This window comes from Salvia splendens, chromosome 1, assembly GCF_004379255.2.
Source record: "Salvia splendens isolate huo1 chromosome 1, SspV2, whole genome shotgun sequence".
Classification (NCBI taxonomy): domain Eukaryota; kingdom Viridiplantae; phylum Streptophyta; class Magnoliopsida; order Lamiales; family Lamiaceae; genus Salvia; species Salvia splendens.
The window spans coordinates 27,413,128-27,701,485 of NC_056032.1; the positions used below are offsets into that span (position 1 = coordinate 27,413,128).

The 288,358-nt window shown below is 37.6% G+C and overlaps 4 protein-coding genes, 4 long non-coding RNA genes and 4 pseudogenes across 39 annotated transcripts; 5 read left to right on the forward strand and 7 right to left on the reverse strand.

Moving 5' to 3' along the window:
* Positions 1-9,517: 9,517 nt before the first annotated feature.
* LOC121746189 lies at positions 9,518-11,467 on the reverse strand. Its single transcript, XR_006038922.1, has 2 exons — positions 9,916-11,467; positions 9,518-9,814 (listed from the first exon to the last, which is right to left on the reverse strand). It is a non-coding gene; the product is annotated as an uncharacterized LOC121746189 (long non-coding RNA).
* Positions 11,468-52,980: 41,513 nt separating this feature from the next.
* LOC121746129 lies at positions 52,981-61,198 on the forward strand. 14 transcript variants are annotated; one of them, XR_006038908.1, is made up of 9 exons: positions 52,981-53,517; positions 54,087-54,245; positions 55,066-55,223; positions 55,368-55,864; positions 55,945-56,069; positions 58,074-59,220; positions 59,289-59,921; positions 59,998-60,134; positions 60,288-61,198. XR_006038908.1 is itself a non-coding variant. In XM_042140053.1 (5 exons), exons 2-5 carry the CDS (start codon positions 54,141-54,143, stop codon positions 55,756-55,758), a joined length of 459 nt encoding a protein of 152 aa, XP_041995987.1. In that variant the 5' UTR covers positions 52,981-53,517; positions 54,087-54,140; the 3' UTR covers positions 55,759-55,938. The 14 variants fall into 14 exon arrangements, 3 of the variants coding, with proteins under 3 accessions (XP_041995987.1, XP_041995993.1, XP_041995980.1); XR_006038906.1 differs by having other exon boundaries at positions 58,074-58,221; positions 58,377-59,220; positions 59,289-60,134; XR_006038911.1 differs by having other exon boundaries at positions 55,368-55,494; positions 55,738-55,801; positions 59,289-60,134.
* Positions 61,199-61,333: 135 nt separating this feature from the next.
* Positions 61,334-164,923, forward strand: LOC121746110 (kinesin-like protein KIN-14A). The gene is made up of 14 exons (XM_042140031.1): positions 61,334-61,500; positions 62,307-62,498; positions 62,624-62,789; positions 62,969-63,230; positions 63,390-63,488; positions 63,578-63,718; positions 162,016-162,105; positions 162,270-162,365; positions 162,788-162,830; positions 163,502-163,693; positions 163,819-163,983; positions 164,264-164,424; positions 164,584-164,682; positions 164,772-164,923. The coding sequence occupies exons 4-10, from the start codon at positions 63,114-63,116 to the stop codon at positions 163,534-163,536; spliced, it is 621 nt and encodes a 206-aa protein (XP_041995965.1). The 5' UTR covers positions 61,334-61,500; positions 62,307-62,498; positions 62,624-62,789; positions 62,969-63,113; the 3' UTR covers positions 163,537-163,693; positions 163,819-163,983; positions 164,264-164,424; positions 164,584-164,682; positions 164,772-164,923.
* LOC121746097 (PHD finger protein ING1-like) lies at positions 108,237-116,213 on the forward strand. 2 transcript variants are annotated; one of them, XM_042140019.1, is made up of 8 exons: positions 108,237-108,378; positions 111,212-111,283; positions 113,424-113,611; positions 114,835-114,898; positions 115,031-115,124; positions 115,568-115,739; positions 115,817-115,959; positions 116,047-116,213. In XM_042140019.1, the coding sequence occupies exons 1-7, from the start codon at positions 108,351-108,353 to the stop codon at positions 115,925-115,927; spliced, it is 729 nt and encodes a 242-aa protein (XP_041995953.1). In that variant the 5' UTR covers positions 108,237-108,350; the 3' UTR covers positions 115,928-115,959; positions 116,047-116,213. The 2 variants fall into 2 exon arrangements, with proteins under 2 accessions (XP_041995953.1, XP_041995959.1); XM_042140025.1 differs by having other exon boundaries at positions 115,817-115,949.
* Positions 122,155-124,364, reverse strand: LOC121746061 (annotated as a pseudogene).
* On the forward strand, positions 153,588-161,420 carry LOC121746194. 9 transcript variants are annotated; one of them, XR_006038929.1, is made up of 9 exons: positions 153,588-154,118; positions 154,646-154,804; positions 155,561-155,718; positions 155,863-156,062; positions 156,232-156,563; positions 158,573-159,720; positions 159,789-160,351; positions 160,505-160,668; positions 161,264-161,420. It is a non-coding gene; the product is annotated as an uncharacterized LOC121746194 (long non-coding RNA). The 9 variants fall into 9 exon arrangements; XR_006038932.1 differs by having other exon boundaries at positions 159,789-160,138; positions 160,215-160,351; positions 160,505-161,420; XR_006038931.1 differs by having other exon boundaries at positions 158,573-158,720; positions 158,876-159,720; positions 160,505-161,420.
* Positions 164,924-192,681: 27,758 nt separating the features above from the next.
* Positions 192,682-198,153, forward strand: LOC121746079 (annotated as a pseudogene).
* Positions 198,154-203,821: 5,668 nt separating this feature from the next.
* LOC121762863 lies at positions 203,822-206,418 on the reverse strand (annotated as a pseudogene).
* Positions 206,419-216,630: 10,212 nt separating this feature from the next.
* Positions 216,631-222,010, reverse strand: LOC121762951 (annotated as a pseudogene).
* A 26,612-nt stretch (positions 222,011-248,622) lies between these two features.
* On the reverse strand, positions 248,623-258,194 carry LOC121746227. 2 transcript variants are annotated; one of them, XR_006038942.1, is made up of 3 exons: positions 258,109-258,194; positions 257,879-258,019; positions 248,623-248,663 (listed from the first exon to the last, which is right to left on the reverse strand). It is a non-coding gene; the product is annotated as an uncharacterized LOC121746227 (long non-coding RNA). The 2 variants fall into 2 exon arrangements; XR_006038941.1 differs by lacking the exon at positions 248,623-248,663 and having other exon boundaries at positions 257,868-258,019.
* Positions 258,195-259,192: 998 nt separating this feature from the next.
* LOC121803801 lies at positions 259,193-260,472 on the reverse strand. Its single transcript, XR_006051102.1, has 3 exons — positions 260,430-260,472; positions 259,963-260,005; positions 259,193-259,291 (listed from the first exon to the last, which is right to left on the reverse strand). It is a non-coding gene; the product is annotated as an uncharacterized LOC121803801 (long non-coding RNA).
* A 3,673-nt stretch (positions 260,473-264,145) lies between these two features.
* On the reverse strand, positions 264,146-269,497 carry LOC121746253 (nodulin homeobox-like). 9 transcript variants are annotated; one of them, XR_006039020.1, is made up of 7 exons: positions 268,954-269,497; positions 268,262-268,420; positions 267,349-267,506; positions 267,004-267,204; positions 266,708-266,834; positions 266,503-266,627; positions 264,146-264,189 (listed from the first exon to the last, which is right to left on the reverse strand). XR_006039020.1 is itself a non-coding variant. In XM_042140183.1 (5 exons), the coding sequence occupies exons 2-5, from the start codon at positions 268,364-268,366 to the stop codon at positions 266,511-266,513; spliced, it is 555 nt and encodes a 184-aa protein (XP_041996117.1). In that variant the 5' UTR covers positions 268,367-268,420; positions 268,954-269,497; the 3' UTR covers positions 266,309-266,510. The 9 variants fall into 9 exon arrangements, 7 of the variants coding, with proteins under 7 accessions (XP_041996115.1, XP_041996117.1, XP_041996120.1 ...); XM_042140183.1 differs by lacking the exons at positions 264,146-264,189; positions 266,708-266,834 and having other exon boundaries at positions 266,309-266,627; positions 267,349-267,480; XM_042140186.1 differs by lacking the exons at positions 264,146-264,189; positions 266,708-266,834 and having other exon boundaries at positions 266,309-266,627.
* Positions 269,498-288,358: the final 18,861 nt, after the last annotated feature.

Consider the following 288,358-nt stretch of genomic DNA (forward strand, 5'->3'; position numbering starts at 1 on the left):
GGTGAAAGAGAAATTGTTTACATTGTTTGAAGATTATTGCAAGTTTTACAGTGACAAATTTGATATTGATAAAAATGGGAATTCTACTACAAGCAGACAGAATTGTGACTTCACAAATGCGGATCCAGTGGCAGTGGTGGAGGTAAGTTACTCTCTAGTGTTATATGTTGTCAATATTATTTGATTTTAATGATTTTTCTTTTTTATTTGCATCTTAATTGCAGGAGTTCAATTCATTGGATGTTGAGTTTGGATTGAACCAACAAAAATCCCAATTGGAGTTGTATATGGAAGAAAAAAGATTGGATGTCAAATCCAATCTTGATATACTTAACTATTGGAAATGATCACAATTCAAGTACTCATATGATTTTGAGCATTCCCATAACTAGTGTTGCTTCTAATCCGTGTTTAGTGTTGGTGGAAGAGTTCTTGACCAATATCGTAGTTCACTCAAACCAAGCAATCCGGAAGCAATAATTTGCACTAGAGATTGGTTGTTTGGAAAAAAAAGGTATTAACTTTTTATTTAGTTAATGTTAACTTTTATGATTATTATAGTTATTTTATTAATTTTTATTTTCTTTCAAAGGAATCAAAAGAGAAATACCAACAAATGACTTAGTTGAGGTCTTTTTAAATGTTGATGACAAACCTCAAACTGGAAGCTCCACAACTTAAACAGCGTCGACTTTTGCTACTTCTTGAAAGCATCAAAGGTTAGCTTACTACTTCACTTGATTTGTACAAATTCATTTCCTCCATTTGATTCTAACTAAATACTCATCATGCAGAAGTTGGACAACAACTTAGGGGACTTGAGGTTTTCAAAACATGTTGCAACTAGCCAAGGAGTTCTTGTGTTACTATATGACTATGTTAGCTTTATTGAGGAGTTGGAACAAAAGTTATGTATTTTGTTGGATTGTGTTGGAATTTTGTTGTTATTATGTTGAATCTAATTTTATTATTATGTTTCTAAGTGACTGTGTTTTAAATGGAACACCATCATGTTATATGGCCTTTTGAAATCTTGATCAATTTTGAAGCAATCTGTATTCGTGTATGATATGGCAGGTTCGTGTCATTACTACTGGGTCAACCCAAAGTGGTTTGTGTCATTATCGTGTTTAGGTTGTTGTAGTGTTGTTATCGGTCGGGTCAACCCAAAGTGGGTTTGTGTCATTATCGTGTTCAGGTTGATATCGTGTTGTTATCGTATCGGGTCAACCCAAAGTGGTTTGTGTCGTTATCGTGTTCTGGTCGTGTTTGGGTTTGAAGGTGGCAGGTCGGATTCATGTTCGGGTTTGGGGTTTCCTTAACAGGTTGGGTTTGGGTTGGCCTTATCAACCCGATAGCGACCTAATCCGCATGATATGCCGGCCCTAGTACAATAGAAACCAAGCCAAACAATTTAGTCGCCAAAAATATCGCAAGAGTTGTCTAATTAATCAGATACTTTATAGGAGTTTAAAGTTCTTTATGTAGTTATACTTATAAGAATTTGTGCATTCATTATTGCTGTCGGATTGCATTTTCAGATTATACCAGCTATAAAAGCTAAATGGCCAGCCAACTCATGCAAGGATATTTTTATCCAATAAGATAATACGAAGCCACATATATGAATAGATTCATGGATGCAGCAAACACATGGTTTCAATATCAAGCTTGTTAGTCAACCTCCTAACTCTCTAGGCACAAATGTCAATGACTTAGGTTTCTTTAAGGCCATCCAATCACTGCAAGATGACAAACCAACCATGGATGAAAATAAAAATAAAAAGATAATCATGACACAACAAAGAGAAAAAAAAAAAAGAAGCTTCCTGAAAAATTGAAGTGAATCTATTGACACTAATTAGAACTGAAAAAAGTCCAAGACATTAAAACTCAATTTCAGAATTCATCAAAATTAAATATTTTTAATTTTTGAAGTAATTTAATTAGTGTACATAAAAAAAATTGAAGTTGGTCTGCTTAATTTACTATTATAACAATTTGAACAATAATTTTGGTGGTCAAGTATCAGCGCTCTCTTGTTACCTTTTAAGTCGTCACAAATCATAATTGAGATTTCTTGTCTCCTAACCATTATTTTGATACACAGATTTGCTAATTAAAAAGGTAGAATAACAGAAACAAATGATTGAGAAAAGGATTGGAATTGAAAACATAAAAGTTTGACATAGCTTAAGCATGTATATGCTCAATCTACTTCACTAAAATGACAAATCATTACACTATAATGCATGCAAAATATACTACACGCATAATATACTGCACTATATACTCAGGGTCCGTTTGGTAGTTATGTCATGTTTCGACTAGGCATGATATAATTCATGATACTTATTATAGTTTCAATTAGTTAAGAAATATATATTGGGAGTTTGGTAGACTAAGATAATTGTGAGTTATCCTATTTAAGTGTGTGGTTCAACAAAGATTAAAATTGTAATTGTCAAAATTATCCTCATTAATTTTATTTAATTACTTAATTATCCTTACTGTGAATACCTGTACCAAAACTATTATCATGTTGTTGCACTTCTCTCCTGCCGCCGCCAACCATAATCAATTCCTCGGTGGCGCCTCCACAATTCTTGGAAATTCCTTCAATCACAGCCGATGTCGACTGTAAATGTCGGTCAAGAATCATACCCGCTTCAAGAAATTGCACCAATTTCCCCTCCGATTCCCCTCTTCAACCCGATCGCCAGTACTCCTTCGCGCCCACCTGCCAAGCGGGACCTTTTCAGGTCTCCTGTCTCCGGCGAGGATCCCACTGCAAAGGTTCGGTTTTTCCTTTTTAAATGTGTCGGCGTCTTCCCTTTTTTAATTAATTTGTGAAATTTCATTCAGTTACTGCATAGGTTGAAGAGGATGAAGGAGAAGTGGAGTGAGGGTCCGGCGAATGGCGAGAATATGTTGCCGAAAAATCTGGAAGAATAATTGCAAACATCCTAACCTTGATTCAAAAATGGAGTCGCCGGGAGATATGGTGTCGCCCGAAGAAATGTAGTTGCCGGATTTTTGAGTTACCAGAAGAAATGGAGGAGGCAGAAGCAATTTCTGTGAAGAAGAATAGAAGGGAGACGTATGTTTTTAGGATTATAAATTTGATGGGTAAAAATGTATTTTGCAAAATTAACTAGGTATCCTTGATATGTAACATGCCAAAATGGGTGGTTACATATATGACTGAAACATAGATTTTTTAATGGGCTTTGTCCGGGCCGGATACAGAACACGGACTATTAAGTTTATTAATATAGCTACCAAATGCACAAATAAACCCGGATTAATCCTCTTATCTAATCGTAACATAGCTACCAAACGGGGCCTCAATATACTTAACTGAAATGAAAAAAATAGTGCACTATAAACAATATACTTCATTGAAATATCAAACATCATCTTTACTTCACTATAAACAACATTTACTTCACTATAAACATCATATGCTCAATATACTTTACTGAAATGAAAAAACAGTAGACTATAAAACATGCAAAATATACTTCACTATATGTTTAATATACTTCACTTAGGGATGTCAATCGGGCCGGCCCGTCGGGTTTCGGGCCAACCCTACTCGGGTTGCGGGTCAATTGGGTGCGGGTTAATCGGGTTGTGATTTCTTTCGGGTCATAAAAGCTCAGCCCTAACCCTAAAAGCTCGGGTTTCGGGCTAGCCCAGCGGGTTAATCGGGTTGCTACCGATAATATTAATATGCGATCAATCAAATAAATAATAATTAAAATTACTAATATTCATACAATGTAAAACATTTAATTATGATATATTTGAGATATATGCTTAAACTCAATCATAAACATGATCAAATACTAATATTTGAGATATTTCGTAGAATTTTAATGCGTGTTTTAGAAATTTAAATATTTTTTTTGTGAATTTGAAGTTTTTAATTTATTTATCAATTATTAAATTAATAAAAATTTAATATATAATTTGTATATTTAATATAAAATTGAAAGTTATTTTTTTAGGTAAAATTAATCAATGAAATGTCGAATTAGGAGTAAAAAAATAGAATAATAGAAATTTTTTCGGGTTTTCGGGCCAGCCCGTCGGGTTTTCGGGTCTGGCCCTAATGGGTTGCGGGTTAATCGGGTGCGGGCTAATCGGGTTTTGATTTTATCGGGCTAGAAATTTCCAACCCTAACCCTATAAATTTGGCGGGCTATTCGGGCCAGCCCACGGGTTACCGGTTACATTGACATCCCTAGTCTTCCCTATATGCTCAACATAAATATCCTTCACTATAAGCGTTTAATCGATCACTGTTTATTTACTTCACTATATGCACAATATATTACTATTTCACCATAAACAAAATATACTACTAGATCAGCTCACATACTTCACTATAAAACAATATACACATCACTATAATCATGTAAGCACAAAATACTTGACTGTAAAGGTAAAACACTTCATTGTAATCATGTAAGGCACAAAATACTTGACTGTAAGCACAATATACTTCATTGAATTGAAAAAAATTGAATGCTACAAGGCATGCATAGTATACTTCACTATAACCATAATTTGATTCATTGTAAAGGTAAAATACTTCATTGTAATGTTTAATAGATTACTGTAAACAAAATTTATTTCACGCGCAATATATTACTAGTTCACCATAAACAAATATACTAATAGATCAGCTCACATATTTCACAATAAACAAAATATATTCACCATGTCCCATTAAAAATGAAACGTTTTTCTTTTTGGATTGTCCCATTAAAAATGAAACGTTTCCTAAAATGGAAACAACTCTATCTCCACTTTTTCATCTCTCTTACTTTACTCTCTCTTCATTAACTCATAAAACAATACTACATAAAATCTCGTGTCGATTCCAAAATGTTTTATATTTAATGGGACAGAGAATATATCACTATAAACAAAAAATCCAATTTTTCAATTAAACAATATAAATCACATTTTACACACAGAATTATTGTAGATTAAAATTAAAAAAAAAGTAGGAATGACTCACGGTCAAAGCCTTGGAGTATACTGCCGGGAGCCCCCGGTTGCATTTTTCTTCTGACGTTCAAAACATATGAAAAAATAAAATCTAAATAAATTGAAGAAATGTTAATCGGAAACGAATTCTATATCCGTAGGACAACTTACATTTTAAAAATCTTTCTAATTTGAATCCATTTGTTCGACGAAGGAATGAGACAGTTGAAATGAGAGAACTGGGCGTCGACGACAATGGAATGAGGCGACAACGACGACGGAGATGAATCGGCGTTGAGTGAGAACTTGAGGTTTAGAGAAGAGGAGAAGAATCGAGCGATGGCGGACAGGAGGAGAATTTTAAAATGAGAGAGGAATTCAAGTTTAACACTAATTTTATTTGTTAAATGACTATTTTTCGCCGCCTTCTTATAGTGAACCAATTCATTCTTATAGTAAAGTAAAATTTGGATCAATTTCAAAAATTATATAGCTTAATATCCGGCCCTTGATTTTCTTAATCATGTGGCTGTGATTTGTTCTCTAGTCACACACTACACTTAATGGGCACTTGCCCCATATCATTATCCCATGAAAATTATATAAGAAAAAAAACTTTTAGTTATATAGAGAAGTTTATTTCCTTTGGAGTAAAAAGATTACTCAAATTTCAATACGTGTTGGGAAAGACTAGTTTTATGCGAAGAAATCTCTATCACTAAACGGCAAAGAGTTCAGAGGTATTTAATCCAAAATTCAAATGTGAATTATATTCTAAAATGGAACTAATACTTCACTAATTTTAGTTTTGAGAACAATTATGCAAAATAAAATTAAGAAATTAATATAAATGAGAAGAATTGTGCTATAATCAATTAATTTAAAAGTTTGGAAAAATAATCTAAGAATTGGAATTGGATTGTGCAGAAAAGAATTTAAGTGGACTAAATAAATGAATATTAGGGGAGACAAAGCATCATCAATGACATGAAAGACAAATAGGCTATGAGTAGTAGCCTTGCTGTTGGCCACAACTACCACCAGTATTATTCAAATAAAAAAAGCGAAAAGGCTGCGATTGACTTTTTAAATATGCAAATATATTAAAATAGCAATCTTTTTTCTATAAATAGCTTATCCCACGACTCCGATTTACAACATGCATATTCACACTTATTCAAATATGCAAATATATTAAAATAGCAATCTTTTTTCTATAAATAGCTTATCCCACAACTCCGATTTACAACATGCATATTCACACTCATACACACACAGGAGAGTTTTTTTTTCCAGCTTCAAGAAAAGCTGCCGGAGACGGGGAGGGAGATGGAGGCAGGGCCAGTGCCGGTGTGGCTGTCGGGGACGCTCTTGTAGAAGTAGAGGTGGCTGCGGAGTTCCCAGCTCCAGTCGGAGTGGCGCTCCACCATCATCTTAGGTTGTCCACTATAAGGAGGACACGCCCAATAGCCCCGCCCCAGTTTTTGTCCATAGCTCCAATTTTGTTGTCCACAGCCCCAAAATTCTATTTCCGCCACTATAGTGGACACCTCCAATAGCCCCCAAATTTTATAATCAATTTTTATTTTAAAATATTTTTAGTTTCAATCAAATGTAATTTAAATAATCGCAATGTAAATAACTAGAAAACGAGGTAATTAGGGCCGAATATTCGTTGTATTGCAAACCAGTAAAATTATACAACGAATAATTAAAATAAAATACAACTACTAAACTCCGCCACCGTCTACTCGGTGTCGAAGTCGGCTTCCTCATCTTCCTCTTCTTCTTCTCTTCCTCTTCCTCTCTCGCTGCTGCCGGCCGCGGTATCCCCAGGCGCATTATCAACCAACCCCAGTCGACTCTCAATCCGAGTGATGAGCCTCTTGTAGACGTTCCTGACGTACGGGTCAGTTTCCCCTGCGTATGACCTGCATACGTCTTGCAGTTGTTGCATCAACTGCACGTCTATGGTATTGGCCAATACCTCGTGGGGTTGCACCGTGGGCTGTGGGATTGGGGCGGGCTGGTGGATGGGCGATCCGGACGCGCCGGCTGATAGGCGGGAGGCACTTCTACCCCCTCTGGCGCTGCGGATAGAGGCCTGTTGTCCCATGGGCCGTCGTCGCCTAGCGTGAGTATCGGCTGGCTCTTCGACTTGTTCGTCGGACTGCTCGAACTCTTGCGAGCCGCTTCCACTGCTGTAGTCGCCGGCAAGGTTGTGCCTTGTGCGCTTTGGCCCAGGAGTTGTTCCCACCTCGTGTGCCACGATCGACCTGAATTTTGGATAATCCGCGAGGACAAGATACTCTTCCCACAAGGTGAACTTCGGTCAGCCCTCCGTGTGGTATTGGCCCTCAGACAGGTTCTTAACATCTGCTGCGCTGTAGCCACTCTCAGCATGGCGAAGGTTGTTCTCGTATATGGACTCGAACCGCTTGGTCGCACGGAGAATCCTACCCCACTTTTTCCGGAGCTGTTCTGGGTTGCACCTCTCGGCGCTGTCGGGTTTGAACTCCTCGTATGCAAACATGACGCGCCTCCAAAAACTCCCCTCTGCCTGATCTGTGCCCACCACGGGGTCCGAAGTGATAGCATCCCAAGCCTTCGCCACGGCAATGCTCTCGTCTTTGGTGTATGGCTTGCCCCGGTTGGACCCAGAACCAGAGCCACCGCTACCGCCAGTGCCACTGCCCTCGCCACTCGGAATCCCGGCCCCGCTGCCCGTGCGCCCACCGACGTGGCCGGTGCCCCGACTGCCGCCTCCGCCCCGACTGCCGCTACCTTCTCGGGTCGGAATGGGCATTTCCACCCGTGCTGCCGGCGTATCTGGGATGCCAGAACTGAGCAGACCCATCATAGTATCAAATGCGTCTTGATCTGCTTCGGTGAACGGAGATTGGCTGGCTTGGAAAGGGGAACTCGGACGCGGCTGGTGAAGCGCGTCTAGGTTGGGTCTGTAATCTCCAAATGCGGAACTACTCAGATTCCGCTGTAAAGGTGGCGGAGTTGGAGAAGACCTCCACGACTGAGATGGAGGAAGGGGTGGACTCGATTCCCACGGTGGGGGAGATTGATTCCAACCCCAATGCTGGGACGGAGTCGCGCCAAAGCCCGACGGCTGAGAAACATATTGGGCAAAACCCGACGGGTGTGATGGATTGCTGCCATATCCCGATTCCTGAGAGTCGGGTGATTCGTCGTCTCCTCGGTGCATTTTTTAGAGAGTGATTGTGTGGATAGTGAGTGGATGGATTTTGTGAAAATGGTGAAAAATAAGTAGGGGGGAGTGGTATTTATAGAGGGAAAAAAATTGAAAATTCGCAGCAACCGCCGCGGCTGGTGTCCGCCACTATAGGCGCGGCTATAGCCCCCCCGCCGCGTCCTCTCCCCTCACCCGGCTATCGAGCGTCCGCCGCCTCTCGCCCCCCTCTCCGCGTCCGCCCCGGGGGCGGACAACTTTGCCTCTATAGCCCGCTCGCCCCCCGCCCACCTCACGGCTATAGCCGCGTCCACTCCATAGTGGACACTCTTAGGCCACCGGTTGATCCTCACGTAGTGCTCTTGCACGTGGTGGGGACAGATAGCTGGACCATGTGGCAAGGCGTTGCTGCATATGGATTCTCAGCCATCTTCTCCGATTTTTCAATGTTCTCACTTGAGCAAGGTACGTTCACCGCACCATTTGATACGAACTGATAGGCTGGTGTACCATAAAAATTTGCTAATATCTCAACATGCCAAGCATGTCGCACAATTTTCATCATAACAACGAAGATAACTGCTGGACAGAAAGAATAGAAGAGAACAAAGATAACAAATAAACGAAGTTAAGAGATAAATACTCCTCTTATGGCTAATAAGCCATCCTACAAAAAGCCCATAGCAACTAGCTAAAACTAAATTTTACTCCCTCCGTCCCATGTTACTTGCCCTCTTCCATTTCGGCTCGTCACAAACTACTTACACTATTTATAGTTTAAATTAGAATTAATGTATTTAATTAATATGTTAGATTAAGTTAAGAACTCCTTTATTAAGTGATGTCTCATTACATTTAAAATTTTAATTTAATTACACTAAAAAATTCATCTCAAACGTACGGCCTAAAGTGAAAAGTGCGTGTAACATGGCACACGGAGGGAGTATTTTTGAGCCAATAAAACTAAGATATATAGCCCTAATTATAATAACCTAGTGAAGACTCCTAACTCTATCTAGATTCTTACATTAAAAGATAAAAGCACTCTAATCAATTACTCATAAATCATAATAAACAATTTAAGCTAAGTCCAATAGCGGTAGTTAATCTGTAGGGAATAACGATGTGTATCATTACATTCCATCTCCTTTCTGTTTCAGCTCATAAAGATATACCACCGCCACCCCAAGTACGAAAATCAGTAGAAATATGAACCCCAATGAGCAAGACGAGAGATATATTTATTTGAATTAAGATATCTATAATAGCTACTGCGATCTAATTTCTCAGAATTTATGAAATAAATAGTAGAAATTTGATAAAGAATAAAAATGTATTTTTATTTCTTGAATAAAAATCAATAAATACAATATAAAGAATTACAAGCTAATGAGTTACACATGCTAGAAAGAAATACACACCAACTATTAACGAGTTTTGCGTACATGTTGGAAAGAAAGTTAAGTCGAACTACGCTATTACAACTCAAGACCCCTAGCGACTATGTCGACCTTCATCACTAGGCCGTCTCGGCCCAGATTCCAGAAAGCCCGAGAGGGCGAGATCACGAGGGGAGCAACCTCGGCAGCTAGAGTTGGGCGCTGCCAATGCCTAGCCAAAATCAGACCGAAACACACATTAGGTGGGGTTTTAGATGCATGAATAAAAGATGAACAAACACCCTATATTAGAAAAGGGAAGAGGGACTTTACCTTTCAGAAAAGTGAGAAAGAGCTTGGCCGAAAGGAGCAAGTCCAGCCAACCGATCCCTCTCCAACAGTTGCACCATGCAAGGCTGCAGATAGCAGCTCGTACACCCCCATTTAGACCTGCCATGGTCAAGGAATTAGCCACACAATGCCACCTCCTGTGTGCACCTGCCACAAGGGACGAAAGCCCATAAATAAGCCAAGTACTAAACCTCAAATAAAGCCAAATGCAGTTAAATGTGCAGCAAGGGAATGCAGGAATTAAAGCACAAAAGATCAGTTATGATATCAGAGCACAACCAGGAGCCATTGGCTCAACCATCACGAGTACATCCCTGCAAATTTTTGCATAGGAAACAGTCACTACACAGTCCAACAAGGACTACTTTTCAGCCCAGTACACCAGCCTTTCACAGGCTTTCAGTTAGAAAACGAGTATAAATAGGCCTCAGCTTCTTCCTCCCTCATCATCACAAAAACAATCGCAATACAGTCAGTCAAGAGAGAGGGAAACCGAAGCAGCAAGAGGAAGTGAGGGATAAACAAGGACAGAGATAAGAAATAGCAGCACAAGTTTAGTGAAGGTAACCTTAATCCCCTTCAAACTCAGTTAATCAAGTTATAGCATCATGTAGACTTCTCAAGCATAAGAACCCGTAGTTTCAGAAGAAACATAAGCATGAACATTATATAGGAGAACGAGTAAAATAGTTAGCAGCACCATATGCCAGTAGTCTCGCAAGCCACTGGCTAACCGTGACAAGATATCACGCATAGGCGAGCATAGAATCTGCCCTTTACCAACAAGACCGCGAGATTTAACATCAAATCCACATAATAATCAGTCCAAGTCTAGCAATACATTATTCCAGAACCACCGGGTACGAATGAACCCTCTAAACACTAAACATCCCTTAATCAAACGAATTGAGAAAGGAGTGTAGAGACTTAGCTTGGTACGACGGCCGACCCGACGACGGCTGGGACACAGCAGCGGCGTCAGCTATGCCGACCGCACCATGACAGGAACGTCTTTGCTTAAAGGAGTGGTGGAGCGGCGGTGGAGCGACTGAGTATGCGCCGGCCGTGCCGAGAGCACCGGGGGGTTGGAGATGAGCCGAAGGCGCGTTGACGGCAGCTCGACGACGATACCCTCCGCCCTACTCCGAGGACAGCTGCGCGAAGCGACGGAGGCCGAGGCGGAGAGCCGCGAAATTTGTCAAGCAAGGGCGAGGGGGATTCGCCGGAAGGCAAGTTTCGGATGGCGCCCGGTCTGGTGGCGGCGGCTAGGAATCGCGCCGATAACCCTGGCGCGAAGGATCGCCACCCCGTCCCGGAGAGAAAAATCGAAGGTCGCCTTAGTAGGTAGCCACCGCCTGCGTCGGCGATATGGTAGTGGTGACTGTGACGAAGGAGGAGCCGAATTGAAAGAGTTTCGAGTCGACCTTTCCGTTTGAGGAGTCGGCTTTGCCGAGAAAGGGAGTAGAGAGAGTTAGGGTTTGGAAATTAGAATTGGGGATTTTGGTGAAGATGAAATGAGAGAGAGGCAACGGTATTAGGGAATACTTTGGGCCAGATCACTAAAAAATTAGGCCTCCCTTAAAAGAAATAGAATTTGGGCCTTTGGGCCAAAGTAATAAAAAAAAGGAAAGAGAAGAAAGGGGAAAGAAAGAAGGGTTTTAGATTGGGCCACGCTTAATTATTTGGGCCACCGCCCATAACAGAATTTAATCCATGGAATTTATTCCTTAAACCACGGAAGAAAAGAAATAATTAAGCTGTGTTGAAATAGTACGCAGTAAATGATTAGATGAGAATTTCATTAGTCACAGAAAGTATTTCAAATAATTAAGGAAAATAATCCGGGTATTTATTATACCCGAACAGATTGGCCATATTCAGAATAAATTAAATCGCCGATTTAATTAAAGTTTTAAGACTTCTAAAATTAGAAGGCAAGAAGTAAAATAATAAGCACACGCTTAGGCATGCATACATGCAAGATAAATAATTACTTAAAGCCTAATTTAAGTACATTATTTTTATAAAGGAACGTCGTCGCACGACGAGTAATCTCAAGTCTGGAAGCACCTGTTTGAAAGAGTTTAAGCAACGAGGTGGGCTTTTCTTTCAGAACGTGATTTTATGTGAAAACGTGAATATTTTGAGATGAGTTGTCATGCCATGTTTTTATTTATGATTGTCTATCTGTTGGCTATGCCAAACCATTTAAATCGAATTCGGGTCCTAGTAGGGCCGCAAACCCTACTCGGACTAGTGTACACATAGGGACCGTGTGCTAGCGCTAGCGTTGGTCGGTCCAGTGACCGTCGTGGAATGTGGCCACATTCCCGGTTCACACAGATCAGATATGGTATTTCATGAGAAGTTCTATGACTGCAGTCTATTTTCAGAAAGAAATAACAGTTTTAGTGACCGGGAATTGTTTTCAGAAAAACCCCGTGTTCACTCAAGTTTGGCTGACAACTAAAAGAGAAATGTTTTCGGCATGAGCCCAATGAGTATATCAAGTACTCAGCCCTGCATATTGTTTTCCTTAATGTGCAGGTTGATCGGTCGATGCAGAGGAGGTGTTGGGACAGAAATTTAAATAAGTAGGAAGATAGCTGATGTAGTATGTCTTCATACATATTGCACCGTCTTGGTACTCTTCCGCTGCGAGAATCTACACTTTGTTTTTAGAAAAAGACAATGCCCAAAAATTACTCTGATTCAGTATGGTTGTACTCTTTTTCGCATTTAGACAATGTTTCTCTTGATTTGATTATCCTTTTATGATAAGTTGAGACCATTTAGTAAGTTTAGTCGCGAAATAGCTACACTTTCTTTGACTAGGGAGTTGTGGTCGTGACAATATCACAGTGAAAAAGATGACACGCAAACAAAATCATCAATATACAAATCCCACAGTGAAAAGGCAAATACATATGACAAAATAACTACAGTAAAATTCCTAGTCGATGAGAAATTTATTTCAATTTCAGTCAGACATCGCTGTGGAAAAACTGATAACCTATAACAAAGTAGCGGCGTTGAACTAGAAGAACCATTAGCGCAGTCAACATAATAAACTGAAAAACAAAAAACAGAGCAAAAGTTGGACCTGCAGTATACTAAACAAAAACAAGAAATATTACATGGCCTATATCATTCTTATGAAGAATTTTAAGGCTATATCATTTTACGTTTTTCATCCTTCTTTCTGCTTTATTTATGATAATTCAATACAACATTTTTCTTTTCAAGCTATTCCATTTATTCTAAACTCTATTTAGGGTGTTCCTGTTCCAGAAATGTTAACAGACCTTGTAATAAGAAAAAATATGAATAGTAACATAGTGATCTGAATTCCATCTATGAGGATGGCACTAACAAAATAGATAGGTTTAAAGGCAGAAAAATATAATAATGGAAGTTAAACAATGAGTTGGATTCTACAGCCTTTTTTAACATACTTGAGGTGTCCCCTAGAATATTTGGCACTATTTCTGTGCAGGTGGCACCTCCTTAATACTGCGGTAAGCGCGATGTATCACAAGCTAGACGTAATAGATGGTACAAAAAATGGGTATGTTAATATAAGCAGTAGTGATGATTAGAGCCATAATAGATGGTGACAGCGTGAAACAAGCGTGACCATTTTAAGCCACCCCCAGTAGTGAAGCATTTCGGCCAGAGGTTGCAGGTACCACACCCCTTCCGCTGTGATGTTCATTGCTACATGCTAATGCATTGAGCTACAATAAGTGTACTTCCTGAACAACCTTTGTTGACACAAATCAATGGAGCTATCACTCATTCAACCGGAACCTTATAATAATCTAATAACTACACTGATATTTACAGAGATTTCAATATAGCATGTCGTGGACTAATTCTGAACTATCATACATAGCTTTATGGCATTAACATGCAATGTCTAGATTTATCCGGTTCGGGTACTTCTCCTTATATAACATGTATTCTAGATATGTATCAAAAGAAACTCATCTGTTTCTTTACTTACGGTTTATTCTTGTATTGAGTTGCATGCTAATCGTTTTTCCATTCTGCACAGGGGATATGAAATTTATGGTACACAAGTCAGCTCTCACTCTATCTCATTTCTTGAATATATGCAGTTGCAGAAATTCATATCAGGGTGTCAAACTGTAATATTAAGAAGACAAAGAAGAGATCCGGGACTTGGAGGTGATCAAGAGCATTTTCGGCTTCCCGTTGGGTTCCCTGCCGGTGAAGTACCTAGAAGTGCCCCTCGCATCGAGCAAGCTCAACATCATGCACTACTCGCCGCTAATTGAGAAGATCGCATCCCTCACCAAAAAGTGGGCAGGTAAGAATCTTTCTTATGCCGGTAAAACTGAACTTGTGCGCTCTGTTGTGCAGGGAGTCTAGTGCTACTGGCTACAAGTCTTTCCCCTGTAGGCAAACATGAGGGACCGGATCATCTCTACCTGCCGTGAGTTCCTTTGGGGTACGAAATACCCCCCGGTGGCTTGGAAGGAACTCTGCCTACCGAAAAATGAAGGGGGACTAGGCTTTCGGGACCTCGTGGCGTGGAACAAGGCACTCTTGGCTCGGAACCTGTGGAACATTCATACCAAGACGGATTCCCTGTGGATCAAATGGATCCATAGTGAGTTTCTCAAGAACAGGACGCTGTGGGAATGGACGACAAGATCACGAGACTCACCACTGTTCAAGAGGCTACTTGAAATACGAGATGATTTGCTAACCGACCGGCTGAGAAGAGAAGTGGAGAAGATGCTGGGACAATGGTACGAGAGCAAGGGAGCGGTCGAGGCATACAAGTGGTTCAGGCCAAAAGGAGAACGGCGACTGTGGCACAGATTTGTGTGGAAGGAGTTTGTCCCACCAAAGTACTCCTTCACTACTTGGCAAGCTCTCAAAGGATGACTTCCAACGAGGGACAGACTGGGCTACAAGAACATCGATCAACGCTGCCCCTTGTGCATGGCGCACACGGAGTCTGTGGACCACCTTTTCTTCAAATGCCACAAGACTTGGGCAGTTTGGAAGGAGATCAAATCTTGGCTGGAATGAGGAGGAACATCACCACCATACCGAGCGCCATCAAGTGGATGATCAAGGAAAGAAGTGGCGCGGCAATCATCCGCAAGGCTAGAAGGCTAGCCCTCATCGCAATGGTCAGCCTAATGTGGAGAGGCAGGAATGCCTTGATTTTTGACGGATCAGCATTCAAACCCAAGCACTTGGTGTTCGAAGTGAAGAAGGTAACATATGCAGTGTTATACTCCCTTTATCCGCATGAACAAGTGACCGAGCACTTGGGAGTTTAGCGTTGCTCTCGGCCACGGGGGTACTCTTTTTCCTCCTAGGCATTTTTTTCCCATTGGGTTTATCTCTAGGAGGTTTTAACGAGGTCCTACCCCTACCTTCATTGGGGTAACGTGGACGGTAGCAATGAGTACAAGCACACCTTGATGGAAAGAAGTACCGACGCAAATCAAGTGGATCCCATCTTGAAGACTTTAACCGAAGTGATGTCTTATGTTGATTTTGTTGATGCATTGATATTATATGTTGTTTTTCGGTTTGTGATACCAACTCTTTGGGCTTTGTTTCCCTAGAGTTTACTTCCCCCCCCACCGGCCTACATAGCTTCGGCTTTTAGGCATGTATCCCTCGGGTATGCCCGTGTCTTGCTTATACTTTACTTTTTGCGTTTATATTCCATTCATTGATTCATCAAAAAAAAGAAGAGGCCACTTCCACTTGCTTTCCATTTGGCTGCTGGAGAGGTTCATGCTCAGTAAAACTAATACGCCCTACGTCCCACCTTAAGCGATTCACTTTTCTTTTTAGGATGTTCCACTATAAGTGAGTCATTTCCCTTTTTTAGCAAAAGTTGCTTCATTTTGTCTCCCTTACTTTTTTCTCCCAACTATTTTATTCTCTCTTCGGTCCTCCATTTTTTTCTCTCATACTTACCCTCTATCCACTTACTCTTTCAATATCAATTTCTGAAATCCCGTTCCCAAAAGAAGTGCCTCGCTTATGACGAGACGGAGGGAGTATATAAAGTGGGATCCATATTTCACCAACTATTTTTCCATGACTTTTCTTCACATTTCTTAGAAACCAAGCGTAGTTAAAGTGGGATTTATATTGCGGATGGAGGGAGCATATGTTTATCTACCGCATATTTAATAGATTGAACAATTTAATAATATTAAAAAGCTCAATAATATATATTGTCAATCCAATTTATCATCTAAAACAATTTACTTGATATGCACAAAATATGTAACATCACTTATTCGATTAAATAGATATTACAAGTCACTCTTATACCTAAAATACTATTTAGTGACGCCATTTAGAATATTCAAATATTTCCTCCTTCCCACTATAGTTGAGTCGTAATCCATTTTGGACTGTTTCGCTATGATTGAATTATTTTCTTTTATAGCAAAACATCTCCACTTAATCTCTTAATTTTTGTCTCTCATACTTTCCTCTCTATTTATTATTTGTTTTATTCTCTCTCTCATTTTATTTTCTCTCTATTCTCTCTCCTACTTTATGTTCATTCGACATAACCCGCTAAATTATTTTTACCCAAAAGAAATTCTAGGCTACAATGGGACGGGGGGAGTACGGTATAATGTTATGTGTCATTCACCCCTAATATTCTCTCTCCTACTTTATGTTCATTCCACATAACCCGCTAAATTATTTTTACCCAAAAGAAATTCTAGGCTACAATGGGACGACGGGAGTACGATATAATGTTATGTGTCATTCACCCGTAATATTTTGATTCATAGGGATAAAATTTACAAACCCACAACTTAAAACTTCCTCAGTCCCTTAAAGATATGAACTTGTAAAGGGACACGAGTTTAAATGCATAATTGATTAAATAAAAGATGAACAGAAAATGTAGTGGAAGTAGTATTAGTGATAGTTAACATTAGTAGTGTTTAGTGGGCTCAAATATTCCTTAATTTAGAAAATTCATAATTTTAAAGGCCGGACTGAAAGAGAAATAGTTCATATTAGGTGGGTGTTCGGTTGGCAAGATTAAATCTCATGATTAAATATGTATCGTGTTTGGTTCATAAGATTGAACCCTTCAACTTAATCCTAGATGGATAGTGTCATGCTAATTAGTCATAGCCTCCCCTCTCCAACTAAAATAATCCCACAACTTAATCCTAGATGGATAGTCTCATGATATTAGACATGGCAACCGAACGCCAACCTAGAGGACAGAGGAATTATAAAACATTTATGGATTATAAATTTATTTTCTTCTATATGAAAATCTCATTTAAACCTTTTTAACAATTCCTACCAAAATACTAAGGTGGTGTTCGGTTTCCAAGATAAAATAATATCAAGATATAATCTAGGATTGAGTTCTGAGATTATTTTAGTCATAGGGGGTTGAGCATCTCCAGTGGGCGGACATCCCACTAGGACATCCACTAGGACATCCCAAAAACACCTCCTGCCACGTCACTAGGACTTCCCATCCCACTGCCACGTCACTAGGACATCCCCTCCTATGTCCGCCCTTCCCACTAGGACATCCCGCAATAAAAAAAATCACAATAATTTAATTACGTAAAAACGGAAATATAATTTTGACACGGAATACGGGAAAGCAAAATACGGGCAAAAATACATATTCATAAAACATAAAAAAAACATAGTTAGAAAAAAAAGCAAAATACATAGTCATTCAAAAAAAGAAAAATACATAATCCAATGGGCCCGGCTCACTCCGCGCTGTCCTCGTCGCCCGTGCCGCCCCCGTCACCCGTGCCGTCACCGTCGCCCGTGCCGCCCCCGTCGTCCCCTCCGCTAAGCTCGGCGCCATCATCTCCAATGGGGGGCATCCCTAAATCGCGCCGACATCCATCGATGACATCCTTTAGCATCCTCTTGTACAGCGGATCGGTCGTGCTATGCCACCTATGCATGGTCCGGACCAAGCTTGTCGTTAACTGCGCGCGGGCGAGGCGGTCGATATCTTCTTGGGGAGCAGGGGCCTCCGATTCAACCTCGAACGACCCGCTACCGCTGCTGGTTCCCCTAGCCCTCCGTTGCGCAGCCTTTTGCCCAACCGGGCGACGACGACGGCGAGAGTCTGATTGCGGTAGCGGGGACACTTCATCGGCTTCCGGGAGCTCGTGCGAACCAGCACTGCTGCTGTATTCACCGGAAGCGTTGATCTTCGTCCGCTTCGCCCAGCCCGATTCGACTCCCCCACAAAACTTTGGGGAATCCTTCACCACGAGAAAGGCCTCCCACTGGTCGAATTGTTTGAATTTCAAGGCTCTGTCAGGGTACTGAGAAAAGGCACGGTTCCGGACATCCTCCTCGGACATACCGCTGCTTGCCTGGCGGAGGTTGTTTTGGTAGAGGCCAGCAAATCGACTAAGCTTAGGCCTCAACCGCTCCCACTGTTTTCGGCACTGTTCGGGAAGGCGACGCTTCGCACTAGCCGGTTTGTGTGTATGGTAGGCTTCAGCGATCCGATGCCAATCTGTCAATATGCTGGTTGGCACCGACATAGGGATCCTCGACAATTGCAATCCAAGCCTTCGCAAGCGCGACGTTTTCCCACTGGCTCCAGATCGTCCTCTTTCCCGTCTCCTCATCCTCCTCCTCTGCCACCGTTCGTGAGGAAGCCCCATGGCTTTCCCCTTGCCCTTGCCACGTCCCTTCCCCCTGCCCCCGCTCATATCATCGGGCGTCTGCCTGACTGGAGATATCCCCAACTCCTCAAAAGAGAAAGTGTCTATGCCGGTGAACTGAGTATCCGGAACATAAGTGGAAGGGGTATCAGTAGACTGCATATCCACAACCGGCCGATAGACATCGTCCGCTAGTGGTTCAGGGCCCCTGCCACCACCTCCCACATGCATCATCCCCGGCATCATCCCCGGCATCATCCTCGCCATCATCCCCGGCATCATCCCCGCCATCATCCCACCCATCTGTCCCATCATATTTGGGGTCATGCCCCCCATCCCCATCCCCGGCATCATCATATTTGGGGTCATGCCCCCCATCCCGGCTGCCCTGGGCATCATACCACCCATACCGCCCATCTGTCCCATCCAATTGTACATATAAGGGGACATCATCCCACCCATCCCACCCATCTGTCCCATTCCCGGTACTGTTGTCGCATTTCCGCTGGCGTTCCCTCCAGGTCGATGGGAAACGCCGGAGTCTGCGACTCGCTCGTGGCCGGGGAGTTCCTATCGTTCTCCATTAAAAGTAGAAATGAAATTTGTAGTAAAAGAAGAGAGAAACTTGTTAACAACAAGTGGTGCAAATGAAATGAAGTTCAACGAGCCGTATATATAGGGTTTAAAAAAAATAAAAAAATTTCGGACGTCCGAGCGGGACGTCCGACTCTTGCCACAGTGGCGGACGTCCGCCCGCCCGTCGCAGGGACGTCCGAGGACACCCGACGTCCTCACGGGACGTCCGTATCCGACCCCAAACGCCACAATGGCGGACGTCCGGGTCGCCCGTCGCGACGTCCGACCGGATGTCCGACCGGACGTCCGCCACTGGAGATGCTCTTATCCCATGATTATCTCATGAACCAAACAATCTACAAATTTAATCGGAGATACAATCTTGCAAACTGAACACCAATTAGAGTATCATTTATTGTAAACTTTAACAAAGTTTGGCAAAAAAGTAATTAAAAAGTTCAATGGACTATGTATTTATTTCAAGAACTATTGATTTATTATAACTAACAGCTATAAGAAAATCGTATACCTATCTGATAACCATTTTATGTGAACTTGGTCAATGAATCCAAATTTGATTTTCACCACAAGAGGTTGAGCATTAACAATATCACAAGAATAGTAGGTTTCTTCCTATCACGTTGGCATGGTACGTTGGGTTGGGTCGTGCCCGGTCCAGCGAGACCATTTGACACCTTTAACTGCTTTTAAAAGAATTAAATTAGGTCATTTTCCACTCCTACATTATGTTACTTGCAAAAAATTAATTGACATAACAATGGAAGTAACAAAAATGAATTAATGCGAACAAAAGTTCATATTCAAAGATTTGTTCACCATTAATCAATTTGATATTTGTATATATGGTTATTATCATATATCATACTCCCTCCGTTCCCTCCGTCCCAAGTTACTTGCATCGTATTCCATTTTGGGTTGTCCCAAGTTACTTGAGTCATTTCTTTTTTAAGCTAAAAACAAAACATCTAATCTCATCTACTTTATTCTTTCTTTTACTTTACTCTCTCTTCTTTCTCTTACTTTATTCTCTCATCTACTTTATTTAACTCACTAATCATAACTTTCTTAAATCTCGTGCCAAAAAGAAACACCTCAAGTAACGCCTCAAGTTTCTAAAAAATAGGTTCTAAAGAAGAATCTTCATTTTGTCTAAACTGAAGAATGTTATATTTACTAATTGATCAACCATCAATAAAATTGATATTATTTTATTCGCATTCATTAGTCTTCTAAGTGGATCATAATAATCACATTTAGGTCTAGAGAAACGATTAAGAAGCTTAAGTAACACTAAACCAAAAAATTATTATGCATGTGGAAGTTCCTATGGAGCTAGGTCTTGCAAAAAATCTCCAAAGATGTCGCATCATACATATTTATTCATACAATAAATGAATTAGCTCTATCAAGCAAATATATCATCTTGAGGTTTTTATGAAGGTTTTACACACTAATATATCATGGGAAAGCTAAGACACATTGCATCTAATCCAACTTTTTAGTTTCATATGCATTTGAAGTGTTGGAAATCAATATACATAAATCAATTTATTATATTCGAACTTGGGTACTCCTATTATAAGGGTCTTAAGGCTTTAATGTCATAATGCACCTTGTGATTCATGGTATATTTTTAACACTCAATCCAAAGCCACCACTTTGACAATTGATGTGTAGACTTATATGTTCACATTGTACTTTTACATCAGCAGCAAGAAAAAATTTAGCAGGAAGAATAATGAATATCATTACTAATGAAATTATGGTTTAGTACATTCATAGCATCATGAACTTGGTTGAATAATACTCCTAATACATAGCAAACCTCCATATTTAACTCAAACTGCTTGCAAGTGTCACCAATAAAATTAATTGTTCTCATACTACTTAGCAAACAAAGTTCACTAACCTATACAACTTTTCAGTCCTTTACAAACACAACTCATCTATTCTTACAAGTAGAAGGATCCTTACTTTCTAAACTTTACCTATCCAGCGTGCAAATAGATATAGATTAGCTTAATTCTTTGGAATTGAAATTGCACATTTATTACACAAATCAAGATCGATGTAAGTGTAACATGGATACTTTCTTATTTGGTCAAATCATCAAAAGTCCCAATATGTGTCTTCTTCTTGATAGGTCTTTTTCATGTTTTTGAGATTGATGTTATATGTTTGTTTTACTCATCAACCCAACCCCATTTTGATCAATACATATAGCAAAAATCTTCCATTGTTTATTCGGACTTCACCACTAATCGTTTATGATACATGTACTTATCATAAAAGCATTCAAAACTAGTTCTAAGAGACATGGATAGCACATTTTGTAGTCTTTTACTGCTGAGGTTAATGCCATGAACTCAGCTTCAGTAGTAGACAATGCAACCACTGATTGAAGACTGCTCTTCCAGCTTATAACCGAATCATAAAGAGTGAATAAGTAGCCTGATCGAGACCTTGTGTCTAAGTTTCCAGCAAAATCTGAATCACTCCATCCCACTAGAGCATCCCCCACATATTCACTACCACCATCAAACATAATCCAAAATCAGTAGCTCCTTTTAGGTATATCATTAGCCACTTTAATGCCGACCAATGTTCCCTTCCATAGCTAGTCATGTATCTGCTAGTTACTGATATGGCATGTGTTGTATCTGGCCGCGTGCAGATCATGGCATACATTATGCTACCAATAATATTCGCATAAGGTATACTCTGCATTTCCCTCATTTTAGTTTCACTCTTTGGCTTCTGCTCTGCTGTCAGTTTGTAGTGCTGAGCCATTGGTACAGCCACTTTCTTAATGTCTTCCATCTTGAATTTCTTCAACAGTCTGGACACATAATCAGCTTAAGTGAGACATATCTGTTTGCTCTCCCTTCTTCTTACTATAGACATTCCCAGAATTCTTCTAGCTGACCCCAAATCCTTCATTTCTAAAGCACTACTGAGATCTCTTTTCACTTTTTGAACTTCATTTGAGTCAGCTCCAGCCAATAACATGTCATCTACATATAATAGTAGATAATCAACAACAGCTCCACCTACATTCTTAATCTAGACACATTCATCATAAGATGATCTCAGAAATCCACTTTTGATCATGTGTACATTGAACTTCATGTGCCACTGACGGCTAGCTTGCTTCAATCCATAGATGCTTTTCTTCAATAAGCAAGCCTTGCCTTCATCCCCAGGCTTCACAAAGCCCTTTGGCTGAGCCATGTAGATAGTTTCTTTTAGCTTACCATGCAAGAATACCGTCTTGACATCTAATTGCTCAAGTTCCCAGTTCTTTCTTGCTACTATGGCCAGTATCCGCCAAGCCTCGAATCCCCACACCGCCCTCCTCTATCGGCAGACACACTGATAAGTCGCATTCTAGGCCTTGGTTACTGGTCAGTATAAGGTGCTTTATTGGATAATATCTGCAAAATAGTTGTTAAAGTGTGCAGGTTGAAGTACTAAATCAGGAGGGAAGGTTCAGAAGGAATTCGAGTGGGAAAGCTGCGAAAAGTGTGCAAACTGGTCAGTATGAGCAGAAAATACGCAAACTGGCCAGGATGGATGCTACAGAACTGGACACGAGAAGGAAGGACTTGCTTGGAATAATCACATATCTAAAGAAGGGCAAAATTGTCATTCCACATGAAGAGAAAGCCCTAGAAATTAGGGCAAGCCACCCTATAAATAGGAGCTGAACATAAAGAAAGGAGGAATCTACACACCACTTTACTTAGGACTTATCATCACTTTTGAGGAGAATAGCTCCACTAGCTCTTAGTTCCATCTAAATCCAGCATCCTGACTTGAAGATTCCGGCCACCTGCCGGCGAGGAGCATCATGCCTGATTCATTCCAGCCGCCGTAGTTCCAGAAATTCCTCCAGTTTCAGTTTCCGATGAGCCAAACAATCTTTTACTTGCTTTGTTTTTAAGATTTCTTAGTTTAAGTACTTGTTTTTGCTTGCCTTTGATTTGGATTCAAGTAGCTACTTAGTTGGAATATCTTTTGGGTGATAATCTTGAATGCAATGAAGTTTATTGTGGTTTTATTTTGTGTTTCAGCTTGCTTATTATTTCTTTCTGCCAAGTAGCTAGATCTGGTAGTTTTACGTTGATTTCCGTGGTTTAAGTGCTTGAATCTGCTTTGCTTAGTTAGATCTAGGTTTTCTTGTAGTGTTTACAAGTTTTAATCGAGTTAAGTTTCTAAAAAATGCATGGGAATCGTTTCTGTTTGCTTCTGTCACCTTGTCTCGCTGACCAGTTTGCGTAGATCTCAGTTTTCTTAGCTTTCGTTCTCGATCTCAAGTTAAATATTGCATTTACGAATTTTCAAGCTTGATTATTCATCAATGGAGTTTTTTTAGATCTTGTTGTTTAGCTTGGTGAAGAAGATAATGTCACCATCAAAGAATGGGACCACTTGTGTTGCTTTTGTTGCTTTTTGCTTTTGTACTTGCACTTTTTCAGCTTTTCTGCACACCCAGGAGGCAGTCTGCCAGCATGTCCTTTGATTCTGTTTACCTTTTGTCTAGTCATTTTTAGTAAGTTTTGTCTAGTAGCTTCTCACATACACACTCGTACCCTAATTTACACACGCACTTTAATTTCTCTTAGCACGCAGCATTTAGAGCCCACCCTGACCTACTGGTCAGGAGGGGTATAAGTTCCATTTCATTTTCCGAAAAGGTAAAACTCAACCCCAAAAAAGCGTGGTAGCTAACCAACCACTCCCAGAATGTCATCGCAAGTGTATCTCGCCTACATCCATCTCTGTGGGATTCGACCCTTACTCCACTATACTAGCTAGTAGAAGTGGGTTGAGGTATTTTTTTTTGTTGATAGGGAAGATAGACACAGACCCAACGACACAGCTAGGTCTAGGTACCCTCCTGGCCAGCTGACACACACACACAGAGTCATAGTCTTATCTTTTCCCTCCTATCACACACCCACTGCCATTTAACCCAATGCGTTTTCCTCGAGGTGTTGCAAGAACTGTTAGGGTTTTGTATACTAGAAATCACCTTTCGAGTGATTGGATACTGTAAAACTCTAATTGTTATTTTCCAATAAATGCAACAGATTATTTTTTGTCATAATGTAGTTATATTTTACATTTAATGGTTGTTTATTGCATATTCAAATGTATAAGCAAATGTAACAAAGTCTAAGTCTTTGTTTTAGTAGACCGGTTGTGGGCGTCGTCTAATTTAAGGTAACACAGTCAGTTCTAAACAAAGAAAAATATGAATTTCATAACCTAGATAGGCCTAGACTACCTATCGCGAAAGGTTGCAATGTCAGTCCGGTTATTTCTAAGCCTTATTGAAATAAGATAACGTTGGTGTGGTATAGCACTGAATGGATCTAACAGCAAGACGAGTCTTTATGCTATCTACTGAAAGACGAGGTCTTGATAATTAATTTCTTAATCAATGTACGTTAGCATTGAGCATACGATATTGAGTATCTACTACTTTGACTTACCAAAGGTGCGGGTTTTTCGCCACCCAATGATCCAGGTATATTGGGTAGTGGCGATCATTATCTAGCGGTGTTAGGATTGCTATTGTGTTGAATCGTGCGCGAGGAGAGTCTCATTTGATAACATCCACAAGAGGAGCTCGAAACAAGGTTTTATTATTCGGAACCTAGCTAGTTGGAGTTTAATTACTCTATGAATAATAAATAAGAGTTTCTTGCTAAGTCCACTCTTGAAGATTAAAATATGTTAATTAATTAAGTCCATAGCAGACAATAATTAATTAATGGATGTTTCTATCTTAAGCGTGGGAAATAAATTAAATGCAATTAAAGAAAACCAGGAATACTTGTAATTTCGGATTTGGAAGGCAGTGCAATATTACTTCTGTAGTGGCTGCTTGTAATATTCCAATATAAGCTTATATTAAATTGTGGGTTCAATTTAATTTGTAAAAAACTAATTGGGTGAGGCATGTTCCAAATTCTTCCTTAGATCCCTGACTGGGCCCAATATGTGACTTAATATAAATAGGAGAATAAAGGAGACAGAAAATACAATTATTATGGTTGAGAATTTTCGTCCCCCTCAGAGAAAGAGAGAGTTCGAAATTTTGCCTCCTCCGTGAGCTGAGTTCTGTCTTCGTTATTCAAGTCCTAGTACGTTGGTGAGATTTGGCCACACAAATATCAGCGTATAGTCCGGGACACCAGTCAGAAGGTCCAAGGTCGAGTACTGAAGATCTTCACGTGGAGAAGACGCAAGCCATCATCGATTCTTGATTGAATCAACAAGGTAAATTGGCTAATTCCGTAGTAAGCATGTTTTAGGGATTTTATATGCTAAAGCATGTTTTAATTCAAGTTATGAGCATGATACATGTGATAATTACGCGAATAGAATTTGTCTAAATAATCTGCTAAATAGATCAAATTTATGTGATCGGTAAATTCCTGCACGCTTCCACTGCCAACCCCTTCAAGAACCCCACAAAAACCGAGCCATTACCTGCTCAATTTGCCTTAAGGCTCCCTTGGTAGGATCCAGTACCTGAAAAATATGAATAGGTAAGGCCCCAAGGAAACTTTTAATCAAAGTGAGCCGCCCACCAAAAGAAAGGTGTCTATGGCCCCAACTGTGGATCCTTGCTGAAATCTTATCCCGCAGGAACATGAATAGACTTGTGTTCTTATGACCTCGAAAAAAAGGCACTCCAAGGTATTCAAAGGGGAGGTCCCCTTGCTTGAATCCACTAGCTTCTTCAACATCTCTCGCCCATGACTGATATTTTTTGTCAAGGTAGAAGCAACTCTTCCCCACATTTACCTTCTGACCTGAGACCCTCATATAACATTGTAGGCATTCCACCAGCTCTAACACTGTAGAACTCTGAGCCTGCGAGAAGATAATAATATCATCCGCATATGCCAAGTGAGACACCCCCATGGTGTACCTTGTCGTCCTGTACATCATCTCCTTACGCCCGAGGATGAGGCGGTCAAGAAGCCTCGATAGATAATCTGCAGCCAGAATAAACAGAGATGGAAAGATAGGATCTCCTTGTCTAAGGCCCCGAGACGACTTGAAGAAGCCGGCTACACTCCCATTAATTAGAATCGAGAACCAGCATGGGCAGATACAGTTTTCAATCAGGCCAACCCACTTATCTGAAAATCCCATCTTCTTTAAAACCTTGAGTAAAAATGGCCACTGAACTCGATCATATGCTTTTTCCATATCCAATTTAAGGACCATATTTGGTGACGTCACTCCCTTCCAAAGTTCATGAAATAGCTCTTTCGCTAGGAGCACGTTGTCGCTTATCAGCCAGCCTCTAATAAAACCACTCTGATTTGGAGCCGTAAGCATTGGCAAGAGAGGCGCCATCTGATATGTGAGGAGCTTGGAAATTATTTTATTTATAACGTTGCACAGGCTGATTGGCCTAAATTCAGCCCATCTTGTGGGATTCTTCTTTTTCGGTATAAGCACAATAAGGGTAGCTGCAATGCCTCTTGGAATCTGAGATCCTGCAAAGAAATCCCGCACCGCATCAACCACATCTGCCTTTATAATCTCCCAGCAAGCATGAAAGAATAAGGCAGAGTAACCATCCGGGCCAGCAGCACTTTCAGCATTAATGCTAAACACAACCTGCTTTATCTCTTCCTCTGATGGCATTCTCTCCAACATCTCCATGTGAACATGGGCAGGAAGGGATTCTAGGATATCCTCAAGACACCCGACATCGTCAGATAGCTGATTTTTGAAGAATTTTTCAGCCGAGTGTCTAATCTCCATGTCTTCCGTGAGGATCTGGTCACCTTCTTTAATTATATGGATCCTTGATTTGATTCTCTTTTGCTTCACCCACCCATGGAAGAACTTTGTATTCCTCTCTCCCTCCGCCACCCATTTAATTGCTGCTTTCTGACGCCAAAAGTCCTCTTCCATTTTAAGTCTCAAGATAAAGGTAGTCGTCGCTCTGTTCATTTCTGATCGCAAAACAGGTGACGGGTTATGTTCAAAACTCTCCGCAGCCTCCTTAGCCTCTGCTTCAACCTTCTTTAACCCTTCAAAAATATTGCCAAAGACTACCCGATTCCAGACTCTCAGGCTAGTCTTTAGCCGACTCAGCTTAATCTGCACGTTGATCATTCCCCTTGTACCTGTATCTTTCTTCCAGCATCTCTCAACCTTGTTTAGAAATAGATAGTGCCTTACCCACATATTTTGAAATTGAAAAGACGGTTTAGGGCGCGGCCCCGGGACTTGGCACCTTACCAGCAAAGGGCAATGATCGGACAGTAATCTGGGCAGATTTGTTACTATGGTGGATTCGAACAAGTTCGCCCAGCCCTCACCGAGCAAGACTCTGTCCAATCTCTCAAAAGTGTCCCCTCGTGCCCACGTGAACTTGGGACCATCTGCCCCTATATCCAGAAGCTGGCAGTCACTAATAACCTCGGCAAAATCCAGCATCTCTCTAGTCCTCTTTCGCACGCCCCTCCTTTGCCTTTTATCCTCAGAGACAAAAGTATTAAAGTCGCCCCCAACCAGCCAAGGCAACCCATCCAGCTTCGCAGCAAGGTCCCGAAGTTTGTCCCACATTTCCAGCCTTCCTTCCCTAAAACATTTTCCATATGCCACCGAAACAAAGAACGGGCCCGGCATCGTAGGCGTCACATATCGGGCATGTAATACCTGCTCGGAATCATCCCACTCATCCACCTCAATGCCAACAGCTGCAAATATCCATATCTGACCGTTTCTATTAACTCCCTTGAACTGCAAACCAAATACCCTACTTGTCACGGCCGCCCTTACTAAGGATAGTAAAGACGGGGGAAATCGTGACTAGGGAAGGGACTAAGGAGCGGGGAAGAAGAAGGGGAAAACAATGAAAGACAACATCTTAAACAAAGCTTCAAAAGAAAAGTTTTAATCGGTTAAACAATTAAGCAGCGGGTTAATATCTCAAGGTAATTAATGTCATAAAGTAGTGTAGAGAAAAACGAAAGACTTTATCAAGAACGATTCGAAACAAGGCAGCGGAATAAAGGTGTCTAGAGAGTCATAGGGAAACGCCTACGTATAAAGACACGACGCATCCGGAATTTCTTAAGGCTCGACTCAACATCCGCCGCAACATCACCGCTCAACCTACACATAAAGAAAACATATGCAGGGCTGAGTACTTGACATACTCAGTGGACACACGCCAAAATATTTGATAAAAGTTATGTCATCCATACCATAGTGAACTCGAGTTTTAACATTTTAGAAAAGAATATCATCGAGTATCACAAAACAATTTCGTAGACTGGCCAGTCAAAACAATCTCCCCACTTTCTCATCAATCAAACAATCACATCATCTTACCATAGTGCGACGAAAGTGTGGCCACACTATTCGCCCACGAGACCGGCCGACTAGCAAGGACGGCTCCCGATCCCACCTGTGTACACAGCCTGATAGGGTTTGCGGCCCTACTCAGACCCGAATTCGTTTCATACATAGCCCTATAGCCTAACGGAGCAAGCTCAAACAAACTAGGCAACAATCTCAACATCAAACAATCAGAGCCCTATAGCCTAACGGAGCAAGCTCAAATGAACTAGGCATCAGGCAACAATCTCAACATCAAACAATCACAGCCCTATAGCCTAACGGAGCAAGCTCAAACGAACTAGGCATCAGGCAACAATCTCAACATCAAAAACAATCATGGCATGACATAACACTTTAAACCACCCTTATAGCTCCACAATCATATTTTTGAAATATAAAAGAGTTTTAGTAAGGAAAGCCCACCTCGATTGCTTACAAACACGGTTCACAACTTTATTGAAATCCTTGCTCTTCGTACCCACGTACGCACAACAACCCTTATCAACATCATAACCACATAATACAACACAATCAGTTTTCTATCAACACATTACTCATGCATGCCCTATCGTTCCTTTCATCGTTTTCTCATATTGCCCATCCCAACGTTCACCATCTTAAACGATACGAACCCTTTAGCATACATCAATGTGCAACGCATAATCACATCATAGGATAAGTTCTTACTCACACATGTATCATGTATTTCATTCAAAACTTGCCGACAAGACTATTTCAATCAACACATGAATCTGGCTGAACAGCGCAGTCGTTTTGTAAAAATCATTAAAAATCTATCCGATATCATTTGAAGCTAAAATTTGGTCACCGCACAGTAGACACATCAAGGTTCATCCAGTTAAAAATCCACACCAAAATCACATCTTTAGGTTGGTCAAAACAAAATCGAAACTCACTGGACGAGAATACAAATTCTGACAGGACTGCGCAGTTCAATTGAAAAATTTGTTAAAAATTCATCCTTCGTCAAAAGAGGCTGAAATTTTGACACAAAACAGAAGACACTTAAAATTGCACTCAGTTAAAATTTCGTGCCAAAATAAGATCGATTGGTTGGCCAAATACTCGTCGGAACCTACTGTCCGAACACCACAGTTTTCATGCTCAACATTTACAAACTAGGGTTTGTCTATCATTCATCCACACATACATATTCATGCTTTCAACACATATTCCCTCTTCAAAAACGACATCACAATCATGTTCTCCAATTTACACATAGCATTCACCAATGAATCATCCACAAACTCACACACACACATACATACATGCACATACACATACTTTCTCATGCAAAAATCCTTCCCAACCGATTAATTTTTAGATCTACGATTTCTACACTCACTATATGCATGAGGGGATCAAGAAACATGGATTCAATGGTAAGAAGAAGAAAGATGAATCAAAGTATACATTTCTCTTGAAAAACAATTGGTAGGAATGACGAATGATGCGATTCTTCAATGAATCTTGAATTTCCAACTCCACAATGATGCAAGAACAAGGAATTGGTGAAAGATTGGTGGAGAAGGAGAGGAAGAGAGAGACGTGTGGTATGGAGAGAAGAGGGAGGCGAAAGTATGAGGGCTAGGGTTAGGGTTCTTTTAATTTATAGTCTAGGATAAATCCCACAATAAAGCAATTAAAATTGTGGAAAAATAAAATAGAGGTCAATGAATAAATTCCACCATTAAAAGGAAAATAGGCGTGTAGTATGTGGGGGAGTAATATTCAAAAATTGCTATTTAATTAGCATAGATATTTATTTGGTATTTACTTGGAGATAAAGATACTCACAAAATAGGTAAACGGATATTGAGTAACTCATAAATAAGGTAACAAAATAATTCAAGCATCTCCGAGTGGGGAAATAAAAATGGGCGTGTATAATGGGAAAAATCAAGGAAAAATACTTAAATCCTCAAATCAAATAGGAATAAGATTTAAATTTGGTAATTTCTTGTAGGAAAAGACTCCCACAAAATAGGTAATAAATAAATTAATCTCTCAAGTAATTGAAAGGCATATGGGCGAAAATTATGAGGTTTTAGGGAAAGAAAGAATAATATCCTAATTAAAATAGGATATGGAGAGATTTGGCAAGATATGGTAAGATTTAATTGGATTCTAATTCAAGGAAAGAGATAAACAAGATACCAATTAAATCTACAAAAATAATTCCATCTCCTAATTAATAGGAGATTTTGAAAATCTCAAGGGCCAAGGGGTCGAAATCATGTAGAATAGCATATGGATAATTTGGTTTGGATTTAATTTGGATAAATATCCCAAAGAAATTACTTAAATCCAAGAAAGAAAGTATTATTTCCAATAAATAGGAGGGCCGAAAATTTCAAATAAAATGGCTAGAATGATTATGCATTATCCCATTTAATTTAATTCCCACATTGGAAGTTTAATCACATTAACTCACATAACTCACAACAACTAAGTTCACATAATTAACTCAAACACATAGAGACTCAATTTCCATAAAAGAAATTATCATTCAACATCCATATTAATTAAAAAAAATAAGCCATCAAATAAAAAATAAAAAAAAATCACAATTTTCCGGAGTGCTACACTACTATAGAAATCGGGCTTGGGTTTCACTGAAGGTTCAATAATTGCCAATACCAAAATCTTATTATTCATCACCAATCTTTTAATCATGCTCTGGGTATTCACATTGGCTACCCCCGAGCATTCCAAATCATGATGTTAAGAGACATGTCAAACAATGACAGATGAGGCCCCCTTATCAAACCTCCCCTTCTTCACTAAACCCTCTTCTACTATCCTCACCAAGTCCCTAACTGCCCCTCTCTTATCAATGGGATGGGCATATTGCGACAAGGTATCTTGCTCTATTTCCTCATCTGGATCCCGATCTTTTTCATCCTCATAAACTTCAGGATCGAAATCCCAGTTTGGTAGCATCTTCGAATACCGAGGCCTAGATCCAAGATCACTTGCTAGAGATCCAAGGGAGTTCCCAAGTGAATCTGTGGAGAAGGAGCTCAACATCGAGAACCTGTTGGCCGAGGCTCGCAAAGGTGACACCCCACCTTCCTTCTCCCCTGAAGCATACCCCGAGTCCCCCTAGCCTCCTACCCCTAGCGACCCCCCCTTCCCGCTTCAAGCCCCTTTCCCCTGTTTGCCTCGCCTCTGCCCGGGGAGTAAAAATTCTCCTCCCTCCTGCTCCTGACCCCCATCTAGCTCCATCCCCTCCCCCACCTCTGCACCCAACCCCATCCCCTTCTTTGCGCCAGGCCCCAGCCCCATCCTAGCACGAGACCCCAACCCCATATCTGCACCAGACCCCAACCCCCCACTGCCACCCTGCACCTCCTCTGCACCAAACTTCCCCATCCCCTGCACACTGCCCAGGTCACTCAACATTTCCTCTCCCCCTTGACCCTCGTCTCCCGCAACACCTCCCTTCTATCTTGATTATTAAAGCTTCTCCTCGCCGGCTTCTCCCTCTGACCATTCGCATAGCATACCTCACTAGAATGTCCCACAAGTTTACAATCATGGCAAAAGAGAGGGATGTGGTCCCACTTTACTATCTGCCTGACTTCCTTCCCCTTCCCCTGTAAACTCAAGACTATCTCCTGGGCTGGTGTCTGAGATATGTCTATCTCAATGCACATACGAGCAAAGGACAGCCTAGTGCGAGAAATCGTCTCGTGGTCAACCTGCAAAGGGACTCCAAGAAGTCTTCCAATCGCAAATAACGCTGATTTTTCAAACAAGTGAATGGGCAAACCTATCAGATTACACCAGACAGCCGCAATTGGTGATTCAAAGAAAAGGTCAAAGTCTGGGGTCCACTTAAAGACTCTCATAGGGTGACGATCAACAAACCATACCGGCATTCCATTAGGCCCTCCCAACAACTTAGCATAATCGTCTAACAAATTAAACTGAATCAGCACATGTTTTGCATTTATGTATTTCCATGAGAACTCACCCTTAAACTTCATTCCCATAAAAGCTTTCTGCAGATGCAGTGATGATGGTATGGAGTGGGAGAACTTACCCACAATCGCATAGCCCAGTTTCTCTGCGAGGTAAGAAGTTTCCACACTCGAAAAGTGGATTGAAGGAAGCCCCGAGCATTCACCCTGTATCCTCATCTTCTTGATTTTTTCCGGCTCAAAACTGACCGGCTGATTTCCCCAAGCGCTTGCTCCCTCTGCCAGTGACGATTTGTAAGTTTTTCCCCCCTGCCATTTGCTATTATCAACCCTTGGGGTTCGACCCCCCCCCCCAAAGGACCCTCTCTGTTCTTGTTCGGCCGACCCTTAAGGTGAGGTTCCTCCACCCTTGGCACCTCCTTTCCCCCTGCTCCCCTCAAGGGTTCCTTCCCTTTTGCATTCCGTAAGTTATCCCTGCACAGTTGAGGGAACTCCTCCAGTCCAATCTCTGGGGTCGGTGGGGTCGGATTTTCTGTATACTTCAGTGGGGTCAACTCTAGAGAAGGACGTACCAAACCATCTCCTCCCATCTTCGCGTCCAATATCGCTTGCTTCCCCACAAATTCCATCTCCTGTAGAGGCTGAGCAGATATGATATCCAGGGCCAGGTCAGAATTATCGCCAGCAGGGATCAGTTCAATCTGCAAAACGCCCTGTGTAACCGGAACAACCATCCCCTCCCCCTCCCCAGATCCCCATTCCCCCTTCCCACCAACATCAACTCCTGGATCCTCCCTAGACATCTCAACCGAGTCCCCTAGCACAACAACATCTCCTTCATCTACCCCAGACATTTCAACCAAACTCCCAACCTCAAAAGCTTCTGGGATTGAGGACAACGACGGCTTCCCCTGCATCCTATTTTCTCCTTCCCTCTTTTTCCCCTTCATTCCCTTTGCACCAGAACGCTCTATCCTACCCACAGGCCCCCTCGTCTCATTTCCGCCATCCTCAACAACGGCGATTTCGGCCTCGATTTAGCTAACCAACCTCGAGCCGTCGTGGATCGAAGCGACTTCTTTCTGTCAGAGCTTCGGACCTCCAGAGCTTCAGCTCCCCGTTTCGTGCCCAAGGACATCCCTCCTCGTTCATCACTTTCCGAGAAAAGGACCCTAGATCCCGGCAACCCCCCGCCAGTAGATCCTCCATTTCTCCCTGGACCAGGTAACGCAGGGCGAACCCTAGCCCAATTCGCCAAAAAAGAGCAAGCAGAGAATCCACAATTGTGTGTTTAATATATTGATGTTTGCAAAAAAAAATATATGTAGAACTGTCATGCGACCAACATTACATTACTATGATTTTATATCGATCAAAATGATCTTATCTTGATGCAATTCCGTAATACAGATCGTACAATGAAAGTTTATTGGCCAATTAGATTGAAATGGTATGCTTGTTGGCCAACTAAACTCAAATATAAAAAGTTAAGCTTTAAATGGACTTGCACCAGACAATAATGATTATTATGCTCTATTGACAAAAATGATCTTGTCTTCATTGCCATTAAATTACAGACATCACAAAATGTATGGTTATCGGCAATTTCGATTCAAAAGGTTTGTTTGTTGGCCAATTAAACCAATATATAGAATTGTCATGCGACCAACATTATATTACTATGATGTTATATCGATCAAAATGTTCTTATCTTGATGCAATTCCGTAATAGAGATCATACAATGAAAGTTTATAGGTCAATTGGATTGAAATGGTTTGCTTGTTGGTCAAGTAAACTAAAATATAAAGAGTTAAGCTTTAAATGAACTTGCACCAGACAATAACGATTATTATGCTCTATTGACAAAAATGATCTTGTCTTCATTGCCATTAAATTACATACATCACAAAATGTATGATTATCGGTAATTTCGATTCAAAAGGTTTGTTTGTTGACCAAGTAAACCCATATGTAGAACTGTGATGCGACCAACATTACATTACTATAATGTTATATCGATCAAAATGATCTTAACTTGAAGCAATTCTGTAACAGAAATCGTACAATGAAAGTTTATAGGCCATTTGGATTGAAATGGTATGCTTGTTGGCCAAGTATACTCAAATATACAGAATTAAGCTTTAAATGAACTTGCACGAGACAACATCGATTATTATGCTCTATTGACAAAAATGATCTTGTCTTCATTGCCATTAAATTACAGACATCACAAAATGTATGATTATTGTCAATTTCGATTCAAAAGGTTTGTTTGTTGGCCAAGTAAACTGAAGAGAGGTATTTTTGCATATCGCGTGTGCACAGAAATAGATCACTGCAAGCGCTTGGTCAAGACACCACGCTCCTTAAATCCACTAGAGCACAAGGTCTAGGAACTTAAGAGAACATAAAGTGCTTGGTCGTTGGACACACATCGACTCCCCTTCAAAAAAATATAAATCCCTCAACCCGAATACTATGAATTAGTATAGGGAAGTGGGGTCGATCCCACAGAGATGGACTCGCAAAGTAGTGCTCAGAGACTTTGGACAGACAAATGGCTGCTGCCACGCAACAAAAGGGTTGAGAATTTTAAACTAACTCTAGACCTAGGCAGAAAATGTAAATGCTAGACCTAGGACATGTTAAACTTGTAAATTCAGACTTCGACAACAAGGAACATAACCACTTCCTAGACAGTGTAAACAACTACCTAATCTAGCTAAACAGAATATGACTGAAAGTGGGGACCATAATTCCAAAAATGGCAAGTACGGAAAGAACTGCAGATTAACAAACTCTGACGCTAGCTCGCAGCAAAATGCATCCTCTCAACCAAATTAAACTTGCAGATGAACAAACAGAGCAAAAAGCGAGATTCGAACAGAATATAGAGATTTGGTCGTCGTTATCTTGCTGCAACTCGGAAACACATCAGATCTGCGTACACTAGACGGAATGAAAGAAAAACACGTAAACTAAGCATGAAAATCAGATCGAAACTACTCAGATTCACGTCAGAATACTTGATCCACTCCGGATCCAAGACATCCGAACCCAACAACCAACAAATCCAGCAAATCCAACCAAAATTCCTCCACAATCCAACTCCAATCTCCCAGATCTGACCATTAACCTACAATAACTCAGTAAACAGCTGCGAAACGCATCCAACTCAGACAATTTAAAAACTCCAAAATCTCAATAAGCGAAACGATCAAACCAGAAATCAACACAATCGCCATAACGGAAAATCAAACTTGCATTTAAACCAGAAACTATTCGGTGAAAACAGCGAACCGAGCTTCGAACAACGAAGCTCGGCAGAGTAAGCAAAATGCGGAAAGCGGAAAATAGATTGTTTCTTCGCTCCTAACAAGAGCGGTGTTACACCATATCGGAAGCTAAGATGAAACCCGAACGTGCGAACTGAGATCTCCTCAAAACTAGTATCAAGTGTGTGTGTGGGAAAGTGAACTAAGCAACAGGCTGTGGTGAGGTCTCCCCCGGGAAGATCCCTCCAGCTTGCATGCTTCTGCCTTTTATAGATGCGGACATAGCTCTTGAGTCTTCGTAGAAATCCCTATTCTACCCTTCAACTCTGGAGCTTCCTCCGTCGAGCAATTCTCTTCATAATCGTTCACTAAATCGCCAGTTCCTCGACCTTGTGATTTTTTGGTCTTCTTTCCTGGACCTGGCGAATTCCTTCACACACCTGGCTTAAAACGTGCGTTAGTCCTAGTAAAATCACGAATTAAATCCCTAGACCCATGCATGAAATTAGCCTTATCAAACTGCTCACACTTAAACCATGCTTGTCCTCAAGTATGAAAGACAAGAAAAAGAAATAAGGCGAATTTCAATGCACGGCCCCCCCCCAAGTACTATTCTACAAACAAAACAGACTCCTAGATCTAGACAACTACAACACGAAACACATAAAAATCACAAAAGAAAAGAAAACACATAAGCGCATAAACTGGTATTTTCCTAGCAGCCATCCCCACAAGTTTAAGGTCAATCCAAGCGTTTACAGCCTCAGATTCCTCCCCTTCCCTTCTTCTATCTAGTCGAGTTGTCAGTTCGTCAAGATAGCCTTCTGACTTCCCAATTGTTAGATTCACTCGATCACTCATTCCTCACCAGGGATGTTAGGATCGGATCGCTCTTAAGTTAAAGTTACTCCACTGATGCATCGGGTTATGAGAGTTTCTCCTTCCTACCGTCTCCTTTTTATTCCTGGGTCTGGTTACTACTGTTTCCTGCCCTTAATTTTTTTTTTTTTTTTTTTTTTCCTGGACTTCGTCCAGCTTATACCTCCGGTTTTATTATTTTAACTCCTCCCCTGGACTTCGTCCAGCTTATACCTCCTTTTCCTGGACTTCGTCAAGCTTATACCTCCAGAAACCCCTTTTTTTCCGTCAGACTCTTCTCCCTAAGCATCAAGTGGTAGCCCATTCTTTTTACAAGTTAGCTCAAAGTGTATAGGCTTATAACTCGCTCTTATAGTAGGGCTGCACAACTGGGTTATCTAAGGCATCCTCTATCGTTCTTACTTCATCCAACTGACTTTGATTTATTAAGAGAAAAGGATTCACAATTTAGCATGTATTTTCTCTTCAATTACTCTCCCTAAGGGGCTTTTTGCTATTTAATATACCAGTTATGCAAACAAGAAACCTAAAAAAAACTTCTACAAACTCCTAGACCTAACAGAATATGTACAAGACACTAACTGCACTAACTGCATCCCCCCTCCCACTTCATTTATGCTTGTCCCCAAGCAATCCGTATGAAGTGGAAAGCAGGCCAGTTAGTGGCGACATGAAACGAACTCAACAAAACACAAACTTCTCACACTTAGACCAAACATTGGGCTAAGTGGGAGAAGGAACACATACAACACAAAACATGCTATGACATAGAACCCCTTCTCACACTTAGACCAATGCTTGGTCTAAGTGGAAGGGTTCAACACATATATACAGAACCTAGCATGCTGGCAGGTAAAACAGAAATAAAACGAAAGAACTGTTAAATAAAAGAAAGAAAAAGTTACTTGGGTTTGAGGGGAAATTCAATTCGGTGTCTGGCCCCCGTGGGAGCCAAACTTTGGTGGCACCGTCGGCTGGGTCACCTTTGCTTTCTTCCTGGCCGGCATCTCCGGCTTCACTGGTCTGTCAGCAGTAGGTCGGGGTATGGCTGTCCTCAGGACCACGGGTCTAGCGGAAGAGGGGGTGATGTGAGGCCTCGGGCCTTGTGATGGCTTCTGCGCGGATACACTTCCTGGACTTAGCGTTGTAATGTTGCCGCTAGACCCAGGAATAGTTTCTGATGCATCCGGGAACTTTTTGTGCAGCCATTTCAGCATGGTCGTCATCAAAGCAACACCCTCCGCCATCCTGTTGGTTTGCTCACTTGACGAAGCCACCCAATCGGTGATACGTCCCCTCAGGACTGCGGCCTCTTCCCTGCTTTTTCCGAATTCCCTTCGGATCTCAGTCATTTCCTTGCGTACCCCGTCGATTCCTTTCCTTACCTCCTCAACTTCTTTCTGAACTCCCTGAACCATCAGCCTGACTTCGTCCTCAGTGGCTTGATCCTTTACCTCCACACCATCGGGTTCCTGCTTGACTTGTGCCTCTGACTTACCGACCTCATAAAAACACACCTCCTTCCCTCGGGCGATCAGCAACCCCTTGTTGAAAAAAAAGTCGAAATTGAAGACTTCCGGGGCTGAGCACATCTTTACTACACGGCAGGCCTTGCTGATTTTAATTACAATGTTGCGCTGCAAATAGGCCCCGAGAAGATGGCACGTGTACAGATGCCTGGACGGGTTGGAGGTGACTTGATGGCAGGCTTGGGCTAACCAATAACCCAAATGAACTCGTACTCCTGTGGCCATGCACCACGTAAAGTATAGGTCGGCGGTCGTCAGGGCGTTGTTGGCAGTGCCCATCAAGTTGTAGCTAACAAAAGTTTGGGCGAATCGCAGGACCCGATTTTCTATATGGTGTGCCTTCGAAAAACTTGTTTTAAATTGACCCACTCTTGAGTGAGTCAAGAACTCCCACGCACCTTGTGCCTGAAATCCTGGCGTCAACTTCGGCGGACCAACCATTCTGTCGTTCCACAGGCCCTCATCATCTTCTGTTCTCGTTAGCAAGCCCATCCGCAGCGTCCACTCCCGGATACTCATCCTATGTTCTTCATTAAAAAGCCTGAAAGCTATGGAATCCGCATCCAAATCGGCGGTGGATTTGAACCGGAAGGTGGAAAAGAATTCACGGGCCGCGTCGACTGGAACTTCGAAAGTGCTGTGCTTTAGTAACCAATCAAAACCGATTGCATCTATATACCCCCTGAACTCATCGTTAGAGCTAATATGTTTGAGTTCCGCCGGGTGGTACATTTTTCCGGACTTCGCCACCTTTCCCTCAGCACTCTTTTCCTTGTATATGGCCACACGTTTTGGATCGTCAAATCTTCTCATATCGTCTAGCAGCTCGTTTGTAATCCAAATCTCCGTCGGCTCAAAGTTCAGTACATCCTCGTCTTGCTCCTCCTCTGAATCACTGGACCTGGCAGGATTCTCGGGCTCTGTGGCGTATGGTACCTTGGCGGGTGGAGGAAGTGGAGATTCAGTAGATTTCCCCCTCTCCTTCTCGGTCGAGGAGGAAGCAATTTGTTTCCCTTTCCTCTTCTTAGCCCTCGCGCGGCGCCCCTCTTCGTCACTCTCCCTTCCACTCGGCCTGGGGGAGTCTTCCTGCGCAGACACGGCTGTCGCTAGGTCCAGCGTATCCTTTTCCTTTTGTTGGGCAGATACGTCAATGTCATCAAGAATACTCCGACGTGTCCGTCTCCTTGTTTCCCTTAGATTAAGCTGCGAATCGGCCTCCTCAGAGACCTCAGTTAAATCCACTATCATGTTGAGTCCTGCATCGACAGTTTCTTGAGCACCCTCAGAATCGAGTGCTCCACTTTCCTCTGCTAACAATGGGGTTTCTAACCCCGTAAGATTTCCTTCAGGTTGGGCTTCAGTGCCCACAGATTTTTCGGGAGTCCTTCCCGCATCAACATCTTCCTCAGTAAATTGGGCTTCATCGCCCCCAACTACGTCTAGGGTTTCCTTTTCTACATCCTTCTCAGAATTTAGGGCTTCTCCGCCCACTTGAACATCATCATCATCAACAACGGCATCCCTCTCAACAGACGCCTCCAGAACAGGGGTTTCCCCCTCAACCCTACTAACAGTAATAGCGGTGTCTTCAACTACCGCAACAAGAGCATCTACCCCCCCAACAACACTCTCCACCAAATTCACAGCAGAAATATCAAGGTTTACTCCCTCTGAAACACCATCACCTCCAAACTTTAAAACAGGGGATTCCTTCTGAGAATCAGAACCTAACCTGGGTTCACTTACGGCCAATAACGTCAGTCCCGCGGCCAGATCTGTCTCTACTTCGCGAATCTCCGCAATGGGTGATCCTGGAGCGTCGGGCACTGCATCGTCCTCCGGCCTGGTGGCGGTTTCTGGGACTGTGTCCTGGGCAGAGGTGGTTTCTTCTGGAATAATGGTAGCAGCCTCCGGCGCGGTTTCTTGTACAGCAGTGGGTGGTGTCTCGACAACCTCCGGTTGTGTCACGGTGGTTGTTGGAACGGCTGGCATGGGTTGTCCCATTGCAAACATCGCGAACGCTTGCATCGCTTTATCGGCCCCTCCGAACTTCTGAAATAGTTCATTCATGAACTCCGCCGCACTCTTCTCGGCGGATCCAGAAGCGCTGCTGGTTCCTTGTTGGTTATCCATGGTATTCTGCTGAAAATTTTGAAAAGAACTTGGGCGAAATTTTCAGATTAGGGTTAGAGAGAGATTGAAATTTTGGGTTTTTGATTTGGGAGAGAGAATATTTGGAGAGAGAATGAGTAATGAAAAAAATAAAAAAGCCAAAACCGATCATAGTGTAGGCATTGGAGAGGACAGTTTCCTTTTGCAGGCGGGTGCAGGTGGTGACGCTAGCGACCGTACGCCTCCCCATAAAGTGCTCTTTGAAATCCGGACCGGTGCCAACTCCCCCCAAAACTCTTTTACCCCACAATTCCTTGCTCAAGTAAATTCCTTCTGCCAAAACACACTAAAAGAAAACATCAAACTAAAAAAAAAAACAAATATGAAACGCCAAACTTCCCGGGTCTAGGATATGACAGCATCAAAAACATTCCCGATGGGTCTGGTGTTTCGAAAATATTTTTGGAAGAATAAAATTTTTTATTTGTTTGGATTTTTCTTGATTTAAAGAAAGCAATTAAATATTTACAAAATTGTTGTCAAGTGTTCTCAAAATTTCCTGGATCAGGGTATGGTCAAACTTTTAATTACTAGACCCAGGAGATATTTTAAAAACACTTCCTTCCTAGACTGGTTAGGTGATATCAAAGAGTGCACGTAGTGGCACTTCGTCCACTACACACAACTCTGAGCTATCCCTAAAGACCTTTATCCTATGTCCATTGACAAGAAAAGGTATGGAATTTGGTGCACTTCCCTGGATTTCAACTGCTCCGTTTGCTCGAAGTCCCATGATGATGTAAGGCCCAATCCATTTAGACTTTAACTTTCCAGGCATCAACTTGAGCTTGGATTGAAACAAAAGGACTTTCCGTCCTACCCTGAGTTCCTTGACCCGGAGATTTTTATCATGCCAAAGCTTAGTTTTTTCCTTATACCACATGGCAGATTCATAAGACTCAAGCCGTAACTCTTCCAGTTCCTGGAGCTGCATCTTCCTCTCTTCTTCACAAGCCTGCGGATTCATGTTGATCTCTTTGACCGCCCAGTATGCTCTGTGTTCGATTCCCACGGGTAAGTGGCACATTTTTCCGAATACCAACCTATATGGTGACATACCAATAGGTGTCTTATAAGCTGTCCTATAAGCCCATAATGCATCATCCAGTCTCTTACTCCAATCCTTCCTAGACGGGTTCACCGTTTTTTCGAGAATGGCCTGTATCTCCCTATTTGATATTTCTGCCTGGCCATTGGACTGAGGATGATAAGGTGTAGACAACCTATGGTGGACTCCGTATTTCTTCATGAGAGCCTCTATTGTACGGTTCTTAAAATGGGTTCCTTGGTCTGAGATGACAGCCCTAGGGATCCCGTACCTGTTGAAAATGTTAGACCGCAGGAATTTGGCTACTTCCACAGCTTCGCAGGAGGTCGTAGCTTTTGCCTCTATCCATTTCGAAACGTAGTCCACCGCCACAAGTATGTATGTATTCCCATATGAAGATGGAAATGGACCCATAAAGTCCATACCCCAAACATCGAAAATCTCACAAACAATCACCGGAACTTGTGGCATTTCGTCCCTTCTAGAAATTCCTCCAATCTGCTGACACCTTTCGCAATTCTGGCAGAATTCGAATGCATCCTTATGTAATGTAGGCCAGTAGAAACAACTGTCTAGAACCTTCCTTGCAGTCTTCCTAGGTCCAAAGTGACCCCCACAAGCTAAAGCATGGCAATGATTCAGCACATCCCTTTGCTCCCACTCCGGAATGCATCTCCTAATTACCTGGTCAGCTCCCATTTTCCACAAATACGGATCGTCCCAAAAGTAGTATTTGGCTTCACTTTTTAATTTCATCTTCTGGGCCCGGGAAATTTCGTCGAAACTGGGCACTTCTCTAGTGACCAAGTAATTTGCTAGATCAGCGAACCATGGCTCTGTATTCGCCTGGAATTTCCTTTTTTCAGCATCTCCTGGACCTGTTGCTGCCATTACTTCTTCCCAATTGATAGGTCTAGGAGAATCGTTAAAATAATAAAGATGTTCTTCCGGGAACGCATCAGGTATTGCTTCATCCGTCTCACCTTGGTAAATGCGACTCAGGTGATCAGCCACCTTGTTCTCCGTCCCCTTCTTGTCTCTGACTTCCCAGTTAAACTCCTGTAACAGTAACACCCATCGGATCAACCTTGGCTTAGACTCCTTCTTTGCCAGTAAGTACTTTATCGCAGCGTGATCTGTGAAGACTATCACCCTCGACCCGAGCAGATATGGTCGAAATTTTTCAAAAGAGTACACGACTGCCAACATTTCCTTCTCCGTGGTGTCGTAATTTTTCTGGGCTTGATTTAGCGTTTTTGACGCATAGAAAATCACGTAACTTTTTCCATCAACTCTTTGACCTAGCACCGCCCCTACTGCATAGTCACTCGCATCGCACATGATTTCAAACGGCAAACCCCAATCAGGTGCTCTGATGATGGGGGCAGATACTAGTCTGTCCTTCAGCAGCTGAAAAGCCTTAATGCACCCCTCATTAAAAACAAACTCAACATCGTTATGCAACAGATGAGTGAGTGGCTGAGCAATTTTGGCAAAATCCTTTATAAATCTCCTGTAGAATCCTGCGTGACCTAGGAATCCCCTCACTTCCTTTTGATTTGTCGGGTGGGGCAGTTTTGATATCACGTCCACTTTTGCTTGGTCCACCTGTATGCCCCTTTCCGATACTACATGCCCCAGGACAATTCCTTCAGGGACCATGAAGTGGCATTTCTCGAAATTCAAAACCAAGTGCTTCTCTTGACATCTTCTCAGCACTACATCCAAGCTCGCCAGACATGAATCAAATGAATCCCCGTATACAGTGAAGTCGTCCATAAAGATCTCGATGCAATCTTCCAGCAGGTCTGAGAAAATACTCATCATACATCGTTGAAAAGTGCCTGGTGCATTGCAAAGGCCAAACGGCATTCTCCGATATGCATACGTTCCGAACGGACACGTGAAAGTTGTCTTCTCCTGGTCCTCGGGGTCCACGTAAATTTGGAAATACCCACTATATCCGTCCAAGAAACAGAAATATTGCTTGCCTGCTAATCTCTCCAGCATCTGGTCAATGAACGGAAGGGGAAAATGGTCTTTCTTGGTTACCTCATTCAATTTTCTGTAGTCAATGCACATCCTCCAACCGGTGACTAGCCTGGTCGGTACCAACTCATTCTTGTCGTTCTTGACAACCTGGATTCCCGACTTTTTGGGTACCATGTGTACTGGGCTAACCCATTCACTGTCTGGTATGGAATAAATGATTCCTAGGGATAACAACTTCAATACCTCCTTCAATACCTCTTCCCGCATATTGGGATTCAATTTGCGTTGAGGGTCTCTGCAGGGTTTCGCTCCTTCATTTAATCGAATGTGATGCATGCACAGATCAGGGCTAATCCCTACCAAGTCAGAAAGTGTCCAACCAATAGCGTTCTTGTTCCTTCGGATGACTTTCAGCAGCTCCTCTTCCTGTTCCTTGATCAAGTTGCTGTTGATAATCACCGGAAAAGTCTCATTCGCCTCAAGGTAAGCATACTTTAGGCCTGGCGGAAGTGTTTTCAACTCCTTCTTGGGAACATCTTTTTCCTGGGGCAGGGGGTTCTTTTCTGCTGCTCCAGTCGTCATCCCCTTAGTCGATCCAGGAAGATCTTCCTTGCTTGCCCCATAAAGTGTCTCCCTCGATCTGGCTAGCTCGGGCTTGGTGCAAAATTCCAGAATTGCTTCTGCTAGCTCTTCATCTGACAACTTGCTCGTATTCATTGCTTGGCACCAACTGGCCACCTCCCTATCAACAGCATGACTCATCTCTGAGTTCTCAATCTGTCCCTGCATTAATTCAGTCTCGAGGTATTCCTGGACCAAGGGGTTAATGATATCTACAGAATGCATATTTTCAACATCAAGTGGCTTCTTCATTGCCTCATCTATGCTGAATGTATATTTATCCCCATTGTAATCGAGACAGATAGTACCATCAAAGACATCAATGATAGTCTTAGCAGTTCGCAGGAAAGGTCTCCCCAATAATACTCCGCCAGACTCTACAGACTCATTATCGCTCATCTTAATCACATGGAAGTCAGCCGGGTACAGGAAGTCGTGTACCTTGACTATTACGTTCTCGAGCACTCCTTCGGGGCAGATGCATGACCTGTCCGCCAATTGGATCACAACCTTCGTATCTACCATACCTACTCCCACTAACCTCTTGTATATGGACAGGGGTAACACATTTATGGATGCTCCCAAGTCACACATAGCATGCTCAATTTTTACATCGCCGATGGAAATAGGCAAGGTGAACATACCTGGGTCATTGCATTTCGAAGGCATCCTCCGCTTCTGAATTACCGCGGACACATTCTCGCCTATCAAGATTTTTCCACTAGGTCTAGCCTTCCCAGCTATAAACTCTTTGATGAACTTGCTGAAAACTGGCATTTTCAAAGCCTGTAAGAAGGGTAGATTTATCTCCAGTTTCCCGAAAATATCCATAAGATCCACTGGCTCATCCTTCTTTTTCTTTGCCTCTCCTCGGTTTGGGAAAGGTTTTGGTCGTTTCCCGGTTCCGGAACATTCACCTGCTGAAAATTCATCGACTCCTTTTTTCTCTACCAATTCCGGTTCTGGATCTAGGAAAAATGGTTCGATTGTCCTGGGCAGCCGTTTCTCTAAATCTCCTGCCTGAAGTTCATCTCTAACTGCAGGGTTGCTTTCAACCGAGTTTCTTGATTCAGTGGTTTTTTCCTCTGCTTCCTTATCCTCAATGGGGGTCGTGACCTCTCTGTACCTCATGACCGGCCCTTCGTACTCCTTCCCAGATCTCAGCGTGATCTGGCTAACATTGGCTTTGTCAGGTGGTCTTACCGATGCAGGAATCTTGCCCTCGTTTCCCCGCATATCACTCAAGGAAGTAGCTATTTGAGACAACTGTTTGGCCAACATATCCATTGCCGCCTTCTGTTCTTGCTGCGCATCCTGAAGCTTGTGGACCACATCATTGTTCGACTGTAAATTGTTCTGAATGTGCTGCTGGGAACTAACGAGGTCGTGAACCATCTCATCAAGGTTCCTGGGTCTAGAGCTTGGCTGACTAGGGCCTGGCCCTATATTTTGGTTTGTTCCACTTCCTTGGCCTGGGCGAATGTGCCCTTGACCTCCTGGATTGTTGTTGAAATTACTTCCTTGACCTGGGTAAGGTGCTTGGAAATTCCTTTGATGTGGTGGTACATAAGAATTCCCTTGATAATTTTGATTCTTGTTTCCCCAGGTCGAGTGATCTCCTTGATTACGGTTGTTCCAATTTCCTTGCCCCTCATGATTTCTCCAGTTACCCTGCCTCTCGGGCTGCGGTGCGGACTGTATACTCAGTTGGGGTGCTGGCTGGCTTTGCTCGTTTTCAGACCATCTAAAGTTCGGGTGATTCCTCCAGGGTGCATCTCTTTGTCTTCCTTGGTTCCAACTTCCATCAGGATTCCAACTTCCCATCGCGTTCGCCTGGGCCTGGTAATCACCTTCCTGAGGTCCGTAATATTGCTGGAGTTGATTATCTACTGGACCTAACAACTTAGCCGTTTCCCTTGGTGCGGCTGTATTAGTTTTTTCGATAGCATTCAGCAAGGCTTTCTCCAGACTATCAATCCTTGCTTCAACTTTGTCATCCTCCTGCTCCCTCAATGCATTCACAGAGCCTTTTCTCACAGCATTCCTCGTACTGTCATACGCCTTCTTGGCGTCGATTAATCTTCCCAAAATCTCTCTTGCCTCACTTCCTCTCTTTCTTTTAAAATTCCCCCCGCTCGAGGAGTTCATCAAATCCTTAGACTCGGGAGTTGCCCCTTCATAAAACAGAGAGTAGGTCTCTGCCTCTATCATCCGATGATTCGGGCATGCGTCCAGCAATCCCTTGAACCTTGACCAGTATTGGCTCAATGACTCATCGTAATCCTGCTTGCATTCCACTATCTCCTTCTTCAGAGCGTTCGTCTTGTTGGATGGAAAGAAGTAATCTAGGAACTCCAATTTAAAGTCCCTCCAGGTGCGGATAGAATCCGGGGGTAATCTCAACAACCATGTATTTGCCTCCCCCTTTAGAGTGAAAGGAATCGCGCGCAAGCGATAGTCCTCCTCTGTCGCATCATTAGGCCTCTTTTGAATGCCACATAACTTGCTAAACTCGTTCATAAACTCGTACGGGCATTCACTCCTTCGCCCAGAAAATGTTGGCAAGACACCTAACACATTCGTTTTGATCTCAATAGATCTCTGACGTGGGTTCATCACTATTGCGTGTGCTGGTTCTCCATCGAGATGAGCCGTTAGTGACCCTATTTCTGGATCTGGGTCCGCTACGTGTGCCATCTCAACTTCCTCTTCCTCCCCTGTTTCTGACTCTGTTTCCGATTCTGGTGGGGACTCCGGATCTGTTCGTCCTGAAGATTCCCAGGATTCGTCACTCAAAAACTCAGTCGGGAACGGATCTCCCGTCGTGAACCCTGATCTGGTAGTCACAGTGGAGGCTGTATCCTTGATCTTCCAAACGAACTGACCGTATTTCCAACCAGACGAGTTACTCCGGTGGAAGCTCCTGCTCATGTACTACAAAGAAAACGGAAAGAAAAAGTAAATTAAAATTATTCACACCAAAAACTCTAGGCACTAACACAAAGTACGCCATCCCTCCCCGGCAACGGCGCCATTTGAAGAGAGGTATTTTTGCATATCGCGTGTGCACAGAAATAGATCACTGCAAGCGCTTGGTCAAGACACCACGCTCCTTAAATCCACTAGAGCACAAGGTCTAGGAACTTAAGAGAACATAAAGTGCTTGGTCGTTGGACACACATCGACTCCCCTTCAAAAAAATATAAATCCCTCAACCCGAATACTATGAATTAGTATAGGGAAGTGGGGTCGATCCCACAGAGATGGACTCGCAAAGTAGTGCTCAGAGACTTTGGACAGACAAATGGCTGCTGCCACGCAACAAAAGGGTTGAGAATTTTAAACTAACTCTAGACCTAGGCAGAAAATGTAAATGCTAGACCTAGGACATGTTAAACTTGTAAATTCAGACTTCGACAACAAGGAACATAACCACTTCCTAGACAGTGTAAACAACTACCTAATCTAGCTAAACAGAATATGACTGAAAGTGGGGACCATAATTCCAAAAATGGCAAGTACGGAAAGAACTGCAGATTAACAAACTCTGACGCTAGCTCGCAGCAAAATGCATCCTCTCAACCAAATTAAACTTGCAGATGAACAAACAGAGCAAAAAGCGAGATTCGAACAGAATATAGAGATTTGGTCGTCGTTATCTTGCTGCAACTCGGAAACACATCAGATCTGCGTACACTAGACGGAATGAAAGAAAAACACGTAAACTAAGCATGAAAATCAGATCGAAACTACTCAGATTCACGTCAGAATACTTGATCCACTCCGGATCCAAGACATCCGAACCCAACAACCAACAAATCCAGCAAATCCAACCAAAATTCCTCCACAATCCAACTCCAATCTCCCAGATCTGACCATTAACCTACAATAACTCAGTAAACAGCTGCGAAACGCATCCAACTCAGACAATTTAAAAACTCCAAAATCTCAATAAGCGAAACGATCAAACCAGAAATCAACACAATCGCCATAACGGAAAATCAAACTTGCATTTAAACCAGAAACTATTCGGTGAAAACAGCGAACCGAGCTTCGAACAACGAAGCTCGGCAGAGTAAGCAAAATGCGGAAAGCGGAAAATAGATTGTTTCTTCGCTCCTAACAAGAGCGGTGTTACACCATATCGGAAGCTAAGATGAAACCCGAACGTGCGAACTGAGATCTCCTCAAAACTAGTATCAAGTGTGTGTGTGGGAAAGTGAACTAAGCAACAGGCTGTGGTGAGGTCTCCCCCGGGAAGATCCCTCCAGCTTGCATGCTTCTGCCTTTTATAGATGCGGACATAGCTCTTGAGTCTTCGTAGAAATCCCTATTCTACCCTTCAACTCTGGAGCTTCCTCCGTCGAGCAATTCTCTTCATAATCGTTCACTAAATCGCCAGTTCCTCGACCTTGTGATTTTTTGGTCTTCTTTCCTGGACCTGGCGAATTCCTTCACACACCTGGCTTAAAACGTGCGTTAGTCCTAGTAAAATCACGAATTAAATCCCTAGACCCATGCATGAAATTAGCCTTATCATAAACCCATATGTAGAACCGTCATGCGACCAACATTACATTACTATGATGTTATATCGATCAAAATGATCTTATCTTGATGCAATTCCGTAATAGAGATCGTACAACGAAAGTTTATAGGCCAATTGGATTGAAATGGTATGCTAGTTGGCCAAGTAAACTCAAATATAAAAAGTTAAGCTTTAAATGAACTTGCACCAGACAATAATGATTATTATGCTCTATTGACAAAAATGATCTTGTCTTCATTGCCATTAAATTACAGACATCACAAAATGTATGATTATCGGCAATTTTGATTCAAAAGGTTTGTTTGTTGGCCAAGTAAACCAATATATAGAACTGTCATGCGACCAACATTATATTACTATGATGTTATATCGATCAAAATGTTCTTATCTTGATGCAATTCCGTAATAGAGATCGTACAATGAATGTTTATAGGCTAATTGGATTGAAATGGTATGCTTGTTGGCCAAGTATACTCAAATATAAAGTCTTAAGCTTTAAATGAACTTGCACGAGACAACATCGATTATTATGCTCTATTGACAAAAATTATCTTGTCTTCATTGCCATTAAATTACAGACATCACAAAATGTATGATTATCGGCAATTTTGATTCAAAAGGTTTGTTTGTTGGCCAAGTAAACCCATATGTAGAACTGTCATGCGACCAACATTAATTACATTACTATGATGTTATATCGATCAAAATGATCTTATCTTGATGCAATTAACTAACAGAGATCGTACAATGAAAGTTTATAGGTCAATTGGATTGAAATTGTTTGCTTGTTGGCCAAGTAAACTAAAATATAAAGAGTTAAGCTTTAAATGAACTTGCACCATTCAATAACGATTTTTATGCTCTATTGACAAAAATGATCTTGTCGCCATTGCCATTAAATCACATACATCACAAAATGTATGATTATCCAGCAGAGCCTGGCAATCTTCGGAGGTAGGCCTCCGAAGATACCTATCCCCGAATATCTCTCTAACGCCCTGACAAAAATACTTCAGGCAGTCGCGGGCAGTCGTCTCGAAGATGTGTAGGTACTGGTCGAACATGTCGCCCGAACCTCCGTATGCCAACTGCCTAATTGCGGCAGTGCACTTCTGAATCAGCGTGTGGCCGGGTTTACCAGCCGCATCCTCCCGCACCCTAAAATACCCGTATCGACGCTCCAAAAAGCCCATGATACGCATAAAGAGCGGACGATGCATCCTAAACCGTCGCCGGAATAGGTTCTTCCCAAACCGTGGCTCCGGCGCAAAGTAATCCTCGTACAACCGCCTGTGAGCAGCGAGGTGGTCCCGGGGCACTATAGTGCGACGATGGATGGGTCGAGGCATCGCCGACGCTGAGGCCGCTTGTTCCTCCCTCTCCGCGGCCTCCCGCACACGTGTTTGTATCATCCGCATCATGTGTTCATAATGCCCACCACCACCACTACCACTACCACTACCACCACCACTACTACTACCACTACCACTACCACTACCAGTCATTACAGATATATAAAAGAAATTTAGAGAGAGAGAAACTTGTTAATACAAGTGGTGCGAATGAAACGAAGTTCTACGGGATGTATTTATAGGAACCGCAAAAAAAACATTTAATGCATTAAACGGGAATTCCGCGCGAGTCAACGCAATGGCAGACGTCAGCGCGGAATTCCCAGTGAAATTCCGCGAAACGCCGCGGAACTGCGAATTCCTATGCGGAATTCCGTATCCGTGCATGGGACGCACAATGGCGGACGTCCGCCACAGAATTCACGCACGCCGGTGGGAATTTCGCGGCGACATCCGCCATTGCTGATGCTTTTATTTACATTTCTTAAAATTCGTGCCCACACCAAATGTGACTCCTAATGTGGGCCGGAGGTAGTAAATAGTAAGGGTATGCAAATTGCAATTCTGAGTTCAATTTACTTTTTTAAGTAAATGGTCTCACACTACACATAATTAATACTTTCTCACTTCATCTATAAAAAATTGTCTCATATTTTCTTTATTAGTATTTCGTGTACTGTAAAATATTTTTCGAGTGCTTGAATATTGTAAAAATCCTTCGATTATTTTTCAAGAAATAAAATAAATTATTTTTGTCATGTGTTATATTTTTATATTTAATGGTTGTTTTACATATTTAAATGTATAATAAAAAAAATAAGTCAAATCATTTGTTTAGTAGATTGGTTGTGCCAAAGTATTTATTTTTCGGAAAAGAAGTTTTTTTAAGCCAAATAAGTATACTCACCTTGCTAGTCAAACAAATAGAAAATGATCAAAACAAAACATGGCATTACATAACAACATTTTCTCATAAAACATACATGAAACTAACTTATACTCCCTCCGTCCATAAAAAATAGTCTCATTTGTGGACGACACATGTTCTAATGAGAAATTGATAGAGTAAGAGAGAAAGAGAAAAAATAGATAAAGTATGAGAGTGAAACTTTCTATTTTTTTAGAAATGAGACTATTTTTTATGAAAATCCCATAATGACAAAATAAGATTATTTTCCATGGACGGAGGGAGTATTTAGGAAGAAATACCACACAATAACAATAATGTAGGATAGAAAATCCACCACATTTGCTTAGATTATTAATTGAAATTCTCAGTTCAGTCTTAACTTTCTTGCCGATATAGTTCCTTCTAAAATAAGAATAACATACTAACCAGACTCAATAAAATATTCGAACTTCAATAGAATGCATGCGTGATAATTTTATTTCCAAGTCTTTTCTTAGGGAACTTTAAAACATTCTTTTGCATTGATTAATTAAATCTGGATATTAATTCGTGTCGAAGTTACTAAAATAATCCAACATATTAGCCACCATTAAAGTAATCAATCTAGACCAAAGAATTAATTAATCAACCCATTTAAAGAATTATTTAAATATAGTCCACTTAAAGTCAGCCCTATTTTATACAATTTATTGGCCCATCATAGAAGTACTCACAGCCCCAAGAATATGTCTATCTATACTATTGAAGGGGAGTTTTGGGAATATTTACAAAATTACCTTTTTAATTAAAAATTAAAATTTAATTGAAACTGATTTTTGTTTATGGATTTGTACATTTAACTGCCAGTAAAGTGAGCCTTTAAAATGAGTCACCTTGATAATTAGTAGGGTACACGTTTACACCATATTTTTTCCTCCTTTTATATTTATATTTATATTTATATTTATATTTATATTTATATTTATATTTATATTTATATTTATATTTATATTTTTCTTTTATGTATTTATTTAAAAACATTATAAATTTACATTAATAATTAGCAAATTAGACATGAAAAATATAATAGTGGCATCATTTCACTAAATCATACTCAAATGTGTTGTTTTTGAATAAACTGCACAATTGAAACAAAAATATAACATGATTTTAATTAGTGAATTTTTGATTGATTGACAAATCAATTAATGAGATTAATCTTAATTTATGGGATTGATGAGATTAACTATCATTTAATTTGTAGTTTTGAAATTTAGAGAAATTAGGTTGTTAAGGTAAATTGTCGATTGATTGGCAATTAATGAGACTCTAGGTTTTCAATACAAACATGCCGCACTTCTTCTATAAAATTTACTCATATTTTCGATTAATTTATCCTCTGAACTTATCTTCCAGTTTCACTCTGTCTCTTCTCCTAATTTATTAGGAGACTAAAATAAAATTTTAAATAAAAATTAAAATCAAAGAAGTGGTAGTGATTAAAAATTGAACATGATTTTAATTGATGAATTTTGCCAAATTGCGAATTCATTCTTAATCTATGGAATTGAGCAATTGGCGACATTAATATGTAGTCGGATAGGCGTTAATTAGTATTTTTAGTTTTATTTTTAGTGGTTCAATTTCTGCCACGTTATAAGGACATTCCACTGTACAATGACAGACATCCCGACGGACTTCTCACAATAATAAAAATTCACAAATTTACTAAATTAAATAATTTACGGAATTAAACACTTTACAGAATTAAAATTTCGACACAAATACGTCCCGACGGACTTATCACAATAATAAAAATTCACAAATTCACCAAATTAAACAATTTACGGATTAAAATTTGCAGAATTAAAATTTGACACAAATACGGATGAAGAAGTGCAATGATAATTTCATTAAATAAAAAAAATAAAAAAAATTATAATGCAATAGACACTTCATCGTCCCTTTTATTTTTTTTACTTGTACAATCGATTAATGTATGTGGATTCCAAAAAAAATGACAAGTTTTATATTGAGAGTAAATTTACGGAAGTACTATAAATTAATAAATAAAAATGTTCATGGTTTCCTCTCAAATTTCAATTGTCGTTATATCTTTCAATTTGAATTTACTTTCCCCAAATCATAGATCCCCAAATGAAGGAACCAATTCCCGTCGGCACCCTTCCGCCTTTCTCACGCCGGCGACTACACTCCATCACCGGTCAGATTTCTCCCCAAACAATTCGACGCAGCCTCCGTTCGGTCGATTAAAGCCATTTTGAATTCCTCCCAAATTTCAATTCCGCCTGACCGCTACTGCCGTCGGTCAACAGCAGCCGGCACCGACTCTCCTTTGCGCACACACTCGCTGGACTCGCTTGCAGACAGCGGCCTCCGTCGCTTCGGAGTCGCTCCCTCCGTTCCAGTTGCACTCTCCTCGGTCTGGAATCGCCGACGTCGCGCACACCAGCCGCCGAGTCGCAAGGCTGTCATGCCGTCAGTCCATCCGTCAGATATCAGGTGCCGCCGAGCGGTTGGAGGCACTCGAGAATCCACCGAGCAGTCGCTGCCGTCGGGGTCTCACTTCGGTCTCCAGCCATATCGGCTGCATTGTCACAGTCAATTTCGTCGGACTGCCGTGGACTTCTCGGCTTAGGTAAGTTTCTATTAATTTTTCAGTTTACAAATTTTATCTTCCTGTTTGGCTAGATACGTTAGGGAGTTAGATTTGTATTCATGAGATTGGGTTTTCTTCTTGATTTGCGAAGCTAATAAACTTGTTGTGATGTCCAAACATTCTTGGGTTGATATTGCTTGCTTATTTGTAGATTGGTGTTATCCCTTTGAGCATTTATCTTAAAATTTGGGCTCAACCATTGTGAAAGCTAGACCCACTGACTCTCTATTTCTCTCTCGGTTTTGGTGGTGAAACAATTGTGTGATAGTGAAACTGATTGGGAGTAGGAGTCTATCTATCTATCTATCTATCTATCTATCTATCTATCTATCTATCTATCTATCTATCTATCTATCTATATACACTATAACTGTAGTTTGTTGGGATTTTCGGCAGAGGTGAAATCTGCAATTTCTTGGCTTGTTGTATCTGGGATGTACTCATAGAAATTAATAGGGTTGTTGCTAAAGTTGTTATTTATGTTACAGATATTGTTATTGCTATTTACACGTCAGAATGCACATGTTGGAATCACATGATTATTGCAGGTTGACTTGGAAAAATTTGCAAGGAATCTTCCTCTTCACCTTATTGCGGTGATTATGGTTTGGGAAAGGGAAAAATCCACGTTCAAGTATTTTCTATGTGGAATCCTTCTCTTACATTCTATGTGTGATCTTGCCTCTCGGGTGCCCAAAATTGAACAGGTTATCGGAAGTGATACTGTGTTATCTATCATTATATCAAGTAGATGGCATTGCTCTATTTTTTTTGTTAATTTTCAAAAGTCCTATATTACACTTATAATTGGATTTGTGTGCTGATTGATGCAAGACAACAAACATAAACGGATGGAAAGAAAATCTTTATTTTGACTTGGTTGCTTTACTAGCGACTTTATTCTCTGTGGTTTTTTTCCACTGCATCATGTAACAGTATGTTTGTTTTCGCTTTCCTTTTTTTGCTTTAAGTTGCTTTTGGTTGCTTCTCATTTTTCATTCTCAATATTATGAGATTTGCAGTCAGGTTTAAAAGTATTTTAACAAGTTTTTTTGTAGTTATCCTGACAACCTTTGTGCATAATTTCCTGTAGTTTTCTGTAACAGCAGTTGCTAATGTTTTTGCATAAACCACAACTTTCTAAGATCATAAACTCACCCATCATTTGTATGATATGAGCTACTTAATGCTTTATAGGTTTTTTAGTTCCACCTCTCCAGAGCCCTTTAACCTTTAACCTTTAACCTTTAATAACTTTGATTCACAGCTCCTTATCTTCACATTAATCCTAGCTCATTCTCAACATCTGGCAACATATTTTTACGTGTGTTATGATGTGGTTATATGCGTATACATCCTCAGCATGCCCCTTAATTCATATATCATCATATGTTGTGGTTATATGCGTATACATCCTCAGCATGCCCCTTAATTCATATATCATCATATGTTTTCTTCAGATATTGCTTGAAGATATGAAGATATCAGAACAACTGATTGACCTGGTCTTTTATATGTTGTTTGTAGATATGTACTTACTACTTCGTATCCAGGAATCTCACACCATTCCCAATGACATGGTTCTTCTTCATGCGGTTCTCGTAGCTTGCAGTCTACAATTGTTGACAGTCATTGTTTCTCCACATTACCAAGAGGTTGCTCAAGTATTGACTGCGTATTACAAGGTAGCAATCCAGGATTTGGTGAAAACTGAGAACATTAAATTACTAGTTTAATGTTATACATCTTCCCACTTCATCTTCTTGATTGTTGTTATTTCAAAGTGTTATCAAATTATGTTGTGGCTGAGTAAGTGGAGTTTGTGGCAGGTGTACATATTCAAAGAGGCAGCATTTGTTGCTGTTTGTGTAGATGTCAAGTATCTGCAGACCAACGATTCATCTAGAAGTGCATCCCCTACTACTGAAGAGACCTTGAATCATCTCTGGCAGCACTGTGATTCTTCTCTTCAATTTCTACAGCCCATGTGTCAGCAAAAGTTGTTCCGGGAATGCATTGTTAACAACCAGTTTTTTCTAGATTTTACCCTGTCATCTGATTAGAATTTTTACTACCTGAACGCATTGACATTTCTTTAATAAACCTGCTTCACTCACCACATTTATCATTATGTGCATGCATGCATTCTGTACTTAATGCATTTTTAAGGCTATCTAAGATTGACAATCTTCTTTGTAGGTTATTTATAAGTCAATTTGAGTCCCGAATCGTTCGTTCTGCATCGGAAGATCATTTAGTCCATGTAAAACCTCTCTGGCTTAACCTAGCTTAACCTATGGATATCAGTCATCCTTTTCCATAAAATGTTAAGTGCATCTGTTTTTATCATAATCATATCCGTTGTCTTCTTGATAAGTTTTTAATGAAGTTTGTTTCTTCTTGCAGGAGCTTGGGAAGGGGTGGACTGTAGAGCAACTAGCTTCCTGTGTTGGACTCGGCCCTGATGAAAAAAGGAGTAGCTCTACTTCTCATCTTTGTAGTCGTCAAAATCCTGGTCTTTGAGGATTCTGGTAACTCTACTTCTCATCTTTTTCGGGTGTTATTCAAACCCGTATATACTCAACTTGAGATGTTTCCTACTTATACATGAGTGCCTAGCTGCTATTTTTTCTCATTCATGCCTGATATGTTGAATTTTAAAGAGAATTTAAATGTTAATTGACATATTATGATAAATTTTCAAGAGGTTGTCTGTCACGGCTCTCTAATATGTGCATCTCCCTAGTTTTTAATGATTTCATACACATCACCAGTCGATAAACAAAGGATATTAGCTTCATAAATATCCAAAAATTGCCCTAGTACTATGCTACTTTGTAGTGAGAACGAAAAGCTTCCACGAACAGTGTTTCACCACTTGCTATTTGTGTGTGCATGCAAGATTTTCTCTCCATTGATTGTCACTACTTTCACCACTTTTTTTGGGTTATTAGTGTAGAGTTCGTTTCTCTCGAGGGTTGGTCCGTAAACTTGTTGTTGCTTACTAACTTCTGGAGAACTAGGTTTCCCGTGCTTCAAATACAGTGACAATAGTGTTCTTTGGTGCCCGATTTCTTGAGCTAAGGAGAGAGAACTATTCTGGTTTTGAAAAATTAATTGAAAAAGCCATAGGGCAGATCAACTGAATGAGAGCTTTATGAGTTGCAATCTTGTTGATATTGGTGCATAAAAATGATTTAGGCAATAGGATTAAAAGCCTCATATCCAAATTATCACATGCCTAACCCTACATAAACCACTAGTGAGCCGGTTTGAGCCCCAAAAGCCTAATTTCTTTGTTGAAAATTTTGAAGTCACTATATTAGCCTACTTATTATATCTGTTTGTTGGCCTATATTTTCTACCCTAGTCACTAAAATTAAAGTGCTAGCACATTCTTAGGAGGGTATTTATGGTGGTAAGGAAAAGTTGGAAGTCCTGGAACATTCATTAGGTTGTATTCATTTATATTGAGATACAAATGAAAAAAACTGGCTCTTCAAACAAAAGTAAAATAAAAAGGCAGCCTTTAATGTATAAAAAAAAGCCAAGGCTTGAAAAAATAAAAAATAAAAAGGCAGCCTTTCATGTGTAAAAAAAAGCCAAGGCTAGAAAAAACATAAATAAAAAGGCAGCCTTTCATGTGTAAAAAAAAGCCAAGGCAAGTAAAAAAAATAAAATAAAAAGGCAGCCTTTCATGAGTTAAAAAAGCCAAGGCTAGAAAAAAGAATATCGAGCAAAAAACAGAATTATGCTCAAAAGAATAATATGACTTGGTTTAGATGGTAGAAAAATCTCAAGTTTGGGGTGTTGAGCTGTCAGAATTTTGTACGCATTCAGTGAGATGGGAAGGATGTTGTGAAGGATGTTGTGAGGGATGTGCTAGTATTTTAAGAATGGTGATAAGCTACTTATCCAAATATGATCACACCTTTACCAAAAGCCCCGTTACATCCAAATGAAAAAGACCTTTTGATTTATGCATCATATTGACTTGTGAGCGATGAATTTTGCTTGATTTTGGGAGAAAGATCTTATGTGCTTAAAATAAAGAATAGCTGGAAGAACTTCTCTTTATGAATTAGCGACGATGGTTTGAGACTCCCAAGACATAAATCGAACTTACATTGAAGCATTGGATGCCTAGCTCTTAGGGAATTAGTTTGTGTACAATTCTTGTTCTAAAGTCTTGCTCGCGCGTGAATTCGGGCTCAACCTAATTTCTCTAAATGATTCATGTGATTTGACGTGACTTGAAGTAGAGGATTATAAAATGTCCTGTGAATGTGCTTATTTATCTAACTTGCTTGAGGGCAAGCAAGACTTATGTTTGGGAAGTAATTGATGTGTGTGGGTAATTGTTTAACTTGTTATTACAAAATGGATGGAATGGAGGGTAGTGTACTACTGCTCCAGTTCAATTTTGACCACCTCACTATTTATTCCAGCGAGTTTAAGGGTATAAAGCTGCAACCAATATTTGCTTCAATATTCAAACATTTATTTAATAAACCTAACGTTAGTTCGATATTTAGTGTGTCATTTCATACTAAAGCCATCAATGAAGAACTATTGCCAAATCTTTATGATGCTCTACACTTGTTGGTACCTGATAAAATTGGGGTTGGACTTGCTTTGTCTAATTCTGAAGAACACGATATCATCATGATACCAGGATGTGTGGTTAGTTATTCTCTTCTTTGTACATACATTTAGACATAATTTTTTGTTTAGTTGTAGGAAGTGGAATACATACAACACTTTATTATTTTTATCTCCTTGGAATTCTTCTACTTGTTGCACTAAACCTGTAACCCTTTTCTTGGCTGTGAATTCAGGAAAGACTTTCTGTTTGAGTCAGATTGCAGAGCTGCTGTGTACCAATCCCGTTGCGTTTGAGGCTATTGAGATAATTCAGCATATTGTCGTGTTACTCTTAGTCAATTTGAAGGCCTCTCTAAGCATTTAGATTCGTTCTTGCAAATGTTATCTCTCGTGGAACTAAGGTGTTTTCTGTGATAGTTCCTAGTGCATAAATAGACTAGAAAGTACTTCGTCGATCTGAAGGTCGAGGGTGGTAGTGGGCGACTGAGTTCTTAACTTAAAAGATGAGGGGGACACGGTGGAAAACTGAAGGCAAAAGTCTATTTATTGATTTTTGAGCTTGCTTTGTGATCTTCTGTTTCTTGGTTGTTGCGCCTCTATTTTTCCTACTTATTTAATTCATTCTTTGCTGCATTTTGCAGCTTTATAATTGATCTGTTACATATATTATATTTTTGTTTGTTATACTGTGCCTGACGTTTTTCTACTTTTTCTAATCCACTTTTTGCTACCTTGCAGCATAATTTTCTACTTTTCTAATCCACTTTTTGCTACCTTACAGCATAATTAATTCATACATACATAGATAGCATCCTATTTTTCTTTGTCTCATATGCCCTATACAAATATGTGCTATATAAGTGTTTCTTTGATATGTAAACCCCATTGATTGTCAAGTCTTGGCTTCTTAATATATCTGCTAAATGTTTTTATAGGCTCTTTCCCAGTTACTTACTACACACATTTCCTTTTTACTTTGGCATTCAGTTTGCAGGACTTGCATCTAAAAAAGAAATCGTGGGCCTTGGAAACTGGTTGAGCACTCAATTAGTGTCAAGTAAAGATACTTTATATGAGGTTAGTGTTGCCACTACTGTAGCAGGGTGACTGATCTTTCTCATGATTTTAATATTTTTGCAATGCAGGAATGAAAATTGCAGCTTGTTGCCACTATGTAGTAAATACTTTAACTACAATAGATGGAATCTAGACTACTTCGATCTCTGTATATTTGAGTTTGTTTTCTTTACCTGTCCATTTGATGATTATGATTGATACAACAAATTCTGGTTTACTGAGTGAACATAAGAACAGATTAATAGTGTTGTAATATACTATTCAACTTAACTATGAGTTGTAATGTTACGCCGTTCTAAAATTTTCAGCTTGCCAGTAATGTTTATCCTTTGTGAATGCTTCTGCTTCAGTATCAGTCAATAATCATCACTTGTGACTCACCATATGCTGTGTATTGCTGCATCAACTTGTGACTCACCATATGCTGTGTATTGCTGCATCAACTTCTGACTCACCATATGCTGTGTATTGCTTGAGCTGCTTTAGATGCTTTGGGGAAGCTTGCAAATTCAAGACTTTGTTCCTTCCTAGGTTATTAGTTAATGTTATTAATTTGAATTTTAGTCTAACCTTGGATTTATGACATTCCCATGTTTTCCTTCGAGAGTAAGGTATTAGAGCAGTTTCTGGACCGTCTCATTGAGTAGTACTGCTCCAGTTTAGTTTTGACCACCTCACTATTTATTCCAGCGAGTTGAAGGGTATAAAGCTGCAACTAATATTTGCTTCAATATTCAAACTTTTATTTATTAAACCTAACTTTAGTTCGATATTAAGTGTGTCATTTCATACTAAAGCCATCAATGAAGAACTTCTGCATAATCAGTCTGATGCTCTACACTTGTCTGTACCTGATAAAATTGAAGTTGGTCTAGCTTTGTCTAATTCTGAAGAACACGATACCAGGATGTGTGGTTAGTTATTCTCTTCTTTATACATACATTTAGATATAATTTTTTGTTTAGTTGTAGGAAGTGGAATACATACAACAATTTATTATTTTTATGTCCTTGGAATTCTTCTACGTGTTGCACTAAACGTGTAACCCTTTTCTTGCCTGTATGCAGGAAAATTCTTTTTGGGTCAGATTTCAGAGCTGTGTGCCAATCCTGTTGCACTTCCTGTTGCACTTGAGGCTACTGAGATAATTCAGCATATTCTTTTTGAAGTGATCTGTTTGGTCAAGTTCCTCAACAATTTATTTTGACCTAACATCTCTTATATGCCAGTTGGGTAGTTTTATACTTAGTCTACTGTGTTTGAGTTTTTTATCTTTACCTGTCCGTTTGATGTTTATGATTGATAAATCAAATTATTGGTTTACTGTGTGAACATGATCCCAGATAAATAATGTCATAAAATACTCTTCAACCTAACTATGTTAATTGTAATGTTATCCTGTTGTAAAATTTTTAGCTTGCCTATAATGTTTATCCTTTGTAAATGCTTCTACTTCAGATCAGTCATAAAGCATCAACGCGTGACTCACCTTACGTTGGGTATTGCTTTACGAGCTCTTTTAGATGCTTTGTGGAAGCCTGCAGATTCGGAAGTTTGTTCCTTCCTAGGTTATCAGTGAATGTTATTATTGTGAATTACAGTCTGACCTTGGATTTATGACATTATGATGTTTTCATTTGGGAGTAAGGCATTGGAGCAGTTTGTGGACCGTCTTATTGAGTGGCCACAGTACTGCCATCATATCCTACACTTTGCAGCATTTATAGAGAGGGATCTTAACCGTATTTCAGCGGCTTATACTTAACCTGATGTTGGCTGCCATAGTGCCAATGCAGATCATCGACGCGGTCATTTTGGTTTCAGATTGCAGGCCCATCATTTTCTCTGATCTGACCTGGCAGCATCTCGTGTGGATTAGCAATTCCCCTCTTCGATCTCACTACAACAGAGACCACCAAGTTCTCTAGATGAGAGTTGACTCCTAATTACATGAAGCCATCACAACACACCTACCCTTCCTAAGGCAAGTAATAGGGTCTTTGTCTTCTTTGATGTAGTTCACTTGATACTTTTTCTATTTTTACCTTGTTTTTGACTTTATTTTTGTGAGCTAATCTACTCAAACCCACAATGCAGTCACTCAGTGGTGCTTTGCTGTCAATACAATTTGCCTCATCGGGTTTACCACGGTCTTCTAGATCAACCTCAGCAAGTAAATTATCACGTTTAACTGTGCTACTTTCTCTCATTGTGCGCTTTATGGATTACATTAACATTGGGACTGGTGTTACAACTTTGAGAACAGAAACTCTCGTAGAGGTGATTGGATGTAACTGTCTTATAATTTTTTGGTCTCTGTTTACACTTTATCTTGATCCTTTTGGTTTTCCTATGCTTTTATGACTTAGCATATTACAAGTTCTATTAATAGCACATATAACTTTATCCTACCGGTTAAATAAAATCTCACACTTCTGAATTCTTTCTTCATTCCTGATTACTTTCTCGTTTTCCTTTCCCCCCTTTGTTTCTTTATTATTTGTTTTAATTCAGGAGTAGTGCACTTTTGGTTTCCTTTCACACCGGGTAATGGAGGCATTCTGATTCTGGTTCAGGCCGTCATGAACTTATCGGTTCCTTGCTTGCATTTTTCTACGCTCGCCTTAGTATTCTGTGTTCAGCACCTTCTACCTCCTCTTATGAATACAGTCGGCAACATATAGTTTTTGGTATCATGATGATAAGAAAGCTGAAATTCACTGTGCTGAAGAATGACATGATTGCATCTGCTCAGCAAGTTCAGTCTGCAAAATAAGTTACCTTAAGAAACATTCTGGCATCTGAGAAGATTAAGAAAATTAGCTTGGTTCCAGAGCATGTGTTAATGACATAGCTCTGAAGTATTTGTTAAGATTTACCTTTTCCTTCTATGGTTTGAGGGTGTTCGATACATTTGGATCTATCGCCTTGGTTAATCAATAAGATTTGTTTTGTATGCATTTGCATCCTTATGCATTTGTTATGTATGTGTCTCAGCTGAGAAAAACTCGATTGTTAAAAATTTAAATTCTATCATCTTTCATGGAATATAGCTTCCTGATAACTGCTTGGTTTCCTATGTGCAGGTACTGGCTGCAGTCATTACGGCAGGTGCTTCTAGAGAGCATGAAATCCTAGCTGAAATAAGAGATGCTGTTTTTTCTTTCATTCGTAAAATGGAGCCTTGAAGAGTGTTGGATACGATGCTTGTCTCTCGTGTTAGGATTTTCTATATAATGTCCCTGCTTGCTCGATAACTGGAGCTACAATCAATTAAGGTGCCTCCCTGTCATGTGTCGATCTACTAGTTGAATAGACAAATTTTTCTACTTGAGTGAAACATGAAATCTTATAATATGATAAGCATCGAGTGTAAAAGTGAAAATGTCTTTCGTGATGTAAGGTTTCTCGAGTTGAGCGCTGGAAGATCTCTAGTTCGTTACGATTCTAGTTCAAGGAATATGCTGGTTGGGGACCGAATTCAAGGGTTCAAAGTAAATATAAAACCAGAGAAGAAGTCAAAGTTGTCATCAGTAGTTCTAGTTCTGAAGATACGTGGAATTGATCAGGTAAATTAGTCGTGTTTTCCTTCTTGATTCCATTTGTACTAATCACTAGATTTAATGTCTTTTCCATTCTAGCATGTTTATGTTATTCTTTATTTCTGTATAGATGAGTTACACCTCTCTAACAGCTTAAGCCTGAATAAGATACTAAATTGAAACGATTTCCTTGTAATTTGTATTAGCAAAGCAACAAATCCACACACAGTGGATGGGCCATTCCAACCTTGTCATTTCAGAAGCAAAGCAACAATCAATGATTTCCTTTCCATTGCTGATGACACGGCTGCAGGAGCAACTGGTCAGCTGGAACTTCTCTCTACAGCAATAATGGATGGTTGGATGGCTGGACTTGGTGCTGCCCAGCCTCCGACTACCGATGCTCTTGGACAGCTGTTATCTGATTATTCCAGATGTCTTTATACTTCACAGCTGCAACATTTGAAGGTATGTTCTTACCATTTTCTTTAGATTCCCATCTTTGTGCAGCTACGGACAGAGTGCCATTATCTAGATCTTTTACTGTATGCTTTTTTTATATTGTTTACAGTAATGTGGTTTGTTATGGTTCACATACTGATATCTACGGTTATATTGGTCCATAAGGATATTGCTGGTACTTTGGCGACTGAAGCAGCGGAAGACCCTGCTCAAGTAGCTAAGCTACGTTCAGCTCTTGAATCTGTTGATCACAAGAGAAGAAAGGTCTGTATTATAGAGCGCTGGATCTCTTTTTCTTGGTTACCTCACTTCTCAAATACTGAAATTCTGCAAACACCGTTTACTCGAATCAGATTTTACAACAAATGAAAAACGACGCAGAGATGTTAAATTTAGAAAGTGGCGCTGCACCTATTCGGAGTCCTTCCACTTCTGCTGAAGATGCAAGGCTAGTGTCGTTAATCTCCCTCGACAGCATACTGAAGCAAGTCAAGGTTTTTCATCTTTCTCCAATTTCTCATCTTTTAACTTTCTGGCAGATGTCGCAGATGCTTCAACTTTTCTGTCATTCATCATGAAGTGTGTTTATGGTGTCTGTATTTTCTGTATGTGTAAAGTGTGTGTATTTGTGTAGTGCCGGCAGTGTATACATTTTGTGTATTTTGTGTATATTGTGTGAAGTGCAGTGTGTTTATTGTGTGGGCACTATGAGTATTTTGTATAATAAGTGTGTGAATTTTACGTGTAGTGTATAATATGTATTGGTATACTTTGTGTAGTAGTGTAAGTATACTTTGTGTGTAATGCATGTATATTGTGTATATGGTGTACAGTAGGGGGTATATTTTGTTTGTAGTGTGTACCATGTGTGAAATTGTGTATTTTAATTGTGCATTTGTTGTATAGTGTATAAGTAGTGTATTTTGTATTAGTATTTGTAGTATGTGCCGCATATGTATTGTATGTTTTATAATATTGTGTTTGTGTATTTTATTTATAATGTGTTTAATGTTTGTAGTAAGTACCACGTGTGTATTAGTTGTGTATTTTATTTGTGTATTTGTTGTAAAGTGTATAAATAATTTATGTTGTAATAGTATCTGTAGTGTGTGCACAATGTGTGTATGTATTTATGTTGTGCATGTGTTTTGTGTATTTTATTTATAGTGTGTAATATTCGTAGTATGTGCCCAGTATGTACAGTATGTTTTATAATATTTGTATTTAGTTTTTCGTGTATAATGTGTATTGTTTGTTTTATATTTATGTGTATAATGTGTGTGCATGTATCTTGTGTATAGTGTGTGTAGTGTAGTTGTGTATTGCATATTTTGTGTGGACAGTGTGTATTTTGTCTATAGTGTAAAGTTTTTGTTTTTGTATAGTGGTTTTAGTATGTTTATTTTGTGAATTGTGTACTAGGGTGTATTTTGTATATAATGTGTGTAGTGTGTGCGGTTCATTTAATGTTTGTGTATTTTATTTATATTGTATTTAATATTTGTAATATTTGCCACATATGTATAAATTGTGTATTTTATGTGTATATTTGTTGTATAGTGTATAAATTGTGTATTTTGTGCTACTACCCGTAGTGTGTGCAATGTAGGCATGTATGTTTACATTACATGTGTATTGTATTTTATTTATAGTATTTAATATTTGTGGATGTATAATGTGTATATAGTGTGCAATGTGTACGAAGTGTGTTTTATTTATATTGTGTTTGTGTATTTTATTTATAAAGTAGTTAATATTTGTAGTATTATAATGTATATATCATGTATATAGTGTGTGCATTTATTGTATAGTATATTTAAATTGTGTATTTTGTGTACGCAGTGAGTGTGGGTTGTATGTGCAGTCCATTTAGTATGTAGTATAAATTGTAAATTTTATGCGTAGTATAAATTGTTTGTAGTGAGTGTGCGTAGTAGGTGCCACGTATGTATAAATTGTGAATTTTATGTATATGTTGTGTAGTATATAAATAGAGTATTTTGTTTAAGTATATGTAGCGTAGCGTTTGCAATGTATGTAAGTATTATTGTTGTACATGTGTTTTGTGCATGTTTGTATATTTTATTTATAATATGTTTATTGTTTGTAGTATGTGCCGCGTACTGAGTGTAGTGTTTTTGTAATGTTTGTGTTTTGTTTATGTACTTAGTGTACGATGTGTAATTTTTTTATAATATATATGCGTGTAAAGTGTGCGTATATGTGTGATGTGCAGAGGGAGTGCAATGTGTGTTATGTGCTATGGTGTATAGTACATAGTATGTATGCAGTGTTATTCATTTTTTATAGTGTCGTTGAGTTGTGTGTGTTTGTGTTTTATTTATATTGTGTTTGTGTATTTTATTCATATCGTGTTTAATGTTTGTAGTGTGTACAATGTGTGAAATTGTGTATTTTAATTGTGCATTTGTTGTATAGTGTATAAGTAGTGTATTTTGTATTAGTATTTATAGTATGTTTAGTGTTTGTAGTATGTGTTGCGTATTGAGTGTAGTGTTTTTGTAATGTTTGTATTTTGTATATGTATTTTGTGTACAATGTGTAGTTTTTGTTTAATATGTATGTGTAAAGTGTGCGTATATGCGTATATGTGTGATGTATAGAGGGAGTGCTATATGTGTTATGTGTTGAGTTGTGTGTGTGTGTGTTTTATTTATATTGTGTTTGTGTATTTTATTTATATCGTGTTTAATGTTTGTAGTGTGTACCATGTGTGAAATTGTGTATTTTAATTGTGCATTTGTTGTATAGAGTACAAGTAGTGTATTTTGTATTAGTATTTGTAGTATGTGCTGCATAAGTATTGTATGTTTTATAATATTGTATCTATTGTTTGTTTTATTTATATTGTGTTTGTGTATTTCATTTATAATGTGTTTAATGTTTGTAGTATGTACCACGTGTGTATTTGTTATGTATTTTATTTGTGCATTTGTTGTAGAGTGTATAAATAGTTTATTTTGTAATAGTATCTGAAATGTGCACAAGGTGTGTATGTATTTATGTTGTGCATATGTTTTGTGTATTTTATTTGTAGTGTAGTATGTGCCGAGTATGTATAGTATGTTTTTGTAATATTGGTATTTAGTTTTTCGTGTACAGTGTGTATTGTTTGTTTTATATTTATGTGTTTAATGTGTGTGCATGTATCTTGTGTAGTGTGTGTGTAGTGTAGTGTGTGTATTGCATATTTTGTATGGACAGTGTGTATTTTGTTTATAGTGTAAAGTTTTTATTTTTTTATAGTGGTGCTTAGTATGTTTATTTTGTGAATTGTGTACTAGTGTGTATTTTGTATATAATGTGTGTAGTATTGCGGTCCATTTAATGTTTGTTTATTTTATTTATATTGTGTTTAATATTTGTATATGTGCTATAAATTATGTATTTTATGTGTATATTTGTTGTATAGTGTATAAATTGTGTATTTTGTGCTACTACCCGTAGTGTGTGCAATGTATGCATGTATGTTTACAGTACATGTGTAGTGTATTTTATTTATAGTGTGTTTAATATTTGTGATATGTATAGTGTGTATATAGTGCGCAATGTGTATGAAGTGTGTTTTATTTATATTGTGTTTGTGTATTTTATTTATAAAGTAGTTAATATTTGTAGTATGTGTAATGTATAATGTATGTATCATGTATATAGTGTGTGCATTTATTGTATAGTATATTTAAATTGTGTATTTTGTGTACGTAGTGAGTGTGGGTTGTATGTGCAGTCCATTTAGTGCGTAGTATAAATTGTGAATTTTATGCCTGTAGTGAGTGTGCGTAGTAGGTGCCACGTATGTATAAATTGTCAATTTTATGTATATATTTGTTGTGTAGTATATAAATAGAGTATTTTGTTTTAGTATATGTAGCGTAGCGTTTGCAATGTATGTAAGTATTATTGTTGTATATGTGTTTTGTGTATGTTTGTATATTTTATTTATAGTATGTTTATTGTTTGTAGTATGTGCCGCGTACTAAGTGTAGTGTTTTTGTAATGTTTGTGTTTTGTATATGTATTTAGTGTACAATGTGTAATTTTTTTTAATATATATGCGTGTAAAGTGTGCGTATATGTGTGATGTGCAGAGGGAGTGCAATGTGTGTTATGTGCTATGGTGTATAGTACATAGTATGCATGCAGTGTTATTCATTTTTTATAGTGTCGTTGAGTTGTGTGTGTTTGTGTTTTATTTATATTGTGTTTGTGTATTTTATTCATATCGTGTTTAATGTTTGTAGTGTGTACAATGTGTGAAATTGTGTATTTTAATTGTGCATTTGTTGTATTGTGTATAAATTGTGTATTTTGTGCTACGGGGTAGTGTGTGCAATGTATGCATGTATGTTTACAGTACATGTGTAGTGTATTTTATTTATAGTGTGTTTGATATTTGTGATATGTATAGTGTGTATATAGTGCGCAATGTATATGAAGTTTGTTTTATTTATATTGCGTTTATGTATTTTATTTATAAAGTAGTTAATATTTGTAGTATGTGTAATGTATATATCATGTATATAGTGTTTGCATTTATTGTATAGTATATTTAAATTGTGTATTTTGTGTACGTAGTGAGTGTGGGTTGTATGTGCAGTCCATTTAGTGCGTAGTATAAATTGTGAATTTTATGCGTAGTATAAATTGTGAATTTTATGCGTAGTATAAATTGTCTTATAAATTGTCTGTAGTGAGTGTGCGTAGTAGGTACCACGTATGTATAAATTGTGAATTTTATGTATATATTTGATGTGTAGTATATAAATAGAGTATTTTGTTTTTGGCATTTGTTGCAGAGTATAAATAGTTTATTTTGTAATAGTATCGGTAGTGTGTGCACAATGTGTGTATATATTTATGTTATGCATGTGTTTTGTGCATTTTATTTATAGTGTGTGTAATATTATTCGTAGTATGTGTCGAGTATGTATAGTATGTTTTATAATATTTGTATTTAGTTTTTCGTGTACAGTGTGTATTGCTTGTTTTATATTTATGTGTTTAATGTATGTGCTTGTATCTTGTGTAGATGTTGTGTATTGCATATTTTGTATGGACAGTGTGTATTTTGTCTATAGTCTAAAGTTTTTATTTTTGTATAGTAGTGTTTAGTATGTTTATTTTGTGAATTGTGTACTAGTGTGTATTTTGTATATAAAGTGTGTAGTATGTGCAGTCCATTTAATGTTTGGTTATTTTATTTATATTTTGTTTGATTTTTATTTATATAGTGTTTAATATTTGTAATATGTGTCACGCATGTATAAATTATGTATTTTATGTGTATATTTGTTGTATAGTGTATTAATTGTGTATTTTGTGCTACTACCCGTAGTGTGTGCAATGTATGCATGTATGTTTACAGTACATGTGTAATGTATTTTATTTATAGTGTGTTTAATATTTGTGATATGTATAGTGTGTATATAGTGCGCAATGTATATGAAGTGTGTTTTATTTATATTGCGTTTGTGTATTTTATTTATAAAGTAGTTAATATTTGTAGTATGTGTAATGTATATATCATGTATATAGTGTGTGCATTTATTATATAGTATATTTAAATTGTGTATTTTGTGTACGTAGTGAATGTGGGTTGTATGTGCAGTCCATTTAGTGCGTAGTATAAATTGTGAATTTTATGCGTACTATAAATTGTCTTATAAATTGTCTGTAGTGAGTGTGCGTAGTAGGTACCACGTATGTATAAATTGTGAATTTTATGTATATATTTGATGTGTAGTATATAAATAGAGTATTTTGTTTTAGGCATTTGTTGCAAAGTGTATAAATAGTTTATTTTGTAATAATATCTGTAGGGTGTGCACAATGTGTGTATGTATTTATGTTATGCATGTGTTTTGTGTATTTTATTTATAGTGTGTGTAATATTATTCGTAGTATGTGTCGAGTATGTATAGTATGTTTTATAATATTTGTATTTAGTTTTTCGTGTACAGTGTGTATTGCTTGTTTTATATTTATGTGTTTAATGTGTGTGCATGTATCTTGTGTAGGTGTGTGTATTGCATATTTTGTTTGGACAGTGTGTATTTTGTCTATTGTGTAAAGTTTTTATTTTTGTATAGTGGTGTTTAGTATGTTTATTTTGTGAATTGTTTACTAGTGTGTATTTTGTATATAAAGTGAGTAGTATGTGCAGTCCATTTAATGTTTGTTTATTTTATTTATATTGTGTTTGATTTTTATTTATATTGTGTTTAATATTTGTAATATGTGCCACGCATGTATAAATTATTTATTTTGTATATATTTGTTGTATAGTGTATAAATTGTGTATTTTGTGCTACTACCCGTAGTGTGTGCAATGTATGCATGTATATTTACAGTACATGTGTAGTGTATTTTATTTATAGTGTGTTTAATATTTGTGATATGTATAGTGTGTATATAGTGCGCAATGTATATGAAGTTTGTTTTATTTATATTGCGTTTGTGTATTTTATTTATAAAGTAGTTAATATTTATAGTATGTGTAATGTATATATCATGTATATAGTGTGTGCATTTATTATATAGCATATTTAAATTGTGTATTTTGGGTACGTAGTGAATGTGGGTTGTATGTGCAGTCCATTTAGTGCGTAGTATAAATTGTGAATTTTATGCGTAGTATAAATTGTCTTATAAATTGTCTGTAGTGAGTGTGCGTAGTAGGTACCACGTATGTATAAATTATGAATTTTATGTATATATTTGATGTGTAGTATATAAATAGAGTATTTTGTTTTAGGCATTTGTTGCAGAGTGTATAAATAGTTTATTTTGTAATAGTATCGGTAGGGTGTGCACAATGTGTGTATGTATTTATGTTATGCATGTGTTTTGTGTATTTTATTTATAGTGTGTGTAATATTATTCGTAGTATGTGTCGAGTATGTATAGTATGTTTTATAATATTTGTATTTTGTTTTTCGTGTACAGTGTGTATTGCTTGTTTTGTATTTATGTGTTTAATGTATGTGCATGTATCTTGTGTAGATGTGTGTATTGCATATTTTGCATGGACAGTGTGTATTTTGTCCATAGTGTAAAGTTTTTATTTTTGTATAGTGGTGTTTAGTATGTTTATTTTGTGAATTGAGTACTAGTGTGTATTTTGTATATAAAGTGTGTAGTATGTGCAGTCCATTTAATGTTTGTTTATTTTATTTATATTTTGTTTGATTTTTATTTATATTGTGTTTAATATTTGTAATATGTGTCACGCATGTATAAATTATGTATTTTATGTGTATATTTGTTGTATAGTGTATAAATTGTGTATTTTGTGCTACTACCCGTAGTGTGTGCAATGTATGCATGTATGTTTACAGTACATGTGTAATGTATTTTATTTATAGTGTGTTTAATATTTGTGATATGTATAGTGTGTATATAGTGCGCAATGTATATGAAGTGTGTTTTATTTATATTGCGTTTGTGTATTTTATTTATAAAGTAGTTAATATTTGTAGTATGTGTAATGTATATATCATGTATATAGTGTGTGCATTTATTATATAGCATATTTAAATTGTGTATTTTGTGTACGTAGTGAATGTGGGTTGTATGTGCAGTCCATTTAGTGCGTAGTATAAATTGTGAATTTTATGCGTACTATAAATTGTCTTATAAATTGTCTGTAGTGAGTGTGCGTAGTAGGTACCACGTATGTATAAATTGTGAATTTTATGTATATATTTGATGTGTAGTATATAAATAGAGTATTTTGTTTTAGGCATTTGTTGCAAAGTGTATAAATAGTTTATTTTGTAATAATATCTGTAGGGTGTGCACAATGTGTGCATGTATTTATGTTATGCATGTGTTTTGTGTATTTTATTTATAGTGTGTGTAATATTATTCGTAGTATGTGTCGAGTATGTATAGTATGTTTTATCATATTTGTATTTAGTTTTTCGTGTACAGTGTGTATTGCTTGTTTTATATTTATGTGTTTAATGTGTGTGCATGTATCTTGTGTAGGTGTGTGTATTGCATATTTTGTATGGACAGTGTGTATTTTGTCTATTGTGAAAAGTTTTTATTTTTGTATAGTGGTGTTTAGTATGTTTATTTTGTGAATTGTTTACTAGTGTGTATTTTGTATATAAAGTGAGTAGTATGTGCAGTCCATTTAATGTTTGTTTATTTTATTTATATTGTGTTTGATTTTTATTTATATTGTGTTTAATATTTGTAATATGTGCCACGCATGTATAAATTATTTATTTTGTATATATTTGTTGTATAGTGTATAAATTGTGTATTTTGTGCTACTACCCGTAGTGTGTGCAATGTATGCATGTATATTTACAGTACATGTGTAGTGTATTTTATTTATAGTGTGTTTAATATTTGTGATATGTATAGCGTGTATATAGTGCGCAATGTATATGAAGTGTGTTTTATTTATATTGCGTTTGTGTATTTTATTTATAAAGTAGTTAATATTTATAGTATGTGTAATGTATATATCATGTATATAGTGTTTGCATTTATTGTATAGTATATTTAAATTGTGTATTTTGTGTACGTAGTGAGGGTGGGTTGTATGTGCAGTCCATTTAGAGCGTAGTATAAATTGTGAATTTTAAGCATACTATAAATTGTCTTATAAATTGTCTGTAGTGAGTGTGCGTAGTAGGTACCACGTATGTATAAATTGTGAATTTTATGTATATATTTGATGTGTAGTATATTAATAGAGTATTTTGTTTTAGGCATTTGTTGCAAAGTGTATAAATAGTTTATTTTGTAATAATATCTGTAGGGTGTGCACAATGTGTGTATGTATTTATGTTATGCATGTGTTTTGTGTATTTTATTTATAGTGTGTGTATTATTATTCGTAGTATGTGTCGAGTATGTATAGTATGTTTTATCATATTTGTATTTAGTTTTTCGTGTACAGTGTGTATTGCTTGTTTTATATTTATGTGTTTAATGTGTGTGCATGTATCTTGTGTAGGTGTGTGTATTGCATATTTTGTATGGACAGTGTGTATTTTGTCTATTGTGAAAAGTTTTTATTTTTGTATAGTGGTGTTTAGTATGTTTATTTTGTGAATTGTTTACTAGTGTGTATTTTGTATATAAAGTGAGTAGTATGTGCAGTCCATTTAATGTTTGTTTATTTTATTTATATTGTGTTTGATTTTTATTTATATTGTGTTTAATATTTGTAATATGTGCCACGCATGTATAAATTATTTATTTTGTATATATTTGTTGTATAGTGTATAAATTGTGTATTTTGTGCTACTACCCGTAGTGTGTGCAATGTATGCATGTATATTTACAGTACATGTGTAGTGTATTTTATTTATAGTGTGTTTAATATTTGTGATATGTATAGCGTGTATATAGTGCGCAATGTATATGAAGTGTGTTTTATTTATATTGCGTTTGTGTATTTTATTTATAAAGTAGTTAATATTTATAGTATGTGTAATGTATATATCATGTATATAGTGTTTGCATTTATTGTATAGTATATTTAAATTGTGTATTTTGTGTACGTAGTGAGGGTGGGTTGTATGTGCAGTCCATTTAGAGCGTAGTATAAATTGTGAATTTTAAGCATACTATAAATTGTCTTATAAATTGTCTGTAGTGAGTGTGCGTAGTAGGTACCACGTATGTATAAATTGTGAATTTTATGTATATATTTGATGTGTAGTATATTAATAGAGTATTTTGTTTTAGGCATTTGTTGCAAAGTGTATAAATAGTTTATTTTGTAATAATATCTGTAGGGTGTGCACAATGTGTGTATGTATTTATGTTATGCATGTGTTTTGTGTATTTTATTTATAGTGTGTGTATTATTATTCGTAGTATGTGTCGAGTATGTATAGTATGTTTTATCATATTTGTATTTAGTTTTTCGTGTACAGTGTGTATTGCTTGTTTTATATTTATGTGTTTAATGTGTGTGCATGTATCTTGTGTAGGTGTGTGTATTGCATATTTTGTATGGACAGTGTGTATTTTGTCTATTGTGTAAAGTTTTTATTTTTGTATAGTGGTGTTTAGTATGTTTATTTTGTGAATTGTTTACTAGTGTGTATTTTGTATATAAAGTGAGTAGTATGTGCAGTCCATTTAATGTTTGTTTATTTTATTTATATTGTGTTTGATTTTTATTTATATTATGTTTAATATTTGTAATATGTGCCACGCATGTATAAATTATTTATTTTGTATATATTTGTTGTATAGTGTATAAATTGTGTATTTTGTGCTACTACCCGTAGTGTGTGCAATGTATGCATGTATATTTACAGTACATGTGTAGTGTATTTTATTTATAGTGTGTTTAATATTTGTGATATGTATAGTGTGTATATAGTGCGCAATGTATATGAAGTTTGTTTTATTTATATTGCGTTTGTGTATTTTATTTATAAAGTAGTTAATATTTGTAGTATGTGTAATGTATATATCATGTATATAGTGTGTGCATTTATTATATAGCATATTTAAATTGTGTATTTTGTGTACGTAGTGAATGTGGGTTGTATGTGCAGTCCATTTAGTGCGTAGTATAAATTGTGAATTTTATGCGTAGTATAAATTGTCTTATAAATTGTCTGTAGTGAGTGTGCGTAGTAGGTACCACGTATGTATAAATTGTGAATTTTATGTATATATTTGATGTGTAGTATATAAATAGAGTATTTTGTTTTAGGCATTTGTTGCAAAGTGTATAAATAGTTTATTTTGTAATAATATCTGTAGGGTGTGCACAATGTGTGTATGTATTTATGTTATGCATGTGTTTTGTGTATTTTATTTATAGTGTGTGTAATATTATTCGTAGTATGTGTCGAGTATGTATAGTATGTTTTATAATATTTGTATTTAGTTTTTCGTGTACAGTGTGTATTGCTTGTTTTATATTTATGTGTTTAATGTGTGTGCATGTATCTTGTGTAGGTGTGTGTATTGCATATTTTGTATGGACAGTGTGTATTTTGTCTATTGTGTAAAGTTTTTATTTTTGTATAGTGGTGTTTAGTATGTTTATTTTGTGAATTGTTTACTAGTGTGTATTTTGTATATAAAGTGAGTAGTATGTGCAGTCCATTTAATGTTTGTTTATTTTATTTATATTGTGTTTGATTTTTATTTATATTGTGTTTAATATTTGTAATATGTGCCACGCATGTATAAATTATTTATTTTGTGTATATTTGTTGTATAGTGTATAAATTGTGTATTTTGTGCTACTACCCGTAGTGTGTGCAATGTATGCATGTATATTTACAGTACATGTGTAGTGTATTTTATTTATAGTGTGTTTAATATTTGTGATATGTATAGTGTGTATATAGTGCGCAATGTATATGAAGTGTGTTTTATTTATATTGAGTTTGTGTATTTTATTTATAAAGTAGTTAATATTTGTAGTATGTGTAATGTATATATCATGTATATAGTGTGTGCATTTATTATATATTATATTTAAATTGTGTATTTTGTGTACGTAGTGAATGTGGGTTGTATGTGCAGTCCATTTAGTGCGTAGTATAAATTGTGAATTTTATGCGTAGTATAAATTGTCTTATAAATTGTCTGTAGTGAGTGTGCGTAGTAGGTACCACGTATGTATAAATTGTGAATTTTATGTATATATTTGATGTGTAGTATATAAATAGAGTATTTTGTTTTTGGCATTTTTTGCAGAGTGTATAAATAGTTTATTTTGTAATAGTATCTGTAGGGTGTGCACAATGTGTGTATGTATTTATGTTATGCATGTGTTTTGTGTATTTTATTTATAGTGTGTGTAATATTATTCGTAGTATGTGTCGAGTATGTATAGTATGTTTTATAATATTTGTATTTAGTTTTTTGTGTACAGTGTGTATTGCTTGTTTTATATTTATGTGTTAAATGTCTATGCATGTATCTTGTGTAGGTGTGTGTATTGCATATTTTGTATGGACAGTGTGTATTTTGTCTATTGTGTAAAGTTTTTATTTTTGTATAGTGGTGTTTAGTATGTTTATTTTGTGAATTGTTTACTAGTGTGTATTTTGTATATAAAGTGAGTAGTATGTGCAGTCCATTTAATGTTTGTTTATTTTATTTATATTGTGTTTGATTTTTATTTATATTGTGTTTAATATTTGTAATATGTGCCACTCATGTATAAATTATTTATTTTGTATATATTTGTTGTGCATGTATATTTACAGTACATGTGTAGTGTATTTTATTTATAGTGTGTTTAATATTTGTGATATGTATAGTGTGTATATAGTGCGCAATGTATATGAAGTTTGTTTTATTTATATTGCGTTTGTGTATTTTATTTATAAAGTAGTTAATATTTGTAGTATGTGTAATGTATATATCATGTATATAGTGTGTGCATTTATTATATAGTATATTTAAATTGTGTATTTTGTGTACGTAGTGAATGTGGGTTGTATGTGCAGTCCATTTAGTGCGTAGTATAAATTGTGAATTTTATGCGTAGTATAAATTGTCTGTAGTGAGTGTGCGTAGTAGGTGCCACGTATGTATAAATTGTGAATTTTATGTATATATTTGTTGTGTAGTATATAAATAGAGTATTTTTTGTTTTTTTAGTATATGTAGCGTAGCGTTTGCAATGTATGTAAGTATTATTGTTGTACATGTGTTTTGTCTATGTTTGTATATTTTATTTATGAGGGAACATCATTTTTGGTCCACGAACTTTGCCAAAGTATCATTTTAGGTCCGTGAACTTTGAAAATATCATTTTAGGTCCGTGAACTTCGAGTTAGTATCATTTGAGGTACTTTTTACTATTTCCAAGTTTTTTAGGACGAAAATACCCTCAATACCTTAAAGTGTATATATTTTTAATAAATTTATCATATACTCATAATTTTTTATAAATATCTTTACAATATATTTTTGACAAATTTTCTAAATATAATTTGACCTTAAATATTATCACTTAATTTTGTGACATGCAAGAAAAGATCTTTATTCAATTTTTTTATTAAAGAAAAGTTCTTTATTCAATTTAAAAAAAATTAATATAAAAAATTGAAGACGCAATTTTACTTGCATGTCACAAAATTAAGTGATAATATTTAAGGTCAAATTATATTTAGAAAATTTGTCAAAAATATATTGTAAAGATATTAATAAAAAAATATGAGTATATGATAAATTTATTAAAAATATATATACACTTTAAGGTATTGAGGGTATTTTCATCCATAAAAACTTGGAAATAGTAAAAAGTACCTCAAACGATACTAACTCAAAGTTCACGGACCTAAAATGATATTTTCAAAGTACACGGACCTAAAATGATACTTTGGCAAAGTTCGTGGACCAAAAATGATATTCTCTGTTTATTTATAGTATGTTTACTGTTTGTAGTATGTGCCGTGTACTGAGTGTAGTGTTTTTGTAATGTTTGTGTTTTGTATATGTATTTTGTGTACAATGTGTAATTTTTGTTTAATATGTATGTGCGTATATGTGTGATGTGCAGAGGGTGCGCAATGTGTATTATGTGCTATGATGTATAGTTAATAGTATGTATGCAGTTTTATTCATTTTTTTTACAGTGTGTCGTTGAGTTGGGTGTGTGTTTTATTTATATTGTGTTTGTGTATTTTATTTATATCATGTTTAATGTTTGTAGTGTGTACCATGTGTGAAATTGTGTATTTTAATTGTGCATTTGTTGTATAGTGTATTTTGTGTTAGTATTTGTAGTATGTGGCGCATATGTATTGTATTTTTTATAATATTGTGGGTATTGTTTGTTTTATTTATATTTTGTTTGTGTATTTTATTTATAACGTTTTTAATGTTTGTAGTATGTAACACGTGTGTATTAGTTGCGTATTTTATTTGTACATTTGTTGCATAGTGTATAAATAGTTTATTTTGTAATAGTATCAGTAGTGTGTGCATAATCTGTGGCGCATATGTATGTGGCGCATATGTATTGTATGTGTGCATAGTGTATTTTGTGTTAGTATTTGTAGTATGTGGCGCATATGTATTGTATGTTTTATAATATTGTGGGTATTGTTTGTTTTATTTATATTTTGTTTGTGTATTTTATTTATAACGTTTTTAATGTTTGTAGTATGTAACACGTGTGTATTAGTTGTGTATTTTATTTGTGCATTTGTTGCATAGTGTATAAATAGTTTATTTTGTAATAGTATCGGTAGTGTGAGCATAATCTGTGTATGTATTTAAGTTGTGCATGTGTTTTGTGTATTTTATTTATAGTGTGTGTAATATTATTCGTACTATGTGCCGCGTATGTATAGTATGTTTTATAATATTTATATTTAGTTTTTCGTTTACAGTGTGTATTGTTTGTTTTATATTTATGTGTTTAATGTATGTGCATGTATCTTGTGTAGTGTGTGTGTAGTGTAGTGTGTGTATTGCGTATTATGTGTGGAGAGTGTGTATTTTGTCTATAGTGTAAAGTTTTTATTTTTGTATAGTGGTGTTTAGTATGTTTATTTTGTGAATTGTGTACTAGTGTGTATTTTGTATATAATGTGTGTAGTATGTGCGGTCCATTTAATGTTTGTTTATTTTATTTATATTGTGTTTGTATTTCATTTATGTTGTGTTTAATATTTATAATATGTGCCACGTATGTATAAATTATGTATTTTATGTGTATATTTGTTGTATAGTGTATAAATTATGTATTTTGTGCTACTACCCGTAGTGTGTGCAATGTAGGCATGTATGTTTACAGTACATGTGTAGTGTATTTTATTTATAGTGTGTTTAATATTTGTGGTATGTATAGTGTGTATATAGTGCGCAATGTGTATGAAGTGTATTTTATTTATATTGTGTTTGTCTATTTTATTTATAAAGTATTTAATATTTTAGTACGTGTCATGTATATATCGTGTATATTATGTGTGCATTTATTGTATAGTATATTTAAATTGTGTATTTTGTGTACGTAGTGAGTGTGGGTTGTATGTGCAGTCCATTTAGCGCGTAGTATAAATTGTGAATTTTATGCGTAGTATAAATTGTCTGTAGTGAGTGTGCGTAGTAGGTGCCACGTATGTATAAATTGTGAATTTTATGTATATATTTGTTGTGTAGTATATAAATAGAGTATTTTGTTTTAGTATATGTAGCGTAGCGTTTGCAATGTATGTAAGTATTATTGTTGTACATGTGTTTTGTCTATGTTTGTATATTTTATTTATGAGGGAACATCATTTTTGGTCCACGAACTTTGCCAAAGTATCATTTTAGGTCCGTGAACTTTGAAAATATCATTTTAGGTCCGTGAACTTTGAGTTAGTATCATTTGAGGTACTTTTTACTATTTCCAAGTTTTTTTGGACGAAAATACCCTCAATACCTTGAAGTGTATATATTTTTAATAAATATATCATATACTCATAATTTTTTATAAATATCTTTACAATATATTTTTGACAAATTTTCTAAATATAATTTGACCTTAAATATTATCACTTAATTTTGTGACATGCAAGAAAAAATCTTTATTCAATTTTTTTTATTAATGAAAAGTTCTTTATTCAATTTAAAAAAAAATTAATATAAAAAATTGAAGAAGCAATTTTCCTTGCATGTCACAAAATTAAGTTATAATATTTAAGGTCAAATTATATTTAGAAAATTTGTCAAAAATATATTATAAAGATATTAATAAAAAAATATGAGTATATGATAAATTTATTAAAAATATATACACTTTAAGGTATTGAGGGTATTTTCATCCATAAAAACTTGGAAATAGTAAAAAGTACCTCAAATGATACTAACTCAAAGTTCACGGACCTAAAATGATATTTTCAAAGTTCACGGACCTAAAATGATACTTTGGCAAAGTTCGTGGACCAAAAATGATATTCCCTGTTTATTTATAGTATGTTTACTGTTTGTAGTATGTGCCGTGTACTGAGTGTAGTGTTTTTGTAATGTTTGTGTTTTGTATATGTATTTTGTGTACAATGTGTAATTTTTGTTTAATATGTATGTGCGTACATGTGCGATGTGCAGGGGGTGCGCAATGTGTATTATGTGCTATGATGTATAGTTAACAGTATGTATGCAGTGTTATTCATTTTTTTTACAGTGTGTCGTTGAGTTGGGTGTGTGTTTTATTTATATTGTGTTTGTGTATTTTATTTATATCATGTTTAATGTTTGTAGTGTGTACCATGTGTGAAATTGTGTATTTTAATTGTGCATTTGTTGTATAGTGTATAAATAGTGTATTTTGTGTTAGTATTTGTAGTATGTGGCGCATATGTATTGTATGTTTTATAATATTGTGGGTATTGTTTGTTTTATTTATATTTTGTTTGTGTATTTTATTTATAACGTTTTTAATGTTTGTAGTATGTAACACGTGTGTATTAGTTGTGTATTTTATTTGTGCATTTGTTGCATAGTGTATAAATAGTTTATTTTGTAATAGTATCGGTAGTGTGTGCACAATCTGTGTATGTATTTATGTTGTGCATGTGTTTTGTGTATTTTATTTATAGTGTGTGTAATATTATTCGTACTATGTGCCGCGTATGTATTGTATGTTTTATAATATTTATATTTAGTTTTTCGTTTACAGTGTGTATTGTTTGTTTTATATTTATGTGTTTAATGTATGTGCATGTATCTTGTGTAGTGTGTGTGTAGTGTAGTGTGTGTATTGCGGATTTTGTGTGGAGAGTGTGTATTTTGTCTCTAGTGTAAAGTTTTTATTTTTGTATAGTGGTGTTTAGTATGTTTATTTTGTGAATTGTGTACTAGTGTGTATTTTGTATATAATGTGTGTAGTATGTGCGGTCCATTTAATGTTTGTTTATTTTATTTATATTGTGTTTGTATTTTATTTATGTTGTGTTTAATATTTGTAATATGTGCCACGTATGTATAAATTATGTATTTTATGTGTATATTTGTTGTATAGTGTATAAATTGTGTATTTTGTGCTACTACCCGTAGTGTGTGCAATGTAGGCATGTATGTTTACAGTACATGTGTAGTGTATTTTATTTATAGTGTGTTTAATATTTGTGGTATGTATAGTGTGTATATAGTGCGCAATGTGTATGAAGTGTGTTTTATTTATATTGTGTTTGTGTATTTTATTTATAAAGTATTTAATATTTGTAGTACGTGTCATGTATATATCGTGTAAATTATGTGTGCATTTACTGTATAGTATATTTAAATTGTGTATTTTGTGTACGTAGTGAGTGTGGGTTGTATGTGCAGTCCATTTAGTGCGTAGTATAAATTGTGAATTTTATGTGTAGTATAAGTTGGCCTGTAGTGAGTGTGCATAGTAGGTGCCACGTATGTATAAATTGTGAATTTTATATATATATTTGTTGTGTAGTATATAAATAGAGTATTTTGTTTTAGTATATGTAGCGTAGCGTTTGCAATGTATGAAAGTATTATTGTTGTACATGTGTTTTGTGTATGTTTGTATATTTTATTTATAGTATGTTTATTATTTGTAGTATGTGCCGCTGATAAGGCTAATTTCATGCATTGATTAAAGGGTTGAATTCGTGCATTTACGGGGTCTAACACTTCTTTTTAAGCTAGGAGTGTAGAAAGTTCGCCAGGTCCAGGAAGAAGAGCGGACAATTGCATGACCTACGGAATCTGGCGAATAAGTGAGCATTGTGGAGAAAAATGACTAGACGGAGGAGATCACGAAGCTGAAGAGCAGAATGGAGATTTCTGCGAAGGCTTCTAGAAGATCAAACCCGTACCTATATAAGGAAGAGAGCATACAATCTAATGAGGGGGGAGGACTTTTTTATTGGGCACTTTGCTCTTGGCTCTCTTAGCTCACTCACTTCCACACACTTGGGGGGACTGTTCGGGAATTTGTAGGGGTTCGGGTCATTTCATTTGCTGTTTGATGTTGGGTAACATCGTCCTTGTGTAGGGCGAAGATACAATTATTTGCTTTCGTTTTATTTGTCGTCGTGAATTTCACCGAGCTTCGCTGTTCGAAGCTCGGCCCTGTTTTCTATTGAATTCTCGTTATCTATGCATTTTCTGTTTCCGTATTTACTTTACTGCTGTTGATTTCGATTATGGATGCAAATTGTTTTGAGTTTGACGTAGTTGTTGAACTGGATGTTTATTTCTCGCGTTGGTTTATTGAGTTTGAGCAGAATTGTTGAAAGCTTGTGTAGATCGGGGCAGATCTGTTGAATCGGAAGTTATGGAGTTGAATTTGTTAGTTGTTTGGTTCGGAATGCTTGGATTCGGAGTGGATTAAGCATCCGACGTCTGGATCGGAAATAGGAATTGGTCGGGGTCGATGCTTGGTTTTCGTGTTTTCGTTTCATTCCGTCTAGTACATGTAGATCTGTTATATTTCCGGCTAATTGCCAGTTTTCGACGTCCGAACTTTTACATTTTGTTTGAATCTGGATTTGTGCTCTATTTTCTTCATGTTCGCGTTTGATTCAGGTAATGAGATGCACGTCATTGTTAGTTAAATTCTTAGTTTGTTAGTTGTAGATTTTCTTCCATACTTTCTGTTTCTGAAAAATGGTCCGCACTGTTTACTCGCTTTCTGTCTAGCTATATTAGGAAGTTCTTTACTTGGTCTAGGAAATTAGTTTGAGATCTCGTGGTTATAAGGATGTTCGGCGTCAGCATGATGCTTTCAGTTTCCTAGGTCCAGTGTCTGATTTTCGTTCTTAGGTCTAGTAGTAGTCAAACCTCAACCCAAAATTGCGTGGCAGCAGCCAACAACTTGCCCAGAGTCTCCTAAATGCTTTCTTACGCGTCCATCTTCGTGGGATCGACCCATACTTCCCTATACTAATCCATAGTATAGCTGGTTGAGGGTTTTTGAAAGCGCGGGGGGTTTGTGTGTCCGACAACCGAGACTTCTAGGATCCTCTGAGTTCCTAGACCTTGTGATCTAGCGGATTCTCTGGACCTAAGTGCTCGACCCAGTATAAAAGTACAGACGAATCCTCGGTTAAATATGCTGCTTCAAATGGCGCCGTTGCCGGGGATGGATGGCGTAGTTTATGATTGTGTTTAGAGATTTTGTCGTATATAGTTTTGATTTGTTTTTCTTTCTCTTAATTTGCAGTTTATGAGCAGAGGCTCACGGTTTGGACACTGGGGTAACTCATCTGGGTGGAGGAACGATCAGTGTACTTGGAAGGTCAGGGACACAACATCTGCGGTCATCACCAGATCGGGATTATCTACGGGAGATCCATTTCCATTTGGTTCAGAGAGTGACGACGATTGGAGTTCGTCAGGAAAGGAGGATCCAAAGTCAACTTCAGAAACAAATACAGAGGAGGCAGAGATCAGAGACATGGCACACATAGTCGATCCAGATCCGGAGATCGGTTCGCTCACTGCCCATCTAGATGGTGAGCCAGCCTAGACTGTAGTTATGAACCCTTGTCAGAGAGCCATCGATATTAAGACAAATGTGTTAGGCATTCTACCGACGTTCTGTGGACGTAGGAACGAGTGTCCATACGAGTTCCTAAATGAGTTTAGCAAGTTGTGCAGTATTCAGAAAAGGCCCAATGATGCGACGGAGGAGGACTACCACTTAATGCACCAGAGCCTGTAGCCTTTTACACCTGGTTGATAGCCCATCATTATGCATTTGATGGCCCTTGCTTCAAGCTTTCCCTGTCTGATATGTGCAAAGGCTTTGCAGCCAAATATTCTTAAATTTTCATAGCTGCATTTCCTACCGAACCATCTGCTTTCTGGTATATCCCCATTTAGGCTTGATGTGGGACATTTATTTAACAACACAACTGCTGTGGAGGCTGCTTCTGCCCAGAAATGTTTCCCCAAACCAGCAACAATCAGCATACACCATTTTCTTTCCAAAATAGTGCGATTTGCTCTTTCAGTCTTCATTATTCGAGTCCTAGTATTCTGGTGAGATTTGCCCACACAAATATCAGTATATAGTCTGGGACACTAGTCAGAAGATCAGAGGTCGAGTACTGAAGATCTTCACGTGGAGACGGAGCAAGCCATCATCGATTCTTGATTGAATCAACGAGGTAAATTGACTAATTCCGTAGTGAGCATGTTTTAGGGATTTTATATGCTAAAGCATGTTTTAATTCAAGTTATGAGCATGGTACATGTGATAATTACGTGAATAGAATTTGTCTAAATAATCTACTAAATAGATTAAATTTATGTGATCGGATCTCATGCACGCTTCCGCTTCCAACCCCTTCAGCCCCGCTTACCATTTCAACGATTTGATCATGAAAATCTGAAAAAAAAAGATAGGGCAAATGTCTTTATTCAAATATTTTCCATAAAGAGCTCCATGTCCAACTTTCTGCTCTGAAACCATGTAGAAAATGTAAAATCCCTTCAAATGTCTCACACATAAAATTATCCAAAAAATATGTTGAAAATGAGGAATTGAAATCTGCAGATTTTGGGAAAGTGATTGAAACTGCTGAAGAGAGGAAAAAAACGATGAAAGGAACTAAAGGAGAAAAACGATTAAGAAAAGAAGAAAAAGCGTGAATTCATTATTGACTACATTTTTCCAAAAGTTAATTGCAAAATACAAAGAAGGCCTTATATACGCACAAATACAAAAAAAAATTTGCTAAACACTAACTAATAAAGGAAAACAATATCAACTAATTATATTTTTATTTTTTATTTCAACACTCCCCCTCAAGACGGAAGCAAAACAAATGCTACCATCTTGGAAAGGAAGCATCAAACTAAGAGAGAACTACAATCAACTATTCTAACTCCATGTCAAGGGAAGATCCAACTTGATCAATTGCAAGCCATCACTTTGCTGGAATTGGAGTTGCTGCAACAACTACAGGTGCAACATAAAAATCTCCACTCCCAAATGCAGAAAAACTAAAAATGATCTCACTCCCCTTTAGCACCAGACACGGCGAGTATGAGTAAGCTTCACAGATTCTTCTTCACCAAATTGAATATCAGGTCCTTCAGTAACTTCAACAGCCACAACTCCTGCCACAAGCCAGGCAAACCATCATTTTAACCAACAATTCCCCCCCCCCCCCCTCTGATCCAGGCAGGAACCACCATTGCTCATAGGCTAACAAAGAAACTCTACAGATCAACACCAACTCTCAATATGAAAATAGATGTAAGGAGAAGGATAAGCCTTTCCTCCTCACCCAAAACAAACAACAAATCTGGTATGAAACAGACTACTCAAGGAAGAACAAAATCACATTTCAAACGCACCACAACAGCACAACTAGACTTGGATCAGAGACGAGAGATTCAAAGTTTGATACGACCACGTCCGGAAGGCCCATGACGAGGCATCTACAAGAGGGACTCTCTACTTTCATCCGAAAAGTCATGCTGGATGAGTCTACGAAGGTCAGGGAACATGCGACAAGACTCGTACTGAAATTTGAAGTCTGGGAGCTTCCACCCGGCCGGGTGGATTCTGAGGCACTGCCTCACCCGGCCGGTGCCATCCTTTGGAAGAGCCAAGGCCAAGCTACTCCACCCGACCGAGTATCCGTTCTGCCACCAGCCAGGGTGCCCCGTCCAAGGCATGAGGGAGTCAGGAGGTTTCACCCTGCCGGGTGACTTAACACCCTTAATTCCACCCGGCCGGCTAGAGTGACGCGAACCAGATTTTGTGGGCCTTTTCATTGGGAATTGGACCCTAGTATAAATACCCTAGTGAATAAAAGTTTCTACCCTAGTGAGTTTCCTCTTTGAGCATTGTATCCAATTCCTTCCTTGAAGGTTGCTTGTTTTCATCCTAGATTGATTCAAGTAGAGGTATGCATCAATGGAGTGTATCCATTGAGTAGTGGAGCCAAGGGGTGATAGAGCTATTCAAAGTTGCCTAGGGTTGTCTCCATTCTTTTGGTTAAGGTCCTATGGTTGTAGTTCTTTTATCTCATCATTATACACACGTTTTCCATTTCTAATCTACCATCCTTTCTTATTTAGATTCAATTTTTGTGGTTGGATCTCTTTTTATCCTCTTGTTTTTAATTGAGAAATTGAAAATCAATCTCACAAAAATATCTAGATCAAGCATCACAAATGAGTAATTCCTTAGGAAATGGATCATGAATTACATGAATCCACATCATTTGGTATCTAGAGCCGAGTACCCACTAGGTGTTTGATCTTTTGCTTCCTTGAATTTTCTTTTATTCCTTGTTTTGCTCTGTTTTTGTTCGGATGATCGGATTGATCAAATGTTCTTAGATTAAGCTGAAATTTGGTGTGTATGATATATGTTATGTGACCTAGCGTCCTGCTAAACTCATCGAAAAATTCCTTTGTTTGCCTAGTTAACTGTGGGGATTAACATCATTGCCATGTTTTGGCATAGTTGGAGAAAACCATACAAATCATATCCCATTGTTAGATCTGACTATATATGAATATTTTCCCTTGATCTAGACTTGTTTGTGAATCTATCCACCAAAATTAATCCAAAATTGGGCGCGAGATCAATACCAAAAAAATTCATAAATATCAGCCAAATTTCAGCAAAAGTTTCATCCCATGTCTTGTTTCCTTGCTTTTATAGGCTTAGTCATTATTACTTTGGTGTTTACTACTTGGTGTCTATATTTTCTTGAGGTGTATACCTTGATTGAGTTGTCCGGGCACCAACAAGTGGGAATTAGATCGAGAGTGTGCGATACTAGCCCCACGATATTCTAAACCTACCGAGTGACATTGGTGAGTGACTTGGGGGGTTGGGATACTACATTGGGGTGAGTTAGCTACTTAAATCTCTCTTTCTTATTTCATTAATCTCTAAGACTAGTTCCTAGTCTTTGTCTTTGTGTTTGTAGGTAACTTTGATGCCTTTTATTACTCGAACCAACAAGATGGGGGACATCCATGAGGAGGAGGTAGGGAAGGGCGCGGGCTCAAGTAGTTCCAAACCCGAAGTGGATCTAGTGAGCATGATATCCCAAATGATGGCCTATCTCAAACATGATCTCAAGCAAGACATAAGGCAAGTGGATGCACGGTTGAGGGAAAGAGATGCTAGGGCGAAGGAATCCGAAGTTCGTATTCTTGCCACCCAAAACACTCTATTTGAAGAGTTCAACACTTTGAAGGAAGAGCAGAGGACTAGACCTCCACAATCCTATTGGCAATGCCATGCCCGATGAAGCCCCGGAGGAAGTTGTTGAAGAGGAGGTATATGAGGGATGGCAGGGAGGGAATGTTCGGGATAGAGTTAACAACTTGGAGAATGGACGGTTTGGGGGGGGGTAATGGAGCCAAAGGCGGTTTGGAGGAGGAAATGGGGGGTATGGTCATTTTGGGGTAGGAAACCAACATGGAGGGATGGAGCCTTATGGAGATAGATTTAGGAGGGATTGGTACTATGAGGAGGAACCCCGTCCGAGGTTTGATGATCTGTCCAAGACCTTGAAACACAACCTCCCCGAGTTCCATGGAAAATTTGATCCCGAAGCTTACTTAGAGTGGGAATATCAAGTGGATAAAATCTTCACCCTCCACAACTATTCCAAGGGTGATAAGGTGAAGATTGCATTGGCCGAATTTAGGGGTAATGCTAATAATTGGTGGAACGATGTGTTGAGGAAAATTAGGTTAGCTAGGTTGGGAGATGTGCGTTCATGGGATGATTTGTGCCGAATCATGAATGAATCCTTTGTGCCTAGGTCCTATTATCTCAAGCTTTGTGGGGAGCTTCAAGACCTAAGGCAAGGATCCATGAGTGTGATGGATTACTACTATGAACTTCTCGCCTTGATGAACAAGATTGGGGTGAATGAACCGGAGGAAGCCACTCAAGACCGAATCATCCATGGTCTCAACACTTCTTTGAAGCATAAAGTCCAATTTGAGGCACTAGGGGGAATCACATTGGGGGAAGTACTAAGTTTTGCCAAGACATTTGAGAGGCAAGGAAAAGAAGTGGCTCTTAGCAAGGCAAGGGTGGCCTCTAGTCAAACCTGGATGGGAGGAAACAAGTGGAGTACCCCTCCCAAGAAGATGGAGAGCTCGCCTATTACTCAAGGCAAAGCACCATACAAGGCATCACCGAGCCCAAGCCCACAAGCTACCAAAAGTCCTTCTTCAACGGAGAGTAGTAAGGTTTAAAGTTTCAAGTGTAAGGGCTATGACCACTATGCGCGTGAGTGCCCTAACCAAAGAATAATGGTTGTTGGGCAAGATAGTAGCGTGCATAGTGAGGATGAGGAGGACGGAATGGTAGAAGGCAAGGAGGCGAATGTGGAGCCTCGTATGTCATATTCTAGTGAAGAAGAAGAGGATGAGGGGTTGAAGGCACTAGTAATGCTAAGAATGCTCAATGTACAACCTGATCTTGAGGAGCACAATGAGCAAAGGTGAAACATCTTCCATATGAATTGTAAGGTACGAACTAAAACTTGTTTAGTGATCATTGATGGGGGTAGTTGTGCTAATGTGGTAAGTGAACAATTAGTGGCCAAGTTGGGGTTGAAGGTCGACAAAAATCTCAATCCTTACAAGCTTCAATGGCTAGGGGAGTCCGGGGAGCTAAAGGTGAAGGCTCAATGCTTAGTCCCTTGAAGAATGGTGTCTTTAAGGATGAGGTGATGTGTGATACTATTCCAATGACGCTTGTCATGTCTTGTTGGGAAGGCCTTGGGAGTTTGATAGGAGGGTGTACAAGAATGGTTACACTAATGAATATTTCTACATGGTGAATGGGTTGAAAATTAGGTTGAAGCCCCTCTTGCCTAAGGATGTATTTGAGGCATACCAACATCTACAAAGGGAAAGAGAAAGGGATAGAGAGAAAAGGCTTGTGAGAGAGGGTGAGCTAAAAAAGCCAAGTGAGAGTGGGTGTGGTGAGAGCAAAAATAAAGCACCTAAACAAGAAAAACCACAAGCAAGGGAAGGGAAAGGTTGCTTGTTAGCTAGGTCTCCCGACCTTGGGTGGGCACTAAAAAGCCGTTAAACCATTCTCCTCATGGTCCGGAATGATTTATGTTTAAATGCTAACACTAACCCTTGTCCTTTGGTGATTGAAAGTGTTTTGCAAGGTTTTAAAGATGTCTTGCATGATGAGCTTCCCAACGAGCTTCCACCCGTGAGGGGGATTGAGCACCAAATTGATTTCGTGTCGGGGTCCTCTCTCCCCAATCAGGCGGCTTACAAAGCAAACCCAAAGGAAACTCAAGAGCTTCTAAGGCAAGTCTAGGGACTCCTTGCCAAATGTTTTATCCAAGAATCCCTTTCACCTTGTACCGTGCCCGTTATTTTGGTGCCTAAGAAGGATGGAACTTGGAGAATGTGTGTGGATTATAGGGCCATCAATAAGATCACCAATAAGTATAGACACCCTATACCTAGGCTAGATGACATGCTTGAGGTTCTATGTGGCTCTAATTGTTTTTCTAAAAAATAATTTAGCAAGTGGATATCACCAAATTAGCATGAAAAAAGAGGATGAATGGAAAACTGCTTTTAAAACCAAATTTGGCTTGTATGAATGGCTTGTTATGCCTTTTGGGTTGACTAATGCTCCTTCCACTTTCATGCGTTTGATGAATCATGTGCTTTGTCCTTTCATTGGAAAGTTTGTGGTGGTGGATTTTGATGATATCTTGATTTATAGCAAATGTGTAGAAGAGCATGCTAGCCACCTTAGGGATGTGCTTGAAGTGTTGAGAATGCATGATTTATATGCCAAATTGCATAAAGGCACCTTTTGTGTTGATGAGGTTGTTTTTCTTGGTTTTGTTGTGGGAAAGGAAGGAGTGAGGATAGATGAAGAGAAAGTGAAGGCAATTAGGGAGTGACCTACACCCAAGAATGTGAGTGAGATTAGATCCTTTCATGGTCTAGTAAGCTTTTATAGGATATTTGTTAGATATTTTTCTACTAAGGCATCTCCTTTAAATCATCTTGTGAAGAAAAATGTAGAGTTCAAGTGGGGGGAAGAACAAGAAAAAGCCTTCAATGTTTTGAAAAATGATCTCACCCATGCCCCTTTGTTAGCTCTTGCCAACTTTGACAAAACATTTGAGTTGGAGTGTGATGCTAGTGGTGTAGGGATAGGAGGAATTCTCATGCAAGAGGGAAAGCCCATAGCCTATTTTTCTAAAAAGCTTTGCCAAGCCCAATTAAACTATCCTACATATGACAATGAGTTGTATGCCATAGTGAGGTGCTTAGAGAATTGAAAACATTACCTCATGCATAGGGAGTTTGTGATTCATACCGATCATGAGTCTATTAAGTTCTTAGGGGGACAACATAAGCTTGATAAGAGGTATGATAAGTGGAGTGCATTACTAGAAACTTTTCCTTATGTGATCAAGTACAAAAAGGAGAAGGAAAATGTCGTTGTCGATGCCCTCTCTAGGAAACCTCATGTTCCGTTGGTTGATGATGCTTTGATTGCTAATCATGTGATGTATGTGAGAAAACAAGTGCTTGTTGTGTGTGCTTCAAAGTATGTTGGTTTTGAGTTCATTAGAGACTTGTATAAACATGACCATGATTTTTCCACTATCTTTGAAGGATGTGAAAGGGGATCTTTTGATAAATACTATAGAATGGATGGTTACTTGTATAAGGAGAATAAACTTTGCATTCCTAATTGCTCTCTTCGTGACTTGTTGATTAAGGAGTCTCATTTGGGTGGATTGATGGGACACTTTGGAGTTTTGAAAACTTTTGATATCTTGAGTGAGCATTTCTTTTGGCCTTGCATGAAGAAGCATGTTGAGAGGTTTTGTAGCCATTGTATAGAGTGTAGGCAAGCTAAGTCCAAGTCTAGAAATTTTGGGCTTTATGCTCCTTTGTCTCCTCCTACACACCCTTGGGTAGATATCTCCATGGATTTTGTGCTAGGCCTACCCATGTCTACTAGGAAGAATGATGCTAAGTTCGTTGCCAACTTGTTCTTTAGGGAGGTAGTCAAGTTACATGGGATTCCTAAAACAATTGTGAGTGATCGGGATGTCAAGTTTTTTATCTTCTTTTGGAATACTCTTTGGGGAATGTTGGGCACTAAACTTCTCTTTTCTACTACCGCCCACCCCCAAACGGATGGTCAAACGGAGGTAGTTAACCGGTCCTTAGGTGCTCTTATTTTTTAGAATAAAAATTCTTGGGAAGAGTGCTTACCTATTGCCGAATTTGCTTATAATAGGTGGCGAGGAGAGGGCCAAGTTTGTGAAGGAGTTGCACGCTCAAGTGCAAGAGAGGATTCCAGGGAAGGGAGAGAAAGTGGCGCGCCAAGCGAACAAAGGCCGCAAGAAGATGGTTTTTGAACCTGGGGATTGGGTCTGGGTGCATCTTAGGAAGATACGTTTCTCCGACAAGACCAAGGGGAAGCATGCCCCAAGGGGAGACCGACCTTTCCTTGTGTTGGAGTGCCTCAATGACAACGCATACGTGATCGACTTGCCTGGTGAGTATAATGTAAGTTGCACCTTCAATGTGGCTGATTTGAGTCCTTTTGACTTTGTAGGAGGTCCGGATTTGAGGACAAATTCTTTCCAAGAAGAGGAGGATGATACGACCACACCCGGAAGGCCCATGACGAGGAGCCTATATGAGGGACTGAAGAGAGGTAAATTTTGTTTCGAGTGTGCACAGAAATGGATCACTGCAAGCGCTTGGTCAAGACACCACGCTCCTTAAATCCACTAGAGCACAAGGTCTAGGAACTTAAGAGAACATAGAGTGCTTGGTCATTGGACACACATCGACTCCCCTTCAAAAATTATAAAAAATCCCTCAACCCGAATACTATGAATTAGTATAGGGAAGTGGGGTCGATCCCACAGAGATGGACTCGCAAAGTAGTGCTCAGAGACTTTGGACAGACAAATGGCTGCTGCCACGCAACAAAAGGGTTGAGAATTTTAAACTAACTCTAGACCTAGGCAGAAAATGTAAATGCTAGACCTAGGACACGTTAAACTTGTAAATTCAGATTTCGACAAGAAGAAACATAACCACTTCCTAGACAGTGTAAACAACTACCTAATCTAGCTAAACAGAATATGACTGAAAGTAGGGACCATAATTCCAAAAGTGGCAAGTACGGAAAGAACTGCAGATTAACAAACTCTGACGCTAGCTCGCAGCAAAATGCATCCTCTCTACCAAATTAAACTTGCAGATGAACAAAACAGAGCAAAAGCGAGATTCGAACAGAATATAGAGATTTGGTCGCCGTTATCTTGCTGCAACTCGGAAACACATCAGATCTGCGTACACTAGACGGAATGAAAGAAAAAACACGTAAACCAAGCATGAAAATCAGATCGAAACTACTCAGATTTACGTCAGAATGCTTGATCCACTCCGGATCCAAGACATCCGAACCCAACAACCAACAAATCCAGCAAATCCAACCAAAATTCTTCCACAATCCAACTCCAATCTCCCAGATCTGACCATTAACCTGCAATAACTCAGTAAACAGCTGCGAAACGCATCCAACTCAGACAAATTAAAACTCCAAAATCTCAATAAGCGAAACGATCAAACCAGAAATCAACACAATCGCCATAACGGAAAATCAAACTTGCAATTAAACCAGAAACTATTCGGTGAAAACAACGAACCGAGCTTCGAACAACGAAGCTCGGCAAAGTAAGCAAAATGCGGAAAGCAGAAAATAAATTGTTTCTTCGCTCTTAACAAGAGCGGTGTTACACCATATCGGAAGCTAAGGTAAAACCCGAACGTGCGAACTGAGATCTCCTCAAAGCTAGTATCAAGTGTGTGTGCGGAAAGTGAACTAAGCAACAGGCTGTGGTGAGGTCTCCCCCGGGAAGATCCCTCCAGCTTGCATGCTTCTGCCTTTTATAGATGCGGAAATAGCCCTTGAGTCTTCGTAGAAATCTCTATTCTACCCTTCAACTCTGGAGCTTCCTCCGTCGAGCAATTCTCTTCATAATCGTTCACTAAATCGCCAGTTCCTCGACCTTGTGATTTTTTGGTCTTCTTTCCTGGACCTGGCGAATTCCTTCACACACCTGGCTTAAAACGTGTGTTAGTCCCAGTAAAATCACGAATTAAATCCCTAGACCCATGCATGAAATTAGCCTTATCAAACTGCTCACACTTAAACCATGCTTGTCCTCAAGTATGAAAGACAAGAAAAAGAAATAAGGCGAATTTCAATGCACGGTCCCCCCAAGTACTATTCTACAAACAAAACAGACTCCTAGACCTAGACAACTTCAACACGAAACACATAAAAATCACAAAAGAAACGAAAACACATAAGCGCATAAACTGGTATTTTCCTAGCAGCCATCCCCACAAGTTTAAGGTCAATCCAAGCGTTTACAGCCTCAGATTCCTCCCCTTCCCTTCTTCTATCTAGTCGAGTTGTCAGTTCGTCAAGATAGCCTTCTGACTTCCCAATTGTTAGATTCACTCGATCACTCATTCCTCACCAGGGATGTTAGGATCGGATCGCTCTTAAGTTAGAGTTACTCCACTGATGCATCGGGTTATGAGAGTTTCTCCTTCCTACCGTCTCCTTTTTATTCCTGGGTCTGGTTACTACTGCTTCCTACCCTTAATTAATTTTTTTTTTTTTCCTGGACTTCGTCCAGCTTATACCTCCGGTTTTATTATTTTAACTCCTCCCCTGGACTTCGTCCAGCTTATACCTCCTTTTTCCTGGACTTCGTCCAGCTTATACCTCCTTTTCCTGGACTTCGTCCAGCTTATACCTCCAGAAACCCCCTTTTTTTTCCGTCAGACTCTTCTCCCTAAGCATTCAGTGGTAGCCCATTCTTTTTACAAGTTAGCTCAAAGTGTATAGGCTTATAACTCGCTCTTATAGTAGGGCTGCACAACTGGGTTATCTAAGGCATCCTCTATCGTTCTCACTTCATCCAACTGACTTTGATTTATTAAGGGAAAAGGATTCACAATTTAGCATGTATTTTCTCTTCAATTACTCTCCCTAAGGGGCTTTTTGCTATTTATTTTACCAGTTATGCAAACACGAAACCTAAAAAAAAAAAATCTACAAACTCCTAGACCTAACAGAATATGTACAAGACACTAACTGCACTAACTGCGTCCCCCCTCCCACTTCATTTATGCTTGTCCCCAAGCAATCCGCATGAAGTGGAAAGCAGGCCAGTTAGTGGCGACATGAAACACACTCAACAAAACACAAACTTCTCACACTTAGACCAAGCATTGGGCTAAGTGGGAGAAGGAACAACATACAACACATATATACAGAACCTAGCATGCTGGCAGGTAAAACAGAAATAAAACGAAAGAACTGTTAAATAAAAGAAAGAAAAAGTTACTTGGGTTTGAGGGGAAATTCAATTCGGTGTCTGGCCCCCGTGGGAGCCAAACTTTGGTGGCACCGTCGGCTGGGTCACCTTTGCTTTCTTCCTGGCCGGCATCTCCGGCTTCACTGGTCTGTCATCAGTAGGTCGGGGTATGGCTGTCCTCAGGACCACGGGTCTAGCGGAAGAGGGGGTGATGTGAGGCCTCGGGCCTTGTGATGGCTTCTGCGCGGACACACCTCCTGGACTTAGCGTTGTAATGTTGCCGCTAGACCCAGGAATAGTTTCTGATGCATCCGGGAACTTTTTGTGCAGCCATTTCAGCATGGTCGTCATCAAAGCAACACCCTCCGCCATCCTGTTGGTTTGCTCAGTGGACGAAGCCACCCAATCGGTGATACGTCCCCTCAGGACTGCGGCCTCTTCCCTGCTCTTTCCGAATTCCCTTCGGATCTCAGTCATTTCCTTGCGTACCCCGTCGATTCCTTTCCTTACCTCCTCAACCTCTTTCTGAACTCCTTGAACCATCAGCCTGACTTCGTCCTCAGTGGCTTGATCCTTTACCTCCACACCATCGGGTTCCTGCTTGACTTGTGCCTCTGACTTACCGACCTCATAAAAACACACCTCCTTCCCTCGGGCGATCAGCAACCCCTTGTTGATAAAAAAATCGAAATTGAAGACTTCCGGGGCTGAGCACATCTTTACTACACGGCAGGCCTTGCTGATTTTAATTACAATGTTGCGCTGCAAATAGGCCCCGAGAAGATGGCACGTGTACAGATGCCTGGACGGGTTGGAGGTGACTTGATGGCAGGCTTGGGCTAACCAATAGCCCAAATGAACTCGTACTCCTGTGGCCATGCACCACGTAAAGTAAAGGTCGGCGGTCGTCAGGGCGTTGTTGGCAGTGCCCATCAAGTTGTAGCTAACAAAAGTTTGGGCGAATCGCAGGACCCGATTTTCTATATTGTGTGCCTTCGAAAAACTTGTTTTAAATTGACCCACTCTTGAGTGAGTCAAGAACTCCCACGCACCTTGTGCCTGAAATCCTGGCGTCAACTTCGGCGGACCGACCATTCTGTCATTCCACAGGCCCTCATCATCTTCTGTTCTTGATAGCAAGCCCATCCGCAGCGTCCACTCCCGGATACTCATCCTATGTTCTTCATTAAAAAGCCGGAAAGCTATGGAATCCGTATCCAAATCGGCGGTGGATTTGAACCGGAAGGTGGAAAAGAATTCACGGGCCGCGTCGACTGGAACTTCGAAAGTGCTGTGCTTTAGTAACCAATCAAAACCGATTGCATCTATATACCCCCTGAACTCATCGTTAGAGCTGATATGTTTGAGTTCCGCCGGGTGGTACATTTTTCCGGACTTCGCCACCTTTCCCTCAGCACTCTTTTCCTTGTATATGGCCACACGTTTTGGATCGTCAAATCTTCTCATATCGTCTAGCAGCTCTTTTGTAATCCAAATCTCCGTCGGCTCAAAGTTCAGTACATCCTCGTCTTGCTCCTCCTCTGAATCACTGGACCTGGCAGGATTCTCGGGCTCTGAGGCGTATGGTACCTTGGCGGGTGGAGGAAGTGGGGATTCAGTAGATTTCCCCCTCTCCTTCTCGGTCGAGGAGGAAGCAATTTGTTTCCCTTTCCTCTTCTTAGCCCTCGCGCGGCGCCCCTCTTCGTCACTCTCCCTTACACTCGGCCTGGGGGAGTCTTCCTGCGCAGACACGGCTGTCGCTAGGTCCAGTGTATCCTTTTCCTTTTGTTGGGCAGATACGTCAACGTCATCAAGAATACGTCGACGTGTCCGTCTCCTTGTTTCCCTAAGATTAAGCTGCGAATCGGCCTCCTCAGAGACCTCAGTTAAATCCACTATCATGGTGAGTCCTGCATCGACAGTTTCTTGAGCACCCTCAGAATCGAGTGCTCCACTTTCCTCCGCTAACAATGGGGTTGCCCCCGTGATATAAACAGGGGTTTCTAACCCCGTAAGATTTCCTTCAGGTTGGGCTTCAGTTCCCACAGATTTTTTGGGAGTCCTTCCCGCATCAACATCTTCCTCAGTAAATTGGGCTTCATCGCCCCCAACTACGTCTAGGGTTTCCTTTTCGACATCCTTCTCAGAATTTAGGGCTTCTCCGCCCACTTGAACATCATCATCACCAACAACGGCATCCCTCTCAACAGACGCCTCCAGAACAGGGGTTTCCCCCTCAATCCTACTAACAGTAATAGCGGTGCCCTCAACTATCGCAACAAGAGCATCTACCCCCCTAACAACACTTTCCACCAAATTCACAGCAGAAATATCAAGTTTTACTCCCTCTGAAACACCATCACCTCCAAACTTTAAAACAGGGGTTTCCTTCTGAGAATCAGAACCTAACCTGGGTTCACTTACGGCCAATAACGTCAGTCCCGCGGCCAGATCTGTCTCTACTTCGCGAATCTCCGCAATGGGTGATCTTGGAACGGCGAGCACTGCATCGTCCTCCGGCCTGGTGGCGGTTTCTGGAACTGTGTCCTGGGCAGAGGTGGTTTCTTCTGGAATAACGGTAGCAGCCTCCGGTGCGGTTTCTTGTACAGCAGTGGGTGGTGTCTCGACAACCTCCGGTTGTGTCACAGTGGTTGTTGGAACGGCTGGCATGGGTTGTCCCATTGCAAACATCGCGAACGCTTGCATCGCTTTATCGGCCCCTCCGAACTTCTGAAATAGTTCATTCATGAACTCCGCCGCACTCTTCTCGGCGGATCCAGAAGCGCTGCTGGTTCCTTGTTGGTTATCCATGGTATTCTGCAGAAAATTTTGAAAAGAACTTGGGCGAAATTTTCAGATTAGGGTTAGAGAGATATTGAAATTTGGGGTTTTTGATTTGGGAGAGAGAATATTTGGAGAGAGAATGAGTAATGAAAAAAAATAAAAAGGCCAAAACCGATCATAGTGTAGGCATTGGAGAGGACAGTTTCCTTTTGCAGGCGGGTGCAGGTGGTGACGCCAGCGACCGTACGCCTCCCCATAAAGTGCTCTTTGAAATCCGGACCGGTGTCAATTCCCTCCAAAACTCTTTTACCCCACAATTCCTTGCTCAAGTAAATTCCTTCTGCCAAAACACACTAAAAGAAAACATCAAACTAAAAAAAAACAAATATGAAACGCCAAACTCCCCGGGTCTAGGATATGACAGCATCAAAAACATTCCCGATGGGTCTGGTGTTTCGAAAATATTTTTGGAAGAATAAAATTTTTTATTTGTTTGGATTTTTCTTGATTTAAAGAAAGCAATTAAATATTTACAAAATTGTTGTCAAGTGTTCTCAAAATTTCCTGGATCAGGGTATGGTCAAACTTTTAATTACTAGACTCAGGAGATATTTTAAAAACACTTCCTTCCTAGACTGGTTAGGTGATATCAAAGAGTGCGCGTAGTGGCACTTCGTCCACTACACACAACTCTGAGCTATCCCTAAAGACCTTTATCCTATGTCCATTGACAAGAAAAGGTATGGAATTTGGTGCACTTCCCTGGATTTCAACTGCTCCGTTTGCTCGAAGTCCCATGATGATGTAAGGCCCAATCCATTTAGACTTTAACTTTCCAGGCATCAATTTGAGCTTGGATTGAAACAAAAGGACTTTCTGTCCTACCCTGAGTTCCTTGACCCGGAGATTTTTATCATGCCAAAGCTTAGTTTTTTCCTTATACCACATGGCAGATTCATAAGACTCAAGCCGTAACTCTTCCAGTTCCTGGAGCTGCATCTTTCTCTCTTCTTCACAAGCCTGCGGATTCATGTTGATCTCCTTGACCGCCCAGTATGCTCTGTGTTCGATTCCCACGGGTAAGTGGCACATTTTTCCGAATACCAACCTATATGGTGACATACCAATAGGTGTCTTATAAGCTGTCCTATAAGCCCATAATGCATCATCCAGCCTCTTACTCCAATCCTTCCTAGACGGGTTCACCGTTTTTTCGAGAATGGCCTTTATCTCCCTATTTGATATTTCTGCCTGGCCATTGGACTGAGGATGATAAGGTGTAGACAACCTGTGGTGGACTCCGTATTTCTTCATGAGAGCCTCTATTGTACGGTTCTTAAAATGGGTTCCTTGGTCTGAGATGACAGCCCTAGGGATCCCGTACCTGTTGAAAATGTTAGACCGCAGAAATTTGGCTACTTCCACAGCTTCGCAGGAGGTCGTAGCTTTTGCCTCTATCCATTTCGAAACGTAGTCCACCGCCACAAGTATGTATGTATTCCCATATGAAGATGGAAATGGACCCATAAAGTCCATACCCCAAACATCGAAAATCTCACAAACAATCACCGGAACTTGTGGCATTTCGTCCCTTCTAGAAATTCCTCCAATCTGCTGACACCTTTCGCAATTCTGGCAGAATTCGAATGCATCCTTATGTAATGTAGGCCAATAGAAACCACTGTCTAGAACCTTCCTTGCAGTCTTCCTAGGTCCAAAGTGACCCCCACAAGCTAAAGCATGGCAATGATTCAGCACATCTCTTTGCTCCCACTCCGGAATGCATCTCCTAATTACCTGGTCAGCTCCCATTTTCCACAAATACGGATCGTCCCAAAAGTAATATTTGGCTTCACTTTTTAATTTCATCTTCTGGGCCCGGGAAATTTCGTCGGAACTGGGCACTTCTCTAGTGACCAAGTAATTTGCTAGATCAGCGAACCATGGCTCTGCATTCGCCTGGCATTTCCTTTTTTCAGCATCTCCTGGACCTGTTGCTGCCATTACTTCTTCCCAATTGATAGGTCTAGGAGAATCGTTAAAATAATAAAGATGTTCTTCCGGGAACGCATCAGGTATTGCTTCATCCGTCTCACCTTGGTAAATGCGACTCAGGTGATCAGCCACCTTGTTCTCCGTCCCCTTCTTGTCTCTGACTTCCCAGTTAAACTCCTGTAACAGTAACACCCATCGGATCAACCTTGGCTTAGATTCCTTCTTTGCCAGTAAGTACTTTATCGCAGCGTGATCTGTGAAGACTATCACCCTCGACCCGAGCAGATATGGTCGAAATTTTTCAAAAGAGTACACGACTGCCAACATTTCCTTCTCCGTGGTGTCGTAATTTTTCTGGGCTTGATTTAGCGTTTTTGACGCATAGAAAATCACGTAACTTTTTCCATCAACTCTTTGACCTAGCACCGCCCCTACTGCATAGTCACTCGCATCGCACATGATTTCAAACGGCAAACCCCAATCAGGTGCTCTGATGATGGGGGCAGATACTAATCTGTCCTTCAGCAGCTGAAAAGCCTTAATGCACTCCTCATTAAAAACAAACTCAACATCGTTATGCAACAGATGAGTGAGTGGCTGAGCAATTTTGGCAAAATCTTTTATAATTCTCCTGTAGAATCCTGCGTGACCTAGGAATCCCCTCACTTCCTTTTGATTTGTCGGGTGGGGCAGTTTTGATATCACGTCCACTTTTGCTTGGTCCACCTGTATGCCCTTTTCCGATACTACATGCCCCAGGACAATTCCTTCAGGGACCATGAAGTGGCATTTCTCGAAATTCAAAACTAAGTGCTTCTCTTGACATCTTCTCAGCACTACATCCAAGCTCGCTAGACATGAATCAAATGAATCCCCGTATACAGTGAAGTCGTCCATAAAGATCTCGATGCAATCTTCCAGCAGGTCTGAGAAAATACTCATCATACATCGTTGAAAAGTGCCTGGTGCATTGCAAAGGCCAAACGGCATTCTCCGATATGCATACGTTCCGAACGGACACGTGAAAGTTGTCTTCTCCTGGTCCTCGGGGTCCACGTAAATTTGGAAATACCCACTATATCCGTCCAAGAAACAGAAATATTGCTTGCCTGCTAATCTCTCCAGCATCTGGTCAATGAACGGAAGGGGAAAATGGTCTTTCTTGGTTGCCTCATTCAATTTTCTGTAGTCAATGCACATCCTCCAGCCAGTGACTAGCCTGGTCGGTACCAACTCATTCTTGTCGTTCTTGACAACCTGGATTCCCGACTTTTTGGGTACCATGTGTACTGGGCTAACCCATTCACTGTCTGGTATGGAATAAATGATTCCTAGGGATAACAACTTCAATACTTCCTTCAATACCTCTTCCCTCATATTGGGATTCAATTTGCGTTGAGGGTCTCTGCAGGGTTTCGCTCCTTCATTTAATCGAATGTGATGCATGCACAGATCAGGGCTAATCCCTACCAAGTCAGAAAGTGTCCAACCAATAGCGTTCTTGTTCCTTCGGATGACTTTCAGCAGCTCCTCTTCCTGTTCCTTGATCAAGTTGCTGTTGATAATCACCGGAAAAGTCTCATTCGCCTCAAGGTAAGCATACTTTAGGCCTGGCGGAAGTGTTTTCAACTCCTTCTTGGGAACATCTTTTTCCTGGGGCAGGGGGTTCTTTTCTGCTGCTCCAGTCGTCATCCCCTTAGTCGATCCAGGAAGATCTTCCTTGCTTGCCCCATAAAGTGTCTCCCTCGATCTGGCTAGCTCGGGCTTGGTGCAAAATTCCAGAATTGCTTCTGCTAGCTCTTCATCTGTCAACTTGCTCGTATTCATTGCTTGGCACCAATTGGCCACTTCCCTATCAACAGCATGACTCATCTCTGAGTTCTCAATCTGTCCCTGCATTAATTCAGTCTCGAGGTATTCCTGGACCAAGGGGTTAATGATATCTACTGAATGCATATTTTCAACATCAAGTGGCTTCTTCATTGCCTCATCTATACTGAATGTATATTTATCCCCATTGTAATCGAGACAGATAGTACCATCAAAGACATCAATGATAGTCTTAGCAGTTCGCAAGAAAGGTCTCCCCAATAATACTCCGCCAGACTCTACAGACTCATTATCGCTCATCTTAATCACATGGAAGTCAGCCGGGTACAGGAAGTCGTGTACCTTGACTATTACGTTCTCGAGCACTCCTTCAGGGCAGATGCATGACCTGTCCGCCAATTGGATCACAACCTTCGTATCCACCATACCTACTCCCACTAACCTCTTGTATATGGACAGGGGTAACACATTTATGGATGCTCCCAAGTCACACATAGCATGCTCAATTTTTACATCGCCGATGGAAATAGGCAAGGTGAACATACCTGGGTCATTGCATTTCGAAGGCATCCTCCGCTTCTGAATTACCGCGGACACATTCTCGCCTATCAAGATTTTTCCACTAGGTCTAGCCTTCACAGCTATAAACTCTTTGATGAACTTGCTGAAAACTGGCATTTTCAAAGCCTGTAAGAAGGGTAGATTTATCTCCAGTTTCCCAAAAATATCCATAAGATCCACTGGCTCATCCTTCTTTTTCTTTGCCTCTCCTCGGTTTGGGAAAGGTTTTGGTCGTTTCCCGGTTCCGGAACATTCACCTGCTGAAAATTCATCGACTCCTTTTTTCTCTACCAATTCCGGTTCTGGATCTAGGAAAAATGGTTCGATTGTCCTGGGCAGCCGTTTCTCCAAATCTCCTGCCTGAAGTTCATCTCTAACTGCAGGGTTGCTTTCAACCGAGTTTCTTGATTCAGTGGTTTTTTCCTCTGTTTCCTTATCGTTAATGGGGGTCGTGACCTCTCTGTACCTCATGACCGGCCCTTCGTACTCCTTCCCAGATCTCAGCGTGATCTGGCTAATATTGGCTTTGTCAGGTGGTCTTACCGATGCAGGAATCTTGCCCTCGTTTCCCCGCATATCACTCAAGGAAGTAGCTATTTGAGACAACTGTTTGGCCAACATATCCATTGCCGCCTTCTGTTCTTGCTGCGCATCCTGAAGCTTGTGGACCACATCATTGTTCGACTGTAAATTGTTCTGAATGTGCTGCTGGGAACTAACGAGGTCGTGAACCATCTCATCAAGGTTCCTTGGTCTAGAGCTTGGCTGACTAGGGCCTGGCCCTATATTTTGGTTTGTTCCACTTCCTTGGCCTGGGCGAATGTGCCCTTGACCTCCTGGATTGTTGTTGAAATTACTTCCTTGACCTGGGTAAGGTGCTTGGAAATTCCTTTGATGTGGCGGTACATAAGAATTCCCTTGATAATTTGGATTCTTGTTTCCCCAGGTCGAGTGATCTCCTTGATTACGGTTGTTCCAATTTCCTTGCCCCTCATGATTTCTCCAGTTACCCTGCCTCTCGGGCTGCGGTGCGGACTGTATACTCAGTTGGGGTGCTGGCTGGCTTTGCTCGTTTTCAGACCATCTAAAGTTCGGGTGATTCCTCCAGGGTGCATCTCTTTGTCTTCCTTGGTTCCAACTTCCATCAGGATTCCAACTTCCCATCGCATTCGCCTGGGCCTGGTAATCACCTTCCTGAGGTCCGTAATATTGCTGGAGTTGATTATCCATTGGACCTAACAACTTAGCCGTTTCCTTTGGTGCGGCTGCATTAGTTTTTTCGATAGCATTCAGCAAGGCTTTCTCCAGCCTATCAATCCTTGCTTCAACTTTGTCATCCTCCTGCTCCCTCAATGCATTCACAGAGCCTCTTCTCACAGCATTCCTCGTACTGTCATACGCCTTCTTGGCGTCGATTAATCTTCCCAAAATCTCTCTTGCCTCACTTCCTCTCTTTCTTGTAAAATTCCCCCCGCTCGAGGAGTTCATCAAATCCTTAGACTCGGGAGTTGCCCCTTCATAAAACAGAGAGTAGGTCTCTGCCTCTATCATCCGATGATTCGGGCATGCGTCCAGCAATCCCTTGAACCTTGACCAGTATTGGCTCAATGACTCATCGTAATCCTGCTTGCATTCCACTATCTCCTTCTTCAGAGCGTTCGTCTTGTTGGATGGAAAGAAGTAATCTAGGAACTCCAATTTAAAGTCCCTCCAGGTGCGGATAGAATCCGGGGGTAATCTCAACAACCATGTATTTGCCTCCCCCTTTAGAGTGAAAGGAATCGCGCGCAAGCGATAGTCCTCCTCTGTCGCATCATTAGGCCTCCTTTGAATGCCACATAACTTGCTAAACTCGTTCAAAAACTCGTACGGGCATTCACTCCTTCGCCCAGAAAATGTTGGCAAGACACCTAACACATTCGTTTTGATCTCAATAGATTTCTGACGTGGGTTCATCACTATTGCGTGTGTTGGTTCTCCATCGAGATGAGCCGTTAGCGACCCTATTTCTGGATCTGGGTCCGCTACGTGTGCCATCTCAACTTCCTCTTCCTCCCCTGTTTCTGACTCTGTTTCCGATTCTGGCGGGGACTCCGGATCTGTTCTTCCTGAAGATTCCCAAGATTCGTCACTCAAAAACTCAGTCGGGAACGGTTCTCCCGTCGTGAACCCTGATCTGGTAGTCACAGTGGAGGCTGTATCCTTGATCTTCCAAACGAACTGACCGTATTTCCAACCAGACGAGTTACTCCGGTGGAAGCTCCTGCTCATGTACTACAAAGAAAACGGAAAGAAAAAGTAAATTAAAATTATTCACACCAAAAACTCTAGGCACTAACACAAAGTACGCCATCCATCCCCGGCAACGGCGCCATTTGAAGAGAGGTAAATTTTGTTTCGAGTGTGCACAGAAATGGATCACTGCAAGCGCTTGGTCAAGACACCACGCTCCTTAAATCCACTAGAGCACAAGGTCTAGGAACTTAAGAGAACATAGAGTGCTTGGTCGTTGGACACACATCGACTCCCCTTCAAAAATTATAAAAAATCCCTCAACCCGAATACTATGAATTAGTATAGGGAAGTGGGGTCGATCCCACAGAGATGGACTCGCAAAGTAGTGCTCAGAGACTTTGGACAGACAAATGGCTGCTGCCACGCAACAAAAGGGTTGAGAATTTTAAACTAACTCTAGACCTAGGCAGAAAATGTAAATGCTAGACCTAGGACACGTTAAACTTGTAAATTCAGATTTCGACAAGAAGAAACATAACCACTTCCTAGACAGTGTAAACAACTACCTAATCTAGCTAAACAGAATATGACTGAAAGTAGGGACCATAATTCCAAAAGTGGCAAGTACGGAAAGAACTGCAGATTAACAAACTCTGACGCTAGCTCGCAGCAAAATGCATCCTCTCTACCAAATTAAACTTGCAGATGAACAAAACAGAGCAAAAGCGAGATTCGAACAGAATATAGAGATTTGGTCGCCGTTATCTTGCTGCAACTCGGAAACACATCAGATCTGCGTACACTAGACGGAATGAAAGAAAAAACACGTAAACCAAGCATGAAAATCAGATCGAAACTACTCAGATTCACGTCAGAATGCTTGATCCACTCCGGATCCAAGACATCCGAACCCAACAACCAACAAATCCAGCAAATCCAACCAAAATTCTTCCACAATCCAACTCCAATCTCCCAGATCTGACCATTAACCTGCAATAACTCAGTAAACAGCTGCGAAACGCATCCAACTCAGACAAATTAAAACTCCAAAATCTCAATAAGCGAAACGATCAAACCAGAAATCAACACAATCGCCATAACGGAAAATCAAACTTGCAATTAAACCAGAAACTATTCGGTGAAAACAGCGAACCGAGCTTCGAACAACGAAGCTCGGCAAAGTAAGCAAAATGCGGAAAGCAGAAAATAAATTGTTTCTTCGCTCTTAACAAGAGCGGTGTTACACCATATCGGAAGCTAAGGTAAAACCCGAACGTGCGAACTGAGATCTCCTCAAAGCTAGTATCAAGTGTGTGTGCGGAAAGTGAACTAAGCAACAGGCTGTGGTGAGGTCTCCCCCGGGAAGATCCCTCCAGCTTGCATGCTTCTGCCTTTTATAGATGCGGAAATAGCCCTTGAGTCTTCGTAGAAATCTCTATTCTACCCTTCAACTCTGGAGCTTCCTCCGTCGAGCAATTCTCTTCATAATCGTTCACTAAATCGCCAGTTCCTCGACCTTGTGATTTTTTGGTCTTCTTTCCTGGACCTGGCGAATTCCTTCACACACCTGGCTTAAAACGTGTGTTAGTCCCAGTAAAATCACGAATTAAATCCCTAGACCCATGCATGAAATTAGCCTTATCAGGGACTCTCTACTTTCATCCGAAAAGTCATGCTGGAGGAGTCTACGAAGGTCGGGGAACACGCGACAAGACTCGTGCTGAAATTTGAAGGCTGGGAGCTTCCACCCGGCCGGGTGGATTCTGAGGCACTGCCTCACCCGGTCGGGTGCCATCCACTGGAAGAGCCAAGGCCAAGCTACTCCACCCGACCGGGTATCCATTCTGCCACCCGCCCGGGTGCCTCGTCCAATACATGAGGGAGTCAGGAGGTTTCACTCGGCCGGGTGACTTAACACCCTTAATTCCACTCGGCCGGGTAAAGTGACGCGGACCAAATTTTGTGGGCCTTTTCATTGGGAATTGGATCCTAGTATAAATACCTTTTGATGTCATTTCTTTCCTTAGATTTTGTTGAATTAAAGTTTCTACCCTAGTGAGTTTTCTCTTTGAGGATTGTGTATCCAATTCCTTCCTTGAAGGTTCCTTGTTTCCATCTTATATTGATTCAAGTAGAGGTATGCATCAATGGAGTGTATCCATTGAGTAGTGGAGCCAAGGGGTGATAGAGCTATTGAAAGTTGCCTAGGGTTGTCTCCATTCTTTTGGTTAAGGTCCTATGGTTGTAGCTCTTTTATCTCATCATTATACACATGCTTTACATTTCTAATCTACCATCCTTTCTTGTTTAGATTCAATTTTTGTGGTTTGATCCCTTTTTATCCTCTTGTTTTTAATCGAGAAATTGAAAATAAATCTTACAAAAATATCTAGATCAAACATCACAAATGGGTAATTCCTTGGGAAATGGATCATGAATTCCATGAATCCACATCAAACTTGGATCATACAAATCCAATGAACAAACGATATAAACTTGGATCATACAAATCCAGAAACAAAGGATATAAACTTAGATCATACAAATCCAATGAACAAAGGATACAAACTTGGATCCATATAAATCCAATGAGCAAACGAAAACGAGAGAGAAAACAGATTCGAAATTTCAGATCGGCGGAAAATAACGCCGAAGAGAGGGAAAATACAAATACGAACCGATTCAAACATCAGAATTGAAAAATAAGAGAGATTTGAAGAGAGAAAAATAGAACCCGAAAAGGATCAACCGCAAATGCAGAACGGGCAAATTCTACAGCAAACCTCACCAAACAACAAATGCAGTGAGCCGAGCACATAATCTCTGGCAACAAGCAGAACCCTACCAAAAAACACCAACCCTAGATCTATGAAAAAATGGCAAACGAAAAATAAAAAAAGGATAGATGAGATAGCATCAAAGACGCAGCGGATTTGCGCTCTGATACCTTGTTGAAAATGAGGAATTGAAATCTGCAGATTTGGGGAAAGTGTTAGAAACTGCTGAAGAGAGGGAAAAAAACGATGAAATGAACAGAAGGAAAAAAACGATTAAGAAAAGAAGAAAAAGCGTGAATTCATTATCGACTACATTTTGCCAAAAGTTAATTGCAAAATACAAAGAAGGCCTTATATATGGGCACAAATACAAACAAAAAAATTGCTAAACACTAACTAATAAAGGAAAATAATATCAATTAATTACTCCCTCTGTCCCACTCAAGATGGCCGCAATCTTGACTGACATGTGATTTTAGGAAGTGTTGTTAGGTGGAATAAAGTAGAGGGGAAAAAAGTAGTTGAATATTTTAATGAGGAGAAAGGAGAGAGGAGATAGTAGGTTATTTCCAAAACTGGAAAGTGGCTAACTTGATTGGGACAAACAACAAAGAAAAGGTTGCTATCGGAGGGAGTACATTTTTATTTTTAATTTGAACAAAATATAGATCAAACAAAGTTATCAGATTACTATAATATAGGTTTTTGGCTGTCCATGTACATATGTATATCTTCATCATGCATAATTGATACTCAAGACTCAAGAAATGTCAAATCCATTGCATCTGACTCTTGGGGAGAATAATGCATAACAAAAAAAAAGACTCTTAGGGAGAATAATCAAATCCCTAAAATTAAGGCTGGCATTATAAAATATTAGTATGATGAAAATACAGACTATAAAGGCATGTAAATCTCTACTATTAAATCAAGATATACAACATGAAAACCTTATCTTGACACTAAACTCGGAATCTATGCTATTGCTATATAACCCCAGCAGAAAAACAACAATTAAAACATAACCAAAACACTCAGGTGAACAAATATGGCTAGGAAACTCATGCTTTTCCATATGTTGATGGCTCTATCCATGTTAACCGCCCGCCTCGAAGCCCGGGGCAAGTTTCCTATAGTGCACTTCATCGATGCCATGAGCAGGCCAATCGATCTTCACATCCGATCCGGTGGCCTGTCGAGCTCGGCTCAGCTACAGCCGGGCCGGGATTATGGGATGAGACTGAAAGTGGACGACGTACACTTCGTGATGAGTGTATGCGGCTCTACATTTGCATCGTTTAATGCGTGCGAGCCTGCCCGTGATAAAGGGCACGCCGCCGTGTTTTGGAGAGGTAGCTACAAAGGGTTTTACATGAGCCATGACAAGGTTCATTGGAATCTGGTGGCTCGTTGGGAATATGAATAGTTTTCTATTTTAATTTTGTAATCATTTCAAACAAATTTAGTTGGATTTGTCTCTTTTTGTATGTTGTAGTAGCATTCTTTTATGGGAATCAAGCTTTGTGTTTTTATTATTTCTGCAACATCTGTTTGTAAGTGTGAATAATAAAATGTGGTATTAAATTTTGAGCAAATGACATTATATTTTTTTTCAATTAAAGCCTCAGCCTCTAAGATTGTTCGTAACCTGATGTGCAACAGCTATTGTGTAATAACATATTGTACATAAAATTGAAATAAAAATACTCCATCTATTATTTATAGTTGAGGCCGTTTTTTTAAATGTGCTTAATGGTGAATCAATTCTATAACCTTCCATGTCACATTTTTGTGCCTATAAATAGGTGGAGTTTGGGAGAAAAGAATAAAACCACAACAAACATTTTCCACCTTTTTTTGCTCTTTGCATCATAGTGTGCATTTTATGAGTATTGTCTAGCTCGATTCTCGTAACTCCACCAAGTTTGCTGGTGTCTGGCAGGTTTGAGATGCTTCTACACGCTAACATGAAGTGATTTTATCTCAATACGTCAATCCGTGAGCACTAGTCGGACCGTAATTTGTTATGTGGAAATAGGGTTTTCCTTGACTCGACTTATTGTTGGTTTGTTTTATTATTTTCATTGTAATTTCCCTTCCACTTATTGTTGTCCTTTCCATATTAATTAATCTATTTCTCTCTCTTATTTTTTTTTCCTTTTTTCCTTTCTGTTTTACTTTACCAATTTCTTATTAAAATTCGTAACGATCACAAATAAGACTATTTTTCGTACACAATGGAGTAATATTAATAATTATTTTTACATAACAATTATTCGCTCCATTCTAGTTAAGATATTAATACTAATGGATATAAGATATTAATAGTTGTTGGTTAATATATTTTAATTGAAAAGAGAAAATGGCATGTAAATATTAAAGGCAGAGAGAGAGTTAAATGTTTTATGGTAAAGATAAAAAGTGATTGGATATGGAGATTAAACAAATTTCATTATTTCCAACAATTTATCCTAATTAAACATTGTGAATAAAATATTTCACTTTATATAAATAGAAGTTTTCATAAAATCAAACAAGAGTTTTCATCAACTCTACCTTGTATCTGGCGTGATGCTTGCAACAAGCTGTTGATCATTTTATTTTTTCCTTAAACAATGTCTATCAGCGAGGAATTCCAAGCTAGTAAGTAGTTTCATCTCTAGATTTCCTATTTGTTTTTTACTCGTGTAGTTTTTCGGAACCCGAGTTCGTCAGATTGACGTAATTGTAATATCCGATTTTTTTTTAAATTAAGGAGTGAATTTTTGTGAATATCTTGTTTAAGATATGGTTTGGTAAGTCTTATTTGATTTATATTGTTTTTGTGGATATGATTTTTACCTAAGCAATATGTAATTGGGATAATTAATTAATCTATGAAATAAAATCCTAATTAACAAAGTAAATCTCCCTCTCTCCCTATCTCCCTCTCGGTTTCTCTCCCTCACCCCCATTATTTTCTCAACCTCTCCCCACTCCCACATAACCGATGCACTTTCTCCTCTCTCAATCTCTCCCCCTCACCATCGCTCTTCTCTCAATCTCTCTCTCACAAGCAATCAATCTCACTCAATCTCGCGGTTGTTAACTTTCGTTGTGAATCGGAGTCGGAGGAGGAAGTAAAACGTTCGAACTACGATTGAACTCTCCGGGAAAGGTAACCCAAGACCCTAACTCATGCTAATTTCGAAAACACATGCATATAGGACGAATTTGAGTTGTTTAGATGCTGAATAGGACTTGTGGTTATGTGTTGGTGTTGAGTATGTTTTTAGTTGTGACTGACAGTGGGTTCCGAACTGTTTTTGACGAATCAAATGATCTCCTTTTGGTACGAAATTTTAACTGTACAAACCTTGGTGTGTCTTCTGTGTGGTGTTAAAATTTCAGCTTCATTGGAGGTCGGGTGATTTTATAATGATTTTTGTAAGTAAACTGCTCAGTTCTGCGGGATGTACGTTTCTGGGTGATGTATTTATGTGCAATGGGTGTGAATCTGGGTGTTTTGATATTGTGATGTATGTGGGTGTGTTTGGCCAAGGGATGGCTCGGAGGAATCAGCGTTTGGTTCGAGTGGTTTGTGTGTGTTGGCCGAGAGATTTAGGGTTTGGCCTAGGGTGGTGTTGTGGAGAGTTTTGGAGGTTTGATCTCATGTTTTCGGGTGTGTTTTGGGATGTAGAATGTGTGTTGTGAATGTCGTATAAGGTTTGAGAATCGTTGGTTGGGGGAAAGTAGGTGTGTGCACGTGACCGAGCCAGGTGCCGAGTCAGGTGCCGAGACAGGTGTCGAGTCAGTGCCGAGACAGGTGCCGAGCCAGGGCCGAGTCAGACGCCGAGACATGTGCCGAGCCAGGGCCGAGCCAGACGGCCGAGACATCCGGACGAGGTGCCGAGCCAGGACCGAGCCAGGCGGCCGAGACAACCGGCCGAGGTACCGAGCCAGGCGGCCGAGACAGTCGGCCGAGACACCGAGCCAGGCCGAGACGCCGAGACAGCAACCGAGCCAGGCTCGGCCAGGACCGAGACAGCCGGCCGAGGTACCGAGCCAGGCCGAGACGCCGAGCCTTTTTCCGAACCTTTTCCGAGCCAAGTGAGCCGTTTGTGCAGTAAGGGTATGCCGGGGGTGTAAGAGTTGTGTGTGTGTCGTGTGCGAGTCGTGTGCGTGTCTTGGGTACGTGGTATGCGTGTCGGGTGCGTGCATGGTGTGTTTCGGACGTGTGTTTCTGTGAGCTTGACTTATAGGATGTTGTTAAGTGTGTGTATGTGTAACGTGCTAGATATTGAAGTCATCCACGTAGAAATCATGCATTGTCGTTTAAACCTCGTCTTTCTGGACTCTAATCGTGTTATTTGTTTATCTTTCAAAAAGGGTGATCTTTTACGAGGAAATTGTGGTTGAAGAAGGAAACTATTTAAAAGTTAAGCATTTGAGGTGGGCTTTCCTATCCTACTATACTGTGGGATCTCTTTATTACGGACTTTGTTCCGGAAATGTTTTTATGGAGGTGAACTGTTTGTCTTGCCAACTGTTTTACTTTGAAACCTATCTGAAGTGGTTTACCACATATGTTTAATCGAATTCGGGTCTGTAGGGCTGCGAACCCTCAGGCTAGTGTACACGAGACCGGGAGCCATCTGAGAGCAAGTTGGCCGGTCAAGTTGACCTGGGGTGTGGCCACGCCCCTTGTCACCCGTTGAATCAGATAGTGTATGATGGTGGAAATAAGGGTGGCAATATCTGAAAATGACTGCGCAGTCGAATTTGTGAAATATATTTTAGTGTACTTGGGTTATTTTCTTTACACTCAAAACCCCACGGTTGCACTGTTATGGCATGACAAACTATGATTTTGGCGTGTGTCCACTGAGTGCATCAAGTACTCAGCCTTGCATGTTGTTTTCTTAATGTGCAGGTTGAGCGGCGATGGGGATGACGGATGTTGAGCAGTTAAGGTCAAAAGGTGTCTCACTTGGTTTCCGGATGGTGTCGTGTCGTCATACTCGACATTATCTACCTCTTGGTCTTTCCGCTGCTTTGTAATCCGATACAATGTTTTTATTTAACTCTGATTACGTTAATTTTAGTAATGTCGTCACAGTACAATGTTTTGAAGTGAACTTCCTTCTATTAAATGTTTTTGGGTCAAGTATTCTTGTTCTCCCCTTTCTTCCCCGCTTCTTTATTCCTCCCCTAGTCGCGATCCACCGTGCTTCCTATTCTTAGGAAATGCGGGCGTGACAGTAATTTCCTTGAAAAATTCCCGTGAAATCGTTTAAATCTGTTAATCTGAATTGAAATTGGTCTGGTTTGCCTCTATTTGAAACGTTCCTTTTTACTTAATTGGGGAAGCCTAAGTTTTACAATTTTCATCTGATTTTAGGCGTTTTTTATTTTGGGAATCAAGTCGTGAATAATATGCTCTCTTTTGAATTGATTTATGCTGATGCTTCTTCTTGTTTGTTTTGTTATTGAAAAGATATTGAAGCCTTACCCAATATAATACAAAGGAAATATGCGCTGTTACGAGATTTGGATAAGAGCTTGCAAGGTATGTCACACCAGAAAATTAATACTCCTGTTGTTTGTTTGTTATCTTTAGTTCTTTCCTTTTTGGTTGATACGAATCATCACAGTCGTGGTAGCTGCAAACGAGATGCAAAGAGGATATAATCGAAATTGTTTCATGGTTATCTTTAGTTCTTTCCTTTTTGGTTGGAGTCGTGTAGTCACGCATGTTGGTAGCTTAGTTTTTTTAGGCGTCTTCGGTAGTCTGTTACGGACTCAATGTCTAGGTTCTCTCTCATAACAGACTAGTCTTTTGGGCTCAGTTCTCCAGTTTGGTCTGCATCATAGTCACACATGTCGGTAGTTTAGTATGGTTTGGAGCCCTGACTATGTAATTCTCTCAAGGTTTGACCGAGGGTGGTTTGGAATTTTGAGAGCACACATGTTGGAATTGATAGATGACTGTACTTCCTTTGCTAGGAAAGTATATACTCCTTGGATGGTTATAAGGATTGGTAATTTCTTTTGAACACCTTGGTATTGAACTACAATAGCTAAAGGCGAAGCCTTCCTTAGTGAAATAATTGTATGCTCTCTCCGTTCTAAGTTAATCGATTCGTATACCTTTATGGACGTCTCAAGCTAAATGACTCATTCCTCTTTTGGCAAAAATCAATCCTTTAAACCTTCCTTATATTAGTCCTACTTTATTCTTTTTTCATTTATTTAATATATTGTCTCTCCATTAAATAATTTATTCTCTTTCTACTTAACTCACTAAACACCATCTTAAATCTCATGCCAAAAAGAAACTTCTCGATTAACTAGATTAACTTGGGACAAAGGGTATCTTTTATTTCCTACTTCTCTTACAATGTATTGCTTTTTGCTTACAAACAAACACGACCTTCTTCACTTTCATTCTCTTACACAGGACAACTCAAACCATTTGATTGTACACTGCCCCATTTGATTGTCAGTGAAAGTTCACCGCACCATTTTATACGCAGTGAAAGGCGGTGGTACTGAAATAACAATGAAACTAAAGATATAACAATGAAACTAAGATATGATAACTAGAAGACTCTTTCTTAACTAAGGATATCTAACAATCTAAAGGTGTCTTCAAGTGGTATCCATAGTCTTCTCTTTGCCCATCCATATGCTAAGACTCTTCTCTGCGTCTTCTCTCTTCTTCCGTATTCCTCATTTGTGCACGAGCCGCATGAGCCACAAGTGCACGCTATCAAAGTGCATGACCAGGCCACCACGCTTAAAGTTTCTGGTGGCAGTGAGGTTGACGACTCTCCAAGGGTGGTTCCTCTTCCACCTTGAGAACAAGCTGTTTTTTAGCACCATTGCTGCTGATACGGATCATCACGGACGTGGAAACAGTAAACGAGATGTGAAGAGGATAGAGTCAGTTTTTTCGTGGTTATCTTTATTTCTTTCTTTTTGGTTAGAGTCTTGTAGTCATGGATGTCTTCGATTGTTTAGTTTTTTCAGGTATCTTTATTTTGCGTATCTCTAGTATTTGATTTGGTTAGAATTATTGGCTATTTCATTCCCTTGGGGTTTGAAAGGGGAGACAGTCTGGAATTTTAGTTTGTATTGGTACTTTGCCAAGGCCTCTCAAGAGGAGTCTGTATTCCCGTCCAATTCAATCGTTCATTTATGAGTTGTATTGCCAATCCATTTGTGTGCATATTTTTATCTAACAGTTGCAGTGATTGTTCTCTGTCATTATCACTAACACCTTGTGTGAAACTGATCGGCAGTCTTTCAGTAGTTATTCTTATATTTTGTTTCTTGAAGGCTGTCTTTGTACTTGTTCAAACAGCATAAACTATTCAAGTCAGTGTCGAATAAAGTGAAATGGCTAGCTTCTACAAGTCTAATTTGTAAAATCTAAGCTTTCAACTCAGTGTCGTATACAGTAGAATGGTTTATAATATTTCACCATAGTGTTCTCTCACTGCATACTAGATTCCCATATTTTAACTTTTCAACCTGTCTGCTACATAAACCAGGCAATACTGATAAAGTTTTGCTCGGGATATGAACTGGTTCCTTTCTTCTCAGCATTTCTGGATTTTCAAACGTGTAAGAAAAAATCCATGCAGAAACATGGTGGCCATGCTTTCTTGTCTCATTGATTTCCCGTATCTTATATCAACAAACAGAAATTCAGAAGCAAAACGAACAGCACTGTGAACAGGAGATAGATGATATGAAGCGTGGTATAAAATCCGGTAGCATCAGACCCAATTCTTCTTTTCTCAAATTTACAGACGATGCTGTAGATGAGCAAAAACATGCCATAAGGATTGCCGATGAGAAAGTAGAATTGGCGGTTCAGGCTTATGACTTGGTACTGAACCAACACTCCCTAATCTGTGTGGTGATTCTATATGATAGTGTGCTTTGTTTTTGAATGCGTATCAAGATATTTTCATCGTTCCTGATTGTATCTAATCATTACTTTAATCTTATTCCAATAATACTTGTTATAATTTATTAATTTCCTGTATGTGTATATTAGCTCTGTTTGTTATTTCGTGTTTATGACTGGGGATACTAAGAACTTCTACTTTTAGCTGATGTATCTTGCTTTGGTTTCAAACAATATGTATATTGTTAAAGGGGGAGAGACCTGCACATGAACTGTTTAATTATTTGACAGACAAAATAGTAATGATCAGTTGGCAAACCAACACATCCCAACTGCTTCAAGAAAAGACTCTAAAGACACTTCTTGGAATTAAACGCATTAAACTCCCCTTTGCGTGGATCTTAGGCCAATGCCAATGCCGATGCTACTAAATGCAAGACATAGATAAACCCCTCACAAACCTCAAGGGTATTTATTCTAATCATTCCTACCATGAAACCAAATAGTCGAGAACTGATAAAGAAGACATAATGAAAGGACTGTAATCAAAACAAACTACTGGAAATAAGAAAGACTCTACTAACAAATATATCTCTTTCGCTCTTGATCCAACTCAGCAAAGAACGCAACCTTCCTTGGGCCTCTCGTGTCGACCTTCAGCGGTCCATCCGTACTATCATATATACTAGAGATACTGCAGGAAAGCCTGTTCACATAAAAAAATTAAATTGGATAACTGGAGAAATATACAGTTACCGTATTGCTTTTGATTATGGTAACACATAAACTGTGATCCGTACAAGACATGGAAACATGGGATATAATGAAAACATGGGATATAATGAATATCTATTGGTCAACAGGATGTTGTAGTTCTGGTACCAAGATTGGGATCCTTGTACAGATCTCATGAAACATGTTTTCTCTAATGCAGAGTTTTAAAAGTTGATCATTTTTCTTTGACAAGAATCTCTCTTGTTCAAAATTGTATAATTACTGAATGGTTATATGACCAATAGACTTGAATATCAAAATCGAAGATGTGTTGGATATGGAGAACCATCATAAATCCATGATATTGTGGTAAAAGAGGATTTCCTAAACACAAATGGGATTACTTTCTTGCATGTACTATAGAGCTTTCCTGGCTTAATCTGTGCATATAGCTTGTTGCCTTAACGAGTACTTTTTTGATGGAAAAGGTAGACACTCACATTCAACAGCTTGATCAATACTTGAAGAAATTTGATGAGGATCTACGGCGTGGTATTCATCTAGTTGCTCTAATATAACTCTTTATCTGAATATGGTCCAGTTGCAGAGTGCCATCTGCTAATGTATACAATGAATATATATATCTTGTTTCTCACAGTTAATGTATCTTTTGGTATGAAATAGCCGAAAGGGATGCCATAGCTGCAACTCCTCCAACTCATTATATGAATGTCAAAGCTGGAAGGTCTGGCAAAACTAGCAATAGAGGGCGTAAGAAGTAAACCCTTACTCTGGACTCAAATAAATAGAATTCCTGTGCAATTGTCTAGAACTTTGCATGATTTGTATGTTCAGATTTCCCTTGTGAAGGTTACTTTTACCTAAATCCGAAAATTATGTGTTGTGTGAGAGTGTTAATTTAATTAAAACCTAAGTCATTCCCAACTCCCACACAGAAGAAAAAGAGGAGAAACTGCGAGCAGGCAATGATGCTGTATGTGATAATCCTTGTTGGCTAGTGCGCTTTAGGTTTGTATCTCAGTTTTCGAAAATATTGTAAATTCTCTGGGATGTCAGCTACAGGAATGAATGTAAATAGCTAGTCGGGAGCCAGTCTATCTGTTGATGGAAAGAACTATTGTTGTCTTATGGAAATATTTTTGGAGCCTTATGAGTGCAAGTATATGATTTTTGATTGAGTAAATGTAATCTTTTATGCAGGACGTGCGTTGCAGCAGCAAATGTATCTGTGGTCTCACCCTCTGGAACTGGTGCAACGACTGCAGCAAATCCCAGCATGGAATTAGATCTGCCTGTTGACCCAAATGAGCCCACGTATTGTTTTTGCAACCAAGTGAGCTATGGTGAAATGGTTGCATGTGACAATCCCGATGTAAGTAAACAACTCCCTCCTTGCTTCTTTCCCACCTTTGAGTATGAGATGACAAAATTTGCGGCTTTTGTATGCAGTGCAAGATAGAATGGTTCCATTATGGCTGTGTTGGGCTTAAAGAACAGCCAAAAGGCAAATGGTATTGTTCAGATTGTGTCGGGAGCCAAAGGCGTAGGAAAGTGAGATAACGGACTCTGACTTGCTTCCCAAGTAATACTTCGTATGTTAATAAAAACTTCCACGTTTCGAATTTGAACTACAAAGTCATGACTGAATTTGCGGTGTAACGAATGCTACTTTGCTACAGATATATGAAGAGTGATATTGCATTGTCCTCGACTTCATGCAATATAGCACCCATTGATAATGTACTCTCGTTCTGCGTAAACTCTGATATTAACGATGAGAGTGGAGTTATCAAAGATTAGATGTATTCATATTAATTTAGATCAAGTTTAATAGTGTTTGATTTGATTTGATTTGATTTGATTTGATTTGATTATCTTGTTAGATTAGATGTTCTCAATTTAGAGTAACTTAAAATACCAGCTTATGCAGTTAGGCGTCTAGTATTGCAGCTCAATGTTACTCATCTTACAAGGATAATAGTTTCTTAGTATTCTTGTTAGAAAAATAGCCTAATTATTTATTTTTAGACAGAGCGTATGTAAATGCAATAGCTACTTAAGATGAAAATTGTGCTGAGAATATTTATTCTTTTGTAAGCTAGGTTGTGTTTGAATTGGTAGATAGGGACAATTAGAGTGCATTTAATGGCCCTATTTGGCGTTTGATTTGTTGGTTAAATTTTTTGCGACCCGCTCAATGGCAAGAGCATATTGAATTAAGGCTGAAAATTACTGTTTTATTGTCATTAAAAATTCAGTGATAATAATCTATGTAACACTATTTCAATCTTAAATTCCATGGAATTAATAATTTAGCTCACAGTTTTGGAAATAATCTTTTATGTACTTTTTTCACCTCATCAAAATAGTCTCTATTCATTCATTTTGCTCCGTCTCACCAAAATTAGCCGATTTTTATAGTCTCTCCGTCCACCATTAAATATTCCATTTTTCTTTTTCCGTTCATCCGCCATTAAGTTAAATTTCACTTTTACCACTTTTGGCTAGTGGTACCCACCTTCCACTAACTTTTCATCACATTTTTTTACAAAGTCAAACAATATTTTAAAATCCGAGCCAATACATGTATTGGCGGACGGAGGGTGTATTTCGTAAATTTTCTCTACTAAAAATACTCAAATTACCTTTTCTTTCTATCTCCGTATTACTTAAGCAATTTCGCATTAAAACTCGTGTCATCCCTAACGTCTCTACTTTTATGCGACGGAGGGAATATTAATTTTATAGTAATTGTAAATAGAATGAGTTGGTGGAATGTTATGCTACTTACTAAAAATAGTAAAAATGAAATGAGACATTTATTGAGGACTCTTCAAATTAATAAATACGTGACATTTAATGGGGACCAGAAGGAATACAAGAAGTGGCCAAGGTAGGCGTGCACAAACCGAACCAGCCCGGCGGTTAACCGCCGGTTCGGGCCCGCCGGTTCATGAACCAGAACCGGGACCGGAACCGGCGGTTTGAACCGTCCGGCGGGTTGCCGGTTCAGGGTTGAAGGATGCGTGAACCGTGAACCGGCGGTTTACCGGTTTGAACCGGCGATTCAACGGTTCAAACCGCCGGTTCAGGGTTGAACCGCCGGTTCAACCGATTTTTTTAAAAAAAAATTATTTATAAAAATTGATTTTTATATTTAAAATCAATTTTTACAAAGAAATGAATACAAGAAATTCGTAATAGCCCATATATATTTGATGGGTTTGCGAATTTATGAAACCATTATTGGTTGTTTCTCTTTTATAGAGACATCCTTGAATGTTTTATGTTCAACTTTCGATGTGGGACAAACTCATTCTTGGTTGTTTCTCTTTTATAGAGACATCGTTAAATGTTTTATGTTCCACTTTCGATGTGGGACAAAATCATTCTTGGTTGTTTCAGAGAAATCCTTGAATGTTTTATGTTCCACTTTCGATGTGGGACAAAATCATTCTTGGTTGATTCAGAGAAATCCTTGAATGTTTTATGTTCCACTTTCGATGTGGGACAAAATCATTCTTGGTTGTTTCTCTTTTATAGAGACATCCTAGAATGTTTTATGTTCCACTTTCGATGTGGGACAAAATCTATGGGTATGAATTTCTTGTATTCATTTATTTGTAAAAATTGTTTTTAAGTATAAAAATTAATTTTTATAAATAAAAAGTATTTTTTTTTAATTTTCGGTTGAACCGCCGGTTCAAACCGGCGAACTGCCGGTTCATGCCAAAAATCGGAACCGGAACCGTCGGGACCCTTGGCGGGCCGGTTCCGGTTCATGCATATGATGAACAGTGAACCGCCGGTTCATGAACCGGAACCAGCGGTTCGGAACCGTTGTGCATGCCTAGGCCAAGGTAGTGAGAGGATGCGACTAAAGTGTAAAACAATCGGCTATGTATGACGACCCGGACATAACCAATGAAATTGACTATAAATAATGAAAAAAAACACCAAATATTTTATCACAAATGCATGAAGAGAGGACATTAAATCGCCTCAACTCAATATAAATGTTGAACACTGTACAATTACCTACGAGTTAATTAACCAACATCTACTACCTTCATGAAAACTAGATAAATAAATAAACCAATAAGTACTCAGATATTATGCACACCTTTCACACAAATTGAAAAGACTTTGTAAAGGAGTGATAACGATAATAACAAATTTTTTCTGAACCCAATTAACAAAAAAAAAAGAAAAAAAAAGAGGAAAGAAAACAAGCAAGCCATAGAACCCTAAATCAATATGTGAAGGGGTGAATGTATAATTTCGATGCCTATAGGCATGCAAATCGCGCATGGAATCGGAAAATGTTTTTTTTAACAATGTTGGGATTTAATGAAGATTGGTAAGCTCATTGTGATGGGAATTGTTTGGGTGTTGTCACTCACACAACGCTATAATCCAATTCGTGTATATATTTCGCAGAAACGTGAAACCAAAGTAGGCGATAAAGTAGCCGGAAGGTATGGAAATAAAGGTATCATTTCAAAAAATTTGCCTAGACAAAATATGCCTTAACTGCAAGATGAAAAACCTGACATTGCATACACACAGTACAAACACACACACATAAATCACTCACTACACCGCAAACTAGTGTTTTACAAACCGAACCACACCGATCGAGAACCAGAAACCGGTTTTATCTTTAAAATGCTTTGTCCAATTTTTTTTTCCAAAACGAGTGCAATAAATAAATGACTCAAGCAACGTGGGACGAAGGGAGTATGTACCTAGAGGAATCAAACCCAGGACCTCTTGTCTAGAAATCAACGTCTCTACCACTCCACCACATGTACTTGAATGAAATTTTGTGAACCTTAATTATTCTTATACATTTAACACGTAACTTTTTGTCCACACAAATTAATAATTTAATTTATATTTTTTTAAATAATTGTTAGTTGTGATATATTAAATTTTAATTTCTATCCACTAAATTAATATGAAATTTATCAATTTATATATAAAATATGTAATCCCTCTATACCATAATAGTTGAGTCATTTTTTCTATTTTGGGCATTCCATAGTAGTAGAGTTATATCATTTTTTAATAAAAGTAACACATTCTCACTCTTACTTTTCCCTCTCTCTTTGCTTTAGTCTCTATACTTTATCTCCTACTTTATTAGCATTTTTTAACTTAATACATTACACACCTTTTTCATAATCTTCGTACTGGAAAGAAATGTCTCATCTACTATGGAACAGAGGGAACACTTTTTTAGCTACACTAATTAATAATTTATGTATTTATTTAAATTTTATAATTCAATTATTTTAAATACTCTTCATAATTAATTAATTATATATACAACGATGAATATGTTTTTATTACGTATATTGATTATAATTTATTACTAATTAAATTTAATATATTTTGTAATTTGACCGGATGGACTGGTTAAATTACTAGTCGAACCTTTTTACCTTGCAAATAGATATAACTAATATCGGTTCACTCACCGGCCAAGTTTTTAAAACATTGCCGCAAACACACTACACATATACACATACACAATAGCCATCATTACACCCACAGTATATTGTGGATGATAAAGAGATGAATCAAAAATAGATTATTTTTTTATAATAAAGAGCATAGACATACTATAATGAAGACATAAAAATTACTCTCTCCGTCCGCCTTCTATTAATTGTCCACTGTTATCAATTTCATCCGCCCTCTATTAATTGGCCACTTTCACTTTTTCCATAAATGGTAAGTAGGTCCCACATTTCACTAACCTATTCAACTCATATAGTATTATAAAATCAATAAATAAAAGTGGGACTCATATTTCACTAACTTTTAACTCAATTTCTTTTACATTTTTAAAATCCGTACCGGAATCAAAGTGGACAATTAATGGGGAACGGAGGGAGTACAAAATAATGATATATTAACACAATAAAACAAATATAAAGAAAATCCAAAAATAATATAATAGACAGAGAAAATATAACAATAGAAAAATAAAATGAAATAAAATAAATTGAAACTAACAGTCAACATAAAAAAAGAGAATTAAAAAATATTTTTATAGTTATACATTGTGTAAGGTCCTGGATTGACAATTATCGTATATTGATAATTGATAATTATCTCAACAACCTATGTTATAGATTTTAATATGAAGACATTTCTATGTCAACTAATTGCAGTTGACATACATTGACATACATATGCTTTCTGTTGGAATCTAGATTTTTACATGTCAACAGAAGACATGTGTATGTCAACTATATTTAATTGACATATAAACATATTCGTGTTGATATTCATAACGTAGGTTGTTGATATAATTATCAGTTATCAATTTAAAATAGTTATCGATCATATTCCAGCGTATATATTGCTATGTATTGTGCATATATTTGTGGGTACCCCATTGTATATATTGCTATGTATTGTGCATATATTTGTGGGTATTCAATAAGTATGTACAATATGAGTGTAGTTGCATGTATAGTGTGCGAATTGTGTGGGGTTTAGTGTGTATTTGTATTATGTGTGTTGTGTATATTCGATTAGTGTTTGTATTGTGTTTATTCATGAAGCATGTGTTGATATGTAAGTAGTGTGCGAGGGTGCTAACTCATACTTAAATTTCTAACTACAATTAAATGAAAGGAATTAGATCATCAAATCAAGGGTTAAGACCACTCAATTCTAAGTAACGATATAGTGTACAAAAAATGTCAATTAGGATTTTAATGTCAATTAACAACAAATTAGTTGTAACTAACTATTAAAAAATACTCCACATATATCAAAACTTTAAATGCTATAACTATCTCGATTCAAATTATGTTTTTGCACCACATATATCAAATTAAAGATAATTTTATAAGGATTCCAACAAGATCCTACATGCATATGTAAAATTTTGATAAAATTTTCATAAATGTTTATATATTTTGTAAAACGGTTTTATATCATTACAACTTGCATAATATGTCAATATAATGCTTGTAAAATGTCAATAAGAAATAATGTTGACATTGCCATGTTTTCATGTTGATATATGTACTACATTATATTGACAGTGTATTCCGAAACCCTAAATTTGACAGTTGTTATCATCTTTTTCATACTTCATCCGTCTCAAGGTAGTTGAGGCATTTCTTTTGGGAACGAGATTTAAAAAATTGATTTGTTAATAGTTAAAATGGAGACAGTAAAGTAAGAGAGAAGATCTGAGGGTAAAGTAAGAGAGAATAGAGATTTTACTAAAAGAAGAAATGACACAACTAACTTAAAATAAACTAAAAAGGAATACGACTCAACTACCTTATGACGGAATGAGTATTAAAAAAAGAAAAACAAAATTATACATGACAATTTATAAACCATTAGATCTTTAAAATCCTATGGTCTTAAATTAATCGTACTCCCTCCGTCTGCCAATTTAGTCTTAATTCTCGTGCCATACCAATTGACCATATATGTTTATAGAACGGATGAAGTATTAATTTTATAATAGAATGTGAATGGAATGAACTAGTGATAAAAAATGCGTATCTACAATTTAAAATAAAAGTGAACTTGGACTTTTAATGACGGACGAGGTAAATAGATAGCAATTAAGAAATAGCAATTGATTATATGCTCGGCGTGGATAATTCTTTCAAATTTAATTTTATTTTACCAAACAAATAGTAATTTAGAATTATAATTCAAATATAATTCCAATTTCAAATCAGTTAAAAGCAAAATCAATAAAATAGTGATATATAATTTCTTGAGAGTGAAAATGAGATGAAAAGTGACGGAGATAAATAATTAATGGACAATTCCAAAACAATTGAGTCTAACTAACACTAACCCTACCAAAATCAAATCCAAAACCAAACCAACTCGCCCCATCATTGCATCCCGCTTAAAAATAACACAACTCTCTTTTATTCTTTTCTGCTGTTAAACAATTGTTAAGCAGCATTCCATCACCTCACCTCAGTAGTCCATGCCACCCATTCCTCCGCCGCCCATTGGTGGTCCAGCCTTCACCTCTGTCGGTTGCTCTACCACAATCGCCTCTGTTGTTGTCATCAATGAAGAGACACTGCCAAACACAGCAATTATAGCCGAACATCGGTCATGGGAGAGACAAAGAGGAATATTCGTATAGTTCTATTTATCCATAGAGAGTCGGGGGGGTTTTACCTAGCAGCATCAACGAGCACAGTTCTAATGACCTTCAACGGGTCAATGATTCCAGCCTTTACCATATCCACGTATCACCACAATTTATACGTACATTTTTAGGATTCAGAGCATATAACCGCACACAATCTCTGTTGAAAAGCGCGGTATTATTATGTATCCATATTACCCTTAGCTGCATCATATCCGAGGTCTGGATTTTCTGATTCCAACAATTTGCCAACCACAACGGCTCCCTCCACACCGGCATTTGATGCAATTGTGTAAACCGGCGTCTGCATTTACAAAACCTAGTACGTCAGGGCAGAGGTCGAGATATATCTAGTGCCATTACTATAATGGATCATATCATCAAATCATACCTTCAAAGCATTTTGAATAATTTGGACACCAATCTTCTGATTGAAGTTGGCTGTTGGTAGCTTCTCCAATTCTTTGGCTGCGTACAGGAGAGCAACACCTCCACCTATAATATAATACGAAGATCATCTCAGCATCTCTTTCCTGATTGTTCAGCCAAAAAATTAAAAACCGTGGTGAAACAGGAAACGTACCGGGCACAATCCCTTCCTCTACAGCTGCTTTTGTGGCGTTAAGAGCATCAGTCACTCTCTTTCTTCTCACCAACTTCTGCTTCGCTGGCTCCTCCAATCTGAGAGAATGGTTTAAAATTTTAGTCATATCCATCTCATTTAAGAAAAAAACTTTTTTGATGACACAGGCGATTCAAGAGAGCAAAAAGTAACCTTTAGCACAGCTACACCGCCGGAGAGCTTGGCAAGCCTTTCTTGCAACTTCTCCTTGTCATAATCGGAAGTGCTCAATTCAACTGCTGACCTGATCTGCATTTATAGAACATACATGTAAACATGGATAAAAGAAACGGAGAAATCAAAAAGTTATTATAATCATAGCTCAAAAGCAGCACTGTCAGAATTAACACAAACCTGCTCGCATCTTTCTTCAATGGATTTCTTCTCACCAGATCCATCAAGAATAACAGTATCATCCTTTGATATGGTTATCTGTGAAGGACAAACACCAGATCAGCTAAACCCGTAAAATGCAGGCAGGTTAAGACAACGACAAATAAGTCTAGCAGATCTAACCTTCTTGCACGATCCCAGTATATCCAGTTCCACATCATCCAAGTTCATTCCAAGCTCTTCCGTTATGACCTGTCCACGTGAATTTTATTACAAAAAATGCAACACCAAATAAAATCATTGCATAAAAAAGAAGATTACAACATGATACATACTTGGCCCCCAGTTAAAACAGCAAGATCCTGCAAGCCCGATTTCCTGTTCTCACCGAACCCAGGGGCTTTGATTGCACAGACCTTGATTCCAGCTCGAAGCTTGTTAAGGATAAGAGTGGCCAGTGCATCACTTTCCACATCCTCCGCGACTATCAGAAGTGGCCTTTGCCTCTGTACAGATAGACACATCAGCTCAACAACATATTTACATCTACTTTGAACTTCAGAGCTAAAACAAATAAGCATACCTTCAAAGCCAATTCAAGGACTTTAACAATAGCATTTATGCTAGAGATTTTCTTCTCATAAATAAGAATAAGAGGATCCTCCAATTCCTATCAATGGGAAGAGCCAAATGTTAAACAATTCAAGAAGATGGGAAAATGATTTTCTTCAAGCTAGTATGACTTCAAAAGAAAACCTTGTTCGGGTATTTTTAAACACTAACACATTTCTGAGTCTTCGGGTTTGTGATGAAGTATGGGGAGATATAGCCTCTGTCGAGCTTCATACCCTCAACTACAAGACCAAATTAGCCAAACACATTTATTTGATTAGTATGCTACAGATGTACACAAAACAATAAACACAGAGAAAGCAGCCCACACTTGAAAGCAAACAATTATATGATTGCTCCTTTGAATTCTCTCTACAATATCATTGGTCTTATTCATTAAGGAAATTATAAAATTTCAGAATCTATGGATGAATTGTGCAAATCTATTTATTCATGAACATGCCAAATACCCTCTCCGTCCCACAAGAATATACACTCTTTTCCTTTTTAGTCCGTCCCACAACAATATGCGGGTAGCATGAGTAAACTTAATATAAAGAAATAACTTTATTGGTGACACAATCAACATATAGTCCAGATACTACGAAGGTAGAATATGTGCCTAAGAAATTATCGTAAAACTTGTGCCCTAAGAACACATTCTGCCTTCATCTATTTACTGACGCGAAAACAACCCTAACCCCCTCTTGCTCTTGGTGCGATATTTTCAACCTTTTGAGGTATGTTTTGTTATAAATTGCTTATATTTTGTTAATACTTTATGCATCTTATACCTTATTTTGTTGGAAATTATCATTTTGGTGCAATTTTATTTTCTTGTTTAATTATGTTATTTGTTGAAATTTGTTTTACAGTTTAGGCAATTTGATGGAAATTTAGTAGGTTTGGCCAATATGAGATTTTTGGCTAATTACAAACATTATCAATCTTTCACAATTAATTTGAATGGCAAGTTCATCCAAGAGACGTGTTAGTTGTATTATGGACCCGAAGACTCTACGGTATTGTATGTGTTAGGATTAACACACAAGGCTTACACACTCTTGAATAGATCACACACACTCACTGTAATGTGAAGTACTCACACACTTTTGCAGAAAACTCACACTAACACTTTAGCATTGAAAGTAGGTGATTTCTTGGAGAAACTGGAATCTCTTTATTGAATGAATTCATCTAACTACATACAAAACGAATCTGAGCTATTTAAAGCTCTACAAATCAGGTAGCAACTGCTACTAACTAACTACCCCAAGAATCAAGAAAGCAAGGAGAATAACTGCTACATCTTAACTAACTAACTGCTGCTCCAACGGCTAGTTTCTTCTAGGCTGCTTCTTTCCTTGATCAGCCTTTAGATTCTCTTCTTTCTTCTCTTCTTGCAACTGAGTGAGCACTCTACTTCTTACAATTCTCCACCTGAGGGCTCACCTCAGTTCTTACAGCAAACATTGATCAAATTCTTACAATGATCAAACTTATCTCTACACAGAGATTTAGTGAGCATATCTGCTGGATTGTGCAGGGTGTTAATCTTTATCACCTTCACTCTCCCCCTTTCAATCTCATCTCTAATAAAATGCTGCCTTATGTCTATGTGCTTGCCCCTTTCATGGAAAAACTGATGTTTAGCCAAGCACATAGTTGAGCTGCTGTCACAATTTCAGTCAGACATCGCTGTGGAAAAAGTGATAACCTATAACAAAGTAGCGGCGTTGAACTAGAAGAACCATTAGCGTAGTCAACATAATAAACTGAAAAACAAAAAACAGAGCAAAAGTTGGACCTGCAGTATACTAAACAAAAACAAGAAATATTACATGGCCTATATCATTCTTATGAAGAATTTCGAGGCTATATCATTTTACGTTTTTCATCCTTCTTTCTGCTTCATTTATGATAATTCAATACAACATTTTTCTTTTGAAGCTATTCCATTTATTCTAAACTCTATTTAGGGTGTTCCTGTTCCAGAAATGTTAACAGACCTTGTGATATGAAAAAATATGAATAGTAACATAGTGATCTGAATTCCATCTATGAGCATGGCACTAACAAAATAGATAGGTTTAAAGGCAGAAAAATATAATAATGGAAGTTAAACAATGAGTTGGATTCTACAGTCTTTTTTAACATACTTGAGGTGTCCCCTAGAATATTTGGCACTATTTCTGTGCAGGTGGCACCTCCTTAATACTGCGGTAAGCGCGATGTATCACAAGCTAGACGTAATAGATGGTACAAAAAATGGGTATGTTAATATAAACAGTAGTGATGATTAGAGCCATAATAGATGGTGACAGCGTGAAACAAGCGTGACCATTTTAAGTCACCCCCAGTAGTGAAGCATTTCGGCCAGAGGTTACAGGTACCACACCCCTTCCCCCACCCCATGTGTCCGCTGTGATGTTCATTGCTACATGCTAATGCATTGAGCTACAATAAGTGTACTTCCTGAACAACCTTTGTTGACACAAATCAATGGAGCTATCACTCATTCAACCGGAACCTTATAATAATCTAATAACTACACTGATATTTACAGAGATTTCAATATAGCATGTCGTGGACTAATTCTAAACTATCATACATAGCTTTATTGGCATTAACATGCAATGTCTAGATTTATCCGGTTCGGGTACTTCTCCTTATATAACATGTATTCTAGATATGTATCAAAAGAAACTCATCTGTTTCTTTACTTACGGTTTATTCCTGTATTGAGTTGCATGCTAATCGTTTTTCCATTCTGCACAGGGGATAGGAAATTTATCGTACACAAGTCAGCTCTCACTCTATCTCATTTCTTGAATATATGCAGTTGCAGAAATTCATATCAGGGTGTCAAACTGTAATATTAAGAAGACAAAGAAGAGATCCGGGACTTGGAGGTGATCAAGAGCATTTTCGGCTTCCCGTTGGGTCCCTGCCGGTGAAGTACCTAGGAGTTCCCTCACCGATCAAGAGCAAGCTCAACATCATGCACTACTCGCCACTAATTGAGAAGATCGCATCCCTCACCAAAAAGTGGGCAGGTAAGAATCTTTCTTATGCCGGTAAAACTGAACTTGTGCGCTCTGTTGTGCAGTGAGTCGAGTGCTACTGGCTACAAGTCTTTCCCCTGCCGGAAAACATGAGGGACCGGATCATCTCTACCTGCCGTGAGTTCCTTTGGGGTACGAAATACCCCCCGGTGGCTTGGAAGAAACTCTGCCTACCGAAGAATGAAGGGGGACTAGGCTTTCAGGACCTCGAGGCGTGGAACAAGGCACTCTTGGCTCGGAACCTGTGGAACATTCATACCAAGACGGATTCCCTGTGGATCAAATGGATCCATAGTGAGTTTCTCAAGAACAGGACGCTGTGGGAATGGATGATAAGATCACGGGACTCACCACTGTTCAAGAGGCTACTTGAAATACGAGATGATTTGCTAACCGACCGGCCGAGAAGAGAAGTGGAGAAGATGCTGGGACAATGGTACGGGAGCAAGGGAGTGGTCGAGGCATACCAGTGGTTCAGGCCAAAAGGAGAACGGCGACTGTGGCACAGATTTGTGTGGAAGGAGTTTGTCCCACCAAAGTACTCCTTCACTACTTGGCAAGCTCTCAAAGGACGACTTCCAACGAGGGACAGACTGGGCTACAAGAACATCGATCAACGCTGCCCCTTGTGCATGGCGCACACGGAGTCTGTGGACCACCTTTTCTTCAAATGCCACAAGACTTGGGCAGTTTGGAGGAGATCAAATCTTGGCTGGGAATGCGGAGGAACATCACCACCATACCGAGCGCCATCAAGTGGATGATCAAGGAAAGAAGTGGCGCGACAATCATCTTCAAGGCTAGAAGGCTAGCCCTCATCGCAATGGTCAGCCTAATGTGGAGAGGCAGGAATGCCTTGATTTTTGACGGATCAGCATTCAAACCCAAGCACTTGGTGTTCGAAGTGAAGAAGGTAACATATGCAGTGTTATACTCCCTTTATTCCGCATGAACAAGTGGACCGAGCACTTGGGAGTTTAGCGTTGCTCTCGGCCACGGGGGTACTCTTTTTTCCTCCTAGGGATTTTTTTCCCATCGGGTTTATCTCTAGGAGGTTTTAACGAGGCCCTACCCCTACCTTCATTGGGGTAACGTGGACGGTAGCAATGAGTACAAGCACACCTTGATGGAAAGAAGTACCGACGCAAATCAAGTGGATCCCATCTTGAAGACTTTAACCGAAGTGATGTCTTATGTTGATTTTGTTGAGCATTGATATTATATGTTGTTTTCGGTTTGTGATACCAACTCTTAGGGCTTTGTTTCCCTAGAGTTTACTTCCCCCCCCACCGGCCTACATAGCTTCGGCTTTTAGGCATGTATCCCTCGGGTATGCCCGTGTCTTGCTTATACTTACTTTTGGCCTTTATATTCCATTCATTGATTCATCAAAAAAAAGAGGCCACTTCCACTTGCTTTCCATTTGGCTGCTGGAGAGGTTCATGCTCAGTAAAACTAATACGCCCTACGTCCCACCGTAAGCGATTCACTTTTCTTTTTAGGATGTCCCACTATAAGTGAGTCATTCCCTTTTTTAGCAAAAGTTGCTACATTTTGTCTCCCCTTACTTTTTTCTCCCACCTATTTTATTCTCTCTTCGGTCCTCCTTTTTTTCTCTCATACTTACCCTCTATCCACTTACTCTTTCAATATCAATTTCTGAAATCCCGTTCCCAAAAGAAGTGCCTCGCTTATGACGAGACGGAGGGAGTATATAAAGTGAGATCCATATTTCACCAACTATTTTTCACATTTCTTAGAAACCAGCGTAGTTAAAGTGGGATTTATATTGCGGATGGAGGGAGCATATGTTTATCTACCGCATATTTAATAGATTGAACAATTTAATAATATTAAAATCAATATATATAATACTATTATCCAATCCAATTTATTTCATCTAAAACAATATACTTGATATGCACAAAATATGTAACATCACTTATTCGATTAAATCGATATTACAAGTCACTCTTATACCTAAAATACTATTTAGTGACGCCATTTAGAATATTTAAATATGTATCATGTTTGGTTCATAAGATTGAACCCTTCAACTTAATCCTAGATGGATAGTGTCATGCTAATTAGTCATAGCCTCCTCCCTCCAACTAAAATAATCTCACAACTTAATCCTAGATGGATAGTCTCATGATATTAGACATGGCAACCGAACGCCAACCTAGAGGACAGAGGAATTATAAAACATTTATGGATTATAAATTTATTTTCTTCTATATGAAAATCTCATTTAACCTTTTTAACAATTCCTACCAAAATACTTCGGTTTCCAAGATAAATAATATCAAGATATAATCTAGGATTGAGTTCTGAGATTATTTTAGTCATAGGGGGTTAGCTATGACTAATTATCCCATGATTATCCATCTAGGATTGAGTTGTGGTATTGAATCTCATGAACCAAACAATCTACAAATTTAATCGGAGATACAATCTTGCAAACCGAACACCAATTAGAGTATTATTTATTGTAAAGTTTAACAAAGTTTGGCAAAAAAGTAAATAAAAAGTTCAATGGACTATGTATTTATTTCAAGAACTATTGATTTATTATAACTAACAGCTATAAGAAAATCGTATACCTATCTCATAACCATTTTATGTGAACTTGGTCAATGAATCCAAATTTGATTTTCACCACAAGAGGTTGAGCATTAACAATATCACAAGAATAGTAGGTTTCTTCCTATCACGTTGGCATGGTACGTTGGGTTGGGTCGTGCCCGGTCCAGCGAGACCATTTGACACATTTAACTGCTTTTAAAAGAATTAAATTAGGTCATTTTCCCTACATTATGTTACTTGCAAAAAATAATTGACATAACAAGGGAAGTAACATAAATGGAATTAATGACGAACAAAAGTTCATATTTAAATGATTGTTCACCATTAATCAATTTGATATTTGTATTATTGGTTATTATCATATATCATACTCCTCGGTCCCTCCGTCCCAAGTTACTTGAGGCGTTCCAGTTTGGTTGTCCAGTTACTTGGGTAATTCTTTTTAGACTAAAACAAAAATCGTAATCTCATCTACTTAGATGGTACAAAAAACGGCTATGTTAGTATAAACAGTAGTGACACTCCGAACAAAGTATCAGATTTGAACCATAATAGATGGTGACATCGTGAAACAAGCGTAATCATTTTAAGCCACCCCTGGTAGTGAAGCATTTCGGCCAGAGGTCTACAGATTCCTTACTGCCACACTCCTTCCCCAACCCATGTGTCCGCTGTGATGTTCAATTGCTACATGCTAATGCATTGAGCTACAATAAGTTTACCTTCTTGACACAAATCAATGGAGCTACACTCATTCAATCGGAACCTTCCTTATAATAATAATCTAATAACTACACTGATATTCACAGAGAATACTACTGGGATCAGTGATTTCACTATAGCATGTCGTGGACTATTTCTAAACTATCATACATAGCTTGATGGCATTAACATGAAATGTCTAGATTTTATCGGGTTCGGGTATTTCGTATTTCTCCTTATACAACATGTATTCTAGATATGCATCAAAAGAAACTCATCTGTTTCTTTACTTACGGTTTATTACTGTATTGAGTTGCATGCTATTCGTTTTTCCATTCTGTACAGGGGATAGGAAATTTATGGTACACAAGTCGGCTCTCACTCTATATCTAAATTCTTGAATAAATGCAGTTGCAGAAGACAGCTCTCAAGGTATCAAACTGTGAAGACAGAGAGTGGCCAGTTCCTCTTGATTTCTATTTGGCTGCTGGAGAGGTTCATGCTCAATAAAACTAATACTCCCTCTGTCCCACCATAAGCGATTCATTTTCCTTTATGGGATGTCCACCATAAGTGAGTCATTTCCCTTTCTAGCAAAACAAGAATAGATTTTGTCTCTTACCCTTTTCTCCCACCTACTTTATTCTCTCTTCACTCTATTTTTTTCTCTCATACTTACCCCTCTCCACTTAACACTTTCAATATCAGTTTCTTAAATCCCGTTCTGAAAAAGAAGTGTCTCGCTTATGGCGGGACGGAGGGAGTATATAAAGTGATATCCACATTTCACCAACTTTGCACCGAGTTGCGTTCACATTTCTTAGAAATCAAGCCTAGTCAAATTAGGATTTACATTGCGAACGGAGGGAGCATATGTTTATCTACCGCATATTTAATAGATTGAACAATATAATAATATTCAAAAAGCTCAATAATATATATTGTCAATCCAATTCATCATCTAAAACAATTTACTTGATATGCACAGAATATGTAACATCAATTATTCGATTAAATCGATATTACAAGGCATGCTTATATTACCTCCGTCGTAATTAATATGAAACATTTTGATTTCCGCTATGAGATTCTATGCAGCGTTGTTTTGTGAGTTAATGAAAGAGAAAAGTAAGAGAGGAAAAAGTAGAATGGTGTTTCCCATTTTAGAAAATATTTCAATATTTCACTTTTAATGGGACATCTAAAAAAAGAAAACGTTTTGTTTTTCATGGGACAAAGGGAGTCCTGGAAACGCTATTTAGTAACGACAATTTGGATATTCATATATTTCTTGTCCCCCTATAGTCGAGTCTCCCACTATAGTTGAGTCATAATTCTTTTTGGACTGTTCCACTATGATTGAATTATTTTCTTTTACAGCAAAAAATCACCACACTTGATCTCTCTTACTATTTTTCTCTCTGTATTCTCTCTCCTACTTTATGCTCATTCCACTTGACCCACTAAACACTCTTTTCTAAATTTTTATACCCAAAAGAAACTCTAGACTACAAGGGGATGAAGGGAGTACGGAATAATGTTATGTGTCATTTACACATTAGGTATCAGTAATATTTTGATTCAAAGGGATAAAATTTTACAAACCTTCCCACTACTGTTGATTTTATCAATTTCTAATATAATAGGAAAAATCTTCATAATGAAGACAATATTATTATCTTTTATTCTATATTGAAGGTAAAATCCCCTAACTAAATACTTCCTCCATCTCTTCAAAATATGAATTTTTGAAGGGGCACGCACGAGTTTAAATGCACAATTAATAAAGTAAGATGGATAGAGAGAAAATGCAGTGGAAGTAGTGTTAGTGGATAATGTGGTAGCAGTGTTCAATGGGCTCAAGTATTCTTAATTTAGAAAATTCATACTTTTAAGGGATGGATTAAAAATGTATTAGTTCATATTTTTAGGGGACAAAGTGATTATAATACAATTATGGATTATATATCAATTTTATTCTATAAGAAAATTTCATTTTAAACTTTTTAAACAATTCCTACCATATATTAAGAGTATTATATATTGTAAAGCTTAACCTAGTTTAGCAAAAAGTAATTAAAAACTTCACTGGACTATCTATTTATTTCAAGTACTGTTGATTTGTTATAACTAACAGCTATAAGAAAATTGTATACCCATCTCTTACCATTTTATGTGAACTTGGTCAATGAATCCAAATTTGATTTTCACCACAATGTGATGAAGAAGTTGAGCATTAACAATATCACAACTCACAAGAATAGTTGGTTACTTTCTGTCACAGTGGCATGGTACGTTGGGTTGGGTCATGCCCGGTCCAGTGAGACCATTTGACACCTTTAAATACTTTCAAAGAATTAAATTAGGTCATTTTCCACTCCTCCATTATGTTAGCAAAAAAATAATTGGCAAAACAATGGAAGTAACAAAAACGAATTAATGCTAAAAAAGTTCATATTGAAAGGGTTTTTTACAATTAATCAGTTTGCTATTTGTATATATGGTTATTATCCTACATCATATTAGAACTAAAGAATTGGTTCTAAATGAGAAACTTCTATTTGTCAAAGATGAAGAATGTTGTATTTACTAATTGATCAACCATCAATAATTGATATTATTTTATTCGCATTCATTAGTCTTCTAAGTGGATCATAATAATCACATTTAGGTCTAGAGAAACGATTAAGAAGCTTAAGTAACACTAAACCAAAAATTATTATGCATGTGGAAGTTCCTATGGAGCTAGGTCTTGCAAAAAATCTCCAAAGATGTCGCATCATACATATTTATTCATACAATAAATGAATTAGCTCTATCAAGCAAATAGATCATCTTGAGGTTTTTATGAAGGTTTTACACACTAATATATCATGGGAAAGCTAAGACACATTGCATCTAATCTAACTGTTTAGTTTCATATGCATTTGAAGTCTTGGAAATCAATATGCATAAATCAATTTACTATATTCGAACTTGGGTACTCCTATTATAAGGTCTTAAGGCTTTAATGTCATAATGCACCTTGTGATTCATGGTATATTTTTAACACTCAATCCAAAGCCACCACTTTGACAATTGATGTGTAGACTTATATGTTCACATTGTACTTTTACATCAGCAGCAAGAAAAAATTTAGCAGGAAGAATAATGAATATCATTACTAATGAAATTATGGTTTAGTACATTTATAGCATCATGAACTTGTTGAATAATACTCCTAATACATAGCAAACCTCCATATTTAACTCAAACTGCTTGCAAGTGTCACCAATAAAATTAATTGTTCTCATACTACTTAGCAAACAAAGTTCACTAACCTATACAACTTTTCAGTCCTTTACAAACACAACTCATCTATTCTTACAAGTAGAAGGATCCTTACTTTCTAAACTTTACCTATCCAGCGTGCAAATAGATATAGATTAGCTTAATTCTTTGGAATTGAAATTGCACATTTATTACACAAATCAAGATCGATGTAAGTGTAACATGGATACTTTCTTATTTGGTCAAATCATCAAAAGTCCCAATATGTGTCTTCTTCTTGATAGGTCTTTTTCATGTTTTTGAGATTGATGTTATATGTTTGTTTTACTCATCAACCCAACCCATTTTGATCAATACATATAGCAAAAATCTTCCATTGTTTATTCGGACTTCACCACTAATCGTTTATGATACATGTACTTATCATAAAAGCATTCAAAACTAGTTCTAAGAGACATGGATAGCACATTTTGTAGTCTTTTACTGCTGAGGTTAATGCCATGAACTCAGCTTCAGTAGTAGACAATGCAACCACTGATTGAAGACTGCTTATAATCGAATCATAAAGAGTGAATAGGTAGCCTGATCGAGACCTTGTGTCTAAGTTTCCAGCAAAATCTGAATCACTCCATCCCACTAGAGCATCCCCCACATATTCACTACCACCATCAAACATAATCCCAAAATCAGTAGCTCCTTTTAGGTATATCATTAGCCACTTTAATGCGGACCAATGTTCCCTTCCATAGCTAGTTCATGTATCTGCTAGTTACTGATATGCCTGTGCTGTATCTGCCGCGGTGCAGATCATGGCATACATTATGCCTACCATAATATTCGCATAAGGTATACTCTGCATTTCCCTATTTTCGTTTCACTCTTTGGCTTCTGCTCTGCTGCATGTTGTGTAGTGCTGAGGCCATTGGTACAGCCACTTTCTTAATGTCTTCCATCTTGAATTTCTTCAACAGACACATAATCAGCTTAAGTGAGACATATCTGTTTGCTCTCCCTTTTTCTTACTATAGACATTCCCAGAATTCTTCTAGCTGGCCCCAAATCCTTCATTTCTAAAGCACCACTGAGATCTCTTTTCACTTTCTGAACTTTCATTTGAGTCAGCTCCAGCCATAACATGTCATCTACATATATAGTAGATAATCAACCAGCTCAGCTCCACCTACATTCTTAATCTAGACACATTCATCATAAGATGATCTCAGAAATCCACTTTTGATCATGTGTACATTGAACTTCATGTGCCACTGACGGCTAGCTTGCTTCAATCCATAGATGCTTTTCTTCAATTAGCAAGTCTTGCCTTCATCCCCAGGCTTCACAAAGCCCTTTGGCTGAGCCATGTAGATAGTTTCTTTTAGCTTACCATGCAAGAATACCGTCTTGACATCTAATTGCTCAAGTTTCCCCAGTTCTTTCTTCTTGCGTACTATGGCTAGTATCCGCCAAGCCTCGAATCACCCACACCCCGCCCTCCTCTATCGGGCAGACACACCCACTGCCCATTTAACCCGAATGCGTTTTCCTCGAGGTGTGCAAGAACTTGTTTAGGAGTTTTGTATACTAGAAATCACCTTTCGAGTGATTGGATACATGGTAAATATACGATTTCTAATTGTTATTTTTTCCAATTAAATGCAACACAGATTATTTTTGTCTATAATGTAGTTTATGTTTACCATTTATGGTGTTTATTGCAGATTTAAATGTATAAGCAAAAGTTAACCATGTCTAAGTCTTTGTTTTAGTAGGACCGGTTTGTGGGCGTCGTCCAATTTAAGGTAACACACGGCAGTTCCCTAACAAAGAAAAATAAGAATTTCATAACCTAGATAGGCCTAGACTACCTATCACGAAAGGTTGCAAATGTCAGTCCGATTATTTCTAAGCCTTATTGAAATAAGATGACGTTGGCGTGGTATAGCACTGAATGGATCTAACAGCAAGACGAGTCTTTATGCTATCTACTGAAAGACGAGGTCTTGATAATTAATTTCTTAATCAATGTAGGTTTGCATTGAGCATACGATATTGAGTATCTACTACTTTGACTTACCAAAGGGGCGGGTTTTTTGTCACCCAATGATCCAGGTATATTGGGTAGTGGCGATCATTATCTAGCGGTGCTAGGATTGCTATTGTGTTGAATCGTGCGCGAGGAGAGTCTCGTTTGATAATATCCACAAGAGGAGCTCGAAACAAGGTTTTATTATTCGGAACCTAGCTAGTTGGAGTTTAATTACTCTATGAATAATAAATAAAAGTTTCTTGCTAAGTCCACTCTTGGAGATTAAAATATGTTAATTAATTAAGTCCATAGTAGACAATAATTAATTAATGGATGTTTCTATCTTAAGCGCGGGAAATAAATTAAATGCAATTAAAGAAACCCGGAATACTTGTAATTTCGGATTTGGAAGGCAGTGCAATATTACTTCTGTAGTGGTTGCTTGTAATATTCCAATATAAGTTTATATTAAATTGTGGGTTCAATTTAATTTGTAAAAAGCTAATTGGGTGAGGCATGTTCCAAATTCTTCCTTAGATCTCTGGGCCCAATATGTGACTTAATATAAATAGGAGAATAAAGGAGACAGAAAATACAATTATTATGGTTGAGAATTTTCGTCCCCCTCAGAGAAAGAGAGAGTTCGAAATTTTGCCTCCTCCGTGAGCTGAGTTCTGTCTTCGTTATTCAAGTCCTAGTACGTTGGTGAGATTTTCCCACACAAATATTAGCGTATAGTCCGAGACACCAGTCAGAAGGTCCAAGGTCGAGTACTGAAGATCTTCACGTGGAGAAGACGCAAGCCATCATCGATTCTTGATTGAATCAACAAGGTAAATTGGCTAATTCCGTAGTAAGCATGTTTTAGGGATTTTATATGCTAAAGCATGTTTTAATTCAAGTTATGAGCATGATACATGTGATAATTACGTGAATAGAGTTTGTCTAAATAATCTGCCAAATAGATCAAATTTATGTGATCGGTAAATTCATGCACGCTTCCGCTGCCAACCCCTTCAAGAACCCCACAAAAACCGAGCCATTACCTGCTCAATTTGCCTTAAGGCTCCCTTGGTAGGATCCAGTACCTGAAAAATATGAATAGGTAAGGCCCCAAGGAAACTTTTAATCAAAGTGAGCCGCCCACCAAAAGAAAGGTGTCTATGGCCCCAACTGTGGATCCTTGCTGAAATCTTATCCCGCGGGAACATGAATAGACTTGTCTTCTTATGACCTCAAAAAAAAGGCACTCCAAGGTATTGAAAGGGGAGGTCCCCCTTGCTTGAATCCACTATCTTCTTCAACATCTCTCGCCCATGACTGATATTTTTTGTCAAGGTAGAAGCAACTCTTCCCCACATTTACCTTCTGACCTGAGACCCTCATATAACATTGTAGGCATTCCACCAGCTCTAACACTGTCGAACTCTGAGCCTGCGAGAAGATAATAATATCATCCGCATATGCCAAGTGAGACACCCCAATGGTGTACCTTGTCGTCCTGTACATCATCTCCTTACGCCCGAGGATGAGGCGGTCAAGAAGCCTCGATAGATAATCTGCAGCCAGAATAAACAGAGATGGAGAGATAGGATCTCCTTGTCTGAGGCCCCGAGACGACTTGAAGAAGCCGGCTACACTCCCATTAATTAGAATCGAGAACCAGCATGGGCAGATACAGTTTTCAATCAGGCCAACCCACTTATCTAAAAATCCCATCTTCTTTAAAACCTTGAGTAAAAATGGCCACTGAACTCGATCATATGCTTTTTCCATATCCAATTTAAGGACCATATTTGGTGACGTCACTCCCTTCCAAAGTTCATGAAATAGCTCTTTCGCTAGGAGCACGTTGTCGCTTATCAGCCAACCTCTAATAAAACCACTCTGATTTGGAGCCGTAAGCATTGGCAAGAGAGGCGCCATCCGATATGTGAGGAGCTTGGAAATTATTTTATTTATAACGTTGCACAGGCTGATTGGCCTAAATTCAGCCCATCTTGTGGGATTCTTCTTTTTCGGTATAAGCACAATAAGGGTAGCTGCAATGCCTCTTGGAATCTGAGATCCTGCAAAGAAATCCCACACCGCATCAACCACATCTGCCTTTATAATCTCCCAGCAAGCATGAAAGAATAAGGCAGAGTAACCATCCGGGCCTGCAGCACTTTCAGCATTAATGCTAAACACAACCTGCTTTATCTCTTCCTCTGATGGCATTCTCTCCAACATCTCCATGTGAACATGGGCAGGAAGGGATTCTAGGATATCCTCAAGACACCCGACATCGTCAGATAGCAGATTTTTGAAGAATTTTTCAGCCGAGTGTCTAATCTCCATGTCTTCCGTGAGGATCTGGTCACCTTCTTCAATTATATGGATCCTTGATTTGATTCTCTTTTGCTTCACCCACCCATGGAAGAACTTTGTATTCCTCTCTCCCTCCGCTACCCATTTAATTGCTGCTTTCTGACGCCAAAAGTCCTCTTCCATTTTAAGTCTCAAGATAAAGGTAGTCGTCGCTCTGTTCATTTCCGATCGCAAAACAGGTGACGGGTTACGTTCAAAACTCTCCGCAGCCTCCTTAGCCTCTGCTTCAACCTTCTTTAACCCTTCAAAAATATTGCCAAAGACTACCCGATTCCAGACTCTCAGGCTAGTCTTTAGCCGACTCAGCTTAATCTGCACGTTGATCATTCCCCTTGTACCTGTATCTTTCTTCCAGCATCTCTCAACCTCGTTTAGAAATAGATGGTGCCTTACCCACATATTTTGAAATCGAAAAGACGGTTTAGGGCGCGGCCCCGAGACTTGTCACCTTACCAGCAAAGGGCAATGATCGGACAGTAATCTGGGCAGATTTGTTACTCTGGTGGATTCGAACAAGTTCGCCCAGCCCTCACCGAGCAAGACTCTGTCCAATCTCTCAAAAGTGTCCCCTCGTGCCGACGTGAACTTGGGACCATCAGCCCCTATATCCAGAAGCTGGCAGTCACTAATAACCTCGGCAAAATCCAGCATCTCTCTAGTCCTCTTTCGCATGCCCCTCCTTTGCCTTTTATCCTCAGAGACAAAAGTATTAAAGTCGCCCCCAACCAGCCAAGGCAACCCATCCAGCTTCGCAGCAAGGTCCCGAAGTTTGTCCCACATTTCCAGCCTTCCTTCCCTAAAACATTTTCCATATGCCACCGAAACAAAGAACGGGCCCGGCAACGTAGGCATCACATATCGGGCATGTAATACCTGCTCGGAATCATCCCACTCATCCACCTCAATGCCAACAGCTGCAAATATCCATATCTGACCGTTTCTATTAACTCCCTTGAACTGCAAACCAAATACCCTACTTGTCACGGCCTCCCTTACTAAGGATAGTAAAGACGGGGGAATCGTGACTAGGGAAGGGACTAAGGAGCGGGGAAGAAGAAGGGGAAAACAATGAAAGACATAATCTTAAACAAAGCTTCAAAAGAAAAGTTTTAATCGGTTAAACAATTAAGCAGCGGGTTAATATCTCAAGGTAATTAATGTCATAAAGTAGTGTAGAGAAAAACGAAAGACTTTATCAAGAACGATTCGAAACAAGGCAGCGGAATAAAAGGTGTCTATAGAGTCATAGGGAAACGCCTATGTATGAAGACACGACGCATCCGGAATTTCTTAAGGCTCGACTCAACATCCGCCGCAACATCACCGCTCAACCTGCACATAAAGCAAACATATGCAGGGCTGAGTACTTGACATACTCAGTGGACACACGCCAAAATATTTGATAAAAGTTATGTCATCCATACCATAGTGAACTCGAGTTTTAACATTTTAGAAAAGAATGTCATCGAGTATCACAAAACAATTTCGTAGACGGGCCAGTCAAAACAATCTCCCCACTTTCTCATCAATCAAACAATCACATCCTTTTACCATAGTGCGACGAAAGTGTGGCCACAATATTCGCCCACGAGACCGGCCGACTAGCAAGGACGGCTCCCGATCCCACCTGTGTACACGGCCTGATAGGGTTTGCGGCCCTACTCAGACCCGAATTCGTTTCACACATAGCTCTATAGCCTAACGGAGCAAGCTCAAACGAACTAGGCATCAGGCAACAATCTCAACATCAAACAATCATAGCCCTATAGCCTAACGGAGCAAGCTCAAATGAACTAGGCATCAGGCAACAATCTCAACATCAAACAATCACAGCCCTATAGCCTAACGGAGCAAGCTCAAACGAACTAGGCATCAGGCAACAATCTCAACATCAAAAACAATCATGGCATGACATAACACTTTAAACCACCCTTATAGCTCCACAATCATATTTTTGAAATATAAAAGAGTTTTAGTAAGGAAAGCCCACCTCGATTGCTTACAAACACGGTTCACAACTTTATTGAAATCCTTGCTCTTCGTACCCACGTACGCACAACAACCCTTATCAACATCATAACCATATAATACAACACAATCAGTTTTCTATCAACACATTACTCATGCATGCCCTATCGTTCCTTTCATCGTTTTCTCATATTGCCCATCCCAACGTTCACCATCATAAACGATACGAACCCTTTAGCATACATCAATGTGCAACGCATAATCACATCATAGGATAAGTTCTTACTCACACATGTATCATGTATTTCATTCAAAACTTGCCGACAAGACTATTTCAATCAAGACATGAATCTAGCTGAACAGTGCAGTCGTTTTGTAAAAATCATTAAAAATCTATCCGATATCATTTGAAGCTAAAATTTGGTCACCACATAGTAGACACATCAAGGTTCATCCAGTTAAAAATCCACACCAAAATCACATCTTTAGGTTGGTCAAAACAAAAACGAAACTCACGGGATGAGAATACAAATTCTGACAAGACTGCGCAGTTCAATTGAAAAATTTGTTAAAAATTCATCCTTCGTCAAAAGAGGCTGGAATTTTGACACAACACAGAAGACACTTAAAATTGCACTCAGTTAAAATTTCGTGCCAAAATAAGATCGATTGGTCGGCCAAATACTCGTCGGAACCTACTGTCCGAACACCACAGTTTTCATGCTCAACATTTACAAACTAGGGTTTGTCTATCATTCATCCACACATACATATTCTTGCTTTCAACACATATTCCCTCTTCAAAAACGACATCACAATCATGTTCTCCAATTTACACATAGCATTCACCAATGAATCATCCACAAACTTACACACACACATACATACATGCACATACACATACTTTCTCATGCAAAAATCCTTCCCAACCGATTAATTTTTAGATCTACGATTTCTACACTCACTATATGCATGAGGGGATCAAGAAACATGGATTCAGTGGTAAGAAGAAGAAAGATGAATCAAAGTATACATTTCTCTTGAAAAACAATCGGTAGGAATGACGAATGATGCGATTCTTTGATGAATCTTGAATTTCCAACTCCACAATGATGCAAGAACAAGGAATTGGTGAAGGATTGGTGGAGAAGGAGAGGAAGAGAGAGACGTGTGGCATGGAGAGAAGAGGGAGGCGAAAATATGAGGGCTAGGGTTAGGGTTCTTTTAATTTATAGTCTAGGATAAATCCCACAATAAAGCAATTAAAATTGTGGAAAAATAAAATAGAGGTCAATGAATAAATTCCACCATTAAAAGGAAAATAGGCGTGTAGTATGTGGGGGAGTAATATTCGAAAATTGCTATTTAATTAGCATAGATATTTATTTGGTATTTACTTGGAGATAAAGATACTCACAAAATAGGTAAAAGGATATTGAGTATCTCATAAATAAGGTAACAAAATAATTCAAGCATCTCCAAGTGGGGAAATAAAAATGGGCGTGTATAATGGGAAAAATCAAGGAAAAATACTTAAATACTCAAATCAAATAGGAATAAGATTTAAATTTGGTAATTTCTTATAGGAAAAGACTCCCACAAAATAGGTAATAAATAAATTAATCTCACAAGTAATTGAAAGGCATATGGGCGAAAATTATGAGGTTTTAGGGGAAGAAAGAATAATATCCTAATTAAAATAGGATATGGAGAGATTTGGTAAGATATGGTAAGATTTAATTGGATTTTAATTCAAGGAAAGAGATAAACAAGCTATCAATTAAATCTACAAAAATAATTCCCTCTCCTAATTAATAGGAGATTTTGAAAATCTCAAGGGCCAAGGGGTCGAAAATCATGTAGAATAGCATAGGGATAATTTTGTTTGGATTTAATTTGGATAAATATCCCAAAGCAATTACTTAAATCCAAGAAAGAAAGTATTATTTCCAATAAATAGGAGGGCCGAAAATTTCAAATAAAATGGCTAGAATGATTATGCATTATCCCATTTAATTTAATTCACACATTGGAAGTTTAATCACATTAACTCACATAACTCACAACAACTAATTTCACATAATTAACTCAAACACATAGAGACTCAATTTCCACAAAAGAAATTATTATTCAACATCCATATTAATTAAAAAAAATAAGCCATCAAATAAAAAATAAAAAAAAATCACAATTTTCCGGGGTGCTACACTACTATAGAAATCGGGCTTGGGTTTCACTAAAGGTTCAATAATTGCCAATACCAAAATCTTATTATTCATCACCAATCTTTTAATCATGCTCTGGGTATTCACATTGGCTACCCCCGAGCATTCCAAATCATGATGTTAAGAGACATGTCAAACAATGACAGATGAGGCCCCCTTATCAAGCTTCCCCTTCTTCACTAAACCCTCTTCTACTATCCTCACCAAGTCCCTAACTGCCCCTCTCTTATCAATGGGATGGGCATATTGCGACAAGGTATCTTGCTCTATTTCCTCATCTGGATCCCAATCTTTTTCATCCTCATAACTTCAGGATCGAAATCCCAGTTTGGTAGCATCTTCGAATACCGAGGCCTAGATCCAAGATCACTTGCTAGAGATCCAAGGGAGTTCCCAAGTGAATCTGTGGAGAACGAGCTCAACATCGAGAACCTGTTGGCCGAGGCTCGCAAAGGTGACACCCCACCTTTCTTCTCCCCTGAAGCATACCCCGAGTCCCCCTAGCCTCCTACCCCTGGCGAACCCCTCCCTTCCCGCCTCGAGCCCCTTTCCCCTGTTTGCCTCGCCTCTGCCCGGGGAGTAAAAATTCTCCTCCCTCCTGCTCCTGACCCCCATCTAGCTCCATCCCCTCCCCCACCTCTGCACCGAACCCCATCCCCTTCTTTGCGCCAGGCCCCAGCCCCATCCTAGCACGAGACCCCAACCCCATATCTGCACCAGACCCCATCCCCCCACTGCCACCCTGCACCAAACTTCCCCATCCCCTGCACACTGCCCAGGTCACTCAACATTTCCTCTCCCCCTTGACCCTCGTCTCCCGCAACACCTCCCTTCTATCTTGATTATTAAAGCTTCTCCTCGCCGGCTTCTCCATCTGACCATTCGCATAGCATACCTTACTAGAATGTCCCACAAGTTTACAATCATGGCAAAAGAGAGGGATGCGGTCCCACTTTACTATCTGCCTGACTTCCTTCCCCTGTAAACTCAAGACTATCTACTGGGCTGGTGTCTAAGATATGTCTATCTCAATGCACATATGAGCAAAGGACAGCCTAGTGCGAGAAATCGTCTCGTGGTCAACATGCAAAGGGACTCCAAGAAGTCCTTCAATCGCAAATAATGCTGATTTTTCAAACAAGTGAATGGGCTTCAATCGCAAATAATGCTGATTTTTCAAACAAGTGAATGGGCAAACCTATCAGATTACACCAGACAGCCGCAATTGGTGATTCAAAGAAAGGGTCAAAGTCTGGGGTCCACTTAAAGACTCTCATAGGGTGACGATCAACAAACCATACCGGCATTCCATTAGGCCCTCCCAACAACTTAGCATAATCGTCTAACAAATTAAACTGAATCAGCACATGTTTTGCATTTATGTATTTCCATGAGAACTCACCCTTAAACTTCATTCCCATAAAAGCTTTCTGCAGATGCAGTGATGATGGTATGGAGTGGGAGAACTTACCCACAATCGCATAGCCCAGTTTCTCTGCGAGGTAAGAAGTTTCCACACTCGAAAAGTGGATTGAAGGAAGCCCCGAGCATTCACCCTGTATCCCCATCTTCTTAATTTTTTCCGGCTCAAAACTGACCGGCTGATTTACCCAAGCGCTTGCTCCCTCTGCCAGTGACGATTTGTAAGTTTTTCCCCCCTGCCATTTGCTATTATCAACCCTCGGGTTCGACCCCCCCAAAGGACCCTCTCTGTTCTTGTTCGGCCGACCCTTAAGGTGAGGTTCCTCCACCCTTGGCACCTCCTTTCCCCCTGCTCCCCTCAAGGGTTCCTTCCCTTTTGCATTCCGTAAGTTATCCCTGCACAGTTAAGGGAACTCCTCCAGTCCAATCTCTGGGGTCGGTGGGGTCGGATTTTCTGTCTTCTTCAGTGGGGTCAACTCTAGAGAAGGACGTACCAAACCATCTCCTCCCATCTTCGCGTCCAATATCGCTTGCTTCCCCACAAATTCCATCTCCTGTAGAGGCTGAGCAGATATGATATCCAGGGCCAGGTCAGAATTATCGCCAGCAGGGATCAGTTCAATCTGCAAAACGCCCTGTGCAACCGGAACAACCATCCCCTCTCCCTCCCCAGATCCCCATTCCCCCTTCCCACCAACATCAACTCCTGGATCCTCCCTAGACATCTGAACCGAGTCCCCTAGCACAACAACATCTTCTTCATCTACCCCAGACATTTCAACCAAACTCCCAACCTCAAAAGCTTCTGGGATTGAGGACAACGACGGCTTCCCCTGCATCCTATTTTCTCCTTCCCTCTTTTTCCCCTTCATTCCCTTTGCACCAGAACGCTCTATCCTACTCGCAGGCCCCCTCGTCTCATTTCCGCCATCCTCAACAACGGCGATTTCGGCCTCGATTTAGCTAACCGACCTCGAGCCGCCGTGGATCGAAGCGACTTCTTTCTGTCAGAGCTTCGGACCTCCAGAGTTTGGCTCCCCGTTTCGTGCCCAAGGACATCCCTCCTCGTTCATCACTTTCCGAGAAAAGGACCCTAGATCCCGGCAACCCCCCCGCCAGTAGATCCTCCATTTCCCCCGGTCCAGGTAACGCAGGGCGAACCCTAGCCCAATTCGCCAAAAAAGAGCAAGCAGAGAATCCACAATTGTGTGTTTAATATATTGATGTTTGCAATAAAAAAAATATATGTAGAACTGTCATGCGACCAACATTACATTACTATGATTTTATATCAATCAAAAGGATCTTATCTTGATGCAATTCCGTAATACAGATCGTACAATGAAAGTTTATAGGCCAATTGGATTGAAATGGTATGCTTGTTGGCCAAGTAAACTCAAATATAAAGACTTAAGCTTTAAATGAACTTGCACGGGACAACATCGATTATTATGCTCTATTGACAAAAATTATCTTGTCTTCATTGCCATTAAATTACATACATCACAAAATGTATGATTATCGGTAATTTTGATTCAAAAGGTTTGTTTGTTGACCAAGTAAACCCATATGTAGAACTGTGATGCGACCAACATTACATTACTATAATGTTATATCGATCAAAATGTTCTTATCTTGATGCAAATCCGTAATAGAGATCGTACAATGAAAGTTTATAGGTCAATTGGATTTAAATGGTTTGCTTGTTGGTCAAGTAAACTAAAATATAAAGAGTTAAGCTTTAAATGAACTTGCACCAGACAATAACGATTATTATGCTCTATTGACAAAAATGATCTGGTCTTCATTGCCATTAAATTACATACATCACAAAATGTATGATTATCGGTAATTTTGATTCAAAAGGTTTGTTTGTTGACCAAGTAAACCCATATGTAGAACTGTGATGCGACCAACATTACATTACTATAATGTTATATCGATCAAAATGATCTTATCTTGAAGCAATTCTGTAACAGAAATCGTACAATGAAAGTTTACAGGCCATTTGGATTGAAATGGTATGCTTATTGGCCAAGTAAACTCAAATATACAGAATTAAGCTTTAAATGAACTTGCACGAGACAACATCGATTATTATGCTCTATTGACAAAAATGATCTTGTCTTCATTGCCATTAAATTACATACATCACAAAATGTATGATTATCGTCAATTTCGATTCAAAAGGTTTGTTTGTTGGCCAAGTAAACCCATATGTAGAACCGTCATGCGACCAACATTACATTACTATGATGTTATATCGATCAAAATGATCTTATCTTGATGCAATTCCGTAATAGAGATCGTACAATGAAAGTTTATAGGCCAATTGGATTGAAATGGTATGCTAGTTGGCCAAGTAAACTCAAATATAAAAAGTTAAGCTTTAAATGAACTTGCACCAGACAATAATGATTATTATACTCTATTGACAAAAATGATCTTGTCTTCATTGTCATTAAATTACAGACATCACAATATGTTTGATTATCGGCAATTTTGATTCAAAAGGTTTGTTTGTTGGCCAAGTAAACCAATATATAGAACTGTCATGCGACCAACATTATATTACTATGATGTTATATCGATCAAAATGTTCTTATCTTGATGCAATTCCGTAATAGAGATCGTACAATGAATGTTTATAGGCCAATTGGATTGAAATGGAATGCTTGTTGGCCAAGTAAACTCAAATATAAAGACTTAAGCTTTAAATGAACTTACACGAGACAACATCGATTATTATGCTCTATTGACAAAAATTATCTTGTCTTCATTGCCATTAAATTACAGACATCACAAAATGTATGATTATCGGCAATTTCGATTCAAAAGGTTTGTTTGTTGGCCAAGTAAACCCATATGTAGAACTGTCATGCGACCAACATTAATTACATTACTATGATGTTATATCTATCAAAATGATCTTATCTTGATGCAATTAACTAACAGAGATCGTACAATGAAAGTTTATAGGTCAATTGGATTGAAATGGTTTGCTTGTAGGCCAAGTAAACTCAAATATAAAAAGTTAAGCTTTAAATGAACTTGCACCAGACAATAACGATTATTATGCTCTATTGACAAAAATGATCTTGTCTTCATTGCCATTAAATTACATAAATCACAAAATGTATGATTATCAGTAATTTCGATTCAAAAGGTTTGTTTGTTGACCACGTAAACCCATATGTAGAACTGTGATGCGACCAACATTACATTACTATAATGTTATATCGATCAAAATGATCTTATCTTGAAGCAATTCTGTAACAGAAATCATACAATGAAAGTTTACAGGCCATTTGGATTGAAATGGTATGCTTGTTGGCCAAGTAAACTCAAATATACAGAATTAAGCTTTAAATGAACTTGCACGAGACAACATCGATTATTATGCTCTATTGACAAAAATGATCTTGTCTTCATTGCCATTAAATTACAGACATCACAAAATGTATGATTATCGGCAATTTCGATTCAAAAGGTTTGTTTGTTGGCCAAGTAAACCCATATGTAGAACCGTCATGCGACCAACATTACATTACTATGATGTTATATCGATCAAAATGTTCTTATCTTGATGCAAATCCGTAATAGAGATCGTACAATGAAAGTTTATAGGTCAATTGGATTGAAATGGTTTGCTTGTTGGTCAAGTAAACTAAAATATAAAGAGTTAAGCTTTAAATGAACTTGCACCAGACAATAACGATTATTATGCTCTATTGACAAAAATGATCTTGTCTTCATTGCCATTAAATTACATACATCACAAAATGTATGATTATCGGTAATTTTGATTCAAAAGGTTTGTTTGTTGACCAAGTAAACCCATATGTAGAACTGTGATGCGACCAACATTACATTACTATAATGTTATATCGATCAAAATGATCTTATCTTGAAGCAATTCTGTAACAGAAATCGTACAATGAAAGTTTACAGGCTATTTGGATTGAAATGGTATGCTTGTTGGCCAAGTAAACTCAAATATATAGAATTAAGCTTTAAATGAACTTGCACGAGACAACATCGATTATTATGCTCTATTGACAAAAATGATCTTGTCTTCATTGCCATTAAATTACAGACATCACAAAATGTATGATTATCGTCAATTTCGATTCAAAAGGTTTGTTTGTTGGCCAAGTAAACCCATATGTAGAACCGTCATGCGACCAACATTACATTACTATGATGTTATATCGATCAAAATGATCTTATCTTGATGCAATTCCGTAATAGAGATCGTACAATGAAAGTTTATAGGCCAATTAGATTGAAATGGTATGCTAGTTGGCCAAGTAAACTCAAATATAAAAAGTTAAGCTTTAAATGAACTTGCACCAGACAATAATGATTATTATACTCTATTGACAAAAATGATCTTGTCTTCATTGTCATTAAATTACAGACATCACAATATGTTTGATTATCGGCAATTTTGATTCAAAAGGTTTGTTTGTTGGCCAAGTAAACCAATATATAGAACTGTCATGCGACCAACATTATATTACTATGATGTTATATCGATCAAAATGTTCTTATCTTGATGCAATTCCGTAATAGAGATCGTACAATGAATGTTTATAGGCCAATTCGATTGAAATGGTATGCTTGTTGGCCAAGTAAACTCAAATATAAAGACTTAAGCTTTAAATGAACTTGCACGAGACAACATCGATTATTATGCTCTATTAACAAAAATTATCTTGTCTTCATTGCCATTAAATTACAGACATCACAAAATGTATGATTATCGGCAATTTCGATTCAAAAGGTTTGTTTGTTGGCCAAGTAAACCCATATGTAGAACTGTCATGCGACCAACATTAATTACATTACTATGATGTTATATCGATCAAAATGATCTTATCTTGATGCAATTAACTAACAGAGATCGTACAATGAAAGTTTATAGGCCAATTGGATTGAAATGGTATGCTTGTTGGCCAACTAAACTCAAATATAAAAAGTTAAGCTTTAAATGAACTTGCACCAGACAATAATGATTATTATGCTCTATTGACAAAAATGATCTTGTCTTCATTGCCATTAAATTACATAAATCACAAAATATATGATTATCAGTAATTTCGATTCAAAAGGTTTGTTTGTTGACCAAGTAAACCCATATGTAGAACTGTGATGCGACCAACATTACATTACTATAATGTTATATCGATCAAAATGATCTTATCTTGAAGCAATTCTGTAACAGAAATCGTACAATGAAAGTTTATAGGCCATTTGGATTGAAATGGTATGCTTGTTGGCCAAGTAAACTCAAATATACAGAATTAAGCTTTAAATGAACTTGCACGAGACAACATCGATTATTATGCTCTATTGACAAAAATGATCTTGTCTTCATTGCCATTAAATTACAGACATCACAAAATGTATGATTATCGTCAATTTCGATTCAAAAGGTTTGTTTGTTGGCCAAGTAAACCCATATGTAGAACCGTCATGCGACCAACATTACATTACTATGATGTTATATCGATCAAAATGATCTTATCTTGATGCAATTCCGTAATAGAGATCGTAAAATGAAAGTTTATAGGCCAATTGGATTGAAATGGTATGCTAGTTGTCCAAGTAAACTCAAATATAAAAAGTTAAGCTTTAAATGAACTTGCATGAGACAATAATGATTATTATGCTCTATTGACAAAAATGATCTTGTCTTCATTGTCATTAAATTACAGACATCACAATATGTATGATTATCGGCAATTTTGATTCAAAAGGTTTGTTTGTTGGCCAAGTAAACCAATATATAGAACTGTCATGCGACCAACATTATATTACTATGATGTTATATCGATCAAAATGTTCTTATCTTGATGCAATTCCGTAATAGATATCGTACAATGAATGTTTATAGGCTAATTGGATTGAAATGGTATGCTTGTAGGCCAAGTAAACTCAAATATAAAGGCTTAAGCTTTAAATGAACTTGCACGAGACAACATCGATTATTATGCTCTATTGACAAAAATTATCTTGTCTTCATTGCCATTAAATTACAGACATCACAAAATGTATGATTATCGGCAATTTCGATTCAAAAGGTTTGTTTGTTAGCCAAGTAAACACATATGTAGAACTGTCATGCGACCAACATTAATTACATTACTATGATGTTATATCGATCAAAATGATCTTATCTTGATGCAATTAACTAACAGAGATCGTACAATGAAAGTTTATAGGTCAATTGGATTGAAATGGTTTGCTTGTTGGCCAAGTAAACTAAAATATAAAGAGTTAAGCTTTAAATGAACTTGCACCATTCAATAACGATTTTTATGCTCTATAGACAAAAATGATCTTGTCTCCATTGCCATTAAATTACATACATCACAAAATGTATGATTATCCAGCAGAGCCTGGCAATCTTCGGAGGTAGGCCTCCGAAGATACCTATCCCCGAATATCTCTCAAACGCCCTGACAAAAATACTTCAGGCAGTCGCGGGCAGTCGTCTCGAAGATGTGTAGGTACTGGTCGAACATGTCGCCCGAACCTCCGTATGCCAACTGCCTAATTGCGGCAGTGCACTTCTGAATCAGCGTGTGGCCGGGTTTATCAGTCGCATCCTCCCACACCCTAAAATACCCGTATCGACGCTCCAAAAAGCCCATGATACGCATAAAGAGCGGACAATGCATCCTAAACCGTCGCCGGAATAGGTTCTTCCCAAACCGTGGCTCCGGCGCAAAGTAATCCTCGTACAACCGCCTGTGAGCAGCGAGGTGGTCCCGGGGCACTATAGTGCGACGATGGATGGGTCGAGGCACCGCCGACGCTGAGGCCGCTTGTTCCTCCCTCTCCGCGGCCTCCCGCACACGTGTTTGTATCATCCGCATCATGTGTTCATAATGCCCACCACCACTACTACCACTACCACTACCACCACCACTACTACTACCACTACCACTACCACTACCGGTCATTACAGATATATAAAAGAAATTTAGAGAGAGAGAAACTTGTTAATACAAGTGGTGCGAATGAAATGAAGTTCTACGGGATGTATTTATAGGAACCGCAAAAAAAACATTTAATGCATTAAACGGGAATTCCGCGCGAGTCAACGCAATGGCGGACGTCAGCGCTGAATTCCCCGTGAAATTCCGCGAAACGCCGCGGAACTGCGAATTCCTATGCGGAATTCCGTATCCGTGCATGGGACGCACAATGGCGGACGTCCGCCACGGAATTCACGCACGCCGGTGGGAATTTCGCGGCGACATCCGCCATTGCTGATGCTTTTATTTACATTTCTTAAAATTCGTGCCCACACCAAATGTGACTCCTAATGTGGGCCGGAGGTAGTAAATAGTAAGGGTATGCAAATTGCAATTCTGAGTTCCATTAACTTTTTTAAGTAAATGGTCTCACACTACACATAATTAATACTTTCTCACTTCATCTATAAAAAATTGTCTCATATTTTCTTTATTAGTATTTCGTGTACTGTAAAATATTTTTCGAGTGCTTGAATATTGTAAAAATCCTTCGATTATTTTTCAAGGAATAAAACAAATTATTTTTGTCATGTGTTATATTTTTATATTTAATGGTTGATTTACATATTTAAATGTATAATAAAAAAATAAGTCAAATCATTTGTTTAGTAGATTGGTTGTGCCAAAGTATTTATTTTTCGGAAAAGAAGTTTTGTTAAGCCAAATAAGTATGCTCACCTTGCTAGTCAAACAAATAGAAAATGATCAAAACAAAACATGGCATTACATAACATCATTTTCTCATAAAACATACATGAAACTAACTTATACTCCCTCCGTCCATAAAAAATAGTCTCATTTGTGGACGACACATGTTCTAATGAGAAATTGATAGAGTAAGAGAGAAAGAGAAAAAATAGATAAAGTATGAGAGTGAAACTTTCTATTTTTTTAGAAATGAGACTATTTTTTATGAAAATCCCATAATGACAAAATAAGATTATTTTCCATGGACGGAGGGAGTATTTAGGAAGAAATACCACACAATAATAATAATGTAGGATAGAAAATCCACCACATTTGCTTTGATTATTAATTGAAATTCTCAGTTCAGTCTTAACTTTCTTGCCGATATAGTTCCTTCTAAAATAAGAATAACATACTAACCAGATTCAATAAAATATTCGAACTTCAATAGAATGCATGCGTGATAATTTTATTTCCAAGTCTTTTCTTAGGGAACTTTACAACATTCTTTTGCATTGATTAATTAAATCTGGATATTAATTCGTGTCGAAGTTACTAAAATAATCCAACATATTAGCCACCATTAAAGTAATCAATCTAGACCAAAGAATTAATTAATCAACCCATTTAAAGAATTATTTAAATATAGTCCACTTAAAGTCAGCCCTATTTTATACAATTCATTGGCCCATCATAGAAGTACTCACAGCCCCAAGAATATGTCTATCTATACTATTGAATGGGAGTTTTGGGAATATTTACAAAATTACCATTTTAAATTAAAAATTAAAATTTAATTGAAACTGATTTTTGTTTATGGATTTGTACATTTAACTGCCAGTAAAGTGAGCCTTTAAAATGAGTCACCTTGATAATTATTAGGGTACACGTTTACAATAGATTTTTTCCTCCTTATATTTATATTTATATTTATATTTATATTTATATTTATATTTATATTTATATTTATATTTATATTTATATTTATATTTATATTTATATTTTTCTTTTATGTATTTATTTAAAAACATTATAAATTTACATTAATAATTAGCAAATTAGACATGCAAAATATAATAGTGGCAGCATTTCACTAAATCATACTCAAATGTGTTGTTTTTGAATAAACTGCACAATTGAAACAAAAATATAACATGATTTTAATTAGTGAATTTTTGATTGATTGACAAATCAATTAATGAGATTAATCTTAATTTATGGGATTGATTAGAATAACTATCATTTAATTTGTAGTTTTGAAATTTAGAGAAATTAGGTTGTTAAGGTAAATTGTCGATTGATTGGCAATTAATGAGACTCTAGGTTTTCAATACAAACATGCCGCACTTCTTCTATAAAATTTACTCCTATTTTTGATTAATTTATCCTCTGAACTTATCTTCCAGTTTCACTCTGTCTCTTCTCCTAATTTATTAGGAGACTAAAATAAAATTTTAAATAAAAATTAAAATAAAGAAGTGGTAGTGATTAAAATTTGAACATGATTTTAATTGGTGAATTTTGCCAAATTGCGAATTCATTCTTAATCTATGGAATTGAGCAATTGGCGAGATTAATATGTAGTCGGATAGGCGTTAATTAGTATTTTTAGTTTTATTTTTAGTGGTTCAATTTCTGCCACGTTATAAGGACATTTCACTGTACAATGACAGACATCCCCAAGGACATCCCGACGGACTTCTCACAATAATAAAAATTCACAAATTTACTAAATTAAACAATTTACGGAATTAAACAATTTACAGAATTAAAATTTCGACACAAATACGTCCCGACGAACTTCTCACAATAATAAAATTTCACAAATTCACCAAATTAAACAATTTACGGATTAAAATTTGCAGAATTAAAATTTCGACACAAATACGGATGAAGAAGTGCAATGATAATTTCACTAAATAAAAAAAATAAAAAAATTTATAATGCAATAGACACTTCATCGTCCCTTTTATTTTTTTTACTTGTACAATCGATTAATGTATGTGGATTCCAAAAAAAAATGACAAGTGTTATATTGAGAGTAAATTTACGGAAGTACTATAAATTAATAAATAAAAATGTTCATGGTTTCCTCTCAAATTTCAATTGCCGTTATATCTTTCAATTTGAATTTACTTTCCCCAAATCATAGATCCCCAAATGAAGGAACCAATTCCCGTCGGCACCCTTCCGCCTTTCTCACGCCGGCGACTACACTCCATCACCGGTCAGATTTCTCCCCAAACAATTCGACGCAGCCTCCGTTCGGTCGATTAAAGCCATTTTGAATTCCTCCCAAATTTCAATTCCGCCTGACCGCTACTGCCGTCGGTCAACAGCAGCCGGCACCGACTCTCCTTTGCGCACACACTCGCTGGACTCGCTTGCAGACAGCGGCCTCCGTCGCTTCGGAGTCGCTCCCTCCGTTCCAGTTGCACTCTCCTCGGTCTGGAATCGCCGACGTCGCGCACACCAGCCGCCGCGTCGCAAGGCTGTCATGTCGTCAGTCCATCCGTCAGATATCAGGTGCCGCCGAGCGGTTGGAGGCACTCGAGAATCCACCGAGCAGTCACTGCCGTCGGGGTCTCACTTCGGTCTCCAGCCATATCGGCTGCATTGTCACAGTCAATTTCGTCGGACTGCCGTGGACTTCTCGGCTTAGGTAAGTTTCTATTAATTTTTCAGTTTACAAATTTTATCTTCCTGTTTGGCTAGATATGTTAGGGAGTTAGATTTGTATTCATGAGATTGGGTTTTCTTCTTGATTTGCGAAGCTAATAAACTTGTTGTGATGTCCAAACATTCTTGGGTTGATATTGCTTGCTTATTTGTAGATTGGTGTTATCCCTTTGAGCATTTATCTTAAAATTTGGGCTCAACCATTGTGAAAGCTAGACCCACTGACTCTCTATTTCTCTCTCGGTTTTGGTGGTGAAACAATTGTGTGATAGTGAAACTGATTGGGAGTAGGAGTATATCTATCTATCTATCTATCTATCTATCTATCTATCTATCTACACTATAACTGTAGTTTGTTGGGATTTTCGGCAGAGGTGAAATCTGCAATTTCTTGGCTTGTTGTATCTGGGATGTATCTGGGATGTGCTAAAGTTGTTATTTATGTTACAGATATTGTTATTGCTATTTACACGTCAGAATGCACATGTTGGAATCACATGATTATTGCAGGTTGACTTGGAAAAATTTGCAAGGAATCTTCCCCTTCACCTTATTGCAGTGATTATGGTTTGGGAAAGGGAAAAATCCACGTTCAAGTATTTTCCATGTGGAATCCTTCTCTTACATTCTATGTGTGATCTTGCCTCTCGGGTGCCCAAAATTGAACAGGTTATCGGAAGTGATACTGTGTTATCTATCATTATATCAAGCAGATGGCATCGCTCTATTTTTTTTGTTAATTTTCAAAAGTCCTATATTACACTTATAATTGGATTTGTGTGCTGATTGATGCAAGACAACAAACATAAACGGATGGAAAGAAAATCTTTATTTTGACTTGGTTGCTTTACTAGCGACTTTATTCTCTGTGGTTTTTTTCCACTGCATCATGTAACAGTATGTTTGTTTTCGCTTTCGTTTTTTTGCTTTAAGTTGCTTTTGGTTGCTTCTCATTTTTCATTCTCAATATTATGAGATTTGCAGTCAGGTTTAAAAGTATTTTAACAAGTTTTTTTGTAGTTATCCTGACAACCTTTGTGCATAATTTCCTCTAGTTTTCTGTAACAGCAGTTGCTAATGTTTTTGCATAAACCACAACTTTCTAAGATCATAAACTCACCCATCATTTGTATGATATGAGCTACTTAATGCTTTATAGGTTTTTTAGTTCCACCTCTCCAGAGCCCTTTAACCTTTAACCTTTAATAACTTTGATTCACAGCTCCTTATCTTCATATTAATCCTAGCTCATTCTCAACATCTGGCAACATATTTTTTACGTGTGTTATGATGTGGTTATATGCATATACATCCTCAGTATGCCCCTTAATTCATATATCATCATATGTTTTCTTCAGATATTGCTTGAAGATATGAAGATATCAGAACAACTGATTGACCCGGTCTTTTATCTGTTGTTTGTAGATATGTACTTACTACTTCGTATCCAGGAATCTCACACCATTCCCAATGACATGGTTCTTCTTCATGCGGCTCTCGTAGCTTGCAGTCTACAATTGTTGACAGTCATTGTTTCTCCACATTACCAAGAGGTTGCTCAAGTATTGACTGTGTATTACAAGGTAGCAATCCAGGATTTGGTGAAAACTGAGAACATTAAATTACTAGTTTAATGTTATAAATCTTCCCACTTCATCTTCTTGATTGTTGTTATTTCAAAGTGTTATCAAATTATGTTGTGGCTGAGTAAGTGGAGTTTGTGGCAGGTGTACATATTCAAAGAGGCAGCATTTGCTGCTGTTTGTGTAGTGTCAAGTATCTGCAGACCAACGATTCATCTAGAAGTGCATCCCCTACTACTGAAGAGACCTTGAATCATCTCCGGCAGCAGTGTGATTCTTCTCTTCAATTTCTACAGCCCCTGAGTCAGCAAAAGTTGTTCCGGGAATGCATTGTTAACAACCAGGTTTTTCTAGATTTTACCCTGTCATCTGATTAGAATTTTTACTACCTGAACGCATTGACATTTCTTTAATAAACCTGCTTCACTCACCACATTTATCATTATGTGCATGCATGCATTCTGTACTTAATGCATTTTTAAGGCTATCTAAGATTGACAATCTTCTTTGTAGGTTATTTATAAGTCAATTTGAGTCCCGAATCGTTCGTTCTGCATCGGAAGATCATTTAGTCCATGTAAAACCTCTCTGGCTTAACCTAGCTTAACCTATGGATATCAGTCATCCTTTTCCATAAAATGTTAAGTGCATCTGTTTTTATCATAATCATATCCGTTGTCTTCTTGATAAGTTTTTAATGAAGTTTGTTTCTTCTTGCAGGAGCTTGGGAAGGGGTGGACTGCAGAGCAACTAGCTTCCTGTGTTGGACTCGGCTCTGATGAAAAAAGGAGTAGCTCTACTTCTCATCTTTGTAGTCGTCAAAATCCTGGTCTTTGAGGATTCTGGTAACTCTACTTCTCATCTTTTTCGGGTGTTATTCAAACCCGTATATACTCAACTTGAGATGTTTCCTACTTATACATGAGTGCCTAGCTGCTATTTTTTCTCATTCATGCCTGATATGTTGAATTTTAAAGAGAATTTAAATGTTAATTGACATGTTATGATTAAGAGTAAATTTTCGAGAGGTTGTCTGTCACGGCTCTCTAATATGTGCATCTCCCTAGTTTTTAATGATTTCATACACATCACCAGTCGATAAACAAAGGATATTAGCTTCATAAATATCCAAAAATTGCCCTAGTACTATGCTACTTTGTAGTGAGAACGAAAAGCTTCCACGAACAGTGTTTCACCACTTGCTATTTGTGTGTGCATGCAAGATTTTCTCTCCATTGATTGTCACTACTTTCACCACTTTTTTTGGGTTATTAGTGTAGAATTCGTTTCTCTCGAGGGTTGGTCCGTAAACTTGTTGTTGCTTACTAACTTCTGGAGAACTAGGTTTCCCGTGCTTCAAATACAGTGACAATAGTGTTCTTTGGTGCCCGATTTCTTGAGCTAAGGAGAGAGAACTATTCTGGTTTTGAAAAATTAATTGTAAAAGCCATAGGGCCGATCAACTGAATGAGAGCTTTATGAGTTGCAATCTTGTTGATATTGGTGCATAAAAATGATTTAGGCAATAGAATTAAAAGCCTCATATCCAAATTATCACATGCCTAACCCTACATAAACCACTAGTGAGCCGGTTTGAGCCCCAAAAGCCTAATTTCTTTGTTGAAAATTTTGAAGTCACTATATTAGCCTACTTATTATATCTGTTTGTTGGCCTATATTTTCTACCCTAGTCACTAAAATTAAAGTGCTAGCACATTCTTGGGAGGGTATTTATGGTGGTAAGGAAAAGTTGGAAGTCTTGGAACATTCATTAGGTTGTATTCATTTATATTGAGATACAAATGAAAAAAGCTGTCTCTTCAAACAAAAGTAAAATAAAAAGTCAGCCTTTAATGTGTAAAAAAAAGCCAAGGCTTGAAAAAATAAAAAATAAAAAGGCAGCCTTTCCTGTGTAAAAAAAAGCCAAGGCTAGAAAAAAATAAATAAAAAGGCAGCCTTTCATGTGTAAAAAAAAGCCAAGGCAAGTAAAAAAATAAAATAAAAAGGCAGCCTTTCATGAGTTAAAAAAGCCAAGGCTAGAAAAAAGAATATCGAGCAAAAAACAGAATTATGCTCAACAGAATAATATGACTTGGTTTAGATGGTAGAAAAATCTCAAGTTTGGGGTGTTGAGCTGTCAGAATTTTGTACGCATTCAGTGAGATGGGAAGGATGTTGTGAAGGATGTTGTGAGGGATGTGCTAGTATTTTAAGAATGGTGATAAGCTACTTATCCAAATATGATCACACCTTTACCAAAAGCCCCGTTACATCCAAATGAAAAAGACCTTTTGATTTATGCATCATATTGACTTGTGAGCGATGAATTTTGCTTGATTTTGGGAGAAAGATCTTATGTGCTTAAAATAAAGAATAGCTGGAAGAACTTCTCTTTATGAATTAGCGACGATGGTTTGAGACTCCCAAGACATAAATCGAACTTACATTGAAGCATTGGATGCCTAGCTCTTAGGGAATTAGTTCGTGTACAATTCTTGTTCTAAAGTCTTACTCGCGCGTGAATTCGGGCTCAACCTAATTTCTCTAAATGATTCATGTGATTTGACGTGACTTGAAGTAGAGGATTATCAAATGTCCTGTGAATGTGCTTATTTATCTAACTTGCTTGAGGGCAAGCAAGACTTATGTTTGGGAAGTAATTGATGTGTGTGGGTAATTGTTTAACTTGTTATTACAAAATGGATGGAATGGAGGGTAGTGTACTACTGCTCCAGTTCAATTTTGACCACCTCACTATTTATTCCAGCGAGTTGAAGGGTATAAAGCTGCAACCAATATTTGCTTCAATATTCAAACATTTATTTAATAAACCTAACTTTAGTTCGATATTTAGTGTGTCATTTCATACTAAAGCCATCAATGAAGAACTATTGCCAAATCTTTATGATGCTCTACACTTGTTGGTACCTGATAAAATTGGGGTTGGACTTGCTTTGTCTAATTCTGAAGAACACGATATCATCATGATACCAGGATGTGTGGTTAGTTATTCTCTTCTTTGTACATACATTTAGACATAATTTTTTGTTTAGTTGTAGGAAGTGGAATACATACAACATTATATTATTTTTATCTCCTTGGAATTCTTCTACTTGTTGCACTAAACCTGTAACCCTTTTCTTGGCTGTGAATTCAGGAAAGACTTTCTGTTTGAGTCAGATTGCAGAGCTGCTGTGTACCAATCCCGTTGCGTTTGAGGCTATTGAGATAATTCAGCATATTCTCGTGTTACTCTTAGTCAATTTGAAGGCCTCTCTAAGCATTTAGATTCGTTCTTGCAAATGTTATCTCTCGTGGAACTAAGGTGTTTTCTGTGATAGTTCCTAGTGCATAAATAGACTTGAAAGTACTTAGTCGATCTGAAGGTCGAGGGTGGTAGTGGGCGACTGAGTTCTTAACTTAAAAGATGAGGGGGACACGGTGGAAAACTGAAGGCAAAAGTCTATTTATTTATTTTTGAGCTTGCTTTGTGATCTTCTGTTTCTTGGTTGTTGCGCCTCTATTTTTCCTACTTATTTAATTCATTATTTGCTGCATTTTGCAGCTTTATAATTGATCTGTTACATATATTATATTTTTGTTTGTTATACTGTGCCTGACGTTTTTCTACTTTTTCTAATCCACTTTTTGCTACCTTGCAGCATAATTTTCTACTTTTTCTAATCCACTTTTTGCTACCTTGCACCATAATTAATTCATACATACATAGATAGCATCCTATTTTTCTTTGTCTCATATGCCCTATACAAATATGTGCTATATAAGTGTTTCTTTGATATGTAAACCCCATTGATTGTCAAGTCTTGGATTCTTAATATATCTGTTAAATGTTTTTATAGGCTCTTTCCCAGTTACTTACTACACACATTTCCTTTTTACTTTGGCATTCAATTTGCAGGACTTGCATCTAAAAAAGAAATCGTGGGCCTTGGAAACTGGTTGAGCACTCAATTAGTGTCAAGTAAAGATACTTTATATGAGGTTAGTGTTGCCACTACTGTAGCAGGGTGACTGATCTTTCTCATGATTTTAATATTTTTGCAATGCAGGAATGAAAATTGCAGCTTGTTGCCACTATGTAGTAAATACTTTAACTACAATAGATGGAATCTAGACTACTTCGATCTCTGTATATTTGAGTTTGTTTTCTTTACCTGTCCATTTGATGATTATGATTGATACAACAGAATTGGGGAAGCTTGCAAATTCAAGAGTTTGTTCCTTCCTAGGTTATTAGTTAATGTTATTATTTTGAATTTTAGTCTAACCTTGGATTTATGACATTCCCATGTTTTCCTCCGAGAGTAAGGTATTAGAGCAGTTTCTGGACCGTCTCATTGAGTAGTACTGCTCCAGTTTAGTTTTGACCACCTCACTATTTATTCCAGCGAGTTGAAGGGTATAAAGCTGCAATTAATATTTGCTTCAATATTCAAACTTTTATTTATTAAACCTAACTTTAGTTCGATATTAAGTGTGTCATTTCATACTAAAGCCATCAATGAAGAACTTCTGCATAATCAGTCTGATGCTCTACACTTGTCTGTACCTGATAAAATTGAAGTTGGTCTAGCTTTGTCTAATTCTGAAGAACACGATACCAGGATGTGTGGTTAGTTATTCTCTTCTTTATACATACATTTAGATATAATTTTTTGTTTAGTTGTAGGAAGTGGAATACATACAACAATTTATTATTTTTATGTCCTTGGAATTCTTCTACATGTTGCACTAAAAGTGTAACCCTTTTCTTGTCTGTATGCAGGAAAGCAATTCTTTTTGGGTCAGATTTCAGAGCTGTGTGCCAATCCTGTTGCACTTCCTGTTGCACTTGAGGCTACTGAGATAATTCAGCATATTCTTTTTGAAGTGATCTGTTTGGTCAAGTTCCTCAACAATTTATTTTGACCTAACATCTCTTATATGCCAGTTGGGTAGTTTTATACTTAGTCTACTGTGTTTGAGTTTTTTATCTTTACCTATCCGTTTGATGTTTATGATTGATAAATCAAATTATTGGTTTACTGTGTGAACATGATCCCAGATAAATAATGTCATAAAATACTCTTCAACCTAACTATGTTAATTGTAATGTTACCCTGTTGTAAAATTTTCAGCTTGCCTATAATGTTTATCCTTTGTAAATGCTTCTACTTTAGATCAGTCATAAAGCATCAACGCGTGACTCACCTTACGTTGGGTATTGCTTTACGAGCTGTTTTAGATGCTTTGTGGAAGCCTGCAGATTCGGAAGTTTGTTCCTTCCTAGGTTATCAGTGAATGTTATTATTGTGAATTACAGTCTGACTTGGATTTATGACATTATGATGTTTTCATTTGGGAGTAAGGCATTGGAGCAGTTTGTGGACCGTCTTATTGAGTGGCCACAGTACTGCCATCATATCCTACACTTTGCAGCATTTATAGAGAGGGATCTTAACCGTATTTCAGCGGCTTATACTTAACCTGATGTTGGCTGCCATAGTGCCAATGCTGATCATCGACGCGGTCATTTTGGTTTCAGATTGCAGGCCCATCATTTTCTCTGATCGGACCTGGCAGCATCTCGTGTGGATTAGCAATTCCCCTCTTCGATCTCACTACAACAGAGACCACCAAGTTCTCTAGATGAGAGTTGACTCCTAATTACATGAAGCCATCACAACACACCTACCCTTCCTAAGGCAAGTAATAGGGTCTTTGTCTTCTTTGATGTAGTTCACTTGATACTTTCTCTATTTTTACCTTGTTTTTGACTTTATTTTTGTGAGCTAATCTACTCAAACCCACAATGCAATCACTCAGTGGTGCTTTGCTGTCAATACAATTTGCCTCATCGGGTTTACCACGGTCTTCTAGATCAACCTCAGCAAGTAAATTATCACGTTTAACTGTGCTACTTTCTCTCATTGTGCGCTTTATGGATTACATTAACATTGGGACTGGTGTTACAACTTTGAGAACAGAAACTCTCGTAGAGGTGATTGGATGTAACTGTCTTATAATTTTTTGGTCTCTGTTTACACTTTATCTTGATCCTTTTGGTTTTCCTATGCTTTTATGACTTAGCATATTACAAGTTCTATTAATAGCACATATAACTTTATCCTACCGGTTAAATAAAATCTCACACTTCTGAATTCTTTCTTCATTCCTGATTACTTTCTCGTTTTCCTTTCCCCCCTTTGTTTCTTTATTATTTGTTTTAATTCAGGAGTAGTGCACTTTTGGTTTCCTTTCACACCGGGTAATGGAGGCGTTCTGATTCTGGTTCAGGCCGTCATGAACTTAAAGTTATCGGGCTCAGACAATATTTCCTCATACATGGCATCTATCTCCCGCCTAAAATCTAAAGCTTTATCTATTGTGAGTGCACTTTCCAATTAAGATAAGTTAATATGTGTTTAAATCTTAAAACTGTTGGTAAAGTTAGCACATTTTAAAATTTTATGTGCTTGTACTTGTGCTTGGTGTGGTTGTGTGAACAGGCCCTTAATTCTTTAAAGTAAGTGTGATTTTTTCCGCTGCAGCTTTTGCAACTCTGTGAAACTGAAAGTGTATCATACCTGGATGAGGTGGCCAGCAACACAACAACTCAAAATATGGCAAAGTCTGTTGGACTCGAGGTATTGGTTTCTAAAATCAAAGTATCATGCAGTTTCTGTCATAACTCAGAGAGATATATGTTCATTGCATTTATAATAAAAAAGATTTCCCAGACCCTTTAGATCTATTGTTACAATTACATTGAAAATCAAAGTTTTGTACTCTGAAAATGAACTGAAATAATCTTAAATGTACTGTAGAAATTTAACACATCGAGAAAATCCAAATACGACACATTTCCAACTTTTTCTTATGATTTTTAACTACTTATTAGTAATGCCTAGTCGCAATTGGGTCTATAACAAATGTTTATAGTATTTACTGTACAATAAGCATTGCAATATCTGCACTTTGAGAAGATTTTGCCTTCTATACATATTAGTTATCAAAATTTTCATTTTTCCTTGGTGCTATCATTATCATGGGCATTTGTTTTGTATAGGTTCTTGCATTGCTGGTAAAAGCTTGGAATAGATTCAAGACAGGTATATGCTCCCTCCGAGGCAAGTTACTAGACTGGAACTTAATATAAAGCGCTTGGCAGATGTCGTCTCAGATGCTTTAAATTTTTCGGTCATTCAAATTTTAGCTCTCTCATCATTTTATAAATTTGATCATTCTATAATTTTTTGTGGGGATTGGATCTCCTTGAGGACACCCTTCGGTTCCTTGCTTGCATTTTTCTACGCTCGCCTTAGTATTCTGTGTTCAGCACCTTCTACCTCCTCTTATGAATACAGTCGGCAACATATAGTTTTTGGTATCATGATGATAAGAAAGCTGAAATTCACTGTGCTGAAGAATGACATGATTACATCTGCTCAGCAAGTTCAGTCTGCAAAATAAGTTGCCTTAAGAAACATTCTGGCATCTGAGAAGATTAAGAAAATTAGCTTGGTTCCAGAGCATGTGTTAATGACATAGCTCTGAAGTATTTGTTAAGATTTACCTTTTCCTTCTATGGTTTGAGGGTGTTCGATACATTTGGATCTATCGCCTTGGTTAATCAATAAGATTTGTTTTGTATGCATTTGCATCCTTATGCATTTGTTATGTATGTGTCTCAGCTGAGAAAAACTCGATTGTTAAAAATTTAAATTCTATCATCTTTCATGGAATATAGCTTCCTGATAACTGCTTGGTTTCCTATGTGCAGGTACTGGCTGCAGTCATTACGGCAGGTGCTTCTAGAGAGCATGAAATCCTAGCTGAAATAAGAGATGCTGTTTTTTCTTTCATTCGTAAAATGGAGCCCTGAAGAGTGTTGGATAGGATGCTTGTCTCTCGTGTTAGGATTTTCTATATAATGTCCCTGCTTGCTCGATAACCGGAGCTACAATCAATTAAGGTGCCTCCCTGTCATGTGTCGATCTACTAGTTGAATAGACAAATTTTTCTACTTGAGTGAAACATGAAATCTTATAATATGATAAGCATCGAGTGTAAAAGTGAAAATGTCTTTCGTGATGTAAGGTTTCTCGAGTTGAGCGCTGGAAGATCTCTAGCTTGTGTAATTCTAGTTCAAGGAATATGCTGGTTGGGGACCGAATTCAAGGGTTCAAAGTAAATATAAAACCAGAGAAGAAGTCGAAGTTATCATCAGTAGTTCTAGTTCTGAAGATACGTGGAATTGATCAGGTAAATTAATCGTGTTTTCCTTCTTGATTCCATTTGTACTCATCACTAGATTTAATGTCTTTTCCATTCTAGCATGTTTATGTTATTCTTTATTTCTGTATAGATGAGTTACACCTCTCTAACAGCTTAAGCCTGAATAAGATACTAAATTGAAACGATTTCCTTGTAATTTGTATTAGCAAAGCAACAAATCCACACACAGTGGATGGGCCATTCTAACCTTGTCATTTCAGAAGCAAAGCAACAAACAATGATTTCCTTTCCATTGCTGATGACACAGCTGCAGGAGCAACTGGTCAGCTGGAACTTCTCTCTACAGCAATAATGGATGGTTGGATGGCTGGACTTGGTGCTGCCCAGCCTCCGACTACTGATGCTCTTGGACAGCTGTTATCTGAATATTCCAGATATCTTTATACTTCACAGCTGCAACATTTGAAGGTATGTTCTTACCATTTTCTTTAGATTCCCATCTTTGTGCAGCTACGGACAGAGTGCCATTATCTAGATCTTTTACTGTATGCTTTTTATATATTGTTTACAGTAATGTGGTTTGTTATGGTTCACATACTGATATCTACAGTTATATTGGTCCATAAGGATATTGCTGGTACTTTGGCGACTGAAGCAGCGGAAGACTCTGCTCAAGTAGCTAAGCTACGTTCAGCTCTTGAATCTGTTGATCACAAGAGAAGAAAGGTCTGTATTATAGAGCGCTGGATCTCTTTTTCTTGGTTACCTCACTTCTCAAATACTGAAATTCTGCAAACACTGTTTACTCGAATCAGATTTTACAACAAATGAAAAACGACGCAGAGATGTTAAATTTAGAAAGTGGCGCTGCACCTATTCGGAGTCCTTCCACTTCTGCTGAAGATGCAAGGCTAGTGTCGTTAATCTCCCTCGACAGCATACTGAAGCAAGTCAAGGTTTTTCATCTTTCTCCAATTTCTCATCTTTTAACTTTCTGGCAGATGTCGCAGATGCTTCAACTTTTCTGTCATTCATCATGAAATGTGTTTATGGTGTCTGTATTTTCTATATGTGTAAAGTGTGTGTATTTGTGTAGTGCCGGCAGTGTATACATTTTGTGTATTTTGTGTATATTGTGTGAAGTGCAGTGTGTTTATTGTGTGGGCACTATGAGTATTTTGTATAATAAGTGTGTGAATTTTATGTGTAGTGCATAATATGTATTGGTATACTTTGTGTAGTAGTGTAAGTATACTTTATGTGTAATGCATTTATATTGTGTATATGGTGTACAGTGGGGGTATATTTTGTTTGTACTGGGCGCATAAAGGGTGTTATTTTTTGTGTACTTTGTTTAGGTATGTTTTTTTGTGTATAATGTACGAGTATGTATTTTGTGTATAGTGTAAGTATTATGTACAATATATGTATTGTGTATGTATGTTTGTAGTGCATGTATTTTGTTTATATGTGCACACTGTAATGTCTTGTGTGAGTATGGTGTGTATAGAATGTGTGTTGCATAGTGCGTGTTTTTTGTATAGTGAGCAACATGTGCATTATATGTATAGTGTGTGTGTGTTTTATTTATATTGTGTTTGTGTATTTTATTTATATCGTGTTTAATGTTTGTAGTGTGTACCATGTGTGAAATTGTGTATTTTAATTGTGCATTTGTTGTATAGTGTATAAGTAGTGTATTTTGTATTAGTATTTGTAGTATGTGCCGCATATGTATTGTATGTTTTATAATATTGTGTTTGTGTATTTTATTTATAATGTGTTTAATGTTTGTAGTATGTACCACGTGTGTATTAGTTGTGTATTTTATTTGTGTATTTGTTGTAAAGTGTATAAATAATTTATGTTGTAATAGTATCTGTAGTGTGTGCACAATGTGTTTTGTGTATTTTATGTATAGTGTGTAATATTCGTAGTATGTGCCTAGTATGTACAGTATGTTTTATAATATTTGTATTTAGTTTTTCGTGTATAATGTGTATTGTTTGTTTTATATTTATGTGTATAATGTGTGTGCATGTATCTTGTGTATAGTGTGTAGTGTAGTTGTGTATTGCATATTTTGTGTGGACAGTGTGTATTTTGTCTATAGTGTAAAGTTTTTATTTTTGTATAGTGGTTTTAGTATGTTTATTTTGTGAATTGTGTACTAGTGTGTATTTTGTATATAATGTGTATAGTATGTGCGGTTCATTTAATGTTTGTGTATTTTATTTATATTGTATTTAATATTTGTAATATGTGCCACATATGTATAAATTGTGTATTTTATGTGTATATTTGTTGTATAGTGTATAAATTGTGTATTTTGTGCTACTACCCGTATTGTGTGCAATGTAGGCATGTATGTTTACCTTACATGTGTATTGTATTTTATTTATAGTGTTTAATATTTGTGGATGTATAATGTGTATATAGTGCGCAATGTGTATGAAGTGTATTTTATTTATATTGTGTTTGTGTATTTTATTTATAAAGTAGTTAATATTTGTAGTATTATAATGTATATATCATGTATATAGTGTGTGCATTTATTGTATAGTATATTTAAATTGTGTATTTTGTGTACGCAGTGAGTGTGGGTTGTATGTGAAGTCCATTTAGTGTGTAGTATAAATTGTAAATTTTATGCGTAGTATAAATTGTTTGTAGTGAATGTGCGTAGTTGGTGCCACGTATGTATAAATTGTGAATTTTATGTATATATTTGTTGTGTAGTATATAAATAGAGTATTTTGTTTAAGTATATGTAGCGTAGAGTTTGCAATCTATGTAAGTATTATTGTTGTACATGTGTTTTGTGCATGTTTGTATATTTTATTTATAATATGTTTACTGTTTGTAGTATGTGCCGCGTACTGAGTGTAGTGTTTTTGTAATGTTTGTGTTTTGTTTATGTATTTAGTGTACAATGTGTAATTTTTTTTAATATTTATGCATGTAAAGTGTGCGTATATGTGTGATGTGCAGAGGGAGTGCAATGTGTGTTATGTGCTATGGTGTATAGTACATAGTATGTATGCAGTGTTATTAATTTTTTATAGTGTCGTTGAGTTGTGTGTGTTTGTGTTTTATCTATATTGTGTTTGTGTATTTTATTCATATCGTGTTTAATGTTTGTAGTGTGTACAATGTGTGAAATTGTGTATTTTAATTGTGCATTTGTTGTATAGTGTATAAGTAGTGTATTTTGTATTAGTATTTATAGTATGTTTATTGTTTGTAGTATGTGTTGCGTATTGAGTGTAGTGTTTTTGTAATGTTTGTATTTTGTATTTATATTTTGTGTACAATGTGTAGTTTTTGTTTAATATGTATGTGTAAAGTGTGCGTATATGTGTGATGTATAGAGGGAGTGCAATATGTGTTATGTGTTGAGTTGTGTGTGTGTGTGTTTTATTTATATTGTGTTTGTGTATTTTATTTATATCGTGTTTAATGTTTGTAGTGTGTACCATGTGTGAAATTGTGTATTTTAATTGTGCATTTGTTGTATAGTGTACAAGTAGTGTATTTTGTATTAGTATTTGTAGTATGTGCTGCATAAGTATTGTATGTTTTATAATATTGTGTCTATTGTTTGTTTTATTTATATTGTGTTTGTGTATTTTATTTATAATGTGTTTAATGTTTGTAGTATGTACCACGTGTGTATTTGTTATGTATTTTATTTGTGCATTTGTTGTAGAGTGTATAAATAGTTTATTTTGTAATAGTATCTGAAATGTGCACTGTATTTATGTTGTGCATATGTTTTGTGTATTTTATTTGTAGTGTAGTATGTGCCGAGTATGTATAGTATGTTTTTGTAATATTGGTATTTAGTTTTTCGTGTACAGTGTGTATTGTTTGTTTTAGATTTATGTGTTTAATGTGTGTGCATGTATCTTGTGTAGTGTGTGTATAGTGTAGTGTGTGTATTGCATATTTTGTATGGACAGTGTGTATTTTGTTTATAGTGTAAAGTTTTTATTTTTATATAGTGGTGCTTAGTATGTTTATTTTGTGAATTGTGTACTAGTGTGTATTTTGTATATAATGTGTGTAGTAGTGCGGTCCATTTAATGTTTGTTTATTTTATTTATATTGTGTTTAATATTTGTATATCTGCTATAAATTATGTATATTATGTGTATATTTGTTGTATAGTGTATAAATTGTGTATTTTGAGCTACTACCCGTAGTGTGTGCAATGTATGCATGTATGTTTATAGTACATGTGTAGTGTATTTTATTTATAGTGTGTTTAATATTTGTGATATGTATAGTGCGTATATAGTGCGCAATGTGTATGAAGTGTGTTTTATTTATATTGTGTTTGTGTATTTTATTTATAAAGTAGTTTATATTTGTAGTATGTGTAATGTATAATGTATATATCATGTAATAGTGTGTGCTTTTATTGTATAGTATATTTAAATTGTGTATTTTGTGTACGTAGTGAGTGTGGGTTGTATGTGCAGTCCATTTAGTGCGTAGTATAAATTGTGAATTTTATGCATGTAGTGACTGTGCGTAGTAGGTGCCACGTATGTATAAATTGTGAATTTTATGTATATATTTGGTGTGTAGTATATAAATAGAGTATTTTGTTTTAGTATATGTAGCGTAGCGTTTGCAATGTATGTAAGTATTATTGTTGTATATGTGTTTTGTGCATGTTTGTATATTTTACTTATTATATGTTTACTGTTTGTAGTATGTGCCGCGTACTAAGTGTAGTGTTTTTGTAATATTTGTGTTTTGTATATGTATTTAGTGTACAATGTGTAATTTTTTTTAATATATATGCGTGTAAAGTGTGCGTATATGTGTGATGTGCAGAGGGAGTGCAATATGTGTTATGTGTTGAGTTGTGTGTGTGTGTGTTTTATTTATATTGTGTTTGTGTATTTTATTTATATCGTGTTTAATGTTTGTAGTGTGTACCATGTGTGGAATTGTGTATTTTAATTGTGCATTTGTTGTATAGTGTACAAGTAGTGTATTTTGTATTAGTATTTGTAGTATGTGCTGCATAAGTATTGTATGTTTTATAATATTGTGTCTATTGTTTGTTTTATTTATATTGTGTTTGTGTATTTTATTTATAATGTGTTTAATGTTTGTAGTATGTACCACGTGTGTATTTGTTATGTATTTTATTTGTGCATTTGTTGTAGAGTGTATAAATAGTTTATTTTGTAATAGTATCTGAAATGTGCACTGTATTTATGTTGTGCATATGTTTTGTGTATTTTATTTGTAGTGTAGTATGTGCCGAGTATGTATAGTATGTTTTTGTAATATTGGTATTTAGTTTTTCGTGTACAGTGTGTATTGTTTGTTTTAGATTTATGTGTTTAATGTGTGTGCATGTATCTTGTGTAGTGTGTGTATAGTGTAGTGTGTATATTGCATATTTTGTATGGACAATGTGTATTTTGTTTATAGTGTAAAGTTTTTATTTTTATATAGTGGTGCTTAGTATGTTTATTTTGTGAATTGTGTACTAGTGTGTATTTTGTATATAATGTGTGTAGTAGTGCGGTTCATTTAATGTTTGTTTATTTTATTTATATTGTGTTTAATATTTGTATATCTGCTATAAATTATGTATATTATGTGTATATTTGTTGTATAGTGTATAAATTGTGTATTTTGTGCTACTACCCGTAGTGTGTGCAATGTATGCATGTATGTTTATAGTACATGTGTAGTGTATTTTATTTATAGTGTGTTTAATATTTGTGATATGTATAGTGCGTATATAGTGCGCAATGTGTATGAAGTGTGTTTTATTTATATTGTGTTTGTGTATTTTATTTATAAAGTAGTTAATATTTGTAGTATGTGTAATGTATAATGTATATATCATGTAATAGTGTGTGCTTTTATTGTATAGTATATTTAAATTGTGTATTTTGTGTACGTAGTGAGTGTGGGTTGTATGTGCAGTCCATTTAGTGCGTAGTATAAATTGTGAATTTTATGCCTGTAGTGACTGTGCGTAGTAGGTGCCACGTATGTATAAATTGTGAATTTTATGTATATATTTGGTGTGTAGTATATAAATAGAGTATTTTGTTTTAGTATATGTAGCGTAGCGTTTGCAATGTATGTAAGTATTATTGTTGTATATGTGTTTTGTGCATGTTTGTATATTTTACTTATTATATGTTTACTGTTTGTAGTATGTGCCGCGTACTAAGTGTAGTGTTTTTGTAATATTTGTGTTTTGTATATGTATTTAGTGTACAATGTGTAATTTTTTTTAATATATATGCGTGTAAAGTGTGCGTATATGTGTGATGTGCAGAGGGAGTGCAATATGTGTTATGTGTTGAGTTGTGTGTGTGTGTGTTTTATTTATATTGTGTTTGTGTATTTTATTTATATCGTGTTTAATGTTTGTAGTGTGTACCATGTGTGGAATTGTGTATTTTAATTGTGCATTTGTTGTATAGTGTACAAGTAGTGTATTTTGTATTAGTATTTGTAGTATGTGCTGCATAAGTATTGTATGTTTTATAATATTGTGTCTATTGTTTGTTTTATTTATATTGTGTTTGTGTATTTTATTTATAATGTGTTTAATGTTTGTAGTATGTACCACGTGTGTATTTGTTATGTATTTTATTTGTGCATTTGTTGTAGAGTGTATAAATAGTTTATTTTGTAATAGTATCTGAAATGTGCACTGTATTTATGTTGTGCATATGTTTTGTGTATTTTATTTGTAGTGTAGTATGTGCCGAGTATGTATAGTATGTTTTTGTAATATTGGTATTTAGTTTTTCGTGTACAGTGTGTATTGTTTGTTTTAGATTTATGTGTTTAATGTGTGTGCATGTATCTTGTGTAGTGTGTGTATAGTGTAGTGTGTATATTGCATATTTTGTATGGACAGTGTGTATTTTGTTTATAGTGTAAAGTTTTTATTTTTATATAGTGGTGCTTAGTATGTTTATTTTGTGAATTGTGTACTAGTGTGTATTTTGTATATAATGTGTGTAGTAGTGCGGTTCATTTAATGTTTGTTTATTTTATTTATATTGTGTTTAATATTTGTATATCTGCTATAAATTATGTATATTATGTGTATATTTGTTGTATAGTGTATAAATTGTGTATTTTGTGCTACTACCCGTAGTGTGTGCAATGTATGCATGTATGTTTATAGTACATGTGTAGTGTATTTTATTTATAGTGTGTTTAATATTTGTGATATGTATAGTGCGTATATAGTGCGCAATGTGTATGAAGTGTGTTTTATTTATATTGTGTTTGTGTATTTTATTTATAAAGTAGTTAATATTTGTAGTATGTGTAATGTATAATGTATATATCATGTAATAGTGTGTGCTTTTATTGTATAGTATATTTAAATTGTGTATTTTGTGTACGTAGTGAGTGTGGGTTGTATGTGCAGTCCATTTAGTGCGTAGTATAAATTGTGAATTTTATGCCTGTAGTGACTGTGCGTAGTAGGTGCCACGTATGTATAAATTGTGAATTTTATGTATATATTTGGTGTGTAGTATATAAATAGAGTATTTTGTTTTAGTATATGTAGCGTAGCGTTTGCAATGTATGTAAGTATTATTGTTGTATATGTGTTTTGTGCATGTTTGTATATTTTACTTATAATATGTTTACTGTTTGTAGTATGTGCCGCGTACTAAGTGTAGTGTTTTTGTAATATTTGTGTTTTGTATATGTATTTAGTGTACAATGTGTAATTTTTTTTAATATATATGCGTGTAAAGTGTGCGTATATGTGTGATGTGCAGAGGGAGTGCAATGTGTGTTATGTGCTATGGTGTATAGTACATAGTATGCATGCAGTGTTATTAATTTTTTATAGTGTCGTTGAGTTGTGTGTGTTTGTGTTTTATTTATATTGTGTTTGTGTATTTTATTCATATCGTGTTTAATGTTTGTAGTGTGTACAATGTGTGAAATTGTGTATTTTAATTGTGCATTTGTTGTATAGTGTATAAATTGTGTATTTTGTGCTACTCCCCGTAGTGTGTGCAATGTATGCATGTATGTTTACAGTACATGTGTAGTGTATTTTATTTATAGTGTGTTTAATATTTGTGATATGTATAGTGTGTATATAGTGCGCAATGTATATGAAGTGTGTTTTATTTATATTGTGTTTGTGTATTTTATTTATAAAGTAGTTAATATTTGTAGTATGTGTAATGTATATATCATGTATATAGTGTTTGCATTTATTGTATAGTATATTTAAATTGTGTATTTTGTGTAAGTAGTGAGTGTGGGTTGTATGAGCAGTCCATTTAGTGCGTAGTATAAATTGGGAATTTTATGCGTAATATAAATTGTCTATAGTGAGTGTGTGTAGAAGGTACCATGTATGTATAACTTGTGAATTTTATCTATATATTTGATGTGTAGTATATAAATAGAGTATTTTGTTTTAGTCATTTGTTGCAGAGTGTATAAATAGTTTATTTTGTAATAGTATCGGTAGCGTGTGCACAATGTGTGTATGTATTTATGTTATGCATGTGTTTTGTGCATTTTATTTATAGTGTGTGTAATATTATTCGTAGTATGTGTCGAGTATGTATAGTATGTTTTATAATATTTTTATTTAGTTTTTTGTGTACAATGTGTATTGCTTGTTTTATATTTATGTGTTTAATGTATGTGCATGTATCTTGTGTAGATGTGTGTATTGCATATTTTGTATGGACAGTGTGTATTTTGTCTATAGTGTAAAGTTTTTATTTTTGTATAGTGGTGTTTAGTATGTTTATTTTGTGAATTGTGTACTAGTGTGTATTTTGTATATAAAGTGTGTAGTATGTGCAATCCATTTAATGTTTGTTTATTTTATTTATATTTTGTTTGATTTTTATTTATATTGTGTTTAATATTTGTAATATGTGCCACGCATGTATAAATTATGTATTTTATGTGTATATTTGTTGTATAGTGTATAAATTGTGTATTTTGTGCTACTACCCATAGTGTGTGCAATGTATGCATGTATGATTACAGTACATGTGTAATGTATTTTATTTATAGTGTGTTTAATATTTTTGATATGTATAGTGTGTATATAGTGCGCAATGTATATGAAGTGTGTTTTATTTATATTGTGTTTGTGTATTTTATTTATAAAGTAGTTAATATTTGTAGTATGTGTAATGTATATATCATGTATATAGTGTTTGCATTTATTGTATAGTATATTTAAATTGTGTATTTTGTGTAAGTAGTGAGTGTGGGTTGTATGTGCAGTCCATTTAGTGCGTAGTATAAATTGGGAATTTTATGCGTAATATAAATTGTCTATAGTGAGTGTGTGTAGAAGGTACCATGTATGTATAACTTGTGAATTTTATCTATATATTTGATGTGTAGTATATAAATAGAGTATTTTGTTTTAGTCATTTGTTGCAGAGTGTATAAATAGTTTATTTTGTAATAGTATCGGTAGCGTGTGCACAATGTGTGTATGTATTTATGTTATGCATGTGTTTTGTGCATTTTATTTATAGTGTGTGTAATATTATTCGTAGTATGTGTCGAGTATGTATAGTATGTTTTATAATATTTTTATTTAGTTTTTTGTGTACAATGTGTATTGCTTGTTTTATATTTATGTGTTTAATGTATGTGCATGTATCTTGTGTAGATGTGTGTATTGCATATTTTGTATGGACAGTGTGTATTTTGTCTATAGTGTAAAGTTTTTATTTTTGTATAGTGGTGTTTAGTATGTTTATTTTGTGAATTGTGTACTAGTGTGTATTTTGTATATAAAGTGTGTAGTATGTGCAATCCATTTAATGTTTGTTTATTTTATTTATATTTTGTTTGATTTTTATTTATATTGTGTTTAATATTTGTAATATGTGCCACGCATGTATAAATTATGTATTTTATGTGTATATTTGTTGTATAGTGTATAAATTGTGTATTTTGTGCTACTACCCATAGTGTGTGCAATGTATGCATGTATGATTACAGTACATGTGTAATGTATTTTATTTATAGTGTGTTTAATATTTTTTATATGTATAGTGTGTATATAGTGCGCAATGTATATGAAGTGTGTTTTATTTATATTGTGTTTGTGTATTTTATTTATAAAGTAGTTAATATTTGTAGTATGTGTAATGTATATATCATGTATATAGTGTTTGCATTTATTGTATAGTATATTTAAATTGTGTATTTTGTGTAAGTAGTGAGTGTGGGTTGTATGTGCAGTCCATTTAGTGCGTAGTATAAATTGGGAATTTTATGCGTAATATAAATTGTCTATCGTGAGTGTGTGTAGAAGGTACCATGTATGTATAACTTGTGAATTTTATCTATATATTTGATGTGTAGTGTATAAATAGAGTATTTTGTTTTAGTCATTTGTTGCAGAGTGTATAAATAGTTTATTTTGTAATAATATCGGTAGCGTGTGCACAATGTGTGTATGTATTTATGTTATGCATGTGTTTTGTGCATTTTATTTATAGTGTGTGTAATATTATTCGTAGTATGTGTCGAGTATGTATAGTATGTTTTATAATATTTTTATTTAGTTTTTCATGTACAGTGTGTATTGCTTGTTTTATATTTATGTGTTTAATGTATGTGCATGTATCTTGTGTAGATGTGTGTATTGCATATTTTGTATGGACAGTGTGTATTTTGTCTATAGTGTAAAATTTTTATTTTTGTATAGTGGTGTTTAGTATGTTTATTTTGTGAATTGTGTACTAGTGTGTATTTTGTATATAAAGTGTGTAGTATGTGCAGTCCATTTAATGTTTGTTTATTTTATTTATATTTTGTTTGATTTTTATTTATATTGTGTTTAATATTTGTAATATGTGCCACGCATGTATAAATTATGTATTTTATGTGTATATTTGTTGTATAATGTATAAATTGTGTATTTTGTGCTACTACCCATAGTGTGTGCAATGTATGCATGTATGATTACAGTACATGTGTAATGTATTTTATTTATAGTGTGTTTAATATTTTTGATATGTATAGTGTGTATATAGTGCGCAATGTGTATGAAGTATGTTTTATTTATATTGTGTTTGTGTATTTTATTTATAAATTAGTTAATATTTGTAGTATGTGTAATGTAAATATCATGTATATAGTGTTTGCATTTATTGTATAGTATATTTAAATTGTGTATTTTGTGTACGTAGTGAGTGTGGGTTGTATGTGCAGTCCATTTAGTGCGTAATATAAATTGTGAATTTTATGCGTAGTATAAAAATTGTCTGTAGTGAGTATATGATAAATTTATTGTAAAGATATTTATAAAAAAATATGAGTATATGATAAATTTATTAAAAATATATTTTCATCCATAAAAACATAGAAATAGTAAAAAGTACCTCAAATGATACTAACTCGAAGTTCACAGACCTAAAATGATATTTTCAAAGTTCACGGACCTAAAATGATACTTTGGCAAAGTTCGTGGACCAAAAATGATGTTCCCTGTTTATATATAGTATGTTTATTGTTTGTAGTATGTGCCGTGTACTGAGTGTAGTGTTTTTGTAATGTTTGTGTTTTGTATATGTATTTTGTGTACAATGTGTAATTTTTGTTTAATATGTATGTGTGTAAAGTGTGCGTATATGTGTGATGTGCAGAGGGTGCGCAATGTGTATTATGTGCTATGATGTATAGTTAATAGTATGTATGCAGTGTTATTTATTTTTTTTACAGTGTGTCGTTGAGTTGTGTGTGTGTTTTATTTATATTGTGTTTGTGTATTTTATTTATATCATGTTTAATGTTTGTAGTGTGTACCATGTGTGAGATTGTGTATTTTTATTGTGCATTTGTTGTATAGTGTATAAATAGTGTATTTTGTGTTAGTATTTGTAGTATGTGGCGCATATGTATTGTATGTTTTATAATATTGTGTGTATTGTTTGTTTTATTTATATTTTGTTTGTGTATTTTATTTATAACGTTTTTAATGTTTGTAGTATGTAACACGTGTGTATTAGTTGTGTATTTTATTTGTGCATTTGTTGCATAGTGTATAAATAGTTTATTTTGTAATAGTATCGGTAGTGTGTGCACAATCTGTGTATGTATTTATGTTGTGCATGTGTTTTGTGTATTTTATTTATAGTGTGTGTAATATTATTCGTACTATGTGCCGCGTATGTATAGTATGTTTTATAATATTTATATTTAGTTTTTCGTGTACAGTGTGTATTGTTTGTTTTATATTTATGTGTTTAATGTATGTGCATGTATCTTGTGTAGTGTGTGTGTAGTGTAGTGTGTGTATTGCGTATTTTGTGTGGAGAGTGTGTATTTTGCCTATACTGTAAAGTTTTTATTTTTGTATAGTGGTGTTTAGTATGTTTATTTTGTGAATTGTGTACTAGTGTGTATTTTGTATATAATGTGTGTAGTATGTGCGGTCCATTTAATGTTTGTTTATTTTATTTATACTGTGTTTGTATTTTATTTATGTTGTGTTTAATATTTGTAATATGTGCCACGTATGTATAAATTATGTATTTTATGTGTATATTTGTTGCATAGTGTATAAATTGTGTATTTTGTGCTACTACCCGTAGCGTTTGCAATGTATGTAAGTATTATTGTTGTACATGTGTTTTGTCTATGTTTGTATATTTTATTTATGAGGGAACATCATTTTTGGTCCACGAACTTTGCAGAGTATCATTTTAGGTCCGTGAACTTTGAAAATATCATTTTAGGTCCGTGAACTTTGAGTTAGTATCATTTGAGGTACTTTTTACTATTTCCAAGTTTTTTTGGACGAAAATACCCTCAATACCTTAAAGTGTATATATTTTTAATAAATTTATCATATACTCATAATTTTTTATAAATATCTTTACAATATATTTTTGACAAATTTTCTAAATATAATTTGACCATAAATATTATCACTTAATTTTGTGACATGCAAGAAAAGATCTTTATTCAATTTTTTTTACTAAAGAAAAGTTCTTTATTCAATTTAAAAAAAAATTAATATAAAAAATTGAAGAAGCAATTTTACTTGCATGTCACAAAATTAAGTGATAATATTTTAGGTCAAATTATATTTAGAAAATTTGTCAAAAATATATTGTAAAGATATTTATAAAAAAATATGAGTATATGATAAATTTATTAAAAATATATACACTTTAAGGTATTGAGGGTATTTTCATCCATAAAAACTTGGAAATAGTAAAAAGTACCTCAAATGATACTAACTCAAAGTTCACGGACCTAAAATGATATTTTCAAAGTTCACAGACCTAAAATGATACTTTGGCAAAGTTCGTGGACCAAAAATGATGTTCCCTGTTTATTTATAGTATGTTTACTGTTTGTAGTATGTGCCGTGTACTTAGTGTAGTGTTTTTGTAATGTTTGTGTTTTGTATATGTATTTTGTGTACAATGTGTAATTTTTGTTTAATATGTATGTGTGTAAAGTGTGCGTATATGTGTGATGTGCAGAGGGTGCGCAATGTGTATTATGTGCTATGATGTATAGTTAATAGTATGTATGCAGTGTTATTCATTTTTTTTACAGTGTGTCGTTGAGCTTTGTGTGTGTTTTATTTATATTGTGTTTGTGTATTTTATTTATATCCTGTTTAATGTTTGTAGTGTGTACCATGTGTGAAATTGTGTATTTTAATTGTGCATTTGTTGTATAGTGTATTTTGTGTTAGTATTTGTAGTATGTGGCACATATGTATTGTATGTTTTATAATATTGTGTGTATTGTTTGTTTTATTTATATTTTGTTTGTGTATTTTATTTATAACGTTTTTAATGTTTGTAGTATGTAACACGTGTGTATTAGTTGTGTATTTTATTTGTGCATTTGTTGCATAGTGTATAAATAGTTTATTTTGTAATAGTATCGGTAGTGTGTGCACAATCTGTGTATGTATTTATGTTGTGCATGTGTTTTGTGTATTTTATTTATAGTGTGTGTAATATTATTCGTACTATGTGCCGCGTATGTGTAGTATGTTTTATAATATTTAGTTTTTCGTGTACAGTGTGTATTGTTTGTTTTATATTTATGTGTTTAATGTATGTGCATGTATCTTGTGTAGTGTGTGTGTAGTGTAGTGTGTGTATTGCGTATTTTGTGTGGAGAGTGTGTATTTTGCCTATAGTGTAAAGTTTTTATTTTTGTATAGTGGTGTTTAGTATGTTTATTTTGTGAATTGTGTACTAGTGTGTATTTTGTATATAATGTGTGTAGTATGTGCGGTCCATTTAATGTTTGTTTATTTTATTTATACTGTGTTTGTATTTTATTTATGTTGTGTTTAATATTTGTAATATGTGCCACGTATGTATAAATTATGTATTTTATGTGTATATTTGTTGTATAGTGTATAAATTGTGTATTTTGTGCTACTACCCGTAGTGTGTGCAATGTAGGCATGTATGTTTACAGTACATGTGTAGTGTATTTTATTTATAGTGTGTTTAATATTTGTGGTATGTATAGTGTGTATATAGTGCGCAATGTGTATGAAGTGTGTTTTATTTATATTGTGTTTGTGTATTTTATTTATAAAGTATTTAATATTTGTAGTACGTGTCATGTATATATCGTGTATATTATGTGTGCATTTATTGTATAGTATATTTAAATTGTGTATTTTGTGTACGTAGTGAGTGTGGGTTGTATGTGCAGTCCATTTAGTGCGTAGTATAAATTGTGAATTTTATGTGTAGTATAAATTGGTCTGTAGTGAGGGTGCATAGTAGGTGCCACGTATGTATAAATTGTGAATTATATATATATATTTGTTGTGTAGTATATAAATAGAGTATTTTGTTTTAGTATATGTAGCGTAGCGTTTGCAATGTATGAAAGTATTATTGTTGTACATGTGTTTTGTGTATGTTTGTATATTTTATTTATAGTATGTTTATTGTTTGTAGTATGTGCCGCTGATAAGACTAATTTCATGCATTGATTAAAGGGTTGAATTCGTGCATTTACGGGGTCTAACACTTCTTTTTAAGCTAGGAGTGTAGAAAGTTCGCCAGGTCCAGGAAGAAGAGCGGACAATTGTATGACCCACGGAATCTGGCGAATAAGTGAGCATTGTGAAGAAAAATGACTAGACGGAGGAGATCACGAAGCTGAAGAGCAGAATGGAGATTTCTGCGAAGGCTTCTAGAAGATCAAACCCGCACCTATATAAGGAAGAGAGCATACAATCTAATGAGGGGGGAGGACTTTTTTTTTGGGCACTTTGCTCTTGGCTCTCTTAGCTCACTCACTTCCACACACTTGGGGGGACTGTTCGGGAATTTGTAGGGGTTCGGGTCATTTCATTTGCTGTTTGATGTTGGGTAACATCGTCCTTGTGTAGGGAGAATATACAATTATTTGCTTTCATTTTATTTGTCGTCGTGAATTTCACCGAGCTTCGCTGTTCGAAGCTCGGCCCTATTTTCTGTTCAATTCTCGTTATCTATGCATTTTCTGTTTCCGTATTTACTTTACTGCTGTTGATTTCGATTATGGATGCAAATTGTTTTGAGTTTGACGTAGTTGCTGAACTGGATGTTTATTTCTCGCGTTGGTTTATTGAGTTTGAGCAGAATTGTTGGTAGCTTGTGTAGATCGGGGCAGATCTGTTGAATCGGAAGTTATGGAGTTGATTTTGTTAGTTGTTTGGTTCGGAATGCTTGGATCCGGAGTGGATTAAGCATCCGACGTCTGGATCGGAAACAGGAATTGGTCGTGGTCGATGCTTGGTTTTCGTGTTTTCGTTTCATTCCGTCTAGTATATTAGATCTGTTCTATTTCCGGCTAATTGCAAGTTTTCGACGTCCGAACTTTTACATTTTGTTTGAATCTGGATTTGTGCTCTATTTTCTTCATGTTCGCGTTTGATTCAGGTAATGAGATGCACGTCATTGTTAGTTAAATTCTTAGTTTGTTAGTTGCAGCTTTTCTTCCATACTTTCTATTTCTGGAAAATGGTCCGCACTGTTTACTCGCTTTCTGTCTAGCTATATTAGGAAGTTCTTTACTTGGTCTAGGAAATTAGTTTGAGATCTCGTGGTTATAAGGATGTTCGGCGTCAGCATGATGCTTTCAGTTTCCTAGGTCCAGTGTCTGATTTTCGTTCTTAGGTCTAGTAGTAGTCAAACCTCAACCCAAAATTGCGTGGCAGCAGCCAACAAATTGCCCAGAGTCTCCTAAATGCTTTCTTACGCGTCCATCTTCGTGGGATCGACCCCTGCTTCCCTATACTAATCCATAGTATAGCTGGTTGAGGGTTTTTGAAAGCGCGGGGGGTTTGTGTGTCCGACAACCGAGACTTCTAGGATCCTCTGAGTTCCTAGACCTTATGATCTAACGGATTCTCTGGACCTAAGTGCTCGACCTAGTATAAAAGTACAGACGAATCTTCGGTTAAATATGCTGCTTCAAATGGCGCCGTTGCCGGGAATGGATGGCGTAGTTTATGATTGTGTTTAGAGATTTTGTCGTATATAGTTTTGATTTGTTTTTCTTTCACATTAATTTGCAGTTTATGAGCAGAGGCTCACGGTTTGGACACTGGGGTAACTCATCTGGGTGGAGGAACGATCAGTGTACTTGGAAGGTCAGGGACACAGCATCTGCGGTCATCACCAGATCGGGATTATCTACGGGAGATCCATTTCCGTTTGGTTCAGATAGTGACGACGATTGGAGTTCGTCAGGAAAGGAAGATCCAAATTCAACTTCAGAAACAAATACAGAGGAGGCAGAGATCAGAGACATGGCACACATAGTCGATCCAGATCCGGAGATCGGTTCGCTCACTGCCCATCTAGATGGTGAGCCAACCCTGACTATAGTTATGAACCCTTGTCAGAGAGCCATCGATATTAAGACAAATGTGTTAGGCATTCTACCGACGTTCTCTGGACGTAGGAACGAGTGTCCATACGAGTTCCTAAATGAGTTTAGCAAGTTGTGCAGTATTCAGAAAAGGCCCAATGATGCGACGGAGGAGGACTACCGCTTAATGCACCAGAGCCTGTAGCCTTTTACACCTGGTTGATAGCCCATCATTATGCATTTGATGGCCCTTGCTTCAAGCTTTCCCTGCCTGATATGTGCAAAGGCTTTGCAGCCAAATATTCTTAAATTTTCATAGGTGCATTTCCTGCCGAACCATCTGCTGTCTGGTATATCCCCATTTAGGCTTGATGTGGGACATTTATTTAACAACACAACTGCTGTGGAGGCTGCTTCTGCCCAAAAATGTTTCCCCAAACCAGCAACAATCAGCATACACCATTTTCTTTCCAAAATAGTGCGATTTGCTCTTTCAGTCTTCATTATTCGAGTCCTAGTATTCTGGTGAGATTTGCCCACACAAATATCAGTATATAGTCCGGGACACTAGTCAGAAGATCAGAGGTCGAGTACTGAAGATCTTCACGTGGAGACGGAGCAAGCCATCATCGATTCTTGATTGAATCAACGAGGTAAATTGGCTAATTCCGTAGTGAGCATGTTTTAGGGATTTATATGCTAAAGCATGTTTTAATTCAAGTTATGAGCATGGTACATGTGATAATTATGAGAATAGAATTTGTCTAAATAATCTGATAAATAGATCAAATTTATGTGATCGGATCTCATGCACGCTTCCGCTGCCAACCCCTTCAGCCCCGCTTACCATTTTCAACGATTTGATCATGAAAATCTGAAAAAAAAACATAGGGCAAATGTCTTTATTCAAATATTTTCCATAAAGAGCTCCATGTCCAACTTATTGCTCTGAAACCATGTACAAAATGTAAAATCCCTTCAAATGTCTCACATATAAAATTATCCAAAAAATATGTTGAAAATAAGGAATTGAAATCTGCAGATTTGGGGAAAGTGATTGAAACTGCTGAAGAGAGGAAAAAAATGATGAAAGGAACTGAAGGAGAAAAATGATTAAGAAAAGAAGAAAAATCGTGAATTCATTATTGACTACATTTTTCCAAAAGTTAATTGCAAAATACAAAGAAGGCCTTATATACGCACAAATACAAACAAAAATTTGCTAAACACTAACTAATAAAGGAAAACAATATCAACTAATTATATTTTTATTTTTTATTTCAATACTCCCCTCAAGAAGGAAGCAAAACAAATGCTACCTTCTTGGAAAGGAAGCATCAAACTAAGAGAGAACTACAATCAACTATTCTAACTCCATGTCAAGGGAAGATCCAACTTGATCAATTGCAAGCCATCACTTTGCTGGAATTGGAGTTGCTGCAACAACTACAGGTGCAACATAAAAATCTCCACTCCCAAATGCAGAAAAACTAAAAATGATCTCACTCCCCTTTAGCACCAGACACGGCGAGTATGAGTAAGCTTCACAGATTCTTCTTCACCAAATTGAATATCAGGTCCTTCAGTAACTTCAACAACCACAACTCCTGCCACAAGCCAGGCAAACCATCATTTTAACCAACAATTCCCCCCCTCTGATCCATTACTCATCAACAACAAATAAACAGAGGACGAGGGGCAGGAACCACCATTGCTCATAGGCTAACAAAAAAGCTCTACAGATCAACTCCAACTCTCAATATGAACATAGATGCAAGGAGAAGGATAAGCCTTTCCTCCTCACCCAAAACAAACAACAAATCTGGTATGAAACAGACTACTCAAGGAAGAACAAAATCACATTTCAAACGCACCACAACAGCACAACTAGACTTGGATCAGAGACGAGAGATTCAAACTTTGATACGATCACGTCCGGAATGCCCATGACGAGGCGTCTACTAGAGGGACTCTCTACTTTCATCCGAAAAGTCATGCTGGAGGAGTCTACGAAGGTCAGGGAACACGCGACAAGACTCGTACTGAAATTTGAAGTCTAGGAGCTTCCACCCGGCCGGGTGGATTTTGAGGCACTGCCTCACCCGGCCGGTGCCATCCTTTGGAAGAGCCAAGGCCAAGCTACTCCACCCGACCGAGTATCCGTTCTGCCACCAGCCAGGGTGCCCCGTCCAAGGCATGAGGGAGTCAGGAGGTTTCACCCTGCCGGGTGACTTAACACCCTTAATTCCACCAGGCCGGCTAGAGTGACGCGAACCAGATTTTGTGTGCCTTTTCATTGGGAATTGGACCCTAGTATAAATACCCTAGTGAATAAAAGTTTCTACCCTAGTGAGTTTCCTCTTTGAGCATTGTATCCAATTCCTTCCTTGAAGGTTGCTTGTTTTCATCCTAGATTGATTCAAGTAGAGGTATGCATCAATGGAGTGTATCCATTGAGTAGTGGAGCCAAGGGGTGATAGAGCTATTCAAAGTTACCTAGGGTTGTCTCCATTCTTTTGGTTAAGGTCCTATGGTCGTAGCTTTTTTATCTCATCATTATACACACGTTTTCCATTTCTAATCTACCATCCTTTCTTATTTAGATTCAATTTTTGTGGTTGGATCTCTTTTTATCCTCTTGTTTTTAATTGAGAAATTGAAAATCAATCTCACAAAAATATCTAGATCAAGCATCACAAATGAGTAATTCCTTAGGAAATGGATCATGAATTACATGAATCCACATCATTTGGTATCTAGAGTCTAGTACCCACTAGGTGTTTGATCTTTTGCTTCCTTGAATTTTCTTTTATTCCTTGTTTTGCTCTGTTTTTGTTCGAATGATCGGATTGATCAAATGTTCTTAGATTAAGCTGAAATTTGGTGTGTATGATATATGTTATGTGACCTAGCGTCCTGCTAAACTTCATCGAAAAATTCCTTTGTTTGCCTAGTTAACTGTGGGGATTAACATCATTGCTCTGTTTTGGCATAGTTGGGGAAAACCATACAACTCATATCCCATTGTTAGATCTGACTATATATGAATATTTTCCCTTGATCTAGACTTGTTTTTGAATCTATCCACCAAAATTCATCCAAATTGGGCGCGAGATCAATACCAAAAAAATTTATAAATATCAGCCAAATTTCAGCAAAAGTTTCATCCCATGTCTTGTTTCCTTGCTTTTATAGGCTTAGTCATTATTACTTTGGTGTTTACTACTTGGTGTCTATATTTTCTTGAGGTGTATACCTTGATTGAGTTGTCCGGGCGCCAACAAGTGGGAATTGGATCGAGAGTGTGCGATACTAGCCCCACGATATTCTAAACCTACCGAGTGACATTGGTGAGTGACTTGGGGGGTTGGGATACTACATTAGGGTGAGTTAGCTACTTAAATCTCTCTTTCTTATTTCATTAATCTCTAAGACTAGTTCCTAGTCTTTGTCTTTGTGTTTGTAGGTAACTTTGATGCCTCTTATTACTCGATCCAACAAGATGGGGGACATCCATGAGGAGGAGGTAGGGAAGGGCGCGGGCTCAAGTAGTTCCAAACCCGAAGTGGATCTAGTGAGCATGATATCCCAAATGATGGCCGATCTCAAACATGATCTCAAGCAAGACGTAAGGCAAGTGGATGCACGGTTGAGGGAATGAGATGCTAGGGCGGAGGAATCCGAAGTTCGTATTCTTGCCACCCAAAACACTCTATTTGAAGAGTTCAACACTTTGAAGGAAGAGCGGAGGACTAGACCTCCACAATCCTATTGGCAATGCCATGCCCGATGAAGCCCCGGAGGAAGTTGTTGAAGAGGAGGTATATGAGGGATGGCAAGGAGGGAATGTTCGGGATAGAGTTAACAACTTGGAGAATGGACGGTTTGGGGGGGGTAATGGAGCCAATAGGCGGTTTGGAGGAGGAAATGGGGGGTATGGTCATTTTGGGGTAGGAAACCAACATGGAGGGATGGAGCCTTATGGAGATAGATTTAGGAGGGATAGGTACTATGAGGAGGAACCCCGTCCGAGGTTTGATGATCTGTCCAAGACCTTGAAACACAACCTCCCCGAGTTCCATGGAAAATTTGATCCCGAAGCCTACTTAGAGTGGGAATATCAAGTGGATAAAATCTTCACCCTCCACAACTATTCCAAGGGTGATAAGGTGATGATTGCATTGGCCGAATTTAGGGGTAATGCTAATAATTGGTGGAACGATGTGTTGAGGAAAATTAGGTTAGCTAGGTTGGGAGATGTGCATTCATGTGATGATTTGTGCCGAATCATGAATGAATCCTTTGTGCATAGGTCCTATTATCTCAAGCTTCGTGGGGAGCTTCAAGACCTAAGGCAAGGATCCATGAGTGTGATGGATTACTACTATGAACTTCTCGCCTTGATGAACAAGATTGGGGTGAATGAACCGGAGGAAGCCACTCAAGACCGAATCATCCATGGTCTCAACACTTCTTTGAAGCATAAAGTCCAATTTGAGGCACTAGGGGGAATCACATTGGGGGAAGTACTAAGTTTTGCCGAGACATTTGAGAGGCAAGGAAAAGAAGTGGCTCTTAGCAAGGCAAGGAAAAGAAGTGGCTCTTAGCAAGGCAAGGGTGGCCTCTAGTCAAACCTGTATGGGAGGAAACAAGTGGAGTACCCCTCCCAAGAAGATGGAGAGCTCGCCTATTACTCAAGGCAAAGCACCATACAAGGCATCACCGAGCCCAAGCCCACAAGCTACCAAAAGTCCTTCTTCAACGGAGAGTAGTAAGGTTTAATGTTTCAAGTGTAAGGGCTATGACCACTATGCGCGTGAGTGCCCTAACCAAAGAATAATGGTTATTGGGCAAGATAGTAGCGTGCATAGTGAGGATGAGGAGGACGGAGTGGTAGAAGGCAAGGAGGCGAATGTGGAGCCTCGTATGTCATATTCTAGTGAAGAAGAAGAAGAAGAGGATGAGGGGTTGAAGGCACTAGTAATGCTAAGAATGCTCAATGTACAACCCGATCTTGAGGAGCACAATGAGCAAAGGTGAAACATCTTCCATATGAATTGCAAGGTATGAACTAAAACTTGTTTAGTGATCATTGATGGGGGTAGTTGTGCTAATGTGGTAAATGAACAATTAGTGGCCAAGTTGGGGTTGAAGGTCGACAAACATCTTAATCCTTACAAGCTTCAATGGCTAGGGGAGTCCGGGGAGCTAAAGGTAAAGGCTCAATGCTTAGTTCCCTTGAAGAATGGTGTCTTTGAGGATGGGGTGATGTGTGATACTATTCCAATGACGGCTTGTCATGTGTTGTTGGGAAGGCCTTGGGAGTTTGATAGGAGGGTGTACCAGAATGGTTACACTAATGAATATTTCTACATGGTGAATGGGTTGAAAATTAGGTTGAAGCCCCTCTTGCCTAAGGATGTATTTGAGGCATACCAACATCTACAAAGGGAAAGAGAAAGGGATATAGAGAAAAGGCTTGTGAGAGAGGGTGAGCTAAAAAAGCCAAGTGAGAGTGGGTGTGGTGAGAGCAAAAATAAAGCACCTAAACAAGAAAAACTACAAGCAAGGGAAGGGAAAGGTTGCTTGTTAGCAAGGTCTCCCGACCTTGGGTGGGCACTAAAAAGCCGTTAAACCATTCTCCTCATGGTCCGGAATGATTTATGTTTAAATGCTAACACTAACCCTTGTCCTTTGGTGATTGAAAGTGTTTTGCAAGGTTTTAAAGATGTCTTGCAGGATGAGCTTCCCAACGAGCTTCCACCCGTGAGGGGGATTGAGCACCAAATTGATTTCGTGCTTGGGTCATCTCTCCCCAATCAGGTGGCATACAAAGCAAACCCAAAGGAAACTCAAGAGCTTCAAAGGCAAGTCGAGGGACTCCTTGCCAAATGTTTTATCCGAGAATCCCTTTCACCTTGTACCGTGCCCGTTATTTTGGTGCCTAAGAAGGATGGAACTTGGAGAATGTGTGTGGATTATATGGCCATCAATAAGATCACCAATAAGTATAGACACCCTATACCTAGGCTAGATGACATGCTTGAGGTTCTATGTGGCTCTAATTGTTTTTCTAAAAATTAATTTAGCAAGTGGATATCACCAAATTAGCATGAAAAAGAGGATGAATGGAAAACCGCTTGTTATGCCTTTTGGGTTGACTAATGCTCCTTCCACTTTCATGCGTTTGATGAATCATGTGCTTTGTCCTTTCATTGGAAAGTTTGTGGTGGTGGATTTTGATGATATCTTGATTTATAGCAAATGTGTAGAAGAGCATGCTAGCCACCTTAGGGATGTGCTTGAAGTGTTGAGAATGCATGCTTTATATGCCAAGTTGCATAAATGCACCTTTTGTGTTGATGAGGTTGTTTTTCTTGGTTTTGTTGTGGGAAAGGAAGGAGTGCGGATAGATGAAGAGAAAGTGAAGGCAATTAGGGAGTGACCTACACTCAAGAATGTGAGTGAGATTAGATCCTTTCATGGTCTAGTAAGCTTTTATAGGATATTTGTTAGAGATTTTTCTACTAAGGCATCTCCTTTAAATCATCTTGTGAAGAAAAATGTAGAGTTCAAGTGGGGGGAAGAACAAGAAAAAGCCTTCAATGTTTTGAAAAATGATCTCACCCATGCCCCTTTGTTAGCTCTTGCCAACTTTGACAAAACATTTGAGTTGGAGTGTGATGCTAGTGGTGTAGGGATAGGAGGAATTTTCATGCAAGAGGGAAAGCCCATAGCCTATTTTTCTAAAAAGCTTTGCCAAGCTCAATTAAACTATCCTACATATGACAATGAGTTGTATGCCATAGTGAGGTGCTTAGAGAATTGAAAACATTACCTCATGCATAGGGAGTTTGTGATTCATACCGATCATGAGTCCATTAAGTTCTTAGGGGGACAACATAAGCTTGATAAGAGGTATGATAAGTGGAGTGCATTTCTAGAAACTTTTCCTTATGTGATCAAGTACAAAAAGGGGAAGGAAAATGTCGTTGTCGATGCCCTCTCTAGGAAACCTCATGTTCCGTTGGTTGATGATGCTTTGATTGCTAATCATGTGATGTATGTGAGAAAACAAGTGCTTGTTGTGTGTGCTTCAAAGTATGTTGGTTTTGAGTTCATTAGAGACTTGTATAAGCATGACCATGATTTTTCCACTATCTTTGAAGGATGTGAAAGGGGATCTTTTGATAAATACTATAGAATGGATGGTTACTTGTATAAGGAGAATAAACTTTGCATTCCTAATTGCTCTCTTCGTGACTTGTTGATTAAGGAGTCTCATTTGGGTGGATTGATGGGACACTTTGGAGTTTTGAAAACTTTTGATATCTTGAGTGAGCATTTCTTTTGGCCTTGCATGAAGAAGCATGTTGAGAGGTTTTGTAGCCATTGTATAGAGTGTAGGCAAGATAAGTCCAAGTCTAGCAATTTTGGGCTTTATACTCCTTTGCCTCCTCCTACACACCCTTGGGTAGATATCTCCATGGATTTTGTGCTAGGCCTACCCATGTCTACTAGGAAGAATGATAGCATTTTTGTGGTAGTGGATAGGAAGACAAATGATGCTAAGTTCGTTGTCAACTTGTTCTTTAGGGAGGTAGTCAAGTTACATGGGATTCCTAAAACAATTGTGAGTGATCGGGATGTCAAGTTTTGGAGCTTCTTTTGGAATACTCTTTGGGGAATGTTGGGCACTAAACTTCTCTTTTCTACTACCGCCCACCCCCAAACGGATGGTCAAACGGAGGTAGTTAACCGGTCCTTAGGTGCTCTTATTTTTTAGAATAAAAATTCTTGGGAAGAGTGCTTACCTATTGCCGAATTTGCTTATAATAGGTGGCGAAGAGAAGGCTAAGTTTGTGAAGGAGTAGCACGCTCAAGTGCAAGAGAGGATTCGAGGGAAGGGAGAGAAAGTGGCGCGTCAAGCGAACAGAGGCCGCAAGAAGATGGTTTTCGAACCCGGGGATTGGGTCTGGGTGCATCTCAGGAAGATACGCTTCTCCGACAAGACCAAGGGGAAGCATGCCCCAAGGGGAGACCAACCTTTCCTTGTGTTGGAGCGCCTCAATGACAACGTATACGTGATCGACTTGCCTGGTGAGTATAATGTAAGTTGCACCTTGAATGTGGCTGATTTGAGTCCTTTTGACTTTGTAGGAGGTCCGGATTTGAGGACAAATCCTTTCCAAGAAGGGGAGGATGTTACGACCACGCCCGGAAGGCCCATGACGAGGAGCCTATATGAGGGACTCTCTACTTTCATCTGAAAAGTCATGCTGGAGGAGTCTACGAAGGTCGGGGAACATGCGACAAGACTCGTGCTGAAATTTGAAGGCTGGGAGCTTCCACCCGGCCGGGTGGATTCTGAGGCACTGCCTCACCCGGTCGGGTGTCATCCACTGGAAGAGCCAAGGCCAAGCTACTCCACCCGACCGGGTATCCATTCTGCCACCCGCCCGGGTGCCTCGTTCAAGACATGAGGAAGTCAGGAGGTTTCACTCGGCCGGGTGACTTAACACCCTTAATTCCACTCGGCCGGGTAGAGTGACGTGGACCAAATTTTGTGGGCCTTTTCATTGGGAATTGGATCCTAGTATAAATACCTTTTTATGTCATTTCTTTCCTTAGATTTTGTTGAATTAAAGTTTCTACCCTAGTGAGTTTCCTCTTTGAGGATTGTGTATCCAATTCCTTCCTTGAAGGTTCCTTGTTTCCATCCTATATTGATTCAAGTAGAGGGGTGATAGAGCTATTGAAAGTTGCCTAGGGTTGTCTCAATTCTTTTGGTTAAGGTCCTATGGTTGTAGCTCTTTTATCTCTATGGTTGTAGCTCTTTTATCTCATCATTATACACATGCTTTCCATTTCTAATCTACCATCCTTTCTTGTTTAGATTCAATTTTTGTGGTTTGATCTCTTTTTATCCTCTTTTTTTTAATCGAGAAATTGAAAATCAATCTTACAAAAATATCTAGATCAAACATCACAAATGGGTAATTCCTTGGGAAATGGATCATGAATTCCCTGAATCCACATCAAACTTGGATCATACAAATCCAATGAACAAACGATATAAACTTGGATCATACAAATCCAGAAACAAAGGATACAAACTTGGATCATACAAATCCAATGAACAAAGGATACAAACTTGGATCATATAAATCCAATGAGCAAACGAAAACGAGAGAGAAAACAGATTCGAAATTTCAGATCGGAAATAATGCCGAAGAGAGGGAAAATACAAATACGAACCGATTCAAACATCAGAATTGAAAAATAAGAGAGATTTGAAGAGAGAAAAATAGAACCCGAAAAGGATCAACCGCAAATGCAGAACGGGCAAATTCTACAGCAAACCTCACCAAACAACAAATGCAGTGAGCCGAGCACATACTCTTCGGCAACAAGCAGAACCCTACCAAAAAACACCAACCCTAGATCTATGAAAAAATGGCAAACGAAAAATAAAAAAAAGGATAGATGAGATAGCGGTAATCAAAGACGCAGCGGATTTGCGTTCTGATACCTTGTTGAAAATGAGGAATTGAAATCTGCAGATTTGGGGAAAGTGTTAGAAACTGCTGAAGAGATGGAAAAAAACGATGAAATGAACAGAAGGAAAAAAACGATTAAGAAAAGAAGAAAAAGCGTGAATTCATTATCGACTACATTTTGCCAAAAGTTAATTGCAAAATACAAAGAAGGCCTTATATATGGGCACAAATACAAACAAAAAAATTGCTAAACACTTACTAATAAAGGAAAATAATATCAATTAATTACTCCCTCTGTCCCACTCAAGATGGCCGCATTCTTGACTGACATGTGATTTTAGGAAGTATTGTTAGGTGGAATAAAGTAGAGAGGAAGAAAGTAGTTGAATATTTTAATGAGGAGAAAGGAGAGAGGAGATAGTAGATTATTTCCAAAACTGGAAAGTGGCTAACTTGATTGGAACAAACAAAAAAGAAAAGGTTGCTATCGGAGGGAGTACATTTTTATTTTTAATTTGAACAAAATATAGATCAAACAAAGTTATCAGATTACTATAATATAGGTTTTTGGCCGTCCATGTACATATGTATATCTTCATCATGCATAATTGATACTCAAGACTCAAGAAAGGTCAAATCCATTGCATCGGACTCTTGGGGAGAATAATGCATAACAATAAAAAAGACTCTTGGGGAGAATAATCAAATCCCTAAAATTAAGGCTGGCATTATAAAATATTAGTATGATGAAAATCCAGACTATAATGGCATGTAAATCTCTACTATTAAATCAAGATATACAACATGAAAACCTTATCTTGACACTAACCTTGGAATCTATGCTATTGCTATATAACCCCAGCAGAAAAACAACAATTAAAACATAACCAAAACACTCAGGTGAACAAATATGGCTAGGAAACTCATGCTTTTCCATATGTTGATGGCTCTATCCATGTTAACCGCCCGCCTCGAAGCCCGGGGCAAGTTTCCTATAGTGCACTTCATCGATGCCATGAGCAGGCCAATCGATCTTCACATCCGATCCGGTGGCTTGTCGAGCTCGGCTCAGCTACAGCCAGGCCAGGATTATGGGATGAGACTGAAAGTGGACGACGTACACTCCGTGATGAGTGTATGCGGCTCTACATTTGCGTCGTTTAATGCGTACGAGCCTGCCCGTGATAAAGGGTACGCCGCCGTGTTTTGGAGAGGTAGCTACAAAGGGTTTTACATGAGCCATAACAAGGTTCATTGGAATCTGGTGGCTCGTTGGGAATATGAATAGTTTTCTATTTTAATTTTGTAATCATTTCAAACAAATTTAGTTGGATTTGTCTCTTTTTGTATGTTGTAGTAGCATTCTGTTATGGGAATCAAGCTTTGTGTTTTTATTATTTCTGCAACATCTGTTTGTAAGTGTGAATAATAAAATGTGGTATTAAATTTTGAGCAAATGACATTCTATTTTTTTTCAATTAAAGCCTCAGCCTCTAAGATTGTTCGTAACCTGATGTGCAGCAGCTATTGTGTAATAACATATTGTACATAAAATTGAAATAAAAATACTCCATCTATTATTTATAGTTGAGGCATTTTTTTTTAATGTGCTTAATGGTGAATCAATTCTATAACCTTCCATGTCACATTTTTGTGCCTATAAATAGGTGGAGTTTGGGAGAAAAGAATAAAACCACAACAAACATTTTCCACCTTTTTTTGCTCTTTGCATCATAGTGTGTATTTTATGAGCATTGTCTAGCTCGATTCTCGTAACTCCACCAAGTTTGCTGGTGTCTGGCAGGTTTGAGATGCTTCTACACGCTAGCATGAAGTGATTTTATCTTGGGGGACAATACGTCAATCCGTGAGCACTAGTCGGACCGTAATTTGTCATGTGGAAATAGGGTTTTCCTTGACTCGACTTATTGTTGGTTTGTTTTATTATTTTCATTGTAATTTCCCTTCCACTTATTGTTGTCCTTTCCATATTAATTAATCTATTTCTCTCTCTTATTTTTTTTCCTTTTTTCCTTTCTGTTTTACTTTACCAATTTCTTATTAAAATTCGTAACGATCACAAATAAGACTATTTTTCGTACACAAATGGAGTAATATAAATAATTATTTTTCATAACAATTATTCGCTCCATTCTGGTTAAGATATTAATACTAATGGATATAAGATATTAATACTTGTTGGTTAATACATTTTAATTGAAAAGAGAAAATGTCGTGTAAATATTAAAGGCAGAGAGAGAGCGTTAAATGTTTTATGGTAAAGATAAAAAGTGATTGGATATGGAGATTAAACAAATTTCATTATCTCCAACAATTTATCCTAATTAAACATTGTGAATAAAATATTTCACTTTATATAAATAGAAGTTTTCATAAAATCAAACAAGAGTTTTCATCAACTCTACCTTGTATCTGGCGTGATGCTTGCAACAAGCTGTTGATCATTTTATTTTCCTTAAACAATGTCTATCAGCGAGGAATTCCAAGCTAGTAAGTAGTTTCATCTCTAGATTTCCTATTTGTTTTTTACTCGTGTAGTTTTTCGGAACCCGAGTTCGTCAGATTGACGTAATTTCCTTGAAAAATTCCCGTGAAATCGTTTAAATCTGTTAATCTGAATTGAAATTGGTCTGGTTTGCCTCTATTTGAAACGTTCCTTTTTACTTAATTGGGGAAGCCTAAGTTTTACAATTTTCATCTGATTTTAGGCGTTTTTTATTTTGGGAATCAAGTCGTGAATAATATGCTCTCTTTTGAATTGATTTATGCTGATGCTTCTTCTTGTTTGTTTTGTTATTGAAAAGATATTGAAGCCTTACCCAATATAATACAAAGGAAATATGCGCTGTTACGAGATTTGGATAAGAGCTTGCAAGGTATGTCACACCAGAAAATTACTACTCCTGTTGTTTGTTTGTTATCTTTAGTTCTTTCCTTTTTTGTTGATATGAATCATCACAGTCGTGGTAGCTGCAAACGAGATGCAAAGAGGATATAATCGAAGTTGTTTCATGGTTATCTTTAGTTCTTTCCTTTTTGGTTGGAGTCGTGTAGTCACGCATGTTGGTAGCTTAGTTTTTTTAGGCGTCTTCGGTAGTCTGTTACGGACTCAAAGTCTAGGTTCTCTCTCATAACAGACTAGTCTTTTGGGCTCAGTTCTCCAGTTTGGTCTGTATCATAGTCACACATGTCGGTAGTTTAGTATGGTTTGGAGCCCTGACTATGTAATTCTCTCAAGGTTTGACCGAGGGTGGTTTGGAATTTTGAGAGCACACATGTTGGAATTGATAGATGACTGTACTTCCTTTGCTAGGAAAGTATATACTCCTTGGATGGTTGATAAGGATTGGTAATTTCTTTTGAACACCTTGGTATTGAACTACAATAGCTAAAGGCAAAGCCTTCCTTAGTGAATTAATTGTATGCTCTCTCTGTTCTAAGTTAATCGATTCGTATACATTTATGGACGTCTCAAGCTAAATGACTCATTCCTCTTTTGGCAAAAATCAATCCTTTAAACCTTCCTTATATTAGTCGTACTTTATTCTTTTTTCATTTATTTAATTTATTCTCTCCATTAAATAATTTATTCTCTTTCTACTTAACTCACTAAACACCATCTTAAATCTCATGCCAAAAAGAAACGTCTCTATTAACTAGATTAACTTGGGACAAAGGGTATCTTTTATTTCCTACTTCTCTTACAATGTATTGCTTTTTGCTTACAAACAAACACGACCTTCTTCACTTTCATTCTCTTACACAGGACAACACAAACCATTTGATTGTACACTGCCCCATTTGATTGTCAGTGAAAGTTCACCGCACCATTTTATACGCAGTGAAAGGCGGTGGTACTGAAATAACAATGAAACTAAAGATATAACAATGAAACTAAGATATGATAACTAGAAGACTCTTTCTTAACTAAGGATATCTAACAATCTAAAGGTGTCTTCAAGTGGTATCCATAGTCTTCTCTTTGCCCATCCATATGCTAAGACTCTTCTCTGCGTCTTCTCTCTTCTTCTGTATTCCTCATTTGTGCACGAGCCGCATGAGCCACAAGTGCACGCTATCAAAGTGCATGACCAGGCCACCACGCTTAAAGTTTCTGGTGGCAGTGAGGTTGACGACTCTCCAAGGGTGGTTCCTCTTCCACCTTGAGAACAAGCTGTTTTTTAGCACCATTGCAGCTGATACGGATCATCACGGACGTGGAAACAGTAAACGAGATGTGAAGAGGATAGAGTCAGTTTTTTCGTGGTTATCTTTATTTCTTTCTTTTTGGTTAGAGTCTTGTAGTCATGGATGTCTTCGATTGTTTAGTTTTTTCAGGTATCTTTATTTTGCGTATCTCTAGTATTTGATTTGGTTAGAATTATTGGCTATTTCATTCCCTTGGGGTTTGAAAGGGGAGACAGTCTGGAATTTTAGTTTGTATTGGTACTTTGCCAAGGCATCTCAAGAGGAGTCTGTATTCCCGTCCAATTCAATCGTTCATTTATGAGTTGTATTGTCAATCCATTTGTGTGCATATTTTTATCTAACAGTTGCAGTGATTGTTCTCTGTCATTATCACTAACACCTTGTGTGAAACTGATCGGCAGTCTTTCAGTAGTTACTCTTATATTTTGTTTCTTGAAGGCTGCCTTTGTACTTGTTCAAACAGCATAAACTATTCAAGTCAGTGTCGAATAAAGTGAAATGGCTAGCTTCTACAAGTCTAATTTGTAAAATCTAAGCTTTCAACTCAGTGTCGTATACAGTAGAATGGTTTATAATATTTCACCATAGTGTTCTCTCACTGCATGCTAGATTCCCATATTTTAACTTTTCAACCTGTCTGCTACATAAACCAGGCAATACTGATAAAGTTTTGCTTGGGATATGAACTGGTTCCTTTCTTCTCAGCATTTCTGGATTTTCAAACGTGTAAGAAAAAATCCATGCAGAAACATTGTGGCCATGCTTTCTTGTCTCATTGATTTCCTGTATCATATATCAACAAACAGAAATTCAGAAGCAAAACGAACAGCACTGTGAACAGGAGATAGATGATATGAAGCGTGGTATAAAATCCGGTAGCATCACACCCAATTCTTCTCTTCTCAAATTTACAGACGATGCTGTAGATGAGCAAAAACATGCCATAAGGATTGCCGATGAGAAAGTAGAATTGGCGGTTCAGGCTTATGACTTGGTACTGAACCAACACTCCCTAATCTGTGTGGTGATTCTATATGATAGTGTGCTTTGTTTTTGAATGCGTATCAAGATATTTTCATCGTTCCTGATTGTATCTAATCATTACTTTAATCTTATTCCAATAATACTTGTTATAATTTATTAATTTCCTGTATGTGTATATATTAGCTCTGTTTGTTATTTCGTGTTTATGACTGGGGATACTAAGAACTTCTACTTTTAGCAGATGTATCTTGCTTTGGTTTCAAACAATATGTATATTGTTAAAGGGGGAGAGACCTGCACATGAACTGTTTAATTATTTGACAGACAAAATAGTAATGATCAGTTGGCAAACCAACACATCCCAACTGCTTCAAGAAAAGACTCTAAAGACACTTCTTGGAATTAAACGCATTAAACTCCCCTTTGCGTGGATCTTTGGCCAATGCCAATGCCGATGCTACTAAATGCAAGACATAGATAAACCCCTCACAAACCTCAAGGGTATTTATTCTAATCATTCCTACCATGAAACCAAATAGTCGAGAACTGATAAAGAAGACATAATGAAAGGACTGTAATCAAAACAAACTACTGGAAATAAGAAAGACTCTACTAACAAATATATCTCTTTCGCTCTTGATCCAACTCAGCAAAGAACGCAACCTTCCTTGGCCTCTCGTGTCGACCTTCAGCGGTCCATCCGTACTATCATTTATACTAGAGATACTGCAGGAAAGCCTGTTCACATAAAAAAATTAAATTGGATAACTGGAGAAATATACAGTTACCGTATTGCTTTTGATTATGGTAACACATAAACTGTGATCCGTACAAGACATGGAAACATGGGATATAATGAAAACATGGGATATAATGAATATCTATTGGTCAACAGGATGTTGTAGTTCTGGTACCAAGATTGGGATCCTTGTACAAATCTCATGAAACATGTTTTCTCTAATGCAGAGTTTTAAAAGTTGATCATTTTTCTTTGACAAGAATCTCTCTTGTTCAAAATTGTATAATTACTGAATGGTTATATGACCAATAGACTTGAATATCAAAATCGAAGATGTGTTGGATATGGAGAACCATCATAAATCCATGATATTGTGGTAAAAGAGGATTTCCTAAACACAAATGGGATTACTTTCTTGCATGTACTATAGAGCTTTCCTGGCTTAATCTGTGCATATAGCTTGTTGCCTTAACGAGTACTTTTTTTGATGGAAAAGGTAGACACTCACATTCAACAGCTTGATCAATACTTGAAGAAATTTGATGAGGATCTACGGCGTGGTATTCATCTAGTTGCTCTAATATAACTCTTTATCTGAATATGGTCCAGTTGCAGAGTGCCATCTGCTAATGTATACAATGAATATATATATCTTGTTTCTCACAGTTAATGTATCTTTTGGTATGAAATAGCCGAAAGGGATGCCATAGCTGCAACTCCTCCAACTCATTATATGAATGTCAAAGCTGGAAGGTCTGGCAAAACTAGCAATAGAGGGCGTAAGAAGTAAACCCTTACTCTGGACTCAAATAAATAGAATTCCTGTGCAATTGTCTAGAACTTTGCATGATTTGTATGTTCAGATTTCCCTTGTGAAGGTTACTTTTACCTAAATCCGAAAATTATGTGTTGTGTGAGAGTGTTAATTTAATTAAAACCTAAGTCATTCCCAACTCCCACACAGAAGAAAAAGAGGAGAAACTGCGAGCAGGCAATGATGCTGTATGTGATAATCCTTGTTGGCTAGTGCGCTTTAGGTTTGTATCTCAGTTTTCGAAAATATTGTAAATTCTCTGGGATGTCAGCTACAGGAATGAATGTAAATAGCTAGTCGGGAGCCAGTCTATCTGTTGATGGAAAGAACTATTGTTGTCTTATGGAAATATTTTTGGAGCCTTATGAGTGCAAGTATATGATTTTTGATTGAGTAAATGTAATCTTTTATGCAGGACGTGCGTTGCAGCAGCAAATGTATCTGTGGTCTCACCCTCTGGAACTGGTGCAACGACTGCAGCAAATCCCAGGCATGGAATTAGATCTGCCTGTTGACCCAAATGAGCCCACGTATTGTTTTTGCAACCAAGTGAGCTATGGTGAAATGGTTGCATGTGACAATCCCGATGTAAGTAAACAACTCCCTCCTTGCTTCTTTCCCACCTTGAGTATGAGATGACAAAATTTGCGGCTTTTGTATGCAGTGCAAGATAGAATGGTTCCATTATGGCTGTGTTGGGCTTAAAGAACAGCCAAAAGGCAAATGGTATTGTTCAGATTGTGTCGGGAGCCAAAGGCGTAGGAAAGTGAGATAACGGACTCTGACTTGCTTCCCAAGTAATACTTCGTATGTTAATAAAAACTTCCACGTTTCGAATTTGAACTACAAAGTCATGACTGAATTTGCGGTGTAACGAATGCTACTTTGCTACAGATATATGAAGAGTGATATTGCATTGTCCTCGACTTCATGCAATATAGCACCCATTGATAATGTACTCTCGTTCTGCGTAAACTCTGATATTAACGATGAGAGTGGAGTTATCAAAGATTAGATGTATTCATATTAATTTAGATCAAGTTTAATAGTGTTTGATTTGATTTGATTTGATTTGATTTGATTATCTTGTTAGATTAGATGTTCTCAATTTAGAGTAACTTAAAATTCCAGCTTATGCAGTTAGGCGTCTAGTATTGCAGCTCAATGTTACTCATCTTACAAGGATAATAGTTTCTTAGTATTCTTGTTAGAAAAATAGCCTAATTATTTATTTTTAGACAGAGCGTATGTAAATGCAATAGCTACTTAAGATGAAAATTGTGCTGAGAATATTTATTCTTTTGTAAGCTAGGTTGTGTTTGAATTGGTAGATAGGGACAATTAGAGTGCATTTAATGGCCCTATTTGGCGTTTGATTTGTTGGTTAAATTTTTTGCGACCCGCTCAATGGCAAGAGCATATTGAATTAAGGCTGAAAATTACTGTTTTATTGTCATTAAAAATTCAGTGATAATAATCTATGTAACACTATTTCAATCTTAAATTCCATGGAATTAATAATTTAGCTCACAGTTTTGGAAATATAGATAAAGTCAGAGGATAGTTTTATAATTTCCTACTATAGTGTGGCTTTTAAATAACAAATCAAACATGTGTTATTAAGGACTATAGATAACATATCATCAATTCAAACACCATAAATAAAAATAGAAAACCAAGAAAAACATTATTGCAAAATAGTTGTGTTCTTATCAAAATGAAAATAAACTCCAATTCAAACACCCCTTTTAAGCTTATAGAATTATTTTAATGGGCTGTGCATATAGTGTTTGGTTTTCCATTGGACTTTCATAAAAAGTAGGTAGAATGATATTCTTATCCTTCACTTGACAATTATATTCCACCTTTATCCTCACTTAAATAATACACTTAGGCAAAGCTCAATCAGATTTATTGCTGCTTTCTACTTTTATGTACTTTTTTCACCTCATCAAAATAGTCTCTATTCATTCATTTTGCTCCGTCTCACCAAAATTAGCCGATTTTTATAGTCTCTCTGTCCACCATTAAATATTCCATTTTCTTTTCCATTCATCCGCCATTAAGTTAAATTTCACTTTTACCACTTTTGGCTAGTGGTACCCCACCTTCCACTAACTTTTCATCACATTTTTTTACAAAGTCAAACAATATTTTAAAATCCGAGCCGATACATGTATTGGCGGACGGAGGGTGTATTTCGTAAATTTTCTCTACTAAAAATACTCAAATTACCTTTTCTTTCTATCTCCGTATTACTTAAGCAATTTCGCATTTAAAACTCGTGTCATCCCTAAAGTCTCTGCTTTTATGCGACGGAGGGAGTATTAATTTTATAGTAATTGTAAATAGAATGAGTTGGTGGAATGTTATGCCACTTACTAAAAATAGTAAAAATGAAATGAGACATTTATTGAGGACCCTCCAAATTAATAAATACGTGACATTTAATGGGGACCAGAAGGAATACAAGAAGGGGCCAAGGTAGTGAGAGGATGCGACTAAAGTGTAAAACAATCGTCTATGTATGACGACCCGGAATTAACCAACGAAATTGACTATAAATAATGAAAAAAAACACCAAATATTTTATCTTAGACAAATGCATGAAGAGAGGACATTAAATCGCCTCGACTCAATATAAATGCTGAACACTGTACAATTACCTACGAGTTAATTAACCAACATCTACTACCTTCATGAAAATTAGATAAATAAATAAACCAATAAGTACTCAGATATTATGCACACCTTTCACACAAATTGAAAAGACTTTGTAAAGGAGTGATAACGATAATAACATCTTTTTTCTGAACCCAATTAACAAAAATAAAGAAAAAAAAAGAGGAAAAGAAAACAAGCAAGCCATAGAACCCTAAATCAATATGTGAAGGGGTGAATGTATAATTTCGATGCCTATAGGCATGCAATCGCGCATGGAATCGGAAAATGTTTTTTTTTTTAACAATGTTGGGATTTAATGAAGATTGGTAAGCTCATTGTGATGGGAATTGTTTGGGTGCTGTCACTCACACAACGCTATAATCCAATTCGTGTATATATTTCACAGAAACGTGAAATCAAAGTAGGCGATAAAGTAGCCGGAAGGCATGGAAATAAAGGTATCATTTCAAAAATTTTGCCGAGACAAGATATGCCTTATCTGCAAGATGGAAAACCTGACATTGCATACACACAGTACAACACACACACACATAAATCACTCACTACACCGCAAACCAGTGTTTTACAAACCGAACCACACCGATCGAGAACCAGAAACCGGTTTTATCTTTTAAAATGCTTTGTCCAATTTTTTTTTCCAAACGAGTGCATAAATAAATGACTCAAGCAACGTGGGACGAATGGAGTATGTACCTAAAGGAATCAAACCCAGGACCTCTTGTCTAGGAAATCAACGTCTCTACCACTCCACCACATGTACTTGAATGAAATTTTGTGAACCTTAATTATTCTTATACATTAACATGTAACTTTTTGTCCACACAAATTAATAATTTAATTTATATTTTCTTAAATAATTGTTAGTTGTGATATATTAAATTTTAATTTCTATCCACTAAATTAATATGAAATTATCAATTTATATATAAAATATGTAATCCCTCTATTCCATAATGTTGAGTCATTTTTTCTATTTTGGGCATTCCATAGTAGTAGAGTTATATCATTTTTAATTAAAAGTAACACCATTCTCACTCTTACTTTTCCCTCTCTTTTGCTTTAGTCTCTATTACTTTATCTCCTACTTTATTAGCATTTTTTTAACTTAATACATTACACACCTTTTTCATAATCTTCGTACTGGAAAGAAATGTCTCCTCTACTATGGAACAGAGGGAGTACTTTTTTAGCTACACTAATAATAATTTATGTATTTATTAAATTTTATAATTCAATTATTTAATATTCTTCATAATTAACAATAATTATATATACAACGATGAATATGTTTTTATACGTATATTGATTATAATTTATTACTAATGAAATTAATATATTTTTGTAATTTGACCGGATGGACTGGTTGTTAAATTACTAGTCGAACCTTTTTACCTTGCAAATAGATATAACTAATACCGGTTCACTCACCGGCCCAGTTTTTAAAACATTGCCGCAAACACACTACACATATACACATACACAATACCCATCATTACACACACAATATATTGTGGATGATAAAGAGATGAATCAAAAATAGATTATTTTTTTTATAATAAAGAGCATAGACATACTATAATGAAGACATAAAAATTTACTCTTCTCGTCCGCCCTCTATTAATTGTCCACTGTTATCATTTTCATCCGCTCTCTATTAATTGTCCACTTTCACTTTTTCCATAAATGGTAAGTAGGTCCCACATTTCACTAACCTATTCAACTCATATAGTATTATAAAATCAATAAATAAAAGTGAGACTCATATTTCACTAACTTTTAACTCAATTTCTTTTACATTTCTTAAAATCCGTGCCGGAATCAAAGTGGACAATTAATGGGGAACGGAGGGAGTACAAAATAATGATATATTAAACACAATAAAACATATATAAAGAAAATCCAAAAATAATATAATAGACAGAGAGAAAATATAACAATAGAAAAATAAAATGAAATAAAATAAATTGAAAACTAACGGTCAACATAAAAAAGAGAATTAAAAAATATTTTTATAGTTATACATTGTGTAAGGTCCTGGATTGGACAATTATCTTATATGATAATTGATAACTATCTCAACAACCTATGTTATAGATGTTAATATGAAGACATTTCTATGTCAACTAATTGCAGTTGACATACATATGCTTTCTGTTGGAATCTAGATTTTTACATGTCAACAGAAGGACATGTGTATGTCAACTATATTTAATTGGAATATAAATATATTCGTGTTGATATTCATAACATAGGTTGTTGATATAATTGTCAGTTATCAATTTAAAATAGTTATCGATCATATTCCATCGTAGATATTGCTATGTATTGTGCATATATTTGTGGGTACCCCAGTGTATATATTGCTATGTATTGTGCCATATATTTGTGGGTATTCAATAAGTATGTACAATGTGAGTGTAGTTGCATGTATAGTGTGCGAATTGTGTGGGGTTTAGTGTGTATTTGTATTATGTGTGTTGTGTATATTCGATTAGTGTTTGTATTGTGTTTATTCATGAAGCATGTGTTGATATGTAAGTAGTGTGCGAGGGTGCTAACTCATACTTAAATTTCTAACTACAACTAAATGAAAGGAATTAGATTATCAAATCAAGGGTTAAGATCACTCAATTCTAAGTAATGATACAGTGTACAAAAAATGTCAATTAGGATTTTAATGTCAATTAACAACAAATTAGTTGTAACTAACTATTAAAAAATACTCCACATATATCAAAACTTTAAATGCTATAACTATCTCGATTCAAATTATATTTTTGCACCACATATATCAAATTAAAGATAATTTTATAAGGATTCTAACAAGATCCTACATGCATATGTAAATTTTGATAAAATTTTCATAAATGTTTATATATTTTGTAAAACGGTTTTATATTATTACAACTTGCATAATATGTCAATATAATGCTTGTAAAATGTCAATAAGAACATAATGTTGACATTGCCAGTCTTCATGTTGATATATGTAATACATTATATTGACAGTGTATTCTGAAACCCTAAATTTGACAGTTGTTATCATCTTTTTCATACTCCCTCCGTCTCAAGGTAGTTGAGGCATTTCTTTTGCGCACGAGATTTAAAAAATTGATTTGGTTAATAGTTAAAACGGAGACAGTAAAGTAAGAGAGAAGATCTGAGGGTAAAGTAAGAGAGAAAAGAGATTTTACTAAAAGAAGAAATGACACAACTACCTTAAAACAAACTAAAAAAGGAATACGACTCAACTACCTTATGACGGAAGGAGTATTAAAACAAGAAAAACAAAATTATACATGGCAATTTATAAACCTTAGATCTTTAAAATCCTAAGGTCTTAAATTTAATGTACTCTCTCCGTCTGCCAGAAGGAGTCTCATGTTGAATTCGGCACAAATTTTAAGAAATAAAAGAAAGTGAATGAGAAAAAGATGAATGGATGTGAGACTCATTTTTATATACTCCTTCGTCCCATTAAAAATATGTATACTTTCCTTTTCATCCGTCTCACAAAAATATGTGCATTGGAAAGTTATTTCAATTTATTACCCATATACATCAACTTATTTACAATTATACCCACCATAAACACTACTAATAATGTGGGTCCCATTATCTACTAACACTATTTTTAACTACCCTTCCCCTCCTATCTCCTACTAACCAATTTTGTCTTAATCTCGTGCCATACAAATGACCATATATGTTTATAGAACGGATGAAGTATAATTTTATAATAGAAGTGAATGGAATGAACTAGTGATAAAAATGCGTATCTACAATTTAAAATAAAGTGAACTTGGACTTTTAATGACGGACGAGGGTAAAATAGATAGCAATTAAGAAATAGCAATTGATTATATGCTCGGCGTGGATAATTCTTTCAAATTTAATTTTATTTTACCAAACAAATAGTAATTTAGAATTATAATTCAAATATAATTCCAATTTCAAATCAGTTAAAAGCAAAATCAATAAAATAGTGATATATAATTTCTTGAGAGTGAAAATGAGATGAAAAGTGACGGAGATAATAATTAATGGACAATTCCAAAACAATTGAGTCTAACTAACACTAACCCTACCAAAATCAAATCCAAAACCAAACCAACTCGCCCCATCATTGCATCCCGCTTAAAAATAACACAACTCTCTTTTATTCTTTTCTGCTGTTAAACAATTGTTAAGCAGCATTCCATCACCTCACCTCAGTAGTCCATGCCACCCATTCCTCCGCCGCCCATTGGTGGTCCAGCCTTCACCTCTGTCGGTTGCTCTACCACAATCGCCTCTGTTGTTGTCATCAATGAAGAGACACTGCCAAACACAGCAATTATAGCCGAACATCGGTCATGGGAGAGACAAAGAGGAATATTCGTATAGTTCTATTTATCCATAGAGAGTCGGGGGGGTTTTTACCTAGCAGCATCAACGAGCACAGTTCTAATGACCTTCAACGGGTCAATGATTCCAGCCTTTACCATATCCACGTATCACCCACAATTTATACGTACATTTTTAGGATTCAGAGCATATAACCGCACACAATCTCTGTTGAAAAGCGCGGTATTATTATGTATCCATATTACCCTTAGCTGCATCATATCCGAGGTCTGGATTTTCTGATTCCAACAATTTGCCAACCACAACGGCTCCCTCCACACCGGCATTTGATGCAATGTGTAAACCGGCGTCTGCATTTACAAAACCCTAGTACTCAGGGCAGAGGGTCGAGATATATCTAGGTGCCATTACTATAATGGATCATAATCATCAAATCATACCTTCAAAGCATTTTGAAATATTTGGACACCAATCTTCTGATTGAAGTTGGCTGTTGGTAGCTTCTCCAATTCTTTGGCTGCGTACAGGAGAGCAACACCTCCACCTATAATATAATACGAAGATCATCTCAGCATCTCTTTCCTGATTGTTCAGCCAAAAAATTAAAAACCGTGGTGAAACAGGAAACGTTACCGGGCAACAATCCCTTCTCTACAGCTGCTTTTGTGGCGTTAAGAGCATCAGTCACTCTCCTTTCTTCTCACCAACTTCTGCTTCGCTGGCTCCTCCCAATCTGAGAGAATGGTTTAAAATTTTAGTCATATCCATCTCATTTAAGAAAAAAACTTTTTTGATGACACAGGCGATTCAAGAGAGCAAAAAGTAACCTTTAGCACAGCTTACACCGCCGGAGAGCTTGGCAAGCCTTTCTTGCAACTTCTCCTTGTCATAATCGGAGTGCTCAATTCAACTGCTGACCTGATCTGCATTTATAGAACATACATGTAAACATGGATAAAAGAAACGGAGAAATCAAAAGTTATTATAATCATAGCTCAAAAGCAGCACTGTCAGAATTAACACAACCTGCTCGCATCTTTCTCAATGGATTTCTTCTCACCAGATCCATCAAGAATAACAGTATCATCCTTTGATATGGTTATCTGTGAAGGACAAAACACCAGATCAGCTAAACCCGTAAAATGCAGGCAGGTTAAGACAACGACAAATAAGTCTAGCAGATCTAACCTTCTTGCACGATCCCAGTATATCCAGTTCCACATCATCCAAGTTCATTCCAAGCTCTTCCGTTATGACCTGTCCACGTGAATTTTATTACAAAAAATGCAACACCAAATAAAATCATTGCATAAAAAAGAAGATTACAACATGATACATACTTGGCCCCCAGTTAAAACAGCAAGATCCTGCAAGCCCCGATTTCCTGTTCTCACCGAACCCAGGGGCTTTGATTGCACAGACCTTGATTCCAGCTCGAAGCTTGGTTAAGGATAAGATGTGGCCAGTGCATCACTTTCCACATCCTCCGCGACTATCAGAAGTGGCCTTTGCCTCTGTACAGATAGACACATCAGCTCAACACATATTTACATCTACTTTGAACTTCAGAGCTAAAACAAATAAGCATACCTTCAAAGCCAATTTCAAGGACTTTAACAATAGCATTTATGCTAGAGATTTTCTTCTCATAAATAAGAATAAGAGGATCCTCCAATTCCTATCAATGGGAAGAGCCAAATGTTAAACAATTCAAGAAGATGGGAAAATGATTTTCTTCAAGCTAGTATGACTTTCAAAGATAAACCTTGTTCGGGTATTTTTAAACACTAACACATTTCTGAGTCTTCGGGTTTGTGATGAAGTATTGGGGAGATATAGCCTCTGTCGAGCTTCATACCCTCAACTACAAGACCAAATTAGCCAAACACATTTATTTGATTAGTATGCTACAGATGTACACAAAACAATAAACACAGAGAAAGCAGCCCACACTTGAAAGCAAACAATTATATGATTGCTCCTTTGAATTCTCTCTACAATATCATTGTCTTATTCATTAAGGAAATTATAAAATTTCAGAATCTATGGATGAATTGTGCAAATCTATTTATTCATGAACATGCCAAATACCCTCTCCGTCCCACAAGAATATACACTCTTTTCCTTTTTTAGTCCGTCCCACAACAATATGCGGGTAGCATGAGTAAACTTAATATAAAGAAATAACTTTATTGGTGACACAATCAACATATAGTCCAGATACTACGAAGGTAGAATATGTGCCTAAGAAATTATCGTAAAACTTGTGCCCTAAGAACACATTCTGCCTTCATCTATTTACTGACGCGAAAACAACCCTAACCCCCTCTTGCTCTTGGTGCGATATTTTCAACCTTTTGAGGTATGTTTTGTTATAAATTGCTTATATTTTGTTAATACTTTATGCATCTTATACCTTATTTTGTTGGAAATTATCATTTTGGTGCAATTTTATTTTCTTGTTTAATTATGTTATTTGTTGAAATTTGTTTTACAGTTTAGGCAATTTGATGGAAATTTAGTAGGTTTGGCCAATATGAGATTTTTGGCTAATTACAAACATTATCAATCTTTCACAATTAATTTGAATGGCAAGTTCATCCAAGAGACGTGTTAGTTGTATTATTGTCACGCCCGCATTTCCTAAGGATAGGAAGTACAGTGGACCGCGACTAGGGGGAGGAATAAAGAAGCGGGGAAGAAAGGGGAGAACAAGAATACTTGACCCGAAAACGTTTAATTAGAGGAAGTTCACTTCAAAACAATGTACTGTAGCGACATTTCTAAAGTTAAAGTAAACAGAGTTTAAATGGAAACATTGTATCGGATTACAAAGCAGCGGAAAAGACCAAGAGATAGATAATGCCCGGGTATGACGACACGACACCATCCAAAAGGCAAAGTAAAAACACAATTTTGACTTTAAATTGCTCAACATTCCGTCATCCCCATCGTCGCTCAACCTGCACATTAAGAAAACAACATGCAGGGCTGAGTACTTATTGCACTCAGTGGACACACGCCAAAATCATAGTTTGTCATGCCATATCAGTGTAACCTTGGGTTTTAAGTGTAAGAAAATAACCCAAGAGTACACTAAAACATATTTCATAAATTCGACCTGCGCAGTCAATTTTCAGATATTGCCACCCTTATTCCCACCATCATACACTATCTGATCCAACGGGTGACAAGGGGCGTGGCCACACCCCAGGTCAACTAGACCGGCCCAACTTGCTCTCAGATGGCTCCCGATCTCGTGTACACTAGCCTGAGGGTTCGCAGCCCAACAGACCCGAATTCGATTAAACATATGTGGTAAACCACTTCAGAGTAGGTTTTCAAAACAAAACAGTTGGCAAGACAAACAGTTCATCTCCATAAACATTTCCGGAACAGCGTCCTGTATTAAAGATAACCCACAAAATAGTAAGGTAGAAAAGCCCACCTCAATTGCTTAGCTTTAAATAGTTCCCTTCTTCAACCACCAATTCCTCGTTAAAAGATCACCCTTTTGAAAGATAAATAAATATCATAATTAGAGTCAGGAAAGACGAGGTTTAAAAGACAATGCATGATTCCTACGTGGATGACTTCAACATCTAGCACGTTACACGTACACACACTTAACAACATCCTATAAGTCAATCACACAAAATCACACGTCCGAAACACACCACGCACGCACCCGACACGCATACAACGTACTCAAGACGCGCACACGACACGCAAACACTCATACTCCCGGCATACCCTCACTGTGCAAACGGCTCACTTGGCTCGGAAAAGGTTCGGAAAATGGATCGGCGTCTCGGCCTGGCTCGTATCTCGGCCGACCGTCCTCGGCCTGCTCTGGCACCGTCTCTGGCCGACTGTCTCGGCCGCCTGGCTCGGCACCTCGGCCGACCGTCTCAGCCGCCTGGCTCGGCACCTCGGCCGACCGTCTCGGCCGCCTGGCTCGGCACTGGCTCGGCACCTGGCCCGATCAAGTGTACACCCGTTTTCCCCCAACCCACGATTCTCAAACCTTAAACGACATTCCCACCATACATTCTACATCCCAAAACACACCCAAACCCATTGGGATCAACCCTTCAAAACTCTCCACAACACTGCCCTAGGCCGAACCCCAAAACTCTCGGCCAACACACACAAACCACCCGAACCAAACGCTTTGTTTTCCCCGAGCCATCACCTGGCCAACACATCCACATACCTCACACTATCGAAGCACCAGAATCACCCCCATTGCACACAAATACATCCCCCAAAAACATACATCCATCAGAAAAGTGCAGTTCACTTACAAAATCATTATAAAATCATCCCGACATCCAATGAAGCTGAAATTTACACACCACACCGAAGACACACCAAAGTTTAAACAGTTTAAAATTTCGTACTAAAAGAGATCGGTTGCCTCAGTCAAAAAGGGGTCGGAACCCACTGTCAGTCACCACCGAAGACATACCCCACACAAACACATAATCACAAAGCCTATTCAGCATCTAAAAATTCAAAACGTCCTAAATGCATGTGTTTTTCGAAATTATCATGAGTTAGGGTCTTGGGTTTACCTTCCCGGATGTTCAAGTAGTTCAAACGCTTTACTTCCTCTTCCGACTCCGATTCACAACGAGAGAGAGTAACACCTTGAAGAATCCAAGATTCGATGAGAGGGGATAGGAAGGAAAAAGGTGAGAACCGAGGGGGAGAAAGAGAGAAGCCTTACCGGTGAGAGAACAACTTCGAGAGAGAGAGAAATGAGCGACCGGTGATGAGAGGGAAAGGTTGAGAGAGAGTAGATAGTTTTTTTTTCTATTTTGGGATCGGTGTGAGGAGTGGGGAGAGGTTGAGAAATTAGTGGGAGAGGGGGGAGGGGGTTTTCGGAAAAAAGAGAGAGGGAGAGGGAGAGAAAACAATTAGTTAATTAGGATGTTTAATTCATTGATTAATTAATTAATCCCAACTAACAAATGCTTAGGTAAAACATACCACAAAAAAAAACAAAAAAAAATAAAATAAACAAATAAGATTACCAACCATATCTTAAACAAGATATTCACAAAAATCAAACCTTACTTAAAGAATAAAATTCTATATTTTTTTTTTTTCGGGTATTACATTCCTCCCACCTTAAAAGAAATTTCGTCTCGAAATTTGCCTAGATTACTCAAACAAGCTTCGGAAACTTCTCTCTCATCTTATCTTCTAATTCCCATGTGCTTCTTCGACCCCATGATTCCTCACCGTACTTTCACCGAAACATTGACTTATTCCTCAATTCTTGCACCCTTCGATCCAAAATAGCCTCGGGCTTCTCCTCATAACTTAGATCGGGATGTAGGACCATATCTCTTCTTGGTGAAACTATGTGTGACTGGGGGTCAAACACGTACTTCCTCAATTGTGACACATGGAAGACGTTGTGCATATTTCCAAAGTTTGGTGGTAGGGCCCAATCTGTATGCTACCGCTGCCCGACTCTATCCAAAATCTCGTACGGACCGATAAATCGGGGTCTCAGCTTCCTTTCACACCAAAACGGAGTTATTCCCTTAGAAGGGGAACTTTCAGAAAGACCTTTTCTCCGACCTCGAATTGTAAATCGGTCCTTCGAACATCCGCATATGTTTTTCTGTCGATCCTGTGCCTCCTTGATCCTCCCACGGATTTGTCAGACAATCTCTATCATCTCTTCTACAGAGTCTGGTCCGAGAATTCTTTCTCTCACCCACTTCATCCCAAATAAAGTGGCGATCTACACTTCTTTCCATACAATGCCTCATATGGAGCCATCTTGATAGTCGCTTGTAACTATTATTGTAAGCGAACTCAACCAATGGCAATACTTCTTCCCAACCCCAACCTCGATCTAGCACCACGGCTCGCAGCATATCCTCTAAGGCTTGAATCGTTCTCTCTGACTCGCCCATCGGTTGTGGGTGGAAGGCAGTACTAAAATTCAATTTAGTCCCCAACTCGCGCTGCAGGCTCGTCCAAAACCTAGAAGTAAATTTGGCATCGCGATCGGATGTAATTGTCGCTGGTACTCCATGCAAGCGTATAATCTTCCCGCACATATATTTTAGCCAACTCGTTGGATCCATAAGTAGCACGAACCGGTACAAAATGAGCAGATTTGGTGAGACGATCTATAATCACCCAAATCACAGTGTTTCCTCGCTGGGATTTTGGCAGTCCTATCACAAAGTCCATTGCAATATGTTCCCACTTCCATTCTGGAATCTCAAGGGGTTGCAATCTCCCATAGGGCCGTTGGTGTAGCGCCTTTACTTGTTGACATGCCAGGCATCTCTCCACAAATGCTGCAACATGCTTTTTCATACCGTTCCACCAAAATTGCCTCTTCATGTCTTGATACATCTTGGTACTTCCTGGGTGAGCAGCGTATGTGGTTTCATGTGCTTCTCTCATGATTTCGATCCTCAGGCCTTCATCCTTAGGCACACACAACCTTCCCTTGTATGTGAGACCATTATCCGCTGCCTCACGAAAGTTTCCGGGTTCACCCGTCCTCACTTCTGAGCGAATCTTCTCTAGTAACGTATCTCGCCGTTGAGCTTCCACAATTCTGGCTCTTAAGTTGGGTTCCATCACCAACGTGGCTACTATTCCTTCCACAGTCTCGGGCATTCTCACTACTTCCAACCGCATCTTACTGAACTCTTGGATTAGACTCTCCTCGATAGTAAGAAAGGTGGCCAGCTGTGATTGAGACTTCCTACTAAGAGCATCGGCCACTACGTTTGCTTTTCCCGGATGGTAATTTATACCACAATCGTAGTCCTTCACCAACTCGAGCACCTACGTTGGCGCATGTTCAACTCCTTTTGCTCAAAGAAGTACTTTAGACTCTTATGGTCCGTATATATCTCACAACGGACTCCATAGAGATGATGTCTCCAGATCTTCAGTGCGTGTACCACGGCTGCCAGTTCTAAGTCATGTGTCGGATAGTTCAGCTCATGGGGCTTCAATTGTCTCGATGCATATGCAATCACTTTCCCCTTCTGCATAAGCACACATCCAAGTCCCACCTTTGACGCATCGTGTACACCGCATAGTCAGTCCCTGACTCCGGTACAGCTAGAATTGGTGCGGTGGTCAATTTCTCCTTCAACAACTGAAAGCTCGCCTCACATTCTGGTGTCCAAATCATCTTGACTCCCTTTTTCAGTTGCTGTGTGTCATTGGCCTGGCTATCTTCGAGAATCCCTCAATGAATCTTCGATAATAGCCCGCCAGTCCTAAGAAGCTTCGAATTTCATTTTGTGTAGAAGGCGACTTCCATTCCTGCACCGCTTCCACCTTGGCCGGATCTACACGAATTCCATCTGAAGTTACTACATGTCCAAGAAAATTCACTTCCTTGAGCCAAAACTCGCATTTACTGAACTTGGCATATAGTTTCTCGTCCCTTAGGGTTGCTAGGACGGTTCTCAAGTGCGCTTTGTGCTCCTCCACGTTCTTTGAGTAAACGAGCACATCATCGATGAAAACTAGGACAACCGATCCAAATACGGTTGGAACACGCGGTTCATAAGGTCCATGAACACTGCCGGGGCGTTCGTCAGTCCAAAAGGCATCACAACGAACTCATAGTGACCATATCTTGTTCGAAAAGCCGTCTTGGGTACATCTTCTCGCCGAACCCTCAGCTGATGGTACCCAGACCTCAAGTCCATCTTAGAGAAGACTCCTGCCCCTCGAAGTTGGTCAAACAAGTCGTCTATCCTTGGTAGTGGATACTTGTCTTCAGCGTCAGTTTGTTTAGCTCTCGATAGTCGATGCACATCCTCATCGTTCCATCCTTCTTCTTCACAAACAACACTGGTGCTCCCCATGGCGACACGCTAGGTCTAATGAATCCCAATTCCAGTAGCTCTTGTAGTTGCACCTTAAGCTCCTCCAACTCTTTTGGCGCCATCCTATAAGGTGCCTTGGATATTGGTGCCGATCCGGGCTCCAGATCGATCGTGAATTCTACTTGCCTGTCGGGTGGGGGTCCCGGCAATGCATCGGGGAAGACATCGGGATATTCACTCACTATCACCAACATCTTCTATCTTCCTGTCTTTCTTCTCCTCCCCATTCAAATAAACAAGGTACGCTGGACATCCCTTCCTCATCATTGTAGTGGCTTGCAGCGCGGAGACAATGGACTTGCGTCGGTTCATTGAGATTCCGTAAAACCTCGTCGGCTCTTTTCCTGGGGTTTCAAACGAAATTTCCCTTCTCTACAATGAAGGGTAACGTGGTTCTCCGCTAACCAATCCATACCAAGATTATGTCTACGCTACCCATCGTCATTACTTGTAAATTATGAGCCAACAAACTGAGTTCACATATTCCAAAGTTCACACACGCACAAGATCGGGATATATCTATAGTCCCGCCTACCGGTGAGGTCACACTCATAGTGGGTTCGGTCTTAACAGTAGGTAATTCCAAAGTATCCACACAAGACGTTGATATAAAGGAATGCGACGCACCCGTATCATTATCAAGACAATGATCCCTGTAGGATTGTGTGATGAAGAGTGCCCCTACCTGCCAAGTTCCTTGCCCAAAGGTTTTTCTTTCCCATTTGCCGGCTGTTTCCCCTTCAAGGCGTAGGCTCTTGCTTGCGACGACAGTCCTGGCGGGTGTTGCGTTGAGGTGCGTAGTTTTGAGAGTGCAGGGTAGTGCCTGGGATGGTGGACGGAAAGGAAACCTAACTGGTTCTGTCTCGCCCCTGTCCCCATGTCCTTATTTGGGCAATCGGAAGTAATGGCCACTTCCACACAGCTGAAGCATCTGGGGTCTCGACACTCTCCGGTGTGGTACTTGAAGCATCTTCCACATTGAGGGTTCCTCGGCGGAAAGCTTGCCCTCGGGTGATAGGTATTCTGTCTCCCGCCATTGTAGGGTGGGTTCTTCATGTGTTGTGGCCTCTTGCCACCCATACTGAGTTTGATCACCATCCCACCTCCTCTTCTCTTGATGGACCTGACTGAGCTTGTAGGGGTGTCGCGTTTGTTGTCGCCACCACTTTGGTTTAGGGAGTGCATCTTCCAGTCCAGTGCACAAGTCAAGATCTCCGAGTAGGAGAGTTCTCCTCGACAAGCCAATGCGGCCTTATCTCATCCTTGAGCCCGGCCCGGAACTTCACCGCCCATTTCTCGTCGGTGTCCATCAACTCGGGCGCATATCGTGTGCCATCTGTGCGAGGGCTCGGTCGTACTAATTACAGTCATTCGGCCTTGGCTCAGCGTGTGGAATTCTACCACCTTGGCCCGTCTGTACGTCTTTGGGACATACTTGTTATCAATCTCCATTTTAAACTCCTCCCATGTTAACGCTTCCAAGCGTGCAGGATTCATAGTTCTTTGCCGAGTCTCCCACCAGAATCGGCATTACCTGATAGTTGAAGGTTGGCGCAAGCAATGCGCTCCCTATCTGTGCACTCCATGACCTGAAAATACGCTCGAGGCCGCGTATCCACTCTTCGGCTTTTGAGGGATCTCCCTGTCCATCGAATTTAGGGGGATTCGCATGGGAGAACGTAACTATGAATCTTTCTTGCTGGGGGGGGTGGAGGTGGTGGTGGAGGTGGTGCCTCCACGTTGGGTCCTTGTCGTGGTTGGCGTACACGTCTTGGCGGCATTCTGATTCAATATCCAAAAAGTATTACTACAATTCTCATCCAAAATTACCACTTTCTCAAAATTTTCTCATAATCTTCCTGTAGTAAGATGCAACACATAGGTATATATCAAAATCAAATTCTCATTAAAAGAAAGGAGGTCAAACGTTGTTTCCCAAGAGCAGATCGTACTAAAAACAAAACTAAAAAGACATCAACTATTCTATTTCTAGACTACGACTCAAATCATCCTCATCCATAGGTCCTTCCTCGGGTCTTCGTCATCGTCCTCCTCGGGGTTCCCTTGCGGAGCCTCTCGGGTTCCTCCTCATAGTCATCTTCTAATGATTGCTTCTGTTTATAAAATTATGATATGTTAACCAATAAATAATAGTATACACATTGAAAGAATAATTCTGATTACAAATGTATAAAAATCCTAACAATAAGATTATACAAATAAAGATTTTCTATATACAAACTCATATTTCTCAATAATCTTTATTTTATCACATCAGAATATATTCTAGAATAATAATTTTGTTAGATATATCATACAATACATGAAAAAAAGTAGAAGACAAAAGAAAAATTTTGTATCCCACATTTGGAAAAGAGAATGAATGCTCTAAAACATGTAGTTATAAAAGAAAGTATGCAACATATTTTGTATCACATCGAAAGTGGAACCATTAAACATTAAGGGAAATTTTTTTGTCCTATAAAAGAGAAACAACCAAGATGATTTTGTCCCACATCGAAAATGGAACATAAAAAACTCTAGGATGTCTCGATAAAAGAGAAGAGAAACAACCAAGGATGATTTTGTCCCACATCGAAAGTGGAACTAAAACATTCCAGGATTTCTCTGAAACAACCAAAATGATTTTGTGCCCACATCGAAAGTGGTGGGAAAACATAAAACATTTAACGCATTGTCTCTATAACAGAGAAACAACCAAGAATGGGTTTGTCCCACATCGAAAGTTGAACATAAAACATTCAAGGATGTCTCTATAAAAGAGAAACAACCAAGAATGGGGTTCATAAATTCGCAAAGCCCATCAAATATATATGGGCTATTACGAATTTCTTGTATTCATTTCTTTGTAAAAATTGATTTAAATAAAAATCAATTTTTATAAATAATTTTTTTTAAAAAAAATCGGCTGAACGGCGGTTCAACCCTGAACCGGCGGTTTGAACCGTGAACGTTAAACCGCCGGTTCAAACCGGTAAAACCGCCGTTCACGGTTCACGCATCCTTCGACCCTGAACCGGCCCGTTGGAACGACAACCCGCCGGACGGTTAAACCGCCGGTTTCCGGTCCCGGTTCCGGTTCATGAACCGGGGGCCCGAACCGGCGTTAACTACCGGTTGGTTCGGGTCGCACTCTACTACCTGGCCCTTCTTGTATTCCTTCTGGTCCCCATTAAATGTCACGTATTTATTAATTTGAGGGTCCTCAATAAATGTCTCATTTCATTTTTACTATTTTTAGTAAGTGGCATAACATTCCACCAACTCATTCTATTTACAATTACTATAAAATTAATACTCCCTCCGTCGCATAAAAGCAGAGACTTTAGGGATGACACGAGTTTTAATGCGAAATTGCTTAAGTAATACGGAGATAGAAAGAAAAGGTAATTTGAGTATTTTTAGTAGAGAAAATTTACGAAATACACCCTCCGTCCGCCAATACATGTATCGGCTCGGATTTTAAAATATTGTTTGACTTTGTAAAAAATGTGATGAAAAGTTAGTGGAAGGTGGGTACCACTAGCCAAAAGTGGTAAAAGTGAAATTTAACTTAATGGCGGATGAATGGAAAAGAAAAATGGAATATTTAATGGTGGACAGAGAGGACTATAAAATCGGCTAATTTTGGTGAGACGGAGCAAAATGAATGAATAGAGACTATTTTGATGAGGTGAAAAAAGTACATAAAAGTAGAAAGCAGCAATAAATCTGATTGAGCTTTGCCTAAGTGTATTATTTAAGTGAGGATAAAGGTGGAATATAATTGTCAAGTGAAGGATAAGAATATCATTCTACCTACTTTTTATGAAAGTCCAATGGAAAACCAAACACTATATGCACAGCCCATTAAAATAATTCTATAAGCTTAAAAGGGGGTTTGAATTGGAGTTTATTTTCATTTTGATAAGAACACAACTATTTTGCAATAATGTTTTTCTTGGTTTTCTATTTTATTTATGGTGTTTGAATTGATGATATGTTATCTATAGTCCTTAATAACACACATAGCCACACTATAGTAGGAAATTATAAAACTATCCTCTGACTTTATCTATATTTCCAAAACTGTGAGCTAAATTATTAATTCCATGGAATTTAAGATTGAAATAGTGTTACATAGATTATTATCACTGAATTTTTAATGACAATAAAACAGTAATTTTCAGCCTTAATTCAATATGCTCTTGCCATTGAGCGGGTCGCAAAAAATTTAACCAAAAATCAAACGCCAAATAGGGCCATTAAATGCACTCTAATTGTCCCTATCTACCAATTCAAACACAACCTAGCTTACAAAAGAATAAATATTCTCAGCACAATTTTCATCTTAAGTAGCTATTGCATTTACATACGCTCTGTCTAAAAATAAATAATTAGGCTATTTTTCTAACAAGAATACTAAGAAACTATTATCCTTGTAAGATGAGTAACATTGAGCTGCAATACTAGACGCCTAACTGCATAAGCTGGAATTTTAAGTTACTCTAATGAGAACATCTAATCTAACAAGATAATCAAATCAAATCAAATCAAATCAAATCAAATTCAAATCAAAACACTATTAAACTTGATCTAAATTAATTATGAATACATCTAATCTTTGATAACTCCCACTCTCATCGTTAATATCAGAGTTACGCAGAACGAGAGTACATTATCAATGGGTGCTATATTGCCATGGAAGTCCGAGGACAATGCAATATCACTCTTCATATATCTGTAGCAAAGTAGCATTCGTTACACCGCAAATTTCAGTCATGACTTTGTAGTTCAAATTCGAAACGTGGAAGTTTTTATAACATACGAAGTATACTGGGAAGCAAGTCAGAGTCCGTTATCTCACTTTCCTACGCCTTGGGTCACGTCACAATCTGAACAATACCATTTGCCCTTTTGGCTGTTCTTTAAGCCCAACACAGCATAATGGAACCATTCTATCTTGCACTGACATACAAAAGCCCGCAAATTTTGTCATCTCATACTCAAAGGTGGGAAGAAGAAGCAAGGAGGGAGTTGTTTACTTACATCGGGATTGTCACATGCAACCATATCACCATAGCTCACTTGGTTGCAAAACAATACGTGGGCTCATTTGGGTCAACAGGCAGATCTAATTCCACGCTGGATTTGCTGCAGTCGTTGCACCAGTTCCAGAGGCCTGAGACCACAGATACATTTGCTGCTGCAACGCGGCGTCTGCATAAAGATTACATTTACTCAATCAAAATCATCTACTTGCACTCATAAGGCTCTAAAAATATTCCATAAGACAACAATAGTTCTTTCCCTCAACAGATAGACTGGCTCCCGACTACTATTTACATTCATTCCTGTAGCTGACATCCCAGAGAATTTACCATATTTTCGAAAAACTGAGATACAAACCTAAGCGCACTAGCCAACAAGGATTATCACATACAGCATTCATTGCCTGCTCGCAGTTTCTCCTCTTTTCTTCTGTGTGGGAGTTGCGGAATGACTTAGGTTTTTAATTAAATTAACACTCTCACACAACACATAATTTTTCGGATTTAGGTAAAAGTAACCTTCACAAGTGAAATCTGAACATACAATCATGCCAAAGTTCTAGACAATTGCCACAGGAATTCTATTTATTTGAGTCCAGAGTAAGGGGTTTACTTCTTACGCCCTCTATTGCTAGTTTCGCCAGACCTTCCAGCTTTGACATTCATATAATGAGTTGGAGGAGTTGCAGCTATGGCATCCCTTTCGGCTATTTCATACCAAAAGATACATTAACTGTGAGAAACAAGATATATATATTCATTGTTATACATTAGCAGATGGCACTCTGCAACTGGACCAATATCAGATAAAGGGTTATATTAGAGCAACTAGATGAATACCACGCCGTAGATCCTCATCAAATTTCTTCAAGTATTGATCAAGCTTTTGAATGTGAGTGTCTACCTTTTCCCATCAAAAAAGTACTCGTTAAGGCAACAAGCTATATGCACAGATTAAGCCAGGAAAACTCTATAGTACATGCAAGAAAGTAATCCCATTTGTGTTTAGGAAATCCTCTTTCACCACAATATCATGGATTTATGATGGTTCTCCATATCCAACACATCTTCGATTTTTGATATTCAAGTCTATTGGTCATATAACCATTCAGTAATTATACAATTTTGAACAAGAGAGATTCTTGTCAAAGAAAAATGATCAACTTTTAAAACTCTGCATTAGAGAAAACATGTTTTCATGAGATCTGTACAAGGATCCCAATCTTGGTACCAGAACTACAACATCCTGTTGACCAATAGATATTCATTTATATCCCATGTTTTTCATTATATCCCATGTTTCCATGTCTTGTACGGATCACAGTTTATGTGTTACCATAATCAAAAGCAATACGGTAACTGTATATTTCTCCAGTTATCCAATTTAATTTTTTTATGTGAACAGGCTTTCCTGCAGTATCTCTAGTATATATGATAGTACGGATGGACCGCTGAAGGTCGACACGAGAGGCCCAAGGAAGGTTGCGTTCTTTGCTGAGTTGGATCAAGAGCGAATAGAGATATATTTGTTAGTAGAGTCTTTCTTATTTCCAGTAGTTTGTTTTGATTACAGTCCTTTCATTATGTCTTCTTTATCAGTTCTCGACTATTGGTTTCATGGTAGGAATGATTAGAATAAATACCCTTGAGGTTTGTGAGGGGTTTATCTATGTCTTGCATTTAGTAGCATCGGCATTGGCATTGGCCAAAGATCCACGCAAAGGGAGTTTAATGCGTTTAATTTCCAAGAAGTGTCTTTAGAGTCTTTTCTTGAAGCAGTTGGGATGTGTTGGTTTGCCAACTGATCATTACTATTTTGTCTGTCAAATAATTAAACAGTTTATGTGCAGGTCTCTCCCCCTTTAACAATATACATATTGTTTGAAACCAAAGCAAGATACAATCAGCTAAAAGTAGAAGTTCTTAGTATCCCCAGTCATAAACACGAAATAACAAACAGAGCTAATATATACACATACAGGAAATTAATAATTATAACAAGTATTATTGGAATAAGATTAAAGTAATGATTAGATACAATCAGGAACGATGAAAATATCTTGATAGCATTCAAAAACAAAGCACACTATCATATAGAATCACCACACAGATTAGGGGAGTGTTGGTTCAGTACCAAGTCATAAGCCTGAACCGCCAATTCTACTTTCTCATTGGCAATCCTTATGGCATGTTTTTGCTCATCTACAGCATCGTCTGTAAATTTGAGAAGAGAAGAATTGGGTGTGATACTACCGGATTTTATACCACGCTTCATATCATCTATCTCCTGTTCACAGTGCTGTTCGTTTTGCTTCTGAATTTCTGTTTGTTGATATAAGATACAGGAAATCAATGAGACAAGAAAGCATGGCCACCATGTTTCTGCATGGATTTTTTCTTACACGCTTGAAAATCCAGAAATGCTGAGAAGAAAGGAACCAGTTCATATCCCAAGCAAAACTTTATCAGTATTGCCTGGTTTATGTAGCAGACAGGTTGAAAAGTTAAAATATGGGAATCTAGCATGCAGTGAGAGAACACTATGGTGAAATATTATAAACCATTCTACTGTATACGACACTGAGTTGAAAGCTTAGATTTTACAAATTAGACTTGTAGAAGCTAGCCATTTCACTTTATTCGACACTGACTTGAATAGTTTATGCTGTTTGAACAAGTACAAAGACAGCCTTCAAGAAACAAAATATAAGAGTAACTACTGAAAGACTGCCGATCAGTTTCACACAAGGTGTTAGTGATAATGACAGAGAACAATCACTGCAACTGTTAGATAAAAATATGCACACAAATGGATTGACAATACTACTCATAAATGAACGATTGAATTGGACGGGAATACAGACTCCTCTTGAGAGGCCTTGGCGAAGTACCAATACAAACTAAAATTCCAGACTGTCTCCCCTTTCAAACCCCAAGGGAATGAAATAGCCAAGAATTCTAACCAAATCAAATACTAGAGATACGCAAAATAAAGATACCTGAAAAAACTAAACAATCGAAGACATCCATGACTACAAGACTCTAACCAAAAAGAAAGAAATAAAGATAACCACGAAAAAACTGACTCTATCCTCTTCACATCTCGTTTACTGTTTCCACGTCCGTGATGATCCGTATCAGCTGCAATGGTGCTAAAAAACAGCTTGTTCTCAAGGTGGAAGAGGAACCACCCTTGGAGAGTCGTCAACCTCACTGCCACCAGAAACTTTAAGCGTGGTGGCCTGGTCATGCACTTTGATAGCGTGCACTTGTGGCTCATGCGGCTCGTGCACAAATGAGGAATACAGAAGAAGAGACAAGACGCAGAGAAGAGTCTTAGCATATGGATGGGCAAAGAGAAGACTATGGATACCACTTGAAGACACCTTTAGATTGTTAGATATCCTTAGTTAAGAAAGAGTCTTCTAGTTATCATATCTGAGTTTCATTGTTATATCTTTAGTTTCATTGTTATTTCAGTACCACCGCCTTTCACTGCGTATAAAATGGTGCGGTGAACTTTCACTGACAATCAAATGGGGCAGTGTACAATCAAATGGTTTGAGTTGTCCTGTGTAAGAGAATGAAAGTGAAGAAGGTCGTGTTTGTTTGTAAGCAAAAAGCAATACATTGTAAGAGAAGTAGGAAATAAAAGATACCCTTTGTCCCAAGTTAATCTAGTTAATCGAGACATTTCTTTTTGGCATGAGATTTAAGATGGTGTTTAGTGAGTTAAGTAGAAAGAGAATAAATTATTTAATGGAGAGACAATAAATTAAATAAATGAAAAAAGAATAAAGTAGGACTAATATAAGGAAGGTTTAAAGGATTGATTTTTGCCAAAAGAGGAATGAGTCATTTAGCTTGAGATGTCCATAAAGGTATACGAATCGATTAACTTAGAACGGAGAGAGCATACAATTGTTTCACTAAGGAAGGCTTCGCCTTTAGCTATTGTCGTTCAATACCAAAGTGTTCAAAAGAAATTACCAATCCTTATCAACCATCCAAGGAGTATATACTTTCCTAGCAAAGGAAGTACAGTCATCTATCAATTCCAACATGTGTGCTCTCAAAATTCCAAACCACCCTCGGTCAAACCTTGAGAGAATTACATAGTCAGGGCTCCAAACCATACTAAACTACCGACATGTGTGACTATGATGCAGACCAAACTGGAGAACTGAGCCCAAAAGACTAGTCTGTTATGAGAGAGAACCTAGACATTGAGTCCGTAACAGACTACCGAAGATGCCTAAAAAAACTAAGCTACCAACATGTGTGACTACACGACTCCAACCAAAAAGGAAAGAACTAAAGATAACCATGAAACAACTTCGATTATATCCTCTTTGCATCTCGTTTGCAGCTACCACGACTGTGATGATTCGTATCAACCAAAAAGGAAAGAACTAAAGATAACAAACAAACAACAGGAGTAGTAATTTTCTGGTGTGACATACCTTGCAAGCTCTTATCCAAATCTCGTAACAGCGCATATTTCCTTTGTATTATACGTATTGGGTAAGGCTTCAATATCTTTTCAATAACAAAACAAACAAGAAGAAGCATCAGCATAAATCAATTCAAAAGAGAGCATATTATTCACGACTTGATTCCCAAAATAAAAAACGCCTAAAATCAGATGAAAATTGTAAAACTTAGGCTTCCCCAATTAAGTAAAAAGGAACGTTTCAAATAGAGGCAAACCAGACCAATTTCAATTCAGATTAACAGATTTAAACGATTTCACGGGAATTTTTCAAGGAAATTACGTCAATCTGACGAACTCGGGTTCCGAAAAACTACACGAGTAAAAAACAAATAGGAAATCTAGAGATGAAACTACTTACTAGCTTGGAATTCCTCGCTGATAGACATTGTTTAAGGAAAAAATAAAATGATCAACAGCTTGTTGCAAGCATCACGCCAGATACAAGGTAGAGTTGATGAAAAACTCTTGTTTGATTTTATGAAAACTTCTATTTATATAAAGTGAAATATTTTATTCACAATGTTTAATTAGGATAAATTGTTGGAAATAATGAAATTTGTTTAATCTCCATATCCAATCACTTTTTATCTTTACCATAAAACATTTAACGCTCTCTCTCTGCCTTTAATATTTACACGACATTTTCTCTTTTCAGTTAAAATGTACTCCCTCCGTTCCTTGTTAATAGAGGCATTTCTTTTCGGCACGGAGTTTAAGAATAGTGTGTTAAATGGATGGTGAAAAAAGTAAGAGAGAGTAAAGTAAGAGAGATGAAGAGAGAATAAAGTAAAAAGAAGAATTACTTTTTGCTAAAAATAGAAATGACTCAATTAACTTGGAACTTCCCAAAATAGAAAAATGACTCTATTAACATGGAACGGAGGGAGTATTAACCAACAAGTATTAATATCTTATATCCATTAGTATTAATATCTTAACCAGAATGGAGCGAATAATTGTTATGAAAAATAATTATTTATATTACTCCATTTGTGTACGAAAAATAGTCTTATTTGTGATCGTTACGAATTTTAATAAGAAATTTATAAAGTAAAACAGAAAAGGAAAAAAGGAAAAAAAATAAGAGAGAGAAATAGATTAATTAATATGGAAAGGACAACAATAAGTGGAAGGGAAATTACAATGAAAATAATAAAACAAACCAACAATAAGTCGAGTCAAGGAAAACCTCATTTCCACATGACAAATTACGGTCCGACTAGTGCTCACGGATTGACGTATTGTCCCCCAAGATAAAATCACTTCATGCTAGCGTGTAGAAGCATCTCAAACCTGCCAGACACCAGCAAACTTGGTGGAGTTACGAGAATCGAGCTAGACAATGCTCATAAAATACACACTATGATGCAAAGAGCAAAAAAAGGTGGAAAATGTTTGTTGTGGTTTTATTCTTTTCTCCCAAACTCCACCTATTTATAGGCACAAAAATGTGACATGGAAGGTTATAGAATTGATTCACCATTAAGCACATTAAAAAAAACTGCCTCAACTATAAATAATAGATGGAGTATTTTTATTTCAATTTTATGTACAATATGTTATTACACAATAGCTGCTGCACATCAGGTTACGAACAATCTTAGAGGCTGAGGCTTTAATTGAAAAAAAATAGAATGTCATTTGCTCAAAATTTAATACCACATTTTATTATTCTCACTTACAAACAGATGTTGCAGAAATAATAAAAACACAAAGCTTAATTCCCATAACATAATGCTATTACAACATACAAAAAAGAGACAAATCCAACTAAATTTGTTTGAAATGATTACAAAATTAAAATAGAAAACTATTCATATTCCCAACGAGCCACCAGATTCCAATGAACCTTGTCATGGCTCATGTAAAACCCTTTGTAGCTACCTCTCCAAAACACGGCGGCGTGCCCTTTATCACGGGCAGGCTCGTACGCATTAAACGACGCAAATGTAGAGCCGCATACACTCATCACGGAGTGTACGTCGTCCACTTTCAGTCTCATCCCATAATCCTGGCCCGGCTGTAGCTGAGCCGAGCTCGACAGGCCACCGGATCGGATGTGAAGATCGATTGGCCTGCTCATGGCATCGATGAAGTGCACTATAGGAAACTTGCCCCGGGCTTCGAGGCGGGCGGTTAACATGGATAGAGCCATCAACATATGGAAAAGCATGAGTTTCCTAGCCATATTTGTTCACCTGAGTGTTTTGATTATGTTTTAATTGTTGTTTTTCTGCTGGGGTTATATAGCAATAGCATAGATTCCAAGGTTAGTGTCAAGATAAGGTTTTCATGTTGTATATCTTGATTTAATAGTAGAGATTTACATGCCTTTATAGTCTGGATTTTCATCATACTAATATTTTATAATGCCAGCCTTAATTTTAAGGATTTGATTATTCTCCCCAAGAGTCTTTTTTTTTGTTATGCATTATTCTCCCCAAGAGTCAGATGCAATGGATTTGACCTTTCTTGAGTCTTGAGTATCAATTATGCATGATGAAGATATACATATGTACATGGACGGCCAAAAACCTATATTATAGTAATCTGATAACTTTGTTTGATCTATATTTTGTTCAAATTAAAAATAAAAATGTACTCCCTCCGATAGCAACCTTTTCTTTTTTGTTTGTCCCAATCAAGTTAGCCACTTTCCCGTTTTGGAAATAACCTACTATCTCCTCTCTCCTTTCTCCTCATTAAAATATTCAACTACTTTTTTCCTCTCTACTTTATTCCACCTAACAGCACTTCCTAAAATCACATGTCAGTCAAGAATGCGGCCATCTTGAGTGGGACAGAGGGAGTAATTAATTGATATTATTTTCCTTTATTAGTTAGTGTTTAGCAATTTTTTTGTTTGTATTTGTGCCCATATATAAGGCCTTCTTTGTATTTTGCAATTAACTTTTGGCAAAATGTAGTCGATAATGAATTCACGCTTTTTCTTCTTTTCTTAATCGTTTTTTTCCTTCTGTTCATTTCATCGTTTTTTTCCCTCTCTTCAGCAGTTTCTAACACTTTCCCCATATCTGCAGATTTCAATTCCTCATTTTCAACAAGGTATCAGAGCGCAAATCCGCTGCGTCTTTGATTACCGCCATCTCATCTATCCTTTTTTTTATTTTTCGTTTGCCATTTTTTCATAGATCTAGGGTTGGTGTTTTTTGGTAGGGTTCTGCTTGTTGCCGGAGAGTATGTGCTCGGCTCACTGCATTTGTTGTTTGGTGAGGTTTGCTGTAGAATTTGCCCGTTCTGCATTTGCGGTTGATCCTTTTCGGGTTCTATTTTTCTCTCTTCAAATCTCTCTTATTTTTCAATTCTGATGTTTGAATCGGTTCGTATTTGTATTTTCCCTCTCTTCGGCGTTATTTTCCGCCGATCTGAAATTTCGAATCTATTTTCTCTCCCGTTTTCGTTTGCTCATTGGATTTATATGATCCAAGTTTGTATCCTTTGTTCATTGGATTTGTATGATCCAAGTTTGTATCCTTTGTTTCTGGATTTGTATGATCCAAGTTTATATCGTTTGTTCATTGGATTTGTATGATCCAAGTTTGATGTGGATTCATGGAATTCATGATCCATTTCCCAAGGAATTACCCATTTGTGATGTTTGATCAAGATATTTTTGTAAGATTGATTTTCAATTTCTCGATTAAAAATAAGAGGATAAAAAGAGATCAAACCACAAAAATTGAATCTAAACAAGAAAGGATGGTAGATTAGAAATGGAAAGAATGTGTATAATGATGAGATAAAAGAGCTACAACCATAGGACCTTAACCAAAAGAATGGAGACAACCCTAGGCAACTTTCAATAGCTCTATCACCCCTTGGCTCTACTACTCAATGGATACACTCCATTGATGCATACCTCTACTTGAATCAATATAGGATGGAAACAAGGAACCTTCAAGGAAGGAATTGGATACACAATCCTCAAAGAGGAAACTCACTAGGGTAGAAACTTTAATTCAACAAAATCTAAGGAAAGAAATGACATCAAAAGGTATTTATACTAGGATCCAATTCCCAATGAAAACGCCCACAAAATTTGGTCCGCGTCACTCTACCCGGCCGAGTGGAATTAAGGGTGTTAAGTCACCCGGCCGAGTGAAACCTCCTGACTCCCTCATGTCTTGGACGAGGCACCCGGGCGGGTGGCAGAATGGATACCCGGTCGGGTGGAGTAGCTTGGCCTTGGCTCTTCTAGTGGATGGCACCCGACCGGGTGAGGCAGTGCCTCAGAATCCACCCGGCCGGGTGGAAGCTCCCAGCCTTCAAATTTCAGCACGAGTCTTGTCGCGTGTTCCCCGACCTTCGTAGACTCCTCCAGCATGACTTTTCGTATGAAAGTAGAGAGTCCCTCATATAGGCTCCTCGTCATAGGCCTTTCGGGCGTGGTCGTATCATCCTCCCCTTCTTGGAAAGGATTTGTCCTCAAATCCGGACCTCCTACAAAGTCAAAAGGACTCAAATCAGCCACATTGAAGGTGCAACTTACATTATACTCACCAGGCAAGTCGATCACGTATGCGTTGTCATTGAGGCGCTCCAACACAAGGAAAGGTCGGTCTCCCCTTGGGGCATGCTTCCCCTTGGTCTTCCTAAGATGCACCCAGACCCAATCCCCGGGTTCGAAAACCATCTTCTTGCGGCCTTTGTTCGCTTGGCGCGCCACTTTCTCTCCCTTCCCTCGAATCCTCTCTTGCACTTGAGCGTGCAACTCCTTCACAAACTTGGCCTTCTCCTCGCCACCTATTATAAGCAAATTCGGCAATAGGTAAGCACTCTTCCCAAGAATTTTTATTCTAAAAAATAAGAGCACCTAAGGACCGGTTAACTACCTCCGTTTGACCATCCGTTTGGGGGTGGGCGGTAGTAGAAAAGAGAAGTTTAGTGCCCAACATTCCCCAAAGAGTATTCCAAAAGAAGCTCAAAAACTTGACATCCCGATCACTCACAATTGTTTTAGGAATCCCATGTAACTTGACTACCTCCCTAAAGAACAAGTTGACAACGAACTTAACATCATTTGTCTTCCTACATTGAATAAAATAAGCCATCTTGGAAAACCTATCCACTACCACAAAAATGCTATCATTCTTCCTAGTAGACATGGGTAGGCCTAGCACAAAATCCATGGAGATGTCTACCCAAGGGTGTGTAGGAGGAGGCAAAGGAGTATAAAGCCCAAAATTGCTAGACTTGGACTTAGCTTACCTACACTCTATACAATGGCTACAAAATCTCTCAACATGCTTCTTCATGCAAGGCCAAAAGAAATGCTCACTCAAGATATCAAAAGTTTTCAAAACTCCAAAGTGTCCCATCAATCCACCCAAATGAGACTCCTTAATCAACAAGTCACGAAGAGAGCAATTAGGAATGCAAAGTTTATTCTCCTTATACAAGTAACCATCCATTCAATAGTATTTATCAAAAGATCCCCTTTCACATCCTTCAAAGATAGTGGAAAAATCATGGTCATGCTTATACAAGTCTCTAATGAACTCAAAACCAACATACTTTGAAGCACACGCAACAAGCACTTGTTTTCTCACATACATCACATGATTAGCAATCAAAGCATCATCAACCAACGGAACATGAGGTTTCCTAGAGAGAGCATCGACAACGACATTTTCCTTCCCCTTTTTGTACTTGATCACATAAGGAAAAGTTTCTAGAAATGCACTCCACTTATCATACCTCTTATCAAGCTTATGTTGTCCCCCTAAGAACTTAATGGACTCATGATCGGTATGAATCACAAACTTCCTATGCATGCGGTAATGTTTTCAATTCTCTAAGCACCTCACTATGGCATACAACTCATTGTCATATGTAGGATAGTTTAATTGGGCTTGACAAAGCTTTTTAGAAAAATAGGCTATGGGCTTTCCCTCTTGCATGAGAATTCCTCCTATCCCTACACCACTAGCATCACACTCCAACTCAAATGTTTTGTCAAAGTTGGCAAGAGCTAACAAAGGGGCATGGGTGAGATCATTTTTCAAAACATTGAAGGCTTTTTCTTGTTCTTCCCCCCACTTGAACTCTACATTTTTCTTCACAAGATGATTTAAAGGAGATGCCTTAGTAGAAAAATCTCTAACAAATATCCTATAAAAGCTTACTAGACCATGAAAGGATCTAATCTCACTCACATTCTTGGGTGTAGGTCACTCCCTAATTGCCTTCACTTTCTCTTCATCTATCCTCACTCCTTCCTTTCCCACAACAAAACCAAGAAAAACAACCTCATCAACACAAAAGGTGCATTTATGCAACTTGACATATAAAGCATGCATTCTCAACACTTCAAGCACATCCCTAAGGTGGCTAGCATGCTCTTCTACACATTTGCTATAAATCAAGATATCATCAAAATCCACCATCACAAACTTTCCAATGAAAGGACAAAGCACATGATTCATCAAACGCATGAAAGTGGAAGGAGCATTAGTCAACCCAAAAGGCATAATAAGTCATTCATACAAGCCAAATTTGGTTTTAAAAGCGGTTTTCCATTCATCCTCTTTTTTCATGCTAATTTGGTGATATCCACTTGCTAAATTAATTTTTAGAAAAACAATTAGAGCCACATAGAACCTCAAGCATGTCATCTAGCCTAGGTATAGGGTCTCTATACTTATTGGTGATCTTATTGATGGCCCTATAATCCACACACATTCTCCAAGTTCCATCCTTCTTAGGCACCAAAATAACGGGCACGGTACAAGGTGAAAGGGATTCTCGGATAAAACATTTGGCAAGGAGTCCCTCGACTTGCCTTTGAAGCTCTTGAGTTTCCTTTGGTTTGCTTTGTATGCCGCCTGATTGGGGAGAGAGGACCCCAGCACGAAATCAATTTGGTGCCCAATCCCCCTCATGGGTGGAAGCTCGTTGGGAAGCTCATCCTGCAAGACATCTTTAAAACCTTGCAAAACACTTTCAATCACCAAAGGACAAGGGTTAGTGTTAGCATTTAAACATAAATCATTTCGGACCATGAGGAGAATGGTTTAACGGCTTTTTAGTGCCCACCCAAGGTCGGGAGACCTAGCTAACAAGCAACCTTTCCCTTCCCTTGCTTGTGGTTTTTCTTGTTTAGGTGCTTTATTTTTGCTCTCACCACACCCACTCTCACTTGGCTTTTTTAGCTCACCCTCTCACACAAGCCTTTTCTCTCTATCCCTTTCTCTTTCCCTTTGTAGATGTTGGTATGCCTCAAATACATCCTTAGGCAAGAGGGGCTTCAACCTAATTTTCAACCCATTCACCATGTAGAAATATTCATTAGTGTAACCATTCTTGTACACCCTCCTATCAAACTCCCAAGGCCTTCCCAACAACACATGACAAGCCGTCATTGGAATAGTATCACACATCACCTCATCCTCAAAGACACCATTCTTCAAGGGAACTAAGCATTGAGCCTTCACCTTTAGCTCCCCGGACTCCCCTAGCCATTGAAGCTTGTAAGGATTGAGATGTTTGTCGACCTTCAACCCCAACTTGGCCACTAATTGTTCACTTACCACATTAGCACAACTACCCCCATCAATGATCACTAAACAAGTTTTAGTTCGTACCTTGCAATTCATATGGAAGATGTTTCACCTTTGCTCATTGTGCTCCTCAAGATCGGGTTTTACATTGAGCATTCTTAGCATTTCTAGTGCCTTCAACCCCTCATCCTCTTCTTCTTCACTAGAATATGACATACGAGGCTCCACATTCGCCTCCTTGCCTTCTACCACTCCGTCCTCCTCATCCTCACTATGCACGCTACTATCTTGCCCAATAACCATTATTCTTTGGTTAGGGCACTCACGCGCATAGTGGTCATAGCCCTTACACTTGAAACATTAAACCTTACTACTCTCCGTTGAAGAAGGACTTTTGGTAGCTTGTGGGCTTGGGCTCGGTGATGCCTTGTATGGTGCTTTGCCTTGAGTAATAGGCGAGCTCTCCATATTCTTGGGAGGGGTACTCCACTTGTTTCCTCCCATCCAGGTTTGACTAGAGGCCACCCTTGCCTTGCTAAGAGCCACTTCTTTTCCTTGCCTCTCAAATGTCTCAGCAAAACTTAGTACTTCCCCCCAATATGATTCCCCCTAGTGCCTCAAATTGGACTTTATGCTTCAAAGAAGTGTTGAGACCATGGATGATTCGGTCTTGAGTGGCTTCCTCCGGTTCATTCACCCCAATCTTGTTGATCAAGGCGAGAAGTTCATAGTAGTAATCCATCACACTCATGGATCCTTGCCTTAGGTCTTGAAGCTCCCCACGAAGCTTGAGATAATAGGACCTAGGCACAAAGGATTCATTCATGATTCGGCACAAATCATCCCATGAACGCACACCTCCCAACCTAGCTAACCTAATTTTCCTCAACACATCGTTCCACCAATTATTAGCATTACCCCTAAATTCGGCCAATGCAATCTTCACCTTATCACCCTCAGAATAGTTGTGGGGGTGAAGATTTTATCCACTTGATATTCCCACTCTAAGTAGGCTTCGGGATCAAATTTTCCATGGAACTCGGGGAGGTTGTGTTTCAAGGTCTTGGACAGATCATCAAACCTCGGACGGGGTTCCTCCTCATAGTACCTATCCCTCCTAAATCTATCTCCATAAGGCTCCACCCCTCCATGTTGGTTTCCTACCCCAAAATGACCATACCCCCCATTTCCTCCTCCAAACCGCCTATTGGCTCCATTACCCCCCCAAACCGTCCATTCTCCAAGTTGTTAACTCTATCCCGAACATTCCCTCCTTGCCATCCCTCATATACCTCCTCTTCAACAACTTCCTCCGGGGCTTCATCGGGCATGGCATTGCCAATAGGATTGTGGAGGTCTAGTCCTCCGCTCTTCCTTCAAAGTGTTGAACTCTTCAAATAGAGTGTTTTGGGTGGCAAGAATACGAACTTCGGATTCCTTCGCCCTAGCATCTCATTCCCTCAACCGTGCATCCACTTGCCTTATGTCTTGCTTGAGATCATGTTTGAGATCGACCATCATTTGGGATATCATGCTCACTAGATCCACTTCGGGTTTGGAACTACTTGAGCCCGCGCCCTTCCCTACCTCCTCATCATGGATGTCCCCCATTTTGTTGGATCGAGTAATAAGAGGCATCAAAGTTACCTACAAACACAAAGACAAAGACTAGGAACTAGTCTTAGAGATTAATGAAATAAGAAAGAGAGATTTAAGTAGCTAACTCACCCCGATGTAGTATCCCAACCCCCCAAGTCACTCACCAATGTCACTCGGTAGGTTTAGAATATCGTGGGGCTAGTATCGCACACTCTCGATCCAATTCCCACTTGTTGGCGCCCGGACAACTCAATCAAGGTATACACCTCAAGAAAATATAGACACCAAGTAGTAAGCACCAAAGTAATAATGACTAAGCCTATAAAAGCAAGGAAACAAGACATGGGATGAAACTTTTGCTGAAATTTGGCTGATATTTATGAATTTTTTTGGTATTGATCTCGCGCCCAATTTGGATGAATTTTGGTGGATAGATTCACAAAGAAGTCTAGATCAAGGGAAAATATTCATATATAGTCAGATCTAACAATGGGATATGATTTGTATGGTTTTCCCCAACTATGCCAAAACATGGCAATGATGTTAATCCCCACAGTTAACTAGGCAAACAAAGGAATTTTTCGATGAAGTTTAGCAGGACGCTAGGTCACATAACATATATCATACACACCAAATTTCAGCTTAATCTAAGAGCATTTGATCAATCCGGTCATCCGAACAAAAACAGAGCAAAACAAGGAATAAAAGAAAATTCAAGGAAGCAAAAGATCAAACACCTAGTGGGTACTAGGCTCTAGATACCAAATGATGTAGATTAATGTAATTCATGATCCATTTCCTAAGGAATACTCATTTGTGATGCTTGATCTAGATATTTTTGTGAGATTGATTTTCAATTTCTCAATTAAAAATAAGAGGATAAAAAGAGATCCAACCACAAAAATTGAATCTAAATAAGAAAGGATGGTAGATTAGAAATGGAAAACGTGTGTATAATGATGAGATAAAAGATCTACAACCATAGGACCATAACCAAAAGAATGGAGACAACCCTAGGCAACTTTGAATAGCTCTATCACCCCTTGGCTCCACTACTCAATGGATACACTCCATTGATGCATATCTCTACTTGAATCAATCTAGGATGAAAACAAGCAACCTTCAAGGAAGGAATTGGATACAATGCTCAAAGAGGAAACTCACTAGGGTAGAAACTTTTATTCACTAGGGTCTTTATACTAGGGTCCAATTCCCAATGAAAAGGCCTACAAAATCTGGTTCGCGTCACTCTAGCCGGCCGGGTGGAATTAAGGGTGTTAAGTCACCCGGCAGGGTGAAACCTACTGACTCCCTCATGCCTTGGACGGGGTACCCTGGCTGGTGGCAGAACGGATACTCGGTCGGGTGGAGTAGCTTGGCCTTGGCTCTTCCAAAGGATGGCACCGGCCGGGTGAGGCAGTGCCTCAGAATCCACCCGGCCGGGTGGAAGCTCCCTGTCACGACCGCCCATACAAGGGTACCACAACGCGGCGATCGTGACTGACATGCATGGATAACAATTTAAAAAGAACATCTTGATTAACTTAAAGGAAGAAAACAACTTAGTTTAAAGAGTTTAAAGTTAAAATTTTAATTTGAAAAGACATAAGGTAAAATACTTTTAAAAAGGACAACGGAAAAAAAATTAGACTTAAGAAATACATCAACTAACTAAAGTTGAACAAATACTTAACTTAAATCTCGAAGAATAAAATTTTAAAAAGACAACGTAAACACTAGTTTAAAACTCATCACCACCATACATGTTCACACACAAAACATAAAGGAAAGATTAAGTCTTGAGTCATAGTTCAAGTTATAGCAGCGGAAAATACGGTTTAAGGAGAGTCAAGGACGACGCCTATGTATGACGACACAACGCATCCTAAGTACTTAAGCCAGCTCAACATCCACCGCAACATCCCGCTCAACCTGCACATAAGAAAATAATATGCAGGGCTGAGTACTTGTTGTACTCAATGGGCTCATGCCGAAAAACATTTTATATTAGTTATGTCATCCATACCAGTGATCTCGAGTTTTATACGTAGTAAAGAAATATCACGAGAAACACAAAAATATTCAAGTCTGGCCAGACAATTTATCTCCCCACTTTTCACATCAATCCATCAATCACATCACAGTGCGACGATAGTGTGGCCACACTATTCGCCCACGAGACCGGCCGACTTGCAAGGACGGCTCGCGATCCCACCAGTGTACACAGCCCGATAGGGTTTACGGCCCTACTCGGACCCGAATTCGTTTCACAACACAACCATATAGCCCAACGGAGTAAACTCATACGAACTAGGCATCAGGCACACAATCTCATAACAAAAAAACAACATGGCATGACATAACAGTTAAACCACCCTTATATCTCCACATAATATTTTTCGGAAAAGTAAAGAGGTTTGAAAAGAAAGCCCACCTCGTTCGCTTAGCAATTCACAACCCAACTTAGCAACTCTCGATCCTCGAGTTCACGAATACACAACACCCTTGTCAACGACAACATAAGTCAGCCTCACACTTCAACATATTACTATGCATGTCCTATCGTCTCTCTCTCATCGTCTTTCTCAATCCCCCAACCCAACATACGTCAAAAAGGTGTAAAGACACACGTATCGCATTACAACTTATCACAAGTGCTTACACCATTTAGACACGTTCCTTGGACATACATGCATCATACAATACTTTTAAACTTGAAAATAAGAGTTATTTTAACAAGGCAGAAAACTGGCAGAACTGCGCGACCGTTTTGTAAAAATTACTATAAATTCACCCGACCTCAAAAGAAGCTAAATTTTGGTCACAATACAGAAGACACATTCAAGTTCATACATGAAATATTTCACACCGAAATCACGTCATTTAGTCAGTCATATCACATGTTAAACTCTCTGGTCGTAACATACAATTTCCGACAGTGTTGCGCAGTTCATTTGAAAAATTCACCATAAATTCATCCGATGCCCAAAAAAGCTGAACATTTAACAAGACTCAGAAGACACTTCAACTTTTCATATAGTTCAAGAATCACATCAATCGGAGGTCATTTAGTGAGTCAAACAGAAAACGAAACATTCATGGCGAGAACTCACGTTTCTGGCAGATTTGTGCAGTCAACTTCAAAAATTTATTAAAAATTAATTTTTCGATAAAACAGGCTGAAATTCACACGAGACACAGAAAACACCTTGAAGTTTACTCAGTAAAAATTTCATAGCAAAATTCGTTCGTTTGATGGGTCAAATACAGATCATAAGTCACTGGTCGTGCATCACAGATTTCTGGTTCAAGTTCGAAAATAGGGTTTTTAAACTTCCACAACACAACCACCGATTTTTCATGCTCGAAAACACATAATCATGCTTACACCTTCCTCATACACATATTTGCATACAAACTCATATTATTCACCCAATAAAGCGATCCAACTCACATGATTTCAAACAACAACGCCAAAAACAACAAGTTCTTACGAAGCACACTTTCCCTCCCGTTAAAACTTGCGATCTATCGAACCTACACCCTCTACATGCATGTAGGACTCAAGAACATGGTCAAAACGGATAGGATGATAAGAAGTGAGCAATATACCTTCTTTGACACAAAACGAATCGGTAGAAACGATGGATGAAGCGATTCGTCGGAGACTCTCGAAAATAACTTCAACGGATTGCAAGAACACGAGTTGGATGGAGGATTTTTGGAGATGGGAGAGTGGGAGAAGAATGAAGCGTGTGAGAGAGGGAGAAGAGAGGGGGCGAAAATTGTAGGGAGAATGGGGGCTAGAGTTTGTTTAATTGCTATTTATTTGCTAGGTTTAATACATGGGTAAATTAAATAAATAATTTGTGGGGAATTAAAATATAGGCTAACAAATAAAAATCCCACAATTAAAAGAATAAAATAGGCTTGTGGGAGGTGAGGGAATTTTGAAAATTCCATGTGCACAACAAGGAATTTATTTGGTATCTTCTTGGAGAATATATTCATAACTTAGGAAATAAATATAATGAATATAAGGGAACAAATAAATTAAATCTCCAAGTAGGAAATAATAGGGGTGGGGGCCGAAAATTCTTGGGTCATTGCACAAGGATATTATTTAAATCCCCAATTAAATAGAATGGGATTTAAATTTGGTAATTTCTTTATGAAAAAGGCTCCCATAAAATAGGTAACAATTATTTAAATTCCCACAAGGAAAAATATAAGCATAGGGGCGTGTGATATGGAGGAGAATAGAAGGAAAAATATTCACACCCCCAATTAATTAGACATAGGAATTTATTTGAAAAAAAGGATTCCACAAAATAGGAAACAAATAAAATACTCTCCAAAATTTATTGGAGGGGGCCGAAAAATTAGGCTCAAATAGCCAAGGCAAAAATCCCAACTCTCTATTTATTTTGGGGTGAAGAAATAAAATATAACATGATTTAATTGGATTAAATTCAAAAGAAGAGAGTCAATAAAGCACCAATCAAATGAAAAATAATCCAATCTCCTATTGGAGATTTTCGAAACTCCCAAGGATAAAAGGATGGAGTTCGAATTTCATGTAGTGTAATTTAAGGTCCATTGGTTTGGATTTAATTTGGAATAATGTCCCAAAACAATTAATTAAATCCACAAAAAGAAGTACTATTTCAATAATTAGGGAGGGCCGAATTTTTCAATGAATTGACTTGAGAAAGAATAAATGCATGATCCTATTAATTATTTCCCCTCATTGGAAAAAAAAAATTAAAAAATAAAAACTCAAACTCATCATTCACATTAACCACGCTAATTTATTTCACGCAACTCACTTAATCACATAGAAACAAAAGTTTCATAAATTCCTATAACGTATTAAAAGAGTCACAAAAGTTTGGGATGTTACATCCTTCCCCTCTAAACAGAAATTTCGTCCCGAAATTTAAACGTCTCACACAAACAGCTCGGGAAACTTTTCTTTCATCTTATCTTCTAACTCCTACGTAGCTTCCTCGGGACCATGGTGCTTCCACAACACCTTCACGGACGCTATCGACTTGTTTCGAAGCTCTTGTACCTTCCGATCTAGTATTGCTTCGGGCCTTTCCTCGTAGCCCATGTTGGGGGTTAGGATCACTTCCTCTTGATGAATCACATGCTTGGGGTCGAACACGTACTTGCGCAACTGCGACACGTGGAATACGTTGTGCACGTTCCCAAAGCTGGGAGGTAACGCTAATCGGTACGCTACAGGACCTACTTCATCGATGATCTCGTACGGTCCCACAAAATGTGGTTTCAGTTTGCCCTTCACTCCAAATCTCACAACTCCTCTCGTCGGGGATACTTTCAAGAACACTTTGTCACCAACGTCGAATTTTATTTCCGTTCGACGCACATCAGCATACGACTTCTGTCTATCTTGAGCTTCCTTGATCCTTGCGCGGATTTGGTGCACAATTTCGGTTATCTCCTTTATAGCGTCGGGTCCTAACATCTTCCTCTCGCCAACTTCATCCCAATAAAGTGGGGATTGACACTTTCTGCCGTACAGGGCTTCATACGGAGCCATATCGATCGTCGCTTGATAGCTATTGTTGTAGGCGAATTCAACCAATGGTAGAACCGTTTCCCAACTTTCCCCTCGATCTAAGACAACTGCTCGCAACATATCTTCAAGTGTCTGAATCGTCCTCTCTGACTGCCCATCCGATTGCGGGTGATATGCAGTGCTGAAGTTCAGTTGTGTGCCCAATTCTCGTTGCAAACTCATCCAAAACTTTGATGTGAACTTCGTATCGCGGTCGGATACAATGGTCTTTGGCACTCCATGCAATCGCACAATCTCGTTCACGTAGAGCCTAGCAAACTTGTCCGCGCCATAAGTAATCTTAATCGGTAAGAAGTGCGCGCTTTTAGTAAGTCGATCAATGATCACCCAGATCGCAGTGTTGTCCTTCTGTGACCGTCACGAAATCCATAGCTAGATGCTCCCACTTCCATTCGGGAATTTCGAGCGGTTGTAACTTCCCATATGGCCGTTGGTGTAAGGCCTTCACTTGTTGGCATGCTAGACATCGTTCCACAAATGACGCTACGTCTCCTTTCATTCCATTCCACCAAAACCGTTGTTTCAAATCCCGATACATCTTCGTGCTTCCGGGGTGTGCGGTGTAAGGCGTGTCGTGCGCTTCACTCAAAATCTCCTCTTTTAGCACCTCATCGCTTGGCACACACAATCGTCCATCATACGTCAAAGCATTATCCGCCTCATCACGGTAATGATCAAGCTTCTCGGCTCTCACCTTCGCACGTAATTCCTCCAACTTTCCATCACGTCGCTGGGCTTCTATGAGCTTGGTCCTCAAATCTGGCTCAATCACTAGCGTCGCCAATCTTGCACCCACTGTCTCGGGCGCTTTCACTATCTCCACTCTCATCTTATCGAACTCGTGAATCAGCGCTTCCTCTTGCGTTAGGAAATAAGCCAGTTGAGGTTAGTTCTTCCTACTCAAAGCATCGGCGACCACGTTCGCCTTGCCCGGATGGTAATTAATACCGCAGTCATAGTCTTTCACGACCTTTAACCAACGTCGTTGTCGCATGTTTAGCTCCTTCTGCTCGAAGAAGTACTTGAGACTCTTGTGATCGGTGTAGATTTCGCATCTCACTCCGTAGAGATGATGTCTCCAAATTTTCAGTGCATGCACCACTGCTGCTAACTCCAAATCGTGCGTCGGAAAATTCCACTCATTCGGTCTCAACTGTCAGGAAGCATATGCTATCACCTTCCCATCTTGCATTAACACACATCCTAGTCCTACTTTCGACGAGTCCGTATAGACGGCGAAGTCCTTGTCGGGTTCTGGTACCGCTAGGACTGGTGCTGTAGTCAATTTCTCCTTCAATAGTTGGAAACTCGCCTCGCACTCTGGCGTCCAAACCACCTTAATTCCTTTCTTTAGTAGTTGCGTCATCGGTCTCGCAATCTTAGAGAATCCCTCGATGAATCGTCGATAATATCCCGCCAATCCCAAGAAACTGCGGATTTCACTTGGCGTTTTCAGCGATTTCCAATTCTGTACGACCTCGACCTTTGCTGGGTCTACTTGAATTCCATTTGCCGTCACAATATGACCAAGAAAGTTCACTCGAGTCAACCAAAACTCGCACTTACTGAACTAAGCATAAAGCTTCTCCTTTTACAACGTTTCCAACACTGTTTGTAGATGCCATCTATGTTCTTCCTCGTTCTTCGAGTATACCAACACGTCATCGATGAAGACTAACACAAACTTGTCAAGATACTCGTGGAAAACTCGGTTCATCAAGTCCATGAAAACGGCTGGGGCGTTGGTCAGCCCAAATGGCATCACGACGAATTCATAATGGCCATAACGAGTGCGAAAAGCAGTCTTAGGCACATCCTCTCGTCGGACCTTTAGTTGATGATACCCTGATCTCAAATCCATTTTCGAGAATACGCCCGCTCCTCAAAGTTGGTCAAACAAATCATCAATCCTTGGCAGTGGGTACTTATTCTTCAAGGTCATCTTGTTGAGCTCACGATAGTCGATGCACATCCTCATTGTCCCATCCTTCTTCTTAACGAACAAAACTGGCGCTCCCCACGGTGACACACTGGGTCGAATAAAACCCAAGTCTAACAGTTCTTGCAACTGAATCTTCAACTCGGCCAACTCCTTAGGGGCCATTCGATATGGTGCCTTCGACACTGGCGCAGATCCGGGTTCTAAGTCGATGGTAAACTCCACTTGTCTGTCGGGCGATGGTCCATGTAAGGTTTCAGGGAACACATCGGGAAAGTCTCATACTACTGCCACGTCTTCCACTTTCAACTCTTTCTTCTCCTCTCCGTTCAAATACACTAGATATGCCGGACACCTTTTTCTTATCATCGTGGTTGCTTGCATAGCAGAGATTATGGAGGTTCGTCGGTTCATGGAGATTCCATACAAGATGGTCGGCTCGTCACCAGGGGTTTGAAAAGAAATCTGTGTCTCTTTACAGTGAATCATTGCGTGGTTCTTGGTAAGCAAATCCATTCCCAAAATTATGTCAACGTTCTCCAAAGGCATGACGTGTAAAAGTCGAGCTACTACTCCTAACTCTCCTAACACAAACTTTAGTCAAACAGTCTTAACTTGGATATGAACCGATTTTGAAATATAACAATTGGTTATGATCATCCCCACGGAGCTTGGAAGAACATAAGATAGGTCATGAATATGGGATGAAATCAAATAAATGTCAATTCTCATAGTTGGCTACCAAAAGATAATTCAGTTGTCCGACCAAATTTGAAAAGTCCACACGGATAATGACTTAAAGGGTTGAGGAAAAGAAATGATCAGTTGCATGAGGATTGAGAAATGCAGACAGTTGTCACAAAGCGGTACTGATCATGGTTCAAGGAAAATCATAATATGGACTAACAAAATCACATCAATGGGTTAATAAGTTTGTGAAAGGCAATCTAAGTCAAAGGGGCTATTGAAAACAAAAATCAAGTGGATTAAGTTTGTTGAGGCAAGGAACAAAATGTAGGCCTTAACTTCATTTTGTAGAAAGAAAGGTTCTATTATGGAAATGATATATGAACTGAACCAAAAAGAATTTCACTCTGTAAGAAAGAACTTGACACAGACATGGTGACAAAATAAAAGGCTGAACAAAAGTTCGAAGAAGAATATCCCATAGGAAAACATGTATGTGAAACATGATTATATTGAAGGACGAAACTGCAAGAGGCCTTAGGAATGAAGCTCAATAGCAAAGGCTCACAGAGTCAAAGTATGGTCCGTATAAATAATAGGTCAAAGAAGACTACAATCAATCCAAATGTCCAAAGTTATGAAGGCAACACCACTTTCCAAGAACTGAGAGTGAGTTATGACTCAATGGAGGAAAAGAAACAATATGCATCACTTGCAAGGGGTGAATGAAACAAGCTGTTAAATAGACAATGGCTCACGGCTATTTGAAAGGTCCTGAAAGGTAACTTCTTATAATCCAAGTAAGAACTGTTGATTAGAATAGTTTGTTCCAGCTATTAAAGTCGCATCTCCTTGTTCATCTTTCGCACGCCGAAACTGGTAACATCGCTCTAAGAACTGTGGATCCCACGCTGAGATTCTTCGTGTCATTGCCACTAATAACGATAGTTGAAATCCATATCTTCATAAAATTCTTTGCCTGTCATAATGACTATCCTCGTAGGACATGGTTATCATCCTCGTGCTCCTTAGCAGGGTATGGAGATCACCTCCATCGTGCTTCCACTTACACAAGATTAAACCATACTAATTTAAATCGCGAGTATGATCGCTTGTCGTTGCATAAAAATATCTCTTAGCATCGGTTCTTCGTGTCTCGCACCTTGACTTAAGCGTTTGCCTCAACTCTCATATTCTCGTACGTTCCATTGCTCGGAAAAGCAATAGTTAAGTTTTCAACTTAGAACTACGATTCACATGGTCAACTAGGCTTATATTTTAGGTACTCTAAGTTCACCATACGATTCATCATCTCCTAGATCATCATCTAACGTAATTCATACCTCAAGATAAACACACCACATTTTCACATCCCATAACAAAACACTTTCGAACTTCACAATTATATTCAAAACTTTTGAAACAAAATTTCCTTACACTTTCGCACCTCATAACATACATAACGTCACACTTTCATAGCTCAATTTTCCAAACGAAAAAGTTATTATTTTTTTTTGTGTCGAAACTCAAATTTTTTTTTAACCATTCGTGAACACAACATTTTCCATTGATCAATAATTTTCCCAAAAGAAAGAACTTACGTGTTTTCATTTAAAGTTCAAAGATATATATATATTTTCAAAAATTCCAATAACTTTCCACAACATAAACATTTTTCCTCAATCAAACTCCACTAGAACAACTAGTCATTAAATATTGTAAAACATTCCATTTTTTTACATGTCAAAACACCATGCGAATCTTTCAAAGCTCACAACATATTTAAATGCATTCCAAACAAAACACTCATGCACTTCACATATGTGTTTGAAACAACATTTTTAGATTACTCATTTTTTTTTCTCGAAAATTTCAACATTCTCGCAACAACTCATCAATTTCCATCTTTCATGTAAAACACTCCATCTTCTTATGTTCACATGCTTACGTCATATCATTTCCACACATATAACACATACTTAGGTCATCATATCAATATCGCTCATGTCTCACATAATCGTACCATGACAATATCTTATTCACACATACAATACGTGATTAAATCATATTGTCAATTCATGCTCATATTCCACATGTTCACACTATCACAATATTGTATTCACATATATAACACGCGCTTAGATTATCATGTCGATTATACTCATATTCCACATAGTCATATCGTTACAATTCATCTTTACGCATAACATTCATTCACATGCGTACACTTGCCCAAAACAACGTCATCATGTCATCATCAATTTCATGCATTGATCTCACATGCTTTCAACAACTTAAAACATACCTCACTTTCCTTGGTTGAGCGTGATGCTTTGGATGTTGAGCCTCGCGACACTTCTAGTCAATAGGGTTCACTAATCTAGACTTATGGTAAAAGAAGATTCTCGGACCAGAGCGAAAGAACGAAGCTCTGATACCACTCTGTCACGACCGCCCATACAAGGGTACCACAACGCGGCGATCGTGACCGACATGCATGGATAACAATTTAAAAAGAACATCATGATTAACTTAAAGGAAGAAAACAACTTAGTTTAAAGAGTTTAAAGTTAAAATTTTAATTTGAAAAGACATAAGGTAAAATACTTTTAAAAAGGACAACTGAAAAAAAAAATAGACTTAAGAAATACACCAACTAACTAAAGTTGAACAAATACTTAACTTAAATCTCGAAGAATAAAATTTTAAAAAGACAACGTAAACACTAGTTTAAAACTCATCACCACCATACATGTTCACACACAAAACATAAAGGAAAGATTAAGTCTTGAGTCATAGTTCAAGTTATAGCAGCGGAAAATACGGTTTAAGGAGAGTCAAGGACGACGCCTATGTATGACGACACAACGCATCCTAAGTACTTAAGCCAGCTCAACATCCACCGCAACATCCCGCTCAACCTGCACATAAGAAAATAATATGCAGGGCTGAGTACTTGTTGTACTCAATGGGCTCATGCCGAAAAACATTTTATATTAGTTATGTCATCCATACCAGTGATCTCGAGTTTTATACGTAGTAAAGAAATATCACGAGAAACACAAAAATATTCAAGTCTGGCCAGACAATTTATCTCCCCACTCTTCACATCAATCCATCAATCACATCACAGTGCGACGATAGTGTGGCCACACTATTCGCCCACGAGACCGGCCGACTTGCAAGGACGGCTCGCGATCCCACCAGTGTACACAGCCCGATAGGGTTTACGGCCCTACTCGGACCCGAATTCGTTTCACAACACAGCCATATAGCCCAACGGAGTAAACTCATACGAACTAGGCATCAGGCACACAATCTCATAACAAAAAAACAACATGGCATGACATAACAGTTAAACCACCCTTATATCTACACATAATATTTTTCGGAAAAGTAAAGAGGTTTGAAAAGAAAGCCCACCTCGTTCGCTTAGCAATTCACAACCCAACTTAGCAACTCTCGATCCTCGAGTTCACGAACACACAACACCCTTGTCAACGACAACATAAGTCAGCCTCACACTTCAACATATTACTATGCATGTCCTATCGTCTCTCTCTCATCGTCTTTCTCAATCCCCCAACCCAACATACGTCAAAAAGGTGTAAAGACACACGTATCGCATTACAACTTATCACAAGTGCTTACACCATTTAGACACGTTCCTTGGACATACATGCATCATAGTTATTTTAACAAGGCAGAAAACTGGCAGAACTGCGCGACCGTTTTGTAAAAATTACTATAAATTCACCCGACCTCAAAAGAAGCTAAATTTTGGTCACAATACAGAAGACACATTCAAGTTCATACATGAAAATTTTCACACCGAAATCACGTCATTTAGTCAGTCATATCACATGTTAAACTCTCTGGTCGTAACATACAATTTCCGACAGTGTTGCGCAGTTCATTTGAAAAATTCACCATAAATTCATCCGATGCCCAAAAAAGCTGAAAATTTAACACGACTCAGAAGACACTTCAACTTTTCATATAGTTCAAGAATCACATCAATCGGAGGTCATTTGGTGAGTCAAACAGAAAACGAAACATTCATGGCGAGAACTCACGTTTCTGGCAGATTTGCGCAGTCAACTTAAAAAATTTATTAAAAATTAATTTTTCGATAAAACAGGCTGAAATTCACACGAGACACAGAAAACACCTTGAAGTTTACTCAGTAAAAATTTCATAGCAAAATTCGTTCGTTTGATGGGTCAAATACAGATCATAAGTCACTGGTCGTGCATCACAGATTTCTGGTTCAAGTTCGAAAATAGGGTTTTTAAACTTCCACAATACAACCACCGATTTTTCATGCTCGAAAACACATAATCATGCTTACACGTTCCTCATACACATATTTGCATACAAACTCATATTATTCACCCAATAAATCGATCCAACTCACATGATTTCAAACAACAACGCCAAAAACAACAAGTTCTTACGAAGCACACTTTCCCTCCCTTTAAAACTTGCGATCTATCGAACCTACACCCTCTACATGCATGTAGGACTCAAGAACATGGTCAAAACGGATAGGATGATAAGAAGTGAACAATATACCTTCTTTGACACAAAACGAATCGGTAGAAACGATGGATGAAGCGATTCGTCGGAGACTCTCGAAAATAACTTCAACGGATTGCAAGAACACGAGTTGGATGGAGGATTTTTGGAGATGGGAGAGTGGGAGAAGAATGAAGCGTGTGAGAGAGGGAGAAGAGAGGGGGCGAAAATTGTAGGGAGAATGGGGGCTAGGGTTTGTTTAATTGCTATTTATTTGCTACGTTTAATACATGGGTAAATTAAATAAATAAATTGTGGGGAATTAAAATATAGGCTAACAAATAAAAATCCCACAATTAAAAGAATAAAATAGGCTTGTGGGAGGTGAGGGAATTTTGAAAATTCCATGTGCACAACAAGGAATTTATTTGGTATCTTCTTGGAGAATATATTCATAACTTAGGAAATAAATATAATGAATATAAGGGAACAAATAAATTAAATCTCCAAGTAGGAAATAATAGGGGTGGGGGCCGAAAATTCTTGGGTCATTGCACAAGGATATTATTTAAATCCCCAATTAAATAGAATGAGATTTAAATTTGGTAATTTCTTTATGAAAAAGGCTCCCATAAAATAGGTAACAATTATTTAAATTCCCACAAGGAAAAATATAAGCATAGGGGCGTGTGATATGGAGGAGAATAGAAGGAAAAATATTCACACCCCCAATTAATTAGACATAGGAATTTATTTGAAAAAAAAGGATTCCACAAAATAGGAAACAAATAAAATACTCTCCAAAATTTATTGGAGGGGGCCGAAAAATTAGGCTCAAATAGCCAAGGCAAAAATCCCAACTCTCTATTTATTTTGGGGTGAAGAAATAAAATATAACATGATTTAATTGGATTAAATTCAAAAGAAGAGAGTCAATAAAGCACCAATCAAATGAAAAATAATCCAATCTCCTATTGGAGATTTTCGAAACTCCCAAGGATAAAAGGATGGAGTTCAAATTTCATGTAGTGTAATTTAAGGTCCATTGGTTTGGATTTAATTTGGAATAATGTCCCAAAACAATTAATTAAATCCACAAAAAGAAGTACTATTTCAATAATTAGGGAGGGCCGAATTTTTCAATGAATTGACTTGAGAAAGAATAAATGCATGATCCTATTAATTATTTCCCCTCATTGGAAAAAAAAATAAATAAATAAAAACTCAAGCTCATCATTCACATTAACCACGACAATTTATTTCACGCAACTCACTTAATCACATAGAAACAAAAGTTTCATAAATTCCAATAACGTATTAAAAGAGTCACAAAAGTTTGGGATGTTACACTCCCAGACTTCAAATTTCAGTACGAGTCTTGTCGCGTGTTCCCTGACCTTCGTAGACTCCTCCAGCATGACTTTTCGGATGAAAGTAGAGAGTCCCTCTTGTAGACGCCTCGTCATGGGCCTTCCGGACGTAGTCGTATCAAAGTTTGAATCTCTCGTCTCTGATCCAAGTCTAGTTGTGCTGTTGTGGTGCGTTTGAAATGTGATTTTGTTCTTCCTTGAGTAGTCTGTTTCATACCAGATTTGTTGTTTGTTTTGGGTGAGGAGGAAAGGCTTATCCTTCTCCTTGCATCTATGTTCATATTGAGAGTTGGTGTTGATCTGTAGAGCTTCTTTGTTAGCCTATGAGCAATGGTGGTTCTTGCCCCTCGTCCTCTGTTTATTTGTTGTTGATGAGTAATGGATCAGAGGGGGGGGGGGGAATTGTTGGTTAAAATGATGGTTTGCCTGGCTTGTGGCAGGAGTTGTGGTTGTTGAAGTTACTGAAGGACCTGATATTCAATTTGGTGAAGAAGAATCTGTGAAGCTTACTCATACTCGCCGTGTCTGGTGCTAAAGGGGAGTGAGATCATTTTTAGTTTTTCTGCATTTGGGAGTGGAGATTTTTATGTTGCACCTGTAATTGTTGCAGCAACTCCAATTCCAGCAAAGTGATGGCTTGCAATTGATCAAGTTGGATCTTCCCTTGACATGGAGTTAGAATAGTTGATTGTAGTTCTCTCTTAGTTAGATGCTTCTTTTCCAAGATGGTAGCATTTGTTTTGCTTCCGTCTTGAGGGGGAGTGTTGAAATAAAAAATAAAAATATAATTAGTTGATATTGTTTTCCTTTATTAGTTAGTGTTTAGCAAATTTTTTTTGTATTTGTGCGTATATAAGGCCTTCTTTGTATTTTGCAATTAACTTTTGGAAAAATGTAGTCAATAATGAATTCACGCTTTTTCTTCTTTTCTTAATCGTTTTTCTCCTTCAGTTCCTTTCATCGTTTTTTTCCTCTCTTCAGCAGTTTCAATCACTTTCCCCAAATCTGCAGATTTCAATTCCTCATTTTCAACATATTTTTTGGATAATTTTATATGTGAGACATTTGAAGGGATTTTACATTTTCTACATGGTTTCAGAGAAGTAAGTTGGACATGGAGCTCTTTATGGAAAATATTTGAATAAAGACATTTGCCCTATCTTTTTTTTTTAGATTTTCATGATCAAATCGTTGAAAATGGTAAGCGGGGCTGAAGGGGTTGGCAGCGGAAGCGTGCATGAGATCCGATCACATAAATTTGATCTATTTAGCAGATTATTTAGACAAATTCTATTCGCGTAATTATCACATGTACCATGCTCATAACTTGAATTAAAACATGCTTTAGCATATAAAATCCCTAAAACATGCTCACTACGGAATTAGTCAATTTACCTCGTTGATTCAATCAAGAATCGATGATGGCTTGCTCCGTCTCCACGTGAAGATCTTCAGTACTCGACCTCTGATCTTCTGACTAGTGTTCCGGACTATATACTGATATTTGTGTGGGCAAATCTCACCAGAATACTAGGACTCGAATAATGAAGACTGAAAGAGCAAATCGCACTATTTTGGAAAGAAAATGGTGTATGCTGATTGTTGCTGGTTTGGGGAAACATTTCTGGGCAGAAGCAGCCTCCACAGCAGTTGTGTTGTTAAATAAATGTCTCACATCAAGCCTAAATGGGGATATACCAGACAGCAGATGGTTCGGCAGGAAATGCAGCTATGAAAATTTAAGAATATTTGGCTGCAAAGCCTTTACACATATCAGACAGGGAAAGCTTGAAGCAAGGGCCATCAAATGCATAATGATGGGCTATCAACCAGGTATAAAAGGCTACATGCTCTGGTGCATTAAGCGGTAGTCCTCATCCGTCGCATCAATGGGCCTTTTCTGAATACTGCACAACTTGCTAAACTCATTTAGGAACTCGTATGGACACTCGTTCCTACGTTCAGAGAACGTCGGTAGAATGCCTAACACATTTTTCTTAATATCGATGGCTCTCTGACAAGGGTTCATAACTATAGTCTGGGCTGGCTCACCATCTAGATGGGCAGTGAGCGAACCGATATCCCGATCTGGATCGACTATGTGTGCCATGTCTCTGATCTCTGCCTCCTCTGTATTTGTTTCTGAAGTTGACTTTGGATCCTCCTTTCCTGACGAACTCCAATCGTCATCACTCTCTGAACCAAACGGAAATGGATCTCCCGTAGATAATCCCGATCTGGTGATGACCGCAGATGCTGTGTCCCTGACCTTCCAAGTACACTGATCGTTCCTCCACCCAGATGAGTTACACCAGTGTCCAAACCGTGACCCTCTGCTCATAAACTGCAAATTAAGAGAAAGAAAAACAAATCAAAACTATATACGACAAAATCTCTAAACACAATCATAAACTACGCCATCCATCCCCGGCAACGGAGCCATTTGAAGCAGCATATTTAACCGAAGATTCGTCTGTACTTTTATATTGGGTCGAGCACTTAGGTCCAGAGAATCCGCTAGATCACAAGGTCTAGGAACTCAGAGGATCCTAGAAGTCTCGGTTGTCGGACACACAAACCCCCCGCGCTTTCAAAAACCCTCAACCAGCTATACTATGGATTAGTATATGGAAGCAGGGGTCGATCCCACGAAGATGGACGCGTAAGAAAGCATTTAGGAGACTCTGGGCAAGTTGTTGGCTGCTGCCACGCAATTTTGGGTTGAGGTTTGACTACTACTAGACCTAAGAACGAAAATCAGACACTGGACCTAGGAAACTGAAAGCATCATGCTGACGCCGAACATCCTTATAACCACGAGATCTCAAACTAATTTCCTAGACCAAGTAAAGAACTTCCTAATATAGCTAGACAGAAAGCGAGTAAACAGTGGGGACCATTTTCCAGAAACAGAAAGTATGGAAGAAAAGCTGCAACTAACAAACTAAGAATTTAACTAACAATGACGTGCATCTCATTACCTGAATCAAATGCGAACATGAAGAAAATATAGCACAAATCCAGATTCAAACAAAATGTAAAAGTTCGGACGTCGAAAACTTGCAATTAGCCGGAAATAGAACAGATCTACATATACTAGACGGAATGAAACAAAAACACGAAAACCAAGCATCGACCACGACCAATTCCTGTTTCCGATCCAGACGTCGGATGCTTAATCCACTCCGGATCCAAGCATTCCGAACCAAACAACTAACAAAATCAACTCCATAACTTCCGATTCAACAGATCTGCCCCGATCTACACAAGCTTCCAACAATTCTGCTCAAACTCAATAAACCAACGCGAGAAATAAACATCCAGTTCAGCAACTACGTTAAACTCAAAACAATTTGCATCCATAATCGAAATCAACAGCAGTAAAGTAAATACGGAAACAGAAAATGCATAGATAACGAGAATTCAACAGAAAACAGGGCCGAGCTTCAAACAGCGAAGCTCGGTGAAATTCACGACGACAAATAAAACGAAAGCAAATAATTGTATCTTCGCCCTACACAAGGACGATGTTACCCAACATCAAACAGCAAATGAAATGACCCGAACCCCTACAAATTCCCGAACAGTCCCCCCAAGTGTGTGGAAGTGAGTGAGCTAAGAGAGCCAAGAGCAAAGTGGCCAAAAAAAAAGTCCTCCCCCCTCATTAGATTTTATGCTCTCTTCCTTATATAGGTGCAGGTTTGATCTTCTAGAAGCCTTCGCAGAAATCTCCATTCTGCTCTTCAGCTTCGTGATCTCTTCTGTCTAGTCATTTTTCTCCACAACGCTCACTTATTCGCCAGATTCCGTGGGTCATGCAATTGTCCGCTCTTCTTCCTGGACCTGGCGAACTTTCTACACTCCTAGCTTAAAAAGAAGTGTTAGACCCCGTAAATGCACGAATTCAACCCTTTAATCAATGCATGAAATTAGCCTTATCAGCGGCACATACTACAAACAATAAACATACTATAAATAAAATATACAAACATACACAAAACACATGTACAACAATAATACTTTCATACATTGCAAACGCTACGCTACATATACTAAAACAAAATACTCTATTTATATACTACACAACAAATATATATATAAAATTCAAAATTTATACATACGTGGCACCTACTACGCACACTCACTACAGACCAATTTATACTACACATAAAATTCACAATTTATACTACGCACTAAATGGACTGCACATACAACCCACACTCACTACGTACACAAAATACACAATTTAAAATACTATACAATAAATGCACACATAATATACACGATACATACATGACACGTACTACAAATATTAAATACTTTATAAATAAAATACACAAACACAATATAAATAAAACACACTTCATACACATTGCGCACTATATACACACTATACATACCACAAATATTAAACACACTATAAATAAAATACACTACACATGTACTGTAAACATACATGCCTACATTGCACACACTACATGTAGTAGCACAAAATACACAATTTATACACTATACAACAAATATACACATAAAATACATAATTTATACATACGTGGCACATATTACAAATATTAAACACAACATAAATAAAATACGAACACAATATAAATAAAATAAAAAAACATTAAATGGACCGCACATACTACACACATTATATACTAAATACACACTAGTACACAATTCACAAAATAAACATACTAAACATCACTATACAAAAATAAAAACTTTACACTATAGGCAAAATACACACTCTCCACACAAAATACGCAATACACACACTACACTACACACACACTACACAAGATACATGCACATACATTAAACACATAAATATAAAACAAACAATACACACTGTACACGAAAAACTAAATATAAGTATTATAAAACATACTATACATACGCGACACATAGTACGAATAATATTACACACACTATAAATAAAATACACAAAACACATGCACAACATAAATACATACACAGATTGTGCACACACTACCGATACTATTACAAAATAAACTATTTATACACTATGCAACAAATGCACAAATAAAATACACAACTAATACACACGTGTTACATACTACAAACATTAAAAACGTTATAAATAAAATACACAAAAAAAATATAAATAAAACAAACAATACACACAATATTATAAAACATACAATACATATGTGCCACATACTACAAATACTAACACAAAATACACTATACAACAAATGCACAATTAAAATACACATTTTCACACATGGTACACACTACAAACATTAAACATGATATAAATAAAATACACAAACACAATATAAATAAAACACACACACAACTCAACGACACACTGTAAAAAAAATGAATAACACTGCATACATACTATTAACTATACATCATAGCACATAATACACATTGCGCACCCTCTGCACATCACACATATACGCACACTTTACACACATACATATTAAACAAAAATTACACATTGTACACAAAATACATATACAAAACACAAACATTACAAAAACACTACACTCAGTACACGGCACATACTACAAACAGTAAACATACTATAAATAAACAGGGAACATCATTTTTGGTCCACGAACTTTGCCAAAGTATCATTTTAGGTCCATGAACTTTGAAAATATCATTTTAGGTCCGTGAACTTTGAGTTAGTATCATTTGAGGTAGTTTTTACTATTTCCAAGTTTTTATGGATGAAAATACCCTCAATACCTTAAAATGTATATATTTTTAATAAATTTATCATATACTCATATTTTTTTATAAATATCTTTACAATATATTTTTGATAAATTTTCTAAATATAATTTGACCTTAAATATAATCACTTAATTTTGTGAGATGCAAGTAAAATTGCTTCTTCAATTTTTTATATTAATTTTTTTTAAATTCAATAAAGAACTTTTCTTGCATGTCACAAAATTAAGTGATAATATTTATGGTGAAATTATATTTAGAAAATTTGTCAAAAATATATTGTAAAGATATTTATAAAAAATTAAGAGTATATGATAAATTAAATAAAAATATATACACTTTTAAGGTATTGAGGGTATTTTCGTCCAAAAAAACTTGGAAATAGTAAAAAGTACCTCAAATGATACTAACTCAAAGTTCACGAACCTAAAATGATATTTTCAAAGTTCACGAACCTAAAATGATACTTTGGCAAAGTTCGTGGACCAAAAATGATGTTCCCTCATAAATAAAATATACAAACACACACAAAACACATGTACAATAATAATACTTACATACATTACAAACGCTACGCTACATATACTAAAACAAAATACTCTATTTATATACTACACAATAAATATATACATAAAATTCACAATTTATACATACGTGGCACGTACTACGCACACTCACTACAGACAATTTATACTACGCATAAAATTCACAATTTATACTACGCACTAAATGGACAGCACATACAACCCACACTCACTACGTACACAAAATACACAATTTAAATATACTATATAATAAATGCACACACTATATACATGATATATACATTACACATACTACAAATATTAACTACTTTATAAATAAAATACACAAACACAATATAAATAAAACGCACTTCATATAAATTGCGCACTATATACACACTATACATATCACAAATATTAAACACACTATAAATAAATACACTACACATGTACTGTAAACATACATGCATACATTGCACACACTACGGGGAGTAGCACAAAATACACAATTTATACACTATACAACAAATGCATAATTAAAATACACAATTTCACACAATGTACACACTACAAACATTAAACACGATATGAATAAAATACACAAACACAATATATATAAAACAAACTTCATATACATTGCGCACTATATACACACTATATACACACTATACATATCACAAATATTAAACACACTATAAATAAAATACACTACACATGTACTGTAAACATACATGCATACATTGAACACACTACGGGGAGTAGCACAAAATACACAATTTATACACTATACAACAAATGCACAATTAAAATACACAATTTCACACATTGTACACACTACAAACATTAAACACGATATGAATAAAATACACAAACACAATATAAATAAAACACAAACACACACAACTCAACGACACTATAAAAAAATGAATAACACTGCATGCATACTATGTACTATAAACCATAGCACATAACACACATTGCACTCCCTCTGCACATCCCACATATACGCACACTTTACACGCATATATATTAAAAAAAATTACACATTGTACACTAAATACATATACAAAACACAAACATTACAAAAACACTACACTTAGTACGCGGCACATACTACAAACAGTAAACATATTATAAATAAAATATACAAACATGCACAAAACACATATACAACAATAATACTTACATACATTGCAAACGCTATAGTACATATACTAAAACAAAATACTCTATTTATATACTACACAACAAATATATACATAAAATTCACAATTTATACATACGTGGCACCTACTACGCACACTCACTACATGCATAAATTTCACAATTTATACTACGCACTAAATGGACTGCACATACAACCCACACTCACTACGTACACAAAATACACAATTTAAATATACTATACAATAAATGCACACACTATATACATGATATATACATTATACATTACACATACTACAAATATTAACTACTTTATAAATAAAATACACAAACACAATATAAATAAAACACACTTCATACACATTGCGCACTATATACACACTATACATATCACAAATATTAAACACACTATAAATAAAATACACTACACATGTACTGTAAACATACATGCATACATTGCACACACTACGGGGAGTAGCACAAAATACACAATTTATACACTATACAACAAATGCACAATTAAAATACACAATTTCACACATTGTACACACTACAAACATTAAACACGATATGAATAAAATACACAAACACAATATAAATAAAACACAAACACACACAACTCAACGACACTATAAAAAATGAATAACACTGCATGCATACTATGTACTATACACCATAGCACATAACACACATTGCACTCCCTCTGCACATCCCACATATACGCACACTTTACACGCATATATATTAAAAAAAATTACACATTGTACACTAAATACATATACAAAACACAAACATTACAAAAACACTACACTTAGTACGCGGCACATACTACAAACAGTAAACATATTATAAATAAAATATACAAACATGCACAAAACACATATACAACAATAATACTTACATACATTGCAAACGCTATAGTACATATACTAAAACAAAATACTCTATTTATATACTACACAACAAATATATACATAAAATTCACAATTTATACATACATGGCACCTACTACGCACACTCACTACATGCATAAAATTCACAATTTATACTACACACTAAATGGACTGCACATACAACCCACACTCACTACGTACACAAAATACACAATTTAAATATACTATACAATAAATGCACACACTATATACATGATATATACATTATACATTACACATACTACAAATATTAACTACTTTATAAATAAAATACACAAACACAATATAAATAAAACACACTTCATACACATTGCGCACTATATACACACTATACATATCACAAATATTAAACACACTATAAATAAAATACACTACACATGTACTGTAAACATACATGCATACATTGCACACACTACGGGTAGTAGCACAAAATACACAATTTATACACTATACAACAAATATACACATAAAATACATAATTTATAGCACATATAGAAATATTAAACACAATATAAATAAAATAAACAAACATTAAATGGACCGCAATACTACACACATTATATACAAAATACACACTAGTACACAATTCACAAAATGAACATACTAAGCACCACTATACAAAATAAAAACTTTACACTATAAACAAAATACACACTGTCCATACAAAATACGCAATACACACACTACACTACACAAGATACATGCACACACATTAAACACATAAATATAAAACAAACAATACACACTGTACACGAAAAACTAAATACCAATATTACAAAAACAAACTATACATACTCGGCACATACAACACTACAAATAAAATACACAAAACATATGCACAACATAAATAAAATACACTACACATGTACTGTAAACATACATGCATACATTGCACACACTACGGGTAGTAGCACAAATTACACAATTTATACACTATACAACAAATATACACATAAAATACATAATTTATAGCACATATACAAATATTAAACACAATATAAATAAAATAAACAAACATTAAATGGACCGCAATACTACACACATTATATACAAAATACACACTAGTACACAATTCACAAAATGAACATACTAAGCACCACTATACAAAAATAAAAACTTTACACTATAAACAAAATACACACTTTCCATACAAAATACGCAATACACACACTACACTACACAAGATACATGCACACACATTAAACACATAAATATAAAACAAACAATACACACTGTACACGAAAAACTAAATACCAATATTACAAAAACAAACTATACATACTCGGCACATACAACACTACAAATAAAATACACAAAACATATGCACAACATAAATACATACACACCTTGTGCACATTTCAGATACTATTACAAAATAAACTATTTATACACTCTACAACAAATGCACAAATAAAATACATAACAAATACACACGTGGTACATACTACAAACATTAAACACATTATAAATAAAATACACAAACACAATATAAATAAAATAAACAATAGACACAATATTATAAAACATACAATACTTATGCAGCACATACTACAAATACTAATACAAAATACACTACTTGTACATTATACAACAAATGCACAATTAAAATACACAATTTCACACATGGTACACACTACAAACATTAAGCACGATATAAATAAAATACACAAACACAATATAAATAAAACACACACACACACAACTCAACACATAACACATATTGCACTCCCTCTATACATCACACATATACGCACACTTTACACATACATATTAAACAAAAACTACACAATGTACACAAAATACATATACAAAATACAAAGATTACAAAAACACTACACTCAATACGCAACACATACTACAAACACTAAACATACTATAAATACTAATACAAAATACACTACTTATCCACTATACAACAAATGCACAATTAAAATACATAATTTCACGCATTGTACACACTACAAACATTAAACACGATATGAATAAAATACACAAACACAATATAAATAAAACACAAACACACACAACTCAACGACACTATAAAAAATGAATAACACTGCATGCATACTATGTACTATACACCATAGCACATAACACACATTGCACTCCCTCTGCACATCACACATATACGCACACTTTACACGCATATATATTTTAAAAAAATACACATTGTACACTAAATACATAAACAAAACACAAACATTACAAAAACACTACACTTAGTACGTGGCACATACTACAAACAGTAAACATATTATAAATAAAATATACAAACATGCACAAAACACATGTACAACAATAATACTTACATACATTGCAAACTTTATATACTACACAACAAATATATACATAAAATTCACAATTTATACATACGTGGCACCTACTACGCACACTCACTACAAACAATTTATACTATGCATAAAATTTACAATTTATACTACACACTAAATGGACTGCACATACAACCCACACTCACTGCGTACACAAAATACACAATTTAAATATACTATACAATAAATGCACACACTATATACATGATATATACATTATACATACTACAAATATTAACTACTTTATAAATAAAATACACAAACACAATATAAATAAAACACACTTCATACACATTGCGCACTATATACACATTATACATCCACAAATATTAAACACTATAAATAAAATACAATACACATGTAATGTAAACATACATGCCTACATTGCACACACTACGGGTAGTAGCACAAAATACACAATTTATACACTATACAACAAATATACACATAAAATACACAATTTATACATATGTGGCACATATTACAAATATTAAATACAATATAAATAAAATACATAAACATTAAATGAACCGCACATACTACACACATTATATACAAAATACACACTAGTACACAATTCACAAAATAAACATAGTAAAACCACTATACAAAAATAAAAACTTTACACTATAGACAAAATACACACTGTCCACACAAAATATGCAATGCACAACTACACTACACACACTATACACAAGATACATGCACACACATTATACACATAAATATAAAACAAACAATACACATTATACACGAAAAACTAAATACAAATATTATAAAACATACTGTACATGTACATACTGGACACATACTATGAATATTACACACTATAAATAAAATACACAAAACACATGCACAACATAAATACATACACACATTGTGCACACACTACAGATACTATTACAACATAAATTATTTATACACTTTACAACAAATACACAAATAAAATACACAACTAATACACACGTGGTACATACTACAAACATTAAACACATTATAAATAAAATACACAAACACAATATTATAAAACATACAATACATATGCGGCACATACTACAAATACTAATACAAAATACACTACTTATACACTATACAACAAATGCACAATTAAAATACACAATTTCACACATGGTACACACTACAAACATTAAACACGATATAAATAAAATACACACACAATATAAATAAAACACACACACACTATACATATAATGCACATGTTGCTCACTATACAAAAAACACGCACTATGCAACACACATTCTATACACACCATACCCACACAAGACATTACAGTGTGCACATATAAACAAAATACATGCACTACAAACATACATACACAATACATATATTGTACATAATACTTACACTATACACAAAATACATACTCGTACATTATACACAAAAAAAAACATACCTAAACAAAGTACACAAAAAATAACACCCTTTATGCGCCCATTACAAACAAAATATACCCCCCACTGTACACCATATACACAATATACATGCATTACACACAAAGTATACTTACACTACTACACAAAGTATACCAATACCTATTATACACTACACGTAAAATTCACACACTTATTATACAAAATACTCATAGTGCCCACACAATAAACACACTGCACTTCACACAATATACACAAAATACACAAAATGTATACACTGCCGGCACTACACAAATACACACACTTTACACATACAGAAAATACAGACACCATAAACACACTTCATGATGAATGACAGAAAAGTTGAAGCATCTGCGACATCTGCCAGAAAGTTAAAAGATGAGAAATTGGAGAAAGATGAAAAACCTTGACTTGCTTCAGTATGCTGTCGAGGGAGATTAACGACACTAGCCTTGCATCTTCAGCAGAAGTGGAAGACATTACAGTGTGCACATATAAACAAAATACATGCACTACAAACATACATACACAATACATATATTGTACATAATACTTACACTATACACAAAATACATACTCGTACATTATACACAAAAAAAACATACCTAAACAAAGTACACAAAAAAAACACCCTTTATGCGCCCAGTACAAACAAAATATACCCCCACTGTACACCATATACACAATATACATGCATTACACACAAAGTATACTTACACTACTACACAAAGTATACCAATACCTATTATACACTACACGTAAAATTCACACACTTATTATACAAAATACTCATAGTGCCCACACAATAAACACACTGCACTTCACACAATATACACAAAATACACAAAATGTATACACTGCCGGCACTACACAAATACACACACTTTACACATACAGAAAATACTGACACCATAAACACACTTCATGATGAATGACAGAAAAGTTGAAGCATCTGCAACATCTGCCAGAAAGTTAAAAGATGAGAAATTGGAGAAAGATGAAAAACCTTGACTTGCTTCAGTATGCTGTCGAGGGAGATTAACGACACTAGCCTTGCATCTTCAGCAGAAGTGGAAGGACTCCGAATAGGTGCAGCGCCACTTTCTAAATTTAACATCTCTGCGTCGTTTTTCATTTGTTGTAAAATCTGATTCGAGTAAACAGCGTTTGCAGAATTTCAGTATTTGAGAACTGAGGTAACCAAGAAAAAGAGATCCAGCGCTCTATAATACAGACCTTTCTTCTCTTGTGATCAACAGATTCAAGAGCTGAACGTAGCTTAGCTACTTGAGTAGAGTCTTCCGCTGCTTCAGTCGCCAAAGTACCAGCAATATCCTTATGGACCAATATAACCGTAGATATCAGTATGTGAACCATAACAAACCACATTACTGTAAACAATATAAAAAAAAGCATACAGTAAAAGATCTAGATAATGGCACTCTGTCCGTAGCTGCACAAAGATGGGAATCTAAAGAAAATGGTAAGAACATACCTTCAAATGTTGCAGCTGTGAAGTATAAAGACATCTGGAATATTCAGATAACAGCTGTCCAAGAGCATCGGTAGTCGGAGGCTGGGCAGCACCAAGTCCAGCCATCCAACCATCCATTATTGCTGTAGAGAGAAGTTCCAGCTGACCAGTTGCTCCTGCAGCTGTGTCATCAGCAATGGAAAGGAAATCATTGATTGTTGCTTTGCTTCTGAAATGACAAGGTTAGAATGGCCCATCCACTGTGTGTGGATTTGTTGCTTTGCTAATACAAATTACAAGGAAATCGTTTCAATTTAGTATCTTATTCAGGCTTAAGCTGTTAGAGAGGTGTAACTCATCTATACAGAAATAAAGAATAACATAAACATGCTAGAATGGAAAAGACATTAAATCTAGTGATGAGTACAAATGGAATCAAGAAGGAAAACACGACTAATTTACCTGATCAATTCCACGTATCTTCAGAACTAGAACTACTGATGACAACTTTGACTTCTTCTCTGGTTTTATATTTACTTTGAACCCTTGAATTCGGTCCCCAACCAGCATATTCCTTGAACTAGAATCGTAACTAACTAGAGATCTTCCAGCGCTCAACTCGAGAAACCTTACATCACGAAAGACATTTTCACTTTTACACTCGATGCTTATCATATTATAAGATTTCATGTTTCACTCAAGTAGAAAAATTTGTCTATTCAACTAGTAGATCGACACATGACACGGAGGCACCTTAATTGATTGTAGCTCCGGTTATCGAGCAAGCAGGGACATTATATAGAAAATCCTAACACGAGAGACAAGCATCGTATCAAACACTCTTCAGGGCTCCATTTTACGAATGAAAGAAAAAACAGCATCTCTTATTTCAGCTAGGATTTCATGCTCTCTAGAAGCACCTGCCGTAATGACTGCAGCCAGTACCTGCACATAGGAAACCAAGCAGTTATCAGGAAGCTATATTCCATGAAAGATGATAGAATTTAAATTTTTAACAATCCAGTTTTTCTCAGCTGAGACACATACATAACAAATGCATAAGGATGCAAATGCATACAAAACAAATCTTATTGATTAACCAAGGCGATAGATCCAAATGTATCGAACTCCCTCAAACCATAGAAGGAAAAGGTAAATATTAACAAATACTTCAGAGCTATGTCATTAACACATGCTCTGGAACCAAGCTAATTTTCTTAATCTTTTCAGATGCTAGAATGTTTCTTAAGGCAACTTATTTTGCAGACTGAACTTGCTGAGCAGATGCAATCATGTCATTCTTCAGCTCAGTGAATTTCAGCTTTCTTATCATCATGATACCAAAAACTATATGTTGCCGACTGTATTCATAAGAGGAGGTAGAAGGTGCTGAACACAGAATACTAAGGCGAGCGTAGAAAAATGCAAGCAAGGAACCGAAGGGTGTCCTCAAGGAGATCCAATCCCCACAAAAAATTATAGAATGATCAAATTTATAAAATGATGAGAGAGCTAAAATTTGAATGACCGAAAAATTTAAAGCATCTGAGACGACATCTGCCAAGCGCTTTATATTAAGTTCCAGTCTAGTAACTTGCCTCGGAGGGAGCATATACCTGTCTTGAATCTATTCCAAGCTTTTACCAGCAATGCAAGAACCTATACAAAACAAATGCCCATGATAATGATAGCACCAAGGAAAAATGAAAATTTTGATAACTAATATGTATAGAAGGCAAAATCTTCTCAAAATGCAGATATTGCAATGCTTATTGTATAGTAAATACTATAAACATTTGTTATAGACCCAATTGCGACTAGGCATTACTAATAAGTAGTTAAAAATCACAAGAAAAAGTTGGAAATGTGTCGTATTTGGATTTTCTCGATGTGTTCAATTTCTACAGTACATTTAAGATTATTTCAGTTCATTTTCAGAGTACAAAACTTTGATTTTCAATGTAATTGTAACAATAGATCTAAAGGGTCTGGGAAATTTTTTTTATTATAAATGCAATGAACATATATCTCTCTCTGAGTTATGACAGAAACTGCATGATACTTTGATTTTAGAAACCAATACCTCGAGTCCAACAGACTTTGCCATATTTTGAGTTGTTGTGTTGCTGGCCACCTAATCCAGGTATGATACACTTTCAGTTTCACAGAGTTGCAAAAGCTGCAGCGGAAAAAATCACACTTACTTTAAAGAATTAAGGGCCTGTTCACACAACCACACCAAGCACAAGTACAAGCACATAAAATTTTAAGGTGTGCTAACTTTACCAACAGTTTTAAGATTTAAACACATATCAACTTATCTTAATTGGAAAGTGCACTCACAATAGATAAAGCTTTAGATTTTAGGCGGGAGATAGCTGCCATGTATGAGGAAATATTGTCTGAGCCCGATAACTTTAAGTTCATGACGGCCTGAACCAGAATCAGAACGCTTCCGTTACCCGGTGTGAAAGGAAACCAAAAGTGCACTACTCCTGAATTAAAACAAATAATAAAGAAAGGAAAACGAGAAAGTAATCAGGAATGAAGAAAGAATTCAGAAGTGTGAGATTTTATTTAACCGGTAGGATAAAGTTATATGTGCTATTAATAGAACTTGTAATACGCTAAGTCATAAAAGCATAGGAAAACCAAAAGAATCAAGATAAAGTGTAAACAGACACCAAAAAATTATAAGACAGTTACATCCAATCACCTCTACGAGAGTTTCTGTTCTCAAAGTTGTAACACCAGTCCCAATGTTAATGTAATCCATAAAGCGCACAATGAGAGAAAGTAGCACAGTTAAACGTGATAATTTACTTGCTGAGGTTGATCTAGAAGACCGTGGTAAACCCGATGAGGCAAATTGTATTGACAGCAAAGCACCACTGAGTGACTGCATTGTGGGTTTGAGTAGATTAGCTCACAAAAATAAAGTCAAAAACAAGGTAAAAATAGAAAAAGTATCAAGTGAACTACATCAAAGAAGACAAAGACCCTATTACTTGCCTTAGGAAGGGTAGGTGTGTTGTGATGGCTTCATGTAATTAGGAGTCAACTCTCATCTAGACAACTTGGTGGTCTCTGTTGTAGTGAGATCGAAGAGGGGAATTGCTAATCCACACGAGATGCTGCCAGGTCCGATCAGAGAAAATGATGGGCCTGCAATCTGAAACCAAAATGACCGCGTCGATGATCAGCATTGGCACTATGGCAGCCAACATCAGGTTAAGTATAAGCCGCTGAAATACGGTTAAGATCCCTCTCTATAAATGCTGCAAAGTGTAGGATATGATGGCAGTACTGTGGCCACTCAATAAGACGGTCCACAAACTGCTCCAATGCCTTACTCCCAAATGAAAACATCATAATGTCATAAATCCAAGGTCAGACTGTAATTCACAATAATAACATTCATTGATAACCTAGGAAGGAACAAACTTCCGAATCTGCAGGCTTCCACAAAGCATCTAAAACAGCTCGTAAAGCAATACCCAACGTAAGGTGAGTCACGCCTTGATGCTTTATGACTGATCTGAAGTAGAAGCATTTACAAAGGATAAACATTATAGGCAAGCTGAAAATTTTACAACAGGGTAACATTACAATTAACATAGTTAGGTTGAAGAGTATTTTATGACATTATTTATCTGGGATCATGTTCACACAGTAAACCAATAATTTGATTTATCAATCATAAACATCAAACGGACTGGTAAAGATAAAAAACTCAAACACAGTAGACTAAGTATAAAACTACCCAACTGGCATATAAGAGATGTTAGGTCAAAATAAATTGTTGAGGAACTTGACCAAACAGATCACTTCAAAAAGAATATGCTGAATTATCTCAGTAGCCTCAAGTGCAACAGGATTGGCACACAGCTCTGAAATCTGACCCAAAAAGAATTTCTTTCCTACATACAGACAAGAAAAGGGTTACACGTTTAGTGCAACACGTAGAAGAATTCCAAGGACATAAAAATAATAAATTGTTGTATGTATTCCACTTCCTACAACTAAACAAAAAATTATATCTAAATGTATGTATAAAGAAGAGAATAACTAACCACACATCCTGGTATCGTGTTCTTCAGAATTAGACAAAGCTAGACCAACTTCAATTTTATCAGGTACAGACAAGTGTAGAGCATCAGACTGATTATGCAGAAGTTCTTCATTGATGGCTTTAGTATGAAATGACACACTTAATATCGAACTAAAGTTAGGTTTAATAAATAAAAGTTTGAATATTGAAGCAAATATTAGTTGCAGCTTTATACCCTTCAACACACTGGAATAAATAGTGAGGTGGTCAAAACTAAACTGGAGCAGTACTACTCAATGAGAAGGTCCAGAAACTGCTCTAATACCTTACTCTCGAAGGAAAACATGGGAATGTCATAAATCCAAGGTTAGACTAAAATTCAAAATAATAACATTATCTAATAACCTAGGAAGGAACAAACTCTTGAATTTGCAAGCTTCCCCAAAGCATCTAAAGCAGCTCAAGCAATACACAGCATATGGTGAGTCAGAAGTTGATGCAGCAATACACAGCATATGGTGAGTCAGAAGTTGATGCAGCAATACACAGCATATGGTGAGTCACAAGTTGATGCAGCAATACACAGCATATGGTGAGTCACAAGTGATGATTATTGACTGATACTGAAGCAGAAGCATTCACAAAGGATAAACATTACAGGCAAGCTGAAAATTTTAGAACGGCGTAACATTACAACTCATAGTTAAGTTGAATAGTATATTACAACACTATTAATCTGTTCTATGTTCACTCAGTAAATCAGAATTTGTTGTATCAATCATAATCATAATCATAATCATCAAATGGACAGGTAAAGAAAACAAACTCAAATATACAGAGATCGAAGTAGTCTAGATTCCATCTATTGTAGTTAAAGTATTTACTACATAGTGGTAACAAGCTGCAATTTTCATTCCTGCATTGCAAAAATATTAAAATCATGAGAAAGATCAGTCACCCTGCTACAGTAGTGGCAACACTAACCTCATATAAAGTATCTTTACTTGACACTAATTGAGTGCTCAACCAGTTTCCAAGGCCCACGATTTCTTTTTTAGATGCAAGTCCTGCAAACTGAATGCCAAAGTAAAAAGGAAATGTGTGTAGTAAGTAACTGGGAAAGAGCCTATAAAAACATTTAACAGATATATTAAGAAGCCAAGACTTGACAATCAATGGGGTTTACATATCAAAGAAACACTTATATAGCACATATTTGTATAGGGCATATGAGACAAAGAAAAATAGGATGCTATCTATGTATGTATGAATTAATTATGCTGCAAGGTAGCAAAAAGTGGATTAGAAAAAAGTAGAAAATTATGATGCAAGGTAGCAAAAAGTGGATTAGAAAAAGTAGAAAAACGTCAGGCACAGTATAACAAACAAAAATATAATATATGTAACAGATCAATTATAAAGCTGCAAAATGCAGCAAAGAATGAATTAAATAAGTAGGAAAAATAGAGGCGCAACAACCAAGAAACAGAAGATCACAAAGCAAGCTCAAAAATCAATAAATAGACTTTTGCCTTCAGTTTTCCACCGTGTCCCCCTCATCTTTTAAGTTAAGAACTCAGTCGCCCACTACCACCCTCGACCTTCAGATCGACTAAGTACTTTCTAGTCTATTTATGCACTAGGAACTATCACAGAAAACACCTTAGTTCCACGAGAGATAACATTTGCAAGAACGAATCTGACTCAATATGCTGAATTATCTCAATAGCCTCAAACGCAACGGGATTGGTACACAGCAGCTCTGCAATCTGACTCAAACAGAAAGTCTTTCCTGAATTCACAGCCAAGAAAAGGGTTACAGGTTTAGTGCAACAAGTAGAAGAATTCCAAGGAGATAAAAATAATAAAGTGTTGTATGTATTCCACTTCCTACAACTAAACAAAAAATTATGTCTAAATGTACGTACAAAGAAGAGAATAACTAACCACACATCCTGGTATCATGATGATATCGTGTTCTTCAGAATTAGACAAAGCAAGTCCAACCCCAATTTTATCAGGTACCAACAAGTGTAGAGCATCATAAAGATTTGGCAATAGTTCTTCATTGATGGCTTTAGTATGAAATGACACACTAAATATCGAACTAAAGTTAGGTTTATTAAATAAATGTTTGAATATTGAAGCAAATATTGGTTGCAGCTTTATACCCTTCAACTCGCTGGAATAAATAGTGAGGTGGTCAAAATTGAACTGGAGCAGTAGTACACTACCCTCCATTCCATCCATTTTGTAATAACAAGTTAAACAATTACCCACACACATCAATTACTTCCCAAACATAAGTCTTGCTTGCCCTCAAGCAAGTTAGATAAATAAGCACATTCACAGGACATTTGATAATCCTCTACTTCAAGTCAAGTCAAATCACATGAATCATTTAGAGAAATTAGGTTGAGCCCGAATTCACGCGCGAGTAAGACTTTAGAACAAGAATTGTACACGAACTAATTCCCTAAGAGCTAGGCATCCAATGCTTCAATGTAAGTTCGATTTATGTCTTGGGAGTCTCAAACCATCGTCGCTAATTCATAAAGAGAAGTTCTTCCAGCTATTCTTTATTTTAAGCACATAAGATCTTTCTCCCAAAATCAAGCAAAATTCATCGCTCACAAGTCAGTATGATGCATAAATCAAAAGGTCTTTTTCATTTGGATGTAACGGGGCTTTTGGTAAAGGTGTGATCATATTTGGATAAGTAGCTTATCACCATTCTTAAAATACTAGCACATCCCTCACAACATCCTTCACAACATCCTTCCCATCTCACTGAATGCGTACAAAATTCTGACAGCTCAACACCCCAAACTTGAGATTTTTCTACCATCTAAACCAAGTCATATTTTTCTTTTGAGCATAATTCTGTTTTTTGCTCGATATTCTTTTTTCTAGCCTTGGCTTTTTTAACTCATGAAAGGCTGCCATTTTATTTTATTTTTTTTACTTGCCTTGGCTTTTTTTTACACATGAAAGGCTGCCTTTTTATTTATTTTTTTCTAGCCTTGGCTTTTTTTTACACATGAAAGGCTGCCTTTTTATTTTTTATTTTTTCAAGCCTTGGCTTTTTTTTACACATTAAAGGCTGCCTTTTTATTTTACTTTTGTTTGAAGAGACAGCTTTTTTCATTTGTATCTCAATATAAATGAATACAACCTAATGAATGTTCCAGGACTTCCAACTTTTCCTTACCACCATAAATACCCTCCCAAGAATGTGCTAGCACTTTAATTTTAGTGACTAGGGTAGAAAATATAGGCCAACAAATAGATATAATAAGTAGGCTAATATAGTGACTTCAAAATTTTCAACAAAGAAATTAGGCTTTTGGGGCTCAAACCGGCTCACTAGTGGTTTATGTAGGGTTAGGCATGTGATAATTTGGATATGAGGCTTTTAATCCTATTGCCTAAATCATTTTTATGCACCAATATCAACAAGATTGCAACTCATAAAGCTCTCATTCAGTTGATCGACCCTATGGCTTTTTCAATTAATTTTTCAAAACCAGAATAGTTCTCTCTCCTTAGCTCAAGAAATCGGGCACCAAAGAACACTATTGTCACTGTATTTGAAGCACGGGAAACCTAGTTCTCCAGAAGTTAGTAAGCAACAACAAGTTTACGGACCGACCCTCGAGAGAAACGAACTCTACACTAATAACCCAAAAAAAGTGGTGAAAGTAGTGACAATCAATGGAGAGAAAATCTTGCATGCACACACAAATAGCAAGTGGTGAAACACTGTTCGTGGAAGCTTTTCGTTCTCACTACAAAGTAGCATAGTACTAGGGCAATTTTTGGATATTTATGAAGCTAATATCCTTTGTTTATCGACTGGTGATGTGTATGAAATCATTAAAAACTAGGGAGATGCACACATTAGAGAGCCGTGACAGACAACCTCTCGAAAATTTACTCTTAATCATAACATGTCAATTAACATTTAAATTCTCTTTAAAATTCAACATATCAGGCATGAATGAGAAAAAATAGCAGCTAGGCACTCATGTATAAGTAGGAAACATCTCAAGTTGAGTATATACGGGTTTGAATAACACCCGAAAAAGATGAGAAGTAGAGTTACAAGAATCCTCAAAGACCAGGATTTTGACGACTACAAAGATGAGAAGTAGAGCTACTCCTTTTTTCATCAGGGCCGAGTCCAACACAGGAAGCTAGTTGCTCTGCAGTCCACCCCTTCCCAAGCTCCTGCAAGAAGAAACAAACTTCATTAAAAACTTATCAAGAAGACAACGGATATGATTATGATAAAAACAGATGCACTTAACATTTTATGGAAAAGGATGACTGATATCCATAGGTTAAGCTAGGTTAAGCCAGAGAGGTTTTACATGGACTAAATGATCTTCCGATGCAGAACGAACGATTCGGGACTCAAATTGACTTATAAATAACCTACAAAGAAGATTGTCAATCTTAGATAGCCTTAAAAATGCATTAAGTACAGAATGCATGCATGCACATAATGATAAATGTGGTGAGTGAAGCAGGTTTATTAAAGAAATGTCAATGCGTTCAGGTAGTAAAAGTTCTAATCAGATGACAGGGTAAAATCTAGAAAAACCTGGTTGTTAACAATGCATTCCCGGAACAACTTTTGCTGACACAGGGGCTGTAGAAATTGAAGAGAAGAATCACACTGCTGCCAGAGATGATTCAAGGTCTCTTCACTAGTAGGGGATGCACTTCTAGATGAATCGTTGGTCTGCAGATACTTGACATCTACACAAACTGCAGCAAATGCTGCCTCTTTGAATATGTACACCTGCCACAAACTCCACTTACTCAGCCACAACATAATTTGATAACACTTTGAAATAACAACAATCAAGAAGATAAAGTGGGAAGATTTATAACATTAAACTAGTAATTTAATGTTCTCAGTTTTCACCAAATCCTGGATTGCTACCTTGTAATACGCAGTCAGTGCTTGAGCAACCTCTTGGTAATGTGGAGAAACAATGACTGTCAACAATTGTAGACTGCCAGCTAGGAGAGCCGCATGAAGAAGAACCATGTCATTGGGAATGGTGTGAGATTCCTGGATACGAAGTAGTAAGTACATATCTACAAACAACAGATAAAAGACCAGGTCAATCAGTTGTTCTGATATCTTCATATCTTCAAGCAATATCTGAAGAAAACATATGATGATATATGAATTAAGGGGCATACTGAGGATGTATACGCATATAACCACATCATAACACACGTAAAAAATATGTTGCCAGATGTTGAGAATGAGCTAGGATTAATGTGAAGATAAGGAGCTGTGAATCAAAGTTATTAAAGGTTAAAGGTTAAAGGGCTCTGGAGAGGTGGAACTAAAAAACCTATAAAGCTTTAAGTAGCTCATATCATACAAATGATGGGTGAGTTTATGATCTTAGAAAGTTGTGGTTTATGCAAAAACATTAGCAACTGCTGTTACAGAAAACTAGAGGAAATTATGCACAAAGGTTGTCAGGATAACTACAAAAAAACTTGTTAAAATACTTTTAAACCTGACTGCAAATCTCATAATATTGAGAATGAAAAATGAGAAGCAACCAAAAGCAACTTAAAGCAAAAAAAGGAAAGCGAAAACAAACATACTGTTACATGATGCAGTGGAAAAAAACCACAGAGAATAAAGTCGCTAGTAAAGCAACCAAGTCAAAATAAGGATTTTCTTTCCATCCGTTTATGTTTGTTGTCTTGCATCAATCAGCACACAAATCCAATTATAAGTGTAATATAGGACTTTTGACAATTAACAAAAAAATAGAGCAATGCCATCTGCTTGATATAATGACAGATAACACAGTATCACTTCCGATAACCTGTTCAATTTTGGGCACCCGAGAGGCAAGATCACACATAGAATGTAAGAGAAGGATTCCACATAGAAAATACTTGAACGTGGATTTTTCCCTTTCCCAAACCATAATCACTGCAATAAGGTGAAGAGGAAGATTCCTTGCAAATTTTTCCAAGTCAACCTGCAATAATCATGAGATTCCAACATGTGCATTCTGACGTGTAAATAGCGATAACAATATCTGTAACATAAATAACAACTTTAGCAACAACCCTATTAATTTCTATGAGTACATCCCAGATACAACAAGCCAAGAAATTGCAGATTTCACCTCTGCCGAAAATCCCAACAAACTACAGTTATAGTGTATATAGATAGATAGATAGATAGATAGATAGATATACTCCTACTCCCAATCAGTTTCACTATCACACAATTGTTTCACCACCAAAACCGAGAGAGAAATAGAGAGTCAGTGGGTCTAGCTTTCACAATGGTTGAGCCCAAATTTTAAGATAAATGCTCAAAGAGATAACACCAATCTACAAATAAGCAAGCAATATCAACCCAAGAATGTTTGGACATCACAACAAGTTTATTAGCTTCGCAAATCAAGAAGAAAACCCAATCTCATGAATACAAATCTAACTCCCTAACATATCTAGCCAAACAGGAAGATAAAATTTGTAAACTGAAAAATTAATGGAAACTTACCTAAGCCGAGAAGTCCACGGCAGTCCGACGAAATTGACTGTGACAATGCAGCCGATATGGGTGGAGACCAAAGTGAGACCCCGACGGCAGCGACTGCTCGGTGGATTCTCGAGTGCCTCCAACCGCTCGGCGGCACCTGATATCTGACGGATGGACTGACGGCATGACAGCCTTGCGACGCGGCGGCTGGTGTGCGCGACGTCGGCGATTCCAGACCGAGGAGAGTGCAACTGGAACGGAGGGAGCGACTCCGAAGCGACGGAGGCCGCTGTCTGCAAGCGAGTCCAGCGAGTGTGTGCGCAAAGGAGAGTCGGTGCCGGCTGCTGTTGACCGACGGCAGTAGCGGTCAGGCGGAATTGAAATTTGGGAGGAATTCAAAATGGCTTTAATCGACCGAACGGAGGCTGCGTCGAATTGTTTGGGGAGAAATCTGACCGGTGATGGAGTGTAGTCGCCGGCGTGAGAAAGGCGGAAGGGTGCCGACGGGAATTGGTTCCTTCATTTGGGGATCTATGATTTGGGGAAAGTAAATTCAAATCGAAAGATATAACGGCAATTGAGATTTGAGAGAAAACCATGAACATTTTTATTTATTAATTTATAGTACTTCCGTAAATTTACTCTCAATATAACACTAGGCATTTTTTTTTGGAATCCACGTACATTAATCTATTGTACAAGTAAAAAAATAAAAGGGACGATGAAGTGTCTATTGCATTATAATTTTTTTATTTTTTTTATTTAATGAAATTATCATTGCACTTCTTCATCCGTATTTGTGTCGAAATTTTAATTCTGCAAATTTTAATCCGTAAATTGTTTAATTTGGTGAATTTGTGAATTTTTATTAATGTGAGAAGTCCGTCGGGACGTATTTGTGTCGAAATTTTAATTCTGTAAATTGTTTAATTCCGTAAATTGTTTAATTTAGTAAATTTGTGAATTTTTATTATTGTGAGAAGTCCGTGGGGATGTCTGTCATTGTACAGTGGAATGTCCTTATAACGTGGCAGAAATTGAACCACTAAAAATACTAATTAACGCCTATCCGACTACATATTAATGTCGCCAATTGCTCAATTCCATAGATTAAGAATGAATTCGCAATTTGGCAAAATTCACCAATTAAAATCATGTTCAATTTTTAATCACTACCACTTCTTTATTTTAATTTTTATTTAAAATTTTATTTTAGTCTCCTAATAAATTAGGAGAAGAGACAGAGTGAAACTGGAAGATAAGTTCAGAGGATAAATTAATCGAAAATAGGAGTAAATTTTATAGAAGAAGTGCGACATGTTTGTATTGAAAACCTAGAGTCTCATTAATTGCCAATCAATCGACAATTTACCTTAACAACCTAATTTCTCTAAATTTCAAAACTACAAATTAAATGATAGTTAATCTCATCAATCCCATAAATTAAGATTAATCTCATTAATTGATTTGTCAATCAATCAAAAATTCACTAATTAAAATCATGTTATATTTTTGTTTCAATTGTGCAGTTTATTCAAAAACAACACATTTGAGTATGATTTAATGAAATGATGCCACTATTATATTTTGCATGTCTAATTTGCTAATTATTAATGTAAATTTATAATGTTTTTAAATAAATACATAAAAGAAAAATATAAATATAAATATAAATAAAAATATAAATATAAATATAAATATAAATATAAAAGGAGGAAAAAATATGGTGTAAACGTGTACCCTACTAATTATCAAGGTGACTCATTTTAAAGGCTCACTTTACTGGCAGTTAAATGTACAAATCCATAAACAAAAATCAGTTTCAATTAAATTTTAATTTTTAATTTAAAATGGTAATTTTGTAAATATTCCCAAAACTCCCATTGAATAGTATAGATAGACATATTCTTGGGGCTGTGAGTACTTCTATGATGGGCCAATGAATTGTATAAAATAGGGCCGACTTTAAGTGGACTATATTTAAATAATTCTTTAAATGGGTTGATTAATTAATTCTTTGGTCTAGATTGATTACTTTAATGGTGGCTAATATGTTGGATTATTTTAGTAACTTCGACACGAATTAATATCCAGATTTAATTAATCAATGCAAAAGAATGTTGTAGAGTTCCCTAAGAAAAGACTTGGAAATAAAATTATCACGCATGCATTCTATTGAAGTTCGAATATTTTATTGAGTCTGGTTAGTATGTTATTCTTATTTTAGAAGGAACTATATCGACAAGAAAGTTAAGACTGAACTGAGAATTTCAATTAATAATCTAAGCAAATGTGGTGGATTTTCTATCCTACATTATTGTTATTGTGTGGTATTTCTTCCTAAATACTCCCTCCGTCCATGGAAAATAATCTTATTTTGTCATTATGGGATTTTCATAAAAAATAGTGTCATTTCTAAAAAAATAGAAAGTTTCACTCTCATACTTTATCTATTTTTTCTCTTTCTCTCTTACTCTATCAATTTCTCATTAGAAAATGTGTCATCCACAAATGAGACTATTTTTTATGGACGGAGGGAGTATAAGTTAGTTTCATGTATGTTTTATGAGAAAATGATGTTATGTAATGCCATGTTTTGTTTTGATCATTTTCTATTTGTTTGACTAGCAAGGTGAGCATACTTATTTGGCTTAACAAAACTTCTTTTCGGAAAAATAAATACTTTGGCACAACCAATCTACTAAACAAATGATTTGACTTATTTTTTTATTATACATTTAAATATGTAAAACAACCATTAAATATAAAAATATAACACATGACAAAAATAATTTGTTTTATTCCTTGAAAAATAATCGAAGGATTTTTACAATATTCAAGCACTCGAAAAATATTTTACAGTACACGAAATACTAATAAAGAAAATATGAGACAATTTTTTATAGATGAAGTGAGAAAGTATTAATTATGTGTACTGTGAGACCATTTACTTAAAAAAGTAAATTGAACTCAGAATTGCAATTTGCATACCCTTACTATTTACTACCTCCGGCCCACATTAGGAGTCACATTTGGTGTGGGCACGAATTTTAAGAAATGTAAATAAAAGCATCAGCAATGGCGGATGTCACCGCAAAATTCCCACCGGCATGCGTGAATTCCGTGGCGGACGTCCGCCATTGTGCGTCCCATGCACGGATACGGAATTCCGCATAGGAATTCGCAGTTCCGCGGCGTTCCGCGGAATTTCACGGGGAATTCCCGCTGACGTCCGCCATTGCGTTGACTCGCGCGGAATTCCCGTTTAATGCATTAAATGTTTTTTTTGCGGTTCCTATAAATACATCCCGTTGAACTTCATTTCATTCGCACCACTTGTATTAACAAGTTTCTCTCTCTCTAAATTTCTTTTATATATCTGTAATGACCGGTAGTGGTAGTGGTAGTGGTAGTGGTAGTAGTAGTAGTGGTGGTGGTAGTGGTAGTGGTAGTGGTGGTGGTGGGCATTATGAACACATGATGCGGATGATACAAACACGTGTGCGGGAGGCCGCGGAGAGGGAGGAACAAGCGGCCTCAGCGTCGGCGGTGCCTCGACCCATCCATCATCGCACTATAGTGCCCCGGGACCACCTCGCTGCTCACAGGCGGTTGTACGAGGATTACTTTGCGCCGGAGCCACGGTTTGGGAAGAACCTATTCCGGCGACGGTTAGGATGCATCGTCCGCTCTTTATGCGTATCATGGGCTTTTTGGAGAGTCGATACGGGTATTTTAGGGTGCGGGAGGATGCGGCTGGTAAACCCGGCCACACGCTGATTCAGAAGTGCACTGCCGCAATTAGGCAGTTGGCATACGGAGGTTCGGGCGACATGTTCGACCAGTACCTACACATCTTCGAGACGACTGCCCGCGACTGCCTGAAGTATTTTTGTCAGGGCGTTAGAGAGATATTCGGGGATAGGTATCTTCGGAGGCCTACCTCCGAAGATTGCCAGGCTCTGCTGGATAATCATACATTTTGTGATGTATGTAATTTAATGGCAATGGCGACAAGATCATTTTTGTCAATAGAGCATAAAAATCGTTATTGAATGGTGCAAGTTCATTTAAAGCTTAACTCTTTATATTTTAGTTTACTTGGCCAACAAGCAAACCATTTCAATCCAATTGACCTATAAACTTTCATTGTACGATCTCTATTAGTTAATTGCATCAAGATAAGATCATTTTAATCGATATAACATCATAGTAATGTAATTAATGTTGGTCGCATGACAGTTCTACATATGGGTTTACTTGGCCAACAAACAAACCTTTTGAATCGAAATTGCCGATAATCATACATTTTGTGATGTCTGTAATTTAATGGCAATGAAGACAAGATAATTTTTGTCAATAGAGCATAATAATCGATGTTGTCTTGTGCAAGTTCATTTAAAGCTTAAGTCTTTATATTTGAGTTTACTTGGCCAACAAGCATACCATTTCAATCCAATTGGCCTATAAACATTCATTGTACGATCTCTATTACAGAATTGCATCAAGATAAAAACATTTTGATCGATATAACATCATAGTAATATAATGTTGGTCGCATGACAGTTCTATATATTGGTTTACTTGGCCAACAAACAAACCTTTTGAATCAAAATAGCCGATAATCATACATATTGTGATGTCTGTAATTTAATGACAATGAAGACAAGATCATTTTTGTCAATAGAGCATAATAATCATTATTGTCTGGTGCAAGTTCATATAAAGCTTAACTCTTTATATTTTAGTTTACTTGGCCAACAAACAAACCATTTCAATCCAATTGACCTATAAACTTTCATTGTACGATCTCTGTTAGTTAATTGCATCAAGATAAGATCATTTTGATCGATATAACATCATAGTAATGTAATTAATGTTGGTCGCATGACAGTTCTACATATGGGTTTACTTGGCCAACAAACAAACCTTTTGAATCGAAATTGCCGATAATCATACATTTTGTGATGTCTCTAATTTAATGGCAATGAAGACAAGATAATTTTTGTCAATAGAGCATAATAATCGATGTTGTCTTGTGCAAGTTCATTTAAAGCTTAAGTCTTTATATTTGAGTTTACTTGGCCAACAAGCATACCATTTCAATCCAATTGGCCTATAAACATTCATTGTACGATCTCTATTACGGAATTGCATCAAGATAAAAACATTTTGATCGATATAACATCATAGTAATATAATGTTGGTCGCATGATAGTTCTATATATTGGTTTACTTGGCCAACAAACAAACCTTTTGAATCAAAATTGCCGATAATCATACATATTGTGATGTCTGTAATTTAATGACAATGAAGACAAGATCATTTTTGTCAATAGAGCATAATAATCATTATTGTCTGGTGCAAGTTCATTTAAAGCTTAACTCTTTATATTTTAGTTTACTTGGCCAACAAACAAACCATTTCAATCCAATTGACCTATAAACTTTCATTGTACGATCTCTGTTAGTTAATTGCATCAAGATAAGATCATTTTGATCGATATATAATCATAGTAATGTAATTAATGTTGGTCGCATGACAGTTCTACATATGGGTTTACTTGGCCAACAAACAAACCTTTTGAATCGAAATTGCCGATAATCATACATTTTGTGATGTCTGTAATTTAATGGCAATGAAGACAAGATAATTTTTGTCAATAGAGCATAATAATCGATGTTGTCTCGTGCAAGTTCATTTAAAGCTTAAGTCTTTATATTTGAGTTTACTTGGCCAACAAGCATACCATTTCAATCCAATTGGCCTATAAACATTCATTGTACGATCTCTATTACGGAATTGCATCAAGATAAAAACATTTTGATCGATATAACATCATAGTAATATAATGTTGGTCGCATGACAGTTTTATATATTGGTTTACTTGGCCAACAAACAAACCTTTTGAATCAAAATTGCCGATAATCATACATATTGTGATGTCTGTAATTTAATGACAATGAAGACAAGATCAATTTTGTCAATAAAGCATAATAATCATTATTGTCTGGTGCAAGTTCATTTAAAGCTTAACTTTTTATATTTGAGTTTACTTGGCCAACTAGCATACCATTTCAATCCAATTGGCCTATAACTTTCATTGTACGATCTCTATTACGGAATTGCATCAAGATAAGATCATTTTGATCGATATAACATCATAGTAATGTAATGTTGGTCGCATGACGGTTTTACATATGGGTTTACTTGGCCAACAAACAAACCATTTGAATCGAAATTGACGATAATCATACATTTTGTGATGTCTGTAATTTAATGGCAATGAAGACAAGATCATTTTTGTCAATAGAGCATAATAATCGATGTTGTCTCGTGCAAGTTCATTTAAAGCTTAATTCTGTATATTTGAGTTTACTTGGCCAACAAGCATACCATTTCAATCCAAATGGCCTATAAACTTTCATTGTACGATTTCTGTTACAGAATTGCTTCAAGATAAGATCATTTTGATCGATATAACATTATAGTAATGTAATGTTGGTCGCATCACAGTTCTACATATGGGTTTACTTGGTCAACAAACAAACCTTTTGAATCGAAATTACCGATAATCATACATTTTGTGATGTATGTAATTTAATGGCAATGAAGACAAGATCATTTTTGTCAATAGAGCATAATAATCGTTATTGTCTGGTGCACGTTCATTTAAAGCTTAACTCTTTATATTTTAGTTTACTTGACCAACAAGCAAACCATTTCAATCCAATTGACCTATAAACTTTCATTGTACGATCTCTCTTATGGAATTGCATCAAGATAAGAACATTTTGATCGATAAAACATCATAGTACTATAATGTTGGTCGCATGACAATTCTATATATTGGTTTACTTGGCCAACAAATAAACCTTTTGAATCGAAATTGCCGATAACCATACATTTTGTGATATCTGTAATTTAATGGCAATGAAGACAAGATCATTTTTGTCAATAGAGCATAATAATCATTATTGTCTGGTGCAAGTTCATTTAAAGCTTAACTTTTTATATTTGAGTTTAGTTGGCCAACAAGCATACCATTTCAATCCAATTGGCCTATAAACTTTCATTGTACGATCTGTATTACGGAATTGCATCAAGATAAGATCATTTTGATCGATATAAAATCATAGTAATGTAATGTTGGTCGCATGACAGTTCTACATATATTTTTTTTTTGCAAACATCAATATATTAAACACACAATTGTGGATTCTCTGCTTGCTCTTTTTTGGCGAATTGGGCTAGGGTTCGCCCTGCGTTACCTGGTCCAGGGAGAAATGGAGGATCTACTGGCGGGGGGGTTGCCGGGATCTAGGGTCCTTTTCTCGGAAAGTGATGAACGAGGAGGGATGTCCTTGGGCACAAAACGGGTAGCCGAAGCTCTGGAGGTCCGAAGCTCTGACAGAAAGAAGTCGCTTCGATCCACGGCGGCTCGAGGTCGGTTAGCTAAATCGAGGCCGAAATCGCCATTGTTGAGGATGGCGGAAATGAGACGAGGGGGCCTGCGGGTAGGATAGAGCGTTCTAGTGCAAAGGGAATGAAGGGGAAAAAGAGGGAAGGAGAAAATAGGATGCAGGGGAAGCCGTCGTTGTCCTCAATCCCATAAGCTTTTGAGGTTGGGAGTTTGGTTGAAATGTCTGGGGTAGATGAAGGAGATGTTGTTGTGCTAGGGGACTCGGTTGAGATGTCTAGGGAGGATCCATGAGTTGATGTTGGTGAGAAGGGGGAATGGGGATCTGGGGAGGGTGAGGGGATGGTTGTTCCGGTTGCACAGGGCGTTTTGCAGATTGAACTGATCCCTGCTGGCGACAATTCTGACCTGGCCCTGGATATCATATCTGCTCAGCCTCTACAGGAGATGGAATTTGTGGGGAAGCAAGCGATATTGGACGCAAAGATGGGAGGAGATGGTTTGGTACGTCCTTCTCTAGAGTTGACCCCACTGAAGGAGACAGAAAATCCGACCCCACCGACCCCAGAGATTGGACTGGAGGAGTTCCCTCAACTGTGCAGGGATAACTTACGGAATGCAAAAGGGAAGGAACCCTTGAGGGGAGCAGGGAGAAAGGAGTTGCCAAGGGTGGAGGAACCTCACCTTAAGGGTCGGCCGAACAAGAACAGAGAGGGTCCTTTGGGGGGGGGGTCGAACCCGAGGGTTGATAATAGAATATGGCAAGGGGAAAAACTTACAAATCGTCACTGGCAGAGGGAGCAAGCGCTTGGGGAAATCAGCCAGTCAGTTTTGAGCCGGAAAAAATCAAGAAGATGGGGATACAGGGTGAATGCTCGGGGCTTCCTTCAATCCACTTTTCGAGTGTGGAAACTTCTTACCTCGCAGAGAAACTGGGCTATGCGATTGTGGGTAAGTTCTCCCACTCCATACCATCATCACTGCATCTGCAGAAAGCTTTTATGGGAATGAAGTTTAAGGGTGAGTTCTCATGGAAATACATAAATGCAAAACATGTGCTGATTCAGTTTAATTTGTTAGACGATTATGCTAAGTTGTTGGGAGGGCCTAATGGAATGCCGGTATGGTTTGTTGATCGTCACCCTATGAGAGTCTTTAAGTGGACCCAGACTTTGACCCTTTCTTTGAATCACCAATTGCGGCTGTCTGGTGTAATCTGATAGGTTTGCCCATTCACTTGTTTGAAAAATCAGCGTTATTTGCGATTGGAGGACTTCTTGGAGTCCCTTTGTAGGTTGACCACGAGACGATTTCTCGCACTAGGTTGTCCTTTGCTCGTAAGTGCATAGAGATAGACATATCTCAGACACCAGCCCAGGAGATAGTCTTGAGTTTACAGGGGAATGAAGTCAGGCAGATAGTAAAGTGGGACCGCATCCCTCTCTTTTGCCATGATTGTAAACTTGTGGGACATTCTAGTGAGGTATGCTATGCGAATGGTCATAGGGAGAAGCCGGCGAGGAGAAGCTTTAATAATCAAGATAGAAGGGAGGTGTTGCGGGAGACGAGGGTCAAGGGGGAGAGGAAATGTTGAGTGACCTGGGCAGTGTGCAGGGGATGGGGAAGTTTGGTGTAGGGGAGGTGCAGGGTGGCAGTGGGGGGATGGGGTCTGGTGCAGATATGGGGTTGGGGTCTCGTGCTAGGATGGGGCTGGGGCCTGGTGCAAAGAAGAGGATGGGGTTGGGTGCAGAGGTGGGGAAGGGGATGGAGCTAGATGGGGGTCAGGAGCAGGAGGGAGGAGAATTTTTACTCCCCGGGCAGAGGCGAGGCAAACAGGGGAAAGGGGCTCGAGGCGGGAAGGGGGGGTCGCCAGGGGTAGGAGGCTAGGGGGACTCGGGGTATGCTTCAGGGGAGAAGGAAGGTGGTGTGTCACCTTTGCGAGCCTCGGCCAATAGGTTCTCGATGTTGAGCTCGTTCTCCACAGATTCACTTGGGAACTCCCTTGGATCTCTAGCAAGTGATCTTGGATCTAGGCCTCGGTATTCGAAGATGCTACCAAACTGGGATTTCGATCCTGAAGTTGATGAGGATGAAAAAGATTGGGATCCAGATGAGGAAATAGAGCAAGATACCTTGTCGCAATATGCCCATCCCATTGATAAGAGAGGGGCAGTTAGAGACTTGGTGAGGATAGTAGAAGAGGGTTTAGTGAAGAAGGGGAGGCTTGATAAGGGGGCCTCATCTGTCATTGTTTGACATGTCTCTTAACATCATGATTTGGAATGCTCGGGGGTAGCCAATGTGAATACCTAGAGCATGATTAAAAGATTGGTGATGAATAATAAGATTTTGGTATTGGCAATTATTGAACCTTTAGTGAAACCCAAGCCCGATTTCTATAGTAGTGTAGCACCCCGGAAAATTGTGATTTTTTTTTATTTTTTATTTGATGGCTTATTTTTTTTAATTAATATGGATGTTGAATGAGAATTTCTTTTGTGGAAATTGAGTCTCTATGTGTTTGAGTTAATTATGTGAAATTAGTTGTTGTGAGTTATGTGAGTTAATGTGATTAAACTTCCAATGTGTGAATTAAATTAAATGGGATAATGCATAATCATTCTAGCCATTTTATTTGAAATTTTCGGCCCTCCTATTTATTGGAAATAATACTTTCTTTCTTGGATTTAAGTAATTGCTTTGGGATATTTATCCAAATTAAATCCAAACCAAATTATCCCTATGCTATTCTACATGATTATCGACCCCTTGGCCCTTGAGATTTTCAAAATCTCCTATTAATTAGGAGAGGGAATTATTTTTGTAGATTTAATTGGTATCTTGTTTATCTCTTTCCTTGAATTAAAATCCAATTAAATCTTACCATATCTTGCCAAATCTCTCCATATCCTATTTTAATTAGGATATTGTTCTTTCTTTCCCTAAAACCTCATAATTTTCGCCCATATGCCTTTCAATTACTTGTGAGATTAATTTATTTATTACCTATTTTGTGGGAGTCTTTTCCTACAAGAAATTACCAAATTTAAATCTTATTCCTATTTGATTTGAGGATTTAAGTATTTTTCCTTGATTTTTCCCATTATACACGCCCATTTTTATTTCCCCACTTGGAGATGCTTGAATTATTTTGTTACCTTATTTATGAGATACTCAATATCCTTTTACCTATTTTGTGAGTATCTTTATCTCCAAGTAAATACCAAATAAATATATATGCTAATTAAATAGCAATTTTCGAATATTACTCCCCCACATACTACACGCCTATTTTCCTTTTAATGGTGGAATTTATTCATTGACCTCTATTTTATTTTTCCACAATTTTAATTGCTTTATTGTGGGATTTATCCTAGACTATAAATTAAAAGAACCCTAACCCTAGCCCTCATATTTTCGCCTCCCTCTTCTCTCCATACCACACGTCTCTCTCTTCCTCTCCGTCTCCACCAATCCTTCACCAATTCCTTGTTCTTGCATCATTGTGGAGTTGGAAATTCAAGATTCATCGAAAAATGGCATCATTCGTCATTCCTACCGATTGTTTTTCAAGAGAAATGTATACTTTGATTCATCTTTCTTCTTCTTACCATTGAATCCATGTTTCTTGATCCCCTCATGCATATAGTGAGTGTAGAAATTGTAGATCTAAAAATTAATCGGTTGGGAAGGATTTTTGCATGAGAAAGTATGTGTATGTGCATGTATGTATGTGTGTGTGTGAGTTTGTGGATGATTCATTGGTGAATGCTATGTGTAAATTGGAGAACATGATTGTGATGTCGTTTTTGAAGAGGGAATATGTGTTGAAAGCATGAATATGTATGTGTGGATGAATGATAGACAAACCCTAGTTTGTAAATGTTGAGCATGAAAACTGTGGTGTTCGGACAGTAGGTTCCGACGAGTGTTTGACCGACCAATCGATCTTATTTTGGCACGAAATTTTAACTGAGTGCAGTTTTAAGTGTCTTCTGTGTTGTGTCAAAATTTCAGCCTCTTTTGACGAAGGATGAATTTTTTAAAAAATTTTCAATTGAACTGCACAGTCCTGTCAGAATTTATATTCTCGTCCAGTGAGTTTCGTTTTTGTTTTGACCAACCTAAAGATGTGATTTTGGTGTGTATTTTTAACTGGAAGAACCTTGATGTGTCTACTGTGTGGTGACCAAATTTTAGCTTCAAATGATATCGGATAGATTTTTAATGATTTTTACAAAACGACTGCGCTGTTCAGCCAGATTCATGTCTTGATTGAAATAGTCTTGTCGGCAAGTTTTGAATGAAATACATGATACATGTGTGAGTAAGAACTTATCCTATGATGTGATTATGTGTTACACATTGATGTATGCTAAATGGTTCGTATCGTTTATGATGGTGAACGTTGGGATGGGCAATATGAGAAAACGATGAAAGGAACGATAGGGCATGCATGAGTAATGTGTTGATAGAAAACTGATTGTGTTGTATTATGTGGTTATGATGTTGATAAGGGTTGTTGTGCGTACGTGGGTACGAAGAGCAAGAATTTCAATAAAGTTGTGAACCGTGTTTGTAAGCAATCGAGGTGGGCTTTCCTTACTAAAACTCTTTTATATTTCAAAAATATGATTGTGGAGCTATAAGGGTGGTTTAAAGTGTTATGTCATGCCATGATTGTTTTTGATGTTGAGATTGTTGCCTGATGCCTAGTTCGTTTGAGCTTGCTCCGTTAGGCTATAGGGCTGTGATTGTTTGATGTTGAGATTGTTGCCTGATGCCTAGTTTATTTGAGCTTGCTCCGTTAGGCTATAGGGCTCTGATTGTTTGATGTTGAGATTGTTGTCTGATGCCTAGTTCGTTTGAGCTTGCTCCGTTAGGCTATAGGGCTATGTGTGAAACGAATTCGGGTCTGAGTAGGGCCGCAAACCCTATCACGCTGTGTACACAGGTGGGATCGGGAGCCGTCCTTGCTAGTCGGCCGGTCTCGTGGGCGAATAGTGTGGCCACACTTTCGTCGCACTATGGTAAGAGGATGTGATTGTTTGATTGATGAGAAAGTGGGGAGATTGTTTTGACTGGCCAGTCTACGAAATTGTTTTGTGATACTCGATGATATTCTTTTCTAAAATGTTAAAACTCGAGTTCACTATGGTATGGATAACATAACTTTTATCAAATATTTTGGCGTGTGTCCACTGAGTATGTCAAGTACTCAGCCCTGCATATGTTTTCTTTATGTGCAGGTTGAGCGGTGATGTTGCGGCGGATGTTGAGTCGAGCCTTAAGAAATTTCGGATGCGTCGTGTCTTCATACATAGGCGTTTCCCTATGACTCTCTAGACACCTTTATTCCGCTGCCTTGTTTCGAATCGTTCTTGATAAAGTCTTTCGTTTTTCTCTACACTACTTTATGACATTAATTACCTTGAGATATTAACCCGCTTAATTGTTTAACTGATTAAAACTTTTCTTTTGAAGCTTTGTTTAAGATGTTGTCTTTCATTGTTTTCCCCTTCTTCTTCCCCGCTCCTTAGTCCCTTCCCTAGTCACGATTTCCCCCGTCTTTACTATCCTTAGTAAGGGCGGCCGTGACAAGTAGGGTATTTGGTTTGCAGTTCAAGGGAGTTAATAGAAACGGTCAGTTATGGATATTTGCAGCTGTGGGCATTGAGGTGGATGAGTGGGATGATTCCGAGCAGGTATTACATGCCCGATATGTGACGCCTACGTTGCCGGGCCCGTTCTTTGTTTCGGTGGCATATGGAAAATGTTTTAGGGAAGGAAGGCTGGAAATGTCGGACAAACTTCGGGACCTTGCTGCGAAGCTGGATGGGTTGCCTTGGCTGGTTGGGGGCGACTTTAATACTTTTGTCTCTGAGGATAAAAGGCAAAGGAGGGGCGTGCGAAAGAGGACTAGAGAGATGCTGGATTTTGCCGAGGTTATTAGTGACTGCCAGCTTCTGGATATAGGGGCTGATGGTCCCAAGTTCACGTGGGCATGAGGGGACACTTTTGAGAGATTGGACAGAGTCTTGCTCGGTGAGGGCTGGGCGAACTTGTTCGAATCCACAAGAGTAACAAATCTACCCAGATTACTGTCCGATCATTGCCCTTTGCTGGTAAGGTGCCAAGTCCCGGGGTCGCGCCCTAAACCGTCTTTTCGATTTCAAAATATGTGGGTAAGGCACCATCTATTTCTAAACGAGGTTGAGAGATGCTGGAAGAAAGATACAGGTACAAGGGGAATGATCAACGTGCAGATTAAGCTGAGTCGGCTAAAGACTAGCCTGAGAGTCTGGAATCGGGTATTTTTGAAGGGTTAAAGAAGGTTGAAGCAGAGGCTAAGGAGGCTGCGGAGAGTTTTGAACATAACCCGTCACCTGTTTTGCGATCGAAATGAACAGAGCGACGACTACCTTTATCTTGAGACTTAAAATGGAAGAGGACTTTTGGCGTCAGAAAGCAGCAATTAAATGGGTGGCGGAGGGAGAGGGGAATACAAAGTTCTTCCATGGGTGGGTGAAGCAAAAGAGAATCAAATCAAGGATCCATATAATTGAAGAAGGTGACCAGATCTTCACGGAAGACATGGAGATTAGACACTCGGCTGAAAAATTCTTCAAAAATCTGCTATCTGACGATGTCGGGTGTCTTGAGGATATCCTAGAATCCCTTCCTGCCCATGTTCACATGGAGATTTTGGAGAGAATGCCATCAGAGGAAGAGATAAAGCAGGTTGTGTTTAGCATTAATGCTGAAAGTGCTGCAGGCCCGGATGGTTACTCTGCCTTATTCTTTCATGCTTGCTGGGAGATTATAAAGGCAGATGTGGTTGATGCGGTGCGGGATTTCTTTGCAGGATCTCAGATTCCAAGAGGCATTGCAGCTACCCTTATTGTGCTCATACCGAAAAAGAAGAATCCCACAAGATGGGCTGAATTTAGGCCAATCAGCCTGTGCAACGTTATAAATAAAATAATTTCCAAGCTTCTCACATATCGGATGGCGCCTCTCTTGCCAATGCTTACGGCTCCAAATCAGAGTGGTTTTATTGGAGGTTGGCGTGCTCCTAGCGAAAGAGCTATTTCATGAACTTTGGAAGGGAGTGACGTCACCAAATATGGTCCTTAAATTGGATATGGAAAAAGCATATGATCGAGTTCAATGGCCATTTTTACTCAAGGTTTTAAAGAAGATGGGATTTTCAGATAAGTGGGTTGGCCTGATTGAAAACTGTATCTGCCCATGCTGGTTCTCGATTCTAATTAATGGGAGTGTAGCCGGCTTCTTCAAGTCGTCTCGGGGCCTCAGACAAGGAGATCCTATCTCTCCATCTCTGTTTATTCTGGCTGCAGATTATCTATCGAGGCTTCTTGACCGCCTCATCCTCGGGCGTAAGGAGATGATGTACAGGACGACAAGGTACACCATGGGGGTGTCTCACTTGGCATATGCGGATGATATTATTATCTTCTCGCAGGCTCAGAGTTCGACAGTGTTAGAGCTAGTGGAATGCCTACAATGTTATATGAGGGTCTCGGGTCAGAAGGTAAATGTGGGGAAGAGTTGCTTCTACCTTGACAAAAAATATCAGTCATGGGCGAGAGATGTTGAAGAAGCTAGTGGATTCAAGCAAGGGGACCTCCCCTTTCAATACCTTGGAGTGCCTTTTTTTCGAGGTCATAAGAAGACAAGTCTATTCATGTTCCTGCGGGATAAGATTTCAGCAAGGATCCACAGTTGGGGCAATAGACACCTTTCTTTTGGTGGGCGGCTCACTTTGATTAAAAGTTTCCTTGGGGCCTTACCTATTCATATTTTTCAGGTACTGGATCCTACCAAGGGAGCCTTAAGGCAAATTAAGCAGGTAATGGCTCGGTTTTTGTGGGGTTCTTGAAGGGGTTGGCAGCGGAAGCGTGCAGGAATTTACCGATCACATAAATTTGATCTATTTAGCAGATTATTTAGACAAATTCTATTCGCGTAATTATCACATGTATCATGCTCATAACTTGAATTAAAACATGCTTTAGCATATAAAATCCCTAAAACATGCTTACTACGGAATTAGCCAATTTACCTTGTTGATTCAATCAAGAATCGATGATGGCTTGCGTCTTCTCCACGTGAAGATCTTCAGTACTCGACCTTGGACCTTCTGACTGGTGTCCCGGACTATACGCTGATATTTGTGTGGGCAAATCTCACCAACGTACTAGGACTTGAATAACGAAAACAGAACTCAGCTCACGGAGGAGGCAAAATTTCGAACTCTCTCTTTCTCTGAGAGGAACGAAAATTCTCAACCATAATAATTGTATTTTTTGTCTCCTTTATTCTCCTATTTATATTAAGTCACATATTGGGCCCAGTCAGGGATCTAAGGAAGAATTTGGAACATGCCTCACCCAATTAGCTTTTTACAAATTAAATTGAACCCACAATTTAATATAAGCTTATATTGGAATATTACAAGCAGCCACTACAGAAGTAATATTGCACTGCCTTCCAAATCCAAAATTACAAGTATTCCGGGTTTTCTTTAATTGCATTTAATTTATTTCCCTCGCTTAAGATAGAAACATCCATTAATTAATTATTGTCTGCTATGGACTTAATTAATTAACATATTTTAATCTCCAAGAGTGGACTTAGCAAGAAACTCTTATTTATTATTCATAGAGTAATTAAACTCCAACTAGCTAGGTTCCGAATAATAAAACCTTGTTTCGAGCTCCTCTTGTGGATGTTATCAAACGAGACTCTCCTCGCGCACGATTCAACACAATAGCAATCCTAGCACCGCTAGATAATGATTGCCACTACCCAATATACCTGGATCATTGGGTGACGAAAAACCCGCACCTTTGGTAAGTCAAAGTAGTAGATACTCAATATCGTATGCTCAATGCTAACGTACATTGATTAAGAAATTAATTATCAAGACCTCGTCTTTCAGTAGATAGCATAAAGACTCGTCTTGCTGTTAGATCCATTCAGTGCTATACCACACCAACGTCATCTTATTTTAATAAGGCTTAGAAATAATCAGACTGACATTGCAACCTTTCGCGATAGGTAGTCTATGCCTATCTAGGTTATGAAATTCTTATTTTTCTTTGTTTAGAACTGACTGTGTTACCTTAAATTGGACGACGCCCACAACCGGTCTACTAAAACAAAGACTTAGACTTTGTTACGTTTGCTTATACATTTAAATATGCAATAAACAGCCATTAAATGTAAAACATAACTACATTATGAAAAAAAATAATCTGTTGCATTTATTGGAAAATAACAATTAGAGTTTTACAGTATCCAATCACTCGAAAGGTGATTTCTAGTATACAAAACCCTAACAGTTCTTGCAACACCTCGAGGAAAACGCATTGGGTTAAATGGCAGTAGGTGTGTCTGCCGATAGAGGAGGGCGGTGTGGGGATTCGAGGCTTGGCGGATTCTGGCCATAGTAGCAAGAAAGAACTGGGAACTTGAGCAATTAGATGTCAAGACGGTATTCTTGCATGGTAAGCTAAAAGAAACTATCTACATGGCTCAGCCAAAGGGCTTTGTGAAGCCTGGGGATGAAGGCAAGGCTTGCTTATTGAAGAAAAGCATCTATGGATTGAAGCAAGCTAGCCGTCAGTGGCACATGAAGTTCAATCTACACATGATCAAAAGTGGATTTCTGAGATCATCTTATGATGAATGTGTCTAGATTAAGAATGTAGGTGGAGCTGCTGTTGATTATCTACTATTATATGTAGATGACATGTTATTGGCTGGAGCTGACTCAAATGAAGTTCAGAAAGTGAAAAGAGATCTCAGTGGTGCTTTAGAAATGAAGGATTTGGGGCCAGCTAGAAGAATTCTGGGAATGTCTATAGTAAGAATAAGGGAGAGCAAACAGATATGTCTCACTTAAGCTGATTATGTGTCCTGTTGAAGAAATTCAAGATGGAAGACATTAAGAAAGTGGCTGTACCAATGGCTCAGCACTACAAACTGACAGCAGAGCAGAAGCCAAAGAGTGAAACTAAAATGAGGGAAATGCAGAGTATACCTTATGCGAATATTATTGGTAGCATAATGTATGCCATGATCTGCACGCGGCCAGATACAGCACACACAGGCCATATCAGTAACTAGCAGATACATGACTAGCTATGGAAGGGAACATTGGTCCGCATTAAAGTGGCTAATGATATACCTAAAAGGAGCTACTAATTTTGGGATTATGTTTGATGGTGGTAGTGAATATGTGGGGGATGCTCTAGTGGGATGGAGTGATTCAGATTTTGCTGGAAACTTAGACACAAGGTCTCGATCAGGCCACCTATTCACTCTTTATGATTCGGTTATAAGCTGGAAGAGCAGTCTTCAATCAGTGGTTGCATTGTCTACTACTGAAGCTGAGTTCATGGCATTAACCTCAGCAGTAAAAGACTACAAAATGTGCTATCCATGTCTCTTAGAACTAGTTTTGAATGCTTTTATGATAAGTACATGTATCATAAACGATTAGTGGTGAAGTCCGAATAAACAATGGAAGATTTTTGCTATATGTATTGATCAAAATAGGGTTGGGTTGATGAGTAAAACAAACATATAACATCAATCTCAAAAACATGAAAAAGACCTATCAAGAAGAAGACACATATTGGGACTTTTGATGATTTGACCAAATAAGAAAGCATCCATGTTACACTTACATCGATCTTGATTTGTGTAATAAATGTGCAATTTCAATTCCAAAGAATTAAGCTAATCTATATCTATTTGCACGCTGGATAGGTAAAGTTTAGAAAGTAAGGATCCTTCTACTTGTAAGAATAGATGAGTTGTGTTTGTAAAGGACTGAAAAGTTGTATAGGTTAGTGAACTTTGTTTGCTAAGTAGTATGAGAACAATTAATTTTATTGGTGACACTTGCAAGCAGTTTGAGTTAAATATGGAGGTTTGCTATGTATTAGGAGTATTATTCAACCAAGTTCATGATGCTATGAATGTACTAAACCATAATTTCATTAGTAATGATATTCATTATTCTTCCTGCTAAATTTTTTCTTGCTGCTGATGTAAAAGTACAATGTGAACATATAAGTCTACACATCAATTGTCAAAGTGGTGGCTTTGGATTGAGTGTTAAAAATATACCATGAATCACAAGGTGCATTATGACATTAAAGCCTTAAGACCCTTATAATAGGAGTACCCAAGTTCGAATATAGTAAATTGATTTATGTATATTGATTTCCAAGACTTCAAATGCATATGAAACTAAAAAGTTGGATTAGATGCAATGTGTCTTAGCTTTCCCATGATATATTAGTGTGTAAAACCTTCATAAAAACCTCAAGATGATCTATTTGCTTGATAGAGCTAATTCATTTATTGTATGAATAAATATGTATGATGCGACATCTTTGGAGATTTTTTGCAAGACCTAGCTCCATAGGAACTTCCACATGCATAATAATTTTTTGGTTTAGTGTTACTTAAGCTTCTTAATCGTTTCTCTAGACCTAAATGTGATTATTATGATCCACTTAGAAGACTAATGAATGCGAATAAAATAATATCAATTTTATTGATGGTTGATCAATTAGTAAATATAACATTCTTCAGTTTAGACAAAATGAAGATTCTTCTTTAGAACCTATTTTTTAGAAACTTGAGGCGTTACTTGAGGTGTTTCTTTTTGGCATGAAATTTAAGAAAGTTGTGATTAGTGGGTTAAATAAAGTAGATGAGAGAATAAAGTAAGAGAAAGAAGAGAGAGTAAAGTAAAAGAAAGAATAAAGTAGATGAGATTAGATGTTTTGTTTTTAGCTTAAAAAAGAAATGACTCAAGTAACTTGGGACAACCCAAAATGGAATACGACTCAAGTAACTTGGGACGGAGGGAACGGAGGGAGTATGATATATGATAATAACCATATATACAAATATCAAATTGATTAATGGTGAACAAATCTTTGAATATGAACTTTTGTTCG

Coding starts and splice junctions, on each gene's coding strand:
- LOC121746129 (XM_042140046.1), top strand. CDS start 54,141: ATGGTTTGGGAAAGGGAAAAATCCACGTTCAAGTATTTTCTATGTGGA. Junction 54,246..55,091: donor GGGTGCCCAAAATTGAACAG/GTTATCGGAAGT, acceptor CTTCGTATCCAG/GAATCTCACACCATTCCCAA. Junction 55,224..55,367: donor TATTGACTGCGTATTACAAG/GTAGCAATCCAG, acceptor AGTTTGTGGCAG/GTGTACATATTCAAAGAGGC.
- LOC121746097 (XM_042140019.1), top strand. CDS start 108,351: ATGTCTATCAGCGAGGAATTCCAAGCTA. Junction 115,125..115,567: donor AGCAATAGAGGGCGTAAGAA/GTAAACCCTTAC, acceptor TCTTTTATGCAG/GACGTGCGTTGCAGCAGCAA. Junction 115,740..115,816: donor TTGCATGTGACAATCCCGAT/GTAAGTAAACAA, acceptor TTTTGTATGCAG/TGCAAGATAGAATGGTTCCA.
- LOC121746253 (XM_042140181.1), bottom strand. CDS start 267,612: ATGCCCCTTAATTCATATATCATCATATGTTTTCTTCAGATATTGCTT. Junction 267,205..267,348: donor CACTGACTGCGTATTACAAG/GTAGCAATCCAG, acceptor AGTTTGTGGCAG/GTGTACATATTCAAAGAGGC. Junction 266,628..267,003: donor AATGCATTGTTAACAACCAG/GTTTTTCTAGAT, acceptor TTCTTCTTGCAG/GAGCTTGGGAAGGGGTGGAC.
- LOC121746110 (XM_042140031.1), top strand. CDS start 63,114: ATGGATGGTTGGATGGCTGGACTTGGTGCTGCCCAGCCTCCGACTACC. Junction 63,231..63,389: donor CACAGCTGCAACATTTGAAG/GTATGTTCTTAC, acceptor TTGGTCCATAAG/GATATTGCTGGTACTTTGGC. Junction 162,106..162,269: donor AATCTAAAGCTTTATCTATT/GTGAGTGCACTT, acceptor TTTCCGCTGCAG/CTTTTGCAACTCTGTGAAAC.